Source organism: Anomalospiza imberbis, chromosome 3 (genome assembly GCF_031753505.1).
Source record: "Anomalospiza imberbis isolate Cuckoo-Finch-1a 21T00152 chromosome 3, ASM3175350v1, whole genome shotgun sequence".
In the NCBI taxonomy this organism is placed as follows: Eukaryota; Metazoa; Chordata; class Aves; order Passeriformes; family Viduidae; genus Anomalospiza; species Anomalospiza imberbis.
The window spans coordinates 62,554,210-62,842,567 of record NC_089683.1 but is presented as its reverse complement, the minus strand read 5'-3'; the positions used below and the strand labels follow the sequence as shown (position 1 = coordinate 62,842,567).

General features: G+C 37.6%; 4 protein-coding genes and 2 long non-coding RNA genes across 13 annotated transcripts; 3 read left to right on the top strand and 3 right to left on the bottom strand.

Moving 5' to 3' along the window:
* Window positions 1–60,036: 60,036 nt before the first annotated feature.
* NMBR (neuromedin B receptor) lies at window positions 60,037–80,155 on the bottom strand. The gene is made up of 3 exons (XM_068184767.1): window positions 79,431–80,155; window positions 65,067–65,415; window positions 60,037–62,760 (listed from the first exon to the last, which is right to left on the bottom strand). The coding sequence occupies exons 1-3, from the start codon at window positions 79,844–79,846 to the stop codon at window positions 62,359–62,361; spliced, it is 1,167 nt and encodes a 388-aa protein (XP_068040868.1). The 5' UTR covers window positions 79,847–80,155; the 3' UTR covers window positions 60,037–62,358.
* A 6,176-nt stretch (window positions 80,156–86,331) lies between these two features.
* Window positions 86,332–89,207, top strand: GJE1 (gap junction protein epsilon 1). The gene is made up of 3 exons (XM_068184765.1): window positions 86,332–86,474; window positions 87,097–87,279; window positions 87,675–89,207. The coding sequence occupies exons 1-3, from the start codon at window positions 86,436–86,438 to the stop codon at window positions 88,068–88,070; spliced, it is 618 nt and encodes a 205-aa protein (XP_068040866.1). The 5' UTR covers window positions 86,332–86,435; the 3' UTR covers window positions 88,071–89,207.
* A 1,121-nt stretch (window positions 89,208–90,328) lies between these two features.
* LOC137469927 (uncharacterized) lies at window positions 90,329–92,734 on the bottom strand. Its single transcript, XR_010996798.1, has 3 exons — window positions 92,630–92,734; window positions 91,489–91,598; window positions 90,329–90,568 (listed from the first exon to the last, which is right to left on the bottom strand). It is a non-coding gene; the product is annotated as an uncharacterized lncRNA (long non-coding RNA).
* A 417-nt stretch (window positions 92,735–93,151) lies between these two features.
* On the top strand, window positions 93,152–131,583 carry VTA1 (vesicle trafficking 1). Of its 3 annotated transcripts, none has more exons than XM_068184769.1 (8): window positions 93,152–93,326; window positions 106,840–106,934; window positions 109,928–110,055; window positions 110,706–110,781; window positions 114,151–114,262; window positions 120,928–121,098; window positions 122,896–122,976; window positions 130,100–131,583. In XM_068184769.1, the coding sequence occupies exons 1-8, from the start codon at window positions 93,218–93,220 to the stop codon at window positions 130,243–130,245; spliced, it is 918 nt and encodes a 305-aa protein (XP_068040870.1). In that variant the 5' UTR covers window positions 93,152–93,217; the 3' UTR covers window positions 130,246–131,583. The 3 variants fall into 3 exon arrangements, with proteins under 3 accessions (XP_068040870.1, XP_068040869.1, XP_068040871.1); XM_068184768.1 differs by having other exon boundaries at window positions 120,925–121,098; XM_068184770.1 differs by lacking the exon at window positions 93,152–93,326 and adding an exon at window positions 95,448–95,472 and having other exon boundaries at window positions 120,925–121,098.
* A 34,263-nt stretch (window positions 131,584–165,846) lies between these two features.
* ADGRG6 (adhesion G protein-coupled receptor G6) lies at window positions 165,847–277,357 on the top strand. Of its 6 annotated transcripts, XM_068184762.1 has the most exons (26): window positions 165,847–166,255; window positions 171,965–172,065; window positions 208,898–209,239; window positions 214,806–215,426; window positions 220,128–220,196; window positions 223,336–223,419; window positions 230,607–230,692; window positions 232,092–232,144; window positions 232,225–232,278; window positions 241,545–241,687; window positions 242,405–242,519; window positions 245,576–245,637; window positions 246,885–247,092; window positions 247,556–247,721; window positions 251,207–251,347; window positions 254,340–254,456; window positions 255,620–255,665; window positions 257,348–257,454; window positions 260,230–260,357; window positions 261,693–261,961; window positions 263,556–263,670; window positions 264,685–264,968; window positions 268,841–268,942; window positions 270,875–271,027; window positions 273,021–273,067; window positions 275,117–275,305. In XM_068184762.1, coding segments are annotated over exons 1-25 (3,582 nt in total). In that variant the 5' UTR covers window positions 165,847–166,253; the 3' UTR covers window positions 273,035–273,067; window positions 275,117–275,305. The 6 variants fall into 6 exon arrangements, with proteins under 6 accessions (XP_068040863.1, XP_068040860.1, XP_068040864.1 ...); XM_068184759.1 differs by lacking the exon at window positions 273,021–273,067 and having other exon boundaries at window positions 275,117–277,357; XM_068184763.1 differs by lacking the exons at window positions 273,021–273,067; window positions 275,117–275,305 and adding an exon at window positions 271,294–271,844.
* On the bottom strand, window positions 254,451–257,132 carry LOC137470923 (uncharacterized). The gene is made up of 3 exons (XR_010997312.1): window positions 256,172–257,132; window positions 254,991–255,280; window positions 254,451–254,944 (listed from the first exon to the last, which is right to left on the bottom strand). It is a non-coding gene; the product is annotated as an uncharacterized lncRNA (long non-coding RNA).
* Window positions 277,358–288,358: the final 11,001 nt, after the last annotated feature.

The following is a 288,358-nucleotide window of genomic DNA, read 5'->3' as shown; positions in this document are numbered from 1 at the left end:
TGCCATGTCTACTGACGTCCTCTAGAAATCAAGCTGCAAGATCAGCTATTTTTCCTCATAAATATCTAATCAACAAACATTCTTGTAGAGTACAGTCTCTATATTAGGGTATATTAACAACCAGACTATTATAAGGTCAAGCCTTAGAAGTAGTCAGATTTAGCAGTAATAAAGCTAGGTTTAGTAGTAGAAAAGCAGTTACAAAGTATTAATAAAGCATACAGCTATCATTAATAGCCTACAGTTTATGTATCTATGTGTGCGTCTATGCATACATGTATATATGTAAGCATATACACATATATATAAGTGTATGTACACCCATATGGTCCAGGACACTACTAATGGAAAAAGTCTTGCTTTGCATGTGTACATACGTGTAGGCACAAGTAAATGTACAATTGGGCACATATTTCTGTGTGCCCAATCACATTACATACATCTGTAAACATTTACATATATATGGAAATTGCTGCTATTTTAGGAAACTGTTACAAAGTTCATTTCTACTGACAAAGAGCCTAACTTTGATAGTATATGTCAATGAGCTTTGCTTATTGTTTTACTTGGAAGTTACTTTTAATTACCTTTTAATATTCTATTGCGAAATTGTTGACTTTTTATGTCACTTCATCCACAAGGGAAGGTTAGAAATGAAGAGTGAGCCACTTGGCTCCCTATGACAGGTAGCTGTTAGTAAGCTCTACTTCAGCTCAAGAAGAGAATCTTTATTCTATGATCCTATGATTTCTATATTTCTTCTTAAGTTAACATATGTTGTCTTTCACAACCTGAAAAAGTCTGTTAAATTTTGCAATCCCTCTGCCTGTGGGCTTAGTATTTGAATCTTTCCAGCTGCCTATTCTGCATTTTGGATTACATTGTATGTTTTTTTTAATCTTGGAAAGGTGCTTTTGACCACAAGTTGGAAAAATGTAGTAGAGAAAATCCAGTAACTGAAAAGTAACAAAGCTTTTCTGTAACATTTCCTTTACTTACAGAAATTCAAGGTTATTCAGGTGTATAAAACATAATTTTTCTTATTAGTATTGCTTATTAGATGCTTAAAGTGATTAATTATTCTTAAGATAAATCAGAAGTAAATTTAATTTGAGATTAAGTAAATTTAATTAGATTAACTAAATAGTTATCCAAATAACAGGTGAAAACTGAATCCAAAACTTTTTATAATACATGTTATGATTATTACTAAATTTTTTGTATAAACTATATTTTAAGTTAATACTTTAATTTCATTTAGAAATTGACTAATTGTAAATGGACTCCTTATTAAAAAATTCTTAAGGCTGAAAATTCATTTCATTTTCACCCATGGTATGTTACTATTTCTTCCTTGAAAATTACTTTCTGTGGTAAAACCTAGCACTGTTACCTAGTGTAGCAGTTTGCAAAATTTCAATGTCCTAAATTATCTGCTCTAGCAATGCAGAGTGGAACCAAAGCATTTTTTTTTGTATTTAGAAACAAACAAAAAAAAAAAAAGTAATATCAATAAATAGTTTCAAATTATTTTTCAAATTATCAAATGAGTTTTCAGATTGCATTCTAGAATGGATTGTCTTTAAAAATTAAGTTTGTTTGGTCACTCATTCTCATTTAACCAGCAGTTTTTCCTGAGAGTTTCCAAACACTAAAATTTGAAAGTCATTATGCAAATGTAATGACTCACAGAATTTGTTTAGTCCTGTTTTTCAGGGAGAACAAAATATCTTCAGGACTTGTAATTATTGAGAAATATCAGCAATTGCAATTCCTTTCACTTCTAAAGCAATATAATCAAATATCTGCTTACTTTTTAATTATGGTAGCAATCTCTGTGTGCTTTGTTTTATTTATTCAATACCACCATATTTTAGTGTATGTTTTATTAAAGAGCAAAATAATTACATGCTTTTTCAATAATGAACTGCACCCACTAAACATTTTTAATGTATAATTTGAGAATTCAAAAAACAAGTAATTCTTTAAATTTTAATTTCTATTTTTCTTTTAAAGTGCATTTACAATGGGAAAATTCTACAAAAGCAGAGAGCACATACTTCATTGCTGTAACCAGCCATTTCTTACAGATATACCAACTTGCATATTCAGAAATAAAATTGCTGGAAAGCATGTTCAAAACATCTTAGAATCTTTGTGGGTTTTGGTTTGAAACAGTGAAACAGTAGGTTTCACTAACATTTGTTATGAGGTCACTGAGACTGCAGTTTATTGTAGGTCTTTCACAACACACTGCAGGTGAGAGACTGTTTGTGTGCCATAGTTGGGAGGGAGTCAATCAAATTCCTTACTCAAGAGTTCAGCTGCATGTGTCCCTTAAAGAAATGTTGGGGTCCAGTAGGCATTCCTCTTGGTCAATTTTCAAGACTATGTTTACATTCAGCATGTCTGACCTCCTGAGTGACAAGGCCAGGTATCTTTTTCTTTATTACTTGACATCTGTTTTTTAGATATGAACAGCGTCTAAAGAAATACTTTTAGTCTATAGTCTCATGGAGTTATGAGAAGAAAAAGAATAGCAGAAATGAACAGAGCTGAGATGCTTCAAGTAACTTCAATAATTTATGGGGGGAAGAAAAGCTACATTTGTTGAGTCTAGACACAGCAGGAAGTTTTTTCAGCTCCAGAGAAGGGGGAAAACAGATTTCATGGCTTTATACATAAAACTGATTTAATGAGAATATGTTTTTAACAATGTTCCATTTAAATGCATCTCCAGTTCCTTATTTTTTTCATATGCAACTCACAGTAGCTTGTTGAAAAGCTTTCAGAAGTCTGCCAAGAGTTAATCCTCTCAATGGGAGTTATGAGACAGACACCTAAGCTCAAGTATTTGTTACATTGGAGATGCCTCTGAAAATCTATAAAGCAGTTTCCCTCCCCTAATACAAGACATATATCTGTGTTCACATACAAAATTCGAATCACTGCATCACTGTTCAACCTATAAATATCATTAATATATTCTAATTTTCAATTAATAAAAAAGGAAAAATGCTTTTATGAAACAGTATCACAAGTGGGTAAAGTTTATCACATAAAATTACAGAATTTAACTCATTTTTAGAAATGTGTGGTTGTCACTAAAATTACCTGTTCTGAATAGAAAGCAACCCAATAAAAACAGATCCATATGTTATGAATAGGAAGGGAACTAATGAATATGTACTGATCATTAATTTGAAAAAAACTTAAAAGAAAATAACTTGGGGCTTCGAAAGTGAATTATTATTATTATGTATAGTTTGTAAACTAGAATGGCTTGACTGTTGATAAATTTAGTAGATTTTTTTAACAATACTTAGTACTTTTTACTTTTAAGAAAAGATGCACAGAATTCTTCTGAACGGGTAAGGTAACTTACCAACTGTATAAAACTTGAGAGAGGAGCATCCTTCTTAGCCAATGGGATAATAATGCTTGTGAAACACATGATGGTGACCCACTTTTTCACATGAGAAAAGGCACCTTAGCTGTGAAGCTCCCAACCCACAGAACTTCCTGGGTATGAACCTTGCTCTGGATGTGAAGATGTAACACACAGGAAGATTTTTTTTTACAGTACATGTACCACAGCACTGACCATACATTATCACAGCACTGCCAAGTTCATCTCCTAGGAATTTTTTCACTGCCTTACTGCTTTTGTGTTTTGAAGCAAAAGGAGAACCTTTTGCTTCATCCCAACATTTATTTCCACTTATTTGTAGAATAAAATCCATCTTAGGTATTCTCAGCTCAATATCACTAGCTATTCTCAAGCTGTACAAAATACAACTTTTAGGTCAATTTTTTCAAAAATATATCCTCAACCCTAAATCTTCCAGGGTAATCCGCCACCCACGTGACATCATTGCTTGCACTACGAATAATTTTTATCCTTTATTTTTCATTTTAACTTTAACAGATTACAGATTGACAACATTTCCACTGACCACAGTCAGGGCTGCAATGAGCAGTCAGTTGCCCGTGTATTGGATCTGTGTGGAAAGGTTTTACCTTCAGGTTTGGCTGCTGTGCAAAGCTACCAGAAGTTTCCCTTATGTTCAACGGAGCCAATGCCAGCTGGCTCCCCCACTGGTCAAGGCCCATCAGCAATGGTGGTAGCATCTTTGTGGTAACATAGTTAAGGGGGAAAAAAACCTGCATAAGAGTAACATCAGCCGGAAAGGAGAGAGAAAGAGCCCTGCAGACACCAAGGTCAGAGTAACAGGAGAGGGAAGAGATGTCCCAGAACCAGAGCAGATTCCCTTGCAGCCCATGGTGCAGACCGTGGTGAGGCAGGATGTTCCCCTGCAACCCATGGAAGTCCACCATGGAGCAGAGATCCACCTGCAGCCCATGGAGGAGTCCACACTGGAGTGGGTGGATGCCTTAAGGTGGCTGTGGCCCCAGGGGAAACGAGTGCTGGAGCAGGTGCTGTCAGAATCTGTGGACCCATGGAAAGAGAAACCCACACTGAAGCAGGTTTGCTTGCAGGATTTGGTACCCCATGGGGGACCCATCCTGGAGAAGGCTGTGCCTGAAGGAGTGCATCCCATGGAAGGGACCCACACTGGAGCAGGGGCATGTGAGGAGTCTTACCCCAGAAGAGGAAGGAATGGCACAAACAATATGTGATAAACTGTTTGCATCTCCCATTCCCCATTGCCCTGCACTGTTGCGGAAGGGGAGGGAGAGAAAATGGGGAGTGAAGTAAAGTCTAGCAAGAAGGGAGATGTGGGTAAAAGGTGTTTTTTAGATTTGGGTTTATTTCTCATTAGCCTTCTCTAATTGGATTTGCAATTAATTAAATCAAGTTTTCCTCAAGTCAAGTCTGTCATGCCCATGGTGGGAACTGGGGAGTGATCTCTTCCTGCTCTTATCTTGACCAATGAGTTGTGTTTCCTCTCCCCCATGCAGCTGAGGAGGAAAGTCATAAAGCAGCTTTGATGGGTAGCTGCCCTCCAGCCAGGGTCAATGCAGCACAGCCTAAAATCATTAATATATTTATATAAGTCCTCTCTTCTTCAAACAACATCTTAACTAACTACAGGAATATTCATGAAAATTTATCTATTAAATGGGTTTAAAGTCCCTTGTGATGGATTGATGATTCAATGCTCTCTACTTTTTGTATTCCTTCCTGGGCATTCAGTGGCACATTTGCTGTTTCCTTCCCCCTTTGTCCAAGTCCTCCCTCTTCTGGTTTCCCACCATATTTTGTTTTACAGTCTCATACTTTTTCTGTTCATGTTTCTCTTACTCCTTATGTTCCCACTTCTCTGTTCTAAAATTCTTGCCAGCTGTTATTTTTTAAATTTTGTTCCCCTTCTTCAGAACAGGAACAACATCAACACTCTGAAGGGAGGTGAAGCTGAAAATATATTGTTTTGCTCCTCAGTGCTGTGGCATTAGAAAAGAATTATGAAGATCTTCTCATTTATGCCAGCAGGAAAGTTCTTGGATATTCAGTACTTACCCATTTGATTAAGAAAACAACATTTTAATATATATTTTCTCTTTCTTTGTCAGTTAGATTACTCTTCCTGCCCATTCTTTCTTCATTCTTTTTCTAAGGAAAGTCTAAGATCATCCATCTTATTTCCCAACTCTCCTTCTGTCTCCAGTCTTTCTTCTCTGGTCTTAAAAGAAATATGCAAATGAAAGATGAATATCTCTCATCCATATCAAAGACCAAAAGTTACATCCTATACCTAACAATGAAGTTATCTCACAACATATATTACACAAGAACATTTGTCTTGCTTTAATCTGTATTGCAGTAATTTCATTCTTAAAAGAAATTGTTAGTTTTTCTCATTTATTTCATATTGTTTAGCTTTTTGACATGAAACTAATTAGTGTAAAATATTTCATTAAAAATATATCTGCCTGATGTGAACAGGGACAAGATATTTTAAAATAATCCTGTGCTTTGCTCCATGCAGTGATCTGATGCCTCATTAGAGTGAGCTTCTCACTGTGCCTCTGTGAATTCTTTGCAGTCTCATTATGCCAAGCTAGGATCCATGAAGCCAAGAGGAGAACAACCCTGACATGCTAGTCTCATTCCACTAGCATAGAAGGATAAAACCCTTTCACCAAATATCTCGCAGGGTTAAGAGAAACCTTTCCCCCCTGATAAAAAGGGAGGAAGAAAATCAACACTGAAAGATTTAGTTCCAGCATTCAGAGCCTGTTATAGAACTGAGAAATCAAGTTCAGTGCCTGCTGTTCAGACTGGAGTAGTTCAGGACACAGCACTGCATTTCTCTTGAGAAAAAAGTCTACATGGAAAATAAATGTATCTTTGGGGTTTTTTCACTCATCATCTGCATTAATTGAAAGGGAGATTTATAGGAGAAACTGTGGCTATCCTTCACATAAGGTACAGTACAGACTGCTCTAATTGGACCTGTGTTGAGCCAGAGGATGGACTATATGGCCTCTAGTGGTCCCTTCCAATCCTTCACATCCTGTGAACCTAGCAAGTGCCATATTGTCTCATCAGAAGCTGAAAATATTTATTGGAAACACAGCCTTGTCTATATTGACATGATTTGTATTGCTATGTTCCTGCTATGGACCTGTTCTGAAGGCCATTAATTACCATTATGTTCAAACTCCCTACTAAGCAGAGTTAGCCTGTGAAGTCAAACGTTCACACCACTAACACTGTGAACCCTGCCTGTCACACAAACAATTTACCTTAGGGATGAGCATCTAAAAGGGAATGCCCAGAAATACTTTGTGTTTCACCTCTATTCAGATTAGATATAGATGTAGTCACACACACTAACTACAAGTTATATTAAGTTTAGTTCCCCCTAAATATGAGATTTAAAAATTACCAAATTCAACATGCTAAAATTTGCTGTAAAGCTCATCCTTCACATTATAAATAGATATCCTCCCACAGCACAGACTGAGACTAGCTTGTGTATAATACTGTCATTCTCTTTTCATACAAGTTTTTGATGTCTGAGCATAATGTCTGCTAGAGATCTACTTGAAGAGATTAGCTGCTGTTGGTTTAGATCTTTCCCAAACAGATGTTATTTTTTCTTTTTATTTTTCCAATTAATATTTTCCTGATTTTTTTCCTAATTTAGTAGGCAGTATATATAAAGCATTTACTAAGTCTTCAAGCTATCAGATTCAGGACCTCTGTTTTTACCTCTTCTCTAGAATTCTTTTGGACTCAGTTACAATGATGTTTTACTTCATATTCAGCAGTGGCTTTAGCTTTAAAAAAGATTATAAAAAGATAAAGTGAATCAAATTGTGCTGCTAGAGGTCTAAACTATAACCAAATCTTTCAATCTTAATTAATTGACTATTTTATGGTCATAACTAATGGTGCAATAGGTGACGAAAAGAAGTAGAGAAAAAAAAGGTAAGATTTATCTATGAAATTAAATAGCTGTCCTAAAGACAGTTTTATCATATGTTATATGTTATGTAGAGAAGCAATGAAGCATGCTCTGTTTAAATACATATTTTGTAAGAAAAAGCTCTGCGGAATGCTGAAATTTCAGAGATGGGGAAAGAATGTTTGAAGATCCCTCTCCTAGACATCTTGATTGACACATGAGAGACATCAGTGATCTTATTCTGTGGAAATGAGACTCAAATCAATAAATGGTTGAAGTTCCACTCCCAGATGTTTTATTCATGACAGGACAGCTGAGCACAAGGGCAGAAATGATGTTCGATATTTCTGACATTGGAAGCTATTATATGTTAAGCAGAGGCACAATTCCTCACATACCCCTGCTCACACTTATGGGCAAATCCCAGTGTAAGCTTTTCAGATGTTTTCCATTAATGCTAACACAAGGGAGCACAGATCAGTTTGCCATACTTGGCTCATTTATTTGGCAGCAAGAAGCTCCTGTGATAGAAGCATCATAACATTTTCCCTCGTGTCTGTGCAATTGCCCAGGATACTTTGTGCAAAATCCCATCTGACAAGACAGCCCTCACACTGCTTTCTCCAAATGAGAAGTTATATACCAGAGCACAATTGCTAGATCTAGCTACAACAATGAAGCATTTTACAAGGAAAAAATTATACATCAGGAGTAACTGAATATATTGGGCATCATGAGACCGTCAGCAATTATATATAGTGCTGTCAGTATCAAACAAATGCAACATTTAGTTAATAGGAGTGAGGCAGCACATTAAAATACAGTGCATATCATCTTGTGATAAACATGCTATGCTTTCAAAGAACTGCATTAAATTTTAATTAGGCAGCTACTAACACAGTAGGATCATGTTGTAAGGAGACATTTGACAGTCTTTGACAAGAGGCAAAAATGTTATTAAGCCTTTTTTTTACCATGAACATGGTCTCTTTACTGCACCTATTGGGAAGAGAGTGAAGAAATGCTTGACTAATACAGAAAAGAACTCAAGGAATTTGCTAGTCAAGAGGATTATAATATTATTTTTTGAAAAGTGTTGGGTCTAGAAAGTAGTTTGTGGGAACTGATTCAGCTGGGAGTCTTCACACTGGGATCACTACAGGTTTGCAACTCTTCCTTTGGACTACTAATTGATAAAATTTTATAATTCATTATACCATTATATTATGTTATATTGTATAATTTTATATTACATTGTACGATTATATTATATTATTATATTATTAACTCACTGTACTGCTCTCCTCTGGGAACACAAGAAGTTGGTAAATTAATCTCTTTATTACACCAAGCTCTTTCACAAAGTGGCAGGGTTGTAGTTACTTTTTCTGTCAAGGTTTTAATATACCCCATACTGTTAAATAGAGTTTGCATATATACAACCAACAGCTATTTTTACTGCTTTATTTCAAGTCCTGTTTTCAAACATAGCTACACCAGCTGGATTATAAAAATCGTGGAGTTTATTTTACCCTTTATTTTAGCCTCTATAGGAACTATTTCATAGAAAACCAATTCTGTTATCAATGTCCTCTGAAAATATTTGTGTGAAGATTTCAAAAATAAACATACTAAAAGCTCTTTAAAAAGTATTTTTAATAATCAATGAAGGATTAGAAATATACTTTTATCTTTATCATTGATAAAGACTCAATTAAATCACTGCAATTTTTGTGAAGTATCCCAACAATTCCCATGATATATTTTTCAGAAGTGGGATAAAATTGTTCATGATTAATATAGGACAGCAGTATACTATTAGCTATTTTTACCTCCTGACTAAGAACAAATATAGATATTATGCACTCTTAAATGGTCAGATAATTAAGATTCATTGACAGTAAACAACACCTATGAAAAACAGAGGAGAGAGTTTCAAACACTTTACCTGCTTTCGGTATTAATTGGCTCCAGCTGCAACATAGGGATGTCACTGTGCTGAGCAGCCAGGACGCTCCTGAGGACATGACTGTATGCATGTCTTCATACAATATGTAAAATCTTTTCTAAATCTGGTCACAAATTTAAGATTTCTGTCTAAATATGAAAAGTTTAAGTCCCATTAAATTCCAATAGGATGTGAGTGCCAAACTCTTTCATTTCTTTCCCTTGTTTCCACAGCTTTAACGTGATGACAATTTTTAGTACTTGCACCTTCCTTTCACTTGTTTCTGGTCTGGCATAGAGTAGCATTTTTCAGCCTCATAAATGCAGGCAAGGTCTTGTGAGACTTGCCAGGCTTTGGTTATAGGTATTCTACTACCACATGGAACCTGGAAACTGCAGCACTTTCACACTTGCAGTGCTACAACTTGAACATTTGCCTATGTAGAAGTACATAGGCAAAATGCCCTTGCAGATGGATTAACTGGGGGCACTTTGGATCAATGATATCTTTAAACAGGATAAAACACCAGCTGGATGCTACTGCTGATTTCATAGTGCTATGAAATTGACAACCAGGAGAAACCAGTTACCATCAGTCTCTGTTAAGCTACAGTACAGGCATTTGCACAAACTTGAAATCATACAACAATGACTCTGTGCTCTGGAGCACTGATAATCCAACATCAATTTATTATGTTCTATGAGTAAAACGGAGAAATACATGCAAGCCTCCCCAGAAAAGTCATCCAAGGGACAGACCAAAACATTTTTACTGTTACTCTTTGCAAAAACTACAGCCCCTCAATGCCTCAGAAAGTTATTGAAAAGTAGAATACAATATGCAGTGCCCACTCACAAACTTCCTCAAAATAAGCATTGGGAACACTAGTTCGCTTCCAGGTATTCAGAATCTTACAAATATGAAAAAAGGATTTACTTCACACTGAATTTATTCAGACTCTTGTACTGGTATGTTCATTACTATCACAAACTTTGAAGGGTATTTCTCTTAAGCTATTTCATCTCTGCGTCTCTGTTAAATTTGAAATTATATAGATATTATCCAAGTGTGGAGTACAGAAATGCATTACCAGAGTAATATAAGCAATGCAGTATAAACAACCATTTAAGTTATTTTTAGACAATACACTTTTCCTTTCCCTTTCAGACACAAAATCTTCTGCATAAAACATTAAGCACTTTTAAATTATTACTGTTCTCCTCTGCATAGTTCTAAATCTGAAGAACAAGCTTTCAAGGAGACAGACTGAAATACCTCAGTTTAATCAAAGCTCAAGAAAGTCATTTGTGTTAAGTTCCTTTTCCCATTTTTTGTTCTTTACACTCACTTATTGCATTTTATTTCAGATTAGATTTTAATGCTTTTGGCAATACACCTTACAAAGCCCAGGAAATGGAAAGTGCTGGAAATAAACCAGCTACAGCTGTGGAATGAGTTTCCTGAGAATTTAGAACATGGAAGGATATGCTGCAAGATCCTGATTTCTATGGAAATTCTCAGTTTCTTTACTTTTAAAACTTTTAGTCAACTTCTCCAGAAGCAATACATGTTAAATAAACAAACAAAATATAATATTCCTCCTCAGTACCAGTGGTCTCAACGCTGCAAAAACGATCAAAATTAAATTCTTGAGATCAAATATATTTGATCCAATTGTTCCAACCTGAGACACACCAAGCTCCATGCTCTTCTCCCTGCCAAGGACACTTCCTTCATTTGTAACAGACATTTGTATCTAAAAGAAAACAAAAAAAAAATTAAAAATAGATAAAATCATATCCTTTAAGTCAAGAGTAACACATTATGCAGAAACATCACTCTAGCTATGAAGATACACAAAGGAACTCTGCTCCTGCACGGTGTGCTTTAAGTCCAACTTGAGATTGCCAGAGTACTTGCCTCAAGAAAATTTGCTCCGATGAGACACCAGTCTGGCACTGGCACTGGTCTCTGTGCATGCTTTCAGATGCTGGTTATTAATGAAATCCAAAAAGTATGTATGAATGAGACTTCTACCCTCCCACCTGAAAGAGAAATGCGCAAAACTTGCAGGGAATGCGGTTTACCATGTGCCCACACACGCAGGGATACATGCTGTGAAGGGAAGACATTAGGCAGGGATAATGCACTGGATTCTTCCTTTTCTCGCAGTGTGAGCCAGCAGAAAATCAGGCTTGTATGCTTTCAGGAAGAAATTGACATCCTTAAGGTTTCAGGATGAAAGTGTTCACTCTCCATCCAGACAGAACTAAAACAATAAATTTTATCTGTTTTTTTTTTTTTTATAACAGACTTGGAAAATAAAGCAGAAATTAAAATAAGACAAGTATAACAACAGGACAACTCTTTCAAGTAGAAGATGCCTTTTGTGTACACCACAAAACAAACAAGCTGTTTCAGAACAATACCATGAATATACAGGCAAGCTCTGACTTTTTATAAACCTATAGTACACTGCAGATTTACTGCTTCAAAGGAGAAAAGAGACTGAATATCTGAATAGGGAATAAATACCAAAAGTCCATTAAATAAAATGGTGTGAACCGTGTAACTAATATTTCTGATTTTTACTTGAAAAGAAGCAATGAAATATTTTATCAATATGAATGTCAAAGTGCTTTTCATTACATGACTACTTAAGGAAGGTTTTAATCAATTGTGTGGATGGAGGTGAAATAATGTAAGTTAATGAAAGCCCAGACAGTTTTCCCAGAATAATAAAGTGTTGGCCAAGGAGATGATTATTTTGCTGATCCTTTTTTCAGTAAAGTGTGGAGGAGGGTTCAAGTTTCTGGACTCCCCAGCACTCCAAACTACGACTGTTTCCATCAAAAGTGGGGTTGGTCTGGGGGATGACAACTGCTGTATGGGACTCTACTGAGAAATCCCAGATCTAGCTCTTGTGGCAGCTGAACCTGGAATAGCCAGTATTTCTTAGGTCTCTTTATGCATCCCACAGTTGGTCTGAAGGTCTGTGGTCTGGCCAGCATACCTCTAAAAATATAAAGAATTAAGATTATTTCATAGAGAACTAAAGAGATAGTAAGTAATGAATATCGGTCAATACATTCTTAGGGAAAAAAGATCTTGTCAAATAAATGTGATATCCTTGGAGGGGATTTCACTTACAGCACATAAGGACATAATAGAGACAGACATAATACAGGCAGAACCAAGGCATTCATCTGAGTGCTGCTCAACAGTCTGATTAAAAAATTAGTAGACACAGCACCCATGAAGCATAAGTTTAAGAGATTTGAATATATACAAGCAATGATGACAAAGAGGGATGATGATTCTCAAGAGGGAATCATCATAAAACAGATGTATTTCTAGCATTTTCTAGCTATAATAGACTGAAAGCTCTCAGTACCTCAGTGATGAGAAGCACATAAAAGCAATCCAATATTTGCAGATGGCACAAAAGCTGACAAACTGTTAAATACTGATAAGGAGAGAGTGATCAGAGAGATTGCTCTGAATTGTTTGTCAAACAAAATTTGCTTAAGCACAATGTTTCAGTATAGCAAATGCAAAATAATAGATCTATGGGAGTAACAATATTCTGTGTGCTAAACAGCAGCATACTTTTAGAATGTAGCACAGCTTCTGCAAAATCTGAACTATAATGAGATGGCAGTAGAGTAATATGTCTAGTTTTCATAAGTTTAGAAGTGTAGAAGAAATGAGACAATGCTGAGAACAGAATTTAAAAAATTAACAAGGGATTGCATCTTTAAAATTCAAAAGGATGATGAAATTATCTATTTACAAAGTATTTGTTTCTTTACAGGTAGAAACTACCAGTCATCAAACAGCTCTTTAATCTTGTGAAGAAAAGCATAATAAAACCAATAATTTAGGAAAATAAATTGAAAGAAAAGATTAGGCATAATTTACTGTTGCAGTGATTAAACAATGAAAATCAATTACCAAGGGTTATACTTCTGCTTCTGACTCTTGTTATACTTAGCTAAGACAGCCTGTCCTTTAAGAAAAAAGTTCTAGCTAGTGATAGTGGGGTGCACTCAGCATAGGGGTAACTGAATAACTCAGTCTCTTTCAAAAAGCAGCAGATCAGCTGTGCCTTCTTCAATAAATTATGAGCATCTTAATATTTTAATTAGGGTAACTCTGCACAACATTTTTATTTTTTTGCCTTTCAGTGTGAAATTTTACCCTTTTTGTGGTAGATCTCAGCTTTGCTTCTGTCCAGTACACATGGCATACATGGAGCCTTCCCTTCAATAGTGTTTGATTTAGTTTAGCTTAGGTTTTAATGCCTGGTCTGATGCTGAACTAATCATTGGATCAAATAATCCATTTTGTTTTATATTGAAACAAGAACAGGTCCTTGAAAACATCTGCACTGAAACATTTGACCTTCCCAGGACAATCTGGTAGTCTTTTGTTACTCGGTGTTAAATGTTGGTGAACACTTGATAAAACCTACACATGCATTTCTCCTTTTCTTATGAGTTAAATTCTTTAGCCTGACCATTATAATACTAGCAACCCCTTGTTATAAGCTCCAGCACTAGTCCATTTTAATCTGTTCTAGTAGGTTAAATATTACCTGTTATCCTGCCAATGTTCATTCTGCATGCTGCTTGTAGGTCTGGGAGATCTCTCCCTCAAAAATGTGCAAGTAGGTCATGATGCTGAACTTCTTCCTTCTAAAGTCAGATAGTGAAGAAGGTGCCAGAAGCCACTCACACACTAAATTTTTCCATCATCCTGCAGATTTTTTTCTCCTTAAGTAGATTTATTGCCTTCTTGCAAGCAGAATAATTTCTCATAGTTATCAAAAGATATGCATACAGCAAAGAGCCTTCAAGTCTTTCAGGTAGCTACAAAAGTATTGTGTTTTGTTTTATTTTATTTTATTTTTCTAAAGGTTCCCAGATGAGATAATTTCTATCTTAAAACATCTTCCTCATGAGGGAAGGTGGAGAGGCAGGTACTGAGTTCTTGTCTCTGGTGACAGTGACAGGACACAAGGGAATGGAATGAAGCTGTGTGAGGGGAGGTTTAGGCTAGTTATAAGGCAAAGATTTGTCACCCAGAAGGCAGTTTGTCACTGGAACAAGGTCCCTGGGGAAGTGGTCACAGAACCAAGCCTGATGGAGCTCAAGAAGTGATTGAACATTGCTCTCAGGCACATGGTGATTCTTGGGTGATTCTCAGGATTGCTCCATGCAGGGCCAGGGGCTGGACTTCAGTGATCCTTCTGAGTCCCTTCCAACTCAGGAAATCTATGATTCCATGATTTCAGTGTGGTTGTAGCAGCTGTGAAGCACCCACTCCACAATGACAGAAGTGTCACCCATGCTGCATCATGCAACCAACCCAGTGCAATTAGGAGAGGAGCATAGGAGAGATAGATGTGAATATAGGAAACCATAAATCTGCACTGGTCTTGCACTGTGCCTTAGAAACTTCCCATACTGAAGAGGAGGAGCTCACACATTTTAGCTTTCTGTTATGGCTGAACATCTTAGAATTTTGGGTTGATACAGTAATGAAGCTGGTGTCTGGGGGTCTCTGCATCTCAATGCATTGAGCAGTAGAGTAGCAACAGCTTTAGTAATTCTGGCAATTCACTATGCAGTATTAATATTTCAGGGTGCCTATGTTGTAATACTGCATGTGTGGACTGTGTGTTTCTGCTGGAATTTTGTGAGCAGGATTAGATTTCACCACGTCACTGAAAAACTGCCTTTAAATGGCTAGACTATAAAATACAGCAGAGAAATTCAGCTGTGGTATTTTATGCATATTCCAAAGGGCACAGTTTAACTTGTCAGATATCTTTATTTACATTTATGTTCCTTGCCTGTCTTGTGAACCAAGGCAAAGGGAAAAACTGTGAAATAGAAAATATGGAAATATAGGGGGTTGTTTGGACATTCAGAGGACAAAAGATTAATATCACACAAACTGGCTTTTTAAAATTTTACTAACCAGCTCAAATAGTAAAGAATATTTATTTAGCCTTACTTTTCATCATAAAATTCCTCTTCAGCTCTACTAAAATATATATTTGAGTGCTTTTACCTCAAAACTTTTTGCTTTTCCTATATCTATATGAACCATTTCAAAATTGCCTTATTCTTTTATGAAAGTAAAATATATGTTTTTATTTCAGTGTGATTTTAATTTTTTCTTTTTCTTATTGAAATTTTTTCATTGAATTGTATTTTAAATGAGCAAAGATAGACAGATTTCCTGTACTAGCTAATAGAAACTAACAATTTTTAAAGCTGAATTTATATAAAAAAAGAATAAAACTTAAGCCATTTCTGATTCATAATAGTTCAATTAAGCAGCTATTCATTAATCAGCAATGTTGTTAGTCAAGAAAAAACAATAAGGAACTTATTAGGATAAATGTACATAGAATGTACTGAAAGCTGATGGGTCCTCAGCAATGTCTAGTGTCATATTATTTATAATGTCATGTTTACAATGTCCTAGGTTTATTGGAGAAGTCTTTTATGCAACCATTGCAATCTGCAAAGACTTAAAATATTGACTTTCTGCAATGACATATCACCTTCCCTTTTCTGCCCATGGTTTAGACAGATGTGTATATATAGCTGTGAAGCTCAGAGAACTGAAAGTTAATGTGGAAAACTGTTTCAAGGTCTGCCTTACTGTATCTTTTAAAGTTCCAAAGTCATTATCTTGACATCAAAAATTCTGGCTGTGCTTGCTTTAGTCAAAACCTAAGCAGATGTTGCTTGCTGTACCAGGGCCAAGGATTATATTTTCAGTATATTCCCAGGCAGACACTCATCAGAGGCAGTTAACAACTGTTAAGCAGAATTGGAGCTTCTTAATCAGATGTTGACCAAATAGAAAATCTGTTGGGAATAAGATGTTGGACCGTGTATTTATTTGCAGTTTGTTTTTGAAGTAAATTGTTACATGAATGTTAAATTTGCTTAAAATCTATTTAAATTAAACTGAGATAGCTAGATGCAGAAAAATCCAATCAGTTAAAAACTATAAAAATTTGCTGTTTCATTAAATTTTCTGGGTCACTCTGGAAATCCTGACTCTCACTTGTAAAAAAATGAAAATAAGTGCACTATCAGCAATTGTACCTGTGTTAATTAAAATATTAGAGAAAGATGGTGTAATTGTGACGACATCTGCAATGATGTCATTCTCTATGCCTAAAATCTAGATAAATTCATTTTATGGAAGTTAATCAAAATAAAAATGAAAGGGGTTAGTAATTCTCATGGATTATTATGCTGTGATTCCTTCAGAGATTTAAATAAATTATGAAGAAAAACAATAAACAAATTGGCTCTGCTTGGAATCACACAGATGTATACAAGAGGTTTGACTTTTCATACACGCAGTAAATGGGGATGCTGGTGCAGATATCCACTTCAGTAACACCTAAATTATCCATGGTCTGAATACAGTATAAATGTATTGGTGCAGTACACGTTATACTGTGATTATGAATCTGCAAGTACTTAGCCTATAGCCTGAAGCATATAAATTTGCATAGTGCTGTTCTATGCTACACAAGGAGAGGCAAATTTATCTCCTGAGCTGGTTTCTACCTAAGAGACTTATATCTTCCATTTCAAGCCACAGGCATGTTCATTATTACTGTTCTCTCTTCCAGAAAGATCTTTTTGCTTTCCCAGAAACCTGAGCTGGTCTGTGCATTTACTCATCTCATTTCTTGCTCCAGCAGGAGGTATAGAACTCCTTTATGACCTAAGGATGAGCCACGTACTTCTGTCCTACAAGTAAATTGTACAGAATGCAAGAGAGGGGCAGGAGGTACACAGCCATTTAAAACTGAAGTTAGTCTCAGTGGTGAACCCGGAATTAAGAGTTCTCATTCTTAGACAGTTACGTAGATCCAAATAATGGAATCATATGTATGGAGAGACTGGATGGTTGGATTTCTAGTGTTGTGGAACAACTACATCTCTCTCTAAAGTCACATACCAAGGAAAGTTTTAAATTAACTTTTGCTAGAATTAGCACAGAAATTGAATCTTACCTAACAATATCTTACAAAACTTCAAGATGATTTATGCAATCTTAATTTTTTTTCCTGGTGTGTATTAGGGCACAGTTTTCAATTATATCTTCTCACTTCATTTTTTTCCTTGGGAGTCTTGGCTCATTCAGTAAAAACTTTGGAATCAGTAAAAGCTTTTTTAGTATTATAAAATCTGGAAAGGAACTATGAAAGAAGAAAATATGTTGGGTATGATCTTTGCCGTCTACAAAAATAATTCTGAAAATTGTATTCACTTGGTTAGAACAGGGTCCTGTACTGTAGGCATTATTACCATTCCGAATTAGAAATGACAACAGAAAATTTGGGTTCTTTACAAAAGCAAAGCCAGACCAAGCAGAAATATCTTACTACCTTAAACTTAATAATAATGAAAATCAATAAATCTTACTTGTATCTACTTTTAATGGAACTAAAATTTCCATTTAAACTTCCATTTTTACTTCCGTTAAAAATGGAAGCATTTTACATCCATGTACGTAAGGGGGATCTTAGTACAGTTCACAGGTCTGCTGCTCATTGTACTAAGATCAGTTTTTCTAAAAGGCATTTCTACCTGCAAAGACAGAATATATATAGTTGCAAGTTATGGAACTAACTCAGGCATACCTAATTGCCAAAGAACTTTTGAAAGATTATCAGAAGAATAATACTTCTGTCTCTAGAAAGGTGTCAGTATACAAACAGGTCTGCCACCATAAGCAGCCATTTTTAAAAGAAAATGAATCCTCAGTGGATTCTATTGTGGAAAAGAGAGATTGATATATTATTCTGTATACTGAAAGGTCAATAATGAGTTTTATAGTGCTGTTTCGGCTGCTTTTAAATCCTAAAGGGTGAGAAGGATCAAACATTATATTCTTATGTCTGAATAGCAGGCAAAACATATGACATAAAAGGCCTCTGGAGCTGAAAATGGTCCCTCAGAGAAAGAACTCATAGGGGAGATTTGGTAATAAAATGCTAAAAGACACCGGGGAAAAACAGAGGCCTTTTTGTTGTTTCATAAAAACAGAATGCATCTGCTTCTCTCCCACAGTACAAGTGAGCCTTTAACTCTGGAGAGGTGTGACAAGAAATCTGCCACACCTTGGCACAGCGCTGCGATGCTCTGGCTCTACCCCAGCTCTTCTCTGACAGTATTACAAAGCTGCCTTTCTTTCACCCAGAGAAGTCTGTAGCAGCCACCTGACTGTGCCAGTCTGAATCTGTGCAGGGGGAGAAAGCCAGAGCACAGTCTCTGCAGTCTCAGTGTGGTTCTCCATTTGGAGATGGTTGGTGGTGCAACCCTCTGGTGGTCAGCTACTTGATACACCTCTGCAACAACTGGACCAAAATCCCAGCTCTGTGCCATTTATAACTGAACCATGAGGCACTGCATTTTCTCCGTTGTCTCCATGTATTTCATGGGCAGAACCAAAGCACATCTGTCCAAGCAACTGACCTTTGGTTGATGTTACTGGTTAATAGTCATTTTGCAAAAGATTGCCATGGTTGTTTTGGTACAGGATAGAACCTCTGATGTTAAATCCCTATTTTTTGACAACGCAATTCTGCTAAAAATTTGTGCAAGTGCAACCCAGAAGAAGAAATTCAGTCTTTACAGTTTGTAATAACAGTTGTGGTACAATTAAAAACAAGTTAGTAGAAGCTGTCAGGCAGGAGTGCCATATGTGTCAGGAAAGCCAAGAGGCTTTGAATAGCTCCACTTTTCTCTAGAAGCTATTTGAACTAAAATGTGCTCTTTTGATCCATTTTGCCAATCTAAGCTTACACATTAAGTAACAATAAATGTTTAAACTGTTTTCAGGATTTAGTTTGGTTTGATTTTTTTTTTTTTGGCAGAGTGTTCACCTCTTGGAAAGAAAAAAAGTGGGAGAAAAAAAGTTTCTACAATAGTACTATAATGAAAGCTGCTTATGACTGAGATCCAAGAATCATCTCTATCTATGAGGATTAGAGATGGAACAAAATGAACACATCAGAACTTTGCTTTTCACTCAGGAGATGGAGCAGTTAGTGCTCCTTAAAATAATAAGGAAGACAAATGGGCAGATCTCTGCAGTAAGTCTGCATGGTATGTCAGAGGTTAGCCATGTATGCTTATGGATTTGCCAAGTTGCAAAAGTGGAAGGATAGATAGAGTGAACAGAGGGGCAAATGGAAGAGATGGAGACAGAAAGTCTGGAACAGCAGATGAAGGTCAGAAAAATTCTAGAGGGAATGAGTCTGTCTAGAGCTGTCAGGTCAGAATCTCCTTCCTCAAATGTCCTGTGTTGCATGCTGATGACCTGTCTGTAGGTCAGGATTAAAATGCTAACACTGTGCTCATTAGGAGCTAGGTGCCAGATAGCTGTTCTGTGGCAAGCCAAGCCAAGAAAATATCTCTACAGAAGTTTGTGCCAGTTTTATGTGCTAATGTGTGAATGACTGGAGAGTCTAGACTTTTTTCCATCTAAAAACATTTGAAGATTTTGCTTCTCTATCCAAAATGAAGGTGGACTTCTTTGGAAACTAAACACCTCCTGGTGTTTTACAATGTAAACTCTTTGACTAATACACACAAATCTTCTGTTGTCTTCAGTGCCATGAAGATCAGTGGGTTTGCAAGTCTCACTATATTCTGTTACCATATTTTGCCACATTATTTTGGATAAATAGAATTAAGTGTCTTTTTTTTAAGCAACTTTAGAAGCATTGTAGCTGTGTTTTAATTATTATTATCCCTTTTATAATCCCCATGGAAAAAGTCTTGTCTTTACCTTTATGTATTTTTCTATTATTCTCATGAAAATTTCTGCTTTTTCTGGTTTGATTTCCTGCTGTTTGTTAGTCATTCATACATTTAAGTTTTTTGTACTACTGACTTTCTTCTTCTTGGGTAAAAACTCCCAACCTCTTTCCTTAATAGAACTCCCCTATAATCATGACAGATCTAAAAATCTATTGTTCTAGTACTCACACAGTCTCCATCTGCCTAGAGTAGTTCTTACTGTGAACACATTTCAGTTACAAAGACCAAGTTCTCCTTCATATTTCTGGTACTTAAACTATCTGATCATTCTTTAGCACTTTCACTGTCTGTTTAGTAACACGAGAATATCGCTGAATCTCACCTAAATCTCTGAGAATAGTTAGCCGGTATCTAATTAAATAGGAAGCTTGAAAAATTCATTGTATGAATGTTAGAGGGAAAAAAGTGATAGTGAGGTAAAAAAGAAAATACTAGTTAGCACCCTGGCCTGCACACCCATCCCAAAAAAAAAAAAAAAAAAACAAAAAAAAACAAAACAAAAAAAAAAAAAACAAAAAAAAAAAAAAAAAAAAAAAAAAAACAGTGAAGCAGAGACCAGTATTCAAGGATATCATATGGCAAGTAGGAAATTAAAGAAAACATGCATACAAGGGGAAAAACATAAAGAACAGGACTGAAGGTTAATACCAGCGTCAGAATCGGACAGATTTATGTGAGGAAACATAGGCCTTTTACCGGAGGAAGGACAGGAAGGAAGTATTTCTGCCAGGGACAAGAACACCTATTTCTGAAAAGCAATGAAGAATTCACTCTTTGTAATAAATTTCAAGACTAGTTCTCTTCCAAGGCTCCTATTTAATTAGAACAAGGCTGACAATTCCCAGGCAGAATTCAGAGGATCTTCAGCAATACCATTAGATTAACCCTTCAAGGAAGTGATGAAAGAAGTACAAATGAGGATTTTCATGCCTTCCTGACAATGTTAACTGGATGCCACTTGCTATTCTCACACTACTGTGTGCAGGAAACATCTAAACCACCATTCCCTTGTGTGTGATCTTTATACATTATAATGCTGACAAAAATGAATCCAGCTTCTACTGGGTTCAAATTTGCACTGTGAAGAATCCAGTTTTATTTTCTTTTCTTTCCATCAATCTCCTAAACATAATGTAATATCCCCTTCTTCCTCAGATAGCAGTCTCTCCAGAAGTCAAATTACATTCATTTTTTACTAATTACATTTTAAATTTTGGCACCCTAATATGACCACTATGAATGTAATTTTATTGGCTCTTAACTCTGCCAAAAGCAACAACTATCAGTTCCTGTAAAGTATGACATGAACTGTTAATTAGACTCAGATGTTCAGCTTTAGTTTCCCATTTTGAAACTATTAAGAACATGGTAATTAACACAGCAGGTAAATAATAAACTGAAACTCCATTTCATAGCAATTACAAAGAAGGAAAGATAAATGTGCAAGTTACAAATGGATTTAAAAAGCATAGCGCGCTTAATGACTGCTTACACATATTACAAATCTTGACTGTTCCTAATAGTCAGACATTTATACAATAGTCAAATGTGTACAACATAAGAGTGCATTTTGACAAGAAGACAGGGAAATCTGCAGTGTTACTGCATCTTCCAGCTCTATATATACAGGACAGGATAAGCAAATGTCATCCTTGGAATAGAAGATGGAAGTATCTTGCTTCTGATAGTCACTGTTCTCTGGTGCTATGTGAGCACAAGTATGACAAGAACTGTCAGGGGCCAATCAAATCTGCAGGTTTGACCAACAGATGACATGACAGTTCTAGAAATGTGTTAGGAAATACAAGATGACTCAATATTTCCATCTATTGGAGTTCTGACAGCTTTGTGGCAAAGTGCTGCATTGAGTGTGACTTTGATATGGAGTAGCACTGCTTGCCACTGGATCCAGTAAATTCAGTAAGCAGAGCAGTTAGAAATAGCTCTGTCATTCTTAAGATTGAGCATTAAATTTGGTTTTTGAAATAGATGTAAACTGAAACTTTTCAGGTGTTGGTTTAGTTTTTTTGTTTGTTTTTCACCTTGCCATCACACTGCTGCCCAAGCTCAGAGATTTTTTCCCCAGGTGTCTGTTTTAGGGCAAGAGACACAGCTGGATAACCACAATAACTTAAACCACCTTTAATTACAAAGCAGCCTTGAACATGAAGTTATATCCTTACAAGATAAGCTGATATCACTACAGATGAGAATATTTGTATCTCACCATAATAGGACACTATGTCCTACAGCAAAAAAAGGGCAGATCTGTAGCATGCCAACATTCCCTCATGTTCATTAAAAAAAAAAAGAAAAAAAAAAAAGAAAAAAAAAAGAAAAAAAGTGGTAGAGTAGTAAAACTGTTAAAAAACCCCCACACACACAAGCTAAGAAATTTTTCATAAGAGGCATTACATGAACTAAATACCAGGTTTTTCTGATGCACTACATTTTGGTTAGCCTGGATCTTCTGTGCTATCTTATGATTGTTTATCATACATTTACTGACTCTTTCCTGTATCTACCAAACTTTCATAATTCCCACTACATTTTATGATGTCTTTGGTGAATATAAATTTCAGTGGTTAGATTCCAGGAATGATAAGAAAAATATCTCAGGGCTAGAACTTTTTACAATATACAGAGGGCTGGTTGAGGCCTTGGAGGACCAGGAGGGAAACGTTCAGAAAGATGTGACCAAGGAGTATTAAGCTCTTTGGGAGGGGTCCCCCCCATATACCCAAATTAAGAGCAACACCTCTGACATTCCCCATGTCTGACAGTGAAATATCACTCAATGGCATTAAGAAAACTTACAGAAATTACATTTCTTTTATGATTCCTGAACTTTGAAAGTGGAGTTGGAGCAGATTTTGAAGGGGTTTCCTCAAGTTTTAGAGTGTAACTTTTTGGAAATGGTACTCAGTTGTTCCCTCTTTTCTATATACAGTCTGTTAACACACTTTCCCTAATTATCTATATTTACATGTGCTATTGAATTCCTCTGAAACAGATTCTCAGTTTTCCTTGGGATATGGATCTTCCAAGGGTGGCTCCTTTGAACCTATATCTCTAATATGCCTCCTGCCTTGCAATACCCTGCAAAGCAAAACTTCCCATGTGTACACATTATTTTTTCTCTGTTAATAGATACAACATAAAAGGTAATTTCTTCCTGCTTCTTAAAAAGGTTTTGTGATAAATAAAGAGTTGTAATTCACATAACTGCTATAAACAAAATACAGTCACATAGCATTATCAAAAGCTGTTGACATGATTGAACTGAAAACAGACACACTGACCTCATCCTCGATGGCTTGACACATTTTCCCATGTGTAGTCATTTAAAATCCAACCAGAACCCTGGTAAAAGACCTTTCCATGTCTGCTCAGTGTCACCCAATGCTCTACACATTGGTGCACTTCATTTAGGATTCCTGACAAAATTTACCCCCCATCCCCATCACTTTTCTGAAAATCAGCTCCTTGGCACCTCTATAGCAGAAACTGGGAATATGTAAGTGGAAATATATTACATTATCCCCCTTTTCCCTTTTTTTTCAAATAGCATTGGTAGTAAATGCAAGTGTAAGTCAATCTTACAGCTTTCCCCAGAGGGTGTTGCCCTCAGTAGTACAAAACATGTTTGATGATCAGATCCTGTTGGTTAAATCTGTTTCTTCACTAGTGAAATTAGAAAAATGCAATGACACTGTGTCAAGAAAAAAATATTTAAAATAATTTAAAAATACTTTTGAAATTCATATCAATGGAATTCTGAGAGAAAATAGCATGGAAAAGGTAAGACAGGACTGGCACAAATGTAACAGGGGAGGGAAAATTGAAAAGAAGCATAAAATAAAAATGGGCAGCATTTTCCCCCTCTCCCCTGCAAATGGTAGAGCAACTAAAAGGAAGCCACAGAGCCTGAAAATCACAGAGCAAGCATATGAAAAATGGAAACAGACAGAGGAAATTAATAATTTCCTGTACAACAGAACAATGTTTTCAAGATAAACAATAGGCTTACAAATGAAAACAACAAAAGGAGAAAAAAGTTTCTACAGAACATTCTTTCTCTTTGAAATGCTAAACAGCCAGATTCTACGTATATTCTGAAAGAAACCTTTTCAAGAAAAAGCTTTGTGATTGGGCTAAATTTAGCTAATACATTTTCTTGGGGTTTTTTTAATTCAATCAAGTAGGTCTAAAATGTATAAAAATATTTAGCCCAGAAGATATATCAGAGTAGCAGCTTTTCATTTGGATATGAGGAATACACAGCTAGAATGCTATTTGCATAAAATTATGTGTGCTTTTTTATGATAGTTGTGTTATTTGCATTAAATGGCAAGTTAAGGATATATTATATTAAATTATCTAGGACATTATTAACACATGAATAAAACATGCTTTTGGAAATGTAAAGTGATACTTTTGGCCTGTGAGAGTCCCTAACATTTAATGGAGAGGAAAATACACTTCAAAGAGCAAAACACAGCATGGTCCAGCATACAGCGCTACCACTCTGCTCACATGGGTGATACTGATTTGCATCAAGTGAGGGTTTGGAATGAAACACTCCCCTTTCCCATTGACAGACACCAAGTAAAGCAGATTTGGGGACACCAAGTGAAGCGATGTAAGACAACTGATCTGTTGCCCTTAAATCTCCTGCAGTTTGTGAGCAACTCCAGAACAGCTCCCACTCCTGGGCAGAGTCACACAAATAGCAATGTGGTTTTGATATCTAAAGGTTGCCAAGCAGTTCAAATTCCCAGCTTTGGGAGCAGCTGAGCCAAGCACAGGCTGATGAGTCTGATATCAGTGGCTGTTGTGATGTCCAAAGGAATCTCCAAGTATACGCTGCAGACCTCATGACAAACATATGTCTTACACATCTGCATTTGATTTCAGGGTCACAGTAAATGGCCAGCACTGTGTAATGGACAGAGACTCAAGTCAGTGAGATAAGACTCAAGGCAGAAAATTTGTTCAGGCTCCAGATCTTAATTCTCTTGCACTACTTGAAAACTGACAAAAGTAGCTTGAAGCTTGTTATTCAAGAACTAAGTATTCAGTCATTATCAGCTAAAATCTGTATTTTTTTCCTTCTAGCTAGGACTGTATCAGAGATAAGACTGCAACTAGCGCATAAGATAAGGCATAAGAAGATACGAAGAATAGGGTTTCTTTTTCTATGTTGTTCTACTTCAGTACTTCTGAATGTTAACTTATTTTGATGATCACTAAAAGTTTTAAAAACAGTTGCAAATTAATTTCCTGGCCAGAGGAAAATGGCAGATAATTTATATAGCCTGTAGAGCCTCCTACTTGTCATGCTTGACAAGGAAGACATGATGAGTTTCTTCTGCTTCATTTCCCTTACTATTTTGATATGAAAATGAGGGGAGGATGTGGTGTGATTGCAATGAACATGTGAGAAAAGGAGAGGAGGCACTGAAATTTTCCTACTTAATTACAAATCATAGGCTTATATAATACTGAATTTCTGTCTATTGTGGATTTTATTTAAAAAAAAAATTGAAAATTATTTCTGTTTAAAAGGAATAAAAACCATAGAAATAAAGAATATATTCTGTTTGCTTAATATTGTAAGGGATGTTATTGATTGCTTATCCTGATTACATTGCAATACACTGAGCTCTCATCTTCAAAGCATGTGTTGGCTTGTCCTTTATTCTTAACAATATGTCCTTTATTCTTAACAATATGTAATACTAGAAGTTGATAATAGGACCAAACTATCCGTCCCAAAGAATTTTGTGGATTTTTAGCTAGACCACCAGTCAGTCGCAGCAGCTGTCTGAGTTTGCTTCATAAAGAAAGGAGCTCCAGCCTGTAGAATACTTTAGCTACTAAAGGTTTTACTGATGCAGCTGCAAAAAAGTCCAGATTTTTGCATTATTTATTTAATATTCAGCTCTGTGGGTGTTTGGACAACATCAGTGGTGGAAGTCATTGGAAGTTAGTGAGATACTTTGGGGGTTAATTAAGGTAAAAATTCAGTTTAGTTTAATTATGTAGTGGAAAGATGACATAAATACTTTGCACAAACACAACAATATGCAGGGATTACAATTGTTTGTCTTACTAATTAAACCTCCCATTTGGCCTCTTTGTTACAAGCTTGATTTTACAAACTCACCATGCATGTCATTCCATGAGTCATGGAGTAGTCTAACTGGCAGACTACATATAAATTTCATCTCCTATTAGAGAATTTACTGGGATTCTCCTGTGTGTTTAAGTGTCTGGTTTTGTAAAATGCTCTGAAACAGTGGAAATCAATCAAAATTAAAAGCAAGTAAAACACTGGGGGTTTCATTCAATGGTCATTAAAAGCAGAAAGTTGTAATGGATATCACAGTTTAAGACATTACAACAATAATGCAGGTGACACCAAGTTGAGCAGGACCGGTGTCATGATCTGCTGGAAGGCAGGAAGGCTCTGCAGAGGGATCTGGACAAGCTGGATCAGTATGGCAAAGCCAACAGTATGAGGTTCAACAAGACAGAGTGCTGGTCATTAGCCTTGAGTCACAACAACTCCATGCAGCACTTGAGGCAGAGTGGCTGAAAAGCTGCACAGCAGAAAAGGACCTGAGGGTGCTGGTCAGCAGCTAAGCACGATCCAGTGTGTGCCTAAGTGGACAAGAAGGCCAATGGCACCATGACCTGTAACAAAAAGTGTAGCCAGCAGGGCCAGGGCAGGGATTCTCTCCCTGTACTCAGCACTGGTGAAACCACAACTAGAATCTGGTGTCCAGTTCCAGGCCCCTCACCAAAAGAAAGATATTGAGGTGATGGAGCAACTCCAGAGAAGGACAACAGAACTGGTGAAGGGTCTAGAGAGTTAGTCCTATGAGAAGTGGTTGAGGGAGCTAGGGGTGTTAAGCCTGGAGAAAAGAAGGCCCAGGGGAGGGAGACCTTATCACTCTCTACAACCACCTGAAAGGAGGCTGTAGCCAGGTGGGGTTTGACCTCTTCTCCCAGGGAACCAATGACAGGACAAGAGAACACAGCCTCAAGCTGCACAAGGGGAGGTTCAGGTTAGACATCAGGAAGGATTTTTTCACTGAAAAAAGGTGGTTAAGAATTGGAACAAGCTGCCCAGGAAGGATGTGGAGTCACCATCCCCAAAAATGTTCAAGAAACAACTAGACATGGCACTCAGCGCTGTTTTCAGTTGGCGTGGTGGTGTTTGTTCAAAGGTTGGACACAGTGATCTTGGCAGTCTTTTCCAGCCTTAATGAGTCATTTCCTCTATGATTCTATGATAAATACAGAAGGATTTTATAACTTCATTTTAATTGCAAAAAAAAAAGTTTAATAGAATTGTATTTATAGTTCTGAATTATATTCCTGCCTAATATTCCTTGAGTATGGAAAAAATTAAAACTCTTTTTTCTCCTTGAATAATTTTAGTAATATGAAGACTCTTATAGAAAAATTAGAGTTCACACTGTTTTGCCTACAAAAAGTGAAAGTACATTACTCTGATAGAAACCTGATAAAAACAGAGGATGCCATAAGAGGGGCCCATGAATAAGGTCTATATTATAGAGTTGTTATTACAATTGCCAAGAGTAAATGACTCTTTGCCCACACCAAATACAAAATTATTTTAATTTTGTTGTTATTTTCAGTCCTACTGTCTCTATACTTTTTGATTAGGCCCTACTGAAAATGAGTGTTATGAATCCACCAAAAAACCCAATTCTCTGGGGTGAGGAAGTTGGAAGGCCCTTTATCTTCCACCACAAGAAAAGATGTTAGTCCTCAGTAGGCCTTACAGGAAAATTAGTACCATGAAAGTTATCCTTTAATTTTCCAAACAACATGTGAAAGTAGAAACAGGAGAAGACTTGGGCAAAAGGGACACACATTTTTTTGCCAAGCATATTATATTTGCACTCCTCAATAAATACATTTTTTGATACACAAGAATTCGAAGAGGTCATATTGTGGCTGCGACAATATAATAGATTTTATAAGTTTTGTAGAAACAGCATTTTCATAGGTGATTCTGAGTAAAGTTAGGAAAGGACAGAATTAAGAAGAAAGCAGTCAATAAACAGGCAGCATAAAAAATATTCAGAGCCTCATGTTTTGTTCATAATATTATAAATGGCTATATACATGTATTTATATATTATGTGTATAATATATTTTATACCTAAAGGCTACACATATAAAACATGCATGTCTATACACACATATGCATATAATTTGATTTTATTGCTTGATACATAACATACCAAAAAGAAATAATATGCTACAATCTAATATATGGAGAGAGAGACACTCATATGCTGTACATATATGTGTACTGCATTTATGACCTTTGAAATCTTGACCTTTATTTTGATTTGAACATTTTTGATACACCGAACAAAGACTCTTCTTTAGAAAGACTTGCCTCTGTAAAGACTCCCTTCTTCTGGGGATTTTATAGTGTTGGGAAAATCTTTGTAGTTTCATAACGCGTATGCATATTTTCTTTGCCAAAGGAGGAACATTTTTGGCCTAGTTTTAGGTAATTTTTATTAAAACTATAACTAGTTATTAGTAACTTGGCACATAAGCAAGTACTAAACCAGTGTGCAGTGAAATCTAAAACAGCCAAGACCAAAGTAAGAGAGAGTAGGTAGATTATTGGCATCAAAATGTTCCAAAATTAAGAACACTTGGAGTAATTTTAACTGTTTCCAAGAGGCTAAAACTCTAGTAGCTGAATCCAAAATAACAACTTTCCTCTGAACCTTAATGCTTTGGCTTCAGATCTTTGATTAATTAAAATGCACACAAAATAAAGGGGGTGGGGTGAAAGAATTTTAAAAAATATTTCAATATTCCAAATCTTTGCTGTGTGCTCAGATAAATGCCTACATGCTTTGCTCATGAGTCTCTGTGCCAAATTTCTGCCAGCAGCATCTTGTTGCCATAAGAACAATACCACAGACAAGAAGACAGTCAACCAGGTGACAGAGTGAACCATGTACATCTGTTTGTCTCTGGAGACTGGGTCGCCTGTATCAGCTGGGGACAAATGAAACCAAATATAGCAATCCAATGTTAGTGTCTGCCAAAACCCAACACAATTTGGCTAATTCTTTCCTCCTGATATAATTATCTGTTTAACTGAAGAGTTACCATATTCATTATAATTCTGAACATCTCCTCAATCTATATTAATTATACTGGTAATATTATTTAAAACACAGAGCTCACGGAGTCACATCACCAGTCAAGGAAGCACATTAGCCTCAGGCTAATTGCTCAAGTAAATTGTTGGGCTTCTGTATGTACAATTTAGATCATAATTCTGTTCACAATATAAATAATCACTAACTTTGCCTAAGTTATCCTTTCAGTATAAGTTCCTGTTCATCCTTAAAAAAGGGAATTTTCTCCCAAGTGAATTAAAAAAAAATGTATTTCTCTTCAAGTATCTGTAATTGGAAAGTCACTCCCCCGAGCAGGGTCTATGCTTGTTTATCAAGAAATGGAGGCATGATAAGAATTAAAGTAGAAACCAGTATGCACACGGATTTAATGGGATCTTGCTTTATTAACCATTTGTAAATCTAAGCAGCAAATGTATTCTATTGCATAAGACAAGCTAAATGATGAGTGATAAGACAGTTGCAATGCAAATATCACAAAGCCAATTATATGAGTTATAATTAATAGACCAATAAACACAGAAAACTGCAGATACATTTAGTTGATTTTGTTGACAATCAACCAATGCCGCTAAGTTCATGAATTTTAGCCTTGCAGGGAGGATTAATGTAGATGTGTTTTGCAAGGCAGACTGAGAGCATTTTCCTTTGCACGAGAAAAAAACAGTTGATATATCTGGATACACTAGGAAATCATAAAGCATATGGATATAAGTGGCCATCATTCTTGGAGCAGTGATTAAAAAAAAAAAAACAACAAAAAACAAACCTGGTTTGGCAATAATTAGTGCCATTCCAGATGAGGCAATTAGAACCTCAGCTTAGTAAGAATGTCACATTGTTTAAGACATCACAACTAAGTCAAGCTGCCTTAAGAAGTGGGTCAATGGTAAAGAGAAATGCATTGTGTCTGCTTTAAAATCAATCAGGCTCTGTGGGAGGAAGCATGGGATTGTGGAATAGAAACATTAACTAGCAGATTCACTGAAATCAGCCCAAATCAGATTTAATTCAGGATACATTTTCAGTGCAAAGATGTATTAGGAACAAGATGTATAGCTATTTCCACCAGTGAACTTTTTAATTCTATAAACTTGTCACCAGTCTCAAATTAAAATGGTTTCTGCCTTCTTAGACTGATCAATGCCACCCTGAATACACCTCCCCAGACATGACAGGTAATCTGCACAAATTATCTTCTCTGCTCAGAAGAATTATTCTTTTCTGTGGGAAATGACCGAGCCTGGTGCTGTCTCTGCATACACTTCATTCCCTGGGTTAATTGATCCTCCAGCACAGGAGGCACATTCTGATCTGTTCTTGAAAACACATTCAGGTTCCTTTGAAGTCGCTAGTAGTGTTTCTGCTGACTTCAAACAGCTTGGAAATAGCTGTTATAGGTAGACAGGGAAGAAAAATAAGATAAACAAGGAAAATTAGCTTGAAAAAAATACTGTTGTTACCGATCCAGAAAAAAAACCCATATACATGACACAGCATGCGATAACAAGGCGTTCTCACGTAAAAGCTCCATCATAAACAATCAATTTTACATGCACAGGCATTTAGGAAGGAAGTTTCAGCAAAATTATCAAGACTGCAAGTGGTACATTGCTGAAGTTAATGCTTCAGTATAGTTCGCTGAGGAGGTAATATTTCCCAGAAGAGTTTCGTGCCAGCAGACCCCTCAGACTATTGCTACCATTACACAACCCATCGAGGCTGACAGCCTGGAAGTTCTGTGCACCCAAGACTGCCTCTGAACTAACACACCCTGCCTCCAGACAGCATCTCCTGCTATGGATGTGACCTCCCATACCTGCCAGGCACTGCTGCTGCACCAGGTAAGCTTGTGTCCAATGATAAATTCAGGACTCCCTGCCTTGGTCTCCATTTGTACCACAAGCATGCTTTCAGGTATGCGGAGCATTAATAATCCATGGTATCTGCTGCTTCTGAAGATATTAAATTAACCAGAAGGTTTCATCACAACTGCACAAATGTTCCAGGTAACCCTGGCTGCTCCCAGTCTGCTCAGATTTGTCCATTGCAAAATGAGTTCCCTTCTATTTGTACAAAGCTTTCAGTAACTAAAAAATGATGTAACCTTCTGCATGAAGAAGTATTTGCTTGATCAGGACAGTTTTCCAATCCTAGGCTGTTGTTCTGAAAATCAAAACTTTAAAATGCTAGCAACCATGCTTCTAAAAAAAATTTTTAAAGATTGCCCATGGCTGATTTAAAAGCATGAGGGAATATAAACTCACTCTGCATTGCAAATATTTTGCTTGGCAAGACATCGTCACAATTCTAGTGCTATAAGCAAAGACCTGATGTCAGCTACAGTGCTGTTCAGACTGTCCATCTGCTCAGGCTTTGTATTTTGCAGCAGAAATTAGTGGGGTGTATTAACACTCTCTAGATTATATAGCTGGAGGATATTTACATCCATATTTGTATATGGAAGTAGCTTTTCCCCATCTCCTTCAATAAGCTTTATGAACTGATCAGTTGAACTGGCAAGTGCTGTTGGTAATTCAGAGGTAAAACCATAATGCTAAGTATTACCTCCATATTCTTCCTTATCTTATCTTATCCTTCCTTATCTTTCTAAGATAAATCCTTTTCACTGTAAACTGACTGTTAGGAAATGACCATGGGATTTTTTTGGAGGAAGAAAGGAAAGGAGAGAGAAAAGTATTGCAGGAGATGTACAGAAACCTATTTCCCCTTTTCACCACTACTAATTTACACACACACATGCACGCACATATCCCTTAGGTCTGTTCCATGTATTGCTACTGAATATACTGGCTTAAAAAGGTACATTTGGAAATGCTGATGAAAAACCTGAAAGCTAGGAAGAACTAGCCTGTTCTTTGACTTCTAGTGTATCTTGAATTTCTCTCCATTATTTCCATATTAACCTCAGTAATTTGAATTCGGCCAACATATATTCCCAGAAATAATTCAAACTTCATTTGAAGACCTCAAGAATAAATGTGATAATAAAAATACTGTTCTTGTTAATATTTACAGCTTATCTTGGTGGTTTGGCTAATTGACTAATTATGGCTTTTTAAAAAATGTACTTATTTTTCTTCATCTAAATTTATACAGCTTTAAGTCCAGAACATTTACTTTCATTACTTTTTTTTTTAAGTGAGCTGGATAGAATCCTAAAATACCTACCATTTTCTCTTCCTGAAGATACTTTTACAACTGAATCACACTGCCTCTCTTACTTCCATTAAACATAAAAAATAGGGAACTCTTCAATTCTTTGGAAGAAACACATGTTTTACAGATCATTCATCACTTCTAGTCTTATACCCTCCCTGTGTGCAAATTTTCACAATCCTTCTAAAAATGTGGAAAGACATGGAATTCAGTGTGTTCCTCCCACAGGAAAAAAAAAAGCCATTTACAGAGGTAAAGTCATGTATTTTCTAATTCCCTCCTTCTATAAAAAAGGATAACACTAGACTCTTTGTCTAATGTGTACACTGGTATTATTTTTTTAAATCTGATTCTTGGTTAATGATGAGTATATTGAATCATGCTGCACTGAAAACTACTCCTTGAAAACTTTCATTGGAAATTCCTACACCAGGTACTTCATTCACCTCTTATTTCTTGTTAATGACAAAGTTGAGAGCTTCAGGTCAGCTCTCATCTAATTATCTTGAGCATAAATGCCAGATTTCAATCTGAAGGCCATAAAGTACAAATCAAACTGCTTACTCAAAGGCTTTGTGTTTTACAGAGCCTTTATCAGCCAAAGTCATTATCTCAATTCAAACTGATGTTATATATTGTAAAACAGATATACTCTGTGGGGAATTTTTTCAGTCCTGGAGGGTTTTTTCTTTTGTTCTTTTCCCACACAGGAAGCTACAGTGGCTGCCATTAATAATCTTGTCTACCATCACTTCTTTATGGATTGAATCCAGTCTGAATTTTTCTGTTATTATTTCCAAGAAGACTGTGACTCACCAAGCAAAATAATGTCCAGTCTGCAGGAGAAGTAAAACAGCATTTAGTGCTGGTGTCATGACAGGCCATCTACAGAAAAAGATCAGGATTGTTAATCAGTGTAATATAAGCAGTAGCAACCAGCACCATAGATTATCTTTCTAATTCACTGAATCTCCAGGAACTGAGGAAATTACCACCAAACACCCTACACACTGCACAAAGACTTGCATTTCACAAGGCACCCTTCCAGTTACTAAAACTTGTATCAGTAGAAATGCAACCCAGAGGTTTCAAATTTACTTATCAATGACCTTCATACCTGATTTTGTATGAGCTCTGAATCCAAACGCAAAATTTGAACGATGATCATATCCTTGCTTGCAAACTTTGAACACTATTGATTTTGCCTTTCATTTTTGTCTCAGTTGTATCAGACAACAACAGCTTTTAGCTTGCTTATGTTGCTATGGTTCCCTTTTCTGTGCTGAGCAAAACCCTGTGAAATTAATTTGCATTTTGCTGAAAGGAATCTGTCTTTTGTTTCTTCTCACCAGGAGATCATTCTTTGTGATATTTCAGTCTCTTGCTGAGAACATTGTCTTAAAATTGCAGAGAATTTGGCTTTTTATGAGGTGATAATAACAAAAACTATATGTGGTTATTCTTAAAGCAAATACTATTTGTTATCAAAATGCTGTGTTGAAATGTAACAAATATTATTTATCAAGATAAAACAAGAGGACACTGTACTTAATATTTTGTTATAATGTAATAAAAAAGACACTTCAAACTTTGTTTTATTCTTTTTTTTCTTTACAGATAGAAACAGAAAGAAAAGAATTATGGTATTGAAATAGGTACAAGAAAGTAAAGAAAAATTGAAATAGTTTTTATTATCATAACTCCCTACTAGAAAAAGGTCAGTCATATATCAAAGAAAACCTTCTAATATTTTAAATTTTAACCCCAAAATTATGCAAAAAATATATAAATAGGCTATTGCTTCCACATAAATTTTGTAAGCCAATATGATGTGTCACTGTGTGATACACTTAATACTGATATAATCTAACTAAAGTGCTGATATCATGGATTAGGGAATAAAACTCACAAAATATCTACATCTCCTGAACTGATTGAATTTTTGGAAAAAAAAAAAAAAGATACTGTAACTGCAAAATGATGTGGTGGTTTGCCATGTTATTGAAACTGCAGGGGTATGATTTCGTTACTGCATCAGTCTAGAATGAAAAGGCTGCACCCCAAAAGTCTAAATCACGCTCACTGCCAGGAACTCTGTGAGAATGCAAAGGCATCTGTATGTCTTGAGGATATATGGCTTGCTCCTCTTCTTAGCAGGCAAACGGCTGACAAAATCTGGAACTGGAGCCCTCAGGACACTCTAGGTTTTCTGCTCATATAGCCACACATATTGGAGTGCTGCTGCTAGTGTAACTTAGGGCAAATTAAATGCTTTTCAAAGCAGAAAGGAAGAGTCTAAATTCCCTGCCTTTATGAAACATGGACTTTGAAGTGACAGGAGCCCACATTCATGACACTCCTTTTCCTTCATCCTTCCTCCCCTGGGGCTAGGGAAGAAAGAACTTGGTATTCACGAGGTAAAATGGTAGCACTCTTTAAAGGTGATAATGCTAGCATGTCGGGCTGCAATTTTTGTCAGAAGGGAGACAGAAGTTATTTTTTATAGGCCATCATGCAGAAGAAAGTAGACAGCATGCTCCAAGGACCTCTGGGATAGGAAGGGCTGTATTAATAAGTGACACTTTTTTAACAATAGGGAGAAATGAACCTAATCCAAACATAATTTGAGATCTAATATTAAATTCCAAAATATTCAAAATGTTTTAAATTATTCTTTGTAGAGTATGTTTAGAAGCTTGAATTCTAGGTCTAGCTTAGTATTCTAGGTCTAGCCATCAGAAGATTGTGACATCTTCAACTCAAAATGAGAAAAGCTAATGACTAAGACAGCCATGTGTGCTATTGGAATTATTTTCTAATGCTAGACTCAGATTCACAACACCTGCAAGCCCTACAGTATCAGAAAACATTGCTAGAGTGCTTGTGTGTCTAACACAAATTTCCTTCTCAGAAAGAAATCTGAGAGCACATGAGCTGAACTTCCCCCAAGCATAAATAAGAGCAAACATCCTCCTTAGCTTCATGTTAAAGGTCATTCTTCTTCAAAAGCTGCCAGGTGCCTGCTCATGGCCAGCTATTTTTCAAGCAGATAAGTCAAGATTTTGTCATTAAGGGAGATGATAATAGAATTACGCTGATTAATGTAATTAAGTGTAATCCAGCATAACTTTAAATAGCAGAAGGAAAGCTCAGTAATGCCATTGTATCAAACATCTGGTCAATGGTGTTCATTGGCAAGGCAGATTGTGGAGCCACAATGACTGTAATTATCCATTATTTAAGGTGATAATTTATATCTCTTTATCAGAGACAAAATATGAGTGGTTAAATATTCTGTTATAGAAAACTGACTTCAAAAACTGAGCCAGCTTTTAAAGTTCTTCTCAATGTTATTTCAGGCTTCTCCACTACATCTCTTTTTCCACCCCAAGAAACACAGAGTATTATTTAAGCCTTGCAAAAGTCTTCATTGGAGATTCCTTAGCAATAAAAAATTTTAAATATTATGGCCTCTTCTACAAATGTGCTGCTGGCTATTTGCACAATTAATACAAGAACATGAAATAGGATTCAGGAGAAAATAACAGCACAGAAAGTGCTTGGATGTAACAGAAAATAACAAGAACAAAATGAGTACACTTAGAACAATCATATAAACATGTGATTTTCTATCTCTGTGCTCCCATGTGGGTTATGTGTGCTTTCCCTTTCCGATGTCCCCTTAGGCATGTTGCAAGTAGGATTGCATTTAGCTGTTTGTTCACTCACCATCAGGCTTCCCAAAAGGCAAGTTTGTGTTTAAGACCTTGCTTCTCCTTTGAACAGGTCTAGTTCCCTTCAAAAAACAGTCTCTACCTCTCCATCCCCCTTTAAAGAAAGTAAGTGAAGTATTCATGTAAAAAAGCGTTTGTGCGCTTGGGAGAGTGGGGTGTTGTGAAATGAATAAAATAATAAGAATATCAGAATAACAATGAGAATAAAATGAGAAGAAGGTATAGTAGAAGTAAATATTAGAAATTCTCCTGCCCTCAGTGAGGAGGTGCAATCAGCAGGGACAGAGAGCCCAGTCCCTGCCTCACACAGCACCCCAGGCTGCAGCCAGGCTCTGCTGGACTTAGCATGGAACATTGGTATGAACAAGGCTGTGCTGGAGATTCAGGCATCTGGCCACCAGCCAGCAGAACAGAGGGACCTGGAGCAGAGCATGGCTGCACAACTAGAAACAACAGCTCAAGGATGAAGGGAAGAGACTTGGATTTCTATCCCTCAAGCCCTTGCTGCCCCACCCCAGCCACTCCCCAAGCTCCCTGGGAGCACACGCCCTCAGTGAGCAGCAGGAGGAGGCAGAAAGGGGGTCAGGACTGCCACAGGAAGACAGTGAGGAGGGGGCTTGGCTGGCAAGCTTGAGCTTTCCTAGCTGGATAAGGCAGAAGACCAGGAGCTATCTAAAGGAGAAAGGTACAAATACCAAGAAGTGACCCAAGGGAAGGCCCGCACAGAGCCAGAGCTGACCTCAGGAGATGCTGTTTTTTACAAGGAAATTTCCAAGGGGGAAGCGTGCACGGAGCAGAAGCTGACCCCAGGAAAATGCTGAACGTATCACTTCGTATCAGAAGGTATACCTTCTGAAGTACCAGGATGTATCCCAAGGGGAAGCCTGCCATAAGACAGAGCTGTCCCCAGGAGAGAGCAGTGTCTATTCTGAAGTTTTCCATGGGGAAGCCTGCAGTGAGCAAGAGCACTCCCCAGTGAGATGCTGGTAGCTACCAGGAAATGTCCCAAGGGGAAGACTGCAGTGAGCCAGAGATGTCACAGGGAGCTATCCCAGGGAGCTGCTGGTAGCTATTAGGAAACTTCCCAGGAGGAAGCCTGCATTAAACAGGAGCTGATCCCAAGAGAATCCCCTAGCTACCAGAATGTATCAAAAGTAAAACCTGCAGTGATCCAGAGCTGTCCCCAGGGAATGACGGTAGATAGCTGAATGTGTCACAAGGGGAAGCCTGTAATGAGCCAGAGCTGACCCAGAGAGATGATGGTAGATACCAGAGGTGTCCCAAAGGGAAGCCTGTAGTGAGCCAGAGCTGTCTCAGGGAAATGCTGGTATCTACTGGGAAGTTTCCTAACGGGAAGCCTGCAGTGAGCGAGTGCTGTTCCCAGGGGATGCTGGTAGCTACTAGAACATATCCCAAAGGAAAGCCTGCAGTGAGCCACAGCTGACTTGAAGGAGATGCTGGTAGCTACCAAGGAAGTACACCAAGGGGAAGCGTGCAGTGAGCCACAGTTGGCCCCAGGGGATGACAGTGTCTATGAGGAAGTGCTCTTAAGAGGAAGCATGCAGTGAGGCAAAGCAGGACCCCAGAGATGCCATTAGCTACCAGGAAGTATCCCAAGGGGAAGACCGAAGCAAGCCAGAGCTCTCCACAGGAGATGCTGGTAGCTACAAGAAAGCGTCCCAAGGGGAAGCCTGCAGTGAGCAAGTGTTGTCCCCAGGCGAGTCTCGTAGCTACAACCAAGTGCCCCAAAGGGAAACCTACAGTGAGCCAGAGCTAACCCCAGGAGATGCTGGTATCTACTGGGAAGATTCCCAAGTGGAAGCCCGCAGTGAGCCAGAGCTGTCCCAGGGAAATGCTGGTAGCTACGAGAAAGTGTTCCATGGGGAAACCTGCAGTGAGCCAGAGTTGGCCCCTGGAGATGCCGGTATCTACCGGGAAGTATCCAAAGGCGAAGCCTGCACAGCTGCTCCAGCCCCTCAGCTCCTCAGCTGGGAGCCCAGGCCCTCAGCCAGCAGCCAGCTTCCCTTTAGAAAAGTCCCTCCTACCTCTGGCTAGCGCCATGGGCACCGTGCAGCCTCTGCTGCTGCCCCTGCCTGGCAACACAGTCAGAAAATTACTGCCCGCTGCCAGTGCCAGGCTGGGCCCCACAGATGGTGGCTGGTGTGCAGCCTGCCCAGCATCCTGAGGGAGCCACACAGGCTGCCTCTGCCTGGACATGTCCTTGCAGGCTGAACAATCCCCAGCTGCTTTGGGTCACCCCAAGCGGGTCTTCCCATGACCAAGTGTTACCCATGTGGCCAGCCCCAAACCAGCACCCATGGGTTGGTGCCAGGTGACTCAGCAATGAATCACCAGGGAGGGAAGAGACCTTGAAAGTCATCCAGTTCCACTATGACCCCGGCACCACCAGCATCACCCCTAAACCATGTCCCCAGCTGCCACATCCAGATAGCTCTTGAACACTTCTGGAGATAGTGACTCCACCACCTCCCTGAGCGACTTCCTCCAATGCCTGACCACTCTGACAGGGGAAAATTTGTTCTGATATTTAATCAGAACCACTCCTAGTGGAATCTAAGGCCATTTCCTCCCATCCTAAAAGGATTAGTTGTGATCCTTTGGGATTTTATCCATGAGGAATGGGCACAGACAGGAGGTACTGCTCCCAGGACCCCACTGCACACTGCAGGACTGCAACACACACAATTCATCCAAACCAAATAGAAGTTGATTTTAAGAAACAGCAGTAATAAAAAAAATAAAAATAACCCCCCTTCCAAAAAAAAAATCTACAGAAAAAGGACTAAGAATAGAAATAAGAATAGCTAGAAAAAGAAAAATTAAAAAAGGAAAAATAATCAGAACCTGAATCAGAATAACATGATGTAAGAAAATATAGTAGTAATAAAGAAGAAGAAAAAGGATAAGAACAAAAATATGAGTAAATATAATAAAAAATAATAAGAAGAATAACATAAGAAAAAATAGTAGTAATAGCACAAAATAATTAGAAGAAGAAGTAAAAGAAGAAAAATAAGAATAATAAGAATACTAAGATGAAGAAGAAATAGTAGTAGTAATAAATAAAATAATAATAATAATAATTTCCTATTTCTATCTCTCTCCCTCACATTTCTTGTTAAATAAAATCTATGTTAATTAAAGTCTGTATCTTGTCTCATATGGTTGCCTTTGCACCTTAATTCAGGCAGGGGCATCTCTCCCTAATCTGATCTTAACACGTGAAATGGGCCTCACTGGAAGGGCTGAGAATCAGACAAATTTTATCTGTTTCCACTCAGCAAAATACTGTTGGCAGTAGTCCTAATGAAACCTCAATTAGTGCCAATACAGGAATTGCCAATACTACAATAGTAAGCTGCTCGTGAAAAAAAATTATTTCTAGCATGTTCTTTGATGGGAGAGTGGCTGTGAAATTGAAATGCTTCATTCCATCTTCTACTGTTTCCCATCTCCAAGTGTTTTGCCATCACTAGTGGAAGGGACTAGCACTGGAAACACCTTTCCTTGCTGGCTGGTATGTTCCTCTTCTTTGCAGCTCTTAGTGTTTCCTAGTTTTCCCATTTGGTAAGTCATGGTTTGGTGACTTTCTGATTGATACCAGACAAAATAATGGAACTATGAAGGAGGTATGTAGTAAACCTCAGGTAGCAACTTAATCCTTTTCCTAAACCAATCTTGGTGTTTATTAACTATGAACAGAGACCCAAATATATTGGATTATGATACTTCATCAGACCCATTGCAGACCATATTGAAAGAAGAAAGAGAACTCTGCCTACCAGAAGGCTTGGTTTTCAACTTTCTCACAGGGTTCAAAGCTTGCTGGAACATATAAATCATAGAATATGCTGAGTTAGAAGGGACCCATAATGGATTTGTTCAGTTGTGGATTTGATTGGAGCATATTTCATGGAAAAAAACCCTCTTTGTCTGGAAATTGACTTTTAATGAAGTTCTTTCTCATTAATTTAAGGCTAACTACTTGTATAAATGTTCAAAAGCTCCAGTAAATATGCAAATTACTTGAAAGAAAAGTTCTTGATGGAGCTGGTCAGCCAACATTAGAAGTGGAAATAAAACGTACAGTTAAAAAATATAAGGTATGAGCTGTTTCTTCCTGTTTTATTTATTTTTCTAGGACAATATCAGGGAGAGGTACTGTTCTCACATCCCAATAAACATTTTATCTTCCATTTATATGACAAGAAATAAATCCCTGTCACTCAACAACTGAGAATTGTAACTTGGAAAAAAGAAGGTATTATGAAAAGTTAGACAGTGGCAGCAACTATGAAAACTTTATTTTCCATTAATTTGACAATATTTTATGAGTGGGATCTGATAGAATATCCTTGTATAATTTTTTTTTCTGTCTTAGTGATCATGTAGGTTTTCCTTACACCCCATACTTACCTTATAAGTTCACTTTTGTTTTATCTTTTTCACTAATTTCCAGATCCTTTTGTTTCTCTTTGTGTGACACTCTTTCAGAAAAATACAGTACAGGTGAAAGTATAGGTGAAAGCACTTCTTTTACACTGAGCTGATAGGTTGTTGTGAGTGATGGTAAAGTCAAACATATCCATTTAGCACCTGCAATGCAAATTTGATGACTCATCTCTTCCCCAGACTGGAATATTCAAGTTAGGACTTTGCAGTTCTAGTTTTTGTGGAGTAATTATTTCTAATTTCCCTAAGTTAAACTCTGGTTCACTACATTCTTGAATTACATGTAACTTCATAGATATTCACTGTTAATGCAGGCAACTCTGAGAAATTTGTAAATTAGGTCTTCCTAAAGTGATTTTTTAATAGCATTTATTCTTCATCTGTACAGAAAAATAGGTTTAAATTATATAAGAAAAAAATAGCTGATAATGAGAGATGTCCTAAAGCATGAATGCTGATAAGTCATGGTACAACAGGCTACCAACATCTGCAATAAAAGGTGTTCTAATTACTGTACGGTACTTAAATTGTGACTTGACTGTAATACTGTTTTTGGACTCAGTGCTTGACTGTTTGGAACCAGTATAAAACAGTCCCTAAATGCAGTGATTCTTGGGAATCAGGTTACTTATTGCAGCTTCAGTAGGTGCTCCCTGTAAGTGTTCATGTAAGAACTGTAGACAGTAAATTTGATAGTGGGAACTGCTTGGGTTTAAGCCTTTTGGGTCTAACTATATCTGAAAGAGAAATAAATTCCTGTGAAAATGTAATAAGACCATGGATATGTAATATTTAAAAGACCTGTTTTCTCTTTGGAAATTCCAGCTGAAATAGGCCTAAATTTTTTTCACATTCATTATTAGAAGAAATCAAATACGTGTACTCCCAGTCAGTATAAAACAGTTGTTTTAAAAATAATATTTTTTAAATAAAATAATATTTTTAAAACTAAGTTATGATTTTTTAATACATTGAGTACACACTGAAATGGCCATACTGCATTTACTCACATAACTGTGATACACAAGCATATGTTTAGAACCAAGAAAATATTTAGGTATCTGTCTCTTAGGAAAGGTGTCAGTGGAAGAGAAACCCATCCCATCTGCAGAACCTGTTGAATCAGTGCTGTGTGGCAGCTTGGCTATTGGGGGAACATCACTTGACATAGCAAAGGCTGGGGCCACCATTAGCTATATCCTGTTGTACTTATATATTGCACTGATGAAACATGAGCAGGTTGCATGTGGCTTTTGTTACTGGGTTTATTTTCTCCCAGTTATCATAATTATTGCAGAATTCTGAAGCCATTTGGGACAGTGTTATTAAATTTACCTCATACAATGCAACCTTCACCCCATTGCCTATAGCAGTCTTAGAACCCTGTGCCATACTTAAAATATGTCATAAATTACTCTGATTGTTTTTATTTTCACCGAAATTCAGAAGTCACTTAAAGAAAGCACTCCCAATGGTTACTCTGTTGAGCTGTGAACAAATTTCACCTGCAAAACTGAAATTAATTAAAGAAGTTATGCTTATATATTTTTAGTCATCACTCAAACAGGTAGTGCTTCATTTTTTTTAATAAATCTATTCTATGGACATCATACTAACTATATATGTACATAAGCATATAGGTCTTTTCAATATAGTCTTTACAAACTATAATTTTCATGTTCTGTTAGCTTGCAAGGCCAAAGTTTTAACAAATACTAGTGCAGAATTCTAACATCAATAACATTAAGTAAAAAGATTATTTAAAAGAAGAACTATGAAGTTTTAAGTTAAAATCATATGTTAATTTAGAGGAATAAGTCAGTACATTGAAGATGGTATCAAGGAATTTTGTTACACAACAATAGATTAGAACATGATTTTTTTTTTTAGTAGATGATAAATATTAACAGTTGATATACCATACAAAACAACAAAACATATAAAAATTCCCAGGAAAGCATAAAATATTTGGGAATAGGTTGCTTTAAAAATAATATTGTGACACTAGAAGGGAATACGGAGAGCAAGAAGGATGGGTGAGACAGATGGGATCAACCCTCTATTTTTTTGTTTAGCCATGTGTTGCATTAAAGAATGTATCTGCACAAGATGCCTACATTAGGGCTGTGATTTCTACTTTGTGTGCTGGTGACCTGAACAAATAGCTGAGCTCAATTCTCCTTCGTTTAGCTTTTCCTTTAACTTTTCCAAATTCTCTCCCAGAGCTGTTAATAAGGTCACTTATTAACAATATAAAAATTCTGGAAGTTAACAAAGTGATTTAAATGTGTTTAAGCAAGACATTCTTCCTTGTAATTTAATCCTGTGCTTGAATTCCCATAAAATTATACAAGTCTATTATCTGTGAAGGAGCTATGATGACTAGATAGAACAGATTTTTAAAATTGATTGTATTTCCTTTCACTGTGACGATTCTGTATTTTTTTCTATATCCTCTTTCTACTATTCTTCCCCCTCTTTTTTTTTTTTCTGTTCACTCTTGGCTACAATAATTGTAATAGTAGTAACTCATGCTCTCAAAACCCACATGGTGTCCCTGTAATGAATCAGGAGATTAGGAGAGCAGTTGCAGCAACCTTTTTTGAACCTAAAATAATCTACCTCCTGGAGGACTGTTCTCTCATGTGTTGGCAATGCATAGAAAGGAACAGAAATGCATAGAAATATTGTTGTATTAATACCTGGAAAATAAAATCAGAGAAAGGGATTAAACCAGTATTTACTGGTGCCTGTGATTAGGTTTGGCTTTCTTCCCAGTCAAAGAAATCAAATGCCTTTAATATTATTAAGAACTAATACTATGCTGAAAAGGAAACAGATTTTGTTAACTCATCAAAGTGGATCTACATATTCAGATCTAAATGCAAAATACTTCATTTATAATCATCCCCTCTTTTCTATGACTGCACATCCCTTAGTTTAGCTCTTTCTTATCACATTACTGAAAATGAGTTTGCTCATTTTTCTATCATCATTTGCAAGCAATTCAGTGAGAAAAAAATGCCTTAACTGTCTTTTCAATTTCAGGTTCCTTGGTCCTTGAAAAAGGCATTTCCATGATGTGGCAGCTGAAATAGAGCAACTAATCCCAGTGATGGAAGAGCATTCTCATAGCTCTCATATGAGTTAGCAGGCTGTGGTAAAGAATGGTAGGAAACCAAGCACGTACCCTGCCTGGTAAGAACTACTGACATTTCATCTCTGCTGTTCCATGCTATTCAGTGGCCATCATTAACAGAAGCTTTTGCCTTGGGGCTCAACTAACTTAGTGTCCACCATGGAAAATAAATAAATTAATAAAATAGCTAGAGTAAAATAGAGCCAGAAAATGTATATTTCTGTTACTGAAAGATGAAGTCCATCTCCCATGAAGGCAGAAAGTTCTCCTTGCAAAATCATTAATACACCTCTGGGATAAGTCTACACTGCCCTTCTGTGCCAGACCCCTTCCTGCACTGCAACTGGCAGTGACAGGGACATTACCTAGAGCAGCTTTAAACTAATTTTTCATCTGAAGCAGCTTTCTCTTAGTTTGTACTGCCTCAAAAAATGAGCTGAAATATAAAAGACCCTGCAATACACTGCCCAAAGATTATTGGTTCCAAATTAGCTAATTGTAGCTGGCAGGTGTTTTTTAGGCAGACATATGTAGGACAACCAGTTTGTTCTGCAAATAATAAAAAACTTGCAGTGATAGTGAGCAGCTGCCAAAGAACCAGCATCTGGAGCTTTCAGCAAAGGCACACAAGGCTTCTGTCCTATTCATTGTTTGAGCCTGCCTCTTCAAAAGGTAGTCTCAGGAGTATTTTCTCTGCCTATGTTGAGGAAGCTGTTGCAGAAAATACCTGGATGTTCCCTGGAGCATGGATCCTGTAGGATTTGGGCTGACTGAGAGAGACTCTCATGTACTGAGAGATGACAGTATCCACCATCCCGTGCTAGAATCAACATACTTAATCACTTTTAGAAAATTAAGGTATCAGGTGATTTGTGCACAATCTGCAGATTTCCTCCCTTCCCAGTTTCTTTCAGGGGATGAAGACTCCAGAAAGTGTCAGACAGCATCGCCTAGAAATAAGCAACCTTCCTCCTTGCTTCCCAGCTAGATCTTTTACCCAGAAAAAAAAAATACAGTAAATTGAAAACAGATCAAGCAGATAGCAGCTGTCAGAAGTCCCACAGGTGCTGCACGGTTTTATCACAGAGTCATTATCTCTTAGTGCAGCTGTCTTCCTTGAAGCTATGAGAGCTTCTGCAGGGCCAAAAGGCTTATGTGACAGCAGCCTACTGACACACTCACCAGGTAGCTCCAGCTTTCCCTTACCCAAGTTTCTGCCTCCAAGATCACTGCTGCCTGTTCGTACCTTCAGGCTGACCTATCCCGAGTCACTGGTCGGTTTCATCTGCCTATCCCAGCCTTTCCTGTGTGTCCTCTCATATCCCCATGACTGTATGACAGCCTCTTGGCATCTCCCTATTCTTCACAGCTGGTCTATCTTTTAACACCTACTTCACTCTAGGTAATGCTGGCAAGCAACTTAATCCTTCTTTCCTTCCTCTCCCATTCACCTTTGTCATTTACTCAAACCAAGATGGTCACAAGCAGATTGCTATTTTTTTTCTAGTGGGTAACTCTCGCTTCAGATTTAGCATCTACGATTCAGTACAAAGTGTGGAAACTGCTTGTGGTCCACACTCTGCTAGGATCGTTGGCTTCCCTGACGAGTTTAGTGGAACACATGTTCTATAAAAGCTAAACCAAAGGGTGGAAGGTAAGATGGGAGCATATCCTGTGCATGTTAATCAGAAATCTAATTGGAGAATTATCAGACTTAAACTCATTGTGAATCTCCAGAGGAGGTGGTAGGTTGGAAGAGTACAGTACTGAAAAATATTTAGATGTTGAATCTCATTGCATAGGTTTTAACTCCTTGTCTACTTACTACATTAGTGCCCATTGTGATACTTTCCTGATTTTTATAATCCCTAAAAGGGCATTCAGGGAATACTTCCTCTCAAAGATGACCATTGTCTTTATATGTATTTTAGACAGTTGCAGTCACTTCAGTCATAAGTGATGGACTAAACCACAGCTACTTTTGGTCCATCACATTGCTGTTGATACATCAAAAGAGCACCCCTTTGCCCAACAAAACAATTTTTGCAGGGTTGACTCTTTATTTCTTCCTCCCAAGAAAAATCTTCTCATTGCTTATATTGATGAAAAACCATCAGCATAACAAAAGAGTTGGCTTTAGGCAAACAGCTAGAGGATTAATTACTTGAGAGAAACATATATTTGGACACCTTTTTGTTCAGTTCTGAGTACATGAATACTTTGGAAATCCTGCATCAAATAGATTATTTTTCTGCAGAGACAGAATATCTGCCAAAAACTTGTAAAAAATTCTGCTTAAAGTACTATATCAAAAACTTCTAAAAAAAATTAGGTTTGAGGTTGATTATGAACTATTATTCTGGGGAAGTGAACTGGCAAAAAGTTTGAAAGGCCAGTTTTTAGGGATTAAGTAACTTCAAATCCTATTCAGCTGTGTCAACTAAAAGTTTAATCCTTCATAGATTGCTACCAAAATGTGAAATCCACACTCTTGGAGAAAAAGCCTTAATTTGAAAAGCTACAACAGTACGTACTAATCAACCCTCTTCCTGAGAGTCATTACAGATATGCCAACGGCTGAATGAGCATGAAGTCTAGGAACAAGGGAACTGCTGACAGTTTTTGGAAATGCAAGGTCCATCTGAGGAAAAAAAAAACTTGTTATATGTTCTAGGTAATGAATATTGTACTTAGGGGAAAGGATTAAGGTTAATATATGCAAACTAGGGACTAGGCTTCTGATTTTCCCCCTTCTTTTTTACATAATAACCACCTTTCTGCATATTATTCTTTCCCTTTTTAACAGCTGAATAGAATAGTTTTATAGATAGGGAATGAAAAATCAAGCAACACTTTTTGTCAATTTATCAAAGATACTCTTCAAGTGAAAGCTGAGGCATTGTTAATAGCAACACTTTTTTCTTCTAAGGTTTCATTTATCATGCCAAGAAAGGGAGGGAAAGGAAAATATTTCATAAATTAATGTTTTTATGGTTTAATGGTACATCTACTTGTCAGCTCAGTGCAGGAGACAGTAAGTCTAAGTTTATAAAATGTTCATATAGAAATAAACCACAAGACGAGTAAAATTCAGGCTGTCAAACCTCAGTGTTATTTCCTGAATGGTAAATCACTGAGAGTCATAGAGTACACAAAAAGTAACCAATTTATTTTTCAACATTTACAGAAATTAATAAAGAGTTATGTAGCAGATATTTTGAGTAGGATGTAATGAAAATATTTTTCTAATGTTACAGTCTGACTTAAGAAATAGATAACATGACATTATTCTTATTAGCACTAGTTTCATTCTACTAATGCTTAAAACACCAAGAAAGAGTGGGAGCCTTCAAAGGTACTGCATGTATACATATTTACAGGAAAAATAGAGAAGCTGGTGAAAGAAAAGGAAATAAAATGGATAACACTTATCTTAAAACACATCATGGCCAGGAAAAGACTGCACCCTTCCAGTGCTGTTTAACATCTTTGTAAGCAACATGGACAGTGGGATTGAGTGCACCCTTAGCAAATTCAGCAGCACCAAGCTATGTGACGTAGTCCACATGCTGAAGGTGAAGAATGCAATCCAGAAGGACTTTGAGAAGCTTGTTGTCACTGCAGGCCCCTAGCCGGGTAATAATTAGCATTGACTCTATGACTCTCAGAAGGCTGATCAATCACTTTATTATGCTATACTGATTAATAAATAATTAATTATTATACAATACTGATTACTTATAGACAGTCATGATATAGGTGGACCCAATTGTTCCTTCAATCCAAACACCATCAGCATTGGCCAGTTAAGAAACCACCCTTTGGTAAACAAACCTCCATAACACATTTCACATGTTCACAACAACAGGCACAGCAAGTGAAGATAAGAATTGTTTCTCATTCTTTTCTCTGATCTTCTCACAGCCTTTCCCAGTACAATGCCTGGGAAAGTTGTGCATTCCTCTCTGTGGCCAGAGAGCTGCTGCCACACCTTGTGAGGTGGACGTGTGTAAACCTCCTGAAGTTAAACAAGGGCAAGTGCAAGGTCCTGTACATGGGTCATGGCAACCCCTGATATCAGTACAGACTTGGGGATGAACAGGTCAAGAGCAGCCCTGCTGAGAAGGATGTGAGGGTGCTGGTGGACAAGATCCTGGACATGACCTAGCAGTGTGCACTTGCAGCCCAGAAAGTCACCCAGATCCTGGGCTGCATCAATAGCAGCATGGTCTACAGGTCGAGGGAGGGGCTCTTGAGGGATCCCACCAGGAGTACTGTGTCCAGCTCTGGAGGCCCAGCTTAAGAAGAACTTAAACCTCCTGTACTGAGTCCAAAGGAGAGCCTCAAAGTTGACCAACAGGCTGGAGCACCTCTCCTACAAAGAAAGATTGAGAGAGTTGGAGGTATTCAATCTGGAGAAGATAAGACTCAAGAAAAATTATAGCAGTTTTCCAGTATTGAAGGGGTTCTACAAGACAGCTGGAGAGGGACTTTTCACAAGGGCATGTAGTGACAGGACAAGGGAGGAATAGCCTTAAACGGAAGGAGAGTTAGTTTAGATTAGCTATTCGGGAGAAATTCTTTCCTGTGAAGGTGGTGAGGCACTGGGAAAGGTTGTTCAGAGAGGTTGTGTACTCCCCATATGTGGAGGTGTTCAAGAACAGGTTGGACAGGGTTTTGAGCAACCTGGTCTACTGAGAGGTTCCCTGCCCTTGGCAGGGGCTGGAACTAGGTGCTCTTTAAGGTTCCTTCCAACCCATTCTACAATTCTTTGTAATTATTTTGTTTGTGCTCATCACACTGGACTAGTGGAACCTCTCAGCAGTGACCTGCACTGTAACACATCTAAAATTACCAAAGACTAGATGTGTGACTAGGAGAGTGAAGGTATGCAAGCACTCAGAGCCAACGCATAAATATTTTAAATTAACAGTTCTGGTTAGATTTTCTGCTGATGATCATTTTCACCAAGGCAATCCACTTAGCATTAATTCTTACCAGTACTTCGTATGTGTGTGTGTGTGTGTGTGTGTGTGTGTATGTGTGTGTGTGTGTGTGTGTGTGTTAAGGGAGTGTTTGGACTCTTGTCATGGGCCATGATTGTGTTCTGCTGAACTGTGCCCAGAGACAGAGCCTGTGACTGTCAGGTGTACATATAAAGGATTTAGTGGAGGTGTAGTGTATCCATCAGCAGTTTCCAATTTGTGCATAAGACAAGCTATAGAAGATGTTTAGGGAGTGTAAGGTCTACTCAGCTGAACCACACAGCCCCAGAAGATACCAGGGCACCAGCACATTACTGCCTTCATATCTTGCATGCCTGAGAGCCTTGAGTACAAGCTGTCCTTATGTCAGACTGCTCAGCTGGTGTCCACGATGGGACATGTATTGTGGTTGCCAGTTCTCCCCAGGCCGTTTTTGTGCAGCAAGATCAGGCTGGCTCAGTCAGCACAAAAGGCACATTCATGCACTGGGAGCCTCATGCTTCTTAATCTTCTTTGGGGCCACAATAGTTTGAGAATTTTTCTAGACATGATCTGCCCTTGAAATTTCCTTTATCTGGTCTCAGTAAAGTAACAGTGTCCTATTTCAGTAAGGCTTTTAAAACAAATATAGGACCTCTTCAGTCAATACAGGATGCTGGGATTTACTTTTAAAAGTAAATAATAGCATTTTAAGGTCTTTTTGCCTACCTTCTCAGTTACTTTCCTCTCTCTCAGTCATACTTCTAATAAAGTGCTCATCTAGATCACAGTAAGGGTTCTACCACAAAGACCTACCATTCTTTTTATTTTTTTTTTAATGGCTAAAAAGGGAACTTTCCTTTTTACTAAAACTCCTTCTATTTGGTAAGTTTTCAAGACCAGACTTAACACTTTTATATTTTTTTTTCTTCCTGGAAGGCATACCGACACAGTAAGAATGTCTTGTATTTTTAGATATTTTCCAACTTTCAGGTCTGAGTGAATATCCTGCCTATATCCCAGCTTCATATCAGCACAAGACTCTGGTACTTGCTACATCCTCCAGCACATCACAGACAGTAGGCTGCAGACAGCTTCAGGAATTTTCCTTCCTAAACACCGTAAACATCTTGGAGGCAAAGTTAGTTTTGCATAGCCTGTGAAGCCTCATATATTACCTCTTAAGACTTAAAGGCTGGTCTCAGATGCCTTCTTTCCCCATCCATAAAATTATAATCTTATGAGGACCATTAATTTTTCAAATTAAAGTTCTGGCTTCAATTCTCATCATGGTGAAAGTAAGTTTGTCCTGTGATTTGCACCATGGAGTTTTTCCAGAAAGAGCAACACTAACTTTGCCACTGGAATGGGGAAGGAGACTAAAAGCCAAGTATTATTTATCGCCATAGCCTGGGGGTGTAAAAACAGACTGAGAATATCATACTCCTCCTTTTTTCTTATAAGAATATCATAATATTACTGTATAAAAGACTAATTTCTAGCTTGGGGGTTTTTCTTTCTCTTGTGGAGTTGAAAAACTTACTGAATTTAAATAGGAACATAAAAAATAGTTCTCTTAACTGCTACAGCACAAACTGCAGCATATTAAATTGTCCTGATGTTTCTCATGGTGTGAACAATCAGAATACCTGACAGAATGGAAAATCTTTGTGTGTGCATTACATTGCAATACACAGTTAGAAATGCCTGCTTAAAGGAAACAAAAAAAAGCTCCATTTCTATCCAAAATCCCCAGTGATGTATTGATATTCTTCCTGTTTGTTCATTTCACCCTTAACCCAATCATCTTCCTATAGCAAGGACTTCCCTATCAGGAAGATGTGCATATATAGCATCAACATCTTCTAATTCCCCATAACCTAAGAAAACACAGTGAGGTCCCGGAAGTATGCTTCCACTTGGACTCTAAGTCCAGAATGAAACCAAGTCAGGTTTTCAGAGTAATGTCTCCTATTTTAAGGAACTTTAGGAGCTTCTTCTCTGGTACCTTCCCATTGTCTTCTTTCATTATGTCCTCGTCCCATGACAGAGGAATTCCTCCTTCTGGGTGAGCATGCCACTGTAGCACCCTTTTAAGAGCATGTGTGATGCTCAGCTTGTTGGGCATGCTGAGCAGCTATTGAATTGCACAGGAAAGGCTGCAGGACTGATTGATCAAACTCTTATCCGGACATGGAAGGGAGCTTTTTTTGGGGGGGTTTTCAGTGAAGCATGCACTATGATAGTGATACAGTGTTCTCTGAGATACTCAACCACTTCTGCTTTCAGCACTGGTCTTACAGAGGTAATGCCTTTCTTTCCTGGCAGAACACCATGATTTGCAGATTATGGGATTCTTCTGTTAATGAGACTCAAAAGCACGAAGGATTTTCCACCTTCTTTTCTGTAACAGTTCTGATGATTATAGGGAGAAAGGACTGTTTACAGAAAACGAAGTGGGCTCATTTATGACTGCCCAGCAAACACCTTTCTTTTAAAGGACTGTATAAATATCCAGGCATTCAGGCTGTGCATAACTCTGGATGAAGGCATAGACATATACAGAGCAACACACTCTGTAGAAGGTGAATTACACATCTATGCTAGGTGGAGTGGGTTGCAAATAAAATGAACACAAATCCTGGAAGATATCTCTAGACTGTATTTGGATGAATAACTATAGCCAGATAAAGCACATTCTTAATTTTTACATTCATTTTGTTACGTTAAATTAACATAATTAATATTTAATATCTTAATTGATTCATCAGAAGACTGATAATGATCTGGTTTTGTGGGGTTTTGTTAAATGCATTTTCCTGGTGAGTCCAGTGCTGTTATCCATTCCCACTTCTGACCAATGCCATAAGGCAACACACTCTGAAGAGTACAGAAGCCCACAGCAGTCCTATGGGAGTGTCTACTCAGCAGTATCAGGTATGAGATCTATTCTGGGTCTCTGTAATTATGGATGTGACAATTTTGTATCTTTTCAAACCTATTTGTTACAGCAAAAAAGTGTGAAACAGATGCATTGCAAAATGAGTTTTTTCCCATTGATTACACCTCCAGCAGTATTTTCTGCTCACTTAGCAGACATTGTTTGCTGCATTTTTGAAAACACAAGAGAATGTAGAAGTCACAGACTTGACATTTTCTCTTATTCTTTATGAGTACTGCACGCAGCCATTGATCCAACAGGATTACATGAAAGACAGCTACAAAAAAGGAAAGTTTTAATCTACCTGGCATTGTCTGGAGGCTGTACCCAAGGAATATACCTGCTGTGTACATTTTTGCTTCTGTAAGAAGAGAAACTGCTTTTGCATTGAAACAGCCTCTTAGTTCTGCCATTGTGCAAGCTCTGGGAAAACACTGAGGTGTTTTGATGTGCCATGGCTTCACTCGTTCAGTGTCTGGTATTAGACTGTGTCAGAAAATATCTTTATTTTCATCTGACAGACTGATGGAATAAGCACTTTTGCTTTCTGCCTTTCAGTCAAATTACTGTGTTTTGCTTGTTCATATCAATATCTTTCACATTAAATAAAAACCATACATAATGTTGCTAAATATAAAGGCAATTCTCGAGTAAAAATTAGCAGTATACATTATAGATCCTTTAAAACTTGACATTTTACACAGATCGCTTCTGCATGGGGACTGTCAAACAGTTCCCTAGATTTAAGATTTATGCCAGAGAGTTTGAACTGGGCAGTTTGATTTCACAGAATCATAGAATCACAGGATAGTCTGAATTGGACTTACAAAGATCATAAGTCCAGCTCTTAAGTGAATGGCCCATATGGGGATCAAACCCACAACCATCACATTGTTAGCACTGTGCTCTGACAAACTGAGATAAATGGAAATGTTCTTCTCCTCAAAACCAAAAAATCTCTGTCATTAAGTAAAATATCTGATTTTTCTCTGCTTTTTTGCTTAGATTTAAGAAATACTATATTTTTTCTTAAAAGGTTTATATTTTTTCATATAAAATGTGATATTTTCAAGAAACAGTTGTTGATATCTTTTGCATAATTTCTTTTCTTGGAAGCAATTTCAATTTTTAAGACAATCCTTGTGGAAAGCATCACACAGGACACTTTGGTTTTTAGTTGTTCTTTGTTGGTTTTGTGCTTCTGTGGGAATTATAGAAGCTAAATGAGATGAATAAATGGATTTTTAACAGGCTTATTACAATGAACACTTGCCAACATGTTCTCAGCTTGAAACATGAAACTCTTAAGATTTAATTTTTAGCTGCCTTTCTCCAAAAGTAAAATTTATTTAGTATCCAATTATACTGAAATTGAGGTAACTGCTGAGGTAGTGCAATGGATACTCAGTCCCATATGGTCTAATTTATAATCCACAAGAACTTTGAAGAGCTACCTTATTGTTTTCTCTATATTTATTTGAGAAAAAATGAAAAATAAAGTTATATAAGAATGTCTATTTTACCATATATTTACTATGGCTTTACACTGCTAAGAATAAACATGCGTAAATTGATGCTATATTTCAGAGCCTGAGAGTTTCTGTTGGAAAGATAAAGAGGAAAGTAAGAAAATCTTTCAGAAAGACCAGCATCACCTTAATTCCTTTGTACAAGAAAACCTTCCTAGAAAATACAAAATAGGGTTTCTTATTTTGTATTCACACCAATGTGAGCCCAAAATAATGTTTCTAAACTCATGATTTCTAGTTATTCAAAACTTAAAATGACATTTTAACAAATATCTCTAAGCTATATGTGAATCCATTAAAATAAAATTTATTTTAAAATACCCAACAACAACAAAGTAACACAGAGATCCAGACTATTTTCTTACCTCCATCACTTTTCTTCAAGGGAATTCTTGATGCTTTTAAGGGACTTTATCTGAGATTTCTAATTAATTACATGACTAGAATTTACAGCAGAAGGCATCTTCATGCTCTCTCTACATAAGGCACAACATAAGGTACAAGACAATAGAGGATCAGAAGGGTCAAAAACAGTAAAGAAACAGAGGCCTAAACAAATGGCCGTTCTTGATTCATGCTCTAATCATTTTTGGTCAAATTTCACGTCATGAAATGTCGCCATTCTTTATTTTTTTAATGTTTAACAAGAAATGTTAACAATTAAATGGTAATTATTTTCCTACCTGATTAGCACTTTCTATAAGATAATTTGATGTGGACTTAGGTTAGTTTGTTAAGCTCAAGCTTTTTTCTCCAAAAATATTTTTTTTTTCAAAATGGTTTCTGTAGGATAATAATCTATATTTTAAGAATAATTTTCTGGATGATCAGCATGATGACAAGGTTTGGCAGGTTAGCTAGATGGCAGTAAGGTAACAAGTAAGTGTTGTGTTATGACCTAAAAAACGTTCCTTTTTCTCTGTAATGGAAACCTCCTCTCATTCTCTTACAAACAAGAAGCTTAAAAATGTATTTATGGTATCTATTTTCTCCAGTTACATGTCTGATTGCAGATCTAATATGTCATGGGAATTGCCAACAGCTCTGCTTGTTGGCAGCTGAATGTCACTGAATGCTGATACTGTACATCACCACATAACTTCTCAGATCACACTTGCATCTACAATCCAAGCACTGCCACAGAAAGCTAATGAGTGTTCCTAAAGAGGAGGAAAGACTCTACAATCCACCATGGAAACAATAATTGATCTGCAGCATTCATACACCCATAGAGTTGTTAAGGTTGGAAAAGCCCTCTAAGATCATCTAGTCCAACCATCAACCCAGCAGCACCACCATGTTCACCCCTAAACACTCCTGAAGTGCTGTAGCCACATGTTTCCTGAACACTTCCAGGTCTGGTGACTCCACCACTTCCCTGGGAAGTCTGTTTCAGTGCTTTACAAACCCTTCTGTGATTTTTTTCCGAATATCCAATTTAAACCCTCCCTCCTAACCCGAGGCCATTTCTTCTCTTCCTGTCACATGTTATCAGGGAGAAGAGACCAACACCCACCTGGCTACAACCTCCTTTCAGATACTTGTGGAGAATGATAAGATCTTCCTTGAGTGTCCTTTTCTCTAGGCTACACAGCCTTAGCTCCCTCAGTCACTTCTCATAAGATTTGTGCTTCAGGCCCTTCACCAGCTCTGTTGCTCTTATCTGTACCTTGTTCCATCATCTTAATGTCTTCAATACAGTGCTTGATTACATACTGTTAAAAACTACCAAAAACTCCTTAGCAACGTTCTCCCTTTTTTTTAGCCCGATTCAGGCTGCTACTGCCATTATAAAATAATCATAAAAAATCTTTACATTTTTGAAGAGCAGTTCAGAAGTTGCTTAAATTCCTAGCACGTGTTTGCCCATTTGGAAGTCTCACAGGGTGTGATCATCATCATGCTGGTCCTCCCATGCATATTGTGTAAAAGGATCATTTCCTCCTCTCTGCACGTAGTCTCCGTTCTCTATTGCACTTGTGGGCAAAAGAGTCAAACTGGGAGTTTGCATCTGCTCAGGTTTTAATAATATTATTCCGAAATACATCTTGATTAGCTGATTTTCTGGTCAGCTGCTGCTAAATCTTTTCCAGGTATAAGCTGATTTGAAGCTTTGATGTTTAATTGAAATGTATTTTTGAGCCTGTTGTTAGTACTGGTCACTATGCTGGAAAATGTAGCCTGACTTCTTGTGATATGAACTGCCAGGGTGATGCAGACACTTTTTTTCAATAAAGATCAAACCCACAAAACTGCTCTTCTCTGTAAACAACACACAGATCATTTGAGAAAACCGTAGTAAAAGGTCATTTTGCAAGTGGCAAAGCAAAGATCTCCAAAATAAGTAAATACTGGATTTACAGTGATCCTTATTATGTTTATGTCCTTCCCTTTGCAGTGCATAAAGAGAAGTCCTGTGGGAGTGGAAGAGTTTGTGGTCCTAGAAGTAATGATATTAATAATGTCTCACTCAAAAGTTAAGAGACACACCACTGATTTTAGCCTTTTCTTCTTTGTCTGTGCTCTGGTCTGCAGCTGAGCTAGACTGCTATAGCAACCATATATCATAAAATCATGGAAGGGACCTTAAAGATCATCTAGTTCCAATCACCCTGCCATGGGCAGGGACACCTTTCACTAAACCAGGTTGCTCAGAGCTATATCCAACCTGGTCTTGAACAATTCCAGGAGTGGGGCATCCACAACCTCTCTGGGAAACCTTTTCTGGTGCCTCATCATTTTCTTTCCATTTAGTCCCATCCTCCTTTGTCCTGTCACTATATGATCTTGTAAATAGTCTCCCTCCATCTCTCTCACAGGCTGTCTTTTTCCCTTTTACTCCTGGGACTTTACCTAACTGCTATGACTTTTCAAACATCTTAGGAAACAAGATCTTTGAAAAGGAAACATCTTTTCAAACAAACTTAGGAGAGTGACTTGGTAACTACATCAATCAATTCCCTCAGGACTCTGGGATATTTCTCATCAGATGCCATTGATTTACATTCGAGTTTCTTAGGTGGTCATGAACTGACCTTTACAGTGGGAGGGACTTCGCTCCCCCAGTCCTCATCCTTCAGTCCATCCCCTTGAGATACGCAGGAAGAGAGGCTGCCATTGAAAACTGAGGCAAAGAAGTTTATGGGTACCTCAGTCTTCTCATCTGTTGCTACCAGTTTTCCATCATTGTTTATCAGAGGGTACACTTTTGACTTCTTTTTTCTGGTTAATATACCTGTAGAAGGTCTTCCTGTTATTTTTGTGTTCCTTGCCAGGTTCAGTTACAGCTTCACCTTGGCCTTCCTCATCCCCTCCCTTACACAACCAAACTTCATCTCTACACTCTTTGCAGGTTACCTGTCGTTATTTATACTACCTATGTATGTGCTTCTTTCCCTGTAGTTTGACAAGCAGTTCCCAACTCAGACATGCTGATCCCTTGCCTTCCTTGCCCTACTTCTTACTCCTGGGGATTGCTAACTATTGCGCTCTGTAGAAGACACCCTTAAAAATATACCAGCTCTGTTCCACCTAGCCCATTGTCCCTGAGGACACTATCCCAGGGATCCCACTGACTATCTCCTTAAAAAGCTTAAATTCTGCTTTCCTAAAGTTCAGGGGTATAACCTTACTCCACCCATATTCCTAAAGACAGCAAACTCCACCACTGTGGCCCAGACTGCCTCCAATCTTGATATCCCCAGCTAGCTCACTGGCATTGGTTACCAGTAGATTCAGTAACACATCCCCTCTTGTAGGACTATAACCTGGCTCAAGAGGTTATAATGATGCCCACATCACTCCTGGGGGAAAAAGATGGTTTAGAACACTGTCAGAACACTGTCATTCCTTCATTGTGTGGAAATCTACTACAGTCCATGTGTTTTTATTTGATCTGTATCTGTATGAAAGTGGTAATAATGAAATGTGTCAAACATATCAGTTTTTGCCATCAGAGGAAAAGAAAGCAAACACTGTGTAGACATAGAAGAAGCATTTAACAGAGGCTGGTGCACAGTGAAAGCTATAATATTTGCCATTTCTGGCATTCTCTTTTACAGTTAGATACCTCCTCTGCTGCTGACAGCTCCATTCTCCATAGCCACAGAATCAGATTGGAGAAGCTGCTGTAGATTCACGAGTCCACCTAAAGTTATGCTGTGCTTTTCTGAGATGTGTGCACTGTTATAGAGGTTAAGTAAATCTGCTCTCAGACAGGCAAAGCTGATGGGGGCTCAGCAACATTTAGTTGCAGACATTGGGATGTTCAAAAGTAAAAGTACTTTGTAATTTTAAAATTGGCAGTGGTTTTAGATCATATTGATTATATTGCACTGTCTGGAGATCATCTACCCTTAGTTCTAACTCCAGACTTTCACATCTCATAAAATACATCCAAATTCTAGTTTGGCTCCTCTTATCTTATCCCTACATAACCTTGCAATATCCTTATAGTCCTCACATCTCATAAAATACATCCAAATTCTAGTTTGGCTCTTCTCATATTATCCCTACATAACCTTGCAATATCCTTATAGTCCTCGCAAGTTACCTGACCCTCCTTCCAGAGATGATAGATTCTCTTATTTTCCCCTAAATTCCAGACAAAGTTCTCTGTTTAATCAGGCTGGTATTTTTCCCTGATGACTTGTCTTTCTACCACTGGGGGCAGCCTGGTCCTAAATATTTAAAAGTTCCTTATTAAAGCACATCCAGCCTTTCTAAACTCCTTTGCACTTCAGAATTGACTACTGAACTGAAGGGACTACTGAAGAGACTCTGTCAATCAGTGTCTTAAACAGGCCAAAGTCTGCTCATTGGAAGTCCAAGGTGGAAGTTCTGCTGGTACCTCTCCTTATTTCACCCAATACTGAAACTCTAACATTTCCTGGCCACTATGTCCATGATAACTACTGACTACCAAATCACCCACCAGTCCTGTGTTCACAAATAACAGGTCTAATAGGACACCTTCTCTGGAAGGCTCATTTACCAGTTGTGTTAAGAAATTGCCTTCCATACACTCCAGGAACTTCCTAGATTGTTTCCTCTTTGCTGTGTTGTGTTTCCAGAAGACATCTGGCAAGCTGAAGTCACCCATGAATACAAGGGTCAGCAATCATGAGACTTCAGCTAACTGCTTGTAGAATGCCTCCTCTGTCTGTTCATCCTGGCTGGATGGAATATAACAACTCCCACCACCATGATGTCCACCCTGCTGACCTTCCCCCTGATCTTTGCCCATAGGCACGTGCAGTTTCACCCCACCACCTTTCCTGCTTTGCCTGTATCTTCTAAAGGGCTTATAGGTATCCACTGCAGCACTCCAGTCATGAGAGTCATCCCACCATATTTCCATGATAGCAAATAAATAATTTTCCTGTTGTACAATGGCTCCCAACTTGTTGTGCTTGCTGCTCATACTGTGTGCATTGGTGTAGATGCACTTCAGTTGGGCTAATGGTTTTGCCCTTGTAACAAGCCTGCTACCCCTAGACTGATCTCTAGTAGCCTGGTGTTATCCCTTTCCCCCTCTGAGCACGGTTTAATACCTCTCAATCAGCCCTGCTAATTCCTGAGCCATAGTTTCTGTAAGTCTGTCTTGACTGAGTTAAGAAAAATATCTATGGGGCAGGTGTGTTATAAAAATTTGTCCTGTATTGTAAGTGAAGTGGCTTTGTTGAAGATAATTATCACCTCACAGTGTAATGCTAAATGAGATATCTCAGGTTGGTTGAGAATTTAACCATACTGACATTTCAGGATTCAGCAGTGTATGTAATACTCCTAGTATTGACAGGATGGAGTGAGAAGATGCTATCAGACTTATGTTGTACTAGCTCTAGTCTATAAAAAAATAAATGTCTTACAATGAGGAAACAATAATTACCTCTGTTCTCTCATTTTTCAAAGACTAATAAGGAATGATAGTTTTCTCAATCGTTGCAAAAATATTTTTGAAAGAAACTATCTTAAAACTCAGAAGAGGAAGAGAGAAAAGAACTGATTTTTATGAAATAAGGAAATTTTTATAATAGAAAAAAACAGATGGCATTTTAACAACTATTTTGGCATAGATATCAATGTAGTATATGAAAAGCTAACATGATCTTATTTACAGACTTTCTTTGTTCCTTTGACTACAGTTAGAATAAAATACTTCATAAAATGCATTCTACTATCATTTTAATTGTTAGCAAGCAGAGTTGTCTGAAAATAGCTTTATACATACAGCTTATATACAACATGTACAGAAGCACAGTAACAGACACTTCCAAAATGTGCACATTGGGTTAGCAACGTGCCTAGTAAAGCTCCAGAAAGATTAACTAATTCCCCCACACCATGCTACAACAATTTGAAAGGAACTATATAAAATTTAGTTTACTTACTTGAAACAGACTTTGAATATTAGGTCTGGGAAATAATAAAGCAAAACCGTGCTGATTTCCTGACAAGAAGGAGTTATAGTCTACCTCTGAACACCTTCCCCTCACAACAAAAAGGAACAGACTGCAGCTTTCCATTCTGCCAGAAAGATGGTTCATGCTGTCCATACCACACACAGCAATTTAAGACATTGGGTGGAGAGCATCAATCAAACAGAAGCATCACATCTATTACAAATTACTACAAATTAGATTATTATTTTCCAGTAGTGAAAAATATCCTCTGGTAATGTCCACATCAAAAAAAATCATTTAGGAAATAAAAACCGCAATGGATTTCAAAGTTCTGTGAAAGGCTATGCAGTGTAGAAAGATTGTCAAACAAAATGGGGAGGAGGGAACCACAAAAACCTCAGCAGAAATAAACAGAAAACTTGATCACAGTCAATGATAAACATCAGGAATTGGCAAAGGAAGACTTTTAGCATTAGTGCTTTGCAGGTGTAAAATATTTGTGAGTGAAAAGGACTCGAGACTGATCAGAACAGCAGAATCCAAAACTTTGTCTGGCACCCAGGAAGAATTAGTGATATAAAATTAAAAAGTAGTTCTGAGAACATGTGGGCTCACACAAAACTAAGGCATGAAGAAAGAGAAGAGGCAAAATGAAGAAAAAGGAGGTTGAAGCAGTGTCAGGCAGTTATGGATGTGTACTGGTTCCAGCCAGAAAAGGGTTCATTTCTGCAGTAGTCAGGAGGGACATGACCAGGACCCCAAGGCTACTCTATACCACTTCATGCCAAAGCAGGGGGCAGGGGAGGGATGGGTTCCTTCCAGTCAGGCCAATGGTGAAGTGAGTGGTCCGGGTAGTGCTAAGTTCCCTATGGTAAGTGACTGCATGTGAATCCTTCACTTCTTGTTATTAATTTTTAAAACACTCTCTTATTAATATTGTTGTTACTACTGTTTGTTGCTTATTTCATTGCTGTTTCTAGCAAATTTTTATCATCTTAACCCTTGATATGTACCTTTTGTGCCTCCAATTTCTCCTCTCAATCCCACAGCAGGGGGAGGGAGAGAGGGAAGTGTGGAGTGAGACAGCAGCACATGGTTTGGAGTGTTCCAGTGAGAACACTAAATTGAGGAATTCCATTCCTAAACTATGACAAAATGACAGTTTTCTAAACCATTCCATATAGATTTACAAGTTCATGCTAATAACTCCTCTGTATAAATAATTCTAAGGAGCCACTGAAGTCACATGGCAACTGCAACCAGCTCGAGTAGGCCATATGGAGCCAGTAAACTGAACTTAATAAGTTTTCTCATTTGAATGCTGCATACCACTTTAACTACTTTACATTCTCCTATAGGTCTCACTGGCTGGTTGACATTAAGAACTTCAATCTGTTACTTTCCCTGTTGAGTGGTTACAACCAGGGATTTTTTATTTTTCCAGATAACTAGCTAGAACACTTACAGTTTACATCAATATAAGTTCTCATTTCTTTACAAATTTGGGTAGGGATATCACTAGTTTTGAAGAAAGAGGAATTGTGAAAGAAATTTTGAACTTCAGGTGGTTCAGAGAGTTACAAACACAACTAAATAAGTGCAAGTGTATTATTAAGGACAAAGATAACAATGAACTGATACACTGCATTAGCACTTCAGCTTTTGAAATTATAAGACTAGCAACTAATTCCAAAGTCCAATCTAAATTTCTAGTGTATTCTCTAGTATTCACCTTAGAGAAGTCACTGCATAAGTATAGGATACAGTGTTGTGACAGAGACAAATCTGTGCTGGAGCAGTTTCACCCAACTGTAAAGAAAAACATACTTTAAATTACATTTGGCTCATGAACCGACCATAAAAAAACTACTTCCACAAGGTGCCTTTATCTGCTATTACTGTCCCTTCTAAGACACTGTGAGCACCTTCTCTCTGGAGCTCAAATATGAAAGCTAACCTCTCACCTGGCTTGGGAATGATTATTTGTCAGATTCTATGACACTGTATAAGGGGGGGATTCAGCTCTGACACCCCCCTTCACACTTTTATGTGAACAGCCTTGTATAAGTAGCGGCAATAAGCTTCAGTCATTGTGTCTATTTGACTACCTGTGCTAACATGTGAGCTGATTAAAGAAAAAATAAATTAAAAATAAAAGTGTAATGGACTTCAAAATCCCTAACATTCTTAATCAGCAAAGCTAGCACACGCACCACAGAGCTAAAGTCATGCAAAATCTATTAAAGCAAAACATAAGCCTGGATCAATATTCAGTTAAAAATACATATTTTCATATCAGAAAATTTATACTTTTTAAAGCAATGTTTTATCAGATACACTGCTTTCCTTTATGTCAAACATTTATCAGCATCTCCTTTAAAGTACAGTATTATGCCAGTCAGTTTTGTTTTCACAATAAAACATACTCTTCACTTCCAAGAGTCAGACGATGCAAAACAACCTCAGATTGGCCAGAATTTAACAGAGCCTCTCTTCTGAGGACTGTCTAAGAACAAGAGCCAAAAGTGACTTACAAGCTACAAAGAAAAAGTTCAGATTTTTTTCAGAGTCAAAAATCACACTCATTAGATCATAATGACATTTCTTGTTTCAAGTTGTGCCCATTCAGTTGTGTCATGGTAGTTACTGTGTTCCTGGTATTGCTTTTCAGGGAAGTCATTTGAATGGCAGAAGAGTTGCACAAGTAGCTGGCAGATCTCTCTTTCTGAGCTTTCTTCCTGCAGCGGAGCTGGTTGTTGAAATGTCTTCTAAAACTCTCACTGAGGAAATACAGTGCAAATGGGTTGACACAAGAGTTGCAGAAGCTTAGCACTCGGGCCACTAAGGTAACAACCATATGTCCCATCGATGGATCAATCTTATCGTAATGAAAAGATCTGTACATGTATAGCACGTGGTTAGGAAACCAGCAGATAGCAAAGAAGCCAACGAAAACTAAAACAATTTTTGCCAGACGCTTCCGAGTTTCCATCTAAAAAGATGAAGATAATCCAAATGAACAACAATGAATAGAACTACCCCACATAATAGATTGAATTAAAATATGTAGCATTTTGCTATATTAGCTTCAGCAATTGTCAAGAGTAAGGCCAGCAAAAATGCTTCCTTCAGGACCTGAATGACTTTTGCTACCTCATTTACTTTCCTTTTCCTCTTTCAGTGAACTTTCTTAGCTGTTTGCAGTTACAGAAGGTTGCTCTTTCTACATGATACACACAGCAAGAGTGATTCATGACCCAAGGAAGCACTGGCTTTTAACCTGTACACATGCACCAAAAGATGTTATGAAACGTAACCTTTTCTGATAAGATCTCAGTGCTTGCTCAAAACTTAAATTTTAGTTAGAAAGCTGTTTAGAAATAGTTTCTGGCTTCAAAATCTAGAGATATCATGAGATAGACATTACTAGGGTGTTAGCTATACAGTGGTACTTATATCCCTGAAGGCCTCAGCTTGCACCTCTCTCCTTGGGAAACCACCAAAATTGTATTACACCATCCAAAGCATCTTAATTCCAGGGGAAGGTGAAAGGTTCTATTAATTGCAATAAGATCACAAAATGTACCTTAATTGCAGTGCTAAGCTATAACAGATTACATTGCAGATACTGAGAGTGGCTGAAAAGATGGCAGGATAGGAGCCTACACAGAGGTTCCAAACTAAGAGAGGGAGATAAACTGGCCAGGTAGAAGGCACCAAAGAGAGGCAGAAAGTTTCCCCATATTCCTCCTAAAACATTTGTTATGTATATCAAGCATGAAAGTTTTGTAGAGGAAGGAAAGTTTTCTACTTTGCTCAATTTTCTGGGGGGAAAAAAACCAAACAAGTGAATTTAATCTAACATTTTTTCAAAACCTGTGAAATTAATCTTTAAATTATTTTCTTGGGTCTATCTAAACAAAAAAGTTGGGAAATCAAAAAATATGGGAAAACCTTAACATTCAAATTTGATAGCATTTGCACTCAGATTGCAAGAGCAGACTAAAAGGTGCAGAAGTATAGTGTGAATATTATACTTGGCTTAAAGAAACATAAGCTGATAGCAATAGTCTGAATTTATTTCCTCTTGCTGGGAGATATGTAAGTTGACCAGAATTTTCTATTCTTCAGAGCCTCATAAATTAACAAAGAGAAGAAAAACTTAGAATGAAAAAATGTGTTCTTACTTTGAAAATACATGTGAGTTCAGAAATGTGGTATAAATTAAATATTGTTTCCATCCAGAGGGTTCAGCCAAAAGGCTCTCTATATTTCACAGGGAAATAAAATAATACATGAAGTGCTAATATGTATGCACTTTTGACAAGAAACAGACTAGAGCAGAAATGAAATGCTGCTCAAAAAGGACGTAAAGGAATGTAGTCTTTCTAAAAGAATGTGTGCATGCAAAGAGATTTCTGAGAGTATGATAGTAGTTTTCTAAATTACTGGCAGAGAAAACAATTCAAAACTATTTAAATGGTGTAAGTATTTTTCTCTATCAGTACTAATGCTTTTTTAAAGCAGCAGAGGCACTTTCACTGCGAAAGCTGTTGTTTGTACACATGTGTGTTCCTATTAATGTTACTAACGTATTGCTTCCTGTGCTTTATGGGGAAGATTGGCTTTGTCCAGCATTTTAAAATGCTTTGTCTCAAAGATATACAGAATCTATACCAAGAGTTTTATAGACACTCTAACAGAAAATATATTAGAAAAGTACAAGTTCAGTATTGTATCCAAGAAAGTAAAAAAAAAAAAAAAAAAAAAAAACAGTTAATGTTCTATGTTCACGTTTCCAGCACTCCTTCATCTGAAAAGAATCTCAGATCCCCTAAGTAAAGTTTTCCCTGCCTTTGTCAGTTTTCTCTTTTCCAAGCAAAAAGGGACAATTCTCAAAACATTCATGTAAGGTTTCTTTCCTAAAATGACTGCCTATAGAGACAGGTGAAGCTACCATCATTAACTACAAAAACATCAGTTCTCAGTAAGAATAGAAGTAATGGTTACAGTAATAGCACGTACAAACATGTACACCAATCTCATTTGCTGTTAGGAATGTGCATTCATAGCAGTGAATTTCTAATTTTCCTTGTTCATATTCATTTACATACTGGACTTAATATTAAGTGTGAAAACAAGGAAAATCTTGAGATAATCCTTGGTTTATTTCATGTGGAAACTGAACTAATACTTTGCAAAATCCAACAATTTGGATGTTATAATTCCTTGACTTTCATTTATAAGTGTATACAGCACACAATTTTTTTACCAGGATGTAAAATGCAAATTGCTTACCTGTCTTTTGGAATGCTCACTGTGTTCCCCAGGGATGTTGTGAGCACTTTTTATTAAACTCTTTGCAATATGATAGTAGTAGATAGTGATAATTACAAGAGGGACAAGGAAATACACAAGGAAAAGCAGCACAGAATGGATCTTTGGATGCATGTCATCTGTCATGGGGTATGGTATGCACGCTGTGAAAGTGGCATTATCTGTGTCATTGATGTGGGCCAGTTCGGAGAACACTGCTTCAGGAACTGCCAGGAGCATGGAGATTACCCAGATGGCAGTGGCTTTGAGACAGGTCCATAGCACTGCACTGGAGGTCTGGATGTCCATGGGATTTACAATTGCTTTATATCTGAAATTGATCAAAATGCAGATACAAATTAAAAGGTATTCAAATTCAACATGCAATCCACAAGCATACTTCAGATCTTTGATGAAAATAATGTAATTTTTTTTTCTTATTTGAAATGTCAAGGGGCTGGTAATCTTTCTTTAACTTCCATTCTATAAATCTCCACCTTTTTTGTATACACTCATCAGAGGAGGCAGAAGGAGACCTGGATACAACCTGTGGCTGTAGGTGCGAATTCTGTGCCAGTGTGGTGAAAATGAAGAATCAGCCATGGCTCTACACTTTGCTTCTCCAAATATCAGCAAATCTCCACATGTGCTTCCTACCTCCATACTCCACGTATACCAGCACATGCACACTTAGTGTTTCCTTCCTTCTTTCCTCAGCTCCTGAAACCCAGGGCTCTCTCTTGCTACCACCACAACTTTCCCACTCTAGGACACTCCCAGCCCCCCTCAGAGGAACATATGCATCTTTGTAAAGTCAGGCATATATGACTCCCAAGGACCTGTGCAGAAGTATTAATCTCTTACATAAAGTAAACATTTCCACATCAATAGCTGGAAGCTGCTGCTCTACACACTGCATTTTGCAAAACTGTTTCATAATGTATGATTGCATATAAACCTTTGTGGAATTGAAAATTTCATAGCCCCTGCAATGGAAACAAGACGAATTGCAGAGAATGGAAATATCACCCTGGAGTACAATAAAATAAATTAATAGAAGTAGACTTTGGTCAGGAATTCTTTTATTAAAAAAAAAAATCATTGCAGGAGGTGATACAAAGGCAAACTTTCCACAAGAAAGTGTAATTGTTATAAGGACAAATAGAATTTGAGAAAAATATTTCAAGGATACCTTAAAGTTTCACTTAGATTTTAAATTAATTTAATTTTTTTTAAGTGTAAGTAAATTATGCTTAAATGTTTTTATTAAAAACTAAATTTTAAACCAAACATTTTATTTTGTCTAAGCTGTGGCAATAGGGGAGCTCATGAGATTTTTCTTAAGTGCATTAATTTTTTTGTTTCTACTTTCAATTTGATTTGGGATGGCTGTGATTTTTTCTGAAAGAGCAGACATTTTGAGAAATGGAAAGAATTATTCTTCTTTAATATTCAAGGAAAAGTTTAACAGGATAAGGGGAGTCAGGAGAGATTCATACTCCAGGTACATAACTTTGTTCATCCTCAGGTGTTTGTAGTCTCTGGAGAAGTATGAATCACTTTCAAAGAGTGATTCAGATTTTAGGTGTATTAAATCACCCTCTAGGGTGCTTGTTTTTTTTCTCTATTAGATACATAATGAGCTTAGATCAAGGAGAACAGTAAGTTAGAAGCCTCTACTTTGTGATAAAATTCCCTATCCATGTATGTAGATAGATATACATTATGCATAAATACATACAGATATGAGCAAGTGTCTAAATACTTACCAAGGATTAGTTTATATGTAAATATAATGTGGTTGCTGAAGGGAATGCTGATAAACGGAGCTGTGATCCATATACCCTTTACGGCTAATTTGCAGGTCCTGACAGGTAGTTCACAGCCCCTCAACACCTTAAGCAGAAGTTTGCAACTGGCTATGCCATGAAAGTGTCTGGAACAGAGCTCTGTAACAGTACCCAAGGAAGCCTTTCCTTCAGAGAATATGTAAGTCAAAATGTGCTTTGGAGTTGTCTTTCTCAGGTGTGTGATAAATTGTTTGATCATTAAATAACAAAAAAAAAAAAAAAAAAAAAAAAGGCTATTAATGTCCATATCCTCTCTAAATTCAGAGAGAGAATTTTTACTGTATTTTCACCCCTATCATGGAGTAGAAAACAAAACTCAGCAAACTGTCTCTGTTAATTTTTATATACCATTTCTGCTAACACACAGTGAGAAATTCCCTAGACACCAAGGTGTAAAGAAAGCCTTTATACTGCCACAGGAAGGACAGAAGTTTCTGCACAAAGCATGGATACTCCCCAGCACAAACTGTGACCTTATTATTCAATAATTGCTTCCTATTTCTGTCTGCCTTTATTTCATTACATAAAGACAGACCCTCTATTTTTGACGTGATGTCAAGTCCTTACATCTGCTCATTTTTTAAAAAGTTTGCATTCTTAGGGAAGAGCCGATTTGGGGATTTTGGGATACGGGGAGGAAATTGGATAAAAACAATGTTTTGTAGTACAGCTTCTTTTCCTCTCCTTTTCCATTCCATCACTTCAAAATATTTTGACCACAGTTCTATGACCCAAATAAATGACCATGTCACAAATAATTGTTTTAGCAGCAAGTTGGCCTAATTAATCTCTAAATGGAAGACTTTTTCAGAAGTCTTTACATTAGTAGAAGATGTGACATATATTTGTACTTTGGCATATATTGCTGTTTCAGCAGATAGTATGTTTTTCTCTGAGCCATAACTTACTCCAAGTGGAAAGGCATTGAAGCAGAGTGCCCTTTTTCACAAAAGAGATGAGTTTAGCACACACGAAAAAAAAGCTTCTTTCATTCAGCTTGCTACTTTACTGACTACAAGGTGGCATTCTTCCTAGGAGTCAGCCTTTCACAGTACTCAGTGTCAAGAAAAATGCACTGTGTTTTACAAAAAAACTGTCATCTTGTTTATATCTTTAAAAAGCTATAGAGTGAAAAGAAACAGGTTACAGATAAAATAAAATATAAAATATAAACTGAGTGCAATGAGAAGCTCCAAAGTGAAAAAACAACCTCTTCCTTTGTATAAAACCTGTGTAAGGCTAAAATATGCTACCAACCATTCAAATTACAAACACCATATTTTCCATCAGTAAAACCAATGTCAGTAAATTATACTAATTGTGCAAATTAGTCAAATTAGTAAGTAAATTCATCTTTTCTTTTACTTCACTGATGAAAAAAGAGCAAATTATAAGTTGCCATGAAGTTCAGGAAATAATTATAAACATGCATTTGGTTTTAATTAAAAGCTGTCATGTAAATTCTGTCTTTCTATATCCTCTATCATTATGACTGCTGACAAAGGGACCCCAACTCAGGAAGCCCTTTCTATCCTTGGAGCTGTGGTTTCTTCCAACAGACACAAACACAAACTTGTCCATTCTCCTTCAGCAGATTTTCTTTTTGTATAGTCTTTTTTTCCATTTTAAAGCAATCTCCTCCCTTCTACACAATCCCAAAATAAATTCATGAGAAGAATGTCCTCTTTCTCCAGAGGTATAACATTTTTCTACCTTCTAAACTCCAATCTATTTTATCTACTTCTCCTAATCTTTGTTTTCAAAAACATTCTGAAGTTATTTCTCAGCTCCAAATTAGAATGGAAAGCTCTACTCCTGATTCTGCTGCATCCACTATGTTCCACAATGTTGTTTCCCTCTCACACAGCTGATTTCAAAAAAAGGTGCTGCTTTACTAGACCTATGCTGTCCTTCCTTTGGTTCCTACCTCTTTTTCTAGAGTACTTTGTTGTGATGACCTTAAAAAAAACTAACAAGAAAACCCCTAAACAACTAGTCAATACTTAGGCAGCCACTGGAAAATAGCCTACCAGTCTACCCAGATTAGCCTAAATATCTCTTTGCTCTTTTGATTCTGCATGGTGTCTTGTCATTTCTAAAAGTCCTTCAGGTCAAGGACTTTCTTCTTGTTGCTGTTTATATAGTACCTGTCACAAATAGGACCCTAATTTATCATCTAATTTCCTACATGACATCACAATGAAAATAAATATAATGAAGTTTCAGAAGCCAGGCAGTAACATAATTCAGGCAGGGAAGTTTCACATTACTTTTTTTTAATTTTCATTTTAATCCTGGAACGGGAGGGGTTAGTATTATTTGCCTCATTATAAATAAGCTTTCTAAAGTGATGTTGCTGTGTAACTGCATTTCCTGCAAACTAGAGTAATTTATCAAAACCATTCATATGGTAGTCTTTTATTGTGTCCCTGCATGGTGCTTTCAAACACAAAAATTTTAACAACATAAGAGCTTATATCTGAAAAGGAAACCTGGTTGTATAATCAGTATTTGTTAAAAATACCCTTATCATGTACTGTTGAAGTCCACTCAACTACAGTACAATGAAATTTTGGATGGGACCAAAGCCCTTTTCCTTGTATGGGCAGTTCAATTGGCTCAACTCCAGCTGAATCATTAAGAGGACAACAATTTATCTAGCTGAAAACATTGTGGGATCATTTTATCATTTGATTTAAGATGAGCATTGTTATATTTTATTCTTAATAATTCTTGAAATGTAAAGTACATTTCTCTCTTTTTTCAGGTAACATCAATATTTTTATTCTGAGCTTATCTCTGGAGAGCAGAGAATTGCATTCACTCAGGAATGAGCATCTCTGAGGTCTGATAGTGAATGTAATGAACAGTATTTGAAATGCAGACTAGAAGACCATGTGTTAACACACTTAAAGTCAATGACAATGACATGTGTTCTGTGTTTCTCAGGGGGAAAATCTTAAGATTTTCCTAAGTGGAAAAAGTTTTCCACTCTGTAAAAATACACTATTGAGCCAAAAACTATCAATAACAGCTCAACACTTGTTGATGATTTCTCCACCTTGAAAAGAATCAAACCAGAAGTTTCCCAGGATGGTGGAAGGGTTTTTTTCTGCATGAAGTGTATTACCTGTCCTGTCCACCCAGCGTTTCAGAGGAGAAATTTTCTCTTTCCTTTTCATTTTTTCTTCTCTTTCCAATTCTGCTACTTGCTATTTGCCTCATATTAGCTAACTATGCTTCTTACAAGCTCATGCAAATCTTGCAATGCCAGCTCATTGCCTGCAATCTGGACTTTACTTCTACTTCTCCAAAGCCATTCATTTTTATCTGCACTAGTTACAAGCACAAGTTAAAAGTACCATAATTAATTTGTTCAATTCTTCGCCTGAAATCAATACTAGTAAGTTGTTTCACCAGATGTTATTCAGAAAAGTTCATATATTTGAGTATTTCCACTAAATTTATATTTAAGTTTGATAATTTCAAGTCGCTGATGAACATGTTTTAACATATCTTAAGACAGACTAATAGGTCTTCATTAGAGTTGCAGTTTCTCAAAGTCTCTACTGTGAAAAGGAGGAGAGAGGAGAACCAAATCTAATAAAGATGCTACATCCGTATGAGCAAACTAAACAGTGCCATAGTCTATATTTAGGCCTGGAGGCCAAGTGGCATTGGCCAAACATCCATGACTATTTAATTAATCTCATTAATTGCCCAGTACAAGACCACCACATCCAAACAAATTAGGCACTTTACACTTCTGTTGGTAATGGCCACTGGGCTTGTGTTTATTCCTGAATCATGCCAAGAAGTTGTTTAGAGAATACCGATTGACCCAGGTCAAAACCACATCATGGACCTCTACAAATCCATCTTGACAAGTGTCTGACTGCCAGTCCTCAGTCCCATGCTCTGCTACTGTTGAATTTGGGTTTGTGCATATATAGATAGATAAACACAGACATGTGTACGTGCATAAAAAAGACACCACACACTTTCAGGCACCTGAAAACATTATCCAGAAGCCTTACACAATGGCTGGCCCACCCCAACCCACGATGCCCATTCTTTCTTGACTTTTAAAATAAGCAAGCAGTTGTATTTCCCTGCTATGTGCGCCAGGAGCTCCCCAGATTGCACCTACTCTGTTTGCACATAAGCTTCATTTACAATCCTGAAACTAAGCACAGCCAAGCTGAGGAGTCTGATCTCAAAGCTATGTTTAAATAATGGTTGGGGCACACCAAAGTCATCACCCTTCACAAAACTGCCATGGCAAAGGCAGCTCTGGCATGTGCCTCTTCAGGCCCAAAGTGGGGCCAGCCATGATGCCAGGGTGTCTGGAAGCCATTGCCCAGGCTGCTAGACAGTGGCTCAAAATTAACATTTCACCTGTGAGGAGAGAACTTTATTCTTAGGCCACTGCATCACACAAGCAACTGTATATACTATTTCCCAGGAGGAAGCATAAGGAAGCTTAGCATATATATTCTCTTGGCTTCTATCACCTTTCTGGATTATTAATCATATTCCAACATTAATTTGGAATTCTGGACTTTGGATTCCACTCAGGAGGAGTGGATAGGATGAAGGGAAAGTCAGTACCTAGGCTAGATATTAGGCATTGCAATGTGCAGCCTGCACAAGCTTAGGTACTTTCTGGCTTTTCCCCCTAGTTTTCTGTTCTCCTTTTCAAAAAATGTAGAAAACCACAACTAACCTTGTTTAATTCTTTCAGGGTTTATAGTCTCAATCCTGAAGGGTCTAAGGATTTTGAGAAAAGAGAAATCCATTTCCCATTTCAAATAAGTGTGATCCAAATCCCATAGATACCCCAACCTTTAGACTTATGAGACAGAGTTGCATGCTATCTGCATATTTGCTATGTGCTTACTGCATGTCTCTCAGCAAAAATATCTATACATACTTGAATGAAAAAGATGTCATAAAATCATCACTGCTGAATCAGGAGGTCAATAAAAATATCAATTACAGAAACTAGAGTGCCTGAAAGAAGAAATCCCAAGTGTAAAATATACTTAGTGCCAGTTTATAAAATTTTTGTTGTTACAAAACAATTCCTCCCATTTCATTGATGAATTCAGTCATAACCCAGACCACAGCAGATATCATACTGTTGTGAAGAACATTACATGGTCAGATGATTTTTAGAAATGTTACAAACTAGGAAGAATTAAATAACCAAACCCCTATTAATATATCTAGGACAGACTTAGATTTTCCCATTTGAGAATCTAGACCCTAAATCTCTAATTTCTAGATTCAAAAATCATCAAGTTCATTCACTTGCTCCAGTATTATCATCTAAAAGCTCTACTCTCACTTTTAAACACATTTCCAGTTCAATTTTATTTGCAATTTCTGATCTTTGTCTGCCCTGAAATCAGTATTGATGGAAAATAAACAAGTACACACCATGGTAAAAAAAAAAAAAAAAAAAAGGAATATAAAACATTATAGAGGGAAAAGTTAATGTAGTAATCCTTAAAATACATTTAATCAAACAAATTTGGAGCCAAAACATAAGCATGAAACTATTCTTAAAAAAATACTATGAAAAGCAGTTGGAAAAAAATGAAACAGTGTGTGGAATAATCATGTGAAGGAAAAAAAAATTATATGAGATATAATGACAACATATCAGAATAACTCATTTATCTCCTGTTTGCACACACACCACAATTTTATTTTGATACAGGCTCATACAAATCTGGAAATACACAAATCTACATGTAGCAGATGCAGTTATGAAAAGCTTATGTGGACTGTTTGTCTTGTGGTTATTTTCTCTGATACCTGAAAATTGTGTCAATTCCAAAATATTCTTCTCTTCAATGGCACCAAAGTAGCATTCCTCTTATTTCTACAAATTTAATAAACTTGTAAGAACTTACTTGCTATTTGTAATTACACTGTCAAATTACACTGAATCTCAGCATGGCTTAGAAGTTGCTAGTGGAACATGTTTAGACCTAGGGATTATGACTGCAAATACTTTGTTTCATTAATACATATAAAAACCCATAAAAAAATTTTGCATCAGAAATATATAGTCTGGTTCTGCAGCAGAACTCATATCATAAATAACAAGTTCTTCCGTAATTCAACAATTTAAAATGAAGATTCAATAAATTATCCCTTTCAGAAAAATACTGAAGAGTTACATCACACTGCACACATATACAGAGATGTATTATTTATTCTCTAACAAACTTACCATGTGAAATCTTTTCCCTAGACAAAGCATTGGTAGAACATACTTGATCTTTGACATCATTTCTGAGGAACTTCTAAATGCTGACTTGAGAATTCCAGCATTCCAATTCGTATTAACCCATTGCAGTGTGATAGATAGGGGAAGCATGTATCACATTATGCTGAGGGGCAAACAAATAAAATAAATTAATGGTGATATACATGCTCATTAAGAATTGGGCTGGATCTGCTGTTTAGCAGCTATTTTGTCTGTCACAGACACAGGCTTTTACTGAATAGCTCAAAGAAGCAGGAAACAGGAGGTTTGAAGCTGTTTCTCCGTGTTTAGGCTGCAGCCTACAAAAGGCAATCTAAACACCAGCATTTGCAATAGTTAAAGTTGCTTCTGCCAGCACAACACAGGCACTGCATTGATCACTGACTGGGATAAACACCACAGTCATTACTCCCTTCACCATCCTCAATCTAAGCTGTTTCTGTATGGGTTGGACAGTCCAGACAGGACATGCACAAACGCAGGAGTTTAACAGATGCATGTGTCTGTATGAAGTTTGAGTAACAGTTGCCTAACTTGGCAGGAAAATGTTATTTGCTGAGAAATCCTTTTCAGCTGTGAAAAGACAGTCACAAGAGGAACTTCTCCAACAGCTGATTTGAATTGCCTGGCTTGGACAATATTACCCTAGAATAGTTAATGCCTTAACCTACTCCAGACATAAAAATCTTTCTAGACTGTTGGGCAGGGAGTGGTTCTACCATCTGTTTTTCTGGAATATTTTACATAGTATTCCTTTTATCTGCATAAGATGGATATAAATTAATTGGAAAATTATTGGGTGGGGACAGGCCTCATAGTTTAATTTGACAAAGGTTTTCTGGGAAGCTTTATTTTGAGAGTCAAGCTCGCATATAGGAACTAAAAGGCAAGTTGAAAAAATGTGACAGATAAAGCTTGCCAAAGCTCTCTTAAATTTCTTTTGCGTTGTCTGTTATTGCATAATTATAACCATACTGCTATAGCCTACAGTGAGAGAAACATCTGCACCATCATTTAGTTTAATGCACTTCACTAATTCATTCATTCAATACTTTTACCTCAAGTGTTAGGGTATCTAAAATATATACTTCTAGAATCTCATAGTTCTACTTGGTCCATGTATTTTTGTTTTCCCATCCACTGTATACAGCTAAGGCATTGTTTTTCACTTACAATCTTCCATTTTACCTTTGATTATTTTTTCTTTATTCTTTGGTTAATTATAAGTAATTTTCATTATGTCGTTTAATACTATTTTCCTCATAAGGACTCCTTAGTTCCTGAATATCAGCTATCAGAGCTCAAAAGGAAATCATGTCCTGCTTTACCTGATCCACTACATGTAATCAGAAAGGAGAATTTTATATTTTTTCATTTATATTTTTCAATACAGTCATTGTATTTCAGACTGAATCAGCATCTGCCATAATAAAAGAAGAAACTAAAAATAAATTCTGAGAAAAATAAAAAGTTTTCATTAAAGCAATATTACTAATTAAAAAACCCAAAGAAGTTACTAGGGCAGCTTTTCACACTTCAGAACATTTCAGAAGTTCCCAAAAAAAGGAGATAATAGATCAGTAAACTGAGCCAAAACAGATTTTGCTATCAGATGTCATCAGAAGTCAGCACACAGTGCAAACATGCAAAAAACACTTTTGATTTTTTTACAATACAGATTGCAGTCTTCCAAATCAATAAAGAAAAAAATAGAAGGCACAAATAGTTTGGCTATGAAAATCTATAGAATACATTTTAAGCATCTCGGGCACTATATTTAGCTATTTAAGTATGAATTTAAATTTTCTAACTGTTACCTGTTAACCAAGTATTTGTCTCAAAGGTGTCTTTATGTCACATTACTGAGGAAGAAAGCAAATACGGTGCTATTCCAAATGTATTAGGGGGAGTTCAGCTTTGCTGTCTCCATTAGAGTGCAGCAGAACTGCATTAGAGCTAACACATTTAAATGTTTCATTAGAAATAAAATTCAGTGTAGGAAAAGAAACAGAATTAACTTTAATCCTATTTTTACAGATCGCTCAAAAAATGAGGCATAAATAACAGTTAAAGAGAAAAGGAAAGATTATGTGGGACAAGTCTAAAGCTGTTAGAAGGGGCTGCTATTTATTCCTCCAAAGGCTATTCACTTGTGTTGGTACCACACAATAATGCAGTAATGCCAGAAGTGCACATTGTAGCACCCAGTCTTAATTCACTGCCCCCAGAGCTGTTCACACCAAGGTTAAAATGCCATCCAGACCTCTACCTCTGAAAAGCACCCTGGAAACACCTTTCCATACCTCCCAGATTAAGTTCTTGCCCTACTTAGCTTCCTTCCCATGCACAAAACAGCAAGATCCCTCACCCTGAGAATAAGATGAGGAGCTCTATTGGCCCAGTTTGACTTTTGAGCTAAATGTATGGTCCATTGTGGACACAAATTGGAAAAACACTTCATGCAGCAGTAAGCAAGTTCATTGGATGGTTCAAGTCAGGTTCATCCCTGGCTTCTACCCTTTTTGCAGTGAGGAGATGGTGGCACATATTTCCTTCATGTGTGTCATGCTGCAGTCCCTCTGGCAAACGCTTCTCACTCCTTTATTTTTATCCTTCTTATCAAAGATGACACCAAGTCCTGAGATGTTTTCATCAACAGCCATTAACCCTTGCCAAAACTACAGTCCACGGACTCTGGAGAAACAAGCTCATCAAGGCCTAATTTTTCAATTCTTGTCCCATCACATCTTTAGGAAGTGCATCCCTGGCCATCATGCACCAGCTCTGGGCACTTCCAGGGTGTACTGAGTACTATTGGGAGTGTTCTGTCCTACACTCCCCTTAGTTCCCCTTGCGTTTTTTGGTACATTTTTGTCTTTCGGCCCTCTTCCTTTTCCTCATTTGTCATCCAGTCTGTTTTCTCTTTCTGTTTCCCACCCTCTCTTTTTTCTTTGGTTTTATAAACAAGAGAAATATTAAGATTTGTAGAGGTGGTCTGGTTTCTCCACAATAGAGAAAACTCAGTGGCCATGAGGGGCAGGGCTGCTGTCCCTACATATCTTGTGTGGCAGTGAGAAAGGACAGCTGGCTCAGCAGCACATCTCCTGTGGCTGCCTTCTCCATCCCATAGGAGAGGGAGATTGCATCCTGCTCTGACACCAAAACCCTGTACCACCAGTGCCACCATTGCTACATCTCTGCTGCCACCATCCCCACCTGCCCCACTGACCTCCCACCCCTCTCTGCCCCAAGACGTGTGGGGCTGCAGCAGGGCACCACTCCCCACACCTGGCAGCCAGACCTCCAGGAGCTCTGGGCTGGGAAGAACCAGCTGCTATTCCTGTGATGGAGATGGGCAACCTCAGGCAGATATGCTGCTAAATTCCATCTGCATGGACGGGAAGTCTGGAAAGTAATGTTTAAAATTCCATATGACATTTGTACACACACACAAAAACCCCCAAACTAAAACTCAAATAATCTCAATACAAGATAATGAAGCTTTCCAAATAAAAGGTGCATGTTCGTCACAATGAAACATTACTGATGCTGAGGAGGACTTCTGTGGCAAAAAAAAAAAATCTTTATGAAATCCAGCAACTTAAGAAAATATATATATGCAATTTTATACTACTACTTTTACTAAAGTAGTAGTACTTTTAGTACTACTAAAAGTACTACTTTTTCTTCCTTCAGTTTGTTGGCAACAATCATTCAGAGTTTGTAGCTTCCCTAGCCACTTCTGTTAAATGTATCACACATAAGGAAATTGTTATGCAGAATTTCCACATAAAAACATCAGTATTAGTTCGACTGTGGAAACCAAGACAACCTCCCTTATTCTAATTTACACAGGCATGCTCCAAAGAATCCTAGGTATTCCTAAATCTGTTCTTTAGTGTAATCAATGTCTGGCATTCTATACAGTCTCCTGGTTACAAGAAGCAAAAAGCAGGAAGGGCTTTAATTACCCTATATTAAAAAGTACTTTGAACATTACCTGTGAAAGAAAGGGCCACTAAGAAGACATTGTGTACCAGACCAAATACTGGATTATAATGGAGCCCTCTTGATGACATCACTGCTTACATCCTACCCTAGATTCACTTATCTGGAGAAAACACTACTCACAACCAGACCTGACCTCTTCAGCACCTCTTGTGTGCAGGATGCAGCCAACACTTCTGATCTGCCAGCATAACCACCCACAACTGATCTAGTTACAACACACATTAGAATCTGGCTACAGATTAGTGCCACAGAAACCCCTCCACACCAGTGCCTCCCCTCTAGTTCAACACAAGTGTTGTACAAAGAGCAGATTTGTCTCCAACCCAGACACCACTGAAAGTTCAGCCAGCTTCACTCAGCACTCTCCGGGGCCCTAGGAGACTGGTCTCTGAAGTCAGTGGAAGATCTTCTGACTGTAAAGTAAAAGCTTTTTGTTCTCAGTGACCTCAAATAAAACTACAAGTTTAAAGAAACACTGTAAATTCCTAGTATAACCATTTATGACATTGGCATTTACTGTGGAGTCCAGAATGCTGGAGAAATGTATTTATTATGAGCTTATTTGGTCTCAGCACACAAACTGTAACTGTTTTTTAGTATGTACAATTCTAGATGCATTAAGCATAAGCAGAGTCATTATTATAAATTCTTGACTCTTTACTGATATAAAAAGAGGGATACAAAATTATCTGGAAAAATCAAACAGTGAATATTCCAAAGCTATATAAAAAGCAAATGAATGAATCCTTAAACATTAAATCACCAGCATTCCCTCACATTACATTTCTCTAGAGAAATTATCTCCACTAACTTCTTCCCTTTTCAAATAAGATGTACACCACAGGACACTAAGGAGTCGAAATAGAGCAGAAAGAGAACTGCAGGGTTTCCTTGGATCTGTAAGGACAGATTTTGAAATACTATTTAACTGAGGTAATCAGAGAGTTACAGGTGTTCATTTTAATATACTTTTTGCAAGAAGCTCTTCTTTAAAACCATAATCCATTTTCACAAGTTACAGTCTTTATAGACAAATATGTTAGGTCCTGATTCAAATAGAACTGAAATTAATGTTCACTGAAGACTACCCTCAAGTGAAATCAAACAATGGATTGAATTAGCTAAAGAAAAAAAAACAACAGAAAATAAAGGATTAAAAGTTTTAAACACTAACATTAACATCTTAAACATTACTTTAAGTGTGAAGATGTATTTCTAAACTCAACTCTTCACATCATGCACCAACATAACAAAGGGGCTCAGTTCAAAACCCAACAAAAGAAAATGGGTGAATTTCTATGGAGAAGGAATTAAACATTTTCATTTCTGGCCAAAAAAAATTGCTTATATAGAAAAATAATTTCATATAATTTAAATTTGCAATTACACTGCAAGGTTTTGTCTTTCAGAGCCTGAAGCATAGTCCTACAGCCACTCAGTTGCTATAAATGCCTTAAGTATCCATTCACAGTAACTGGGAGGAAAAACTGGGGATCCAGCTCTTTGTTTCTTCCTAATTTGACAAGTACTGGAGATAAAACTGTTACTTTCTAGTTTGTTGGGGGGTATTGCCTTTTTTTTTTTTTCTTCTTCTCTAAAAGTTCAGAAGACAATAAGAATAGTTTGAACAAAAGTTTAAGACTGACAATTCAAACAGAGCAATTTGGTGTCACTGAATTCCCAAAAGCTAAGCTAGTTCTGGCAGTCACCTCTGGTAACCTGCTCTCCTACTAAGGCACAGACACACATAATACACACTTGTGTACACCTTCTCAGCAGAAAGAAATAAACTGATTTAAAATACATTTGTGCCTAACTTGGTTTGAGACACTCACTGCCTGTGGACACAACATTGTGACTTGGCAAGGGTCTTATCTAGCATCTAAAACCTTATTCTAATTAATAAAATTCCAATATATGGACTGTTACAGGACCATCCCAGAGGTGCAGAAGACAGGGCTAAACTCAATTCTTGCAGCTGACACCCTGCAAGCTAGGGACCAGGCACAGCCATTTCCAGATACCCTTTAACTTCAGTTAGTACCACCTGCCATCACTCAGTGAGGGAAGAAGAAGCATGGGCACCTCACAGGTTGCAATTAAGGGATTGCAAACCAGGGATGCCTTATCTAGAGAGGTGCTTTACCTTTCATCCAGCCTTAGCCCAAGTTGCAGAGAGATGAAGTGGCAGTCCAACTTTCCTACCTGTCAGCACTGAGGGCGGTGAGAGTGAAGACAGAGACACCAACAGAGGTCAGCTGGATGACAGGGATGAGCTTGCAGCCCACTTCTCCAAAAAGCCACTCTTCAGAGAAATACCGGGAGGCATCCACAGGCACACAGGTCACTAGCAGGAGCAGATCACCAGCAGCGAGGCTGGAGATGAAGATGTTGGGCACACTTCTCATGGCGCTGCTGGAAATGAAGATCTTCATGAGGGTGATGTTGCCCAGCAAGCCGACAGTGATGATGAGCAGGTAAAGAGAAGGGATCACACAGCGGATGATGAACATGGCCGTGCCTCTCCCCGGGGACAGCAGGGCTGTGTCGGGCACCAGGCGGACACTCCCATTCGCCCCGATGGGCATTGCTGCGAGCTCGGGCGGGGGCTCCGGCTCCATCCTACAGGTTCGCGTGCGCTGAAGGTCTCCAGTGCAAAGTGCAGTGGGAGCCACAGGAAAGCTTCACCTCTCTGCAAGTCAATTAACTTTCCCCGCCTTCCCTACTGCCTTTCTTCCTACCCCTTCTTTGCCGAGTTTTCTTCCTTAAGAAATGCAGAGGAATGTCCGCCGGTGCAGTGGCCGGGAAGGGAAATAAAAACTCCCGTGCGCTGTCCCTCGGCTCTTCGGACAAGCCTCTCCTGGTGGGCAGGAGATCCTGAGCCTGGGGGCAGAGAATGCCGTCGGGACAGCCTCCCCCAGGAGCGCACTCGGCGCGCCGCCGCGGCGAAGGCGCGGTCCGGCCGCCGCCCCCGCGGCGCCGCCTGCGCTGTCCAGCGGCGCGGGTGCTGGCCGGGCCGCGGCACCGGGGGCGGGGGCGAGGCGCAGAGCGAACCCGCTCCTCACTCCGCTGCACCGGCTTATACCTGGTAGCGGGAGGGGCCGCCCCGCCCCGCCCCTCCTCCTGCGAGCGCCTGTGCCCTCGCCCCAGCCCCGCGCCGCCGAGGTGGATCTTGCGGGGAAGGGAGAGGCGGATCCCGGAGCCGCCCGCCGTTGTCCCGCGGGAGCCCCTGAGCGCGATGGGCACGACGTGGTGAGTGGGAGGGGAGAGGGAAGCCTCTCTCCCCGCCGCTGCCCACCGCAAAGCAGCCCCCGCCAGGCTGTGCCCGGCAAACCGGAGAGCTGTCCGACACGTCGGACAGAACGCAGGATCGCCTCCGGAAACTCGTCTTTCAGCATCTTAGGTGAAACCACAGTGCTTTGAAACGCAGAGTGGCAGGGAGCGAGGGGCGTGAGAATGAAGAGATTTTATTCCTGACATCCAGCTGTGGGTTGCGCATAGATCTTACTCAAAGACATCAGCTGTTTTTAAAGTTTTAAGGTTTGATTTGTGAAGCTGCATTTCACAGTGGTCTCGACTATGGAAAGGGGGACAGGTGATGTGTTTTATCCATGACTTACTCTGCAAGTGATATAACAGAGTGGAGAATGAATTTTGTTTGCCTCTTTGAAGAGTAGAATTTGTCTCTAATGTTTCTTGTTTTTCAGTCTGGTGTCTTTTACTTCCGAGTGTCTGCACATATATAGGCTTTCCAAACAGCTCCATCTGTTTCCAGCAGAAGCCATGAATGTAGGTAGCTGTGTAAATATGCTGGAAGACAGGCAGACCCGTTGGATTGAAGTTTCCAAGATAAAATGTTAAGGTAGTATAACAGCATTGTCCAGTAACATGTTCTGCAGACTGATTCCTTTATTTCTTTTTCTCAAAAGAGAGTATTCATGAGCTTGTAGAGAACTAAGTTGTTCATATTACTACAGCAGTTCTCTTGAAGCTCTATGAGTTTATGACAGGTCTATGGAGAATCTGACCACTGAAATATCAGAAGCAAAGCATGTCACATATGCATGACCTGTCCATGGCATGCTGTCTAGTGTAGGAATTAAATCAGCAATTATTTCTTAAATAAACTTTTACTAAGATTATCAAAAAAAAAAAAAAAAGAATTAATGTTTCTTTAAACTTACGCTTCTCTGTATCTATTCATTGATCGACATGACTCTTCTCAAATCCCTAAATATATATGTTAAAGTTGTGTAAATTACTGATTCATATAATGCTGAGTAATTTGTTTGAACGCAAACAGTGCTAGGCCTCAGAAAGGATCAGGCTAGATGCTTCACCTTTACCACTAAGCAGCTCATCAGAATCATCACAGAGCTCCTCTGGAAGTGATTCTTGTTACTGATCAAGTTCCTTCCACACGGTTTTAAATTCAGCTATGCTCCCTCTAAGGCAGCCTTACTGATGGCTTACATATTTATATAAATATGCTGTGACCATCTATTTTGTTGAGCATATGTGAAATTTTCTAAGACCAACAATAGTCATGTTTCTGTTAACACTCCAAATCTCTCATTTTGGTTACCATTGGCTGGATCCAATATGAGTCTCTAACTCTGCGAGTTTAACACTGTGAGTATGGTCCTTTTGCTAATTTGTTTGCAAATGGGTTTCTGTATCAGCAGACAATATGATTCCCTTTGGGAGAATAGTTTAAATTCAACTTGTCTTTAATATTGATTTTCTTGGGACAAGAGGAAGTTGAGTCTTTTTGCATGAGTATCAACAAAAAAAAAAAACCACTTTAAAAACTTCTGTTGATATAAACTTATTGCAGTTTGCATGGAGAGAGGTGAGACCCCTTGCTTTTTGTTTCACAACACTACCACTCCTACTGCTGCCTTTCAGGAGAATTGCTTCTATCCTAGTGAATTTTATTTGTCCTTTAGTCCACAGGATGGAATTCCTAAGGTTGAAGAATTAGAAACATTTATAGTGGAAATTTACATTCCTGATTTTTATCAGTACTTGATTTTATCTACTCCACATTTTTTAGAACTCTAACAGCAAGGAAATAAGCTTTGAAGAAAGTGAGTGGCTCCAGCTCAGGGAAACCAGAAAGTTAGATAATGCTTCAACTGCAGTATGAATATAATTCAACCAGTTATTATATTCAACCAGTATGAATATAATTTCCTGCAGAGGTAAAAAGGCGTGTGTGGGGAGGATCCACAGAGCCTGACATAAACCAGTTGAATTCAGATCTCCACATACAAACTGTTCATCATTCTCTTTTCAAACAAGAGTCCAATCATGCCTAGATGTTATTTCAGATTACAGCCTAGAGACAATTTCATTGTGCAGCTCTGACAGTACTTGGCACAAGAGTGAGGGAGAGAGTGCCATAGGTGAATCTTCCCAGTGGGAAAGAAACTGCACAGGCACAATTAGCCACCACAGATGGAGTGCATGTGGGAGTGCAACACCATAGGGGAGGAACCATAACAACTTGGAACCATGAGAGGGAAAACTTCTTCATCAGTAATTCCCAAATGTAGCAATTCATAATCAGCTCATGTAGGAATGAGGAACTCCACATATCTCACAAACACCCTCTACTGAGAAGTGGGTCTGACAGGAAAAAACACTCTTTTTACACATTTGTGCAGCTCAAGGCTCTTGATAATTCCAGAGCTAATTCCAGATTTGCATATCACAACATGTGTAGTCCCATGAAGAGCTAAGCGTATCTGCCACCAAAACGACCTGCAGTAAGTAGCCTTTAAATAAGTATGTGTACTTGGACATTAAATGAAAACTGGGTTCAAAGGAAGCCTTGGCAGTGATCATGTTTGAAGGCCTGATCATCAGTCAAATTTTAAAAAGAAGCAAAGCAACAACCAAGGAACAAATACTACCTGAATTTAAAGACTGAGCATTAGGAACCAACCCTTCAAGAAATTTTGTAATATCACACATTATACCAGTAGATACAGCTAGAAAGTGAGCGTGCATTGTAGCAGAGAGTGACTTCTTCCAGGCAGTCAAATGTACAATAACCTAAAGTAACTCATGTGGGCTTTTTTTTTGTTATTTCAATAGAAGCTTTCTTATTGAATGGAGGGAACTCTGCAGACCAAAATGGAAATTCAGGTGCTTCTAGCACTAGACAAAGCTGGAAAGCTGGCAGAAGTGGCTTTCTTCAATATTCATGCAAGTTCTCTTTTGGGAAACAAAAGCTTATCCTATTGATACCAATTCAATTTTTGTACCATTTTCATGATGCTGATTTTTATTTGTGGCACAAGGGTAACAGGTGCCGTTACATTTAACCACATTAATAAAGGAATGAATTGGGTGCTTAAAGTTAAACATGCAGGTCATCCCTCTAACCACAACTGTAGCTTTATGCATGCATTTAGTTTCCATTTGTTTTACTGTATTCATTCAGTAGGACTTCAACTCATTAAAAGGTTAAAGAGCACACCATTGAGCTGCAAACTGGAGTCAAAATCCAGGCTTTAGACTCACTTAGAAACAAATGTGATATCAACATCTTCCATCCCATTTGTCCATGATAGAAAACTAACAGACAGCTGCTCCTACAGATTCAAAACAAATAATGATTTTCTGTCAAGGAAGTCTCAAGGAATGGCTTGAGTTCTCTCAGCAGACTGCACTCAAAAGGACTGCACAATGCCAGCTTACTCTACTTCCATCTCAAGTTATTCTCCTAATATGGTGTTAAGAAGCACATTATTGAACACACATGACAAAAGAAAAACATTGCTATTAGTTCCTCCTAGTGCGAAGATAATGGGATTCCTGTGCTTGAGCTCACATGACACTGGAGTCACTTCAAAAAAAAGGGACAATTTTATTGTGGGCCCATTCATCACACTCAGTGGGGTTTTACTACAGACACCCATGGGGTTTGTATTTGGTTCATCTGACAACCTCTCCAGAATTAATTTTTATTTCAATGCAGCTGTATTCCTTATGTGCTGATAGAAAAAAATCAGAGCATTGCCAGCTAAGTCTTCTTTAGCACCTTCATCACAGGACAGAGATTCAAGTTTCTGTACCGTTACTGAGGCTGATTGTTGATTGTCCTGTATTAGACAGTCCAGTCAGGTAAGTAATCATGTGATTCTCACCTTAAAATAAAAAGATACAAAGTAGCATTTGTATAGTGCAGATTTTTACCTAAAATCTGTTCTGAAATGTTGTTTCTATCCATAGCAGAATCAAATGCTGACCAAACTTCATGGGTTCATGTTCATCAATTTATGTGCAAATAATCACTACTGTACCAAGCATAACAAAAAGCTTTGAAAGATCTATCACCATTTAGAAAGTAGGAGTTGTTGAGTTTTTCTATTGTGTTTTTAAACTTTTCTATTTAAAGAGATCCTAATAAATACAAACACAACTACTTTTTGAGGTACATTCAACAGCAGATTTTCAATAGGCAATTCACATTTTAAAATAATTAAATTATTGAAATATTACTGGTATTAAACATGCTGAACTAATTTAGTCATTTCATAGTACTGTGGGAGAACTAGAATTGCATTTGGATGATAATTAAGCTCCATGTGTATTGAAAAACAATTCACTGTAACCAGAAGCACTGCATTTTGGTGAAGGTTAGTCACCACACTGAGAACCACAGTACTTTATTGGCCATCACACACCACTGAGAGACATTATTACTTTTAGTTCATTTGACATACACAAACCTCAGCATTCTCTCTATGCAGCAGAGCAGCAGATTGCATTAAAAACGTTTGGAAACCCAGTCCGAGTGCTACCAATACAGCATCTTTTACATTACTCCAGGAGACAGACATTTAATTAACTGCCTGAACTAGGAGCTGTAAATAACTGATTAATTAATATACTTATATTATATTATATTATATTATATTATATTATATTATTATTTATATAATTATATATTAATATTAATCAATAACTAATTATTTAACTATAAATGCACTTATTGGAGCATTTTTCACCTTCTTTGTAATTTACCTACTTCAGTGGATGCGGGGCGGGTTCCCTTTACAAAGGATGTTCTGATGTCTTAAAACAGTTATTTCGACCATGTCATTAATACAGTCGTTGAGGCACCTTTTAGAGACACAACAGCTAAATCTATACATAAAATGAACACCGATTCCCATCACTTCCCTTCTTCTGTCTATGTTTCCATGTCTATGAGCATACATGACAGAGGGAACAATGCTTTTTGATACATCAGCTTGGAGTCATGCTGCAGCCAGTTACAAGGGAGGCTCTCTTTTGAGTTTAGAGGCAAAAGAATATCTACCCCTCTCTGGATTTGGTGACCTGATTTCACTTTCCTGTGCACGCCAAATAAACTACTGCATACCACTGAGTCAATGACAAATTAACATTTCCCCTTTACTGGTTTCCTATCTCCATCCTTCCACTCTCCATCTTCTCACAGAACTCCCACTGGGTTCAAACCACTGAGTTGAAGTACTTCCTTGCGGCAGTTTACCAGCAGGAATGTCTGGCACATGCACGGATTCGCATGCACAGCTCTTATGGAGCTGCTTCAACTTCGCATACTGAGTACGCTGGCAAATTATTAGTAGCAATTATTGCCATTAAGCTATTTGTAGCAATTGTAAAGTGGATAATATTATTTGTTTTCATTCAATTTCTGTTTCTTTGAATTCAGAATTGTGGATCTACAGCTTCCAAGTCCTGCTGCATCTTTATTGGACTTTAAGTTATAAAGTTGATGAGCTCTAGACGCTCCAGCTAGCCTGGTCCCGGCTCTTCCCGCCGGCGGCAGACCCGAGCGCGCTGCGCCAGGGCTTCAACCGGGACGGGGGCGGGGGCCGGGGCGGGGAGCGGCTCCGGGGCCGGGAGGGGGTGATGGTCGGTACAGCGGGTACCCCGGGGCGGCGGCGAAAGGCCGGCGTGGGCCAGCGGGGCAGGGGCAGGTGGGCAGCGGGCGGCGGCGGCGGCAGGCGCTGCTGACGGTGCTTGCCGGGGATTATTGGCGGGCGCCGGCCGGCCCCGCTTTTGCTGCGCCCGCTGCCGGCCCGAGCGCGGGGGCCCGCCCGGGGACAAAGGGCGGAGCGAGCCGGGGCCGGGGCCGGGGTCGGGGTCGGGGCCAGGGCGGGCTTCGGCTCCTGCCGCTGTCGCCCACACAGGGCACCTTCCCCAGCCATGTCCCCCAACTACATCCGGAGCTTCTCGGAGGGATGTGTGAGTACGCGGGACGCGACCCCCTGGCCCGAGCGGAGCCGGGGGTCCGGCCCCAAACCGCGCGGGGGCCGCGCCGCGCCCCCGCCCCCGGCCGGGCCAGCGGGGCCGCCCGCCTGCCTGAGATCCCGGCCCGGGCACGGCGGGGCAGGCGGCCGGAGCGGGGAGACAATTGCCCCTCTGGGGAGGCTGAACTTTAATTTGCGGGAATAAGTATGGTTCTAAGCATGGTTAGGTTTGATGGTGACGCGGCGGTCCGTGCTTTGCCATCACCTGACATCATGTGAATGAATCAGTACAACAGCAAAACGAATAGACTTTGGGTCGAAGCGCTCAGCTCCGTCTGGCGCCTTCTGCAGCAGTGGAATACAGATAAAGGCAGTGAAACAAATGAACTGGCAAGTGCTAGACAAATTAACGTTTATATAAAGTTAGTAGGAACAATAAAGTGTTGTAAGAATATTATTTTGTTAGAGAGCTACTGCACCCTTCATAGGCAAACTGTCTCCTTTAAAACAAGTAGGATAAAATAAATATTCTGGATAATGAAAAAGAGCAAGTAGACCTCCAACAATAACACTGTTCATTTTTGTTTTTTATGTTGAATGAACCCTCTGATTTGCAGCTCAGGCCGCCAACAGTAATTGGACAATTCCACACTCTTTTTTTTGGCTCAATTCGAATGTTTTTCCTTGGTGTTTTGGGCTTTGCTGTTTATGGAAATGAGGCCTTGCATTTCAGCTGTGACCCAGACAAGAGAGAGGTTAATCTTTTCTGTTACAACCAGTTCAGACCTATAACTCCTCAGGTAATTATCTTTTTCTGTTATTTTTTTCATGGTAAAAATCCAGTGTGAAACAAGTAAACTGCAAAAATTAAAGCATGATTGTTCCATATAAGTACTAACTGACCAGGCTAATTATCACTAGTTTTTTTCATTAATACTTTCCTTTTAATATCCCTTTAGCTGTGACTAAATATGGAGCTGTGTTTCCTGTCCTTCAAAATAATACTCATGTTTCAGAACCCAACTAAACTTTTCAAATCAAAACATAACTGATTTTTACCTTTATAGTCATCTAAGCTTTTATACATTTGACATATATTAAAAACAGACTTGCAAAATGTTCCAATATGCATGTGTTTTAGCTGTTCCAAAGCAGTTGTAAATGATCTGACAGGTACATTTCTGCTACATTTTAGGTATTCTGGGCATTGCAGCTGGTGATTGTACTGGTACCTGGAGCCTTTTTTCACCTTTATGCTGCTTGTAAGAGCATCAAACAGGAAGATATTCTCCAAAAGTCATCCTACAGTGGTTTTTATATTTTCTCTGTTTTCTTAAGGATTGTCCTTGAAGTTGTGGCCTTTTGGCTTCAGATTCAGCTCTTTGGTTTCAAAGTGAACGCAATCTACATGTGTGATGTGGGAGCACTTGATAAAAAGTTTAACATTACCCGGTGCATGGTGCCAGAGCACTTTGAAAAGACAATCTTTCTTATTGCAATGTACACATTTACTGTGATTACAGTGATCTTGTGTGTTGCTGAAATTTTTGAGATCTCATGTAGAAGGCTAGGTTTCTTAAAAACACAGTGATGTCAACTCACACTCATTTACTGCTCTGTCCACCTGCAGTTTTGTAACAATGGTTTCAAACCACAGCAGAAAAAATCTGTCCTCTATGCAGTGCTGCAGAAGAGAACCACACTCATAATTACTGAGGCAGAATAGTCACTTGACGTAAACTCCTCATCTAAAAATTTACACACTATGAGAATAATCTTTGTTTCCATGTCAAGGTCAAAGGCACTAAGATCTCCAAGAGCAATATATTTTCATGACCTGCCACCTATGATAGTTCTGCCTCCAGAGGAGTGTCTGTGTGTGAGGAGATGGTTATTTCTAATCATACTTTTATTCGCAGCTTTTCTAAACACATGCCATCTGAGTTAATAAGGCCATTACCTTTCTAGGAAAAATTATTGCAAATTTTTTACATGTTCTTATGGCTTGAGAATTGAAAAATAATAGTGAATACTCTCTGGGTACCAGAAAGCATTCAAGAATCTTCCCAAGAAGTGCCACTGAGATGCAATCTGCAACTCAGCCCCCAGGGGCAGAGACTCTTGGTTAGGCTGTGGTGAGAACATATCCATGGAAACCAGCTTACTTGGCAGAGGCTCAGCTACTGTCACCTGCTGGCTCAAAATCTCCTTTTAAAAGTGAAAGAGTAGTATGGTATTCTTGGTGCTGACTGCAACGCCTCATTATGTTTTGGCTTACCATGTAGAAGATTTTTACCAATTTAGTATGATCACATTTTGAAGGAGGAAAAGGGCTTTTTAACAATTTTGCATAAGCGGCTTCAAAGTGGGAAAATAAAATCTTGGAGAAAAGCATTTCCTAGGCCTAATCATGATTTGATTTCAATGCATTTTGCTTGTGTGCGACTGCAGAATTGGGCCCACAGAATTTTCTTCTGTTGTTGTCACATCTAACTTTTTCTTGCTCTGACTGAAGCTGCTGGAATAACATTTAAAAAAGAACTTTGCATATTAAAATTATTCTGTGCAGTAAGTGTATTGGGTTAGGTTAGGTCTTAAACTTTTTATAGGCATCAGATGTTTTTGTGTGCACCAGCTTCTTCTTAAGATCTAATAAACATATTAAATTTAGAAGTGATTTCTTTGTGCTGAAGTGAGATAAAGGAAAGAAAACAGATTTCAGAATCAGCGAGGAGGAGGTAGTTTCCTGTATAAAATATGTACAAATAGCTATAATAACAATCAACCATTTTCCATCTGTTTTTCAAACATAAAAAGCTGAAATCCTAATAACATAATTTGGGTCATTTCGGAAATATTTAGAAAATTCTGGAAAAATTATTACCAACTGTATTACCACGAAGTGTTAGTTAATAAGTCCCAAACACAGTTGAATTATCATAGCCTTGTAATTCTCATCCACAAAAGTAAACCTGCTAAATAAATGGAATAGTGAGTTTTAGGTGTCTTGGATTTGATTAAATCTGGGCTGTTTAAAACAAAGTGGGCTACAACTAGATGTGTGGTTTTTTAAATACGCTGATCAAGAACAAGACTATGTACTTCAATACATTTGCTATATTAAAGCATTAATATTTTTTTCCCTATGGAAATAAGTTCTATGTTGTCTGAAAGAAATGTCCAGTCAAAGCTATCAGATTTATGCAATATTAAACTAAATATTTGATATTTGCAAGTATTGCAAGTGAAATAAAAATCACTGTGCTAACTTCTTGTTTGCATAATATGCCATGTTCTTTGGTTGATACATGTTTAAGTTTTCACTGTATATGTCAATATACATCTGGAATTATTCTTTCCAATTGAAACTTGTAATCTCAGGTAAAAAAAAATATTTATAAAAACATACAGTATATAGAACTACTAAGAAAAAGAATTTACTTTCATGTCTTAGGTACAGTTGTTACCAATAGTACACTTGGAATCCCACTTCATCAGTTATTTGTATAAAAATAAAATAACTTAATCACAACCTTGTCAGTATTTCCCTGGTGCTCAATATGTCATTGCTTATTGTTCTGTAAATTTCCGAACTGTGGTGTTATATTTTAGTTAAATGGTATGCTCTGTCTCACCCCTGGAAAATGTATGGTTTATTCCAAGGTTGTGATCCTCCCCTGAAGTATCATTTATCTGTAACCCCATTGGCCCAATCTTTTCGGCGCCCACTTTGAATCTCTCTGTTAAGTGTGCCGGGGGGATGGTGCTCTTTCTCTCTTCACCAGCTCTCCTGGCCGGTGTTCCCTCAGCCCCCTTCCCCCCACCCCGAAACACACAGCTACACCGAACACTTCAGAAGGGTCACAAGAGTGACAAAACCCACAAACCCTCAGGAGTTCTTTAAGTCCTTGTTACCATCAAGAGCTTGAAGAACAAGTACTGGCATGGGACTGTCTGAGGATCCCTGGAGTGCTTTAGGACCTGGCTTACTCACCACCATGGCCTTTCTCTTTGTGGTCAAATTCTGGAACATATTAAAAATTTTCCTTCTTCCAAATCAGATACACTGATTTTTTTTTTCTGCATTTCCTGTGGAATTAAAATTGTCAAAATCCTCAGTCTTTAATTTTTTTAAAAAGTGCATTATTGCCTTTTAGTGCAAATGTTTTTCTATGCCTGATTCAGCCATTAGTTTCTGAACGTTGATGGAGATATTATGTCCATGTAAAGAAATAATTTCCCCATGGATGCCAACACTTCTCTTTCCTATATTTGCCATTTGTTTTCCCGGCGCTCATTATATTCTCAAGTGTCTATAAACTTTCCTTTTGCTTAGTCTTCCAAACTCCCACCACTTTCGTCATTTACATTGTTTTCTATCAGCTTCCTTCCACTCTTACTCCCTCTGAGATTGATATGCCTTCATGCATTTCTCAGTGTTGAGCTGATTTTTGCTCAAAGGCTTAGCAAGTATTTGAGACAATCATTAAGGCTTTTTTTTTCTTTTTTTGCCATTAAGAAAGGAATTTATAATACAGTTGGGGATTCTTTGATTCAATTCTATTTCTTTACACAGCGAACATGAAGTCCTGTCTCCCAGAACACCGAGGAAGCATTTTTGTTGCTTACATCAGGTTCACACTGTAAGTGATTCTTTGACTTTTTCATCATTTTCCACCATACTCTAGCCACCTAATTTTCACAGCACGCAAAGCAATCCCCAGCTCATGTGTTTGCAATCAGTTTTGTCTCTAGTCAGTCATCATGACCATTTTTGTTCTCACTTAACAAAGAGCTGTAATTGTGACGTGATTGCATTTACATCAAAGGTATAGCTGCTCTGGGCCAGCCAGCTTCTAGTATAGCACCACAGCATCCTAGTCCTGTAACCACTCCTTGTTCTATTCCTTTCATTGATTCCCCTCTTCTGTTCAGACATCATTTCCCTTCTGTTCCCTTTCTGGCACACTCCCAGGTCAGCAATGAGACAATGCAGCCACGTCTCCTACACTGTGCCTCCCTCCAACATGCACCCTTCTTTATGCCCTGGAGCATTGCCATTATCTTCCTTTGCAAACAGACACTTTGAGATCAAGAAGAGGTTTGGCAAAAGGGCTACCTAAAAGAAATGTAAAAATAGTTTTAACTATGTCATCAGAATGATGTAATAGACACTAAAATAATTTATATTGTGAGATCCATTTGAAACCATTTTGCTTCAACAGTTCACATTTCTTGTGCTGTTCTTATCCCCTCTCTGCAAAACCAGAAATCCCTGGCGGTTCCTCTGAGAAAAAGTTATCTGGGAAGTGGTGATCCTATGAGATGCATGTTCCAGGGCTGACAGACTTTCTGATAGCTGCCAGGAAGCAGCCCAGTCCTATTAGCCAGGCCATGGTAGTATTGCAAAATGCGGAATATGTTACATTTTCTTAAGAAAGGATTTTCTTTGATGTTTAACCTTTGAATACTTTCAAGCTTAATCAAGGGAGATTTAATCTGTGAAAACAGACAGCAGCTAACAAGCAAGCTCTAACTGATGTCCAAGTGTTAGAAAAACAAATTACTTGGTAGTAGAATTGCCTTGTTTACCAGGTTTACATTGTTTGCCAGGTTTAGAGCTTGACTTCCTTCATCCATCTCAGACCCTGGGGGAGGTTAACAAAGCTTGGGAAGAAGAATGTCCACTGGTAATGGACACAAGGAATGCAGAATTTACAGGCCACAGGGCCATTTGGCAGAACTCACAAAATAAGGAAGAAACTAATAAGGCCACTCAGCTACTGTGCTGCAATCAGCTCTGACTGGTAAAAGGTATTTCTGGCAGAGGAAAATCGTGACCACCAACTCGTGGACCAGTGACCCAAGAAACCCAGTGACTCAAATGAGAAAGCCTAACATGCTCATTAATTAGCAGAAGAAGCAAGAGAATAATTAACTAACAGAATACAGAAAACTAATTAATAAGAGAACTATTGTTCTCTTATTAAAAAACAAAGCAGCCTTTGTTTGCTAAAATGCATAAATAGTAAAGTGCTGATAGTTGGGGTGCTTGATTTATGGAATGCCTCCAAACACCCAGGCTGACACAACTCTGAAATGAACAATCGGTATCTCTCTCGAGTGTGTATTTATTGGCTTGCTGCATACCACGTAACTAATCCGATTTTTGCAGACAAGAGTTTTTGGGGATGAAGGGCAGAGGCCCAGAAGTAAAGGTACAGCTCAGCCCCCAAGGGCCTCACGGACCTTAGCAAGCCTCGGTGCAGCCCAAGAAGAAGTTGTTTCAGTCTGAGAAGGGATTTTACTTGCAGGTGCACCTGCACAGGCCAGGTCGGCACAGCTCTCTGGGTTGTCCTGCCAAAGGAAGGGAGGCAGAAGGGACGGGGAGGCCGTCACTGCTCAGCCCTGGGCAGCCGGGGCCAGGCTGCCGTTCCACCGCTGCGCCAGCGCTCCGACCGCCCCGAAGTCTCCAGCCCTTCCTCACGGCTGCTGCAGGACGCGTTTCAAGCGCTAAGGGCACACGAAGGTGGCGTTTGAGGCTGTAGGTCTCCATAGAGAGACAGACCGACAGATGGACGGACGGACAGCCCCGCCCGCCGCCTCCTGGCCAGCAGGGGGCGCTCCCCGCGCCCTGCCGCCCGTCCGCCCACGGCGCCCGAGCCGGAAGCGGAAGCGGCGCGCGCCAGCCCCGGGAGCGAGACCCGCGCGCCGCCGCCCGCCGCCGCCGCCCGCGCCATGGCGGCCCCGGCGCTGCCCCCGCTGCCGCCGCAGCTCAAGAGCATCCAGCACCATCTGCGGACCGCGCAGGAGCTGGACAAGCGCGAGCCCGTGGTGGCGTACTACTGTGAGTGAGGAGGCGGCCGCGGCCCGGCCGCCGCTGCACCGAGCGGCGCGCTCCTCCCCTGCCCGCCCGGGCTGCCCGGGGGATGCGCGGGGGCGGGGGAAGGCCCCACCTCTGGGCGGTGCGGGGTGGTCGCGGCGCGCTTCGGCTGCCGCTGCGGCCCCACCCGCGCCTTCCTCCGCTCCGTGCCTGCGGAGCTGCAGCCTGTGGGCGGTCCGAGCGCGCGTTGCGGCCGCCTGCTTGTAAAGCGGTCCTGATGGGACGGTCCTAATCAGTACGGCAAAAAATAACATTCAAGAAGTTTCTCAGAGTTTTTGTTCTCCTGAAAAGACCTCCCTTCGGTCATGTGTAACCCTGAACAAGTATTTTGAGTTTGAGAATCTTGAGTGCTGATAGAAGCTTTCATTTTCTTGTCTGTGAGGCTTTGTCACTTCTCGGAGTTCTCAAAGGGAGTGGTTTGCTTTTTTTCTGCTTCTTTCGCTGAAATGAACACAGCAAAACCTCACTGTAAAACTTGCAAATTAATGTGTAGATTTTTCAAGCTGATGTGGTTTCTAAGCTAATGGTTGTCAGCATGGACTGTGAGCCTTTTTAATAGACTTTGCATAGTGAATTAAGAAATACAAGCTTGCTGCTAGTCTTAAATTCCTGTTATAGTTAAGCCACACTTGTTAAGGGGTCTAGGACTAGCAGATCACCAGAAACGTATGTTTATGTTGTTGATAACCCACCCTTAAGGGGAAGGAAGATTGGTCATCACAGCATCGGTATTTTTATTGAGATACGAGGTCATTCGAGGGGTTTACTTGGCTTGTCTTCAAGAAGAATGAAATAAAATATAGCTGTAGAACTAGTAGTTTTTCCTCGTAAGGTGATCTTAATTTAGAAGAATGAATTAGTGAAATTTAGGTTTCAGATAGCTCTGAAAAAAACTGCTGAGTGACAGAAGAATAATTTTACCTTTTCTGTGTTACACAGCAATAGTGTTCTAATGTGGAAAAGTGCAACCAGGAAGGTGAGGCAGCCACATATTAGAACACTGGATGTTCTCAGTAGTACCCGCTCTTTATTTACTGGAAGAACACAAGACAGGTGACACTGTGTGTGGCAGGAAGCACCAGCTAGGTCAAGTTGCACTGGGGTTTATTTTGTTTGTTTTTCTTTATTTCTTTGGAATTCTCTGTTAGCTGTAACACACTGTCTGGCTAGACAAGAAAAAGACATGCATTAGTGTAGGTGATAAAGTACAAGTCTGTTCTAAACCAGAAATGTTTTAGTGTACGATCTCTACTTTTCTTTTTCTTTTGCATTCTGAAACTTAGGTCTTAGTGTAGAGGAAAAAAAGCCTATGCTGGATAATTACCATTTTCTGTAAATTTGCCTTGTCTGTCCTAAGTAGTCTGAACACTTTATTTTTTCATATGACTACTTCAGCACATCTGGTTCATTACTGAATATAGCAAAGACTGTATTCTAGACGTATCTATTTCATTACAGTATTACGTAAAGTAAAAAGCACTGACACCTCTTTTTCAAGTTAGGTCTTGCTCAGATCCTTTGTTTTTTTTAAATACACAAAGGAGAAGAATTTGTTTTCAGCAGTGTTCCACTGATGACACTTATTTCCTCCCATGTTGGATGAGTTTGTCTGGATTGACAAAAATGCAGTACTTATGCTCCGTAGTTGTTTTTTTCTTCATTTAGTTCTGGCTTTAAAGCAAAAATAAGGTTTATGAAACATTAATTTTTAACATCATGAGTTTGGCATAATTACATAGAATCCCAAAGTATTAATTATTAATATTGCTACTGTCAAAAAAAATGTACTGTATCTACTCCTAGTATGCTATGAATAATAAAAGCTTTACTAAAAAGATTTTTAGAAGTGTAGAGCAGGGGATACAGAAAGATTTCAGGATTCCTTTCTGCACCCTGTGTTGTTGAAAGGCTGTGTTCCATCACAAAGCTGCTTACACAGCCACTCTGTGAGAGGGATCGTTGGTTAGCTAGTGGATGTAACCATCAGTCTGAACAATGATGTGTTTATAGCTTTGGAATGTTGCCATAAGTGGTTCATACCCAGAAAAAAAGCTTCAGTCACAATGTTATTAATGTTGCCATGGCGCAGTAGTTTGCAGTATGGGCATATGTATGCTAGGTTTTGATTTATTTTAATTTTTGTTAAATTGCATTTTTATATGTCTAATAATAAGAGCTGTGACACAAATTAAGCAAGTGAACTCTAGCAAGATGTGTTTGCAGCATAAAATATTGCTTTCTATAGCTTAGCAATAAAATTTTCAGAGAAACTACTTACTGCTCTTGTTAATGTTTTTGTCTCTCAACATAGGTGCTGTAGGTTTACTCTTAAAGCTGGGAATTTATGTGACAGTTACATGATTTATTTGCCTTTTTTTTTTCCTCTTGTGTTGTAGTGCATTTTGAGCATTAAGCTAGCGTAAATTAGTGATGCCACCTAAAGAAAATGCTGTAGTCCTTCTCTGGTCTCTCATGCCCAACCCTAGACTGCTTTAGAAGCAAATGTTGATGTAATTGTATAATGAAAGACAATAATAATCTATTTTTCAGTCAGGCCAATTCACTGCTGCTTAAACAGCTGTGTTCCCACACAGACAAAGAAAAGGAACAAGACACAGTGGCTGGGGCAAAGGCAGGACTCCTGCTTTTTGGTATTGCTGGCATATGTTGATTTACAGGAACTGTAATTTAATTAACATTAATCTGTTTTACACAATATAAATAGCTACAGCAGGGATTATTTGTCTTTTTTAACTGCCACATAATTTTCCACATGACAAGTAAAATGCTGAACATTCGTGTTCTTGTACACTCTAACACAACACTTTTTGTTGTGGTACTTCCACATTGCAAAAACTTAAAAACTGGTTTATTGCTGGTAATCCTGTGTAATCCTTTATTCTTCATTCTTAACCTCTTTTTTAGGTATTCAGATTCAAAGCAGAATATGATCAGTAGCTTTTATGTTGTGTGTATGCCGTTACATTTTAGCCCTATCTATTGTTAGAAGATGGATGTAATTGACTGAAGTAATTAAAATATTTTTTTTTTCCTGACAGTATGCACCATAAATTCACATGGTTGTAACATTTCTTCTATGCAAAACACAGACTGTAGAGAAATAAAGAAACCAGGTTTATTTTTTTTAAATTTTTAGTAGGAAATGATCTCACAAAACAATTCTGCTTTTAAAGAGATTAGACACTTAAGGGTTAATGTAAGTGTCTGGCACTCTGGTAATCTACCACTTTATTTTAAAATGGTTTCCTCCCCATATGATACTTTTTTTCACTTTTGTATTATTTGTTAATCATTGTCATTAAGTATGTAGCTATTTCAGGTTCAGTAAAGGTCAGCTTATTCAGCAGGTATAATGGAATACCTGAAAAGTATGCTACATTGATTGCCTAGCAAAGGGCAAATATGTAATTGGTAGTCAATAAAATAACTTATGTTAAAAACTTACTGGAATCTAACTGTTTGACTACTTTGAGATGTAATTTTGCAGACACAAGGAGGCAGGCTCTGATAAAAAAAATTCTGGCCTGTAATAACTGAAGAAATCGTGTCTCCAACTTTGGCATAAGAAGTTGCACTGATGAGTTAGTTTTTTTTTTTTTGTTTGTTTGTTTGTTTTGTTTTTTTTTTACAAATTCCAAGGTTTGAGAGGTAACTGTATCTTCCAAACACTTCAAGTTTAGAGTTAAAAAGCAAGATTTTCCTTAATGACTGTTGTTTCAGCCTTCTAGTTGCATTGTTAATCTCTTTGCAAAGATAAGTGGTATTCTGTACTTACTGAACATCGATGTTCTAATTCAAAAGTATTGAGAGAATGCCAGTGAGTTACCAGAAAAGGTCTGATGTTTCATGAACAGTGTTTGGATAGTCAGTGAATTAATGGGAGAAATTATGTTTCTAGTAACTTTCAAAAAGCAAAGTGTGGTGATTTTTGCTTTACAGTCTACTAAACATCAGAAAACATTAATGTAAGAACAGTAGGTATGATCTGTATAAAAGAGGCATGAAAAAAATACTCAGTTTTTAATTCTTGAGATGGAAAAGCATCAGAGAAATGCTTCCATGCTCTTGTATTAACATTTGTGGTTTTGTGAGCTCAAACGAGAGAGAAAAGCAAGAGACAACTTTTATTCCACAACTAGCTGACAACCTCTTGAACCAAAAATCATTCATCTTTTAACAGAAATATCCATCTGTTAAATGTTACTGGCTTGTCACTTTTAAGTGTAGTCAAGACACCTGTGAAACAAGCTTCTCTCTGCATACAAATTATAAGAGATTTTAGTATTATTATTATGAAAAAAAGGATTGTGAAGTTCATGGCCAGACTAAGAATTCAAGAAATATTGTTACTGTGCAATTTTACAACTGAAATACCATTGTTTTTTACCAATTCTTATCCTTTACCTATCCAATTAGTCCTTCTTAATAGGAATGGCTAAAAATGGTCAAGTATTTTAATTGAGCTTTTAAATTATTCAATTTTTTATTGTATCTTGGTACATTCTGAATGATTAATTTAGAAGATGCACGTAATTAAAAAGTATTAATAAAATTAAAAGTAATTGGTATTTGGAGAGATTCAGCACATACTTAGTGACCTCATTTATACTGGGACATTGTGGAATTGAAATGCCTAAAAAAATGGGCTTGTAGAATTCCATATCTAATATGATCCTGAGCTTTCTAGTTTAAATATTTATCTTTTGTACTAGTTTTATATAGTCCATTTGTAAAAGTAAGCTTTCCATAGTCTCATATTGCTATTGGCAGAAAACTATTTTGTGGGCTACTAATACAACAAATGTTTTAAAGGCTTTTATTAGAGCTTGCATACAGAAGAATAGATTTAATCTGTTCTTTATTCAGGGTAAGTTAATATGTTTAAGTCAGATATTTAAGTAAATACCAATTTCATAGTATACTGTGAAATCGTTTTGATTCTGCTATGAGTATAAGCTAAAAATTTTTCACAATTTATACTTTTCCCTTTGCTTTCTTTTTTATTTTTCTGTTTTCAGCCTGTTTGTTTGCTGTGATTATTTCAAAGATTTGTAACTGGGGAAGACTGTGCTCTTAAAACCGCTTTGTCTGTGGAGACAGAAAAACTAAAAAAGTGGTAGAAATAACAAAGATAATTGAATAAACCCCACAGTCCTTGAAGCAGACTGTGGGTAGTGGCAAAAATTAAGATGATATTAACTGTTGTATACTATTTTGGGCTTTGCTTTGATTACATAGGTAATATTTTAAAATAATCTGTTCTAACAGAGATAGGAATGAGAACATATAAACAAGCATACTTCAGAGACTGAAACCTTTTCTGAGTTACATGTATATGTGTTAAACTCCTAAATTTCACTTGTATAGTGTAAATATACTAAGGTGCATTTTTTTCCAACATACAATTCACCATTTTATGTGATATATTTACTCAACTTGAACCTCTGGAAGTAGAATTAACAACTGTCTTTTCCTGCCTGAGGTTTGCTGCTGCCTTAGAAGAAAGGATGCATCAGTATCAACATTCTGATTTGTAGAATCACAAAACTGCTGAGGTTGGAGGGCTTTGTACATCATCTCGCGCGGCGTCCTGCTCAGAACATAATCACTAGGGCACGCTGGTCAGGACTGTGTGCAGGCAATTTCTGAACATCCCCAGGGATGGCGACTCCACGACAGCTGGGAGCAACCTGTTCCAGTGTGTGATTACGCAGACAGTAGAAGATTTTTCTTCTGTTTAAATGGGATTTCTTGTATTTCATTTTGAGTCCATTGCCTCTCGTCCTGTCACTGGACACCACTGAGAAGGGTCTGGCTTTGTCTTCACTGTCACCCTCCTCTCAGTCAGGTATTTACACACAGTGATAAAACCCTCTGATCCTTTGCTTTTCGAGACTAAAACAGTCTGAGCTCTCTGTGTCTGACATGTCCCTAGCTTTTCATCAGCCTTGTGGTCCTTCCTGTGTCTTGTACTGGGAACCCAGGGCTGCAGGTGTGCCATACCTGTGCTGAGTAGAACCGAAAGATCACTTGTCTCAACCTGCTGGCAACACTTCTCCTAATTCAGCTGTGGATATTGGTAGCCAGTAAGGACAGGAGTACACTTTGGAAGCTTATCTCATGGTCCCCTAGGTGCTTTGGTTCACCTCACAGAGTAGTTTAAAGACATGAAATAGGCTTCTTCCAGTTTAAACTAAACAAGAGGGTGTTTCAGATTTGTGCTCTAATCACTAAAAGCTGTTTTATCCTCATGACTTGACCACAACTAATCCAGAGTAGCTGCCTTCTTCTTTTTTCACATTCTAGAGATCTCAATTGCTATAAATCCTATGTTTAATGTAGTTTTTCTGTTTTAATTGGAAATACTTTATTTTCTTTATTTAACTGTAGAGACCAGCTTTTAGAAATACAAGTAGTTTAAATATTATAGAAAAGCTTAGAAGCTTATGAATTGTACATGTACTCTTACTCAAATTTTACAAGACCAAAATAAGTCCTTAAAACAGACTGAAGTGTGGTAGTGTAGAATACAATAATTTCCTGAGATTCATAGTAGGTATTACTATGTTACTTGTTTTGTGACCTAACCTTAATAGTTACCGGTCATGTTTGTCATTGGAAATTTTGTTTCACCTATTTAGCATGTCTATAAGTTGCTATTATTATTATTAGTGAATTGTAAGGGGACTTTCTCAAACTTTCAGGAGTTTTAAGAGGCAGTTGAAGTAGTTTTGACTTAATAAAATTTGTCTAGCATGTAACATACTATACTGTTACCCACTCATTTTCTTCAGTAAGATTTAAAATACTATAAAAGAATCTGGGAGGACAAGAGGGTCTATCTTCTGTTGAGTTTCTTAATTATATTTTTTGTAGTCTTCATTTCCCCTACTTTTGCATTATATTTTTTTTCTTACAGATTTTCCTAAGTTAATTTTACTTGAAAATAAGTATTTGGGAGGAATTTTGTTTCTCTGGAATATTTTAGATTTTCAGTTGATGCTGTCAGCCTAATGTCTTGTCTTTTGCAAGTTTCCTTCAGCCTCATGTAATGAAGAGATAGTGTAAGGCCTTCCAAGATTTTCAGTATGTTAATCTATTTTTAAAAGCCTTTGAATTCAGACAGCCTGGGCTTAGCCATATAGAAATATATTTATGACCTGCATGCAGAAATTACATTATTGAAATATGACACATTAATGTTCATGAGAGCAAGAATAATTCATTTTTATATAAAAATGTTTCCAGTAGTTTTGGATTTGAGTAGAATCCAATTTAATGTCTTTGTGGCCTTTGCGTCCCACATTTGTATTCCAGCTGTTGACTTCCTGTACCAAGCATTTAACAAATGCTTTTCTGTCAGTGGTTTGACAAAAGGATGTAGAATATGAACGAGTAATAAATTATGGCCTGGTAAAGTTTTCATCCCCTAATCAGAATTAAAATATTGCTAAAATTTATTGCAGTGTTATTTGTTACTATTTTATGTCAGTTTGTTACTATCAAATGTCAAAAAATATTTCAGTTGCTAATAATTTATTTTCTGTGCTAGAGAATTAAATACACGCAGGAAAAAAGAAGTATAATCTTTTGATTCTGTTAGACCAGGAAAAAGAAAGATGGGTAGTAGGACAGAATTTAGAAGATAGAGAATCAACCTATTGTGCATGCTTGCTGGCTGGAACTTTTGTTCTCCAGTATTTTTTACTTGGCACAAAGTTAGTTTAAAATGGGAGTGAGGGGAGTTTCAGTTGTTATCCAAACATAAATCTGGAGTAACTTACTGTGTATGAGGAATGAATGTCTGGCACATACTAGAGACAAAATACTTGCTCTGAAATTATGCTGTGTATTAGCAAAGGAAAAATAACATGGTATTACGTGACATAAATAAAGGCAGAGAAGTTTCTGTAAAGCTCACTGTATAATTCCAGCCAGCACACCCACACTTAGTAGTTACTGAACAAAGATTAAGGGCAGCAAATCAAGATGTATATTTTGTAGTTGTCTTGGCAAAACATTTTTGTGAGAATTACTTGCCAAGTCTTTATGAATTTGAAGATAAATGTCCTGTCTACAAACTCTGAGCAAACTCTCTTAGTTAATAATTGGCAAAACAGTTGTGTCTTTGTGTGTGAAATTACAAGTGACTTTAGCTCTATTTCTGATGTTATTTAATATTTAAACATTAGCTCTTTGTAGCCTCCTTTACCTCCTTAGTATTTTAATTTCTGCACATACAGTACTACTTTGTTTGCCACATAAAAGTATTTTTTGCTACTTAGTTTGAATAGAGAGGGGCAAAAACCAGTTGTATCTATTATAAAACTGAGTGCATAAAACAAAAAGGAGGAATAACTTCATTCATCTGTTTGTTCCCAGATATTCCAGATCTTAATCATAAATTGTGAAGAGAGATAAGAAATACAGGTCACTTAATCCCAAGATTGTTTACATTCTTCATATACATTTAGGCTTTAAAACTTGAAAATTTTTGCAGCTACATTGTATGGGTTTAGTTTTCTTTTACATCAACATTTTCAGAAGCTTGGCTGTTCACAGAGGATTTTCTTAGAAGTTCCTAAACAAATGCCTCCTGTAAGTCAAGTTCTTTAGTTTTAACAGCATGTCACTGGTCATTAGGGACATGCACTTTAAAAATTTTGTTCAATGTATAGAGAAGTTGTGAAGAGAAAACTAAAGTGATTTTGATGTAAAATGGCCTTTCAATTGTGATATTCTATAAGGTAAAGCAATGCATTTGTAATACAGAACATTATGAGGATTTCTTTTGTAGTGTCTATATTGTTCAGGAGATCACTTTACACTTACTAGAAATTGAACCACTTCCATTAAAGCAAAAGTTTTGTGACTTAGCAGGCATAGTAATAATGCTGTCCATTGCTTTTGCAATATTGCCAAAACCAGAACAGCTGTATTTCATGGAAAGTAAATAATTTGTTTTCCTTTAGATGTGGGGGAAGGGGGTAACTGAACTCAACACTGTTGACTTTCTTAGTGGAGATCCTGGAGGCGGTAAACTTTTGACCTCTCACTCATGAGTTATTTGCTACTGAGATTACTTGTCAACATAAACATGGAGGACAGGACTGGTCAAATACTGGAATTGGTAAAATACTGGAATCATCTGCCCAGGGAGGTGGTGGAGTCACCATCCCTGGATGTGTTTAAAAAAAGACTGGATGTGGCGCTTGGTGCCATGATCTAGTTGAGGTGTTAGAACATGGGTTGGACTCGATGATCTTAAAGGTCTCTTCCAACCTAGAAAAATTCAGTGAAATTCTGTGACAGTTCTTTGACCATTAATTGCTAGTTTAAAATTTGTCTGATGATATTAAAAAAGGAAAGGAATGTTTTGCTCTTGCTGCTGAAAATTTAGTAATGAGGTGCGTTTGTCCATTTCCTGCAGTTAGGCAGGAAAGGGACATTAATAGATTTCCTTCACTAGGTGAAAACATATTTTTCAGTTACAACCATGTATCTTTACAATAAGTAATACTTGTGTGATCAAACACACACAAAAGATATGCAAGAGAGCACCTTAACTGGCAAAGGTGGTAGTATCAAAATAATCTTACAGATAGCTTTCTTGTAGAATACTTGGGACATTTCAAAATTACAGCAGAGAGGATAACAGAAGACACAGATGTGGAAGAATTTGCATTTGGAAATAAATTAATTTTTTTTCCTTCTGAATATGATATAGTAATACTCAAAAATGGAAGAAGTATAACTAGTAGATGCTTTTTCCTGTTGTCGGCAGTAAGGCAAAAGATTGCTTACTGCTTTCAGATTCACTCCCATATTGCTCTTCATACAGCTAATTTCAAAAGCAAAATTTTAAAACGTTGAAAGGTTATATTTATTTCAGTATTCTCTTTCAAGATAAATACCAATTTGTTTCCTCCTCTTCCTGTTTTGTTTCTTTCCCTAGAAATCTCTAGTTCTTTCAGTTTTTCAACTATTCCACCTTCTGTTTGCTTGGTAAGTTTAATGATAGAGGTTTTCAATCCCAAACCCCTATTTCTGACTAGAGCAGCTCTGAGTAAAGCAGTAAGTGTACCTAAACATACTTAACATTCTGTCTGTCACCGATGAGATTCAAACTGGTAGAGTGTACTTTTCTTCTGTTTCTTCAGTTCATCAACTGAAACTGATGTTTGTGGAGATTTTGACTGGTGGTGTCTGTTTTGCATTTCCTGACCTGAAGGTTGCCTCATCTTTCATTGCAATCAAATTTGATCAGTGTTTTATCAATAGTATCTGAGCCGAGACTATTTTTTGGCTCTGAATGCTACTAGGTAGTGATGCTCTGACAACAGGTGCTTTCACAGACATTGTGCTCTTTCTTGATCACCACTTACTTGACAAAAAAGTAGTAGCTTTTGCATTTATAGGAACAACAGCCTCATCAGAGGCGTCTCTGGACAGGTTAGTCCTTCTTTCAGACATGTAAATGTATGTGAAGAAGTGAGCATGCAAAAATTGCAGACTTCAAAAGCTTTTAAAGATCACAGTAGACTCTCTTGTTTGGGTAACTTAAGTGTGCTTTGACCTTTTGCTAGTTAATAAGATCTTTCAGGAAATCTTAACAATTTCTGTAGGCAGTAATACAAAGTGGGACTTGGTGGCTGCATGTGGTAACTGTCTACTGTGGTCAGTTGTGTGGTACGGAAATGTAATTGCTGTGACAGGTGGAACACATTTAATTTTATCTCAGGTGACATTAACAGTCTGTCTCTAGGTTGTCTCTGTTCCTGGTATCTTAGAGCTGCTGCTGCAAGAGCACCTTCACTCTTTCTTGACAGTCTGTGCTTTGGATAATAGTACTTTGATTTTTAACAACCTAGGAGCTTTGGGTATCTTAGTCGTAGAATCTTTTGGTAGGAGGAAGGTGTTGGTGTGGAAGATTTCTTGGTGTCACCCACAGTGTAAAGTTATATATGGACAAGAAAAACATTTTTATTTTTTCTGTAACTGTTCTCTGACATGTGATTTTTGTATATTCAGGAGTTGTTCTGCATTTGGTCATTGGAGTGCGTGACGGAGTCTTAAAGTCTTTCAGCCACAGAAATCCTAAGAGGGGAGAGGACTGTTTTTTCAGGGCTTTATACAAAGCGTACAGATGTCTCAGTCCTGTGAATACACCCCTTTGGATATTAGTGAAGGAAAAATTATCTGGCTTTCACGATTTAAATGGATGTATCTGCAATGAGAGTGGAAAAACCCACATACAGATAAGACAAGAGTAGCAGTAACAACATAGAAGATCTTTTATTTTTTAAACTGATAAAAGCTAAAGACATTTTCAAGATCCATTTGTATGGAAACCTAGTTCTTTTTATGTAAATGAGTTATGGACGAGATCTGAAGATGCATACTTCAGCAAGTAAAGTAAATCTATGTCCTGTAATGAACAAATGTATTTTGAATTTGTCACCCTAATGCATATCAGTCTAAAATTAAATAAAAAAATTAAATATCTGATCTTGGCATCCATCAAAAAGAAATAACTGATCTAGATGGCTCATAGGTTTAGCAACCTTATGTTAATTCTTAAGTTTTATATTGTTAAATTATACCCTAAAGTGGGTTCAAGGGATCTTACAATCAAGTATGCACTTAAAAATCAATTTAATTGAAGATTGCGAATTAGCTCTTTGTCATGTAATGATGGTATTTTAATTGATGATTGCTTTTAATATTAGTTTTAGTGCCTTAGATACAATTCTGTCTCTCTCTGTGTTTGACTGTCTTTGAAATCTAATTTCAGCCTTACATGTGCTAGTTTTGTAATGTTTAACATTAACGTGTCAGCATCCTGAAGATAAATTAGGTGGGCTTAAGAGTACCTATCAGTAATTAACTTAATAGTAATGTTGTCACTTGATGAAACCTACCTAGAAATTCTTCAAGTATTGTAGTTGTTCTTAAGTTTTTACTTATTCCTTTAGTCTTGTTCAGGACTTCCACTTGGTTGTTGTTTACTGAAAACTTGAATATGAAGATGCTATATCCTTCTGTACATTGTAATAGTAAAAATAGAGAGGCACTGGAGAGCACAAGTATTTTATTTTTCAGGGAGAGTGTCTTTAAATGGTTAGGCAACCCAACAGCTTTAACATTCAAAAATAAGTGAGCTTTGCAGTCCCAAATAAGCAATGTATGCTTAGTATGGTTTGAACACTCAGTTGTATGTAAAATAGGAAATACTACTTAAACAATCCAGAAAAATTAGTTTAATTATGGCACTCACCAGCAGAATATAAGTTTTGTAGAAAGAGATCGAATCTTATGAGACAAATTGCTAATAGATGGAAAAGGCAGACAAGCTTTTGAGTATAAAATGTTTTCTTCTGCAGCAAGCATGAGGATAAGTGCAATGTGATAGCAGTTGTGTTATATTCATGTTAACTGAGGTAATTTGAAGGGAAAAGATTATCTCTAGTGTATGAAGAGGTGCTTGGGAGGAACGAATGCTAAAGCTATGAGGCAAGTTATGATTGCTTGCAGAACTCTGTGTCCGGCAAGAAGGACATGGGGTATTCCATAGTAACTACCTCATGACAATATTTGGTAGAGTTACAGCTTTTGATTCTTAAACTCTGCATTTGAAAGTGTTTTGTAGAACTCCCTTGAGAGTCAGAAGTGAGAGTTAGAGGAAGTTTTTTTGGTGGGAATTGTTCTGCATTTGATTACTGTATGTTTCTGGCTGTTTTCCCTTCTCGGTGTGTGTTAATCGTAGCAAATAATGCTTGCTTTCATTTGCCCACAGTTTCATGAAGCCTATAAAGTTCTGCCATGTGCAAATCTAAAACTCACAGTTTTTTGGTAGTAAAAAGATAAATTTTAATCAGAAGATGTTAATCATTCATGTTCAAGATCTTACTAAAAACTGGCAACTCTACTTGGAGAGGAAGTTTGATAAAGTCTGTCTTGCCTGATGTAAAGATCAGATTTGTGTCTTGAGTGTTTTGATGCTATGTATGCATATACATGGAGATAGTAGGTGCTTAATACCATTTGTTCAGGTGTTTTAAGGATAAATGGCTCCTGCTACATGAAGTTCCATTTACATCCATACACTGTCTCAAATCAATTTGAAGTTCCTATTTGGGTGAGTTGCAAGTAAGGGTGGTGATAGTTTATAAAAGCACTTGATATTGCATAACAGTGATACAAACATCAGTTATAAAATGAGTAGGAATAGTCATTGGGGAAAAATAAAACATAGATATCCCCATACTATCTCCTAGCATCTCTGCAAGGCCAAACCTTACATTTCGCTGTCACTGCTCACTAGTACTAGTCAGTATATGGTTATATCATGAGTTTGTCTTTCAGGTGTGTTGGGGGACATTGCATTGTTTGCTTAAGGGGTTCTGCCTTAGATAATGACTTTCAGTGTTTTTGTATGTTTTTGTATCATTTCAAGGTCGTTTGTATGCAATGCAGACAGGGATGAAGATTGATAGTAAAACGCCAGAATGCCGTAAATTTTTATCCAAACTTATGGATCAATTGGAAGCTGTAAGTAGAATTTATTGCTTTCCTCAAAAATAATCATGATATTAATATAATTTTTGTTTAAATTTCTGGAAATACTGTCTCTTCTCTGCAGCTATTCTGCATGCAAGCATACTGCATGAGCTTCAGTTGTATGTAATAAATTGCAGAAGGATTGGAAGGAGATAAAGCTCTATGACTCTATGCATAAACAAACATAATTGAAATTTTGCCATAAGATTTTGTGTAGACAGCATAAATTACAATGCTTTATTTATACATATTCCCATGACAAATCAATTTATTATTAAGTTAATACAGGTGTTCTAGAAGACTTTTTTTTAATTGATTTGCCTTTGATTCCTTGAAGTCTGTAGTTATTTTCACTGCTGTAGGACTTAGTAGCCTAGTCCTTGGATGCTTTTGAAATCTCTAACCTAAACTGTTGTATCTATGGAGGTTTTAAAAATATACTTTAACAGATAAAGATACTTCTGATTGTATCCTGTGTTACAGATTGGAGATTTTATTTTATAAATTGTTGTGAGCACAGTCTGATCTCTGTGTGTAAAGGATAGCTGTGCCACACTTTTCTGAATGGACCAGATACTATTAAAAAGCCTTAAATAGAAGAGAGTCAAACAAAGAAATGTGAAGTTGTGGTACAGATGGTCAGTTTAAGTTCCAGGAGCTGTTTATGTTCATACTCTATAGTTTTCAGCATTCTCAAAGGAAGAAGTTTGTTGACTCTGAGGTCCAAGTGCTCATTTGGGAGCAGAAAGCAGTGTTGAAAAATGAAGCAGCAGTTCTTTTTTTGTTCAGTATTGCAGATTCCATCCAAAGCCTAGCAGTGCCTGAAGAGTTTGTGTGGAACTAGTATAAGAGCCTTCAGTTGTGAAAGATGGATCACTTGCCCAGAGAAGTATTCAAGGCCAGGTTGGATAGGTCCTGAGCAACCTCTTCTAGTGAATGGCATCCCTGCTCACAGCAGGGGAGTTGGAACTAGATGACCCTTAAGGTCCTTTCCAATCCAAACCATTCTGTGTTTCTTTGGAAAAAAAAATGAAACATGAACCATTTGTCTTTTTTTTTCATAACCTGGGCTTCTTGCTTTTTTTATCACTGATTTTTGCAATGGAAAATTCAGTGTACAGTGATTTCTTGGTGTGTTATTTCATCGGATTTTGACATCTTTAATAGGACTAGGTTTCGTGTTCAAAGAGAGGGATAGCAGGAGAGGCAAGATTAAAACTCAAAAGTATTTTGCTCTTCATTTCCTAAGAAATGTTGGGATTTGCTGGGTTACTTGTGGTACTGCAGCAGTTAGTCTGCACCGTTCAGTTACCCCTTCAATTTCAAAATTGAAAAGACTAAAAAAGCAGCAAAAAGCTATAGTTTCACCTTTTGGTTACCAGTAAGATTGTCTGTGTGGCAACTCATGCACAGGTATTGAAGATTCTTCTGTGTATCCGTGTGGTTGAAAGATGGAGAGAGCACTCCTAGTCAAGTCTTAACAGAGCAGTTTTGGGGCTAGGAATTTAGGGTTTATAGAAAAGTTGGACCCCTGCTGTAATTTAGGAGCTGCTGTTTCGAGTCTGCCCGTAGCCACCAGGGGGCACAGAGGGGTGCGGTTTAATTTTTTTTTAAGATTAGGCCTAAATGCCTTGAGTTTTAGGTTGAAATTTTGTATCAACGTTTAAAACACCAGTACTGCTGTATTGAACCGCAGATTGTGTGAAGGATAATTTCAACAGTAAACAGTTTGGTTAACTTTAGTACTTTTAGAAGTGTATGTAACAGTGTCAGTTGTGTGTTTGAAATAATCGAGCATCAGATCAAGTATAGTAATCAGTACTTTTCTGAGTGTGAGGTATACAGATAGGTTAGAGAAATATGTGTGTATGCAAACAGTTTTTTTCCTGAGTTAGCTTCAGTGTCTGAGTGTTTCATTTGAACGCACGAATTTTGGTACTATCACAAGAAAATTATGCTTCATAAAGCAAATACTTTTTGAAAACTACATAGAGGAGTTTGATTAAAGCCTTTAAATTTAAAATTCTATTTGGAAAGCTTATATTTAACTACTAAAATGAAGTAAGTTTTCTGGCAACATTCTATGTCTTAGAAAGTTGGCAGCAATCTAAAAAATATGGAAATGCTGCCTGTATGATTAAAATTTTCTTCGCATGCACAGTGAAAAATAACGGCCATTCAGAGATTGTTTTTAAATCTTTTGGCAAAATAAAGGCTGCAGGTTAGTATCATGCAGTGTTCCTGTTTTTGTTCTCTAAGGATAACCTGAGATTTCCTTATGTGCAAACAGTAAGCCTATTCAGAAGCTGTAAATCCACCTGTTGTAACTGTTAGAGGGTTGTTTGCTTTACTGATTTTTATTAGGAAACCTGAGGATTCTGGTACTCTAACATTTTTGAAAAGAGTTCTTTGAATAGAAATACACTGCTTACACTGAAAATTCCACTAAATCCATAGGTCACTAGACCGGTCGAGGTAGGGTTCAGATACTTTGAAAGATGTAATGCAGTGAAATAACCTTACAAGAAGAGAGATACATGATGACTCTGATCTACAGCACCTTTATAAAGCATACATTACCAGTTGATCTGTGTTGAATCTTGACACAGGCTTCAGAGTGCCGGATCTTTCAGATAGTAAGGGGAAAAATATCTGTTGCTGTTCCTTCACAGCATTATAGTTGTGTTTATTTTTAACTTTGGGGGAGAAAATGTCGGGGTGTTGGTGTTTTTCCTAAGCATTTTGTGACTGACGATTCAGAGCTACTTATTCATAATATTTCTCTCTCCAAAAGAATGTGTGTTCTCTTTCACATGCTGCTTTTAGCATTTGTTATGTTAGAAGCTGCAGATTTGTAAAACAAAGTGTAAGTTGTTTCTTTTTAAATTGTACTTGACTTTATTTAAATCAGCAGGTTCTTCTTGTGTTTGCAGAATTGCTAAGGTCTAATAAAGTAATTAATGTATTTTCCCAACATTTTTCAGATGAAAAAGCAATTTGGTGATAATGAAGCAATTACTCAGGAAATTGTTGGCTCTGCTCATGTGGAGAATTATGCCTTGAAAATGTTTTTGTATGCAGACAATGAAGACAGAGCTGGGCAATTTCATAAGTAGGTGAAAATCTTTTTTCCTTATCTGAAGATACTAGTAAGGGATTGTGAATATCCAAACTCTCTAATTTGAATGGAAGCAAGAATTGGACTTTAATACATTATTTTCTCTTCTGGAAAACTCAGTTTGTTACTACTTTTAGGTCTCTTAACTTCACACATTAACTGGTATCCTCCTCCTTATGTTCCTTAGGGAGTTGCTTACCTACTGTCAAGCCTTCTAAAACCATAGGCTAATATTGTGCTTTGTTTTATCAAGCATGTTATTGTTTCTGTAGACCAGTGATAGTAAAATAGTTGTGATGATCCATTATGTGTTTTGGTTTACAGCAATTGCTATGGCATATTCATGTATTTTTCTAAGCTAATACAGTATTTCTGATGTCCTACAAATTCCAAGCTAGAAATGAAGTGCAGAACACATAACCAGTTTTAAAATATGCTGAACATTTTCTGCAGAGTAGTTAGGAGACTAATCAATATTGCTAGATTTAAATATTGTGAAGCAGCTTCTGTAACATCAGATTAAAAGAAGACAAAAAGCTGTGTTTAGCTTGAAATAAGCCAGAATGGTCTAAGATTACAACACCTAAAATGTGGTTCTGAGACACTGACATTGCCAAGTTAGCAAAATGCTGTCTTTTTTGCAGAAACATGATAAAGTCCTTTTATACTGCAAGTCTCCTGATAGATGTTCTAACAGTATTTGGGGAGCTCTCTGAAGAGGTAAGTGTCAGGCATATGAATGTATTATCTGATTGCTTTTCCAAGTACAGACATTGCTTTTATACATCATGAGTATGAATTTCAAAGAACAGTGTAGCCAAATACTTGTTAGAAAGCACAAAAGAATCATGCTAAGTATTTCAAATAAATTGTAGATGAAATACTAGACATCTGTTAGAAGATGCTTCATGGCAAGTATCAGTTAGAAACTCAAAGTTTGATTTTTACTGTGGGACACATAGCATTACATTGAGCAAGTGGGAATACTTATGGGGGAAAAATGATGCAAGGTTCCTAGCTTTGTCCACCTGCACTTTTTTTCATGTCCTGGTTGAAATTCACAAGCTTGGCATCCTGTATGTAAATCCCCAATCCGGTAAGTGTGCCTAAAGTGCAGTCGTACTTGCTCAGTTTAAGATGCAGTTTTTGTGGCTACTTTCATTTGTAAATATTGGAAAGAAGGTAAAAGCATGGTCTTGATACTGGTGCACTTCTGGAATACTATAGGATGTAAGTGTAGGTACTAAAGATAGGTCTTAGCCAAGAGAAATGCTTGGTGAAGAGTTCTTGCAAGATTCTCCCATGTTCCGAAGCCTGAGACTCTGCCAATCCAAAATTTTCATCTTATGGAGAGGCACAAATAAGTTTGCTTTTTGATGTGTTCTCTTAAAACTGTGTGCTCTGTGCCCTGACATCCTTTACTAGATCCAGTAATAACATTTCCTAGAGCCAGAGAGTGAATGCATATTTGCACATTGAATTGGACTGAAAGAAAACCATCTTAGTCTGGAATTCAGTGCACTGATCAATTGAGTCCTCAGAGTACCTGAAGCAATCCTGCTTTGAAGATGGAAGAAATTGTTACAAATGTCAGTGCAGAATGCAGTGGTACATTTTCTGTTGTGTGTTGGGTTTTTTTTTTGTTGTTGTTGTTGATGCTGAAAGGATAGAAATGCTTTGTAATTGGAAAGAAGCAGAATTCTCTCATTTTGTTTAATTGATGAACATCGATGGTAAAAGAGAGTGTACAAGAAATACAGAAAATATTTGCTCCCCTGCATAGCATCTTTACATTTCAACAGTTTCCTTATCCATTCTCATGTAAAGGGATGATGGGAGAAGTATGACTTGACTGTCTTAGACTTTTGCAGAAGTTTTTTCACTGTAAATTAAATTCAGCCTGACACCTGGTTACAGAGTAGGACATCTATATTCAGACCTCCTGCCTATTTTTTCAATGGATAGTTGAAATTGCCTTCATATGTGGACTATCAACTATTAAAAGGCTTTTAAAGCACCAGCAGAAGGCATAGAAAGCAGATATTTGACACCAAGAAAATGGGTGTTGAGCATAATATGTATGTTTTTAAATGTCAAGTGATTGATTATTGGGTGGTATGAATGGATTGTGTCACAGATGAAGAGTGGTTGTTCTATGTTTCCATATTAGAACTAGGCAAAAGGATTTTCTGGAAGATGTGTTTTACAAGACACAGCTTAGATCAGAGCAGTAGGAAGCTCTGGGATAGCAGTGTTCTTTTCATTTACCTCAGTAGTAACATTCATTCAATAGGGCAGCCTTCTGTAAAGGGACAGCAGTGCATGTTAAAAACAAACCAAAACCAACAGCTATTCACTTCTCAGTTCTGGAGTGGTAAGCTTTGCGGTCAGGATGCAGGACAGACATCAAACACTTGGTTCCATTCTCCTCACTCCATCCATCCTTGGGTGCTTGGGTTAGGGGTTCTTGGTCTGTCCTTAAATATGCTCTCCCAAGGGCACCACCAGATGGCCAAGGGTCTCAGCTGTGTTCCGAGCTGGGTGCACTGGGGCTGGTTTTATCCACCGTGGGGCAGCTCTGGCCTCTCCTCACAGACACCACTCCTGCCATGCTGAGTTGCCAGCACCTCAGATGGACACCTGATACAGCTGCATTTTCACACTTTGTCAATAAATAATTGCCATATTAGAATAGAGGGGAGAGATACAGGCTCTTAAATATTCCATAGTAATCTTTCCTAAAAGTAGCATACTCTGGGTATGTATTTTCTGCATTTTGTGGCTTCTAGAGTCCTTGTTAAAAATGAAGGAATTTTAATCCATAACACTGATTGACCAGAAATTATTATTAAAACAAAGTTTAACAGAAAGCCATGTTTTCCAATTGCACTTTTCATTTTGACGTAGAGTGAATGCATTTTATAAATATGTAATCAGAATGGGCTTTTTTTTTTCTGAAGAACATCTTGTTTTCAAAAATGAAGACCAGATCTTTCTCTTGGATTGTGTGAGCATCCTGGGTGATAACAATGTATTAATATGAGCAAGGGAGCTTGCTGGAGATACCTTTTGTATTGTGTCTCTTTACCTTGTTCTAGATGACAGTGCAGTATAGGCTTTGTGAAGTACAGTATTGAATTCAGTTTATTAATTTCTTAGAAACTTTGTATTTAATTTCCAAATGATTTTTTAAGTTTTTAAAATAAAAAAATGAATTTTTAAAATTTTGGTGTTGGTGTGAAGCATGCTGTCTCAACCTGAATGATTCATTTGGGCAAATTATCCCACTCATCCTTCCACATTCCTAATGTTTATATTCAGCCTTGATCCTTGATTTATATTACCTCATAACTGTCAGAACTGGTTGTTTCCCATACAATTATTGGCAAAGTAGTTGATTTGCATAATCAGTTTTATATATCTTTCAATTGACAGCTCTTCCTCTTCCTGGATTAAACACTATTGTAACTGTCCCAGGAGATACAAAGTGGCCAATCTTCCTATCATGTTTTGACATGTTAAAAGTTGTACCTAGGAACAGTAAAGTATATTTTAAAAAACAAAATGGAAAATTTTAATGTCATAGAATATTACAAACAAATCACATTAATCTGCAGTTACATCAGCCTTTCTGTATTCATGCTTTTAAATAAAATTTTAAATTATAAAATAATATAATTAGAAAATATTTCATATTTCTGATCAGCAGCAGTAGCATTTTAAGTTTCAAGTATTTAAAGTAAATAATCATCAAAGTTTATGTAGCTAGGAAGCTTTCTTCATTATTTCATATCAGTAATTACTACACAGTGCTATGTCTTTCATACTAGATGTTCTTGGTATAATTTTTTTTCCTTTTTGATATGCTGCACTAATTGGAGATCTCTACACTTTCCTTTCATTCTGAGATCTTGTTAGAGCTGTTATTTGAATTACTTTTTGTAATTCACCTATTAATTTTACACATTTTTCTTTAAAAGGGTGTCAAATGACAGCAGAGAAAGGGGAAAAGATGTTTGTATTTCTGTTTTGAATGCATTAATTTACAGAAGTGAGTTGTTAAAATGGCTGGCCTTTTCCCTCCCCCAGAATGCCCAGCACAGGAAGTATGCCAGGTGGAAGGCAGCATACATTCACAACTGCTTAAAGAATGGAGAGACTCCTCAGCCTGGCCCCATTGGAATGGAAGGAGAGAGTTTTGGTACGTGTTTCCCTTTTTAAGAGAGCGGAAGGCTGTGCCAAGGTGAACTGGTGGTATGCACAGTTCTTCAGGGAGTACCCCTCAGGAAGCACAGCTTCCCAGCTTGATGTTCCATTCACAATGAGCTGCCTTCTTCTTTTCAGCTTCTCCTGCTGTTATTTTTATTGCACCTTACTGTGTGATTGACTTATTTAATAAAATATTCTTTTCCTTTTAGTGGAGATTATTACTTTGAATACAGCTACTCTCTAAGGAGGCATTGTCAGCTTCGGGCCAGAACCATACATTTCTTTAACATTAACCAAAGTCTTTCATTTAAATCTTTTCTGTAAAGTTAGGATCCCTTTGCCAGTTTATCCTCTCTCAGAAGTTAAGTCGGAGTTAAAAATGGACTGATGGCAAGTGAATTCTAACTTCAAAGCAAAGACCTACTTGTGAGACATCTCCTTTCTCCCTGGGTAATAATGTCAGTTTCAAAACAGGTTTATGGTCTACTCTTCCTGAGTTGGATTTTCTGCCTCTTTCTCACTCATCCTCCTTTTCCTTGTGTTTTCAGTTGCTTCCTCTGGCTACCTGAGCTCCCTATACAGGATTCCTTGAGGTTCCCACTTTATCTAACAATTAAGGAGATGATTTCCAAGGACATCCACTTAACCAAACTGGATGTGTGTCAGAACAAGTTGTTTTGCTTTAGGTAGTGATCAGTTTAAATGGTTTTGGTAGTGACCAGCTTCTTTGCTTTTCTCCTCAATGCAGATTGAATACAAATTTCAAAGGTTGATCTCATATGAAATAGGATGTCATTGGAATGGGTATTTTCACTATGCAGAATAAAACCGACTAATTCTGCACAGTGACAGCCTCTGTGTATCCTTCTTCACATACTTAGTGGAACAACTGAGACCATCAAATAGTTTGTCATTTTCTTCCGAGATAGCACATGAGACTTTGTGGCTTGTCAGTTAAGTTTATGCTAATTTATCTCTTAAGCTTAGATTTAGTAATACAAATTTCTCCAAATAAAAAGGGTAAATAAACAAATCTACAGTGCAAAAGGGAAAGATCTAGCTTGTAGAGTATGTATCTATCCTTTAGAGCCACCTTATAGGGGTGGCTACATAAAGCTTTGTGAATGTATGTATAAATATAGATTACCAGTGTATGTATACATGTGCACACATGTGAAATACAAATGTATATATACAGAAAAGTAATTATTTGTTTGCATTCATTTGTGTGTGGGGTCTGTACCTGAGTTTTGAGTGGATTTTGACATCTGAACTAGTAATTTACTTCTAATAAGTTATGAGTAAGCTTGTAATTTTCTACTCAGTACTTTTGTTTTAAACATGTCAAAACATCAGAAAACTAGTTTATCTTCTGGTTCTCAATCTTTTCATCATGCATTCTCACATTTCGATGCATCTCCACATTGTAATTTATATGTCCTGGACAGTGTTACATTAAAAAAAAAAGAATACTATCATGATTTTTTTTTAAGGAGAATGTGTACACAAACATCTATTTCAGTTTGTTATTATCTTTATAGTGTCTAAGAGCCTGGGTGCCAAGTATAATTTATTTACAATTTCCTGGATAAAATACTATTTATATTAGTGCTCCAGAAACATTGCAACATGAGTAAATTCAAATATTTGTGAACAAATACTGAGTATGATAGTTTTACTTCCAAGCTACTTGTTTGTTCTTGTTATTATGTTTTCCTAACCTAAAGGCACCCTACAGACTTAAACAGTGGAATGGGTATCTTACCCACTGAAATGTGCTCCAGTCTAGGCACAGCTGTATTTGAAGTGAAGCATTAGCAAATTAATTCCTTCAACATACAATTTTTCCAAGGTAGTTTCCTTAGCTGTCCATGCAGCTGTAGCCAGAGATACTTATGATGCAACTGCAACTCCAAACATCACTTCATCTTTGTCAAAATACACCAGAATGATGATTTAATGGAGAATGCAACATGTGAGAGAAAAATCTCTTGTTATATTGAATGTAATGAATAGTTCAGTGAAATATTTTCAGCTTTAAATGAATGCTCTTTTAGTGATCTGGCTCATAGTGTGGTGAAGCTGACCTGAGTATGTGAAGCGAACTGTGAATTTTAAACAAGTTTAAAAATAGAATTTCTAAGTAAACATTACAAAGCTTTTGCTAAAAATCCATGTGTGCAATTTGTAGAAGCAAATTATTTCTCAATAGAGCAACAAATAGACTCTTCATGTTATTAATGCACAGCAGTAACTGACTTGCTCAAGGCTACAAAATAAACTGTTGTAAAAAGGAAAGCAGAATTCAGGCTTTCCTCAAGTCCTTGGTATTCGTTGCAGTTCATTACAGGTGGTAATGGGAATTGGTGAAGACTTTTGCTTTCATTACCAGGTTATGTCTACATGCAGCTTAAAAGGGACACAAATGCTGAGTGAATCAAAATTTTAACATCCTTTTTGATAGGGAGCCTGCTAGATCTGTAACTTGGCAATATTTTGTTTGTTTATTTTGTTGTTGAATTGTATTTCATATAGAGAGATTATTTCTCACACTCCTAATTTTCTAAGAAATGAAATGAAAAATACATGTTGATGTTTATTTTTTATGGTTAGCTCCATGGTATAGGTGTCCATAATGACTTTCATAATGAAGACAAAAATTTTATGCAAATTAATTTTTATGAGAAGAATCAGTACAAAAGAGTTTCAGTTCCTCTTTGTGCATCATAAGAAGAAAAGCAGTATTGTTTGAATATATGACTAGACCTTCCCCATTCCTTTCTGCTTGCTCATTTTCTTCCTCCCCTTGCATGTGGAAAAAGTCTGTTTAAACAGAGTGAAACTAGGTCTCTGTAGCTTGACAAATTACCATTTTTTTCCAAAGTGGTTTTTTTTTTTGTGATTCTTGAAAACCGTACTGTAACTCTTGGAGATGTTTTCACAGTACATAGGCATGCTTTATGCAGTTCTGCTGTTGGATTTATGGATGCTTTTGTCAGGATGCCACCATGGAAACCTTGAAATGACATGCTTAATTGATTAATGCAGTTGGAGTACAAGTCCTAGAATACACATAAAGGTTACTTAGCATTAACATTAGCCCTAGGTCATCCAACAAGGTTTTACACTAATGGAAAAAAAAAAGGAAAAGGATAAAAGTTCCTAAATAGCCATACTATAAGCATAGTAAATACATTAAATTTAATCACCTTCATTGCAATATATAATATGTAGGCTACATTTCTCTTTCAGAATTTCAGAAAACCTTAATAGTTCCAAGTAGTAAAAAGAACAATATGGGAAAAGTTAGTGGATTTTTGAGTTCTTTTCTCAGTGTTGTGGAAAAAAAATACGTGTTTGGTTTGTTTTTAAAGGCAATGTTCATATAGAACCTTACATTGTGAATCTTTCAGCAATATCTCAAGCAAAAGAGAAACAGCACAGCAGAATGAGACCAAAGGAAAAAAATATATTCATAGATTATAATTCTCTGAACTCATGAAAAATAGGAGTCCAGAGAACTGGAGGAGTCTGGGCTCCTTAAAAAAATTTGCTAATTTTATATTTAATGCACTGAGATGCTGAAATTTAAGCCATGATCTGTGCTTGCTTACACTGGAAAAGGGAATGCCATTAAGCCTTGAGAATCCTCTGGTTATATAAAAGTATCTTTGGATGGTTAGTTGTGGGGCTGAGGTGATTATTTCACAAAATCTTGCCTTCAGTAAATAAATAATTTTAAAAAACACAAACAGGTGGTCTGGGTATACTGTAGCTCTGCAGAAAATTTAAAGAGCTCATGAATTCATTATGCTGGGATTCAAGCACAAAAGCTGATGAGATTCCAAGACAAGAAACTCAGCTGGAGCTGAAATAAAATGTAAAACAATTGTGTCCCTGTTTCACAGCCTAGTTTCAGCATTTTTAAGAAAATTGTAAGAAACTTTGAATTCTAGGTTATTACTGCTGCATGAGAAAATAATTTTCTAATTTTGTAGCATTCTTTCCCATTCCCTGGAAAAGATTTTTTTTTTTCAGTTACATTATGGACATTCTAACCATAGAATTTAAAACCTCTGTTGACTTAAATGTTCTTTTATAGCCGCCTGAAATCCTTTTATCTGAGACTACTGTTAAAAGCTATTCACAAATACTGAGAGTGGATATCTTAAAATGTTTCTAACACTTTAGTCTTTGATAAAGAATATTTTAAATATTTGCCTTTCTGAAAGAATAGTGACAATGCTTTTATGATATTTGGACACTTTAAAGACCTAAGGAGAGTTAACTTAAACAAAACTACTTTTATGTGTAATACAGTTTTAATATTGGCCAGTTGCACAATGAGCAAATCAAACAGTTGAACTTAATCTTTTGAGACATATACCTGATTAAAAAGTAGATTGCCCATTTGTGAATTTGCCTCTTGCAGGCACTGTTATTACTGGTGATTAGCATTTCTAACACTTTTTTGGGTTTTTAACATTGCCAGACTTTAACCCTTTGGGTTCATGTCTTCCATGGCCAATGTTGGACACAACATTGCACTGTTACAGGAGTGAGTAGAGACCCTGAACTGTGCAGTGAGGAAGTTGGAAGCAGAAACTGGGAATGGCTTGGAGAGAAAATGGGAGCAGTGCAAGAGGGACACAAGTATGTGGCAAAGGGTTGCAGATATGGCATATGTAATCCTAGTGCAGAGAAGGAAATCAGAATGTGCCTTGAGAACCAGATGAGGGCAACAGGAAGCTGCAAGGGGCAAAATAAAGGAATAAATGCATTAACAGCTTAAATATGGGCATGAATTTACAAATAATTTCTCACAGCTGAGATGCCAAGGACAATAGAAGCATGTTTTCTCTCACTGCCTCATCCTCAAAAGTCGCTTAGTAATTTTTACAACAGCTTTCCCAAAATCCTAGCTTCAAGCAGACTCCCAGCTTGGAAAATACAACTTTATGGCTACAATTTGCCCAAGCTGTAAATAATCGGTAACAGTAATATTCGGTAACAAGTAATATTCGTCAGCCTCACCTTCAGACAGCATGATGAGTGTTGTATGTAACTATTTCATTCATATTGTGTGTAGTAAGCTTCTGGTTTTGTTCACTTTTTTTTCCCTGAAACTATTTTATCTTTTTTTTTCAGTTGACACCAAAACCAGTGAAAAATACAGCATTCAAGCAATGGTTTCCTATCATTACATTATTATTTAAAAGATAGCATATGCAATGTTTACTCTTGAATCTCACCTTCTTTTTGCCAGTTTTCTCACATTTAATTTTATTTCCATGCATGTTAGCCACACAATATTACAGTATGAGTTACTAACACAAAATACAGCAAAAGAAAGATCTGGCACCTTAAGATGTTTTTTGTCTCCCAGAAACCTGTCAGGTGTTCATTTGCGTGTGTCAGAAATTGTGCCATAAAAACAGAGTGTATTTATTAAAGTCCATTAAAAATGCTCTAATAACCGTACTTGATTTTACTCTGCTTTATAGCCTTTTTATTAGTAAATTGTATTGTGAATTAAAAGGTATTTAGGTATTTTTCCTAAAGGTAGCATGTGAATTTTTTTCTGGGAGGTTAAAAGACTTACATGGAAAACAATTCTGATATTTATGATAGTAATATTTTTAATAGTAGAACATTTAATTATTAAGCAGTGGAAGTGTTCGCATAACTCATACTCATGTGTAGTTGAAGATCAATGTGAATTTCTTTAAAAAGATCTCTTTTGCTAGCTCTACACACATACAAGTTTTGTCCTCCCATATTTTTTGTTCCCTTTCAAGCACGGGCTTGAATAAGTAATTGAATAAGTAATTACTAAAACTGCTTGTTCCATTTAACATTATTGATACAGGTGAATGCATACACAGTAAATGAAAATCAGTTTTTTTAAACTGAACTTAATTCAAATGAATGAGCAGGAATCAACCATATATTCTGAATTGACTGGATCCTTAGCCTTTAAAGCAGTATTAAATAAAGTAGATCAGAATCTTAAGAACATGACTAGATTGAAAAATATGTATGTTCTTTGTACATGCTGTGGGATATATTGAACCTCATTATTCTTATAGCTCATTATGTATTCTAATTGTTCTAGATGCAATTATGACTTGGCTAAGCTGCACTTAGTTTCTTGTTTGGTATTACTTTCCCAAAGTTCCTCTTGGTTGTTATTTATTTGTGGTTTGATTTGGGGTAAAAGAATTGGCCCTATCTAGCCTTTTATGAAGAGTTTGTAAGGCAAATACAGTTTTCCATATTCTGGTTCATGTATATGTTAAAATGTAGATTACTGCCTATTTGTAATAACTTGTTCAACTTCTGTGGATGCAGAATATGAAGGTATAACAAATTGTTCTAATGAGACAGCTTATATTCAGACAACTAAGGAAATGATTCTTCAAGTTGAACCAAAGAGATCTTTGAAAGTATGAGTATCTAGATCTTTGTTGTATGGTATGTTGCTTTTTAGCTTTTCAAATTGACCCTATGTGGTTTGGGTTGATGTTTCATGTCACGCTGTGTGGTGGCAATTTTTTTAGCAATAAAAATTTGAAAGGAGATGTTAAGGAAAGCCAAAGTTTTCAAGTGTTTATTCATAGTAGTTGCAGTCATTCCTATTTTGTATCATTTTAGCAGACGCTGAAAGAGAAGAAGCAGGGTCGTCTTCTGTCCATAGTGGAACAGCTGCATCATCATCATCTACATATGAAGCTAACAACATACCAACTAGTAATTACACTGGCATACATATACCACCAGGTGCCCATGCACCAGCCAACACTCCAGCTGAAGTACCTCATAACACAGGTATGTCCAAATCACACCTGAGAAATCCATGCCTTTAATGGGAGATGAATTTTTGCCCAAATTCTAGTTCATCACATAGAAAGTAAAATAACATAATATTGTGTGGCAAAAGCATCTTCATAAGCTAAAATCGTAAAAATGCCACTGGAAGTATTTTTTAATGTTTTCTTAAAATATGTAAATCATAGTTCGGAGCACTTTTACAGAAGACATATATGGACTAAGAAAGTGACTATTCCTGCAGACAGAATTTATTTGTCTTCTCTTAAATCAGTAAAATGGTGTTGCATTGCAGCATCTGTACTGTAAAGCACAATTTGAATCTTTCAGTTTGTAGATGGAATTGTATTACTTCATTTCATATGTAGCTTTCCTTGTGCAGATAGGCTGCTGTTCTTCATGTGAGAGCTTATCAACAGTGTTGAAATTGTTACAGCCCTATAGCAATGTGCCTGATGTACCATTCATACTGGTTTGGTTTGGCTTGTGCCTGTTTTCCCAAGTGCTAGTGTGATTGACTTCAGACATTATTATTAATGGGAATTTTGTCCCTATGGCTACACATATTGGTTCCTACATCATCCTTCTTATAATTATGTGTAACTTCTGGACCAAAATCAAGTTCTTAACAATTCGAAGTTCCTTCCCAGATGCTGTATTTAATGATTTAAAAAAAAAAAAAAATTGTGATTGGCGAGTACAATTTTTTTACCTTATGTGACTTTTTTATAATAATCATAGAGTAGAATTATTAATTAATGATTAATAAGACTAAAAATTAAAATCTCTATTTCAATCCTGGTGATCATTTATTATTCAGATACATTTTTATATTATCGAATGTACAAGATACTTTTTGTCACACAATCCCTCCTTTACTTTTACTTTCTCATTTTAAAAATGCTTCACCCTATGAAGAGTTCAGGATGCTCTTTTTTTCAGCTTTATCAAAGGGAAATCCTTCAGAGAGGTAGGGGTTTTTTTGGATCTGGGAGGATCTGAAAATTAGGGAGTACATACCTTCTTGGAATACATGAATTCTAATGTGCATTACATAATTTTAACCCCACCAGTGGTTCAGTGGAGTGATGGAATTTTGAAAAGTGATTACACTCTCTTCCTAGAGAGCAGATGTTGTAGAAATAACTTTGTGCTCGTTTGGTATGTTATGGACATATTGCAAAAATACAGTTTTGGATCACAGCAAATGAGTGTACCTACAATGAGAATGCAGGTACAAGAATGCTTCACAGCATCAAGTGCTGTTTCTTCTTCTAGCAACATTATTTCCCTTTTAAGCTTAGCTAGCTTTTTTTATTCTCGCTGATTGTTTTCAAAGGAGTTAGGAAGGAGATAGTGCGCATGTGTGAGGTGACTGGCGCTGGGCTTTAAAATATAATAATATAGACTGGTTCTGGTATTAGAATGTAGAATTTAAGTTTTAAACATAAAAGTTTACTCACACTTTTGTTTAGCAGGTTTTCCACAATACTTTTGGGTAACCAGTGTCTCTTGGACTAGTATTTTCTTATTTTTTTAATGCCTGAAATTAAATTTCTGTGAAATTCTGTACTGGTAAAATGGATGACAGTCTGTACATTCTTCTGTTTTATTTTATAAAACATTCATATTTGAAGTGAAAGCATTTAAATTATTTTTCAGAATTAGTTTCAGAATTAGTATGCTATCAGTTGCTTAATTTGAAAATCATAAGGTGTATCTGTTCTGTTTTTTTGCTTACTTTTAAAGTTAAGAAATAAAAATAATCCAAGTTGATATTTTTGCATTGGTTTGCAGGAGTGACAAGTAACACCATTCAGCCTGCTCCTCAGAATATTCCTCTGGTTGATCCTTCCCTTTACAGTGCTCAGTCTGCAGGTAAGCTTGTGGCGTTTGTATTGTTGTCCTCTGTGTCTCCCCTGCCCTGAAGGAAGAAGTTTGAGAAATATTGTCACTATTATCTGAACATGATCCAAGAATTTTAAAAAGAATGGTCAACATATAAGCATTGTATTGCTAAGATTTTGGTAGTTTCTGAAAGCTATTACAATATAGTATTGTCTGTCTGACTACTTTGAACTAATGAGCTAGCCTTGCATAAGGCTTTTTATTATTTATATTGTTGCTTCTCAGGTGTGGTTCTGATATTCTTTGCAATGCCTATATTCCTGATAGCCTTGGTAAATTGTATTCTTTGTAATTAAAATACATTCCCTTTACTTAAAATTTATTCTACAGGCTCAGCATGTAAGTTACTTATTAATTTCATAAAATAATTCATAAAATATTCAAGTTATGTTTTTGTGCAGAATTGTGCTTCCTGACTGGAAGTAGTACCTGTGTTAAATGAAACAATCAATTTGTATGGTACTGCTAATGATGTTTTTTTGATGTACCATTTAATCAAGGCTTTTATCTTCTAAGATGTCATCTGTCTTTGATGTTGAAATCACTGATAACATATATCATATGTATTTTATGTCTGCTTGCATATTCCATGCTTTGAAATTTACACATAAGGGCTAACCTTGGGGAAACCATGGCCTGTGGAAGAGTAGTAAGTGACAATAAAGGTGGAATCATCCTAGATTTTCATTAGAACACTCATGTCCATATGGACAAAGAGTTAACTGTTTTCTAAGAATTTTTCTGTCCATGGAAAAGAGAAAAAAGAGTAAAAAAAAACCCTTAAATTGCATCTGTTTGTAGTAATCAGATTTTTGTTGGCATTGTAACATGGATGTTGAATGAGGAGGAGGTCTAGGAGTCCTGGTACAGAGTCTGTTCATATTCTCCCCTACAGTTTATCCTCATCAGGGAAAGCTGATAGTATATATTAGTATACAATATTATACATAATTGCTATATTAAGTTCTAGTACTAACCACAGTAAAACATTGCCTGTTATGACTACCAAGTTTAGATAGGTATGTTCCTGTATTTTATAACTTACAGATACTTAGTTACTTTATTATGTTGTTGAAGACTGTGTCTGTGTTAAAATACCTTTACTGAAAAAGCATTTTTCCTTCAATCAAATGCTATAGGAGGAATTCAGTGTTTAACTTGTTTTTAATCTGCTGGCATAAAGAATGCTTAAGTATATTTCCATTCTAATATATTAGAAAGCCATTTTTACAGAAGATGTCTTAAAAATAGGAAAATTTGCCACTGATAGAGACATATTAACCTTTAGTATTCTCCTGAAGAGCAAATGGTACTATAGGTGCTACAGTTTTTCTGGCATATTAATGTAATCACAGAATCACAGGATAGTTGAGCTGGAAGGGACCCAGAAGGATTGAGTCCAACTGTGAAGTGAATGGCCCATACAGGGATCAACGCCACAACCTTGGCATTATTAGCACCATGCTCTGGCCAGCTGAGCTGGCACTAATGTCTCATGAGGCAGTTACTCATTTTATTGTAAACAACACCTCAGACCTGTAGCTGTAACATTCAAACTTGGTGATAGTTTTTGAGTTTTGGGGACTGCTGTGGGCATTTTGGTAGCTCCTCAGCTGAAATGGCTCAAAGCTTTACTTAAGTCTTGCCATAGTAACTGCTAGTTGGAAGGCAGATTTTGTGGTGTTTGGAAGCAAAGGTTTCATGTTTAACTAGCTTATCATGATCTTCTAGACAGTCTTTGTACCAGGTTTTTTGATAACTACTCTGAAAATTTTAATCATCGTTTCTTGGTTTGAATGTTTGTTTCTGGTTGTCAAAAATGTCATAATTTTGATTGAAACTTAAATTTTTATTAAGTTTAAGACACTCTATTACTCAATATCTGAATAGTGTGAGTGCATTGCTCCCTTTTACCACCTACCTGAGATAACCTGGTTTAATAAGTACAGAAATAAGAAGGAATTAAGTGTGTTTATGATAATGCTTAATAAGTAGTATTGTGTAATTAAGAGATTAAGACCCTTGCTAAGCATCATGATAAATCTCTTAACTTGATCTAACCTGAGTATTTGCATGACTGCATTCTTCCTCTGCACATCTGTTGTGTTACTACAAGTTTGGTTCTTGTAACAGCTCAAAGTGTTACATTCTTATGAGGGAGTGCTGCAGAAGTGCATGCAAAGAGATGATAGAGGTCATATAGGTTCTTGGTTTGAAAGCTTAGAAGACACACTGTCAGTTATGCAGGAGTCTCAGGGCACAGGGGATGTGTCAGCAGAGGTACAGTGACAGTTTTCTTTGCATGTGTGGAGTTGAGAAGCTTGAGAGCAACGGAAAGTGTTTGTCCTTGCCTGTCATCTTGTGCATTCTTCTCATGCTGCTGAGGAGTCCTTTCTATGCCAACAGCAACTTTGTTCTCTAACCCATAAGTAGATGGAGAAATGCCTGTATCTGTTAGTGGGTGTACAAAACTGTGAGGCCCATGAGCCCTTCCCCGTTCCTGAGCTGCAATATACATATCTGGGCTAGATCCTTGCTGTGTTTTGAGGTGTGTACCATTCCTGTGGAACTGAGGTTTCCTTTGCACGGGAAGGAGGGTTCAGTGTTGCCCTCCATCCAATAGATCCACAGAGCTAGCACAGTGCAAGGTAGATTTGTTCCAGGATTTAGACACAATGTCTGTGTCCATGCTAACAAATTATACATGCTTGCAAATATTTGGCACAGAGAACAGCTGGCACAGAACCTCTCACATTCATATTATTAAACTTCTACACCTAAACAAGGTAGCTTGTTAAGACTGCTCATATTGAATGGTCTGTATTTTGCTCTGACCACAAGTCATGCCCGGGAATTGTTTGGGAAAGTGCTAGTTTGCATGGGCCAAAACCATACTGGAATCTGTTCCAGCAGTTTGATGCTGCAGACAGTCAAGTTTGAGTGCTGAGACGCCTTTCTTGGCAGTGTTGAATACGGTAGTATAGGCATAGTCAAACAGGATATTTCACATATTCCTGCAAGACTCTTTCTTGTAGTAAGATGAAATGTATATTTTAAAGATAAATTATGTATTTTCTTTGCTTCCTGTAACATGGGAGAAGCCTGATTAATGCTGTTATGGAAGAAAAACTTTTGATGGAGAGGAGTAGAATATTTTATCAAAGGAAGATTAAGTTACAGGAATGGTGTTCTTTGATTTTTAGTTAGTATAAATCTTTCAATAGCTGTCCTGTCCTGGGGGAAGAGGTTTCAGAGTTTAACACTGACTTTTGAAAGTGTCAAAGCTTTTTCATTTAAGCATGAGTTAATGTGTCTGACAACAGACTGTAGCATTATGCAGCAACTTCATATATGTATGTGTGCACTACTCTGATGCAGTTGTCTTAAAAAATGTATTACCCCTAGATTTTGCTAACACTAAAGGCATTCATAGTTGTGCTGCACAGATTTTATAAGATCTTTTTATGTTGCCATATGGTCCCTTCCACAGGTGGCATAGTATAAAGAAGGCATTTGTCCATTGTAGTTGTATGTACAATGTTTGATATTCTACACACAAAGTAGAAATAATAATTTGACATTGAATGTGTTTTCATCATCTTAAAAAGAAATCCTTGAGTACTTATATTTCAAATATTTCAAGTGATTTAATGGGAAAAAAGAGTATCTTGTTTCAAAAACCATTTGTTACCTTTTCCATCACTGTTTTTATGCACCAGTTTATATGACTGAAATGTTCTTAAATCATCTACTTTATATTTGGGCATTATAAAAAGGAAAAACATCTGAAGGGTAGAAAAGGATTCCAGGGAAAAACAGATATATTTATGTAAAATGCACATTACTTTCATTCTAAACCATGTTTTTTTTTTTTCCCAAATTATTTCACCAGCTCTAGTCAAATCGGTTTCACTTTGTGTTTCTCTTAAACTAAAAGAATCATGCTTGTTACAGATTCCATATTCCTGTTATGTTTCAGTAATAAAACTACAGTCCTAAAAATTTCAGATTACCAGAGGAAGCAGGTTTGTTTCAGAATAAATACAGTATGCCTTTTGTATCTCAGTGTTGTTGGGCTTTTTTAGAGCCAAAAATCCCTGGATACTTGAGGTTGGAAAGGACTTCAGGAGGTGGTCCAACCCTTCTGCTCAAGGAAGGGTCATGTAAAACCAATCACACAGGACCATGTCCTTTGTGTCTCCCCCTGCCCGTGCACTCTCCCTTTAGTTTAATTTCCTGCATTGAAGAAGTTTCAGAAAAAATGTTACTGCTAGTTCAAAAAATAGGTTTTGAATCTCTCCAGGGACAGACACCACAACCTCTCTGGGCAACCTGTCCCAGACCTTGGTCACCCTCAGAGTAAAAACTGTTTCCTGAAGTTCAGACAGGACCCTCCTGTGTTTCAACCTCTGGTCTTGTCACTGAGCATCACTGAAAAAAAAGCCTGTCTCTGTCCTTTTAATAATCTCCCTTCAGGTGTTTATATACCTGAAATAAGATCCCCCTGAGCTCTCTCTTCTCTAGGCTGAGCAGTCCCAGCTTTCTTGGATGCTTCTTGTGCTCCATGCTCTTAGTCATCTTTGTGGCCCTTTGCTGGACTGTCTCCAGGATGTCAGTCTGTCTCTCTTGTGCTGAGGAAACCAGAACTGGACACAGCACTCAAGATGTGGCTGAAAGGGGCAGGATCACTTCCATCCACCTGCTGGCAGTGCTCTTCCTAATGCAGGACAGGATTCCATTGTCACTCTCCACCACAAGGGCACATTATTGGCTCATGGGCAGATCGGTGTCCACCAGGAACCCCCAGGGCATTTCCTCCAAAACTGCTTTACCTTTGAATATGTAAACTGAAGTAGATTAACAACTTTTGTGGTTATACCTTTGATGTAAGTACAGTCATTGCAGTTAAGTTTTACATTATATGTAAAACTTCAGAACACAGAGTTGGTTTGTTTCTATTTTGCTTTTCCATTGTGAGGTGTTGACTTCACTAGGAGCTCAGGCTACTGAGCACATCAAAAGATCAACCCTCCTACTGTATAAACTTTGGTTTATAAATTTAAAACTAATAATTTTTTCCCTCATGTTATGTCATAATAGCATCTGAGGTAGATTTCATAATAAATAAGGCTTTATGCCAGCAAAACATTAATAGAGCTCATACTGTAAAAATAAGATTAGACGGGTGAATTTAGGCTTGCTTCCAATAAATTATTTGAATACTGGACTGATGCCTTGGCCAGTTTTTAAAGAGTGATTTTGTAGTTTCTTTTGGCATCATAGCATAAAGCTACTTTGAGGGAAACTTGGTCTTTTTAATTTCTTAAATATGTTCAGTAATGTGGTCACAGGTTGACCCCAGCTGCTTTTAGTCTGTGACTTTCCTGAGGTACAAAATACCCAAGGTGTGTGCCTGTGTTTGTGCACTCCCTCGTGTGTATTTACTCACATGTGTATGTATTTTAAAGGATTTCATGTGGCTTTACTTACTAAGCATGAAACTAATATACATTGCAATCATAATGAGCCCACCAAGTTTTTATGTCCCTCAATGGTTATATTTATTTATTGAAAGAGGAGTTCTACAGTATATTTTAAAAAATGATGAAATTAATCTACAAAGTGCTTACCTTTCTGATTTTATTTGGGTAGGGTTGTTTTGAAAACCAGCAGACCAGTCTAATTTTTTAATATTCCCAGGTTTTCTTTTTTATTTGTTCAAAAGCTCTTCTTAAATAGTAAGACTGGGGGCAGGAAAAGCAAATATAATAGAAATTTTTTGATAAGAATAGAGATTCTTTAGTAAACATTCTCACAGTATTGCTAACAGCAGTTCTATTTTGAAAGAAAGGATCCAGCTAATGGAAATTGCGCCATAAAAATGACTTTAAGTATGTTCATGTAGTTGCTTAAGAGTAAAATGTACTTAGAGAGCTAAATCTTTGTTTAACTAAATTTTATGTAAAATCTATGGTGCATTTAAAAGCACATTTTCTCTTAATCTTTGAAATCTATTCGGTGCTTATACGATACTATGTGGGAAGTTATTAAATATATACATAATCTTTAGTGTTTTATATAATTATTTATCTGTGCCCATAAAAATCTATCATTTACAGGTTGTTTTGAAAGAACCTGAGTAAAGATTTTATAATTTGTCCGTATTTGGATATATATAAATTTGTCCATTATTGGAGTGGCATGGGATTAGCCTTAAAACTCCCAGTGAATTTGTGGGTGGAAGGAGGTACAGTACCACAGTTCTGCTTTATTTTACACCCACATCAGTGACACTATTCACGTATAAAATCTTCTGCCAGTTAGGGCTTAAGTCCCTACTATGTCTTCTCCAAGACTTAATGCATGTGTTTGAGGGCTACAGAATTCCTAAAGTTTTAATTTGCATGAAGAAAATACTCTGATTAATAAGTAATATTTGGTTTATACTATATTATGGGAATATTTTTCGCTAGTGTTCTCCAGTGTTACAAAAATGGGCACATTTCATGACCTCAGTCTTGTTTTCAGTCATCTTCCATAAAATTGGAAACAAAAATTATTTGGAAAAACAGAAACATAAAACGTGTGAAAACATGCCAGTGAGAAATACTTCCATGTTCTGAAAAGTTATTCCAGTTTAGAAGGAACAGTTTCTAACTATGTATTATTTCTGAAGAAAGCAGTGTAATTATGCTGTAAATACAAAAAGCACTGTCCTTGTTTCTTGCAGGTTGTAACATGATTACAGCTAACTTAATGTCATATGAAAGCTCTCCTTTACTGTCTTAGATGAAGAGCAAATCTTTCTCAAAGGTATTGGTTTACTTTTGAAAGGCACTGGGTCATACAAATACCAGTGTTTAGAAAGGTCCTCGCATTATTCAATAGCAAAGAAGTTAAGCTTTATATGAATGGAAAGAAAGGAGAACAGAACAGAAGAAATACTGTAGCTTGGTCTTTATAATATTACCACAAATATTAGCCTGGTTTTCATAATACTACCACAAACATCAGTAAAATATAAAAATCATAAGAAAGGGAGCTTCAGTCAGATTTCCTTTGTAGTAACTTTGTAATACTTATGTTTTTGCAGGAGAAGTCCGCTTGACTCCAGAGGACTTTGCCAGAGCTCAAAAGTATTGCAAATATGCTGGCAGTGCATTGCAGTATGAAGATGTGAGCACTGCTGTGCAAAATCTACAGAAGGCCCTCAAGTTACTCATTACAGGCAGAGAATGAAGCTTTAATCCAACAGATTAATGTCTTTCACCTAAAGAACTAACAGTTTATTACTGTACCTGTTAGGGAAGTGGAGTTACACAGAAATTCTCAATTGCATCACTCATGACTATGAAACCGCTGTTTCAGTGTCAGATTAGCAATTAATGGTACAGTAGAAATCTCTGTTTTCATTTTACAGACAATGGAGCTTGAAACATGAATGCAGTGGCTTGATGTATGCAAAATATTGAAGAAAGTACTGTGAACACCACTCAAGAGATAGAATTCATTTGGCTATATTTGGATTATCAGATTGGAAAATGCTCACTGTAAAAAACTTGAGAATTAGGATGTTCTGTTAAAATTCTTACTCCTGGTTTATTATTGCCAACAATTATTTAATAGGTATTATAGCTTTAAAATGGTAACTAAGATGAGTGCTTTCCTCCTGAAATTAGAGGCTGAATGTGAGAAGGTTGACAGGTCCACACTGGGAAGGACTTTTCTATACATAAATTATTTCAGTATTTGTATTATCTGAGACATAAGTCTAAGTTGAGGAAGTCTTGAGAACATTTGTATTTCATTTGAAAATGTGCTGGAAAAAACATCTCTTGATACTTCAGAGGGAGTAATTTTGATGGTGTTCCAGTTTAATCCCCCACAGGTGTATGGACTACTACATGTATTCTTAATTATTGGTTCTTGCTCTTTCTGAACACTTACAATTTTATGTATCTGTATGGGTAATTAAGAGAAAATACTAATGTATATCAACAATGATCCCAAAACTGGAGGCAGAGATTCTAAATAATTTGAACTTTCAGGAAGACTTGGTAAAAGAACAAAACTGTTCCATCTTTTTAAGAGGCTGGAAAAATGCTTGTTCTTCAGCCATTAAAACACTATAGGTTTGTCTCTGGTATTAGTGTCATAGAGCTTTGTATTTCCAACTAATATTTTTCCTGTCTGTTTTGTTGTGAAGACTTTTTGGACTTGGGATTTAATTAAAATATCTTGGAAACTGAATTTTGAGTCTTCATGAGGTCTACCACTGCAATTATAGAGCTCTTAATTGTTAAAAATCCCCCCATGCGATTTAAAAGAAAGAATACGCAGTCTTTTAACTGATGTGACATAATAATTGAGTACACCATAAAGCATGTCTGATATATATAATAATTTTAATGGCATTTTAACTGATCTGTCTTTCCAAGCTGCTGGATCAAATCCATGTTATTTATAGCTGCACTGCTTGGAAGTGATTAAAACAAGTCTTATATTCAAAGCAAAAAGATGAGGAAAAGAAAATTAAACATAAGCATGCATTAAAGTTTAGCTGGTTGTATCCCTTAACGTGTGTAGTGTCTTTAACAGCAGATTTCACATGGGTAATATGAAACTTAAAAACGTATGCTTAAGCACTCTAGTTGACTGAGACTTAATAGATAAAATGTGGTATTTTTTGTGTAACTTTCTGATATGGTATAGTATGCTAATCTGGACAGTGACTTGGGTTCGATTTTAATCGCTTGGGGAAATTTAGAATAAAACTATCTGAAAGTTTTTTGACAGTAATGCTGTACAGACTGAGCAGTAAGTTTGTATTTTGTACAGCGTTTCATGCAAGATAGATCTCTCACTTCAGTATCAATTACTGCAAAGTCTTCTGCATATATAGTTGTTGGTTTACACTGTAGCATTGCTATAAAGTATATATATTTTATATACTATATATTATAATACTATATATTTTATATGCTATATATTTTATAGCATTGCTGTAAAATAGTCAGAAGTTTCTTTCATTTCAGGATCATACTACTATTTTTAAAACCAGCTTCAGTCCCTAGAAGTTGTAGGAAGAAATTCAGTTTTCCTATTTCTATTTATAAAATAATAAAAGAAATTTGTGGCCTTTGTATTACATGCAAAAATAAGTAAGCTATGATATAATGTTGTATTGATTTGAGGCTTTTGAATTAAAGTTGTTGGGGTTTTTTGTAATTGAATAATCTGAAATGGAATACGTAACTACACTTGAAAATGAAAATTTAAGTATTTCTTAAAGTGTATAAAATATTTTCTGTTGGTCATGACTATATTGTACCTGTTGGTTCCTCTAGGAAACCAGGTAATCATCAGTAAAAAAGCAATAAGAAATGCAAAAGCCATAAGCAATTTGTTTGATCATTTGCCCATCTGCTATCTTTCTTCTGCCTAGAAAGAAATTCTAGTAAGTCTTTCTGAGGGGAATGGAGATGAAAATGGTAGCACAAAAGTTTAAGAATTTCTTAGAGAGAAATTTATTAGCAAGAAATCCCTTCTGAAAATAAATTAGTGTTAGAAGATTTAATATGTAAAATTTCATGTAAAATGGAACATATCGTAATAGCAACCTTCAGACCACATAACCTATTGATTTTATTTTCCATAAAATTATTTTGCTGTAATCATTTATTTCTTAATTGAGAAGTTTTGCAACAGCTCATGAAACCATTTTTTAAACCCCATCTCTAAGCTGCTGATTTTTGATGTAACAGACTGAATATTTATCATCTAAACTGATGCCTAAAGTAAATTCTAGCAAAGCATTTCCATTCTGTTAAGTATAGCCTCTGGGACAGCTTTAAATACAGCAGATAGCCCAAAAGTACAAACCAGCGTTGCAGAACAGTTCAAACAGTGTACACATTTGAAGATGTCAGGAATGTAGGTACATAGGCTATAACTATTCCAAATTGGAATTTGTGATAGGCACTGAAATTTATGACCCCATTGTTAAATGTTGTGTGAGTTTTTAAGTGTTGACTGGTTCATTTTACAGGCATTCTGAGTGATAAAGTAAAAACACATAGCTTCTCTCAACTGCTTCCCTTCACAAACAAGTACAGCATTAAACAGAGTGCTGATTTTGTTCCATGCTGCAGTTAACAATTCTCCATTTCAGTCTGACTGCCACTTACATTCTTGTTAGCCATTCTCCTTTGGATTGTGAGTTCTCAATCTTCTAAGTCTTGCTTAAGAAAGGAGAAAGAGGCATCTGTCAGATTTTTATCAGGTATTCCATGATCAGTTTTGCTGCTTATGTAAGCTAGAATTTTAGTCAGTCTGTTCAGTGCCTGTTACTTAAAAGGCTTTATGTTTTTGCAGTTCTTTGTATTTTCATTTCTCTCCAGGGAAAGTTCCATATTATACTTCAGGATTCCTACAGAAGTCTTTTAAGTGTGTTGCGGAGAAGGTCATCCTTTATGAAATGGTGAAGGTTTTTTCAAATGAATTGGATTTACTAATACTGGAAGCAGTGTTCTCAAATTTTTGAAGTAATTTCAGGGGGAATATTTAATAGTGTGCTTTGTAAGTAAAGTTTCAGAAGCACAGACTTAAGTATGATCACATTCCAGAATGTGATTGTAACAGTAATATTTGAGACTGTATAATACTGACCTATGAGAAACTAACAGCAGAGAAACTTCCTGCCTGAAGCAAAACTGGGGGGTAGAGGTGTTTTGTGTTCAGACATAACTGTGCATGTATAATATAATGCATGTAAATTCAATGGTGAGCTATAGGAATGCCTTTCAAAAAAACAATTATTACCTTGTTTACAAGTATTAGGAAAATGTGAGATACAAATATATAGATACTGCTGACAAATGTTGTTCTTAATGTGAGGTTTTAAATGTACTAGCATAGGGCCAAAAGTTAGCATTTAATTGTGTGGTATTCCAAATGAATGATCTTTGGTTTTTTTCTTCTTTTTAATGTCAACTTCTTCTTTTCATGTCAATTTCTTCTTTTTCATGGGTAAAATAGGGGCCCAGTACAAAAAGAATGAGAACACAAATTCAGAAGAAGTTAAATTTACAAAAGCTCAAATGTAGTTTCTGTTATTTTAAAGTCTTTGTGCTAATGTTTTGATTGAGATTGGAGAGTGCCCATGCTTATATAAAGTGTAATTCTTGCGTACTTTTACAATATCCTTTGTCGTGCGGTTTATGGAATTAGAGCCTGAGCCAGGATATCTGGGTTAGGAAAACCTAGACTTTTATGCCAAGTTTCTAAACCACCAAAGCATCCTGGTACTGACAGCAACTGTTTTTCACAATCACCTCAGTATCTATTTTTAAATGTTGGAATTTTAACCAAGTTTGTTTGGAAAAGGAGCAATACTTTTTTCTTACTGCATCATCACCTTTCAATGCACAACTGTAGTAACAAGAGAACTGGACAAAACATGAATTTCCATTAGATATTTCACTATCAATCAAGAAAAGAGTATTAATGCTGCCAGCAGAGCTCTCCTTGGCTTACAAGAGTATTGGAACAGTCTGATTATAGACACTGTTGTAATGCCCTAAATGATCTCAGAATAGGAAACTTATTTAAAAGAGCATTGAAAACAAACTTGAAAGAGGGAAGACATATGCCAGGGGAGAAAAAGAAATTGCATTCTTCACAGAATGAGAGGGGGCACTGAAGTGATTGCAGAAGAAAACAAGAAATACTTAAAATCCCACATGGAATGAGAGCAGGACAGTGACTGTAATGAGGTTATCTGATCTCTTTAGAACCTTGAAAGTGAAGAGAAAAAATGCTGGATCTTAAGGTAGAAGATTACAGGGGGATAGGAGAGGTGGAAAGGAGCACTAGAATGACCGGGAGAAAAACCATAATTTTTTTTTAAAATGCAGACTGGAACAAATGTGAGTTACAGCACAGGAGAAGGTTAACCTAGTTGACAAAATGTTAGCAGAATCTTAAGTTTAGCTATAAAAGGGAAGCAAAAAAAAATACAAATTGACAGCATTCTGAAAATGGAGAGTAGATCCTCTCATCCTAAGAATCTATGCTTATTAAATATGTAATATTTATTAAGTAATTAAAATAGACTTGATGTGCCCTTTTGCAGAACTTGGGAGATTGCATAAGTTACTGCCTAGTATCTGCAGAGAACTACAGCGGTCTGTTTGCCTTAAAATGCTATCTGCTGATTTTGTGCCTTCCTTCCTGTTTTGATTTGCTTCCCCATTTTCAGTGTCTGTGTTTAATCCGTGGTGTTCCCATAGCTGGGAGGAGGTTGCTGTCCTTTAATACAATGCTGAGTCTGATTGCTGTAGTTTAATACAATGCTAAGTCTGAGTGATAGCCCGCATGTATGGGCATTCTTGGGTAATTTGCGAAGATTATCTGGTCTGGGTTTTAGCTGGTATGTGCTGTAAAGAAAGAGGTAGTCATTGTACTTTCCTTCTTTGGAGAGCTTCAGAGGATCTTTGGCAGCAGTATGACAACATCCAAAGAAGGATATATGGAAATTAACTCTACTCAGAGCTATTTCACAAGTCAGAGCCCAACGAACTAATCTAAGTAGTTGATGCAATTGTAAACTTTCCTTTGCCTCAAATAGCCCATCTGCAAAATGAGATTATTTAGACGTAGTACTTATTAATATAGTCAGGATTTTTGTAATTCTGACAAGTATCATTATAATAAGTTCCCCAAATAAATAGAATTTCTAGGCGAGGCAGAGAAGGTGGTTTGGTTTTTTTTTTTTTGTTTGGTTTGGTTTGGTTTGGTTTTGTTGGGGTTTTTTGCCTTATCTCAACCCACTAGTTGTTTTCCATCTTGTTTTTTCTCTCCTGTCCTGCTGGGAAGAGGAGTGATAGAGTGTCTTGGTGGCTGATGTCCTGCCAAGGTCAACCCACTAAGAGAAGAAATGGAAAAAAACTTGATAGGATAATTTAGGAGACCTTTGGCAGAAGGTAGAAGATTTGAGATATGGAAACATTGTAGTTGTAAATGACAGGCGGGAATATATATATATAGTAGCATCTAATGCAAATCTTATATCACAGGTCCAAAATACCTCTGTTCTACAATACTGGAATAACTATAAATGCAGTAATAAGAACCTCTAATGGAATTAAACAATTGTATTAAAAAAAAAAAAGCTGTGATCAACTTTAGACCTGCTATTTTAACCACAAGACTAAGCAAGAGATTACTTCAGATGGTGAACAAAAGCCTTGGAAGTTCAAACATGCATATGATAGCATATAGTATATTTCCTTCTTGCCCTTTCATTCTTCCCCTCCTCCTGAGTGGTTTGGGATACTGAGTTTTTAGAAAATGAATGCAATTAATTTAATTTACTTAAAATGAAGTAATGCTTGACATAAGGCTCTAAAAATACTTGAATGGAAATAGATTAACATGAGAATTGAAAAACAGATTAAAGCTGGTAGAAAAAGAGATTGCAGTAAATTCTAAATTATTTTCAGAATCGAAATGGAGAGAGATCAGCCTAGGGGCACATCCTGTTTCACATACCAGTGACTTAGGTTGAGGTCACCATCTAAGTCAGACATAATCTGTGAATGAGATGAAGTTGGGGAAGTATTGCAAGACCTGCAGAGAACTGAGGAAAATTCTGATTTTAACTAAAGGATTAGAATGGAGTGAAACTGAAAACACAAAATACAATGTAATTCACTTGGGTTCTAACAAGACAGTGCTTTTTAAATAAAAATTAGGATACTGGAAACAGAAACAATGCTGTTCATAATGTGAATTTAGTATGCATTTGATGAGATTGTATCAGTAGAAAAAGTACATTGTCACTTAGTGGGTTTGATTCTGATCATTGTTGATGAAAGTTATTTACCAGTACGAGATGCAAAGTGGGGCTATTGAGACGATGCAAATCTTGCTAATTGAAAAAAGATTAACCATGGGTACAGAATGGCTTTCTTAAGGTGTTAATGATAAAGCATTTATTTTAAGACATCTTGATAAATTTGTGGATTAGATTGCAAGACTGAAATTATTCTAGAGTTAAAATTTTGATTTGTCAAGGCTTTTGGGAAGGTTTTTCTGGCTTTTGCTAGACCCTGAGTAATGGTTCATCTTCCAAAATAGCTGGAGATGTTTCTTTTGAAAAAGGTATTGCAGAACTTGAGACATTGTGATGGACCTGATTTCTCCCAGTGTTTTGCAGCGGGAAAATATTTTCCACATAACTTTATCTCTATTAGGCCTAATGTTTGCTACAATGGATTGTAAGCATTTTTGTGAATAACAGTGAGTGTGGGGTAGAATGAAGAGATATTTATAGATTGTATTAATTCAATACCTAATGTGTGTTTGCTTGTGACTGTGAAGGAACACCCACAGTTGGCATACTTCTCAATGCAAACACCTTTCCAATTTGCAGTATGAAAAGCTTTTCAAAGATTGTAATTTATAGCATATTGTTAAGAAATGGCACTGCTCAAGATAGAGTCCATATCTCCTGGTGTCAATTCAGCTTTGTTGGAAGGAGCCCATACTGAAATCTCTGTATGCTGTTGTAAAAAACAGCAATATTTCTTTTGTGCTGAAGTGTATCAAGTGTATCTGCACAGTCTTGGGAAAAAATACTTCATTCAGTGTGAATACTAAATCTGTGTTTGTAAAACGGGCATGCAGGTACTCATAACTGCTGCACTTCAGCTCAACAGCTTTTGGTAACAGAAACCACACACATCTGGCCTTCATCCTACACTTACTTGCCTGAGTAATTCTATCCATTGGAATGGTCTTAGTAAGGCAGCAAGAGTGCTCATGTACATAAGTGTTTACTGTGTTCAGAAAGCTTTGCTTGCTGTTGAGTAAAATACGAGAACAATAGCAATGGCATTAATGGATCCAGGTGTGGTATGCTGATAGCTCTCCAGAGTGGAGGTTCTAATCTCATGATCTTTATACTGATGTTTTTTTCAGGCATTTTTTTGAAACTCTCTATTAAGACTTAGATTTAAAGTAGTTTCTCAAAATTTTGGCATCAAGTGGCAGAAGTACTTTGCAAGGATAGTATGTTTTATCAGTCTGTGTCTTGGTAGGTTCCTTCATCATCACTCCAAAGCAAAGGTCCTGCTCACTGGGTCTCACTGAGTGGCTAGATTCAAAATACTCAGAAAACCAAGAATTTAAACAAGAAGTACAAAAGAGTGCAGAAGAGGCTTGTTTTGTTCATGTGACCAAACACAGTAGCCACCATGTCTACTGCTGAACTGAGTGGCTTTGTTTATAGCAGGACCTGTCAGCCACTTGGTAACATTTGAAGACTCGCTAAATAATTTATTCTGGGATTTGGCACAAAGCAATTGTCATGCAATTCCTTGGGCTTCCCAGGAGATTACCAGAGCACATGCATTAATGTCTACTCTGTGTGCATCCTGATTCCTGAAGAAAATTTATCATGTAGTGAGGAATCTTTAGCATCTGTATAGTGAAGTGGTCATTTTGATAAGGATAGCTGCTTGACACTTTTTGTCACTAGGGGACTTCCCTGCACTCTAAATAATACTAAATCTGATATTTTTGTTGCGTGCAATTCAAATTGTTTATTTTCTCTGTGTTGTGACTTTGATCTAATGTCATTTTGTGTGCCATTTATCTCCAATGTTTGACACCTGGTAACCTCAGATATGTTTGAAAATATGGAACAGTTTTTTCTTTGTCTGCTAGAACTCCTCCCATAAGACTCCTATTCCCTTGTTAGACGTGCTAATGGAATCAGAGGCTCATCATGTCATTACTAAAACAACCACAGCAGATACTGTTCATGAAGATGCAATGTAAATTACAAACTTAATATACATGCAAAATAGAAAATTACAGAAAATTTAGGGGGACTACTCATAGTCATCCTTTTTTCCAGCTATGCTCTGGTAGTGCCCAGTAAAAGGACTTTATATGGAAAGCACATCTCACACAAGAATTTCCACACAGAAGTGGGTGGAAGAAAGGAAAAATTAGCCCACATTCTAAAATAAAACAAATAGCGAAAATGTAACTGCCTACATCTTTTTTGCTGTGAGTGTTTGGGGAGATGTATGCTTATCTCAATACTGTGAGATTCTGGTTTTACTCTGTGTGGGAATATGTGCTTCATTTTAGAGCTTTTTATGTAATTAATATTTCTCTCTGGCAAGGTCTAACTGAAACCTAAGTTTTATGTATTTGAAGTCTCACAGTAGTAGAATATAAGAGGGGCTGGAAGTGGGAGGGGAAACTATACCAACACAATTCACTCATTCTTAAAATAATTTTCATAGTGGATTACACCATTGAATCATTTGATTGTCCAGAATGAGAGATTTGCGCATACCGTTTTTATTCAGTTTTTTATTCATTACTAAGTTAATGTGCTCAACTAATTACTGTTGTACCTAAAATTGTATTTTAAGATAGAGGCAAAGTAAAAAATTTAGGAAGTGTTGATGCAAATTGGTTATTTGCTTCATAAACATTCAAACATAGTACATCCATTTCTATCTGGCATTTCTTTAAATGCTACACTTGCCACCAAATGCAGGTTCATAACCTGTGTTATGGCATTCACAAACAAGCCAGTGATCACACTGGAATTTGTTGCAAGCATTCAGCTATTTAATGCAGATAAGCATTTTTTCAGTGATTCCCTTCCCCAGCACCACGGATTTTGATTAGTGTCATCAAAATAGGTAGGGAGAGAAGAAAATTACTTGGTCCAATTCTAAATGAAAAGAAAACCAATAAAGTTCAATGTATGAACATTGGTCTCTGTCTTAGTAATGTCTGATTCTATCATATCTAATTTAGGGTCTAGGTGTCAAATTTTCTGCATATGGGAGGAGAAATCTAGAGCCATAGGGATCTTTGATTTAAATGATGAAATTAGCACTTCCATGGGGACAAAATCAGGACTTTCAGTAAGTATGTGGACTTCTCTGCAGAGGAGATTATGCAATATGAGCATTTATGTGGAATAAAAATTATTCTTCCTATTCTGTTTGCCACTGTCTGACTGCTTTCAATTACTGTTCCTTGCATGTAGCCAGTGTGCTTGTTGCCATATGTCATGCACAAGTCACAAACAATTTGAAAGCAACCAAATCCCACTCTTACAGTGTGACAACAGGAATGGCAGGTACTTCAGACTTGTCAGTTGGGTTTTTTAGCTAACATTGTGTTGTAACAATTGTGTGAGTTGGCTGGTGAATAACTTGGTGTATTCTCTTGAGGTGGAGCACACTCATACAAATTTGTGTTGGTTTATGAGTTGCTGCAAGCGTGATTTCTTTGAACCCCTGTAACTGCTGCAGGAATGGTGGGTTCATGGAGATGGGAGAGATTCTTTGGTGATATGTGATTGCAGAGCATGTAAAAGAGAAGAGAGGAAAAGGATGGGGGGTATAATTTGAGGATGCTGGGGAACATCTATCCAGATTGGCTTAAGTGGAAGCAAAGATGATTAAAACAAAATCATACTCTTAAATATCAGTTCAGAGTTTCAAGACTTAATTTGTTGTGAAGACTTTAGCTATAAAACTGTGCTTCCAAATCTTTTATGACAGGTTCAAAGTCTAGAAAGACCAAATGTCATCAATGATTGTCATGATTTCAACCATTTCCTTTACAATAACAGGATCTGGTATCTGTGGACCACAAGGTATAAAAAGAACTATGTATATATTAAAAAGGTTTTTCTCTGTCACATTTGTACCTATACCTGTGTTTGCCATTTCTGAGATTTGCTTGGGAATGGAAGTTGTAATTGATATGGGCTGACATAACCCTATTTGGACACTTGTGGAGGGTGCAGTGTTCTACTAGTGCCATGACACTGGCATGCTCCAGAATTTCCTGGTTTTATTTTCATTGGATACAAGTTTCCACTACTCACTTTTTGTTGCAGGTTGGCATTCTTACTCAAAGCAGCCTAGCTCTTGCTGGAGTGATTAAAAGTCAGCAAACTTACCAAAGGTGATTTTTCTTTTTTTCTCTTTACTGTATTTTTCTTGAGCATCTTATACAAAACAGGCAATTGATAAACTGCAAGGACAAAATTGCATCACTGCTTATGACTTTTTTTTTTCTAATACAGCCTTATTCCACTTGGCCAATACTATTTTTTCAGTTGTTCCTTCCACTATAATTTTGAGAATATTATTTCTTAAGAGGACATGTCATCATTCATTTTCTCTAATTACAGTTTGGGATGTGAAACTTGACTAAATTTGCCAAAATGACACTCCAGTGAACCCATAGTAGTTTTGGGGGAAAGGGCAAGAATTGCAAATTCCATTTTGATTGGGTTTTGCTTTTTTTAGAAGATTCTTGAATAGCAAAATCTGAGGTTACAAACCCCATTAACCAAGGAGGGAGTTGAAAGCAGGCCATTGTGTCAAGCAGCATCCCTGAGCTTTGCATAGCTCTGGCTGTTGTAACCCTACATAACTGCAGCCTGCTTTCTAGAGGATTTGTCTATTCAACAGGTGTGCTGCTTTTATGTTTTGGGCTTTTTTGTTGGTTTATTTTTTTTGTTTGTTTGTTTATATCTTTAGTTTGGACTATTTTCTTTCAAACTGGAGTGCTGTTTTGAAAACAAAATAAGATATAAGTATGTATTAATCTTGGAAGTTGCTCTGATGGATATACAATAGCAGTACTTCTGGCCACAGTATGATGCATTGCAAAAGAAACAGGATGTAAGCATGCCAGAGTTTTACAAAGCTCCCTTTTTAAAAAATGTTGAGTGTACAACTGTGTTGAAGTGTATCCACTGTCAAACTACAAAGGAATATCCATCCCTTTGCTGACTAATTAGACTTCCTACTCTTGCCGATTTGGAGTCAACAGTTATTCTGTACTGCTTCCTTGGCAAAACTAGGAGGCATGCAGAGAAGAGGATCAGACAGAGCTTTGACTTTCCTGCCTTCATAAAGGATCTGAACTTCTAAAGGGAGAGCTGTGCATTTTTATGTGATTACTTTACAAATTATCACTAACATGGAACTAGCACCAAAGGGGAGAAAAGAAAAAATCTACCCTTTACTTTGTTTCTATGATGGATCTATATTATAATATTTAAAGTTTATATTTTATTTTACTGGTAAATTCTCATTTAAGTACTGACCCTTCATCTATTAAGCATGTTTTATGTTTTCTGTAGCACAAGCTTAATGAAACTGGTAAATTTCAAGAAAAGTTTCTGTTGAAGGGAATCAAATTCATAAAAGATTAAACAATCAAGTGCTTCTTGCTTCACCTGATGCAATGTATTAATCATAAAATTTATTAATGGTGAAGTTCTAGTTTATTTTACTGTATTATCATAGGAACATGGCATTGGTGTACAAAAGATTATGTTAATTTGTCTCCAGAAAAGAGGGATCACCAAGCATGAACAAATATTTATGTTCTAATATGTGTTTTATATAAATACAGAACCTTTGATTCTGCAGTATACTAATGCAGTAATTTAGACAAAAATTATGTCAGTGGTGAAGAAGGGAAATAAACTGGGAACAATATATTTCCTCCAAGTTATTTGAGGGCAGGATATCTGGGTAAATTTTACTTTCCATAACCTGTCATGGGTACTAAACATTACAGAAACATATCTAAAACCTCACAATTTCTAGGGGGCTGTGTGAAATTTATGGCACATTTTGGCACACCAAGAATTAAAGACTCCTTTTTGTCATTGTTCATATTTCCATCTCTTCTTATATCCAAGTAGTAAGAGTTAATTGTTGCATATATGAAAGTATGATACAATATAGAATAAAACTTTAGAAACATCATAAACCATTCTAAAATGCCCACAGAGAAGCAAAACATTTGCATTTCCCTGGTATGTACTATTAAAGCTTCTCCATTTGCAAAATACCAGGCAGATTCCAGTTCAGTTTAAATTACCTGTCTGCCCAGGTTGTTCTGTGGACCAAATCTCATGTACCCCTACAGTTCCTAGGACAAAATGAGGAAGCCTCAGCTATGTGTGGTCTATGAGAACTGGAGTTATAAGTGTGTAGAATTTATGGAAAGAAATGTATTTGTAAAGCCTGGTGTCTTTATAGTTACTGATCAAACACTGTACATTTCAAAGGTAGCCTCCAGGTTTGATACTAACATTCCTTATCTCAGTGATAGTTTTGGTGGCACTGATAGCTTTCTGTAGATAAATTCCTTGCATAGTGGTATTCTCTGATATCCCTCTTCAGTTGTTTCACCAGAACTGTTGATGTTGTCATCTTACACCATAATCTTGCAGAAGCATGTGGACAATAAAAATCAATTAAGTAAATGAGAACCTGATCCTTACAGTATTTCTCTACAGATGACTTGAAGTAGATTAATGGCTCTGTTTGTACACATATTTTCCCTGTTTAGTATCAAATATAATAGGACTATCATTTATGAAAAATTATTAAGTGAGTACTTGTCATGTGAATTTACATCCTGTTTCCTTGCCACTTATCACAAAGCTAGAGGCAATACGCCGTTTCTGGTGTTCTGTTCCCAGAGGAGACAGAAGTGCTATAGCTGCGGCAAATGTAAACCTGGCAGACACTGGAGACAAGGAGGGGGAAGGAAGTACATTAAGTGCTTAAAGGTGGGTAGTGTAAATATCATTTTCCCACTCCCCATACTGTTGAAATCCCAAATATTTAGACCAACTGATAAAGCCAGAAGAGAGCTCTTTGTTTCCATGTGCAAAGCAAGGGCGTATTTTTGAAGGCTGTTTAGCTTCAAGTGAGAGGCGTTATTGCAGCAAAAGAAACCATGGTCTAAGTAACTTTAATACTTCTAACACAAAACCGGCAGCTTGGGTTTCAGCATGGCTGGTTATCCCTCCTGGCCTGGGGTTATGAGTGTTAGTAGCACAGCAGCAGCCTGTGTTGGGGTGCCTCACTGCCAGCAGTACTGCAAGTGGTTGCAGCAAGTTTTTTATGGTGCTTCCTGGACCAGGGTTAATGAAAATACTGGTATCTCTGTGTTACAGTTTAAGTAGTCAATTATGCTAAAATCATTATATTAGACAGGTTTCTCTGAACAGTGAAGTAACAATGTCCTCAATTACTCCTTTGTCTGTCAAATTAAGCATTTTGGTGATGCCCTTTACTGAAGAAAAGCTCATTTTAGGAATATTATTTCTGTTACACTAAATCGGCATTTTCTACTTGAAAAGAAACTTTATTTACTGATCATGCTCTGTTTCTTCCCCTCAGATCAAAATGGCATTTTTACTGCTGCACAGAAATTGTTCAGTTTTGAAACTAAAGTGCACTGAAGCACCTTTGGAGCCATACCAAAACCAGTTTAGCTGCCCAAATGTTTCCTGTTTTCAAAGAGTGTGTGCAAAAACATTTTTAACAAATCATATGTAGAGAAGTATTTGGTATCAGATGTACTTCTGTAGTAGATCATGCTAGCCAGAATGTAACAAGTAGGTTTTTTTTTAATTAAGATATTTTAAAAGTAAAATTTTCCTGTGAATTTTCTGCACTTCAGATAAGGTTCTTTTAAAATAACTGTGTCTTGAAGGAAGAAGAGAATTTATGAACTTTTGTATTTCAATACTGATGTGGAACTTGTGCTAAACCAATAATTATATTAAATGTAATTTCCTTATCCTATAGACACATAATGGCTAAATGCAAACACAATTTTCAAATACAGTGCAGCCAAAATTCCACACAGATTCACTGAAGCCAAGTGAGCCTATGTAGTAAATTTCACACAATGTATTCCCATCTCAAGCTGCACTATATTTTCCTTACTGCCTTCTAGTTTGCATCCCTGTGTAGAGGTAGTAACATATATCTGTCACAGCTAGCTTTATCCCAGAAAGGGGAAATTTCTGAAACTACATTTCTAATCTTCAGTTCCAGGTAATAGGCGTGCCATCAGCAATGAAGTTTGAATCTGGAAATTTTGCTGAAGCAGTATGCAGTCTGCAAGAAGTGCCTGAGTACCTGTTAGGCGTAGAATATAATTAATTCTAGTGCAAACGATTTTTATTTTATTTTTTTTAAGTGAGAAAAGATGGATGTAAATTAATAATAATTTGGATAGTAATTTGACTGTTACCTGAAGAAATGGGGAAGATAGAAGATTTTACCAAAATAAAAACCCCAACAAATCAAACCAAACAAATTAATCTGCCCATATTTCTGCTACGTGTTACACTTCTCAGCTGTACTTGTTGAGGGTGTTTAAAGACATGCTTTACTTTTCAGCATAGCCTGATTCTCTTAGTTGCACTGTTAGCCTTTATTTGCTGTCCTTTGAACTAAAGTTGAGTTTAAACTGGCTTTGTCTAGACTGCAGCCATCTCTTTATAACTAGGGTATTTGTGCTATAGTTATTAGTTCTAGAGAAGATAAATAACATGTTAGTTTCCGAGGAAACTGTAAAAAGCAGTAAACACAAATACTTTCATTAACGCAGTGCTCTGACATGAAAGATTTGTAAACAATAACTGGAAATAGTAAATTAGGCAAGAAAAGTAAATCCTTCCTTAAAACTGCCTCTGTGCTGCTCCCTAAGTCTCTTCCTATTGTGGGACTGCCTGTATTCAGTCTGTATTTGCATTCATTTAATTAAATCTTGGTGCTGAGGGTTCTAACAATCATAGCCTTGTTAATGACAGACAATAGCACAGCCTTCTCTTTCAAGTATCCTTGCTTTACATACAGTTTAATACACACAACAGTGTATCTGTTGTCCTGGCTCTGAATTTTATTGACTAATTGCTGCATCAAATCCAGTAATTCAGTACCTGATTTGTGTAGTTCAGATAGTATTTGATAGTAGCATTCTGTGACACCTTAGTGTCATATACGTATGATTTCTGGTTTCGGCAAAACTATGTAAGCAGTTACATCAATAACCTTTTAGGAGCATCAATAGGCTTTTTTGCTAGCATCTGGAGGGAGCCTTCCCTCCAAGTGGATGTACATTATTTCAGCATTAGCAGGTGTGTGCTAGGGTATGATTCACCTGTTGTCTCAGTTGATTACATGCAACAATCTTTTTTCTTTTGTTTTCCCTCCTTTTGAGTATTCTTTACTTCTGGAATTGTCCTTATATTTAATTTCCCTCTTTTTTCCCCCCCATTAAATCTTAATGAATAATACTGTGTAGTGTTTTAAATTTGCAGCTACCAAATAAATGAACTGGCATAGATTTATAGTTGCATCTAGCCAAATATATATGTCTTTTACAATGAAAGAAAGAACTAAATTAAAACCAAGATATGCACATGGATCCTATGTGTCCAGTGGAGTGCAATGAAATCAATAACATAATTAAATATTGCTCTGTCCTCCAGAAATTATATTTCTAATGGAAGCCAAGGAGTACATGCATCTATGAAATAGACTGCACCAGGCATTCCCAATAGTGGAAAAATTCTCATGTGCAACAGGGAAAGCAATACAAATACCAGAAGGATTGGCTTGGAGCAATGAGGAGAAAGAAAGTCAAGGAAGGCTCCAAACATGGACAGAAAATGATAGCTACTTACTTGCAAAAGTTGTATTTGACAAATATATTTGAATCTATTGCAAAGTGAAGTACTGTCGCCTTTAAGAGCTTGGTGCTTGACTAATGAAGTGCACTTTATAAATTGTTTCACATGACTCTGTAATGTTGGTAAAATAAAAATGGCCCATCACATAGGGCCATTTTAGGGGAGAATTAAAAACTTAAATTCTAATTCTGAACAGTGATATGTTGGCAATTTTTTTTTTAATTTTATGAACAGAGGGGCAGTTGAGGACTTCAACTTACCAGAAGTCTGCTGGAAATACAATGCAGCAGAGAGGAAACAGTCTGGAAGTATCTATCAAAAATAATTAGGCTTATTCTGGCATATTCTCACTCTCTCTTTCCATGGTATTTACATTTATTGCAGAGAAAACTATTTGTGTTACAAGTTTATAGTCCTCAAAAAAGCCTCAAGGCAAACCTTCCTATCTCATCCTTGCTGTATTTCACACATTTTATTAGATGTATATGCTCTGTGGGAAAATGTGGTCTCTAAGTGTTTGCATGTTGGTTCCACCATCCTTCAGCTGGAAACCTGATTATTAACAGGCTACCTCTTTGAATAATGGAAACCTGAGATATTTCTCTGCTATATCATTAATTTATTTCCAATTAAAGTTGGAGGGAGAGTTCTTGTTGATATGGCTGGTAAAAGACAAGATAGAAATGCTCATCCCTTCCACACTCAGATGCTTTTTGTCGCTCATACTAAGGGGAGGGTTGTGTTGTAATCTTTGGGTCCTGCTGACAAATACATCCAGATAGAAGGCAGAATCTTGGCACACAACAGAGAAAACAGAAATATAATTTCTTACACTGACAGGATAAAGTCAAGTAAATTTTCTGTTCCCATGTGCTAGTTTGCCATCTGACAAAGTAAAAAAGATTTTGAAAGGAAGCCCAAAAGTTTTAGAAGCTCTTCTGCAAGTCACCTAAACTGGGGCAACAGTCAAGAAAATTTATCTCAAGAGAAAGACAGTACCAATAGTTTAGCCTAGAAGGAAGGGTAATACAGACTTTCATTGAAAAAAATAAATAGCTCTAATTTCTTAAACCACAGAGTCTAAGACTGCAAGCACATGCCTGCCATCCCATTCTCCTGGAAAGATCTGTGGAGAGTAAAGACAGTGTCCCACTAATGCTTTCAGATACTGAAAATAAAAAATCTGAATTTTTGACCATACAGATGCATATGTAAAAGAAAGATGCTCTGATTTCCCAAGAGTGCTTTGTGCCATGGGGTTTCTTGAGGGGGCTGCAGCTGGAAGGCAGAAAAGAGAGCATCTGAACTTCTTGTCTTGTCCAGACTGTCTCAGGCCTGAAAACCTGGAGGAAGAAATGGAAAATTGTACCATTGCTCAAAGCAAACTACCTTAGCAAGGGCAAAAAAATTTCAAATGCTTTATTCTTTTTCTAATTTATCTACAGGATCCAACAACCTGTCTTCAGAGTCAGCAGGTTGTAGATTGTGTTTGCGAATGCCACTAGGGGTAGAAGGTCTTATTGGGATGTTCAGTACACTCACTCCCAGATCCACCACAAAAGTTTGGGCTGTCTCGAGATCCCATCATGCAATCCAACAGCTATTGTCCTATGCAGCTTTCAGTAAATGTGGCAGGGTGCTGCATGCAGTGAAGAACCTACAACCAACATGTTTCCAAGGCATTTGGTAGAGAGAAAGATTAAGCAATATACATTCCAGCTGAAGGAGGTAGTGAGATTCAGTATCAGAAAGAGAGGTAAGGTGAAGAGTTAAGCCCTGTTGCAACCCCTGCCTCATATCATTGCAGCAGCAGACTATTCAGGAAGGTGGATATAATTCCATGAAGGATAGGATGAAAACCCCCTTGGCATGAAAGTGAGCTGGTGCTGTGCTAACATGAAAACAAGTGGGTTTGATCATGACAGAACAGCTCAGAAAACCATTCAGATTCCTAGGAGCAGTGAGGGGAAAGAAGCCAGGAGAGCCCAGTCTGAATGATGCATAACTTCTTTTAGGGAATAGTGTTCCTGAAGGCTGAGACTTCATTCACTGTTTAGGCAGGGAGAGGGGAAGGGAGATTGAAAGAGGAAGAGAGAGCCTTTGTACCTTGAATTTTGAAACTGTGTAACAAGAAATTGAGACCAAAGGATGACTGCCAAAGCCATCGTGGAGATGGATATATTATTGTCTCTGTGGACATACTGTTATACTTCCCAAAAATGAAAGCCAGATTCCTTCTCCTACTCAAATTTTCTTTGTTTAGATGCCAGTATCGTTCTTAAGAGAGAAAAGAACTACAATTGTGTGGGGTGTGTTTCCATCCTTTGCTTGCTGTGATTGAATTAAGTTGTGGTCTGTTCTCTTTTTTGATAATTCTTTAAAGGAAAAAGTAGAAGTGGATGACAAACTAACAAATATTATAAATAGTCATGACAACCATTACAAGAAGGTTTTCTTTCAGTCATTTGCTGGCCATTTAAGGGAAATCTAGTCACTTTGTTTCTGTGCAGACAACATAAACTGCCCTTGGCTACTGAAAGGATCTTCTGAAGGAATAGTGGCAAACCATAGACTATCAACCATTTAGAATAGTTTCTCCTGGAGTAAAAGGAACTATGTGACTCTAAGAACAATAAACTCTGTAACTAAGAACAATATCATCATAAGGGTGTACACACAGAACTTGTGAATCACTGGTTTACAATCATTCTGATTAGATTAAGCCTAAAATAAGTGTTTGCACCAGGAAATTGCACTTTCCTATCTTAAATTCATAACGGGGTATGTCAAGAGTTATATGTCAAATTCCTTAGTACTGAATTTAATTATTCTCTTCACATTTCACCGTCTTATATTAAAGTGCCATACTGGATAGAAATGCTTCTCATTATTTTGAAAAATGGCCAATAAACATGATAATGCCAGTTGCATAATAGGAATTTGGGTTTAGATGCTTTTATATATATGTGCATATAAATGTAACTGGCTTTTCATTAAAATAAGCCTCAGTTTGCATGGAATAAGATTTTGTCTGTGTTTTCTCGGTATGTGAAATTCAACATGTTTATCAGTGGCATGCCACAGTTATCAGCAAAATCAGCAGTGATTTAGCCACTGCTGGAATTTCTATTCAGTACATATGGTGAAGCTCACAATTGTACCTGAAACTTTTTGAAAAATGCTTGGTCTTATTTTGAAATAGGGAGGAACATTCTTGCATATGAGAAGGAGAAGGGTAAGATGGAAGAAAATGCTTGCAATGGCTTATAAATAAAACAAGGGGACTCCAAAACTGTTGCAGACAAAACAGTGCCAAATTGAAAGCCACTCTGAGAAGGGCTTTGTTGGTGGATGAGAAGCTCAGTGTGACCTGGCAATGGGCACTTGCAGCCCAGAAAACCAATTGTGTCCTAGGCTGCATCCAAAGCAGTGTGGCCAGCAGAGTGAGGGAGAGGATTCTGCCCCTCTGTTCTGCTCTGGTGAGATCCCATCTACAGTGCTGCATCCAGCTCTGGGGCCCTCAACATAAGGAGGACATGGACCTGTTGACACAGGTCCAAGGAGGATAATGAAGATAGTCAAGGAGCTGGAGCACCTCTTCTATGAAGGTGCTCAATGCTGAGAGAGTTGAGATTGTTCTGCCTGGAGAAGGCTCTGGGGAGACCTTACAGCAAGCTTCAAATACCTAAAGGGAGCTACAAGACAGCTGGAGAGAGTTTTACAAGAGCATAGGACAGGGGATGATGGCTTTAAACTGAAAGCAGGCAGATTTAAGTTAGATATTTGGAAGAAATTCTTTACTGTAAGAATGGTGAGGCATTGGACCAGGTTGCCCAGAGAAGCTGTGGATGTCCCATCCCTGTAAGTGTTCAAGGTCAGGCTAGATGGGGTTTTGAGCAATTTGATCTAGGGAAAGGTGTTCCTGCCCATGGCAACGGGGCTGGAACTACATGCTCTTTAAGGCCTCTTTCAATACAAACCATTTAATGATTCAATTTTTTTTTTTTATTGCTTGTTAACATAAGCTTCTAATAATTGATTTAACAATTGATTTTCCTTCCCCTTTCCTAGGTTCACCTTCAGTCAAATATAATTTCTCTACTCTTTCTGTTTTCAACTGTCCTCATTTTGACCACCTGATACTATCCCAGACTCTACAACAATGCACTGCATGAAATTGGCATTGGTGAATAATGGTTACTTTCTGACACTCCTTTTTTACTCTTTTTCCTCTACTCCACCTGCTGTCCTCTGCCCCAGTGTGAGTCCCTCTGGGGTGTCCCTGCTCTGACATTTGTCTATAGCTAAAATCCTTCAAAGCCATAACTACTTCATTGTTGGAACCCCTCCTCCCAAGAGTGTATCTCCACCCATGTCTCAGGCAACATCCCCTTCAATTTCTTCCTCTGTTCCTTCTTCCCCTAGCAGCTACTGCTCTTAAATGTCTGAGAATGGGTGCTGAATGCTCCCTTGCATTGGTGTGAAATAGGTTACCCCACAGGTTTCAGAAACAGAATGAAGGGTTGTTAATGTGGGTTTAACAAACTAGATTCCTATAGCTCTCTCTAAGAACTGCCCACAGACTGGTTAAGTTCTGCCAGCTATCTTTCTTTCATCTGGCTTCTGCCAGCTTGCCTCCTGCATTTAACAGATCTACCTGTGGAGTCTGAGGAGGCAGTGAAGCAGGCTGGGACAGAAAGTGTGTGAAGGAAAAGAGATGCTGGGGAGTGAAAAAAAACAGTATGGGACATAATTTGCTCCAACAAAGAGGAAAGCAGAATGGGAAAAAAAGAGGATTTAAGGCTGCATAGCCCTAGGCACTGCAGGGAAGAGTGCTGTTAATTGGAATGTGAAGGAGGCTGCAGGACTGGGGTCTCCACAGCGCAGTGAGGGTCACGGGAGGAAGAGGTTTTGTGAAGAGGAGTGTTGGAGATAAGACCATACCACCTAGCAATGTAGGTATCAAAAATTTTCCAGATAATTTATTTCATTGTTGGGTATCAACACCGTGGGGAGCAAGTCCTGCATCCGTCAAAGAGAAGACAATTTTGAAATTTTAGTGCTTCATGGCTGTGATAAGAATTATTGAAAGACTACATTTTCCATGGTTCAGGCAGCTTGAAATACAAGGACAGATATATAGATAAAGCATTAACTGAGGGAACATAGATTATTGGTTAGACAGTATTACTCTCACTTGGATTCCGTATCTTAACGGTTGTCTTGGTGATTTTATTGACTGGGCTGTGCAAGACTAGTTTTTATTACATCTGTAATTTAAATGAGTAATTCTATCATAAGCTAGAACTAAAATAATAAAATAGAATGCATTTATATCTTTACAGACACAGGTGGATTCTTAGCTCTTTTATTAAGGTAATATTTTACTTGAGCAACACACATGAACAAGATGATTGTTTTTCCTCATTATTATCAGAATACAGCACTACTTTTATAGTGTGCATCTATGAATTCTGAGTTTCTTTCAGTCCCTATGCAGACAAAGGATTAAGTAGTTATTATTTGTTATTACTCAATACATGCACATATATTTGTGTGAGTAGTTAGCACAAAGGAGTTTCTCTTCAGAGGAAATATGTTTTATGACCAACATATATCCTACATGCACACACATGTAATACTCATATGGTCTTGCTGTTTCTTATGCAAAGCAAGTAGAAAAGGCTTGGTGAGTTGCCAAGGACCTATTACCTCAAGAGAAAATAAACCCAAAAGCTCAGGCACTCAAATCTACAATGCATTTAAAGTAAAAACTTAGTCTGTGCTAAAAGAAACCCAAATCGGAGAACCTTCAGTGTCATCAAGGCTCATTTCATCAAGTAGAATACAAAAACTTGCATCCAACTTACCTGCAACAGCTTCTGCATTATTAACTAAAATTGAACTGAATTTGGCCCCGGCTTTAATAATCTAATTGTAGAGACTTTTTTTAGGCATGCCATGATAAGGCAACCCTACTACCAAATTATTTTCCTGCTAAGTCTGGGGATGTGGCGACCGGGTTACAGTCAAGGGATTTTTTAATTGTGCTTCGTATCTGCTTTTAAGTTATTCCCACCAAATTAAAAAAAAAAAAAAAAAAAGTTAGTGGGAATCTTAACTGTATTTTCTGAAGAAGAAAGCCTCGAGGACCAAATTTTTTTTCAGAAGCTTAGACAGTAATGTGTAAATGGCACATATTTGCTGACACTGGGAAAGATGAATGTGCTTTCTGGCTCAGAAAAGGACAAATGCCTTCCTCTGCACTGAAAATTCACAGTCTGTAGGAACTTGCTTCCCTGTACCAATTTTTGTTGAAACCTGATTTTCTGGCAAAAATTATCTATTTGTTATTTCTTAAAAATGCCAGAATGTCACATTAATATAATAAATTTAAATTTAATATAGTGGCCACATTTGCTGGTTTTTACTGCAAATTGGCTTGAGCAGAAAATGGTTGAAGACAAAAATTCATTGATGGTCTAAAGAATAAAATATTTAAGAGCTTGGAGTGCCTAATATAATGGTTTCAATACATAGGCAGCCTATAGAATCATAAAATCATTTTGGTTGGAAAAGACCTCTAAGATCAAGTCCAGCTGTTAAACCAACACTGCCATGCCCATCACTAGACCATGTCCCTAAGTGCCACATCTCCATGTTTTTGAAAATAAGTCAGTGTGTTTAATTCTGGTCTAGTATAGAAATTCCTTTCAAGGTGCTGGCCCCCTCTTTGTAACAATTTTTAAATCTAGTATAATTCAGAAAACATTAACACTTAGATTATTCAAAAATATGAAAACCAATGGAAAATTAAGAAAAGCATTAGTCAGTATAAATTGGATTTTTTTTCTGTGTCCCCACACAAAATCAGCTTTTAGAAGGGTGTCTTACTATAATCTCATTAAAATGGAGCATTCAATAAGGGGATATTCGTTGGCCCTTAATATTCCTGAGTTGGATAAAAGGGAGGGGTAACATCATATTGTATCAAAGAGGATGTCCCAGTATTTATCATCAGAATATTTCCAAACATGTACAGACTAGATGCTGATGGGGAATGGAATTCTCCAGTGTACACTCTGGCATTTCACCCAAAACCTTGTTTGTAAGAATTGTCCATGGGTTCTAACACCACTGACTAGATCATACCTTCTTACATTTTGATTGTTGTCACTGTTAGTAAAGAGTGTTTAAAACAAAACATTTCTCACAAGTGTACTCACATTCTGTTGAACATTCGAGAGAAAAGAAAAATTCAGTCTTTTCTCCTGTTTCTTTTCTCCTGACCTTTTTTTTTTTTGGATGGGGGATAATTAGAGCTAAAAAACAAAGGATAGAAAGTCTCCTCTCTTCCAGGAACAAAGCATTCTGAAATTCCCCACCTCTTTCTGTGTTTATCTGGCAGAGCCCCAGATTCTGTCACCAGTATTTACCCTGCTCAGATCCTTATTCACAGCTTAATCCAAAGCCTGTTGAAGTCAGTGGGAACCTTTCCCTTAACCTCAGGGGGAATCATTTTGCTTGTGTAGGCAGAGCAGTTTCAAATTATTTCCATTGCTGATTGCAATATAAGTACTGTTTGAAATCAGTAACCTGTCCTGAGATCCAATGTTACAGCTAAGCTGATGACATCTTAAGATTCTGTAATGCTCTTTTAGCTGTGCTTTCAGAAGCTTAAGTAGTAACAGATGCCAGAAAAAATCCCCAACAGATAAATTACTTTACTGAGTGTAAAGAAATTAAGAACAATGTTACAGCTTCAAGAGACTTATCATCAATAACCATCACTGGGGACGTCATAATGATTCTTCTTGTCTTTTGAAATGTCTATGTCAATAATACAAAGTTATTTAGTTATTATAACTCAGGAAAAAAAAAACCCAACTTTAGTTTTTGTCTGGAGATTGTTTTTAAAAATAGAGGAAGTTCTTCTAATACAAGATAAAGGGGGAAGATATGGAGAGCAACTTAAATAGACACTTTTCTTACTGACTTCATATGAATTTGGGCTGTTCAGAGGTTTCTGAATCTGAGCTGACTATCTATGGAAACTCTACAAAAAGCCCCACTTAAGGTCTTGCTGATTATTGAACTACGTGGTGTTGGGAGCCATTCCAGGCAGACTACTGCAAATTCAGCTCAATTTTCCTTGTGAGCTTAATGGATGCCTGCATTTCATAAAAAAGAAAGGAATGAGAAATGGAGGAAGGATGTAATAATTGTAAATTCATGGTTTTTAATGATTTAGATAGTTCATCTTTACAATAGTTACTGTACTGGACATTATCTCTACACATACATTCTCACATAATATGTGTGATACTGAAGAACAGTGGTCTGAAAAGTGCATTTACAGTTACATTGTTAAAATATTTCCAAAAATACTTGCTTGCAGTGTATGAACTTCAAGACCAAGTTTTTACATACCTGTTTCGCACCCTTTTTATTTTGATCTCATAATTTTAATTTTAGTAAATGTAATGCTTATTTCATATTTTTCAAGTTTTTCTGATTTTCCAATTTAATTTAGCATTCTCCTTCTGTATCTTCTTCAATCATCTGCCATTCTCTTCTCATTGCAGTGTCCCTTGCCTTTTTACCCTGTAGCTGTATTTCCACTTATTGTCTCTCCATTATGTGGCCCTGCCTTTGCTTCTTCTGTACCAATTTGGATTATCCATCCAGTGTTCTTCCACCAATGCATTTTCAGTGCTTCTACCATTTTCCCTACATATTCTCTCTTAAATTCCTACCTCTTGAGATTTTCTGTATCTTCTTAGTCACCCTTAGATGTTTGTCTTGTGCCACCTCATACACTCACCCTTTTTCCTCAGTAGTGGTTAGGGGTTTGCACTTCTTAGTTTACATGCGCCTTAATTGCTGAGATGCTGTGGGAAATTCCAGTGCAGGGTGGAACCAGTTGCCTATTATTTATTGAGCAAGGAGAAGGTGGAGGTGGAGTGCTGCATGCTTAGGGGGTAGAAGAATAATTAGGAAGCCCCTGTGAGTTCTGTGGATTTAGTGCCACTTCCTTTTTCATCCTCCGAAAAGGCATGAGGAAGAGCAAAGAGGGGACAGGGAGGAAGCATGTTTCACAAGAAGAGAGGAAGGATAGCACCCACTCTCAATATCTAAATGCAGTTTTTTGTGGTAGGATCATGTAGTGATACACAGAATAACTCTTTGAATGTATTAATATTTCTAGCACACTACTTTAAATCCTAAGTCCTAAGGCAGTTATCTGAAAGTGGGATTCCAGCACTGAAGACCTTTTCATAGAAGGAGTTTGGGGCAGACACTGGTGCCTTCCCAGTCATAGGGCTAACATGTCTTGTCCCTAAGGTGAGTGGTATGTGCTTCCCATAGGAAGGAGGTTGGCCCTTACTGCAGTCCCATTCACCTCTCCACTGAGACTTTAAATAGAGATCCCAAGGCAGATGTTTGGAGCTATGACGTGATGATGGTAAAACCAAGTCATTGAGAGCTGGACTCCAACAACTTAGGACATAAAAGAACCTGTATATGAAATCATTGCTTTAGGGACATATTTGAGCTGCTGAGTCATTAACTCAAACTGGTACGCCAAATACCTCTAGTTTAATAAATTACTGTCTATACTAGTGTTGTGAAATTTATAAGCAGCACTAACATTCAGCTGCCTGAATTTCCTTTTCAATTTGAAAAAATAAATATGTTCAGGATACATTAGACAAAGGTTAGCTGCAGGAAGACATTTCAACATCATAATGAAAATGGTGAACTTCAAAAGAATTACTGTATGTTTTTTAATTAATCTTTGTGACTTATCAAAAAAGATTATTAAACTAAGTTCAGATAGTTTTATACAAGACATTTCTTTTGAATTTGTTCTTTAACCCTCTGCAGTCTCATGATTGCCTACTTTTAATGAAAATAATTTAAAATAGCACAATAAGAAGGTTAAATGGAATGATGTTCAAACACCTTTATCTTTGTGAATCTTGAATATTTACACTTGTACCTAAATTTACATTATGTAGTGGTTTCTCTCTGTCACATTATGCCTTGTAATAGATTTCTGAGATTAAGAGTGTACATAAGTAATCAGTAATTAATATTATTAAGAAAAATTTTGCTCATTTCTTTTTACCTTAGAAGTAAAGTAACCCTAATAAGTGCTATAATATAGGATTTGAAGCATGTAAGAAATAGCAGCTCTCATGATTAGCTAGACCTCACATCTGAAGTATGAAGCAAGCCACAGGAACACTGAAGTGTCCCCAATTCCTGTGCTGTGGGATCTGTCCTCTCCTCTGGTGTCCTGGTCTGTGGGCAAAGCTGGCTCCTCGCTCCAGTAATGGGTGACTTCTTGCCAAAGGCTGGAGTTTGCTGAGGGAAAGCCACCATCCCTTGCTCCAGGAAGGAGGTTGGCCCTTACTGCAGTCCCATTCACCTCTCCACTGAGACTTTAAATAGAGATCCCAAGGCAGATGTTTGGAGCTATGACGTGATGATGGTAAAACCAAGTCATTGAGAGCTGGACTCCAACAAGCAGTTTCACTGGAGAGGGCTGTCCCATCCCTTTCTAACCTCAGTGCAGGGGAGAGGGTTGTGGTGTGGGGAGGGTCACACTGCCAGCTACATCTGCCCTTAAACTCCTCCTGGCAGTCAGGGGTACAGCCAGCAGGAATATTTTGTATGCCCATGTAATCCCTAATACTGCTGTATATCCCAAATGTTTAGGGAAGTAAACGTTCCCCAGGTTCCAGGAAAAGAGTACAGGAGACACCTCTACTGAGGCTAGGACTGGTTTATATTTCCCAAACAAGGAAAAAACATCACTTAGAAATAAGAAAAAGTTAGAGGCAAGGGGTTTTCTTTTTTTTTTTTTTTTTTTTTTTTTTTACATAGAGGCTTTGACTGACTGTTCTAGAATACAGTTTGTTCTTTCTCTGATGTTTGGAAAGTTTCAGTACAATTCAGGGAAATGACTGAATATACCTAGGTAATACAAGCTTGGAGTTTGTGTTTTCAGGGTTTTTTTTTCCCCTCAAAATTATATTAATCTTACTATTTCTCAAAACACATGCAAAATACTGATTTTTGATAATTTAAAAGCTATGTCATATTTTTTTATTTAATTAGGTCTTAATATAGGGTGAAGTTGAATAACATTTATTTTGGAATCTATAATTGAAGATCAACTATTTGTAGAGGAAAGTGCAGGGAGAAGGGGCAGGGAAGAGGGGGAAGCAGGGTGGAAAAGAAAGAAGGGGGAAAAGGGCTCAAAAAATTATAATTGTAAGAATGAAGCACCAACATTTCATCAAGGGTTAAATGGAAAATATGTTCTTTTATCTTTGCATATTTTCCTGTGACTTGAAAAGCCCTAATTTTGAGTTAGGAAAGAAGATATTCTTTATTTCTTTCCCCCTCCCCACAAAATTTTCCAGGACTTATTCATTCATCATGAAGAAATAGGAATATGAGAAATATATTCCTCATGAACCTCCACTCTTTTTCTCATGCACTCTCTCTTAAATTAAGGAAAAAAAGTATTGATATAACCATCCAACACATGCCCCGTAGAAATAACACTATAATATTACATTAATTCTGTTCCTGAGACTATATTGTATGATCTTTTACTATGTCTTACTATACAGGAAAAACAGAAGAAAATGCATAAAATTTCACAAAGGATTTAAAATATTTTTAAAAAGAAAATTAAGTGTGACTTGGTCTATGACAAGTAAAAAGAACAGCCTATAAACATAGTCTTAATTACCCCTCACTAAATGAAAAATTCAGGGGACTGAACATCGACATTGCAGTACAAATAGAGGAAGTCGTGTTTCTATGATGAGACTTACAGCAGTGTTTAAAAAGAAATAAATCAAAACCATGTATCTAGCTCAGCTTTCACAATGATTTGAACATGTTCAGAAGCTGGACTAGGTCTTCCATGACAATTCTGAATTAAAGCTATCCATAAAGCTTTGGTGTCTGTTTTTCCACTGCTGACTTCCTTTCCCTGTTTTGCAGCTGGTCTGTGGAACCACTGATATCTCTCATCCCCCACAATCACACAATCACAAAAACATACTCCTGTTCCAGTAGCACTCTCTTAATGATGTTGTGCCTTTGCTTTTCAGGGCTTTTTCACTGACTTTTACCTTTGTTTTCAATTATATTCTGCTTGTGAAAAGAAAAGAGAAGACACAAAGAAGAAATAGCCAGGAGGTCAGCAGTTGTGTACATTTTTTTTTCCATCATCATATGGAAAAATTCATGTTTGGTGAGACAAATAAACATTAACCTAGTGATTTTGAGCTCATTTTGGCTTATCTCAGTGGTATTCTTTTGAGTAAATAAATTATAACCTGTTTCAGATTAGCTGCTTTCCCTCACAGCTTTATCTTCTGTAGTTGCAGAATGTTGTATTGGTGTCAGGTCAACTTGGAGTAAGATATGATGGCTTACCTGGAGGTTCTGGAGGTGGTTGACCCAGTTTCAAGTGGAGCTCAGTAAGCTGGACATGGTTAAGTAGCCATATAACAATATATATTGTGATACAACTTTTCAGTTCTCACCACACCCTCCTCCAGGTTCCAGCTGTGTTCACTGATAGGAGTCTATACATGCACCTCCAAGAATCACAATTATTTTTAGAATTTGAGATGCCTCTTCATTGCATGCAATACCTGCAAACAGTGAGAAAAGGGGACCATCACATGGGAAAGGAGCTGAAAAAACATTTTAAGGAAGATATGAAGAACTTGTTCCTACTGCTGCTGTAGTGTTTTAGATTGAAAAAAAATCATTATTGATGCACTTCCACTTCCCTATTAATTTTTACTATGAGAAAGACTGAGCTCTACAGGAAAGCATTTTTAAAAATTCAGAAATGTTATAAATATAGCACAAAAATCACAAAGGAAAATATTACCCTAAGACTTTTAGGCTGGACATTTATTATGGGGGTACTTTTCTGTAATTTTGCCCTTAATTTTTCTGTAACTTTTTTGTAATTTTGCCTCTGTCTGTCAGCTCCCTTTTTGGAACATTACAGTAAATTCATGTATTCACTCAAGGGTACTGTGTAATCAACCATTCAGATATAATGGTGAGGGTAATTCAAAATGTACATTGAAAAGTTCAGGGTTTGGACTGTTTTTATCAGATAATTCTTTTAATGGAAAAAGCTTTTTAATTTCAATTAACTGTTCTCATACTGACGGGGCCTGTGAGTGCAAAGCATTGATTTAATCACTCCAAATTCACACCAGAGTCTGTCCTACTTACTTCAGTTTTTAAAAAATTCCTAATAATTTAGTTTGAGGAGATGAAGTCTGTGAGACAAAGTGTTATCTGTATCACTCCATCATGCTCAAGAAACTGTCTCATTTCTTCATCTTGTGGAACAGATACTACATGCTTCTGTTATGTATCATAATGCATATGCACAGGAAATGGAATTTAAATTCTGAAGGCAGGTCAAATTTTCACATTCTTCTGAAAAAATATTGGGTGGTTTTGTTTGGTTGGGCTTTCTGTATAATTTATTGAAAACTGGAATTGCAAGGACTTTTAATCATATCTCAAAAAAATTACTTCGCAGTAATGTTTTAAAACATTGGTGTGAAATTCCTGTGGTTTCAGCCTGAACACAGTGAAAGTTTCAAAAGAGCTGTGGATAGCTAGTTAATCATGAACACTACTAGCTCACTTTTTCTTTCATTTTCTTAAAAGTTAGAAAGGTTTTATTTTTTCTGCTTTCACCCTACAACTCAGCTCTTTGAACCCTTCTTTTAATTTAATGTTGCATTTAGCATCTAATTTCCATTCTGCATGGATGTATATTGTTTTTATGACATGGGAAATAATTAATTGCTTATGATTTACATACAATTGTTTAAATTTCTATGTGATCCTATGATTTTTTACTTGTGCTATTATTATAAAAAGTGATGAATGAATTTAGTGCAGTTCCCTCTGGCTTCAGTTCTGATAAGCATCCAAATATTTCGATACTTACTCAAAACTTATCCAAAGTTTCCTAAGCTCTTGAGTCTGCAAAACTAGTCTGAACACTTAAGAGAAGGGCTTTCCTCATGAGGTTTCCAGTTGTTCCACTAGTGGAACCTGATGGAAATACCATGAGATCAGCTTTTCTTCCAGTTGTTCCAAATATATAACATCTGGACAGAAAACGGAAGTGAGAAATCCTGCCCAGAAGTTGTATAAAAGGAAAAGTTGGGTTCTTAAAATAAGTGAAGAATGGCTGTTTTTTTAACTCCTCCAAACTGGCCAAGGCATGACTGAAAAAAAGATCAAGAATCCAGAATTAGAGATGAATCAAGTCAACTGGTACCATAAAAATATAGCCTGCTCAGCTGAAACCTGTTGCTCCTTAGAATTTGGCTATTCATGAAATAACATATGTGGAGAAAAATTTAAATTTGGTGCCTTTTTAGAATCTTTCAGTGATGAGTATTTATTCCAGTCAAGTATTTGTTAATTTATGAGTAGGTTGTACACAGATCTTGGTGGGAAAATGGTCTTGTACAGAATTATTAGTGTGTTTCTTCCCAGTACCAACACTCTGGGAGAGACCCTAGCTATCAGTGTTACCTTTTCTAAATAGCTCTAATTTCAGAGTTAATCCACCAAGGAGATGGGGCAGTTTAGCTGGTGATGAACAGCATTGAAATTACTTGTAGCCACAGAGGCACATTTTTAGACAAAAGAATTGATAGATAAATGATTTTACAAAACTATTTTTGTTGGTTGATATCTATTAAGTTCAAAGTGGACTTGGCAGAAATTAATTACCCCTTGTTGAAGCCCTTCTTTTCACCACTGAGCCTCTACCCACTGTGTTTTGTATCGCACCACGAATGACAGATTCTCTTTGCATGTCCTCTGATTCTACAAGCTCTTTCTTCCACATTTATTTTCCTGTTTGAAGACATCAGACCAGACATCAGCTGCAGATTCCTCTTTACAGATAACACAATCATCCTACAGAGTTCTTTATAGTAAGAGTGCATCACCATGCAAAGTGAGCACCACTCCCAAGTTCATTCATCTGAAGCTACAAAAATGTTATGAGGTTCCTCTTCCCCTTTATAGAAATGAAAGTTCAGGAAGCAGGGACCTCCAGCATCCTCCCACCCCCGCAGATCAGAAACGTGTGGAAAAACACTAGTGGCAGCATGCCCCACCAGGCTAAGGTTCAGGACCCCCGGAGTGCTTGATCAAAAATAAGGAGTTGAAATGGGCTCAGAAAACAAGACAGTGATCAAAGACATGAAATGTTTTGTGAAAACCATCCAAATTAATTTGCTGCCTGATGTGTCTCTTGCTTTGTTTGAGGTCACAGATTTTACAGAATTTTATGGAGTGCAGTGTGTGCAGGCACTGTATATGCCATGCTCTCAGCACTTCATCAAAGACATCTCATCTGGCACAAAGCACAGCATTTTAGCTGGTGGTAACCTCCCTAACAAGAAATATTTCATAGCCTAAGTTTTGTGCACATGAAAGCACATAGAGAAAGTTCCAAATAAGATAAACATACAAGTGTATGTTAGCCCCTGAAATCCTGCACATGCATTGCAGAAATACATTAGCATTACAATTCACTTTATGCTTGTTTTCAGGAGACAAATACTTAAATTCAAGAACATATAGGTCAGTGCAATCATTTGCAGGCAGTTTCACCACTTAAGGACATTAGTTGATAAAGTCCTCACAACTCCCTTGCCTCCCAGGTTCTCGGAAATCATTCTGGCTTGCTACTTGGTTAAGCATAGAAACTGTGTGCTATTTCCCCCTATCTACTGGGTTAGCAGTCTCTAAAACATGCTCACTCACCCAGCATCCAGCCATCCCTGCACAGCACTTAGGTGAAACCACTGCATTAAGGCCTACAGTGAAAACTGACTTGACACCTCTTCAGCATCTTACTAATGGGAACAAGCCCTGTCTGGATGGCACTTAAAACTGAAGGGAGAACATCTCTCCAGAAAAACAAACAAACAAACAAACAAACAAACAAACAAACAAACAAAACCACCCCCCCCAAAAAAAACCTAAAAGCCTCCCAAAAACAAACAAAAACCAAGTAAAGAAAAAGACATTCCTGATCCTGTTTGCGCTGCATTTGCACATGAAACAGAAAGGTAAAGCCCTTACTCTGTCAGAAAATAAGGGAAAATAAGGAAACATGAGCTGCTTAGAGACCTTCTGAAAGTAGAAAAACCAGGAGGTTTGGTCAGATTATATTCCAGACTGTGAGAAATGGGTTCAGCTGTGGCCCAGGAAGGGGCAAACAGGGCTCATTGCTGCTGGGAAATCTAGGAGCTAGTTAAGTCATCAAAATGGACAAAAGAGGGACAAAAGAGTCTCAAAAAGGAAAAAACTGCAAGAGAGATTACTTTATGTAATTTATGAGATCAGTTTATGTAAAAGCATTGTGAAACAGAGCTATATATCAAAAGTCTGAAGTAATTATTGGATTGATGTGAATTCTTGAATCCTTTAATTGATGTGAACTGTTGTTACCAACAGTTCACATCAATTCTGCTACTTCACCTTTTAGACTGATGCCCAAACCTCTATCCTCAAACCAGCATTTGGGAGCTCACCTTTGAACTTTTGGGCTCAGCTGTGTAATATTTTTCTTCAAGATATGAGAATGACCAGACAGAAAGTCAATAATAGTTGTGGAATGCAAACCCAATTTTTTTCCCCTAGAATTTTTGAGAATGCATATGATCTTGAATTTTCTTCATGAGTTTATATCACTTTTCATGCACTAATATTTTTAGCTTCCTTTTTATTGTTTCAGATTGTTTTCTCTTTTACATTGTTACAAGCAATAAAGTTTCAGTATTTGCACTTCTCTAGAAAATAAACACAGATATTCCTAAATGCAATTGTTATAATATAGAAGAGACTTTCAAAACAAAAGCTCATTGACAAATCATGTGTCTCAAATATTAAAATGAAGTATCCAGACATAAAATATGGTATTTCATACTATTATTTAATGAAGCATTCTTTAACATTCTTATAAGATATTTAAATGAGTCATGAAACACTCTGCAATATTTGAAGAATATTCTACCCTTGTACCTAAGAATATTCAGACCCCACTTGCTTGAAGTGTAAAAAAAAAATGTAAAGCAACATTGTGACTACATATGTGGTAAGAAAAGAATAAAAAGAGCTCCTTGACTTTCTGAAGGTGCTGCTCACTAGATATCAAGATAAAGAATCCTTCTGGTTAAAACACTGCTTCCCAGACTTCTGTAATTTCTTCCCTCTTAATCACATTGTGCAAAAGATAGCCTGCAATGTTAACCTGAGTTGGGTGTTGTAATGTAGCCTGTGGTTTCTCATGCTGAGACACAGATCTTAAAATCACTGTGATCGGCACAGAAACTCTCACTCTTGCTAAGCAGCAGCCAGAAATCCATCCCTCTCCAACTATCCACACCATGCCAAGTTGTTTCACTATTGATTAAAGGCAGATGTGGCACAGTGAGCTGCTGCCAGATAATGATCAGCATTTTCTCATTAGTGATTGGGTTCCCTTCACTGTTGTGCAGCTCTGAAACTGTCTTCAGAAACGTGCTACTTCATTGTCCAGAAAATCTGCACTGCACATTATCCCCACTGGACATCACAGGCATTTCTCACTGGGCAGTGTTCAGTTTGGGCTCCAGAAGCAGCAGTGCTCCTGCTGTGGAGGGGTAAGCAGATTGATGTATGCAAAAGTGTATGACAGCAAAATCAGAACAGGAGAATTAACCAAGAAATAACTGAACAAAAACATGTCAGGAAAATTTTTTTTTTTTTTCAGCTTGACTGCCAGGTTCTGGAATTGCAGTCACCTCTAATGCCTTCCAAGTAGGAAAGGAAGATATAAGTTTCCAACGCCAGCAGACAAACCCTACACATGTATCACTTAATCTGGGCATGAATGGCAGATTGATTTCTTCCAGATGCTCTTGATTTACTGTGTACATCTCATACCAGGTGGGTTCAATATGCCCAGGAGATAGTGAGCTCATGAACAGTGAGTCCAGTGCATTCTAGCAGCACAGAATTTGCTGTGCACGTAAGGTAAACCCAATAATCTGCAGGTGTACAATAAACCCAGCAGCAAGAACTTGTAGGTTGACATTGTCCAAGCCTGCACCATTTCCCAGGTGGATTTGGCTAACCCAGTCCCAGCAGTTCTTGTGCCCATGTTCAGTGCCAGGAATTTACAATGAAAACAAGCCTATGGATTTGTTTTAAGGACAGAGAATAAGAATTGACCAGAATAAGTGAATATTAATGTTCGATATAAAGTTCATGAAAAATTTATCAATGCTTTCTTTTTTTTTTTTTTTTTTAAATGGGGACTGTTTGCTTTTAACTTTCATTGCATGCTGATAACTTCATTGAATAATTTGCTGTGCCAGGTCCTTTATTTCCTCATCCTTCCTAATCCTGCCTATTCAGATCCATGGAGTGCTATGAAAATTTTGGATTTCTCTAATGACCTTTTGTTTTCCCCTTTCTATAATTTCAATGCTTTCCTACCTACCCATAGTGCAGTCCCATGTCCTACAGATTCTAACTGAGCAAAGCAACTCAGGATCATTAGCAAATGGTGCAAACTACCATCCTCCAAGAATGCTACCCAGGAGTGAGGTGTGGGCCAGCATTCTATGGGAGCAGCACACCGCCTTGCACGCTTTAAAGTGGGTCAGAGCCGCGCCACCTCCACCCCACCCATCTTGCGTCCCTAGTGTGTTCCGTGCTTCAAAAGAAACTGACTTTAAATGCCTTGGAGTCTGTGCCAGCAGCTCTGGGACACAGTGGGACAGGTTTTTTTTTTTTTTTCTTAAGGCGAGCAGGTGGGCTTATGCGCGCTTCCCTCTGCAGTGCGCAGCGTGGTGGGTGTGCCGGGTGTGCTTGTCCCCAGGGCCCTGCTGCCACCGGGATGCTGCGAGGTGCTACACGCTCTGGGCGCTGTGACCGGCAAGGGCAGTGTCCCCAATACGGAATCTTCTCTGAGGCTGCCCATGTCCTCTGGCTTTGAGCCTGCGGCTATCATCTGAAGGGTCCTTGGGGACTGCTCACCCCTGGCCTGGCTCCTAACCAGTGAGCCGGGTCGCTGCACGGCCGTGTCAGCCTGCAAGGTGCCGTGTGGTGCCGCCCGGGGAGCGCCTTTCCCGGGCGGGGGTGGGCATCCCTCTCCCCAGAGCGGCGCGCCGGTCCGGTGGAGCAGCTCCCCGGAGGGGCGCTCGGGGCCCCCGGTGGCGGCGGCTGGCCGGGCCCCGTCCTGCCCCTGGAGCGCGGTGGGCCGGGCCAGCCCGCGGGGCCGTGCCGGGGCCGCCACCTGACTGCGGGGCGCGGAGAGCGGGCGGGGCGGCCCCTGCCCTCCGCGGGGGCGGCTTCCCTCCGCACCGAAGTTTCCCCGACTGGTACAAAGAGAGAGGCAGGTCCCGCGGCGGCGCGGGGTGGGAGAAGCATCGCGGCGGAGGAGGAGCGGATCGGCGCGGGCGTGGAAGAGAGGTGGGCAAGGAGCGATGACCTTTGCGGGGAGCCGGCGAGGGAGCGGGCCAGAGGCAGAGCGAGCGGCAGCGCGGGGGGATGCTTGCTGAGACCCGGAGGAGAGCCGCCCCGTAATGTCACCATGTAAGTCTCTTCTCCGAGCTCTGGGGCGAAGGCTGCGGCTGCCGCCCGGGGCGCTGGGGGAGTGCGGATTGCCCCGCGGGCTGCATCGAGGGGCGAGGAGCCCCGGGCGGATCGGCAGGGCTTCCCCGCCACCCACAGTAGGTGGTGAGTAATGTCGGGCTGAGCCGTGCAGATAGGTAGGGCTGAAGGAATGGGGAAACGGGGAAGTTTCAGGCCGGGAGCTCAGAGGGCAGGGCTGGCAAGGCTCTGCCCCGTCCGGGCTCCGTGTCCGTCGGCGGCTGCCCTGCCGGCTCCCGGGCGACCGCTGCCTTTCCAGGGCTCCCTAACCACGTCCTTAGGACCGCGCTGGTGGATTTCCCCGTGCTTGCGGACAAGTAGCGAAACACTTGGCCCCGCTGGCCTCCTGCCCGAGCGGCGGTACCCCGCATCCTCCCGGCCCCGGCCTCTCGGCTCGGGGCCGCGGCCGCTCACGTCGAGGAGCCCTGGCACCACAGGCAGCCTTCCAGGTGAGGTGTCAGCACAAGTGGGGAAAATGTAGGGGAAGGGAGAGGGAGGGCAGGGCGAGCTTCACAGAGCATTCGCATCCCCGCCGCGACTCTCGGCAGCGCACGGAGCGGGGACAGCGCGGGGCTCCGCCACTCTCGGGGGGCGAGGGGCCGCGTCGGGGGCTCCCCCTCCTGCCGGACTGCACCAGCCCCGGGCCGGACAGTGCCCTGGCCTCCGGACGCCTTCCCGGGGATATTTCTCCTTTACTGACTGTCACTCGCCAAAGGTAAGGCGATATACTGAGGTTTGGGGTTCGGCGTTCCCCCGGTGCGTTCACAGCCAGGAGGGAGAACCTGGGGATGCACCCGAGGGAATCAGTACAAGTGAAAAGGGCAGGGGGTTCTCACACCGCGCCGTCAAATTATGGCAGAAATCAGGAGTTCCTGAAGATACAGTGTTGCGGTGCTACCGGGTTTTAAACAGCCAGCAGATTTGTTGCCTGCAACTGGGAAAAGTTCCCTTTGAAAGGAAGGTCAAGGGGCTTAGATGGGTCTGATAGGGCTGATACTGTTTAAATTAAAAGGCAGTGTCTTATTTTTTTTCATCTCTTTTGATGAGCATGAGGGTGTTTTCAAAGCAGGCTGTAAGAGTAATTAGGGACAAGTAGTGCTTAACAAAATGAAAGTTTTAAGGGGTATTGTGTAATTAATCTTCCAAGACATACTACAGTTTAAAGCAATAGTTTCAAAGTTAAAATCAACTTCCCTATTAATCTTGGGGAGCTAAACTGTGAGTTGCAATCATCTTTCACTTGCAGTTCCACTTGGGAGTGATTAAGATTTAAAATATTTTTGTTTACAATCTGTGTGAGGAAAAAAAAAAGTGACATTGATGTTATCCTTCTTTTAATTTTAAAGTGTCAGCAACATTTTTCCTTAATAGCTTTAGACATGTCAAAGACCAAAAAAAGTCACATCAGCGTGCCTGAGGTAGAATTCACATCCTACTCCAGGGAATTTTGACAAAGTTTTGAACACAGAAGATGGTGTATTCGAATTTGTATTGCATGTTTTGGGATGGTACAATCTACAAATGAAATACTCCAGCATTATTCACATTTTGTGTATGTTGTCCTGCAGAGCTGTATATTCCCTAAAAGGCAATGCTATTTTGTCTGCTAGCTGGCTGCTGGCATGTAGAATAAAAGATTTAGTGGTTGGATGTAGCAAAACTCCCAGTAATTCCATCTTGAACTGTGTCAAGTTACTATCCATTTAGGGTTTAGATAATTTACATGTCTATTTTTCTCTTCTGAAATGAATTGTGAATAAGCTCATTGTCTCCCTATGTTATAGGAAATGAAAGTAGCTGTGGACTAGACTGGACTGAATTGGTAGCTGGAGTGCATAGATGGTCATGTCACACAGTGTCTACACTGGGAAATACAAGTCCATAGAAAAATTAGTACTTCTGACTTCAGAAAAATCAGACTCCACAGAAGGCCAAAACCCTCAAAAACCCCCAAAAAGTTAAGAAGGATTCCTGGTTTTAGACTATATCCATCTGTAGGGGATGTACTCCTACCATAGGTGTCCTAATATTTCCCAGATATGTTGGGTGAAATGCTTTGGTTCTGTGACAATCTAGAGTGATATCTTCAGAGCTGCTAGTGTGTTACCAGCTGGGGACAAAACAGGGCTTTTACCTTTAAATTGATACAAAATAGAAAAGAAAATTCACTATGAACTGTGTTCAGCAATTTTTGTGTAACCAAAGACAAATACTGAAATAATCCACCTCTTCTGAGATCATTGTTACAGATCCATCCCTTTTTTACAGGGTCCATCCCTTTGCTTACCTAAACTCCTGGTATGTTTTACTACATTGCTGTTCTGATATCCATCTCCTGTGCTGTTAATGAATATTAAATGACAGAACATATCTTTTTAATAGTATTTAAAATAAAAACACAAGATCAAAGAGGTCTCTTGGGCCATCAAATCAATGCTGTCAGGGGACCATATAATTCCTTGATAAGCTATAAACAAGCTCAGAAATTTTGCTGATTTTCTATTGAATTATTCACATGCTGTTTGTACTCACTTCTAGATGCTGATTAACACTAGTAAAAAGAACCTTAAAATAAATATGGTGGCTACTAAGAGGTGAATAATATCTACAACTAAGCTGTGTTTTTTTTTAAGCCTGGGAAGTATTTCTCACTTATTATAACACCTTATCATAATTGTCTGAAATGTCAAATTATGAAAATATCAGGGATAGATTTTGTTGTGGAAGAAGCATTTTTGTTGGCAATTATCTGATTTCCATCCCTGAAAACTTCTTGTGTGAACAGGAGTGTTACACATCACAGTGTAAGGCTGTGAGAAGTCAGCTTTCTGAATTTTGACTTTTTTGCCTCTGCAAGATCCTAGGAACATATAAATAACTGATTTCCTCACTAATTTATAGCACTCAGCTAGTGGTTGTGCTTTGTAAAACAGTTCTTCAGCAATCCTCTCCAAAAGAAACAGATCTGACTCATGGTACCCACATTAGTGGCGTGTTTTAGTAGTGTGCGCTTCTGTGTTCATTCTTGTCGGAGTTTGATAAACCTTTTTCTTGTCAACTGAGACAATGTGGTATAAAGAGAATTGTTTTGTCCTTCAGTGGTGGAGAAGTGGAGAAGACAGTTTGCTCTTTTTTATATATTTGTTTTGTTTATTTATTTTGGTGAAGAATTGTGTATTTTTAATAGCAATTATGTAATTATCTAGCTTTTTATTCTGGGGAAAAGTCTTTATAGCTACTCCTTTCTGCCATATTTATGCCCTGCTCTGTTGTTGCTTATCCATGTTATTGAAATCTTTCTTGACTAGCACTTTTTACATGGGTGAGGGTGAGGAAACAGACTATAAACTATCCCTCTGGAGTACCACGGAGTACTGGCTTGTAAGCATTACCGCAATGCAAGTAAACAGCAACAAATAGAAATTGGCCAAATTAAATACCTCTTTCAGACTAACACAGAATTTCATGTTCTTTCAAAAAGGCACTAGAGGAAATGTAACTGGATACATTCACACCAGTAAATGGCAGAAGCTTGTCATGTTATTTTTCCCTTAGTATGTCAAATGTGGTTTTTTGGATTCTCCAGTTATTAAATGAGCAAAACCTTTGAGCTCACAAAGATATCAAAAGTGATGATCCAGACAATTTATCAGTTTGATGGAAATCAACACAGATTTATTCTGAATTAATAAATAATTGTTTGTTTCTTAGTCTGATAACTGCTAAATGTGCTTGCTCAAAACAAACCAGCAACAAAAGCCAGTAATGCAACTGCTTCTACAGGTTTGCATTGGTAGATTAAGCAGCAGGATACCATGTATCTTATTAGTACCTGCAAACTCTTCTGTAGGAACAGGAAAATTCTTTTTTGTCTCTGGTGTGTCATGCTGTTAGCCCCAACATTTCCTTTTCCCCGCTCTGTGAGTATATATGTATACCGTATGTGCTTGCGTGTGTGTGTGTAACTGTTTTCATGTCTTCAAAGGACTTCTGTTTAAATTTAATTTTCTAAATTAATATTAAAGTTATTGTTGATTTATTAATTATATACATTGGAAAGTAAAAGTTCCAAAACCTCAGTTTTCTGTTGTCTTAATAGGGATTTTTGGATCACTAAAGTTATTGTTCATTTATGAATTATATACATTGGAAAGTAAAAATTCCAAAACCTCAGTTTTCTGTTGTCTTAATAGGGATTTTTGGATCACTAAGTGGAAGGACAATAATTCTATTGTTTGATAATCCAGTTATTTTGTATGTCTGGCTTCATCAAAGAGATTCTTGTACTTCGGAGCCCCATGTATTCTGAACTTGTCTTCAGCACTTGTTAAGTTTGACTTTACAGTATCTCAGAAAAAATAAATCTGCTTCAGATTCCTAATTTGATACAACTACCCACAAAGAACTGAACTTCTTTTGTAATCAGATACCTGTGCTGGGTAACACTGCACTCAAGGGAAGCCTAACTGATCGCAGCAGTCTGCTGAAGTGTCATTTACCTGGACCCATTGGCATCTAGCCCACAGGAGTGCTTTGATGAATTACTACTTTTAAAGCTGAAATATTACTTGTTCCTTTTACAGTGGTTTATCTTGCTGCATTGGGTTCCACTTTGGGAATAAACAGAAGCTTACACTGGAAAAGGTTTTATAGTTGCCCCCAGCTGGTGCTGGTGCGTTCACAGCAATATCTATGGAGAAGAAGGAAGAGTTTTGTCCTTATCTACCTCAGTATAGGTAGATAATATCTTACTGAACAAAAGCCAGTTATCATCACCAAATAGGAGAGGAAGGAGTTGGTCAAAATAATGCATGTTGTATTTCGTTACTTGTTACTTCCTTTTGCTTGCTGCTAACTTGCTGAATAAAACAAGACGTGAATGTAGTGGAGCACCATTCATTTTGGATGCTTGGTTAAAGGTCTGAAGAAGTTTATTAAGAGTTTTGCTTCCTGTTCTGCCCACAATGGAGGAAGCATTTTGGTTTAGCCGTTACATATCCTCTATGCTGCAAGGGAAAGGAAACTTTAACTTCAACCTATAACTGGTAGAGACTTTTTTATAACTGCATTTATTTTATTAAATAATCAGAATGCCCCTGACTCCTCTGGCAGCACAGATGAGCTTCTAGATTTTAGCAAGGAAGGTTTCAGGATTTTCATAAAAGTTGTCAGCAGAAAATATCATAGCTGTCAAAACATTAGAACTGAAAAATGGAAAGCTTTGTTAAGGGCAGAGGCAAATTATCATCTTCCATCTTTATTTAGTTAATAACAAATATGTATTATGTATAAATAAATAGAATAAATGTGTTTATACCTGTGAAATTTAATATTAAAAAAAAAAACAAACTACAACTTAACTCTTTCAGACTGTGCTTCTTGTTTCTTTTACTGAAATACCACCCACATCTATCTGCTTAGAAGCCCAATGCTGACCAATCTTCCATTTTGCTGTCTGCTGAGAACCAGACAACATAATTTCTGACCCTTTTTAGCAGACTTTTGTTTCCATTTAAGCAGTACCGGGGCCATCCATAATTTTCACTACTTTATTTACTGCAAGTTACTAGTTTGACTAACAACAGAGTCTTCTTCATTTTAGTGTCTTATAAAACTCCCTGAATTCTTGATTGCTTTTCTTTTTTCCCACAGGATGTCTCATGTAAATGAAATGTGGTGCTATCACTGGAAATGGAAGCTGCAGCACTGTCTCTGCTTGTTTACCACATATATTATATGCATGCAGCAAGCAGGTAAGTCAGCAATTTATCTTCTTGCATAAATAAATGATCTAGGAGCCAAAGTCTTAATGACCGAGGATTATGCTTATGTATGGCTGAATTCTGTACAATATAACACTTTGATGAAAGTGATGCATTATGATCACTGTTTGTGCTGTTATAGCTTGGGTCCTGTGTTCTGCTACTGCTGAATTTTCTTTTTGCCATTTTTACAGTTTTGCTGTTATTAATTGTTACTATTTTTTTTCCTTTGAATTTCTTCTGTGAATTCTTTAATTTTGTTCTTTCTTTGTGTTTACCTTGTTAATGCCTGCCTCTTTTGAAATTCTTCTGGCTTTTGAAATTCTGTGGATAATCATGTAGTTCTTCCATTTTCCAAAGTACTATTTGTGCCTGCAGATTGTGTATTTAATAACCCTTCACTGCACTTCAAAGTGGTAAAATACCTGGAGTGTGCTTATTATTTTTAAAAGCTTTTATTACTCAAATAATAGAAACATTCTTCAGCAAAGTATATGCAAGTTATATGTAAGATAACTCTACACTGTAAAGAACCATCAGTTTAAACTTGACATCATCTTGATCTGCGGTGACACTTCAGCACAGCATAATGTAACATTCTGACTGTTTTCTTTAAACATATGAATGAGAGATTTCATTTAGTAAATGTCTTGTCCTAACCACTGAAGTGCAAAGTATTTTAGGAGATCCAGCTGCTTTGCTGGAAAAAAGATGTCTGGAGCTTATTCTGGAGCATATGAAAATTTTGGAGCAGCTTGTGGTGCCCAGCTAATTCTGTATCAGATGGGTAATTTTGCTTTGACAGGTTTGCCATTGGAAAAAGGATTGTTTATATATAGAAAGGGCTTCTAACTTCTTTGGTAATGTTTTTCCATTTTAAAAAAAGTGCTTTTTTTAAATTTTTAAAACCTACGCTTTTTTTTAAGAGATGAAACAATGTTGTCACTGTGCAGTAGCACTTTCCATATTCATGTCACTTTAACAGGTGTTTTCCATTTCCATTAAACTGTAGCCAGAAATGCATTTAGGATCTGCTCTCACCTGTGGCTCCATTGACTGATTGATTTTGTGTCCCCATGATCCTGGTCCATACTTGATCTTGGGCCATGCTGCTGCCATTCTTAGCACAAAGTAAACCTCCTCTAATTTATATCTGCTGTGTGCTTTGCCTGGTGACTAAAACACTAGGATGCCAAAATTATTATCCTTTGCTAATTCCTCTTCATAACAGATAACTGATAACTGAAAGTGCAGGTTACACAGGAACCTAAGCCCCATGGGCCAGAAGGTTGTCAGTGTGCTGTGAGGACAGAGAAAGCCAGCCACAAACTCACCTGTGCATTCAGGTAATTGCACCATGCATAGCTGTGCTGGTGCTGAACAAGTAAGGTCAAAAGCCCTGTGCCAAACTCCAAGATACACTTCTGTAAAATCATATATGCCCCTGGCTAACGTCTTCAACAATAAAATGACTGGTGCCATTGCATTGGTAGAAGCAGCCAAAGCATTCCAGTCTCAAGTGCGTCCCTGTGGGGGCTTTTCCTTTCTTGCCTCCATAGGAATAGATTTGAAATCTTCTAAACTTTCAATAAATGGAAAATATATTTCCCTGTCTACCTGAATGATAAGTAGATAAATAAGGTACACTGGAAATGCCCAGGTTCAATACAAAGATGTTTGCTGTTCAGTAGTGAAAGAGATGATAGGTAGTCTGCTCTTAATACTTTACTGAAATGAAAATGAGACATTTACCTTTACAGGAACCTGTCATTTGGCAGTACTTTCCTGTAGACCCTCAGGGTTCATATTTCTTTTTATGTTGATGTAAAAGCATAGGTTATGCTGCAAAATGTAGTCTTTTCATCTGCCTTTTCTAATAGGGAAGACAGACAAAGCAGGAAACACTGCTGCTCCTGCATTTTTTATTTCGTGTTCTTAAAAGGTATTGGTCACTTTGGCTGTGGATTCATATGGTATTCATAATCTCTCTGGCAGCTTAAGCTTGACTGAATTTACAGAAGAAATCTCGTAAAAGCCTGACATTCATCCAGATTCTCTAGTGAGCTGTAAGCTCAGAAAGCTATTGGTGCTTGTTAAGCTTTGCCCAGAGGAGGTTACATACAAGCAAGGGATTAAGATCATCAGGTCCAGGTTTTATGGATTATTTAAGGATAAGGATGTCAGTCACACTGTGACATGGAAAAATGCAAAGGTAATAATTTTTTAGTTTGGTTTGAGGAAAACTGCAGTACTGGGCCTGCTTTCAGAAACAAAGCTTAGGAGAGGGATTACACAGCAGAAAACTTAGAACAGGAGTGAGATGATCTGCGGAAAGAATATTTAGACACAGATTGGTAAGGTACTGACAAGCAGGTGCACAAGTACAGTGCAATCCAAAACTAAAAGTCTGATACCTCAAAGGAATCAATGGATGGATTGTGACACTTGAAACAGAAAGAAATTATTAACAGCAAAAAAAAAAAAAAGATAAAAATATAGCGTGTACTTTACTTAAGATCTCAGCAGCCGTAAGGGTTTGGGCACACTGGCTTCAGGTCATGTGTTGTGGGTCAGGGGTAAGTTACTGCACAGCTCAGTTAGTAACTTGTCACAGTTCATTCCTATGTGTGATGGCTGTCCCTGATGGTCTTACATGGCTCATTTAGCTGTGCCTCAGTTTCCCTGTGATGAGTGTGTCTGGCCTCCCTTGTAAACAGCTTGCCTATCTTCCAGTGAAAGGGCTGCATGGGAGCTGAGATATTAGAATGGGGGTGTTTTAAACAGAATTAGTTAAATCTGCTTTTTAGGAGACTCAGATATTCCTAACTTTTTGTTTGTATGTACATTTCATTCATTTCAGAGAGCCCAGGAGAGAACAAATGGAGTGATCAGAGTTCTAGAAAATGTAACTAACAAAGGCAGACAGAAAGAACTAAGATTTTTTGGTCTGTAATAGACAAAAGAGGGAATGCATAAGAACTGAGAATATTTCAGGAGGTAGGTGCATTGGGAAGGGATAGGCTGATCTTTATAAGTTTAAAGGGCAAAAAGAAATGGGCTTAAATTACAGGAAGATAAATGAGGGGAGGACATCTCATCAAAAGATAGCAGTGAAATAGATGTCAAGAAAGACTGGGAAATCCCAGTCCCTGGGAATGTATAGTAATATCTACCAGAAACTGCTTAAATCTGTCTACAGTCCTCTTTCCTTGGGGCTGAGAAATACATTATGTAACTTCCAAACTTCCTTAATATCTATAGTTCCTTCTTAATCATCGTCCTGTAGAATCACTTTTGAATAAAAATCTGGAAAATTAGAAGACCCATTAGAAATTGCATGTCTTGGAATATGATAGTGCTTTTGCTGTGCTTAAAAAATTGGGTTTGTGTTTGTCCTGTCACAATGGTTTCAATTTATCTGACATAAAGAAGCAGCAGTTCAGTATGGAAAGGAAAAATCAGTTGCTTCAGGTGTTTGTAACCTCACAAAAACACTCAGTTTAGTCCCCCCTTGCTTTTTTGCTTTTCTGTTGTCATAATAAAATGTCTATTGTTTCAATATTGTGCTGTCTTTTGGAGTTGTATGCATTCTATATGGTAACTCAGGAGCAGAGCTGGAGTTTCCTCAGCAAACTTTAGTGCAGATTGCTGTTAGCATAATTATTTTCCAGTCTAGTTATCAAGTGTCTTGTCAGCACTGGACTTGCAGAGTTTTGAACACTTGAACTTTTGAGGAGATGGCAACATCCTCATAAGAGTTTTCACCTTCTTATGTCATTAGTAGACTTATAATTACATAAGAGTCAATAAATATTTTACGTTTTGACTGCTGTGCAACCATATTTAGTTTTATTCAGAATGTGGAAAATATTTATTTTAATAAAGCCATGAGGACATCTATAATTCTTACTACACTATTTCTGCATTATGCTCCATGTTGATGTTACCACAAAATTACTGTGGCTGTAGCTAATGCCAGAATGAACCTTTGTCCTTTTGGTCATCCATCAGTAAAGTGCACCGGTGTCTGTAATCACATTTCCATGTCTTCAGAGCAGTTTAATCAATTCTCCAGAGTTCACCAAAGTGTAAATTTCAATTCTGTTACAGCCCCTGAAATCTTATTTTTAGTGGTGATTCAAAGCAAAATTCTGTGCTGTATTTAATTAATCAAGAAAAAAAAATCTGAAGGCAGGTCCTTCACCCACATGTCTGATTATGATCCACAATATAATATCATCTTTGTCTGTTATGCTCCTTAATTGTGTCTGTTGGAGATAAAGGAGGGATTAAAGTCCTCCCTTGTTTATAGGAGGATTTCAGGGTAATTCTGTGGGTTCAGAAGCCCAGTAAGAGATGGGAAGTCAGTATGGTGGGAAGTATTGCTCATGCCACAAGCGCTAGCAGCAAGAGTTAGTGACATAGTGAAAATGGATTGGGCTTTATCTGGCACAGCCAAGTCAGGAAGTGTGTTTTTTTTCTCCACAGATCTCAAGCTGCCTACCCCAGGCAGGGGCCAAAGATCCTATCACTGGGCAAATGATGAAATAGTTGTCAGCACATTCCCTTATCTTCCTCCTTCTTACCATGAGCAGAGCAAGAACCCAAGTGCCAAGGCATTAACCCAGCCAGTCGGCACAATCCTGTCGTACAGCAGGGGGTGGTTTTGTGAAGTTGCTACTGGTGTTTTGTCAAACTCCTCTCATGGCATCCCAGGGGTGGGAGTGGGTGTGTATTTATTGCTGAGCAGGGTAAATGTGACTGATAGTTCTGTCCCTGACTCAGGCATGGAAATTCTTATTTCTGAAAGTTATGGAAAACATCAGGAAATTTAAAAAGTTTGGAAAAAATATTCAGTCTGGCAGTCTTTCCTTACAGAGGCATACATAAATCATGAGTAATTGAGAGATTAGTCAGAAGGAATCTATGTATTTAATGAATTGCTCCAAGGTTTTTTTATTCTTTCCTCTTTCTCTGTCAGTTTTTTAAAAATATATTTTAATTTAGCTTAAACAAAACATATCATAAGCTATCTCTTTTATGTTCTGTTTAATATCTAAATTTTTGCTGGCTTGAGGCATGTGTTCAGAATTTCTGTTCATACAAATCTTGCAGAGAAAAAGTTGCTAGTCAGCTTTCTTGTATTTCTCCTAGTTGACAGATTGTTAATATAAAAGTAAATTACTGTTGAAATGAATTTCACAGGAACCTACCTTTCATTACCTCTGTTTACTTTTTTTAGTTATAATCTTTTGATGGCGTTGATAATTCTTTTCCTTTCCTTAAATGTTTCAGCCTCTTTGCATTAACCATGACAATACTGCCTTAAAAGCACAGTGATTTTTCCCCCTCCTCTGATACTCCCTTGAAGCCAAACCAATATGGAATGTGCTCAGGCATTTCTAAGCTGACTATGACCTCATTATACAGGGTCTCTGCACTCCTTTATTGGAACAAAGGCTAAGTAATGTACTTTTCTATAAGGAGTATACCTTCAAAGAAAAAACTTGTCACAGAAGTTCCAGTCTTTATCACCTACAGTATTTTAGAATGTTTGTAAATTATTTTTGCCTCATTTTCTCTGTTCACTGTTAGAAATTAAAAAACATGGACAAGAAAAGCTTGAATATTTGTCAATACTATTTATTACAACACATAATAAAAGTACCTACCTTAGCAGTATATCCGAAAATAGACTCAAATCAGTTGTGGCCATCTGGACTGTGCTTTTACAAAAAGGCTGCACTGGTAGAGGTTATTATGTGAAAAAATTAATTCTTTATGGTATTTGTCAGTTGCTCTCAATAAATTGAATGAAAATTTTAGAAAAAAATATGATTGTGTCGTATTAAAAAACTGAGTCTTTGTGAATGACACTTTTTCTCCTTTGGACTACTAATGTGAGAAGCATTGTATCATGAAATGAAGGTGTTAACTAGAAATAGAAGTTTTCCAGGTAAAAGTTCCTAACATACAAGTCTAGCAATTGTGTGATGTGCATTTCAATAGGTATCACAATTAATACTGAGTAATTAAAATGATTGATTTCATATCCCAATGGACTTTTTAGAAGTGAGCAATTACCACTGTAAAGTCAGCATTTCTCAATGAATCAGAAGGGCTGATCTTGCAGATTTTAGATGCCTATTTTAATGTCCATGATTACTTTTGCTAGAACATAGTATTTGTTTACTTAGTTGGATTGCTTAAGCTTTTTGCAGAAGGTGTAACATGTAATGCTTGCCAAATCAAGGTCTCAATTATCACTTCCTGATAAAGAAATGTTAAAATTTACATTTTCACACAACCACAACACAGAGATGTCTGAGATAGATATACAATACTAAAATGAAAAAAATATGTTTATTTTTGAATAATCTGAAAAAAAAGTGAGAGAATTGTGACTGTGTATGAAAAACATCTGATTACATTATTCACATGTACTCTTTCTGAATTTCTTTCTCTTATCATGGAAGAGAAAAATATCTCTGCTGTGGGAGGAAAATAAAGTATTTTAGCTATAGACTGTGAACATTTTCTACAGAGTTAACAAAAATATTAAATTAATAATGATAAGTTACATCAGAGAAGTACATCCCTTGCTGTGATATCTTGAACCAAAACTACTTTTCCTGCCCTAGATATGATAATACAATTTATTTTAATAAAGCCATCTCAGGACATCTATAATTCTATAAGCATGCATATCAAGGAAAGGGAGAGTTTCCAGAAACCCCTCTTGTTTTGTCTGGGTTCAGTGCTTGTTGGTCTGCTCAGTTCCTGTAAATGACAGACTAAGCTCTAACTCTTACTGCAGTACAAGAAAATTAAGTATATAATTCAGAGTTAGAAGTCTGCCTTTGTAGTCTGGCCTCCAGATGTCTTTCACACAAGTCAATTTTAATTGCCATCTCTGAAAAGATCAAGCCACTTTCCACTCTAAACCCAACTCCAGTCCTATATTTTTGGTACCATTATGAACTTGTGCTCTTCTTTTATGATCATTCATGTTGTAGGTTTTGTGGAGTGTTTCGGTTTATTTTCCCCCCTGTTCTCTGGGGCTACAGCTGCTTGAGCAGTATGTTGACTGTTTTCAATTTGTTAGTTGGAAACAATTTTGCTAATTGTTCTCAAGATTTCAGCTCCCAAAGATATTTACCAATTTCCATTCTGTGAATTTCCTTTTCAGTAATTTCTGAACATCTTTTCAGTTATTTACTGGTTTGTCCAAATTCCAGTGTAGAAAATAGTCAAATTTGACAATAGAGGCCACCACAGTGGTAACTCAGATTGCATAATCCTCTAAAACTATTGCTGTGTTAATTAAGATGTTAAGACAGTTAATATTGTATGGAAGTGTCAGCATGGCATATTTTTGAGAAATTAATGTTTGAAAAGTTCTTGTAGACTGAAAAAGTATGTATTGGAAAATAATTTACTCAAAAAGTGACAAAAAGTTCCTATTTTTTAAACCATTTTTCTTCTGGATATCCCCAAAGCAGTCCAACTGTCTCTCAGAACAGTTTTTTTCAAGAGCTTAGTATCTGCAAGTGCTTGCAGGGTAGATCTGTGAACACAGGGTGGATCCATGAAAAGATTGTCACACAGCTAATGTAATTTTTGAAAGCATAAAATGCAATCAGATTTTTTTCTAGTTCCAGCTTTTTTCACTCATGAATATGCTCCTTAACGGGTGTCAGACAGAAAGCTGCAACTCCCTGTCTTGAACAGAGATTGTTTTGTTCAGATGCATGCTCTGGCTACTCAGAGCTCTTTTAATTAAGAACTCTGCAGTGACAAATCCATACTATGAAACTCAAGACATTTTTTAATCAGAACTTGCTTTTTAGGTGGAGAGAAAGACCTCATGGTTGAAGTTATCACAGAGGCATTTGTACAAGCGACCCAGTCTTCTGTGACTTTTTTTTTAAGTGTGAGGGCAACTGGTTTTTCTCATTGTCTTGAATTTACAGGAAAAGTCTATAAATGGGTTTAAATTTTGAATATTTTTTTCTTCTTCTGATTCTGTCTAAATATTTTCCATATCCAAAGTATGATATTCACATATTATACTGAATTTTATAGATACTGAAAGTATACAAAAAAATCCTGAAATCACTTGTCTGATTAGTTGTTAAAAATACAGAAAGGAACAGTAGTGTTTCTTTTGTAATGAAATCTAAAATAACTGAGAGATTTTATCCTGGGTATGGGAGCCCACCTATCCAATATTTTAATAGCAAATCACCCAAATGGTGTTAACTTATCTTGGGTTTTAACTTTGGTTTAAAGAGCCATTATATTTCATGTATGTATGTAATATACACGCAGAAGTAAAAACTACATCATTTGTACAATGGGTTAGAAGTTGTGGGGTTTAAAAAAAAATTCTTTGACTGATAAAGGTACTTAAAGGAAGCGTAACAATACCAGTAATGGGCCCCCTCCCTCGCATGGGTAATCCTGGTACATCAGATGTGCACTAGCTGCTCTGGTTATGGTTTATTATATAACTGGTTTATAAAGTGTGGGGTTTTTTTTCTTTGACCAGTCAGATTTTGGCCTTATACCATTTCCGTGATGTCTAGTATTTTGGTCATTTTTTGAATTGGTTGTGCTTCTGCTGAAATCTTGCCATTGGAACTGGAAAAGGCATTGTATATCAGAAATGCCACCAGTCAGGCCTTCCCTCTATCTCTGCATATGAGGAATTGTTCCACTATTAAGTGATTATTCACTGCTATACAATTGAATTGTACTTAACCCTTCTTTATTCCTGGAAAGGTCTCTGTGGAACTCAAAAAGGCAGAAGTAGCATTGGTAGAATAATAAATCAAAAGATACTACTGAGGATTAAAAAGGCAAACATCTTTCTATGTATACACTCCGTGTCTCTAATGAAATATACACATATTTTTCATGTGTGTAAAAACAAACATTAAGTTTCTAAATCTCTGACCAAGATCTAATAACTTAGAAGTCACCTGCAAATAATATCTGGCATAGTTGTCTTTAGTTTTGGGTGGGTGTTTTTCCTTATTTATTGGCAATGTTAATGTGTGTGATGCAAGAATTCTGCTGTTCATAACTCCTGTGCTTACTGACTCCTTTGGCTATTACCTTCAACAAAAGTATTTGAAGTGGTTCTTTTTTTTTACAACTTACCAAAATTGAATTACTGGCAATTTAATCGTAGAATCAATAGCTGAACTCAAGATCTTAGGAAAAAAATGCTTGGCTACATAAATCTTTTCTGAATAGCACATCATAGCAATGGAATGTAGCAGATGCCAGAAATGTAGCTGAGAAGAATCCAGTTTTTAAAGCTTTTGTTTTCAAAACATTTATCTTGCCTTATCGTCCTAATAATTTTTCTGGTGTAATAAATATTTTGAATCTGAAGGAGAAAATGACAACATTAATTTAAAAATTTTGCCATGCTCTCTTAAAAGCATTAATTTTCTTAAATAAGTATTCTTTTCAAGAAAGTAAAGGAAAATAACTTGCTAATAACATGATTGAGAAAATAATGAAATAATTTCATAGAAGGTGTGTGCTGTGCTTTTTTATGCTTAGGAATGGGGAAATTGAGACAAATATGCTTTAATCTTCAAATAGTTTTTGCAAAACTTCTGGACTAAAATAAGAAAAAAATTCTTTAGTGGACATTCCGCTGTGTATGTTCTGGTGGTTCCTCCATGGATTGCATAACATTCATTTCGTTCATTTTACTGGGTCCCACCAAAGTCAGTGCAGGTTTTATTATCCTTGAATAAGAGCAGAGTTACATCACTGTGGAACTCTTTGGAAAATCCCTCCCCAGATGTCCAAACAGAAACTATGTGGAAGTTTGTGTCTTGGCCAAGCAGTGCTCCTGTGTCAGAGGAAGCTGAAGTTCTGCCCCATGGCTTTAAAAGGTTTAATTTGCATGGCGCTGCATCACTGTTCAGTGTTCAGAAAGGAAAAAGGCTTAAAGAACGAAAGAAGAGTTGCTGTGTACACTTGGCAATGATTACATGTTGTAACTTGTGGGTTTTGTCTGCAGATTACTGTGATCTCACTCAGTGAAATGGAAGAGGTTTTTGTATTCTGCTTTTTGTCTGTGTAAGCCCCATGTCCTGTGAATCCTTTCTTGGTACTTAAGAATTGACTTGAGCTCTAGAAAAAAATTCAGATGCATGAACTCTTCTGGAAGGACTGATACTGAAAGCCTTTTCCTTCCACCACTGTTCATGCTTTTTTTTTGGGACATGGTACTGTTTGTGGGAGTCAGAGCACCTCAGATTCCCTGAGAGTCAGTGTTAAATGAATATTCTCAGCAGTCTCAAAAACTGAGCCAAGGAAAAGCAAGCATTTTTGCTCTATCACTCTCAGCTAGGTTTACTACATCAGTTTGGGGATTGTTCAGTAACTGTCAGAGTCAGTTAAAATATCATAAGAATCCAGACATCCACTCTTGTTTTTAATCCTAATGTACAAAGGAAAGCTTTGTTTTTCCTTTTGAAGTGAATTGCTTTTGATTATAGTGGTATGATATTTTGAGCTTTCCTCTTACTTTACTTTAGTGCGTGTATTTCTAGTGAGAAGACAGCTCAGCTTGGCCAGAGTTTTAATCTTTAGGGTGAGGTCTACAATGCTTCTTATCTTAATCAGCTACTATGTTTATTCACTTGAAATATGTGAAAGTCCAAAGAAACATCTTTTATTAGCAGGGATCAAGCCAAACTTACCAAAAAAAAAAAAAAAAAAAAGGAAAATCAGGTCTTTTAGCAATTTGTGGTATATGACATTAGATTTTGATTAGTTTCCCTTCACAAAATTCAATATAAGAAATCGGACAGCAGAATGGATAAATAATGTTATGTACTGCAATAACAAAAAGGTCTTAAACTAGAATCTGGTCATCAAAACGTGACCATTGTGAGTCACAACCATAAATTATTTAATAGCAGTTGATTAAACTTTTTGTTTCCTAGCCAGGAAGCTCTTATGTGGTACTTGGAATTTGTTCTTTATACTTTGTCATAATTAAATTCTCTTAATGTTTGTGGTTCAGTTTTTTATACTGGCCCTCACAACAGTCCCCACTTATTCCTCTTACTTCATTCCTCATCGTAATTATGGTGTTGGTGTGTAAACGTGAAAGTGTGTCTACAAATACTGATGGTAACAAATATGACAGTCAAATGCTGTGCAAGTAGACTTTGTATGGCCAAGGTGCTATACAATGTGCTATATACATTCAAGAACTGGTTATTTGGGAAGCAGAGAGATATTCTGCACTGTTACCTACCACTGTTGGGCTATACTTACCAATTTGTCAGCAATTATGAAAATCACTGAAGACCAATATGCCCAGTCTAAACACTGATCTGGGAAATATATTCCCTTATGGACCTTTCTTGGGGTTATGCTACGTATTACTCGTATTAAGCTTTCAGTGAGATTAATAATTTGCCTGTTATGTTTTTAAAGCTATAATGCAACTCAAAGAGGACTGTCCACCTAAAGTCATAAGATAAATATTAAATAATACTAATGGTGGTATTTTATTATTTTTCTACATGTAACATGAGTTTTCATGAGTAAACAAGTACTAGCTGGCATTATCATTGCTGGAGATACATAGTCTGGAGGTAGAATCAACTATTACCCTGTGCTTGTGTACTGCCATAAATAAAGCCACTTGACTTGTCCTTTGATGTTACTTCAAAAAATGCAATTACTATACATTACAAAAATGACATATAAAAATGATCCTAAAACATTATATGTTTATGATACAGCTTAAACTTTAACAGAAGCAAATGTTGAACTAACATTTTGTATAAGTTTAAGGACAAATGTCCATACGGAAACATGGTATTGTGTTTATTTGAATTGTGCAGGTGGATCTGTCTGTGCACTGACAGATTTGTAAATCAAGCCACAGAGCACAAAGCCTTTGTCCACACTTTAAGTAAATTATGTTGTTGAGTATAGGCTGCTTTGGTCATGGAAAAATGTATCTGTATGAGACTTGAATGAATAGTGGCTTTCATTGTGAGCACCTCTTTATCAGCAGCAATAAGAGAGTAAATATCCAGGCTCCCAATTATAGGTGGGCAATGCCATATCTTTGTAATCTATCTTTTCTAATTATAACACAGTATGTTTATTTCTGAAATCCCACATGCTATTAAATGGCTCTTACTTGTCTGTTACTGCTTTAAATTAACACAACCTTTTAATCACACCAATTCTGACAAAGAGTAAGACATTAATGTATTTTGCAGTAATTTCCTCTCTTTATATGGAGGTGAGGAAAAGCTTGGGATTCAACTAGTGAAATAGAGAATTATAATCTAGAATCAGCAGTTGCTAGTTTAGTTGATATGTAGAAATCTATGTGGTAGACCAGCGGGGAATCCTTTGATTGTCACACAAGTGTAGCTTTCAAATTTGACTTACTGTAAATAATAGAATAAAACTTCAGTAAGAAAATAGATAAAAGAAAGTAGTAAGTCTAGAAAGCTGTCAGCCCAGTAATTAGGAAATAACAGACTTGAAGAATTCAGTTTGCCTATGGATTTTCACATTCATCGTGATTATGCAGGGTGTATTACAAAGCCACCTCCTTTTTGTCACTTGCGTTCAGTTTTGTACAAAGTAGACATGCCAGGAGGCTGAAAACAAACATGTTTTTTAAGGTCTTTGCTTAAAGTGTGGCCAGAGGTAAAATATGTTCACTGAATGAGGAACTGGATTGCAAAGAGATCTCATGGCAAGGGTGGCTGAAGGCTGTGCTATAAAATTGAATTCTGTCTCTATTTTCTGTTATGGGTGGCTCAGCAAATGAATTTCATGCCTGTCTTTAATGTGTTTCAGTTTCTGTCTCTGATTTAAACCTATAGAATGATTTGTGTCTCTGATTGCAGTTGAGGTGAATAGGAGTTGACTTTGACTATATTAACATCTATATAGTGCTGCAAATCACAAGTTAGATCTTGCATGTCTGAGACACCTAACAACAGAAGATTTTTCTGAACTTGATATTCCCCAGATATATTTCTGTAAAATGAGTTTACTTCTTCAATCACAGCGTATTGTAAGTTTATTTAATAAAAGAACTGTTGGAGAAAGGTTCCAATGTTATACTAATGAACACCACAGAAGAGCTCATGAGGAAGTCAGTGATAATGCCTCAGGAGAGAACTGGAATCGCTTCAAGGTTGAGGGTAACACATAGAAGAACAGAAGTAAAGCAGGATACTGCAAAGTTGCTTATTTCATGGGGTTTGTCCTTCCTGTGCACTGAATGAGATCCTGCAAAAACAGTAGTATGTGATTATGTAATTGAAGATTTTTTTTCAATTATCTGTGCACAAGGGCCAGAGGAAGGTTAACTCTGGCATTTCCTAACTTCAGTCGTCCTTGATTGTGCAACCCTAATGGTGTCTGTTTCTGGGAGGGGTTTATATTGTTGAGATGTCTGTGTATATGTAGATAAAACTATAATTACTCTTAGAGATGTGTAGTTAGAATGCTAATGTGTCCCATATGCAGAGCAGAAAGTCCTCTTAACAAAATTTAACTTACATTTTTTTCTTGTTTCATGCATTCCCACTTAATCAAGTTGTTCTCCACTATATTTTTGTGACATTTTAAGGAAGCTGAAAGCAACAGTGATTGGAGTAATCAATCTACTTCCCTGTGAAGCAATTTGCTTGGGACTAGAACTTCCTTTTTCATTTAATCATTTATTGCAGACTTTGAATGACCCAGCAGTTAGAACTGCAACCTGTTTCGGTACAACCTATGTAACACCAGAACACAGTATTTCATAATAAAAAGGAAAAAAAAAGGAACAGAGAGATATTTTGTTGTTGTATTTCCAGCATGCTCCTATCACTTGAAAGACTTTTTTTCACATCATTTTTGTATTCTACGTATATCTTCAGGGGAATTTCTGGCTACACACTTAAAAATATAATTTCTTCATCTTCTCTGGTATTTTCTCCACAGTGATGCATGGTTGCAGTTTGGTTTGGGTTTGGGGAAATTTTTAGCTTGCTTGTTTGCTTTTTGTGTTTGTTTATAAGGCAATGTAATTTTAGTTTATTGGTGATTGGTTTGTGTTGTCCTGTTGGAAATAGGAAACAAAACACTTGGCATTAGGAATAGAGGATTCAATGTCACTCTTAGCAAAAGAGTGACAAGAGAATATCTTTCTAGGGAAAAGATGTTAAGGCTTTTACTTCTGCAGTGTTAGTTTCTGAAGGAGCACCTGGGGAGTGTTTTAGTCTGGATGAGCAGGTCCTGTGTTTGAGGGGAGGTGGCATTTTTTTAGGAAATGGGGTTCTCTGAAATGCATACAATCTCTGTATGTCTGTGGTAATGGCAGGGTGCCCAGAGCTTTGTGGAGAGATTCCTACTTCTTCAGCAATAAATAAAGTAAATTTAAAATTACAGTTAGTAAAGGGTAGGATATCTTTGATGTCAAGATAGTCTGCTAGATGAAAGGCTGGAACTGGCATGCAGTGCCAAGCACCCCCTGCTTCCTTAGTGCCTTCAGTGCCAACATCCTCAAAAAGAACAAGGATCCTAATCCTTAAGACATCAGATTGAAAAAGGATTTCCTTTAGAGCTGAGGTTGTTTTTCTTACTCTCCAGACATGTAGCTAGTGGTAAGACAAATGAGTCTTCTAGAAATTATGAAATGTTTAATAACTGTGTCAGTTTTTAGATTACAGATTGTATGAAATATTTTTTTTCCTATAACTATGGACAAAGTCTTGATGGCTATCTGCCCTTGGAAGAGGTGTAGGTAGGTCTGTTACTTTAAGATGGGGCCAAACCAGCCCAGTGCTCATATCTGGGCATCTGAAATAGAAGAATTAAAGCAAAGCCTGTGTACTTGATACTTTTCCTCAAAACTCCCAGTCTTCAACTCTTTCCATTTTGGGAATGCAAATCTAACTGAGGCTGGCATGGCTTGCCTGTTTGGTCTGCAATGGATATCTGCCAACTAGTTGCCCACTCCCTTTGAACTCACACATCCACAGTTGTCCTCAGGCAGGGAGTGCCATGTATCCATTTCCTGCTGTATGGAGAACCACCTTGTTCTCCTTACTTTGAAACTGGCTTCTATAACAAAGGGTCACTAAGTGATGACAGTGAGCAGGTACTCCTTATCTCTTTTCCCTGTCAGCTACAGACCTTTTGTAGACCTTTGTTCTCCATTACATTGTCTCTTTCCCAGCTTGAGAGCACCTGGCTCCTCCCTTTTTGCCGTGGCCATGTCCACCCAGGACCCACACCCATGCATCCTCTTCCTGTGGCTCAACAGCTTCATTAAAGCCAGGCTGGGACATCCACATGTGCTCTGGGCTGTCACCTAGCTGGGAGCTGCAGGTGCTCGGTTGCCCATCATGGAGAAGGGTCTGGAAGCCAGGCTGACACCAGCACAGACAAGGTCCTCACTGACTGGATACAGTCTTACCATGTCTGGGCTGGGTTAACAGATAGGGGGAGATGAAGAAGCAGGTCTGGGGTGCATCCAGAGAGTCTTGTTAGGAGCAGCCAGAGACAAAGGCCAGAGGCAGATACACCTACAGCATATGTCCAGAAAGAACTGAAAGCCAATTAAGGGCTTTTAGTGCACTCAGGGCATTGTAATGCTTATCTATGTTGAATTTTGTCACTTTATTGCCTAGTCACTGTCTTATAAGAGACTCATTTTTCTCTTCTTTACAGTTTGCTTTCAAGGTATCTACTGTCTGGAGCAGTTTTCCATCATCAGCAAACTTTGTCTGTACTCTTCTACTGCTTTTCCAGATACTTTCTGGATACACTAATTAGTGTGGATTCCAGCAAAGACCCCTGTGGGACTCTGCTGGTGACTTTTTTGCATTTTTACACCTTCACATTTGCTCCAATGCCCTACTTCTTAACCAGCTACTTATCCGTAAGTAGTTATTCATGCCAAAACTTTGCTTTTTATACAATGGCTTCTTAATGGCCTTTAAAGCTTATGATAAAATTCCTTGCCAGAAATTTTCTGGAAATCCAAGGGAAATATGTCAATTGGGTCATATTAGCCCACATAGCACAACTGAAGCCTGCAGAGAACTCCAAGAAGTTTATAAGACAAAATGTCACTTCACAGAAGTCATGTTGACTCCCCAAATAGATTTTATTTATCCAGGTGTCCACTAATTCTAGCATTTCTTGTACCACAGATCCTTTGTGTTAGCCAAGGCACTGGTCTGGTCAGAGGGAAAAATTGTGGTAAACTAATTTTACTTGACTGCCTGTTAGCAGCAAACTGTACAGGTGTTAATGTTATTAGCGAATCTTTAGGATGTATGACTTGTAATTACACTCCTGCTCTAGACTAAGACTGTATCTGGTAAAAATGGGCCCGAAAATAATAACATGTGTTTGATCATGTTGACAGGTAGTGGAAAGGACTGAGTGGTACTTCAGGTCCTCTATTAAAATGTAATGAAAGCTTCGAGCAGCTCACTTGAGTGGTGATTCTTCCCAACTGTGAACATTAGCAAAACAACATTTTCAGTTGCAACAAATAGCTAGACCACCCTCTCAGACCCTGTTGAAAGTGCCAAATGACTGTTTTTCCCTCAGACTGTGAAGGGGAGAAAACTGCAGAAGGAATGGATTAATTTCTTCTTTCTTCTGAAATGCAGAAGAGACAGAAACAAACTGTGATGCAGAAGGAACTGAGATAGTCTGCAATTCACTCTATATGCTATAAGTTCTTTCTCACAAATGAGGGAACAAACCTGTTATTCTTCACAGTGCAGATCCGGTAGCCATCAGACTAATGGTCCTACCTCTCCCTAAAAGGACAGAGCACTTTGGCATATCCTTGTATCAACTCAGATATAGTCACATAGATTATTTCTTATTGGTGGGCAGGTCAGTGATCAGCTCGTTCAGACATCAGAGGATTTTAGACCCTTCTATCGGAAAGACCGTGATGATGTCAGCTCTAAGCAGAAGATAACACTGTTGTGCTAGTTTTAGTTTTTTAGTAATCCAAATGGCAAGAAACTTCTGATGCCATTACTTCCTGTAAAGTAATTGCTTTCTCAGAACAGGGCAGCTTGTTGCTTGTAAATGAAGTAGCAAGGTTTTCATGTGCAGGGAAAAACAAAATTGGTTTAAAGGAGATTTAACTATGAGGAAAAAACAAAGTTAAATATTTGTACTCTGGAAATGGTATTTTTATTGTCATAATTTTTCATGAAGTAATAACATTTCACATTGCATCTGTGCTAAGAGTCACAGATTACAACCAGAATAAGGTGATTTCCCATTATAGCTGCAGCTTTGGCTTTTGAAATGAAACTGGACCTTTGGTTAGTGTTGGGGATACAGTCCTTAGAGAAGGACTAGCTTCAGGCAGAGCGAGAGTTGCTTTGAGCATAATTCTGCTGTAGGTAGCAGACCTGCTGTAGTCCTGCTACATAAGGTGTAGGGTTGCCTTGTTGCCATTAGGGAAGGGATGCGAACATATGTTCACACTTTTATCACCTTGTAGTGATAAAAGTAGTAGGTGCTGCAAGTCTGGCTTTCCAGACCTCTTGTGATAACTTTGCATCATGCCTGTATCACTCAGCCCACTCTGTCCCTTATACTTTGCTGAAGCACGTTCCTCACAACCCTTTTTCTACAGGCAGGCAAAGACCATTCTTACCCTATTGATAAGGTTTGATTGTAAGCATGGTGGTATTTATTTTTGTTGATTTATCCCACTTGGAAGGTTTTGTATGATCATCTCTTTTAGTCTGAATTATTTATATCCTTGCCTCTGTTCTTATTTTGCATTTGTTTCATCAGTTGCCTCAGAGGTAGCACTTGCATAGAGTCAGGAAGCTAGAAAGAAAAGGTGCAATTCTCTGTCTAGTTATAATGAACTTACTTCTGGCAAATGTTTGCAAGTCATAGTTGGTGAAGAATCTAGGAGTTGCCTGATTACTTACAAACAGCCCTCTGCCATTTCCATAACTAAAAAATGCTTAAAATTGCTGCTGGCACTATGTTGTAGTTACGTTTAGAGTTCAGGCTGAAGCAGACTTGCCAGACAATCTGAAAAGAGTTGTAAGACTGTCACCATTACTACTCTGTAGTGTGGAGTAATATCTTCAGTAGTGGAATAGGTGACCACAGTTTCAGAGGCATTTAGATCAGGCTGACATCACCTTTTTGTTTATATGGCATTGCAGACATGCAAGTGGTACTGGAGTGGTTCTGTTTGAAGGAACACATTCCAGCTGACCATTAAGCACTGCTCTGCAGCTTTCATAACTGGTCCAGACTGAAGAAAATATGCAAGCAGTTACCATCAGAGCTATTATAAGAACTTTTCCTTCATGTAGATGTTGCAGCCTGATCATAATGACTCAATTACCACATGCTACAAAATGTTGTAATTGCTGTTAGTCCTGCATACTGTCAGAGCCTGTTTTGGCTGTTCTGGCTGAATAGTTTTGAGTCTGACTACAGGAGGTGATCCGAACTGCCTGGATGGAGAAAAGCCAGCAGTCATGAGAGTCACAGGAGAGCTGTCTAGCACACCCAAAAGCTTTTCATGCTACAAATGGATCTCCAGCACTCTGTCTCACCGCAGAATGTGCTGCATAATAACACTTAAGAAAACTACAAAGAGAAAGAAGATATCAGAGTTACTGGAAAGCTATTTTGGATGAGTTGCTGTTATTAAATAAGATTGATTTTTCTCCCCAAAATATATTGGTTTTGTTGAAACTTGAAGGCTTATAAATTTTAAAGAAAAGCAACAGGATAAAAATTCTGGCTTAAGTGTTTTAATGATGGAGAAAAAAATTGCTCTGAAAATTAAAGCAAAATTTTAAATAATTGTTTTGAATTTTCTTCAGTATTTAAAAAAGGTTTTCTAAAAGTTTTAAAGGCAATAACAATCAAATGCTTTTACACTTATCAGAAATTACTTTGCAGAATATTTTTGAAGGAGATTTCTTTTTTTCCTTTTTTTTTCTAAAAAAAAGCCTTCCCATCTAACTATTCCTATACTACTTATTTTCAGAAGGCTGATTACACCTATCATTTTTTTTTCCACTTAATCTTTGCTGCAACAAATTAATGTCTGGATTAGCTGACTAGGTATATTGTTCATATAAGCCTTAACACTTGCAGATATTAAAACATTTCTCAGCTTTTCCATGCATACTGTGGGAGAGCTGTGCTGAAACTATCCTGAACCATACTGAAGAGTTCACTGTTGGTTTGCACGCACTGCTCAGCAACTTTTGCTGAAAAACTTGTAATGATTGATGCTAGTGCCAACCACACACCTACTAAAATAGATTTAATAGATTTCATAAGAACTAGGAGATCTGGAATAGCCTGTCTCTTAAGGAAGTAGGTACAATGAATTTTTAACTCTAGAACAGCAGCAGTTTTGTAGACCTTGGCACTAGGGTCAACTAGAGTAATGAGAATAAGAAGGAATACTTTCCCTAAGGAGCTCTTTATATTGACTGTAGCTTAATTGACCTAATAGCTGAGAATGCTTAATAGAAAAACCCTGAAGAGAGCAATCATTAAGTTTTATTGACTGAACTCCTTACCAAAGTCAGATGACCTGCCTAAAAATTCTGCCATTCTTGCCATGGGAGTCTGCCACAGTTCTGGGTTTAGTCACTGGCTTTTGTGGAAGAAATAATGCTATTACAAGACAATAACAAGGTGGATTTAGACAAACATGACTGTAGAGTAAAATTACTATTTGGTTATGCACATACATAGTGTGAAAGGAATTTTTCAGTTTTTCTTATCCATAGGAGTTAGACACCATCGTCAGGTTGAAATGCAAGACTTCCATTATTTCCTGTTTATACAGGCTTTATCCTTTTAGCTCTGTGCTTCTTGCTCGTGGTTTGTGACTCTTTCTCCTTGTTCCTCTGTGCTTTGACAGCCTGTCCAGCTTAGTTCTCCTACAGCCATGGTGTTGGACTAACTTCTGCAGAGCTGTTATGAAATCACTCATGACTCATTCTTCTCTTGATTCCATGAGTAAAATAAGCCCTCTAAAAAAAATCTCATGGTATGGCAAGGAACACTTACCAACTTGTTAAGTATGCTGAGCTGCGTTTAAGCAGGTCTATAAAGCGGGTTCCAACCTACACAGTGCAGCATTAATATGCCTCTTCCTAATTCCTATCAGGATATAGTATATCATATTCAGAAGGAGACAATATTAGGAGACAAGGAGAGTCAGATACAGCCCTCACTTTTTTCCCCATTAGGGAAAGAAGTCCGCTTTTGTACACTTTTTTTGTGATCCATTCTTCTGTGAGCATCATGGTACAATGACTTAGCAAGTAGTGTTTTGCTGTGCCTTATCTTCTTTTCAGTGTCTGTAGTATTCTTTTTGGGAGTCTATGTTAGAGCCAAAACTCACTGAACAACAGTTATATGTTTTTAGACCACATCTTGCCTTTTGAAACACTACCTCTATAAAGGTAACGCATTGCCCAAAAGAGGCCTTGTACTAATGTTTTTCTTTCCCTCTATAAAAATACTGTGATCTGCTTCATTATCTTACAGTTTTTATTACTTCCTGTGTTCAAATATATGGTAAAGGGACACAGGGCACTGATGTTGGAACAATTTTTCAGATTACTTCTTGTTTCTGCAGATTTTTTCTTCGTTGTGTATGCTTGATAGGGACCATTTTGAATAATGATTCAAAATTAACACTGTAGATTTATTAATACAAAGGACTAAGAACAGCTTTCTCCACTCTGTTGCCTGCTGTTTTCTGGTCAGATATTGTAGTCATTCATAGGTAGGATGCTTTCCATATAAAAACTTGCTAAACCCATGCTTTAGGTGTTCACCTTAAGCAACTTTTATATTTCTGTTGAACTTTGTGTGTGAGGATCCTAAGGTAGGTAATTTGTTTCTGTGACAGAAACTGTGTAGTGCCAGTGCTCAGGTCATTCAGTGAGGTTTTGTTATTGACAATTATTGTTTTTCATGTTTGAGTCTAAAGGCTGTGGTCCAAATCCTGCTGTGAGAGCATTTCTATTGAGTTTTGAATGAAGCCTAAAATTACGTGGTCTGGCCAAGGATGATGAAAGGAGAAAAGCTTTTAGTTAGCATTAGATGTTGAACTAAAATAAAGAGAATTAGATGTATTTGATGTGTTATTTGTTTAATATGTTTAAACAAACCTGCTTATTCAAAACTTTTAAACTTATTACCCCAAATTCCTATTTGTAAGTGTTCCTCTGCACTTCTGATAAAATATCTAAAATATCTGGGTGAACAACAGTGAATGGCATTCATGGTAACTTTCTACTTGACAGTCTGATAGGATGCAGATGTGGGAGATAGTCACTGTTCCCACCAGTCTCCTCAGACTACTTTTGAACACTGCGCTGATATGCTTCAATAGCCCCAGAAGTAAATCTTCAATGCACGGAAGTGGTCACTGAGATAAAACACTAAAAGAACAGAGATAGAAGTCATGGATGGGTTAATTTATGAACTCAAGTTTACAGTTTGCAGTTTAATAGTTTACACAGCAAATGTGTACAAATTAGGCAAACAAATAATAGAAAAGAGAACCTCAAGAACACTGCTTTATTCTGTTCTTGTAGGAGGTGAGTTTAAACACCTTGCAGTTCTACTTGGTGCATTTTGAAGAGTCATATTGGTAACAACATGGCATGTACCATAGCAATGGGCATATGCTTTATATTTTGCTGCATTTTTATTAATTGACACACATGGCAAATTGCTTTTCTGTTAATCACTTCGTTCTGTAACACTGAGATATTTCTCTCTGATTCTCCCTCCAAACCTTGCAGTTAACTCTTCATAATCATAAACCTGTGGTCATGGGTAAAAATATATTTACTTTTAACTATTTGCTTCTTACTTTTGCTATTGACTGTTATTGCCAAGTAAATCTACATTCAGGAGGCAAAATCCCCTCCCTCTTTAAGAGAAGCAGGCTTATACTCTCCATGCTGTTATGTTTCCATCTTTGGGCTTGCACCATTGTTTGTTCAACTTATAACTCAAAAATTACAGTATTGCAAATGTTAAAATGTTCTATATCTGCAAAATCGAGAATAATTGTGTTTAAAAACTATAGTATAAGGTAAGTAATGTGAAAGCAGTGGGAATTGTAAGCTCTCTTGGAACTTCATAGTCAGATTTTCGATATTAGAATTTGATTAGTGTTTCTTCCATAGGAATTGAGTCTCCTTTTATTAGGTCCAGTTCAGTTTTGATCTCTGCCAGGCTTCATCACTAGAAGACCCGGGGCTTATTATCCTGAAAGGAGTCAATCATAGTGCATTTGAGAATTTCAGCACTAGAAAACTTGCAGTCAAAGTGGGCTTCATTTTTCAGAGGTGTCCAGATAATCTGTCTAGATACTCAAATTACTTTCATATTGTTTTTAGTTCATATTTTGGATGCAGAGACAGCGAAAATTGATAAATTTACTCCAACTCTAAAAAAGAAGGTATCTTTATCATTGTGGCTTTGAAATAGGCTTTCCTTGAAAACAGTTGAAATGTTGGAAATAAGTGGTATTGGAAATGGTGTTAAGAAGGAGAGTGCCATGGTCACTGGTGTATGCCGAGCTAGGTTTTGCTAGAAAGATTAGCTGAAAAGTTGCACAGTGAGGATGTCAGGTTTTGAGATGATGACACATGTTGTCTTGCTTGAACTTCAGAGCTTTGTTGAATACAAAACAATGGCAGAGTCTAATATTTTGGGAAAATATTTAAAAAAATAACCTCACACAGAAGGAATATGGAAGCAACCCAGTACTTGGCTTTCTTTAATTGAATAGTTAAGGCAATTAATGCAGTACAATGTGTTAAAGGTCAAGTGAAGGGACAATACTTGGTTGTAAATGTGACTGTATAGTCATTTTTAAGAGAGAACAGTTTGTTCACTTAGTTTTATAGAAGGTGGATGCCATAAAATTTTCTCATACTCACTTCCCGTCTCATATTAAGGAACACTGTGCACCTGTCATTATACTTCCTAATCTTTTAAAAGCTCCTTAAACAGTGTCTCCAGAGCTAACAAAATACCTTTTTCCTGTCTGCTTTATATGTAAATAACAGATTCATGAAAGAGGTTTCCTTTGCTTGATTGGCTTGGTTTGGTTTCAGAAATTGCAGAGCAAGTCAATTGTGAAACTGCAGTTTCCATTAAATGGCAAGTGCTTTAAATGTTGTTTTCAAATAATGCTGATGACTGCAGAACCATCACAGAAAATAAATTCCTTCATTTGAAGCAAGTTCTCCTGAGACTGAGAAAGCACTCTTGGTCTTAAATTAAGCTGAATAACTTGCTGATTTTGATTTGGGGAAACACGAAGTTTCCCCAAACAAACAAGTCTATTTTCAGAATTCCTCTTTCAGTTAAGAATTGATTTCTCATGGTGTTTGAGATTTAAATTGTCTTGTATTGTGTAACTAAGTGCTGTATATGTTTTTAACAGAGACCAGTTTAACATTTTTGTAGACATGTTTAAAAAACATCACACCAAATGTGTAAACGTGTTCTTTAAGATTTTGAGTAGACAAATACTAAAAAGAAGACAAAGCATTTTAGAATCTAACAGAGAGATTTTAAAACCAAACTTAGTCAAACTTATCATAGTGTCTCTTGATTAAGGAGAGACGATTTTCAGGTTTTATGTGGTAAGTAGTCATAGTTGAAAAAAAAGGACACAGTTAATAATTTATTTCTGATCTGATCCCTGTCAATTTGGGAGTTTCTTTCAGTAAGGAATCAAGATGCAAAAAAGGGAGTGGGGCCCATAGTATCCATACTCAAAGAGTTAAATGTATGTAGTTTGATCAGAATCAAATTCCTAATTTTGAATTCCATTCATCCATGCAATATTTTTCTTTAGAGAACTTGTAGAAAAAGGCTTTAGTGTTGGAAAAAGCACTGGAATGTATGGGGAGATTTTTTGATTGATTGCAGTGGGAGTTCAGTGTCTAGAGCAGTTGCAGTACTGGAGGGAGGTTAGAAAAATAAATCACATAGCCGAGACTGATAAAAAATAAAAGGTTCAGGTATAGTCACACAAAGATCAGTAATTGTAAGCTTAATGGAAGCAATTAGGAGACACTTGGCTGTTCAGCACAAGACTTTGCAGTCTGTGTTCACAGAGTTTTCTTTACAGCTGTTATGTCAGGAGAAATAGACCAACATACCAGGGGCGGAAACTAATAATACATCAGTGAAGGAATTACTGTTTTGGCTTAGGTATGCCAATCCCTTCCATCTTTACATCTGATAAAAACAATATGATAAGAAAGCAGTTTTAGATGCAGTATAAGTGAAATTATTCAAAATTGCAATGAATGACTTGTTTGAGAATATAGAGCAAAAAACAGCATTAGAGATATCAGAGTAGCATTAAATGTCCAAAATGCACACACTTCCCTACCACAATAGATATTAGTCTGCCATATTGTACACAACTATTGTAAAATGTAGGCGAACCCAGTGAGAAGAAATGATGATGTCCAACTCCAGTTCAGAAGGCTGAATGATTTCTTTATTATAACTATGCTATAACACGCTAATATACTATATAAAGGAAGATACTGAATCTACATACCTACTTTTCTAACTACCATATCTAACTCACTACCAACTCGTGACCCTGTTCGCGAGAGTCCAGACACAGGTGGATCCGATTGGCCATCAGGCTCAAATAACTCTCACCAGAATCCAATCAAGCAATCACCCCAGGTAAACAATTCTCCAAGCACATTCCACATAGGAAAAACAAGGAGCAGAAATAGAAATTATTTTCTCTTTCTTTCTCTCTGTGCACCTCTATGAAAAATCCTGAGAGAGAGAGAAATGTGCTTACCATACACAGCATTATTCTGTTCTCATCGATGAAATAAGAATTACTTCTCAATTACTGAGAAGTAATTTCTGATCTCACTTTTACTTGTGTAGCTGGACTACTTCCAGAAAGTCCCTAAATGAAGTATGAAAGTTGAAATCTTGGCTTAGCAAAGAGGCTCTAACCCTTTCCAGTCTCCTCACCCTTCCATTGAAAGTGTACAATAAAATACCTGATATCTTTATTCAGGACATCTTTTCAGTTTGATCTGAGCTGAGCTCATTGTGGTAACTCTGAATGTTATTTTCTGTGGAAGGTGAAAGAATAGCTGATTTTCTGTGATGGGGTAGAACAGAATATTTCTGTGTGTAATAGGAAAAAGTCTTTATAAATTTGTAATGTTAAAAAATCCCAAAGTTTTTTACTTAGATTGCTACATCTTGCAGATCAGATGAAACAAATATATTGCCAACAGTATCTATTTTTAATAACTTAATAAAAGGACCCAGAAAACACTAAAGTACTGAAATATAAGTAGCCCAAATAATACTGAAATAGTTACTTTGAAAACTCATAGAGAGGACAAGTAATAAAATGCTTAAAGTGTTTCAAAGGTTCTGTATGAAATCAATTTTGAGTTGGTGTTTCCCAGTAGGTCTAGAATGCCTTGGTATTTTATTATAATAGTGAATTCCAGAGTAAAGTGATTTTTCATAGTTTTTGTAATTTGTTGAACAACAGCAAAATGTAGTTTCAACATCTACTGCAAGAGATCCCATGTAATCAATACCAGATTTTCTGGAATAGCTAAAAATTAAAAAAAAAAATCTAGACACAAAATTTGACCTGTAAACAGAAAAAGCTTGAAGAATATAATTGATAAACCATACAAAATCCCTGCTGCCTTGTGTTTTCTACAGGTCTTCATAGGACTTAAAAATGATGCCTATTCAGAATACTGAGAGTAGCAGCCAGAAAAGAGATTCCAACATTGAAGCCTTGGAAAGAAAACTCTGCAATTGAGTTATCCTCTTATATACAATAAAAGATTTTGAATGCATCATAGATCAAATGTAAACTGCTTTGGATATTGGGTGTGTGTTAGATTCGCTGGGTAAAGCACCTGGTGAAAATGCAGTATTTTATCCTTTCACTGTACAGAATATTCTGTTACCCAAGAATTTCATCCTAACAAATTATTTCGTCTGTTTCCAATGTATATGTAGAAGAAATGTGTGCTTCTGTATGACTGGGGTTTACCAAGATCACCTGTGCCTAGTTGTAACATTATTTTAACCCATATCTGGTTTTAACCCATATCTGTGCAGTTTGGTGGGAATTCAAGTTTCTACAAACCACTCTTCCTCATTAAAAGATTGTCAGCTGTTTTCCCACTCATTTTTTTAACTACTTCCAAGAGAAGTATGACATGTGTCTGCACAAGTGATACCTGAGAATGTATTTAGCCATACAGCTCTTCAGTTTGTGCAGCCTGGTATTGAATTTAACTGCACCCATTAGTTTACTCCAGCTGAGGATGGAGTTCATTGTTACTTCATTGTAACAATGCTGCAGCAGAACAGCTAGGAGCCAGCAGCCAGATCTTGTTGCTGGAGCAGACAAAAGTAAAACATTCTTGATGACCATTCCTCCCATAAATCCTAGCACGATTCGTGATGGAGCGTGAAATGTAGATCCCAGATTGAAAAACATTAGGTTACATGCAGCAACCTCACAAAAAACCTCTCACCTGTTCCCACCCTATCCCTTCCCTGCCTTAATTTTCTTTTTACTTACATGTATGCTAGTTTATGTGCTTAATGTACTCACCTGTATACTTACTAGTTAATGCCTTTTTAACCAGCATATCTAAACTGAACTGTCAATACCTTTCTTTGTCCCAAACTTCTGCTACTTTGTGGAAAAAAAAGTCCAACTCAAGCCAAAACTAGCAAGTCAATTCTGTTATTTTTATAAGATTATCACAGGAATGCCAATGAAAATATTCTTAAGTTACAATGGGTGTAACACAGGATTTTCACATTACCCCCTCCCTCTGGGGGAAATCCATAACTTTGTCTACACTGTGAACTCCACTCATATGGGTCAGGGCTGATTTACCCAGTCAGTGTGTTTGTTTCCACTTCCATTTTCATTGGCACAAACCCAAACAACTAAGGGGAAACAGGCAGTGCAGGGCCCCCACCCTGGCTCTGAACGTATTTTCTTCTATTGTAGCTGGTTCCCTCAATTTCCCAGATCAATCAAAACCTGCTGGAGTCACTGCTGTGATAAAGTCAGTTGCTGTCAGGGAGTAGGATATCTGTGCTAGAGTGATCAAGAGGGCTCAGAGCATTTTTACTGGCAATGATAACCCTACAGAAATAAATACCTATTGAATTCCAGCATAAAATGAGGTCTGGGGGCAATACGGAATATCTTGAAACACACTGAATCTCTAATGGTCTCTGTATTGTGCTGGCATCCCACTCAATAGCTTCAGCTCCTACCTTTCCAAGACTATCATAAAATTTTAGAGATCCAGCACATAACAAATACTGGTAATGTCAGTACTTGAATGACTCCTTTAAGGACTAGGATGCTAATCTTGAGAAGTCAAGATGTCAGTTCCCTGAAATGTCCTATCCAAAGTGTCAACAGCCTGCATATGAATGGTGTACCTTAAACTCGTGTAAAGTTCCCATCCATCTGTGTGCCTAATGAAAAGATTAGCAGTCAAGCTGTTGCTTATATATTTATTTATGAAAAATAAATAACATAATCTCTCTTGGTGTAGGACCATGTTACACAGTTGTGTCAAGAGGAAGTGCAAATCAGCTTCTGCTGATTTCTGATTTTAGTAAAAAACCTGCTCCTGGATTTAGTAGTAGCTGGTTACTGCCTGTGTTCATGGTAAATGCTTCCCGAGTCAGTAATTTACTATTCTAATGTCTGCTTTTCTAATCTTAACCTGATTTGAGAATTAAGCTTTGCTCTTCCTGATTTTTTGTTACATTATTACTGCTACTGACCTCAAGTGTATCCTGAAAGATAATTTTGATTATCATGTTAGAAACAGGATGTAATGCCACCTGTTTCTCCCAGATTTCTGTGTAGTGTTGGAATATCAAAACTAATGAGAGCTGCCCAATTGGCTCCTATGAAAGATACACAAGATAGAGCCTTGTGTTCGGCCTCACGTGGCTTTGTCTGCTCTCCCACAGTGCCATGGCCACTTTTACTACAGTAAATGGGATATGCCCAGGGCTGCTCTCTGCCTCAGAGGCCAGCTCATGCTGTTTTTCAAGTGCACACAGTTCCAAAAACTGGGGTAGCTGCATCCAGGTTGCATGCTGGGAATGGCCTCTGACCTGTGCTGGCTGCTGGCTGCTGTGCTGGCTGCTCAGCCATACCCAGGAAGGGTTTGGAGAAGACCTGTCTGGGCTGGCCTTGAGCTGCAGCCATATGGGCAGGAGACTGGGATTGTGTCCCTGACCAAGGTGAAGCTATTAATACTGTTCCTGGACAGTTGGTTAAGATTAATTTTAAACATAAGCCATGAGGTTTACAATTTCTTAGAGTTATGTCCCATCAATTATTTTATGTCTGGAGGGATTCAGAGATCCTATTAGATACTTGGGAAAATGTCTATGCATTTCTGAGTTTTATGTTCCCTGCTTTGACAGTTTTCAGGTCGAGTTCCACAGGCTGGCATTGTTATGTAAGAGAAAATATTGTCTTTTATCAGTTTTCAATTTGCCACATATAATTTCATTAATTAAGTGCTTTGTTCTTGTCTTACAAAAGAGAGAAAATAATCAGTTCTAATTCAATGTGATGACATACACTTTTTTAATAAACTGATAAGCAATATGGGCTAGAGCAACAGGAAGCAGAAATAATAAGTGAATTCATAGTCAACAATTACACTATCATATAAATCTCGATACTAGCCCGTAAGGAGATTTTTTTTCCCTTACATTTTGTTCTTCCTAGGTGTGCCAACCAGTTCACCCATTCAAAGCATATGTTGCAGGACATAATGCATCAGCAAACGATGATGCAAGGCAGGCTGATAGGACTGGCCAGGGCATAGTACGCTCTTTGTCTCCTGGCTTCAGTGGCCAAAACCAAATTGTTGAATTATTTTGTGAGAGCACAATCTTGTCTTTCATTGAATTATAAAGGACTCTGCCAGGGTTATGTGCTATTTCCAGTCAGGAATATGGAGGCTTTAAATTCTTGCTGGGTACAAGGAGTACTGTGAAGATGAGGCAATGGGAATGATGCAGAATGAGAGTCTGGACTGAGTTTTTAAAATAGTGATTCCTCACAAATCAACCAAAAGAGTCACATTTGCAAATGAAGAATAACACAGATACAAAAGATTCTTGCTAACTACAACTTTATTGTTAATGTGCTCTGCAAAATACATCTTATTATTTGCAGAAGAATAATGTAAAGTTTCACTCATATAAAGCTTATAAAATTTTATTCTGTAAAATATGCTGGTTATATTACTGATGAGTCTATGCGGGTGATTTCACAGAAAAACTTGTAATGCTTATCCTGTTGGGAATTCTCCGTATTCTGCAGCTATTAATAATAATTATAAAATTTTTAGGAATGTTTTAGAAAATTATTTAAATTTTACTTAGTTCCATTTTTTGATGACCCACACTACACTGCCTGGGATTTTTATGACCTGCTGTTTGACTGTTCAGTGTTTGGAGAAATTAAAAAAAACTCAAGGGTGAATTGAAATATATTTCTCCACACCCAAATTGTCCATCAAAGCCTGATACTGATGCCTTTGCAGAGCTGAAAATTAGCATAACATCCTTCTAACAAAGGGTGGTGGGAAGGGTTTGAACCCTACTCAGAGGAATAAAGTTTATATTTTTAAGTGGCGAGGCCAGGGAATAAAAGGATATTTTTAGGAAGTTCATGGCTGACTTAGAATTAAACCTTACCTTTCCTGGTCTTTAGGCATAAAGTAATTTGGTAAGGAAATTCAAAGTCTGGAAGGAACTATTTCATTGCAGTTTGGTGTAAAAAATCAATCTCCTTCTCTCACCAAATTCAATCCACATTACTTAATTACATGGAAGCCACATTTCCATTAGCATGCTCTGTGTTTGAGAGTGGATCTCTCTCCCTGAATGGGTGTTTGCCAATGTTGGTCCAGTTGTTACTCCTTTCACTGAAAGGGAAAAGAAAATGGTCAGACCTAGAGAGAATGGCACAGCCTTCCTCGCTGCTCGGGTCTGTGCGGTGCCTCCCGTGTGGTTTTCAGACAGCAGCAGTTATGGAGTCATGCTCTCCCATTCAGCCTTGAGGGGGCTGAAAGGCTCAAGACAGGACTGCAAAGCTTCAAATACAGAACTCAAAGACACCATTGTGCAGGAGAGGGCTTTAAACAGTTGCTGAATTTTAAGTCCATGCTTAAATTCAAAGTATATCTGTGAGGTTATAGGATTTGCTCAACACTTTTGGAAATTTAGAGCTGTTGTAGAAATGTTTTAGAAACTTTAGAAATGTTGTGGAAATGCTGAAGTAGATATTGTTCCATATGATGATGACAAATCCCGAGGTATCTGCATTTATACGCAACCACAGACATATTTCCAAGCAGTAGACCTCCACCCAATAATATTGTTTGTGAAGGGACAAACTTTTTTACACATCAGAATGAGTCTTACTTCCTTTCTATTTATTCCAGAGATAATACTTTATTTTATTTTTAAATCTGAATGTTTAAATAGAATTAGGATTGTCTGTTTAATTTGATAATTACAGTAGCTGCAAACATAAAATTAGGTATGGTGCATGGTAATTTTTATCAGCATAGTGTAGCAGAATAAAGATCTTTTTGAGAGCTCATACTGCTTCTACAAATTGGAAAGTAAATAAAGAAGCAAAAATAAACCTGCCACATCTCCTCATTTGAACTTTCCCAGACTGAGCTTAATCAACGTGTGGATTGCACAGAGAGCAGAGTACATGGTTTGGTCTGCAGAGGCTTCAGAAGAGTGCTAGGATTCCTGTTTTGCATAAACAAATTGAAAAGGTTTTATCTCCTTACTAGCTTAAATGTAAGTAAGCAGAGCAGAGTATTAATTTATGTTCAGAGTGAATGATGGGACATTTCTTTGCAATTAATATGCTCCCAGTTTGCATATGGACAGTTTTCTAGATCTACAGATTGCCTTTACATTCAAAATTATTTTTGAGGTGAAGATGAGCTACTGTCCAAGCCCATGCCATAGGATAGCTGGTTTTGGTTTGGTGTTTGTGTCTTGCTGGAATAACACAGGTTTGTTTGTTCTGTAGCCATTCCAGCCCACCCACATCTTGGTGGTTTGGCCCTTCCTTCTGCTTGTCTGCAGGTGTGCCCATTGCTGACCTCATTCACCCATCTATTTGCAGTCATAAATACATCTAACCTAATGTTTGGCCATATTCGTGTTGTGATATCCTTGAAATAGAAAAACCCTGAACAATTAATTGCTTCTTACAAAGCAAAACTTTCTTCCACCCAATGTTCATCGAGCTAGTTTTTTTTTTTTTTTATGCTGTGACACGAAATGATTGTAAATTTTCTCTTTTATTTTGGGCATCACCGCACACTTGCAAGTGCCTCTGCTGTGTCACCTGCCTGTGCTTTCTCAGTTCAAATGGCCATGTTTGTTAGTTCTGCCTTTTAAAATATATATATAGTGCTTAAAAGTTCTCAGATGTCAACATGAAAGCAAATTGTAATTAATTCTGTGCTGCTTTTTTATGTCTAAAGTGCTAGGCACTCTAGCTAAGATTTTCTGTGGTTTAGAATTGGCCTAATTCTGTCAGGCAGGGGAGATTTTTTATTCACTTGAATATTACTAGAGTTAACATAAAATTTTTGGGTTTTCTTTCTGAAAATTAAATTCCAGAGCTACATAGACTTATTTCAGGATATTTTCAAAAAAAAAATTATATCATCCACAGAGAGAAGTAGATTTAAATTTTATGCCAAAATGAAACCCAGAAGCATTCTGTTTTATGAGGGAATTAATGTATTTTTAAAAAATACTGGTAGTGTTACTACAACCTACCCCAGCTGTCATTGGTGTCCTGTGCTACTGCCTAAGCATGTGGAGTCATTTACACTACTGTCAGGTGGGAAACGCTGCGTGCTTCAGCTGTGAAAAGAAAGTTCCAGTGCAACGCGTAACTTAGTGTGAAAAAAACCTGGGTAAGGCACAAACTGCAACTATGGGCTTTTTCCCCACAGTGACCTTGTTTTCATTTGTTCCTAACCTTCAAAAAATTTGGCTCTTTAAGGCTGAAACAGACAGTGTTCCAAACTGGATTGCTTTTGCACTCTTGTAAAAATTCTTGGCTGAAAAAAATTTGTTGTCCAGCACTTTACCAAGGTTGTATAAGTGCAGAAATGAAAGCACGTGGAAAGGTAGAGGTCAAAACTCATGCCTGAGAAAGAAATGCTGACTATAATAGGACAAAATACCGGTTTTAGGGGTAAACAATGACAATGGAGAGAAGTATAGAATTATGAAATTAGAGGAAAATATGAATATTAGCACAGATTCTGGAGGCAAATGCAGGAGTGTGTTAGTCATTCAAGAAAAACAATTTAAAAAGAGAAGTATGTACATATGGGATAAGATTATATGATATGGAGAATGTTTCCTTCCCAAATCTGCAGTTAGTCATTGTAGTTCTGTGTCTGGCTGTAGCTTTAGCTTCCCACAAATGACTCATAAAAGTTGCTTTTGAAATTGTGTATTTCAGTACTTACAGTTGCCTTGATGAGTTCATATGGTGGAATTCAGTGCTGGGACTCTAAAGAGAAAATCAGTGGACAGAGCAAGCTGGACAATTAATTTTGTTTCATAGGATATGAGGTTTGCATGTACACATGACTGTTTGCATGGTGCAATCATTAATGAGTCAGATATGTTTTCCTTAGCCCCTTAGTTTTAGGGCAGTCTTCAGGTGATTGAGCATGGTGTAGGAAATAGTAGGATAGGGTATTTTCTGCCTCACACAAGTTAAAAGGTACATATGTAAAATAATCAGGAAACTCCTAGAAGAGAGTGAATGGTTTGATGGTTAGGAAAACTGGCAACTGTGAAAATGGGATTCTATTCCTACTTTTACTGATAAGTTCTTATTAGAAGTGGTCAAATTGCTTTGACCAGAATTTTCCGTTGGGCACTAAATACTCATTTTTGGATTTTCTACAGTGGGCCAGATTGTCAAAGTGCTCTCCCAGCTACAGTTTAAAGTCATTGGTAGAGTGCTTTGCACATATAAAACCCTGTACAAATATGAAGTAGTTAAGGAAAATCAGTAGTTTCATTTCATTGATGAGGCACCAAAAATCTGTGGAAAGTTTTTCCATTTTTGCCCATTATCTCCATGCCATGATACAAAAAAACCATTTGCCCTACAGTCTATTCCACTTCTGAAGTCAATTCACATTTTTGAATCACTTAGATAACTTTGGTGAAAGCTCTAACTAGCTCCAGAGGAATTTATTAATTTCTCTTTTCAGTTTAGTGTTGAAGTATCACACTAAATACTTCAATATTCTTTACTATAGGAGGTACGAATATGATGCAGAAAAAAAATTGATTATGAAATGAAAACCATACTCCAGTGTATTCTCATGATGGAAACAAATGAACTGCCCAGTGAAGCTTTCAATTTAGGAAATGTTGAATTTAAGTCCTTGGTTTCACTATTTGAAAGGGGTGTTCATTGTGGTTTGGGAAAGAATGGAGTGGGAGAAAGAGAAAGGCCTTTGTCATATAATATATATTTAGACAGTGAATTTCCTTTGGTCTATGGTCATAAAAATTACTTGACAGGCAGATTCTGGATATGTGGGGCTTCTAACCAGGAATATCGTAGCTAAATTTATTCCCATTAAAATCAATAAAATATCTTGAATTGCTTCTAGAAATGTTTGTGGTGTGTATTGCAACAAGTATTCATACTCCACAGTTCAGTACTGCTCTGGGCCAATGGGATTGCAAAATATCTGTCAGCTTTGGCTGACAGCCTAACATTGCCACAGCAATTTTTCTCTTTAATGAGTAAAATAGGTGATGTTTATAGAAAAATAACTGTCTCATGAGAAGCTGTGCAAAACATTCCATTTAAAACCATTCTGTTTATATATAGTTTTGTTGTTTGTTTTCTTTTCTTTTTACTTACTACTGTGGACATTTGCATGAAAACAGGATATTTCTCCTTCAAATTGCAGTCATGGATAGAATAGCTACTATACCAAAATGGAGCCAACCCACTTAAAACAAAAACCCAACTATTTTACTTACCAAATCTGTTTATTCTGTGCATGCAAAGTTTCAAGCACTTATTTTCCAACCTAAATTTAGGGGCTGGCTTTTTTGCATTAGTTCTGTAAAATCAACAAAACAATATGGATGTAATAAAGTGAGAATACATTTCTGCAAAGATTAAATTATTAAAAATCATAAATAACATTTATATTTTAATATATACAGTGACATCAGGGATAAGAGAATATTTTGTTATATGTACTTTTTTTTCTTTTTACACAGCCTAGAAGCAATGATAAATACTCAAGAGAGAGAGATAAATAGAAAAGCTGAGTCCTTTTTTTTGGTTGCTGATGATCAATAGAATTAATAAACACAAAGAACATCAGAGTTCTCTCTGATGGACAAATTTGACTTTTCCAGTCTCAGGTTGAGTGTAATATTCTACCAATTAGGGACATACACTTTTACTGACAAGTAGCATATTTTCTCTGATTTGGCAGTGTCTTATAATGCCCTTAAGATAACTTTAGGTGTCCCAGAATGAAACAGTGTACATTAACAGTGTATATTAACACAAGTGTACATTAACCAGTGTACATTAACACCCATGTTCCTGTAGGTATTTACATCACTTAACACCTTAGTCCCTGGCTTCGGGTCCATCCGAGTGCCCAAGGAAACTTCTCAACTGCCCAGAGACCTCTGTGTCATTTGTTTCTCTGGCAGGAATGAGAAGGAGAGTGGGTGAGGTGTGCTGCCAAATCCCCAGCCCCTGTAAGCCCTCATCCTGGCAGTCAGGATCCTGGATCACAGAGCCTTCCAACTGCAGACAGCTCCGGCTGGAGCCGTCTCACAGGGGCTCTACCCTGTAGGGGCTCACTCGTCCTGGCCTAGGAGACTGCCTGCAGTGGCTTGTGGCACAAAGCATGCTTTTCCTGCTCCTCCTCCTCTCAGTCTAAGGTGCTTCTCTGAAAGCTGATACCTATGTGTGCAAAATCCACTGGATGAAGCTGTCAACTGCAGGATTTATAGTCACTAATAAGTAAATATTCCCTCTGTGGTTAATAAATGGAACACCCAGATTGCAGTGCCGGTGAGCATCGTCCTCTGACTGTAAAGATTTGCAGGGAAATTAAAAATGGACAGGGTTTTGTTTGTACTACACAGATCAAGTTTTCGAATTCCAGGAGCAACACTGCTTCCCAAAGCTACCTGCAAATCTTTCAGACAATCTTTTTTTCTCACTTGAACAAAGAAGTGTTCCACTGAGCTTTCCAAGGGTAACCAGTCTGCATTTGGCTCTGAGAGCCCAGTCTCTTTACCTCATTGGGGCCATATGAATTTTTGCTTTGCAAATAAAAATTATAAAAACTATGTAAACTATACCTCTCTATTCTAACTGCAGATGTAAAGTGCATTTTTGGCATGCAACTTCACAGAGTCAGGGTCCATTTTTTCAGGCCAAACACCATTTAAATGTGACTGAAAAATATCAGGACCCACCTTGTCTGCAAAGAAACATCAAGGGCTCTTTGGAGGAATTAGTTGCATTTATTCCTATTTTATAACTGTTCTGTATGTAATTTACACTCAACAACTTTTTAGGTTGTTTTTAGTTTGGGTAACTAATAATGCATGTTTTTTCATCCTTGTAGGATTTGACATGGGGTTGTGGCTTGATGAAATGTTTGCAAAGAAATTCAGCATAAATGGGCCAGTTAGTTTCTTTGGTTGTCTCTTGGAGATATTCAGTTCCCATCTATTTTGTTCAGTGCTGCTTTGGCAAACTGTTACAGATTTTAGCAGCAGGCAGTTCATGGTAATTATATCATATAATACACTAAGTAAATATATGATAAATGAGCAAATGTTAACCAAACAAGAAATGCAACCCTGGGGACTAACTGGGCTTGAAATTGTCATGGGTAAACACAGCAGGTGAGCAAAGGAGTATGACAAATAGGGTAAGAATTTCTTAAAGCCTGACTGCCACAAATATGTCAATGGAGCTGAGTCAGCATGGGAAGGACACAGTAATTTACTGTTGATTCCAAAGCCAGTAACTCACTGCTATCCTTCTGGGTGATGTGGAATGCATCAGCTGGAAATGCAGATGACTAACCTTCAGGGACTGCTGCTTCTGCTGCTCTTCAGCCCAACTCTAGTTGCTCATTTCCAGGGACACTTCTCTGGAAACAACAGCATGTCATAGAGCTGTTGGGATAACCTGCAGTCAGCACCAGCCCAGCAGCCAAAAAATCTGAATCTTTTGGAAGCTGCAGTTTTATGATTTGCCTTTCTGAATTGAAAAACTTTGCTTTCACTTTGCCTTTATCAGGCCAATAGACATGGTAAATATATATCTATATATATAATGTGCACAAATTATTGTTTAGCAATATAATTTATATTTCTTTGCTATAGGATTTCTTATATAGAATGCTCTTTTGCTATGCTACTCCTCCAACATTTTCCCCACTAGAAACAAGGCCTTTTTCTGCCTTTCTTCCTCCCATCTCTATTAGTCTGTATAGACATACATTTAGTTCTTGTGTTGATGGTTACTTTACTCTTAAGTTACGTCTCTGCCTGACCTCCAGCTTTTCTGTGTTTTCATTGTCAGCTCACGGATGCTATGACTGTAGGACTGTGCTAACTGACCCCTCTGGAGTTTTCACTTCGCCATGCTTCCCCAGTGACTATCCCAACAGCCAAGCGTGCAAGTGGATCATCCGAGCGCCTCATGGATTTATCATACAGCTAACCTTTATTGATTTCGACATTGAAGAAGCTCCGGGCTGCATTTATGATTCACTGACATTAGACAATGGAGAAAGCCCAATGAACCTTTGTGGCATCACTGCCAAAGGATTATCCTATAATTCTACCGGAAATGAAATGATTGTGTCATTTAAAAGCGACTTCAGTATCCAAAAGAAAGGTTTTAATGCCAGCTATGTACGAAGTAAGTAAGTCCAAAGCATTTCATCCCATTATAGATGTTACAAGGAAATGTGCTATAAGGATTAAAATGACACTTCCTGAAGGAGCCAAGTCCTCCATGAGAAGAGAGTGAATGAGTGAGGCTGCACTTTACAGGGTTATCTTGAATCTTTTATTAGCTAATTTATTTTTCTTTGGATCAAAATTATTTTATTCCAGGACATGACAAGAAGTGTTTTAGAAAAACTTTCCACATGCAAAGATTTTAGGCCTAACAGTTCTCTCCCTGCCAATTTTTGCTGGAGGATTTGGAAGCAGGATAGGTGTCTTTCAGGTCAGCACACCTGCAGAGGGACATAGAAACCTAAAGGAGAGCATGAGAGGCAACTTAGTTGAGCCAGAAAGGTCAGCCTGGACCTCTGGCCCAGTGTAACTCCCAGCAGTGGGGAGAAGTTAATACAGAAAGCAGAACTTCTCTGAGTTCATCCAGCCTCTGGAACAAACTCCCAGGGATGAGCTGATGTTGCAGAATGGCTACCTTTCATTCCAGTTCCTTGACCTTTCTTTACCTTCCCTAAATATGTAACAATGGTTTTAAAGGTTTTAAAAATACACTCATGCTTTTTTCCCTAGAAGATAAGCATACAAATAATTTCTGATTAGAGCATTAATTAGAATTAATTAGACAGTAAAGGGCAGTAAGGTAGTGGAAGACATTCAGGACAGTGACTAACAGACCCCATGTGTGGTTCACTATGCACTTCAGGGTTATAGTTTCCAGTTGCATGCTTTCAGTAGATTTTCTTTTTGTAGTGGTTGTACACCTTAAACTGACCACTAGTATTGCATTTAGCCTTTATTTATTGTAGCACAGTGATGTTCTGCAGGTTAGCTTGCTGTAAAAAGACAGAGCAGGGAAGGTTGGCAGTTCTGTCTTCAGTCACAAGCATATCTTCCTCATGGTTATTTTAAAATATTTAATACACATTTCATATATTTTAAAATAATTAAGATAGCAAATCCCTGGAATCATAAGACAAAAGTAGGCATGATTATGTCACCAAAATCTGTGTACAGTCCTGAAAAGAAAAAAGGTAACATCACAGAGAAGCAAAAAAAACTTCTCTCTACTGAGGTCCTTTTATGCTGACAAAAATATATAGTAATAATTGTAGGAGCACCTCTTATGAAAGTCAAAGCAAATTTTCTGGAAGGCCTCTCTATTTAAAATTAGCAAAACTTTTGCTATATTGTAAGAAGTTGTAAAATCAAGTAGATCACAAAAATCATATGCAGTCAGATTATGCAAAATATTATATATTTTAATGTTTAAGTATAAATGTAAGAGATTAGTTACAATTGGAATTAAAAGATGCAATGTTGACCTCAGCTGTGTTTAATAAGGAAAGGTCTACAAACATGGGCAGAGAACAACTTGTATGTATATACCCACAGTTATGTATTGTAATGAAAGCAAGAGTATTGCCTGCAAATTGAATGGTACCTTATGCTCATGGATAGCACCATCAAAATTTAATAGTCTTGGAAGATAGCCTTTTATTTTGAAAAAGAAGGCTATTCTCCAGTGCGAGTAAAAGTATTGAAGTATTGAAGTAAAAGTGTGACTAAAAGTATCAAAGACCAGTGACTTAATGTTTCATATATATATTCGTTCAGAGGCTCTGTGTTAAGCTGTGCTGTTAAGCACCTAGTTTGAGACTGACTTCATTCAGTTTCATTACTCCAAATGTGTCACTTTCACTTGACATCTTGATTTTGACTGTGGATGCTGGGAGAGCTGTCTACATTCTTCTAGGGAAAGTTATAACTATTTTCTACTTACTGCTCACAGCTGTGCAATTGTGTTACTTTCAGAACATAGTTACAGATACAGATCATAATAAAACTTAACCTGGAAATGGATACAGAAAAGGGTCTGGGAAAAGGGATCGTAAAGTACTGTTTTCCTTTCAAGTTATAAATGCATGTGGAAAATTGCACATCAATATGCACACACACTGAAATAACAACACATCCACATGGCAGATGCCTGTACTGTGCTCTGCTATGCTTGCAAAGAGTTTCCAAAGCCTTCCAAAAGATTGCACACCCCTTCACATCATGTGAAAAATTGCACGCCCCCTCACTTCACATGAAGTTTCAAAGCTTGTAGTTCAAGTTGACACCATCTTTGAGTACTAAAAATGTGATACAGCAGCAAAGGCATTAATTTCTGCCAGAACTAGGGGAATGCTGTTACATTTTTTTTTCTAAGAAATTATATTTTTTAAATAATAATAAAATTAATTAATTTGCTCCACCTTGAATTTCACAAAGTAATGCAAAATTGGAGAGTAAAAGGCCATTCAAAGACACAATTTACTATCTAGAAATGTAGTTTAAAAAGACATAGTGATACAAACATCCTAATATGCAGTATGTACTCAACACAAAATACATATCGGGAAAGATAGACATAAAAGAGTGAGTTGTGGGAGGGAATTAGCTGGGGAATAGGACAACTTTTGTGTGATTGCTCAGTTTTATGTAAGTTTCAAACTGAGTCCTGTTGTCTGTATCAAATTGGCCACCCACACAAATGTTTTTTTCCTGCCTGCCACCTCCTGCAACACACAATAGCAGATGGACAGGCCATATCCTCAGCTGCAGTAAACCAATCTAGTTTTGCCAGTCTTAGGGGAATTATGTCAATTTACCCCAGCTGAGGAGCTGTCATGGTAAATAATTTCCTAGTAACACTTAACTGTAAGTAATAACTCCACCAGTAAGTAGAAGTCAGTCACCAAAAGGGGAGGAAGGAGAGCCAACAGACCTGTGTTAGTACAGAAACGCTTGAGGCAATTTAGCATACAGTTAAACAGGACTGAAGTGGCCCCGATTAAAAGCACAATTCACTGAGGTAGTAACAAAACACCGCCAAACATACTTGGTATGTGGACACTTGCAGACCTCATTAAATTTTGACACATTTCTACCAGCATCATTGACAGGGAAGATGAAAGCAGGGGAGCTAGAAACAGCAGAAGGCACTCCTTAAGCACCAGACTATACTGAAAAGCCCATCAGCTGGCAGGAGACCAGTGTGCCCTGCTTGTAAAGGGCTTGTGAAATAGAGCCTAAGGGTTCCTGGCTTGCTTATGCGTGAAGGGGTGTATGAGATGTGAGACAGTGAGACAAGCAAGGTAGATGTTTGTGCCTTCTTCGTAAGAAAATGTGTCCAAAAAACCCATGCCCATTGTAATCCAGTTATCACAGAACAGTCTGAGTTGGAAGGGACCCAGAACAATCATCAAGTCCAGCTATGGAGTGAATGGCCCATACAGGGATCAAACCCACAACCCTGGCATTATTCTCCCCATCCTCTAACCAACTGAGCTAATCTCAGGGTCTTCCTAAGAAAAAAAAATAGCATAATTCTGAAAGTATTCTGAAACACCTGGATGAGTATTCCAAGAATATATGTATATTCTTCCTCAGAGAATAGCCTGTTTTCCTGATACTAACATTTAAATTCATAAGTGTGATGACTGTGCAACAGCAACCAGGAAAGAAATCTGCACTTAATATTGATGGCAGCATTCAGTTTTCTCCATGTGGACAAAATACTTGTCAGTTTTGTGTTTTCAGTATGTGGGAAAGATGCCAGTGGTTAAATCTGTATGATGAATACAGCAAAACTGAGCAGACTTCTTCACTACGGGAGCAAAGTCCTTCTCATTTATTTCTCTTTCTATACTGTTTAAAAGTGACCAGTGGTCCATAACTTTTCTTACCACCTGGTCTGGATAGTGCTCATATTAATAAGCTTTCTTCTTTTTCGAGTCATGAATCCTTATGCTTCTTCTGGAATACTTTCCATGTTACGTAAAGGAGCTTACAGTATAATTAACCCGCTAAAAAAATGCCCCTGTTTTCAATGGAGAGTTGAACGCATTTTCTATCTATAAAATTGTTACAGCATGCTTTTTCCCTTGGGAAGAAAAATAAATCTATGAAGTATATCCAGTAACTATAAAAGTCCAGTATTTTTCTCTCTTCCCTCCCATTATGCAGTTGCTGGGTTGGCAGATAACTTGCGATGCTTTATGTTATTTTACTGTGTAATATATTGGTCAAATTATGTTCTTGTGTATATCCAAATATGGTAGTTTGGAGCTCAGAGTCTTTGCAAGCAGCTGGCAAAGGAAATTTGCAGTACCACAGACAACACAGAATTTTTATACACCATGTATCTGTGTCTTTTCCTGGGTATGGCGTGATAGTCACCCTTCCCTCATGTCTCACACTCTCATGTTTGAAAGGGTTTTATTTCAATCTGAGCAGAGAATAGTTGTAGTAATTAGTATCAGTGTTGTGACATCACTGATAAATCCTAGAGGAGACTGGGAATTAACTACTGTGGCAGTTATTCTTCACCTTCTGCAAGAAACAGTTTCATTTCCAGTGTATACACTGTGAAAATGTGTAAGAGGTAGCAGACATTTGCGTGAGATAGGAGTCTGAGGCAGAGCTGAGGAGCCAGAAGTAAAACCAAGGGCTGTTGCAATCTGTACCAGACACCTTTGCATGTCTGGTAGCTGGAGACTTTTCCATGGAGAAATTTGCTGGAAGAATTGTGCTGTCATTAATGTGACAATAAAACTGAGCATATTAACATTCTCTTTTGAAAAATAATGTTCTCTGAAATGCAGTGAACAGAATTGTCATTCATGTACTCATGGAGAAAAAGTATGTGTCACATGGTACTTTCTCATTTCGTGGCTGTCATTTTGCCCATGCAAATGAGTATACTTAACAACAATTAGAGCAATTCTGCATAAATACCCTTACAGCAATACATAAATTGCTGTAGTACTAGAGATTTCTGGATACTTTTGCAAAGTCCAAAACTGCTGACCCAATTGTTAGTACATAGGAAACAGCTTGGATAGAAATATTCATGAGCACACGATTACAGTATTCGACCAGAAAGCTGCTGGGGACAAAATGAGAAGATGCCTAATGCTGTGCAGAAATACCCATTAGCTGAATTCAGCAACAAAAGGCTTCAGTTTGCCAAGGAATGTAATGGGGGCTTTCTTCTATTGCAATATTTGAAAGAAGGAAGGCCTGAACTTCACTGGTGTAATGTAGTCATGCAGACAAGTAATTAAAATATATCTTAAAAGCAAGTTGTACTGTGTTTTTCAAATAACTGGTTTATTCCATTGCTTAATGCATTCTTACTAGATGAATGAGAAGTAATTTTTATTAAGTGAGCTGAAGAAGAGTTGGAGGTCAGTAGGTAGAGTGTCCTAATATTGCTCTTAACACAACATAGGGGGTTGTTAACTGGGTGTCACAGAGCATTCTCTGTGCCATTGAAAGGATCGCTACATATTTTCAGCTGAGTGCACTCCCAAGCCAAATTCCCCTTGGTGTGTGCTGCTGGTATATTACAGTGATAAAAATGACCTGATGAATGTTTGATTTAATGAATGTTGCTTTAACCCCTGCTGCCAATCTGCCTCTATTCCTATATGATGAATTTTTTTTTTGATAGTTTACCGATCTGCTCTTGGTTCTAGTTGCCGTGTCTCTGAGGAATCAGAAAGTCATCATTCCCCAGGTTCCTGACATCGATGCTGTGTCTGTAGCAGAGACCATCTCAGTGCCAGAGCTTAGACAGTTTACACTGTGCTTTGAAGCAACCAAGGGCAACAGCGATGACAACGACGACTGGAAGGTTTTCTCCTACACTGATGCATTGTTGAGAGAGCTCTTCAGCTTTGGGAAGACCACAAAAGGCCATTTTCTGTCCATCTCAGGCACACAGTGCATCCTTAAGAATGCATTGCCCCGAAATGCAGAGTTTTTCACAGGAACCTTTCAACAGCTCTGTGTTGTATGGGACAGCTTCTCGGGCACTATAGGTATATATGCCAAGAGCACCTATCAGGTGGTGGACTGTCCAGAGATCTTTGACAAAGTTATCCCTGGAAATGGGAGGCTGGTGCTGGGCTCTAACAGCAATGAAGTGAGCTCTCTAAATGGGGACATTTACAACTTCCGCCTCTGGAATTTCACCATGAATGCGCAAACACTGGCCAACCTCAGCTGCGATGTGAAAGGAAACATTGTAGACTGGGAAAATGAATTCTGGAGTATTCCAACTTCAGCACTGAAAGCAGAAAACAATTTGAGTTGTGGTGAGTATGCCTTGCCAAAACTTTTTTGCTTATTCCCCCCCCACCCCCACTCTTCTGTATTGCGCTGAACATACCACATACCAAGATGGAAAAAAATGAGAGCATTCCCATGAAAGAAAAATAGCAACGTCTTACCTTTATTAGAGTTTAGCTTAACTCTTACATATACAGAGACTTTGAAAGGGTATGGAGTTGATTCCTTAAAGGAAAGGAACAAGTCTCCTAAGTGTATTGAGTTGCTGCTGGAAAAGATCTGCAGATCAAAGATTTCCTAAACACTCCTTATTGGCTCATACAAAAGGGGGATAACGGCAAGTACCTACTAGCCTCAAATAAGATTACTGTGGTCTCTGGAGAAAAAAATGTATGTTAGCTAATTAATTACTAAATGTTTTTGTACCTGTCATTTGGCCCTTTGATTAGCCAGAGGAGCCCATGCTAGCCTCGTGCTCTATATGCAGAGCCAGCAAAAGCAGTGACAAAAGCAGTGCATAGGTGACAGAAAACTAGAATAAAATATTAAATCAGAAGAGGTGGACAGGAAGGAAGAGTTTGAGATCAAAATCATAAGATTTTTTCTTCATTATGACATATTATCAGTCCTTTTTTAACTGCTACTTACTGAAAGTGTTTTTTCCTGTAGATTACTCCAGAAGATAAATTTCAATACATTTACCAACCTATTCTCATTTTATGGCTCAGACACTTGACTCACATAAATGTCCTGGAGTATTTTTTGTATATTTGACAGAGCATCTGTCAGCATTCTGAGAATCCTTAGTTTAGAAGAGAAGCTGCCATCACTAAGGCATTCTATTTTGTATCTAATAGTTCTTGAGAGATTAAGGTGGCTAAAAAAGCTGCTTTGCTTGCTTTATTGTACTCATATCAAAGTATGGGATACTCATTCACAGATTAGAACTACTGAGAAAGATCTCAACATGCCTCTGCTAAAAAAACATTAAGCAACACCTGTATGAAACCACAAGCAACTTGGTACCTTCACCTTTCTACCAAAACAAAGAAAAGGCTGATCTGACCATGAGTGATGAACAAAAACATTTTTTCTGGACAAAAAAGTTGTTTCTATTTCATCGGTATAAACTGATCTGGTAGACAATAACTTCCCAGAAAATTGCTGGGACACCAAATCTTACGCTGTTACACCATGATGTCTACCACAACACTTCTACCAAGCAACCTATCTCTGTACAAGCTGCAATCTCATTTAATTTTGACTGGAGTCTTGTTCTTCTTCCTGCTGAAGACTGTATTATCCTAAGATATAAATATAATATCACAGTAGTGATATTATAGATAGAATTTTTTTCATTCCACAACTTTATTCCCTGGGATGTGAGTTATCAGTAGTTTTCCTGCAGCAGAACATTGTTTTAGAAAAAGTAGGTTAGTGTTCCTACTTTAGGCCCAGTATCTATTCAAGTAATTTAAAATATATCTACATATAAACATTGTTGTTGTCTCTAAATAAGCCTATGAGGAAACTGACTCACTAGCAAGTCTTTTTATTTCCTTGACATGAAATCATCCTCTGTGATACAGGCTTTCCTGAGCCATAGTATTCCTAAAAGAAAATTCTGGGTGCAGTGCCATTTCAAAGATGGTTACTAATTCCAGAGATGAAATTGTTAGAATTGTCTTCCCTTCCTCCTCTCAAGTAAAAGCCTTCTTTGTAAAATCAGCTTTCAACAGGAGAGTTGATGAGTCAGGCTATCAACCATGAATAAACCACTTACACTGTGGAGCTGACTCTGATTAGGCTTCATTTGACAGCAATGAAAGGATTTATGCAGAAAAGAGTTTTTCACACAGCTCCAATAATGCTTCACCAGGAAGTGGCCTGTAACTTTAAAAAAAGCAAACCAAGCATTTAGCAGTGATCTCAGCATGTCTTTGCCTGAACAGTGCTTACATTTTCAAGGGGTATTATTTTTATGGTTTCTCAGACAAAGCTTTTACAAGTAGATTTATGAGGCATAAAGCACCAGCAAATTGTTTCAGATAATCTTTTCATAGTTTTACTTTTTATTAGTTTATTCCATAGACTAATGTTTTCACAGCTGTGCAGTTGTGGTGGGGTGTTTGCATAAGATTTGACAGAATTCTGTTTTTATTGCCATACCTTTGTGCAGCTTGCATGTAAAGGTATGCATACACAGCCTAGATATCCAGACTCATTTTAAAACAAGTAACCTAGGTAATGATAGAAATATGGCTATTGCCCACCAGTTCAGAGATCAGTGCAGGCAAACTTAGGAGCATTTAATCAATTTCTGGTTCTGATTCTGAAGCCTGCACTGGCTGCAGCTATAGCAGGATATGATCTACTCATTTTAAGGGTAACATGGCCACATGTCTGTCCATGCCTGCAGTTGTTTGTTTTTTTTTTTTTTTTAATGTGCATTTAATGAGTTCTTCATTCCCAAAGGCCAAAGGAATCCTTAATTTCACTCTCAGATTTAACTCAGTGTGAGATGTGTCTGCCTTAGGCAGCTGGCCAATGTTTTGCGCTAAGATAATTGCCCTCAGTGCTGTTTATGAATAGTGGAATCAAAAAGGCTATTCCACAGGTCAGTGCATCTCATGCTGGAAAAGATGTCTCAGTGAAGTCAAAGTTCTTTTGCTGTAGGAGTGTCTGTTCCTCTTCACTGACTATAAAGTCTAGCATGACAAGCAGATATGCATGTCTGAGTTTTAGACATTTGAAGGGAAATGTATAACACAATGTGTCTGTAACACAGGTTCATGGGGTCACGAGTCCTGTCAGCAAACCTGCTCCAGAATGGGCTCCTGTCTTCATGGGTCCACAGCTCCTGCCAGGAGTCTTCTCCAGTGCCAGTTTTCTATGGGGTAACAGCCTCCTTTAGGCATCCACCGGCTCTAGCTTGTGGTCCTCCACAGGCTGCAGGTGGATCTCTGCTCCACCATGGACCTCCATGGGCTGCAGAGGCACAGATGCCTCACCATGGTCTGCACCGTGGGCTGCAGGGGAATCTGAGCTCAGGCACCTGGAGCACCTCCTGCCCCTCCTTCCTCACTGGCCTTGGTGTCTGTGGGATTTTGCTCTCACACATTCTCACTCCTGTCTTGGCTGCAATTGCTGCTGTGCAGTAACTTTCACCCATTTAAAAATCCCTTATCCCAGAGACACTGCCATTGTTGCTTACAGGCTCAGCCTTGGTCAACACATCCATCTTGGAGCCGGCTGGCATTGGCTCCACTGGACATAGGGAAAGCTCCTGTGAGAGGCTTCTTAAAGAACTGCCCCTGTAACCCTCTTTCTGCCAAACACTTGCCATGCAAACTCAATGCAGTAGTCTTCTGACTTAAATGTTTTGTAAATTTGGATTTGATTTTTTTTTTTAGTTTCACCAAATAAAATCACAATCTTGTTTTAAATACCCAGTAAAGAAAATATGAACACCCACAGTATTTCCAGCCAACTCTCAGGTCATCTTTCCATGTTACACAACAGGAGTGAAACAGAGTAGGTTTTGATATTGACTGTTTAATATTAACAAATTTATTTTGGGAGAAAAAACCCACCTCATGCAGGGGATAGTACGCTCACTTAGAACATCCTTCCTGGAGTTCATAAGAAGTGTACCAAGAAAGTGAATTTGCCCCTATCTCTTAATCCATTAAAAAAAACCAGGGAAATTTAATATTTGTTGAGGATCATTTAATATTTGTTGTTTTAATTACACTCTATATTTGCTGGCAATACATGTAGTGGTATATGTGTCATGATACAATTTGTGTGTCGAAGCTCCATGCTTCATTTGTGCTTGCATCACAGGAAATATTTTCTTAGCTATCTTTACAAGCTGATGAGTGGTGGCTACTTAATTTTACAGAATGATAGTGTGTTTCATGAGAAAACCTCATTGAGTCAATATGATTGTGAAGTGGTAAAGCAAAAGCCAAAAGGGCAAAACTCCTAGTGGGTTCACATCTTGCCAGAGCCCTATGGTCCCATTATGTTCAATACAGTGTGCAAAGGCAGCTGTATCTGCAGCTGAGCCTCTGGGATACGTGAAGTGTAATTAATGCAGTTGCACCAATTCTTTTTCTGTAGCCATTCTTATGTCCCTTGGTTTTGTCTCCAGATCATCAAAGTGTAATGCTTGTTGTTATGAATAATTCTGTAGAGGTACAGACTTATAACATTATCTGTCTATAAGTCATGCACACCAGCATACTAATCACACCCTCGCCCTGGGCAGAGGAGCAAGTTTAATCACCTTTTATCTGGTTGGTGTCTGTCCCAGGCAGATTACTCACAAGTGTGTGCAGCCTGTGCTGCAGCAGCAGAGTGTGGTCACTCCTCCAAGGCACATGTTGTTCTGAAAATCACATAAATCCCGTGGCCATACTGACCCCTTTGCTTAAACCCATTTTACAGAGTATGCACAAGCTGCATTCCTGTAATGTGATGTTATTTAGTGAAAGCTAAGAAAATCACAGGAGGATATGTGACTCTAACTTGCGAGTCAGCAGGGTTTTCAAGGATCCCCGAGCTGCAACAGAAACTGAAAACTTTTAAGTCTTATAGGCAAATGACAGTGTCATTTTTACTGCTGAAAGAAATTAGGAAGAGGAATGTGCTACTGCGCAACATAATATGTTTTAGGCCCAGTAACTAACCCTTTCTAAATTATTTGATTTCTCCTTTTAAAGGCTCATATCTAATTCCCTCTTCTTCAATTGAACCAACCAGTTGTGCAAACCTAGGAAGCCTTTGCCAAGGTAAGAAACCCAGATCCTTCTCACAGTTTAATCTTTGGGAAATCTTTATTTGCCTCCAGGTTTTATTCCATTTCTTTTTTATTATCATTTATAAAAGGGTGAGCAGCAATAAAAAATATCAAGGAAAGGAATTCTTTAGTCTCATCAAGTATGTGGGTTTCCTGTTTGTACAATATGTGGAAAAAATGTGATCACTCTCTTGACAATACATTTTCCAAATAGTCTCAATTATATCAAAGCCGAATTAATTGACTGCTTTCATTTCTTTCTCCACCTCTTTTCCTCCTGTACATTTTCACTGTAAAATATTAACCAGTATAAGTAGTAGGTAAATCTATTAAAAAAAAAAAAGGGCAGATGTAAATAAAGGAACTAGCTTTTATCCATTTTTTTTTTTTCAATAAGATATTTTGAGGCTACATGCTTTAAGATTAGCAGGTATAAAATAAGTACCATCAAACTGCAAAATTTGCAGCTTGTAGAGAACGAAACACATGCTATGGCACGTAGTGATGGATTAATAACGTAAAAATCAGTACATATAAAAATACATTAAGTGTTTTTAAAAGTCAGTTCAGTTGAATGCAAGGAATGGGTGAACCCTACAGATTGGGTTCATTCATGTCACTTTGTCACTTTGGAATAAGATGCCAAATCAGGTTTGTCCCACTCAGCACCATCATAATTGTTGTCATAATAATGAAAATCATAAATTCATTCATTCATATCACATGAATCAATGTGCACGCAAGGATGGTTAATTTGTACTGTTCTCCTCAGATGCTGAAGTTCCATAAAAAGTGCTTGATGAGCAACATTAACCTGTTTCCACAATGCCTCCCTTCATGAACTCAAGCCTTCCAATGTGTTGGCATGCTATGTTAAACTTCAATTACAGCAGCAACTGCACCAAAAATATCTAGCTTTGTAACCTCTTTCCAGCTGAATGGTGGAAGAAGGAGAGAATAAAATATAAGAGGAGAACAAGAAGTCTCAGAACTCTTTCAAAACCAATATTTTCAAGTAAATTGGATTTAGCTTAAAAATAAAAGGGAAAATTTATTCTACTTGGAAAGCCAATAAGAGATCTATGTCAGTTTTCAGTATACTTTTCCCAGATTTTCCTGAGATAAATTTGGTTAAAATTTTTGGAGCATATTTTACTGGTCTCCACGGGGAAAGTGAAATTCCATTAATGTCCATAATCAGATTTTAAACAGTAATTTTCAGGCATCATATTCACAAAGCAGAGTACGATCTAAATACTGTTACTCAAATAGTTTGGGTAAATGATGCATCCACAATTATTCAGTATTAGTCTTTTTATATGTAAAGGGTATCAATGTATAAATATCTTCATCCATTCTTTTGGAAGATCTCTGAGTGTTTTCCTCCATTAAAATGGCATGGTATGGAAGGGAGAAAATGTCTTTCAGCTGAACAAGCCTGCTTTTCTGAAAACCTCATTCTTTGTCCCAGCTTTATTAACTTGTCTGGTAGATATTGCCTCTGATAAAAGATGCTGCCTTTAAAACTTGCCTTCTTAACTTCTTAGACCATCAATAAAGACTTCAATAAGACTATGAGTATTTTCATGAAGGTAATACTCTTTCTCTAAAAAAGTATTTGGTAAAGTGTACCTTGTGTTCAGTTTGTCACTTTGGAATAAGATGCCAAATCAGGTTTGTCCCACTCAGCACCATCATAATTGTTGTCATAATAATGAAAATCATAAAAATTTGTCTGTCTGTCTATTTCTGTCAATGCCTCAGACTTTATCTAAACTTAGAGGCCAGTTTGGATTCCTTTTGTTTGTTGGGTGTAGTGCAATTACAACAGTAAAATAGTTTGTGGATGCCAGGTTATGTCAGCTATGTCTGATGGGAGAACTGATTTCTCCATTATGCTTAGTAAATATTTTTGTTCATTAGATGCCTCCTTTAGCAGCATTGGCTGCTAAGACCCAGTCTGTAAGAAGCCTTGAAAATTATTCCTCAGACAATATAGGTCTGAAGTTTCATGGAAGAGCTTTTTTTGTATTTCAAGGTGTCATTTTATATGCTCACTTTCCCAGTTAGAATCTGTTTGTTCCAATGTCCAACTTATTCTTCTCTTTCCCTAATTTTCTTGTCTCACTGAAACCTGAGCATGAACCTGCTCCCTAAGCTGTGACAAGTTTGTGACTTTTGGATTCAAAAGGTTAGATAAAACCTAGAAAAACATAAAAAATGTGATTTCTTGCCCAAAATATAACTGCATAACCTTCCTAGGTTGATTCTTGGTCAAAATCTTCCAAAGCCATGTAACACAGGGAGATTTTACCATACCAACCTTCAGATTTTAAATAAGGGCTTTCAGGAAAAAAATCTATCAAGTGAATGGATTTGTATTCCCTGGGAGTTACTGAACAAAACTAAATTATTTTCCAAACCATTATTTGATGATTTAGTGGCATGATCTCTGAATTCTTTTAGTACATATACCCTCCCAGTCCATCATGGGGGAAATTTGCAGGTTTGGCTCCTCCTTCTAATTTTGAAAAGTGTTCAGCTGGTTCTCCGGGATTTTGTGGAGTGACTCCTGTTGGTGTCAGTGGGAACAGTACAGCTGAGTTTCTTCATAAAGCTTTCAAAGTAGATATTTTATTTCACCTGTTCCAAGCCTGATCTCAATTCTCTTCATTGTTTTGAGTTCAGTGGAGTTAAGTGAATCCTTGCCATGAGTGCTTTAGTTTCTCATTTGTTTGTCATGTTCAGTCTTTGAGGAGGGGCAAAGATTCTTTTCACAAGCAACGTTCTAAGTGCACGCATCTTAGAACTTCCCCATTTCCTGGTCTTCACACAACCAAGGCTCTCATGAGAGGATTTTGAGTTTATAAAAGGAGTGCAGGACTGATCCTGCAAAATTCTCACTGGCAAAATTCCCACTGAAGTTAGTGCAAGTGAGGACTGCAGGACTGGGGCCTCAGTTCATATCTATTCATCACTATGTACAGAAAAAATAATGTGTTTTTTTAACATTTATGGCATTGTGTGTAGATGGTTTCATTTTACATTGTCATGCATTGTTCCCATTTTGTCTTACCTTATTAACATTCATGTTTCATTCAAGTTCACCTCTTTCTCATCTTTATTACCAGCTACTGTAAATGCTACTACTCCTACACCACCCACTGTCACCACTAACATGCCTGATACTAATAGAAACGATAAGCCAAACAATGGTAAGAAATCCTGTGTTACATTTTTCCTTGTACTGTGTCTAAAGCAAATTTGTTGTATTTTAAGGTGTGTTTTTCCTACCATCATAATGTCAAGGGTCACGTCTCAGTTCTGATCTCATTTACACTGAATAAATCAGGATTAAATCTCTGGACCATGTCAGAATGGTGTAAACGAGAACAGAACCAAACTCAGTCTTTATTTGTTTCATGTTTACCTGGCTCTTCTGTGAAAGGGATTAACTTTGTGTCACCCATTGCATTTAACAAGTGTGTAACCCATTGCATTGCAAAGAACAAGGGAAGGGAGAGGGATGTTTGGAAAGGGTCTGAAAAGAACCATGCTGTTGAAGGATTTCAAGGCTGCAGATTGTCAGACATTGTGTAGCTCCCACTTGTGCAGCCAGGGTGGTAGTAGGCTTGGATTGTCTGTTCCTCACTAGTTCCTCGCCGTTCCTCAGGCGCAGGAGCCAAGTGGAACCATTCCTATGGAGCAAAGCCACTTCCACTGAGTCAACAGAAATCTTTCCACTGACTTAAAGAAGAGCTGGATCTGACTTTACTAGGGAAAATGTTGACAGTATCACATATCGTTTACTTTTCATTTAGAAAGATTAAGGGAAAAAAATAAGGTAGTAAATGAACCTATTATTAGCACAGGAATAAAGCCAGGATTTCTTTTGAGGCTTTCTCAAATTCTGTGATATCACTGTCTCCTAAAGACTGACCATCATTTTGTGAAGTGCTGCTAAAATATTTATTAGTTTGTTAAAGTTGGTTGTTAAACACAGAGATAGATTTTGCCAATTTTCATCACAGGCTTAAATGTATATTTTTTTTTAATTTATTTTTTCAGTGTACTCCACAGAAATAAATTAGAATCTGGGTGGGGTTTGTGGTTTGGTTTTTAGGTTGCTTTTTTTTTTGGTTGGGTGTTTTTTTTTCCCCAATCCATCAGTTGTTACTGTAGGATTTAAAACTCTTGGAGTATTTATTCTCTTGGCAGATATTTCTTGTACACTGGCAGTACAGTGCATAATGTGAAAGAATTTATCTGAATCCAGACTGCTTGGTTTTAATAAGCTGTAGAAGTAAGAAGAAAATATTGAAAATTTCTTCCAAGCAGTGTTTGCTTCTTTTTTGTGGAGCCACTCACAAATGTTCACCATGAGCAGTTAACTCTGTTTTGTTTTTTTTTTTTTTTTTGGTTTTTTTTGATGACAGAATGAACTAAATCTTATTAATATTAGTATGAATAAAAAGGGGACAATTAAATCCTTTCTCTAGCCTTGAAAGTCCCAAGAAAAAGTAGAAAGACTACGAAAATAAGCCAAGTTCACTTATGTTAGAAGCAAATTAAACTTTCACTCAGCTAACAGGCATCATTTTCCACTCTTGGTAAGTTGATTTTTAGACCAAGAATAGAGAGTTAAGTTACATATATTTTCTTTAATCCATTAACTATGTGGCTTGCTACACACAGACCTGCAGGAATTCAGACTTCCTGCTGCAGTTATCTTCAGAATGAAGAGATATTCACCTGAATTTTCCCATTCACGACCACAGAGGCAGCAAGAATCTAAGATAGAAGGGATCAAAACAATAGGAATTATCTCAACCCCAATTATTTGGCCAGTGAAGCAAAGGCCTCTGCATTTCAGTCAAAATTCAGCAGATGATAACCCAGAGAGAAAAAACCCATACAGCTTGCTCCTTCCAACTTTGTCCACATCAGCTTCTTCTGAGAAGACTGGCAACAAAACCTTGTCTGCTTTTACAGAAAATATCAACCTGGATAATACTGTAATGAACCAGTTGCCAAATGAGAATATTTTTAATTATTCTAGAAGTCTATTCCATGGTACTTCTGGTGCAGCAGATGCAGTTACAGAGCCACCTGTGAATGCAGCAGTTTCTCTTCTTTGCAGCAGAAATCCCAGTGCAGAGCTAGCAAGGACTTTGGCAAGTAGGCTCCATCCTTATGACTCTGAGCCATCATTCCGCTCTCCCGTTAGCAGCAGCAGCAGCAGCAGCAGCACTGCTTACAAACACAAAAAAGAAACTCTGTGGATTTCATCCTCCAACAGCGACACAAACAATTTCCTGCATACAAGCAATGTCTTGGAGCCTGTGAACTGGTGGAATGAGCCTGTATTTCATCGTCATATCACCTCTGATATTCAAGAAGACAGACATCATTTTCTTTCTAGCTTGTCTGTATCACCTACAGATGAGAAGCCACCATTCCAAAAAAGTAGGTTAGATTTGCTAGACTTGGTACCTGAAATTTTTTACTTGGAAATGATAGAAGGCAATGCTGACAGAAAAACATTTTCTACACTATCAGCAAACAGTGAATTTCAGCTTAAAAAATCTGTGCACATTAAGGAACATCCCTCAGGAGGCATTACAAATTTAACCTCTGTGGAGATTCTACATGCAAAAGCAACACGTGTTTTTCAGAACATGAAAAAATCATACGCAAAATTTATGCGTGACAGCCAGCTGACAAATTCAGTTCAAGGACACAGTAGAGAACTATTAAAATTTTCATCATTTCTGGTGGAAACAGGCAGGACAAGCTCAGCATATAAGCATGTCGTAACAACCCTGCCTGTTTATCAACAGCTGTTGACTGACACATATTTGAAAAGTCACAGCATATTTATATCTAATAGTAATTACTGGTCTCATTATTTACAGCATTCATTATACTTTCAAAATCCAAGTGAGACCCTCAGAAATGTGGCACTGGAGAACAATTTGGATGCATCTCATGGTAGTAATGAAAATGAAGAGTCAGCTTTTTCCACATTAGAGTCAGAGAACATGAATCCAGTTGCTGACTCCTGTGACTTAGATTACTTGGATTTTCCAACAAAATATGTAGATATATCCCCCTCTTTAAGAGCAAGTTTCTGGACTGTTTCCCATCATTTGAAAGAAGCATCTCAAGTGTTTTCTGGGGAGCCATCAGAAAATTTCTGGCTCTCATTTAATAAACTGCTTTCTTCCCCAACAGAGAGGTTGCTGTCCATTAGTTTATATGCTAAGTCTGACAGTATCTCTGAACCAACATCTGCGATTAGATTTTTAGGTCACAGTGCTGAAGAAATTAATTTTTCTAGTCACATATCAACTTTGGAAACACAAATCTTTAGTTCATTTATTCCAGGCATTTTAAAGAGAATTTCAGAAAGTAATGGCCACTCAATATCACAATTGCAGTCAACAATGAACTTTGCAAACCTATATGTGACTTCCAACAGTGAATTTTATTTTGACTTTCCTTTTCCTTCCGTGGAAGCACCTTACATTCAATCCTCTGTATGGGCACAGGTAAGCCCTTTTGATCAGGTACTTGAAAACTCCACAGATAGTTTGCACATGCAAATTCAAACTGACGTAGTAAGTGATCAAACTGACATGGCCTTCCTAAACAATAGGCATCAGCCTGTTTCTGTCTTTCCAACATATTCAGGAACTCAGCCTTTTGGTTCAAGGGATAGCCGAGCTCCTTTCTTGATCAGTACACCTGGGTCTCAGATTACTTGCATAGTTAAGAGTTTGATAAGCAGTACAAGAAGACACGAAACACCACAGTCTCAAAGTCTTCTGGAGAATGATGCTATAGCAAATACCATTGATAAACCAAGAAGTAAAGTTCAAAAAGATGCAGGTATTTTTTTAAAAAGCATCAGTGCAATGAGTTCTGACTTTTTTCCAGTGTCTTTGGAATTAAGACAACTTCTTCATTCAGACTCCAAATTCAGAGACAGTGTAGCTCCTAACAGCTATTCCACACCTCCACTCCCACAAAGTTTTCAGAACCACCTTGATACAATTTCTCCAAGTCTGCTCCCTCAGTGGGATGTGGAAGAGTTAAATTTGAGAACAACAGAAACACCAATAAATTATCTAACTGTTTTAAGAAAAAACTCCATTGAAAACCAAGTTGATAGTCCAAGATACTCTCTTTGGGCAGTAGAACAAGAAATCATTGACAATAATAAAGACAGAAGGGATTTTGCTGTTCTGACATCAACAAACATACCGAGGCTTTCTGAATGGAATTCAGAAGGGGAGGTGTATGGACCCTTTAGCAGGAACAGAGAAGCAATATCTATCATTACTGCTAATGCCTTGGATTTTGAAAATGCTGATTATGGACATCTTGCAAATCTCTCTTCTGTTCTGGAGTCATCAAGAACTGCAGTAATGAATGACATGGTACTTTTGCCATCTACATATAGCCGAGTTTCTATTCAGCACAAAGAGACCATCTTGACAGGCACTGTGACAACAGCTGGAGCAGCCATCCGTCACTCTCTCATGCAGATCCAAACATCACTTTCTTCTGTGACATACCATGAGTCATCAGTTTCAGCCCATGTTAATTCCTTGGCCAATTTACCGTCTGGGACAAGCCAAAACAGCACGTCATACCCACCACTGAAACAACTTATTAGCTCTGCTGCAGTCCTTTTGCCTTGTTTGTGTGACTTCTTCACTGAGCTGGGCTGCCTGTGTCAACCTGAGCTCCACTACAGTATGTCAAGCCACTAAGTTAGATGTAGAAAAAACCCCAGATCATCTCTTATCTATTAGATATTCAGTTTGTAGACTGAATGTAGAAGTAGCTGTTTTTCGTCCTTTAGATGTAGGACCATTTAGCATATGAAGATGTTTCGGAATAATAATACAATTACGGTAGAAGGGAATTTGTAGCATCTTAGTGATAGTAAATGTCATTAATGTGTGATTTCTCATATTTGTGTACTTCTCTAAGACAGCTCTCATGAGACTGTGAGGATAATATACTGGTTTCCATGTATTTTATATGATTTAATGACAGTTTATTGTTTGGGAGTGTATGAATGTTTTTTACTGACACATTTTTGAGGATTTCACTTTCAAAAATAGAAGATTCTTCAAAACTAAGTGTTTGGATAATTTTTCCAACAGAATTTTAAAATATACTCACATTTGATTGGTCATTATATTTTTGTAGTTGGTGGCAGGGGTAGGGAGCATTGTTTTCCAGGTTATTTTTTCCTTTTTTTAAATTTTCTTTGGCTACTTTTCACCAGTTTTATACTTTTTTTTTAATTCAGCATTTTGAGGTGGGATTTCAACTGTTTAATTTGAAGAGGGATAAATGAGTTTTAGTTTTTACTATCTAATTTACAGTCTCCTGAGAGTATTTTAAAATGCAGATTAGTTCTTGTTCTTTTTATTTTTTGCCTCTTTAAAACATGCTTTGGGTCACCATCTGGTGGAGATCTTGAAGCTATCCCCTAGTTTGTAGTTACTGTGTATGATTTTTAAAATAGTTCGGATATTCCTATGTTAAGGTGATTTTGTCACTTTACATAATTTTCTAAGTAAGGTTATAATTAGATATATAATTATATATGAGTTTGTGAGAGTATATATAATGCACACTTTCTGTACATGTGTATCTGTATAGCACATATAAAAGATACATTATAGATTTAAAATTGAATATGTGTTTATGCAGAGATATATACATACAAAGGACATCTAGGTCTTGCAAGTGTTTTGAATTTGCCCAAAGTGCAAATTTGTTCTTCAAAGGCTTAATTTTTAATCTTTTTATTAAACTATCACTATTAATTAACTACAATAATTAACTACAGCTCATTTTCAGATTAAACTACACACCAAATTTGTGTGCCTCCTCAGGAGAGTTAAAAAAGACAGTAAACCAAAACAAAGTTCATTCTGCTCATATCAAAAATTTAGCTTACCAAAGAAGGTGTCTAGTAACCATCTTCTTTACTGTTTTATCATAAAGGAATTTTTTTACCAATCTTAATATACATATAATTAATTCCATATTGTAAAGAAAGAACAATATCCAACCATTTCATGAATAGTAACCAATGCATGCACACTTAAATTGGAAAATACTGACTTCAAATTATTTTCCAGGTGCCTTTATTTCAAGCTCTTGTACAATAATTATCTATGAAGTTGTAAAATTATGACATTTGCTCCACTTAGAATAAAAGGTCTTTTATTTAGATTCCGAAAGGTAGAGCTGTTCCTTTCCAATCAGAGACAGAAAGGGATTTCTGTATAATTATTGTCATGTCCTGCTCTGTTCTATGTAGTGTCTCTGTAAGATTTATATAAGATTATATAAATGCATGTATCTGTGATCAAGACCCACAACCTTGGTAACAGCCCAAAACCAAGCAATGCCACAAATGCACATAAATGCAAGTTAATTGATCCAGAAGTTCTTAAACCCCCCACACACATCCTGGGAACTTTTACCCAACTAGAGCTTACAGAATGTTTAGTAGCTTAATGAAAAAAAATAGGCCTGTGGAAAGTACAGACTTTTAACACAGATCATAACTTTGAAATGAATTGGTGTTATTTATTAGATGTGAAATCTTGTAATGCTGCCTACCCACTCATGAGCTTAAGGAGAATTTATATTTACCCAGTGCCATTTCAAAACAGTTTTCTGAATATAAAATTGCACCAAGCCAAGTGTTACACATTTTGTGACTGAAAGATGGTTTGTTCAGCTGCCAGTTTTGTAAAGCTAATATGGGTTCTTCTACTGTCTGGCCTTTGCCAGGCCTCAGAGCAAGCCTGTAGTATGGAAACAAGAGCTCTATATCCCTTCTCACACCTAATTCTGTCCTCAGTTACCTTGCTACTTTTAATTGATGAGCTTTATTTGTTCTCGCAATATTTAAACTCTAGTCTGCAGTGGTTCAATTCTGGAACATATAACAATATTATAACAATATGCCTAGGAGCAGAATTTATCTGTATTTACAGACTTCATTAATTATAATAATTTTTAAAATTCCTGACACTGTCATGAACTTGATTTTACACACCACGTTAGAGGCATATGCAAAATACTATTTAGATGTATGTTGCCTGTGAGTTTCCATGTCACATTTCAAGTGCCTCTGAAAATATGGAGGGGTAGGGAATTCTTGTCAAAATCAACAGGACTAGTGAGAATGGGTCCAAGCCTGCAGGGCTTGTTCATTTCAGAGTTTAAATGCCAACAAGAGCGTGAGGTGGCCTTGTATCTGAGGTTCAGCACAGTTTTATATTAATAATAGAGCTAAAATATCATTATTAAAAAGCTAAATTTGCTCAGTTTCTAACATTATAATGCTGTTTTTAATGGACAGGTGGGCTATTCTACAGGATATCTATAGTTGTCTCTAGCTCCAACCCCAACTCGGTATCAAAAGTACATGATGTCGTTGCAGAATGGGTAAGTTAAGTTTTCTTTCCTGTGTGATTACATATATGAATCTGTCCCATCACTGTTTCCAGCTGGAAAAGAAAAAAAATGAGACTACAAAAAAAAAACTCTTCACATGTGTTCTCCAAATATCTTTGTTTTATTTATTTGTGCAGTAATAAATTCAGGTGTAGCTCGGGCTCTTCAGCACTATGGATAAAATTTGAAATGTCTGTACAATACTAGCTAGTTTCTTAAGAAATGTAGATAGTAAGTGAGATTTTGGAAAGTATGGAGGAATCAGAATTGTCCACCAAAGAGGTATATGTCTGAGTTCCAGCATCATTATACAGGACAAAAACTTTTTCCCCAAGTGCTAATATGGTTTTGAAGCTATATTGTGGCAGAAATCATAGAAACACAAGGCAGTGTTGTTTTGTGTGAGGCAATAAACTTTTCCAATATATCCTAATGTTCTCTACTTCAAAAGGTTTCTGCCATAGGACAGCTGCTGAGGTTTCTAGTACTCCCTGGCTTTTCAGCCCATTTCAGCAGACATAAGCTCTTCTCTGGGTGAGGGATTTTTTAAAGTTCTTGCCTCTAAAAGTTCTTCTTGTCTGAATAAAGATATTCTCTGTCCCTTTTGACAGTTCACATAGTCCCTCTCACACAATTTGTAAAATCTTTATACCAACTACTTATGTGAAAATATGATATCATGATATATAACGACTATTAATTTTTTTTTTAATTTATAAAACCTGGAGATTTCAGCTATCAGAAGCTAAGGAATCCATAAACCAGAATATATATGAATATATATATATATATATATATATACACTACATATATATATATATATATATATGTGTAGTGTAATCTACAAAACAGAATTGCAGTCATCCACACCTGCCAAGGCTATTCCCTTAGCAGCAGTACCCAGGCAAAGTACATAGGTGCCTGAGCCAAAGAAACTAGAAAGGTGAAAGAGTATGCAAAGGTGTCACTCGGAGGAAAACTGAGCACTCAGAATAAAGAGTACAAAGGTCTGAAAAGAAGATCATCGTAAATTTGAATATTTTCAGGTGAAAATTTAGCCGATAGCTTTTTCAGTAAATCTGTTCTAAGTGTATCTAAGGATTTAAGATGTGGAATAGAAGGAGAAAAGGAAAAGGTCAAGACCCTGTGCACTCACCTGTTCACTCTGTCATGTCCATATACAGATTTCCTTCTGTCACACAAAAAAGCCACATCTCTCACTACCAGTTGGACAACAATCACCTCACAGAAATGAGTGTTCTCTTTGCTTTGCAAAGCTGAAGGGGATTTCTCAAAGGGCAGAAGGGTGAAATTCTAATACTGCTTTAAGCAACAAAGAGCCCCATTAACATCTTGCCATTCATGTGATCAATGTCTTCCTGTTTTTCAGCTGAACCGTACTTTCCAGAATTGGAATTACACTGTGTATGTGGTCAATATCAGGTAAATTAAGGAGGAAGATATTTATGCTGTATTCCTTTGGAGAATTAATCCACCCTAATTAATGTCTGTTTCTTTCATAGCATCCACCCTGCCTCCATTAGAGAAGGAGCAAGACAAAAAAGAAGTGTTAAAAGGTAATATTTTGAAAGACATTTTCTCAATAGAGGCAACAGCTGCTATTGCCAGTGGCTTTACAACAGACTTTACTGTCTATTATTGGATTTGTTGCCTATTATTTGGCATATGCTGCAGGTCTGTAAATACATGCTGTCAATCTCAGTGTGCTGAATGTTCTTAGAAACCAAATACTGGTTATCATGTTTGTTTTGGTTTAAACCTATCATGCTTTAAACCCTAAGAGATAATTTTTTCAGAACTCAGGTTTCATCTGTCACAAAACTGAATAGATACAGGAAATTTAAGTTGTACAACACACCCAGCTTTCTTTAGCAGCAAGCTTAGGTACACTAGTATCTGTCCACTGTCTCTGCATTTGTTTTCTTGAACCAGACACTCTTGAGTTAATAGACATCTTACTAGATGGAAAACACTGAAAAGAAGTGAAAGCTAAACGAGTGTGAGTTAAACTATTTACCATATGCTCTCATTTCCTGACTACTGCTGGGCTTGGAGGCGCTGGAGTTGGAATGACCTCAAAGGCAGCCAGAGAAAGTTAGATGGGTCAGCCCCCTGAAAATCTGGCCTCCATGAGCTTCTTTGAAAGCAGCAGGCTGATTTCTGAGGGATGTCTGGAGAGGGAGGAAATCTTAGGACCAAATTAAGAAGAGGAAAGCAAAACATAATTAGTCTTCTGAGGATGGGGCAATAAGTGGGTACGGGATGTATCTGTTTGCAGTGTAGGCAAAAGTTCTGTTAAGAATTTTAACTGCTGACTCTTGAGAACTGCCATGATAATGGCAGTAAAAGTTGGGCTTTGTAATATCAGAGCCCAATATTCCCAATTTACCATCAGGAAGTAGTTAGTGGTGCTTCTAATTTTCAAGAGTTTGCCTAGACATGAAAAGATCTATAGAAAGGTAGTATCTCCTTCCCACATAGCCACAGCAGAAAGACAGCTTTTACTGGCAAAACCTTTTAACTGGTACACTGTAAGCCCAGTCTCTGAATGGGCTATTTTGCTGCTTGACCTACATTTACAGTAGGGTGTAGTGATGTGGGAAGGATTTTTTTTCACACTTCTAAATGATATGGTTATGCCAGCAAGGCCTTTCAAGTGGAGACGACACCTCGGGTCTTACCAACAATCCAAGACTGCTGAGGAATATAAAGCTTTCCCCATCTTTATTCCTGTATCTTTTTATAAGTCTAGCAGCTGAGCTGTATACCTGATTTCTTCTTGTTCCATCCATCCACCTTCCCACCATCCTGCCCTCTGGTTTTTTTCTTCTCCCTAGTTTACTCCAAAAAAAAAAAAGGTTGAAGAGGCAGAAACTATTTTAGTAATTTCCCTTTCCTTTACCTTCCTTTTTGACATACAGTGAATATACCACTAAATTACTTCTCATAATATATTACTCTTACGCGGAAGTAACGCCATCTCTATTCCTTTTGTTCATTATATGTAATTTCAGAGACAATGGAATTACATGTTCATAATATGTCATTTTTCAAGGAAGGCCTCGTCTGATGAGAAACTAGCCTTCTTGTGGGCTCTAGTGCACTTTGTGTCAAGGTCAAATGGCATTTTTTCATCATTCTGAATAATTTAGTATAAATGCTGGTCATATCACACCAAATTTTAATGTTCTCCAAATAATCAGGAGTGTCATGCTGTGAATGTTCTCTTAGAAAACAAAGCAAAACAAAACAAAAAGGCAAGTCAAGATCCTGCTCATCCTAGAAATCCAGATGAGATAAAGCAAGGATATTTAAAAATTTAAGTGAGCTACATGATATGTGACTAACAAAAATTGTGCTTTTTACGCACGGTTTATGTACATACAGATATATAGAAATATATATACACATTATTTTCTGCCTTTTTTCATGTAGCTTTCATGTCTCGAATGCATTTTCATGCATCATTTACCTCTTACAGAAGAAACATTTGAAAAAAATTGGTTGAAGCATCTTTAGGTCTTCTGTGTATATCTATGATTGTACATCCCTTCCTTCTGAAACCAAAAAAAGGATCAGCTTCCCAGTAGTCTTCAGTGTTCCTAGGTTTAGTCTCCAGTTCCTTACTTCTTTGAGGTTCACACATCTGTTTATGAATTTTGTGAGGAAGAAATCTGTTGAATTTTTAAAGATACATAAAGCAAACTTCTCCTACTGCTTCCAGATAATTGTTATCATGATTCTTTGTTAGACTTTCCTTGGATTTTTCCTGGATAGGATTCTTAGGAAATCCTACAAGACGCTAGAGTAACACTTGAGAGTATAAAAAATTAGCAGTTTAGAGGTTAGAAATTCTAAATACCTGATGGAAGTAATGGTAATTCCTGACTTCCTGGTTGATTCACTGAAATGTTGTGGCTGAATTCTTCAATGTAACTTGCTCACAGTGTGATTTCATGTCATTACTATTAATGTAATGTTCCAATAAATTATTTCTGTGCGAAGTTGCCCAAATATTTTCTTATTTCTTCATTTTGGATAGTCAAGGATAAGTCTGTTGCAGTCCTAGATATTCTACTATTTCCCTTAGTGTGGCAAGCACATTTCTCTCTCTCTCAGGATTTTTATAAAGGTGCAGAGAGAAGTGAAAGAGAAAACAATTTCTGTTTCTGCTCCTTGTTTTTCTCTTGTGGAATGTGTTTGGAGAATTGTTTACCTAGAGCGAATGCCTGGTTGGATCACGGTGGATTGTTTGGGCCTGATGGCCAATGAGATCCACCTGTGTCTGGACTCTGGAGAACAGGGTCACAAGTTGTGAGTTAGTGAGATATGATAGTTAGAGAGATTAGCATGTAGTTTTTAGTATCCTCTTTTATATAGTATATTAATGTATCATAGCAGAATTATAATAAAGAAATCATTCAGCCTTCTGAAATAAGTCAGACATCATCATTCTTCCCATTGGGTTCGCTGACATCTACAACACCTTAGTTTTCAAGTACTTCTTGTTCTATTTACCTTCATGTTCATCTAAACAGAAATTCACTCCACGGTTAAAATTTAAGACCTAACACAGAAGTATTATGGCCTTAATTTTATCTTTTACAAAACTGAACATATTAGTTCTAACTCTTAACTCACTAAGCCTTATTTGTCTTTTCTGAATTTTCTACATCATAGCCTTCTTATTTCCAAGGCAGTGTAATAATTCTTAAAATTGTTCTTTGAGAAGGTTTGTCCTCTCCTTAAATTAATTAATATTTTTGTAATTCAGATCACATATTTTTTGCATTCCTTTTGGATTAGTATTTTATACAGCAGTTAAAAAGAAAACCTCAAAACCAACAAAACAACATCCACAAGCCTGTTCAATGCATTTTGCTTTGCTCCACCCTTATTTACCACACTGCTTTCTCATCAAGGAACTTGAGCTGTCACTCTCCCCACCTAGTCTTCTTGCATGTGAAAGAGGAAGAATCGTTAGAGAGAATGATACAGAGAAGAAATAGTAGTTGGAAGTGGGAGGTAGGATGCTGGCTTTTTTTGTCACATTAAAAATAGGTGTTTTCCAAAAAAATATTTTAAACTACTGCATTCTGGAGAAGAGCAAAACAAAACAAAATTATGGAAGTGGATATTTGCTCTTTCATTGCTGTGTTGTATGAGCTGCAGAAAGCCAAAGTGCACCATGCTTGCTAGGCGTTTATGTACCCAGCAATGAGAGACAGAGTGCCAAGTCCAAAAGTGCATATTGTTATCAGCACCTTTAATACTGTGACATCTCTGGATGACAGCAGTATGTATCAAGCTAATACTTTGGTAGATTATTAACTATTTTATTAGACAGAGTTTTATAAAAGCTATATTTGACTTTATGTCAGTGTTCAATTCTTCCTCTGGTTGTACTGTTTCCGCCTCTTCAAGAAAGGGCAGCTGTTCAAAATAGACAGGAGTTCAGCATGAGCTATGGATATAGCTATTTCTTTGTCCCCATTGTTTTTGCACAAACCTTTGAAAATGAAACCAATTTGTGGACTTTATCCAAGTGAACCAATTTTGTGGATAAATGTGTTTGTTTCTTTCATTAATTCTTTGCCCTTTATGACTCTGCAGCTTTGTCAAAACTTCCCGTGACTGCTGCTGCTGCTTTTCTCAAAAAAGTCCTACTGATCCTAGATTTTGTCAGATGACTACACAGAGCTGCCTCACAGTAGGGGAATTGGTCTTTAATAAAGACTTCGGCTCCCTTGCTTCTCCTTTCTTCTCTTATTTTGCAAGCAATTTTGAGAATTCAGGCCCTAATTAATTTACAAAATTTTCTCCACTTAACATACAGTAAGTTTATGCTTGTTCCAACTTCCACTGCTTGATTGTCATAATTTTGGCCTATTTCCAGTGTTGAGTTACTCCTTCTATGGGAAACGATATTAATGTTAGTACTGTTAAACATCTCATCCAAATTAAAAACCACAGTGGTAGCCATCTGTGTAAAAACTACTAAATCTAAACAGAAATCCCTTGTCTTGGGAATGAAAACAGAGAGGAAAGCAGGAAATCAGAGCTACCCATACCTAGTCCTGTTCTTTTGAAGTCTGTGGGAGTTTTGCCACCAATTTTAGTGAGCATATTCAGGCTCCTGCATGCTGTGTTCTTGGGTGTTGTTTTGCTTAATGGAAAGTGTAATGCACTTGGATAAAATGGTAATTAGATTGTGTAATAGTTTTAGACAAGAGTTAGCAACACTAGAACAACATAATTTTGTTTTTCTAGTCCTAAGTAAAGTATTAGGCTTTTTATATTCATTGTAGATTATTTGAAATTATTTTTATGAAATAACTTTTCTATAAATTTGTTCTTGTTCTTGTTATAAATTCTTGTTATAAATTAACATATCTGTGATGTCTGTTCCTATTTCAAAAGTTGTCTGGGTTTCTACCAGTGAGGTTTTAGGAAGGACTTGGACCTGGCCCTCCTCTACTCCACACAGTATTACTAAAGGTAGTAAGGGACAGCCTTTACCAGGGCTGAGAAATATTTTAAAATGCCGCATAACATGTACATTATGTGTAATATTTCTGTTTGAAAAACAACCAAAAAAACCCAAATGAAAATTCTCAGGTTTCTCCACACTGCCCTGTTGGCATCTTGTGTCCATGACCTGTGAAAAAAGTCTTCATCACAGATGAAAGAATTTGGGATTTCCTTTTGAGTGACTGAAGGATGATCCCTTCTTAGTCCCCTGCTGAAGCTTCCTGCCCTTTCCCAGCTTCCAATTATTTCTTTTGTCTTTCCACTGACTTTAACTAGATTTAGTATAGATCTGACATTGTTAGATGCTGTTTTTAGAAAAGCAGTGTATTGTGTAATAGGGAATGGGGATTTTCTTCATTATTCCAGAAAATAGTGCAAGTGTAACCAAAAATTCATTTCAGCAAAGACCAGCTGTTCCATGTGAGGGATTCCAGTCCTTTCTGGTTTGACTCTGCAACATTCTCTAGTAATGAATAGCCTTCATACCAAATTAGCACATATTATAAGTGCTTTCTGTTGAAAAGCCATAGTTGAATGTATTCCCACACCAGATCAGTAAGGAGCAAGACCCAGAGACACAAGCCAAGGCACGAGGCATGACCATGCTGCTTGCAAAATTGTTCTGCTACAATGGTCATTAACTTAAAAGGAAGACTTAGGATGCTTTTATTTTTAGTAGTCAAAAAAAGTAGTTGCAATTTTTAGTTTTGTGTCATGAAGTCTCAGATTTTATATTCTAACTATAACATCACCTTCTCTAGGGAAAGGAAACTGTTCATCCTTGGCATTTCTTTGAATGTGTCTGTTATGTCAAGTCATATTCTTTTGCTCTCTGTTTTGAACATTTTAATGTATTGCAGTCAAAATCACCTCAAGTAAAAGATTATTCACATCTCAGATGCTTTTGTGGAATGCTTTTAATTTTCCTCTGCTTTCATACTTATTTCTGTCTTACTCTGTGTGTTTTCTAACATTTTGTGTGCTCTTTGTGTTGTATCTTCACTGAGTGACTTTTGGAACAGTCAGCTCTTTTTTGTATGTCCAGTTAATGTGAAGTAGTTAAAACTTCACAAGTGACTCTGTGGGTCTACCTGTGCAGCCAGTCTTCAGTTATAGCTATCCATCACCACTTATCTTCAGAGACAACATAAATGTGAGATAAGTAAAGAATTTAGTGTTGACATTTGAAAACTATTTAAAATATGCCAGGGTAGTCAGCACTGAAATTCCCAGTGACTTTTAGTGGAAATTTAGATTCCACAAGTATTTAGGTGCTTTAAAAATAGTTCTTTATATTCTTTAAATCAAGTTTTACTAACTCTGAAAGAAATTAATAGTGATTTGTGAAACAGTTTGACAACAACAGTAATTCAGTATTAGTTCTGCCTGTCTGTACAACAGAAAGGAGAAATGTGCATTGCTAATTATCAGCTGCATCTCTCCAGGTGCAAGCCAGCCCGTGCTGCAGCGTTTGTGTGGTTTGTTAATCCTTCCTCTGGGCTCCTCGCAGGGCGCAGCAGCGCGACCACAGCCCGTGTGTAGGCACACTGTCCTGGAATAGCTCTGAGTCACGCTGCCGGAGAAGAAAGCTGGCTTTGTGGTCCGGGCCATGGCAGCACAGGCTCCACCACTGCCTCCTGTGCCTCTGATGAGGATGCAGCTTCGTAAATTCCTCCCTCTGAGCCAGCTTAGCTCAACAGACCAGGAAAAAGTGGGATAGACACTGGTCTTCCCAAGCTTTCCTGCTTGCTCCAGCTGTCACCATTTCAGTCAAAGAAAAGAGAAACATACTAATCCCTCTTGTGTTTACCTACACCACTGTCCATTTTTTTAAATTATATTGATGGTAGTAATGTTGGCAGTACAGGTTACTATAGATGATGTGGAATTTGTTATTGATTACTGCTTTGAGAATCTATCTGCCTTTATATGTCACACAATAGAAGATTTAAAGTTGGGTGTAGCAGATCCAATGGCACCAGCAGAGCATGGCAGCGTTGCCATTTATTTGAGTGCAGGCCTGCTGTTTCCCAAATTGAGAATTTGCTCTTCACCATTATATTTTCTCTCTGGGATCTGAGTGTGACAAAAGTAGAAGGAAGCACTGAACTTCATATTGCGTCAGCTGTCAAGTTAAAAGGTATTTATTTAGTCTGGGAAGCTAGCATGAGTCATTCTGAAAAGTTTGTGGAAATTGTTTTCATCATATTATGGAGTAGGTTCTTATTATACAGTATACATGACTTGTGTTTTAAGAGTTTCTCAGAAAACAACAGATTGGTTTAAGGGATTATTTTTGCCAGTGCTTCATGATCAATTCTTTCCTCTGTAAGTTTTCAATATAACTGCAACCAATTCTACCTCATCCATCATCCCTTCTATTTTGTTGGCATTGTCCTTCCTCACAGGTATGGATACTAAATATCATTTCGGTTAGTTGGGAATCTTGAAACAAGCAGCTAAGCAGTAGTGGTGACTGTTCAGAATGTCTTTTCTGCAGCCAGAGTGCTGAGGTAGGGAGTGGCATCAGTATATTAAGTTTTCCTCTTCTGAAGTAAAGGCAGTAGATGAATGAAGCCAGAATCTTTTAGGAAAGATGGTTAAATGCCAGGAGACTCTGGGGCTGAAGTATTGGAGGGCTGAAGGAATTGGCAATCCCATAGGCAATTTCCATACTTCTACTAAAAATAAATGCCGTAATAAATTTGTGCTTGTAACATATCTGAGGTATACAGCAAAAGCCTACTAATGCATATCCACCCTACTGAGGCTATTTGCCATATACATGTTAAACAACCCACAGAGACCAAAGGAATGTTAGGAGGAACTCAGTATCTCTGGGAGCAGGGAATGAGAGACCTGGCCCAAGATAGCTGCAATTTCTCTGTTAAAATACGTCTGGGAAAGGAGAAAGCCAAGCCTGCAGGTGGTCACATTTTATCTTTCTTCTCCAGCAACACGTTACCAGTAAAACAGTGAATATGTCAAGAAAATTAGACACATCTGGAAAGTGCAGTTCTGAGCTGTCATCATGGGGATGTCTTTCTGAAAGATTTTTTTAGCTGAAGTCCTGGTCTGTCTAGGAAGGAGTACCTGAAAACACTACTGGCCCTCTTCAGCACCCCTACTTTTTTTTTCCTGCTACTCTTCTTCCTGTAGTCCACAAGCCCTTTTGGCTCACTGTTGCTTTCTTGCACAGGGGGCCACAGGTGAATGCACCCCTGATGGGTGTGTGCCCTGCTCACTGTATGTGTGCTGGCAGTGCCACCACCACTGCCCAGGCTGCCAGGAACAGCTCACACATTCCAAAGGTCTGTCTTTATTCAGGCTGATGGGTATCCAACAGCAAGGCTAAGATGAAGACAGCCCAAAGTATGTTTGCTTTTTCCTTTTTTCCACATTTTGGCTTCCATGGACATCCAGTGTTCCATGCTTTAGTGGCTTACCTCCTACTAGCCAGAGCCAAGCAATGCTCTTGGGTACTGACATACTCTCATCTCCAGCATTTCCTTTTGTCCCAGGAGGAAATCTCTGTGCCTTCCACTCTATGCTTATTTCCTGTGTCCTGCTAGAGCTGGTTTGCTGTTCATGATTTCCCTTCCAGAAAAGCGATGTTTTTGGACAAGGGTGGGGACTGTTTTATTTTGTTCACAGGAAAGAGTCTTGGGCACTTTGAACTACTGATATCCAAGAAAGTAGCAGTGGGCTACAGCTATTAGTGCTCAACCTTCGATTAGTCATCTGAGGAACTTGACTTTCCTAATTATGACTAAAAGCTTCAGAAGTATGTCAGGGTGTTTTTCACTCCATAAAAAACCTTAAGAGATTTAAATGTTAGGCATCTGTTCTTTTTTAATCTCCTAGTCTTTCTCTGTAGTCATTGTAGAGGTGGATCCTCTGGAGGATGACTTTTCCCACCCTGACAAGTTTTGTGAGGTGGGATGAATCAGCTCTTAAGTTCCTAAGACGTTAGCAACCAGATTTTTAAAATTAATTAGGGGCCATTTTAGAGCTCACAACTCTATGGTTTCATCTTCTGAACTCTTCTGAAAACATTTTTTAGCTCTTTTGATGTGATGCTTTTTAAAGGAAACTAGAAGATTAAATTTCCCAGCCATATTTTCTTGTCATGGCCCTATATATACAAAAATATTAATTTACAGATAATGAGCAAGCCTGTTTTGGTGACACAGTTCCATACTCAGAAAACCAGAGTTTGTCAGATATTTTTATTTCCACACATTTGGCATCTGCTCTCCTGACTAAAACACTTGGATAATTTTCTTTGCAGTTTCAGTGCTTTGGCTCTTCTGGTTTATAATTCTACCAACAACATCAATTTAGAAGAGGAAGACATACGACAGAAGCTTATAAGTAATAATCGAACCATGGAAGAAGGATATCAACTTCATACTGTGGATGTTGATCCAGTGGGTAAGTAGTATTCAGCTTTGTTACACAAGAATTTTTTTCTTTTTTGCTTGTTCATAAATAATCATCTCCTGTATTAAAATAATCACACATTTCCAATAAAATAATCACACATTTCCAAGCAATATAATGGTTTCAGATTTTAAATTGTCCCTATAAGCCTAGTTGTTCCACTAATCTCAAAGAGCCATGCTCAAAATACCACTTTTAACACAAACAAAGTTGTCCAAATCGCTTTAGTCAATGTCTTGCTGACATGTTGAAAGAGGTTTGGCCACTTCCTGACAGCTTCTCTGGTGATTGGAGGATAACAAAATACGCTTTACAGCCAGAGCTAAAATGAGACGTATTGGACCTCCAAGGCCCCTCATCCCCACTTCTCAATGGAGTTTGTGTTTCTGACAGCAGTTGCCCTTAATCAATCTTCTTTTAGCTCTCATCTCTTCCCATTCAGCTTCTACCAAAGATTGCCCCTCCTTTGGAAGGGAGGAGGTGGAGGCTGCTGGAGTGCAGATGGATGCAGCATGCACATTCAAGTCTTGCCTTTGAGTAGCAGCAGTATGGATGATCCCCCATTGTGCATCCCTCTATTGCAAACAACCAAGCATTTAATTTTAAGACAGTTTTGTGCTGTAGGCTGATTGATGAGCTGAGGACAACAAATGGAAGATGATTAGGTGAAGAAATTTACTATTAACACTGATATACTCATTTTTACAGAAAAATGTTTAGCTGAAGAAAACCCTCCAAACTATTTTTGGCCAGATACCAGGCCTACTGTGACCAACTTCACATTTTGCCATGGGAGCTCAGTTCAGACTGCATCAAGAACCTGGTAGGTGTACAAATATCTGAGAAGCTGAGTTGTTTCTGATGCAACTTTCTGGTTATATATAGTTATTATTTAGTTATATGTGGTTGCCATTGGCTGGTATTGTGTTTCAGGATGATTTTTTCTATACCATGAGAGATTAGGTAGGTGTAGTAATAGTATGTATTTCATTGATAAGGACAAAAACTCATCTACCACTTCTGTAGGTCATATTGGGACCCACAATTAATACATGTTCAACATGACTATAAAAATAAAATCTTCTTACAGAATCAAACTGTTTTATTCAAGTCATAGAATCATAGAATGGGTTTGGGTTGGAAGGGAACCTAAAGATCATCTAGTTCCAAACCCCCCTGCCATGGGCAGGGACACTTCCCACTAGACCAATTGGTCAGAGCCCCATCCATCCTGGTCTGGAACACTTCCAAGGATGGGGCATCCACAACCTCCCTGGACAACCTGTGCCTGTGCCTCACTACTCTCAAAGTAAAAAAAATTCTTTCTAATGTCTAACTGAAACCTAATCTCTTTCAGTTTAAAACCATTTGCCATTGTCCCATCACTACATGCTCTTGTCCAGATCTCTTGTACCCCACTTTAGATGCTGGAAATTCCCCAGAGCTTTCTCTTCTCCAGGATGAATAACCCCAGCTTTCTCAGCTTCTTTACAGGAGAGGTTCTCCAGCCTTCTGATCATTTTTGTGGGCCTATTTCAGACTTGATCCAGCAAGTCCACATTTTTCTTATCTTGCAGATAAGAGCTGGATGGAGCTGGATCCAGAGCTGGATGCAGCCAGCATATGGTTGGCTTTCTGGGCTGCATCTTCCACCAGCATTCCTGAGTCCTTCTCTTCAGGGCTGCTTTCAATCTGTTTTCCTCCCAAGCCTCTATTTGTGCTTGAGATTGCCCTGACCCACATTCAGGACCTTGCACTTGGCCGTGACCTTTGTGTTACCATGCCCAAAGCTTCACATTTGCTACCACTCCACCACTGCTGTCTAACTTGTGTAAGAATTAGAATAAAACTCTATGAATATGAGATGTGTATTTGGTTTAATCCAAAACACCTCATCTCATTAGGGGAGAAGTAAAAGAAATTGTGAAACAAATATTTTGCCAGTAGTTAGTCATAATTGAAGGTGGGGATAATCTTATGCTTAAAGATTTGAACTTGAGTTTTTATGGTTTAAGAAATTTTCCCTAATCTAGGGGTTCTTTTGCAAACATCTACAAAAGACTTTGACTCTGTATGTCCATTTTCTATTGGTAAAGTGGGAATATTATTACTTCTGTTTATATATTACCCAAACATTATGGCTTTGATCTCCTTTGAGTGCCTTAAACATGGTTATGATGATGCAATATTAATTAATTCCTTCAGTATTTAGGATGATTACTATTAAATGCAATATATTAGTCTTATCCACCCACATTGCATCTGGAACATGTTCTGAGAAGACCAGATCTCTTACTTTTTCCAAATAGTATGGTAACATGGATATGAATCAGCTTTGAGGTTTGGTGCCAAACAGGAAAGCAACCCTTATTATACTTAAATAACTCACTTCCTCAGACTCCTAATCTTGTACAAGAACTGATCTGACTGACCAACTTTTGTTGTAGAGAGAGTAGTGCAGAAATCAAATTGTTTATGTGTCAGAGCCTCAGAATCATTAAAAATTAAAGTTTCTGACTTTGCTGTCTCAGTATTGCTTATCCTTATTATTCATTTGTGGGCTACACTATACCACTGATTGTGTGCAGCACTTCCCATAAAAAAAATTACTGTGTTCTGCCCTGTGCTGTGCCTTCCTTGCCTCTGCCTCCACTAGCTTGTCCAGTATGGAGCACTGGTGGGATTTGTTTGGAGAGAAGAGGAAGCTTTTCTAAAAGTCTCTTCTAGGCATCTGCATTCCACAGTAGGTGATTACTGGTGCTGTTACAATAATTCTGATCAGCTGAGGAATAATGTTATTTTATCATATGCTGAATAAAGGGATAAATTTTTCCCATTTACCATCCTGCCTTTTTCCATGCTGTGACAACGTGATTGTCTTTAAAGAAAACTGAGGCAAAAGTGTGTTTAATTTTGGAGCCATTTTTACAGGGTGACAAGTATGATTAAGAGATTGGAGCATCTCTTCTAAAAGGAAAGGCTGAGGGAGCTGGGCCTGTTCAGCCTTGAGAAGAGATGACTGAGGGGACCTCATCAATGTCCATAAGTATCTGAAGGGAGGGTGTCAAGAGGATGGGTCCAGGCTCTGTTTGGTGGTGCCAGGCAATAGGGCAAGGGGCAGTGAGCAGAAAATGATGCACAGGAAGTTCCACCTGAATGCGAGGAAGAACTTTGTTACTGTATGGGTTACCAAGCACCAGACTAGATTGCCCAGAGACAGTGTGGAGTCTCCCTCACTGGAGTTACTCAAGAACTGTCTGGACTCAATCCTGTGCCATGTGCTCTGGGATGACCCTGCTTGAGTTGGGCAGTTGGTCCAGATGCCCACTGTGGTCTCTTCCAACCTGACCCATTCTGTGATTCTGTATTTTGCTATGGTAAGGCTTTAAAAAACAAACAAAAAAAGGAATCTTTATATCTGCCCCTAACCGTGGACTTGGATTCAATAGTTATTTACGCTAGTTTTCATTGGTGGAATAAATTTATAACTTCACCTGGCTTCTGTGCATGTTCTTATGAGAGGTAGTATGTCTTGCTATTGGCTAGATCAAAGCCATTTCTATCAAGGAGAAATTATAGAAACAGCATATGACTAGGCCATAATAGTGGCATAATAGTTTGTGTAAATATTTGGGTATTTCCTGAAATACCAGACCAGAATTTCTGCTGAAAAACTGGGATTTATCTCTGCACTATATTTTAATCAATCATCTACTTTCACTGTCAAGTATATTTATTGTGTTTCACTAGGGGCCATGTTGTTACGAATATTGGGAATTGAGAAGAGTGGACCACTGTGACACCTACATAAGAATTATGATATATTTATATAATTTTGATACAATATTTCATGTGAATTTTGTCATTTTTCCTTTTTAGCTATTTGGGTCTGCAGAATTATACATCATACTGGGGTCAACCTGATCTTAGAAATTGCACAGGTGGGTATATTAATGCTGTTTTTGAAAGAATATATTTTCTCTTTACGTTAAGTTGTTTAAAAATCTTTCTAAAAAAATCAGTGCAAAGTAGATAATACAGCTCTGGGGAAGTGCACCCAAGTTCAATTCAGCTTACCCGTTTAAAGCTCTGGAAACCAATTACTGAATTAAATCAAACTCTTCAGGCAATTTAATCAAGAGTAAAGGAAGGTGGTATCTTACCTCTATTTGATATTCAAGTTAGGACAATTTTTTAAATATTTTGAATGCCTGCCAGGGGAAAGGCTCCTACTCTCTTCACTAGACTTACAGTCAGATATTTTCAGATTTCAGTAAGCTCTTGTTCTGAATTCTTGTCTTGGAGAAGTCTCTTTATCTTTCTTCATTGATAGTGGTGTCCTGGGGAGCCTGGCTACCTAACTCAGTCAATTGGGTACTTGCAGTCAGATTATATGAAAAACATCATGTCATGTGATATGAACATTCCACAGTAAATATATCATAAAACTGTATTATAAAAAACAACCCACAGCCAGTTGCAAACTAAAGAAGGCTGATCTTTCAAAATCTTATTTGCAAATTCCATCAAATCTCAAGTATTTTGATGTTGTTAAAGGTTAGTGTTTATATTAGTTTTCTGTCCAGGTGGCATTGAAATTACTGGTTTAACATGTTTTGCCATTGGACATGCTATCAAACTTTCCTTATCAGGAAGATTCTTGTCATGAAAATTACTTGTGCGTGTGCTTGCCAGGCCTCTGACAAGAGTAGCATCCTCTGAAAGAACTGAAACATTTGCAAGGGGGTCAGACTTTCTTCACAAAGCTTAAAAGAGTGAACACTTTTCAGTAATAGAGACTTGGATGCATTTGTTTCATTTCAAGAATGAAACTTTTTCCCAGTGAAAAATAAAGGATAGCATAAGGTGGAAAAAAAAAAGAGATACCATTCATTGCATTTCTCTCTTTTTCATTCAATCACCCCTTTCTATAACAGTTCTGATTTACAAACTCAAATCAAAACAAAGAAAAGACACAGTCAATGAGGATAGCATATAATCGACAGGCCCTATATACTTTTTTTAAAATGTTATAAATTTGACAAAATGATGAAATCCTATGTTCATTACAAATACCATAGAACAAACATACCCTAGCTTTCAACAATGATAAAAATTTGTATTTCTTGATTACTTCAGGACTGTAATGCATTATTTTCTCTTTTTGCTTGATTCTGTATGCTCACAGAAAATGCAGCAGATATTGCTAATCAGCTTCTGAATCTCACTGGTGAGGGGCAGCAGCTGACCTCAGACAAAGTAAATGACGTTGTGCAGAAGCTCAAAAAAATTGTCAACGATGAAGAAATCGATGAATCTCTGGGTTCTACTGTGGTGACAATTTTTTCCAATATTCTAGCCAGTTCAGACAGTGTATTGGCAGCCTCATCTTTAGAGTAAGTATTTCTGCATTTGAGAAAGGCTTTTGAGAGCAACCTGCAAGGCTGTAATGATTCATTCTTCCATGTATAAGCAAAACAAAAAAATCAGCGTTTTCTGATTTCCATCAAAAACAATTTTCCAAAATAGATACACAAATATTCTTTTAGTGTGCATGACAAAGTATTTGGATGGAAAAGAAATCTTCTAACACAAGACACAGCATAGATATAAAGTATTGTTGGAAAATTATTTCAGGATCAGTGATATGTAGTCACACAGTTCCTGTCAGTCAAAAGCTTTTGTTTTCAAGAGACATGTAAATTTACAGTCCAACGCTCTCCTTGTGAATACACAGATGGGTAATTGAAACATTGTCAGTAACAAGAGGATCATCTTGTTATGTGAAGAGCATGCAGAGCATAGGTGGAGAGTTTTTCTGTATTCAGTTTTCAGACTAATTTTTATTTCTGTTTTTAGAGCTCTAAAAACTATTGATGCCTTGGCTTTAAAGATCCATTTTGATGGACCATCCATGAGTATTTCAACACGAAATCTTGCACTTGGAGTGTCTTCTATAAATTCAACTTCATTCAAAGGTGGTGCTTTCAGTGTCAGTCCGCAAAATAATGCATCTGATTTCCAGGTACAGAACAAGCAGTGATATTAGAACATGAAATGTGCCTGTTGTTCCAAGTGTGTTTACTGTGGTTCCTATAAATCCACTTACAACTCCCAGTTCTCCCCCTACTTTCTATTTCCTTTTTCCTACAATCATCCAAACAGATAAAAGATTAATGTAGTATTTCCTTGAGTGACAGGAAACACAGATAAACTCGCATTCCATGCAGATAAAAAGTAATTTGACTTATAAATCCACAACACACTTGACCTTTTTTTAGTTTTGTGGGATTTTTTTACTAGTGAAAATGGAAAATAACCTTTAACAATCTGTGTTACTGACCATAGTACAATATCTGACAACTCTTTTGATGTCTTTCAGCTTTAAAATAAGATACCTATATATAGGTATCTACATATAGATTTCTGCAGATACAATAGTTCTTCAGCCTTCTGGTACAGTTTAAATATTGAGTGCTAAAAGAAACCTAAGTCTAATCCAGTTGTCCACATATAGGTTGATTGGCTTGTACCATTTAGGATATCTGAGGCAGTTCAAGTCATTCATGTGGAGCTTGACCAGCCTAGACATTAAGAATAAAATGAACAGAAATCACACAAAATTTAGGAAAGTCTCCAGTGCTACAGTATCTAGACAGGATACTATAGTTAAGATATTTGTCATCACCTCAAAAATATTTTTTCTTTGCTTTTTTCCCACAAATAGAAAAAAACAGACATCTTAAAATTTGAAATACTGCTTGAGAAGCATATGAGCACCTACCTTTTGGCTTGACCAGCCTAGACATTAAGAATAAAATGAACAGAAATCACACAAAATTTAGGAAAGTCTCCAGTGCTACAGTATCTAGACAGGATACTATAGTTAAGATATTTGTCATCACCTCAAAAATATTTTTTCTTTGCTTTTTTCCCACAAATAGAAAAAAACAGACATCTTAAAATTTGAAATACTGCTTGAGAAGCATATGAGCACCTACCTTTTCCAAAGGTTCTTTTGAAATCAGTAGTGATGAGGTGCCAAAAATTTATAAATTTCACTGCATGCCTGTCTACATCTTAAGGCACCTAAATGCTTTTTAAAATGCAGTGCAATTTAACTTTTTTCAGTTAAATAGGAAGTCTGTGACAGAGGTAATGTAATCTCAGTTTACTGGGTGTTTAACCATTCAAGTACTGTGAGACTGACTTGGAGAAACACACAGAAAATATTACACAAAAAGAGAAAAAAATCTGGTATCATTTGGGCCAGAGGAACTAAAACTGAATTCAACAAAATATGACATTATAAAAACAGTTAAAGACTAATCACTAGAGTGTAAGTATTGTATGGAAACAAATTAATTCTTGCTGCAAACTGTCAACACAACAATCCTAATAAATGTTTGATCACTTTATAAGATACAATATACTGTAAAAATCAAAACAAGAATGAAGAGAAACATATACTTCCTAGAAAAAGTAGTAGTGATATAGTAGGCTTTAGGACTTGTGCATATATATAGACTTTGGATCAAAACTCAAATGCTTGTTTAAATAGATAAAAATAGATCTAATGTACTTGAGTTTTCACATATTTATTTTCCTAGATATTTTAGCTAAAATTCCTTTGAGTCAATTTTATCAGAAATTTTTGGTGATTGTAAATCTACTTTTGTTTAGCTCTCATATTAATGAAGCTCAATAGCTGTTTGTGAAGCTGAATAGTTCTTTGTTATCAAAGGAATGTTTCTCCTGCAGATTTCATCCTTTATTTATGGAAAGAGGAAAGGAAAATTTTGAAGCCAGGTTTTAGATGATCATACATAGACCAGGAATTACCATCTGTGGCTTGAGGACATCCAGGAATTTTCTCGTCCAGGAATCATTTATTACAGCACTGTCTAAATAATCATAAAATCCAAACTCCGTCAAATTATTCATAATGTTCCTATTGGAACATGAGCTTCTTCTCAGACTGTCAGATTTCCAACAGCTGATTGAGAATTCTTAGCATCCTTCCTACCAGAAAAGTTGCAGCAGCTGCGGGCACCATTTATATTTTCCATGCCTGTCAGAAAGATACTTTCTATCCCTGCTGAAGGGAGATTCCCTTGTGAAAGTCCATGTTTTTTCACCAGTGATGTGATGATCTATCCTAGGCTCATCAGGGAACATTAAACTCTTCAAGCTGTATGTCAGAATGTTTCCAGATTTTTTTTTCTTGTATTTTTTTCTTAAAGTAGATACCAAGCAAATTTATCCATGTCAATTTGGAAAGATTCTATTTCAGTCCCCTGTGTCTTTATGTTTCTTGCCAAACCTTTGACTAAGTTAGGTTTTGGTGATTCATATTATTAAATTGTTCCTGTAATATATCCGTGCTTCTTTGGAGAAGCCTCTTCTACTCTATTTGCAGACAGTGCCTAATGGGACATCTGTATCACATACACACTTTCTGTTTACTGTGGCAGAATCAACCTCTGAAAACCTGGTTTTGAACTACATTTATCCCTGTCGGGAGATGTCTGTGAGCTACTTCTTACTGATTTCCAAGGGTGAATAATCTGTCACTAGCCTATGACTTTTAACTTTCTATTAGCTATTGGTGCTTTTAGAATGACACAATTGTCCATGAGAGGCATAAGTACATGGCCAGATGCCTCTGGGGAAGTCAGCAGTGGGAGTTTCCATATCTCACAGTAAAATTCTGAAGTGCTTTTACTATAGAGCCACTGTGAGCTGGCTTGCTCCCCTTCCTTCAATGGATATGGCAGCACACCTTGGGTACTCTGCGGCAGGAAAGTGATCAGTCATAGAATTGCTAATAAAATGCAGGGTTGAATCCTCTTTTATTTCATACTCACTTGCTATATTCCTGGGCCACAGAGGGCTTTTAGATTTCTGATACATTGAGAATAAAGATTAAATTGATATGATGTCAAAAAGTGTCTTTTTTGTGCTACATAGCGCAATAAATACGGAAAAGTGACACTAATACTTTTTAAATCTCCTTTCCAGAGAAACTATAAAGGCTCATAAGAGAATAATTTCAGATGTGCAGATCAAGCCAACTAATACAATTTAACAGAGATAGATTCAGAGCATATATTTTAGTTCTCTACATTGTTTGCTATGAGGAAAAGTATCTTGAATGTTACTGAAAATGATTATGACTCTCATGATTAACATCTCATTATTTCCAAATTATCATTATAGCAGTGGAGGAGTTTGCTTCTTTGTTGGTTTTATCTAATATCTTTTTGTAGCAGTGGGCTGATCTCATGCTGGAAAAGTGGGAAACTTCCCTAGCCTTTAAAAGATTTATTTATTGTATCAACTCTTACATAGACACAAGTAATTTTAGTGTTGTTTGGTTCTAGTCCCATATCTAGGTATTTCTGTTTAAGAGTTTGAACCCACTTGTGGGTTCACCTGTGAATCCACCTGTGGACAACAGGTGGTTTCTTTATTGTTTGAACGTGTTCTCCTGTTGTTTTTATTTAACAGATAGATTTTGACAAGGATCAGACAAGTGCGATCGCTTCTGTTGTTCTGCCACCAAGTTTACTGAAGAATTTAAGTCAAGATGAGTTTGAAGTTATATCTAGGGCTCAGTTTACTTTCTTCAATAAAAATGGTCTTTTCCAGGTAAGCATTAATGTGCTTGAAGTCATTTCAGATAGGGAGAATCAAAGCCAGCTGCTAAAAGTTTTCTTTCATGAGTTACAGGAATTAAAATACGACAGCAAATGTAGGCACTAAAGACAGTCTTATGTTCAGAGCAGCAAAATAGTTGAAGTACCCAAATTGAGTTGAAGTCAGTGGTTTAAGTTCAAATTCCTCTCACATGTGAAAAAAACCTTTTTTCAGAGTAATCTATGCAAAACTGCTTAAAATCAGAGGAAAGCAGCAAAAGCCTTTAAAAAAAGCCTTCAATTTTGTTAAAATTCATTAATATAAGTCCTTGATTTTCAGTGGAGCCAGGTTCTTTTCTATCAGGAGGGAATTTGGCATATAACACTGCCAAATACTCTCCTTATAAGAGCTGGTTAGCAGTCATATCCAGCTGACTGTTTTATATTCAGTTGGAAACCCTGGGCTGATGGTTAGCAGACAGAGAATTTTTGTTCAAATATATACACTATTCTTTATACCTGTGTTCTCATAAGCATACCATATTTTAATAGGAATAAGAAGAACAATGCTTGTACCTGAAACCTAAACAGGCTTGGGTAAATTTGATATTTTATTTTTTGGGTCTTATCAAATGGTAATTGTAATTTGTGCCTGCATGGTAGGTGCCAAAAATATTAGGAAGAGTTTGCACCTTGGAAAAAGAAAACCAAAACCACACTTATTTGGGGAAAAAAAAAGTTAATTAAGAAGGAAACATTGTTTCATGGTGAACTGTAGAATGTGTCTCAGAAGACTTGAGTTTTTTTTCCCATCAGTATTTCAAGTGACCTTTGGCTCTTGTGCATCCGCAGAACTCTGTAGTATTGTATTGTCCCTATATTATCGTTTTTATTGGCAGTGTATCCAGATTCTTCAGATAATCTAGGCAAGAAAATACCCATGACCCACAGTTGCCTTCTGAAATACACCCCAAAGTATTTTTATTTTAAGTTGTATTCATTTTAAGCCAGCTTTTGAGAAAAAACAGGATGAGTGTCTTTAATAAAAAAAAAAAAAAAGCCCAGAAGAATACACATGGAGGCTGGTTATAATGGCATAAAATCATATGAAGTCAGAATGTGTCCCTTAATGGTTGCAGAATGCGTTTCTAAGTGGTACTTAATAAGCCATTGAAAAACAAAAACCATAAAAATTGCACCTTAATTTGCATCTAAAATGCCTTTCATTTTTTGTGTGTTTTTCAAACTCTTCATGGGTGATGTGTTTAGTACATTGAATTAAAAATGTTCAATCCTCACATTTTAGGAGGTCTGAAAATAAAGAGAGTTAAAGAAAAAGGGGATTAAAATAAGGCCTACAAATATACTCCACATGCCATCTCAAACCAAATAACTTTATCCATTAATTTAAGAGTATTTTATTTTTATTGCATTTCATATTTCTTCCATGTGCAATTACAAATACCTGAATGCTATTAGTTGTCTTCCTTAAAAGTATTCAACATAACAATGAAACATACTTTGCAGCATTAGAGGTGGTGGGTTATTGTATTGCAACTGAGAGAATTCCAGTAAGTTTTGGCTTGTAATTCATTAAAGACGGCCCCATTACTTACAGGACTATATAAAAGCTGTTCAGGGTGTGATTCATTTCACCAAACACAGGTGTGTTCACTGTAAACATCTATGCCTGAACTGTTGAACTTCAGCTGAACACAGCCTTTTGGCTAAATAAGTACTAATCTGTATTTTACTTTAAAGCACACATAAGAATATATTAATTTGCCTTCACTAAAGAAACCAACTGTGTCTCATTTTTCTTATCTGCTACAGACAGAATCCACTGAAACCTGTGGAAAATGTCCAAGGACTTTTCATAGACTTTGTCAGATGTTCAAATTTAGGTGGTAGCCAAGAGACTTTTTCTTGTCTGAATACTTAAGAACTACCTAGAAATTTGGTTTTCTTTCCTCTTCAATTTTTAAGGTTTTAGGAAATTTTGCCACAAAGCTCCAGTATAATCTGAAATACTGTGTCTGAAAATTCTTGGATATGGTTCTTAGGAAATAAAATATTCTTCTCAGGATAATATCCACCTAATAATGGAAGCTATTGTATCTCTCGTGAGTGTTGGGATCTCACAAGCCCAGTGTTGAGCTGAAACCTGACGTCTTGTTACATTAACAAAACTCCTAAACGGAAGGAATCAAAGGTTCAGGAATTTGGCAGACCAGATTTGGGAGAAAAAGTGAATGACAATAGAAGACTTTATTTTACATAAGATCTGCCACAGACAGTGACCAAGCTTCCCAACCAGGCATCTAAATATGCAGGTTCCAATAGAAGCCTGTCAAAAGAAAATAGCATTGCTAATGCATTCCATTTCAATAAATAATTAGTTTCCAAGGAAACCACCTCTTCTGGAAAATTGTCAGCTGCAGGTTAAAAATCCTACTGGTCAGTGATAATGTCAGAATTCTATTTGAATTCCTGTCAAGTAAGACCTTACAGAAAATGCTATCCCCTTCAGTATGAAACATTGCTTTGAATTTGTTTACTACTTCATAGTCATTCATTTTAAGATTGAGGATGATTTAACAACTATATGCAGAAAACAGTTTATTCTCTAAAAACTTTGCATTTACTAAAGGACTGTGTCAACAATAAGACAAGTGAGCTTGTTCATGCTTGTTTAGGGAAATGAGCTAATCATATCATGGGTTGTTATCTCCCACATTTTTGAGTTATAATTTTGTTTGCCTTCTAACCTCTCTCTATAATTGTGCCTATGCATATTTATGGCTACAAGAAAAATAGGGAAGCTTCCATGAGGCTAACTCGTAATTTGATTTTATAAACTTAACGTTCTTATATTGTGTGATCAAAAGTACAGAAATGCTGACAACTTACTTATTCTGGCACACTGCAAAAATGAAACTGTGTAATCTGGCTTTTATGTTAAATGCCAAGTAAGCACTTATTATATTTTTCTTAATCTCTTGAAGGATGCAGAAAATCCTGCCAATTTGACCAGTTTCGTGGTAGCATGCAGTATTGGAAACTTAACCATTCAGGATCTTCAGGATTATGTGAAGGTTACAATCAAGCATACCAAAATTCAGGTAAAACAAGACTGATTATTCAGAGGAACAGAAATGCAGATTATATATGGTAAAGGCTAAGATTATAGCCTGATTTATATGGATGGATTTTGAGTAAGATCAAACTCAAAATTAAGAATTCTAGAACAAAAGCATGCAAGCACAAAGTAGAAACAAATAATCTCACCCATTCTCATACATTTGCACTCCATTCATGACCTAACATTTATCTGTAAGACGATTGATTCTGCCCCTCAGAAGTAATTTCTGTGCCAATAACTGTAGGTGAAACCTTTGTTAATGACCATATTCATGACCAGGGACCAGGGACATGATTTATTACACTGGAACTTCATCATTTCTTAAATTCTTTGACCAAGCATTATTTACTTTGTTAATAGTTCCCGGAATTATTTTGTTGTTGTGTGGTTTTCATCAGAGGAATGGACAGAAAGACTTTAATAAAAGATGACTACAGTAAATTTAGGGAAATACAGTCCAAATGCAACCTTTTGGCACATACTGTTCCAGTTAGAAAATGTGTCCAAATGCAACCTTTTGGCACATACTGTTCCAGTTAGAAAATGTGTGAGCTTGACTCTATTCTCAGTAGCTAATCCAAAAGAGGCAATAGCACTTGAAACATTAAAGAAAATGCTAAAGTGCAATGCCTAAGTAAATTGTTTATGTAATGAGAACCTGGTTTGTAATTTTCACAGCTCAGTCGCCTTTGTGTTGCATTGCATTACAGTGAATATTTTAAGGTGAGGAAAAACAGCTTACATATGGTTTCAGCAGGCATTTGTACATTTTCAAGCTTTCTGTAAAGGATTCATGGAGAAGCCCTAAGGAAGTAAACAGGTAAAAGTATTTAGATTCTATAAAGTCATCCTATTCATGGATAACTTCAATAACAAGAAAACTTCATTATTCTGAGGATGTGCAAAAGGAACTGTTGAACAGTACATAGAAGCACTGCTCTAGATTTTGCAATTTGGACAAATCTGTCTTTCTAGCAGAAAAAAAAAACTCTAATTTGACACTAGGCAAATTTTCAACAATCTAATGACATGGATTCTTCTGCTCATTAAATGAAAGTATATGCATTGCAACATGTGTTGTAAATGTTGATGAGATTTATGTCTGAAGAGATATACAAAGTCTACTTTTAAATCTGTTTTTAGGAAGATCCTAAACCTACCTGTGTCTTCTGGGATATGAACAAAAACGGTAAGTTTGAAAATACTGTAATTTCTTTCTTGAGGGGAATAAAGATGTCTGCGTTTTAAAATTGGTCACAGTATTGGCTATTTTGCTTCCAAATCGATCCCTACAGGATTCAATAAAGTCCACTCAATGAAGTGTATAATTTCTTCTGGGTAGCATAGCATAGCATGTTACTTGTAACAGAGAATTTTAAATACTCCTTTTTAAAGTTTGTTTTTAATGTAAATATTTTTAACATTTTAAATTTTTCAATTAAGTTTTTACAATTTTTTTCATATCTACAGTTTTTCTCTGATCTGTCTGTATGAGCAAATTAAATGACAATGCTAGACACATGAATGGTTCTTAGCCATACTTTTAACTGTTCATTTTTTTAAGAACTGTCTTATATAGGTGTAAGATTGTGACTGTTACAGATGATAAGCTTTTATGGTCACATATGGCGACACACATTAATAAAGCAGCATTTTAGACCATTCTTCATCAAAGAATGGTCACTACTGCCAAACCTGTGTGTGATGTTTTACTCAGGCTCTTAATCCTTTGCACAAAATTGTTCTCTGAGATGAATTTCCAGATGTCTCTGTTTTAGAGACCACTGCTGAGATGTTTCTCTTCCTTACAATGAAACAGATAGAGCTGTAGGATTTTGGATAGAGAGGTTCAGTACACAGAGTCTTGCAAGAAATAAAATTTAACATCCAAATTTGTATTTCAAAGCAGGAAATACAGACAAGAGCAACTGAGGAGAATTCGGTAGGGTTAAAATGAACAAAGAATCACAGAAACTAGTTAGGAAGCTGAACTTAAGAATCACATTAAAGGAGAAACACACAGGGAGGGAGTTAACTATTCCCAGTGGCTGCTTGAGTGGAGAAAAGCTTTAAGTGGTTTTGGAACATCTTCACAGTATTCTTCACAGTATTTTGAGAGAATGTCTTGAATTTGAGTGTTTGATTGTCTTGAAATTACAGAGCAAATTATACTGGATTTTGTCAAGAGCTGTGTGAAAAATGTTTTTAAGAGTCAGAGAATAAGAATGATTTCACAAAACTAGCTCGTATTTTGGCAGGGAAAAATGAACAAAGAAACAAATTTTACTTTTTAACATTGAACTTTGTAAACTAAAATCTTTCTACTTGTTTTTCAGAATGGCCTTTTCAAGTGGGGTGGGTTGGGAATAGTTCACTTCATGTTTTTTTGTAAGGCCACCAGAGATTATTGGCATTACCCACTCTGAGCTTCTGCATTACCTGCTTCAGAGAGGAAGGGCGGGACCCTCTGCTCCCAGGCTGTAAAAGCTTTCATGTGCCTGAGAATACATGAGTGGGAGGCAGGGAGGTGTAGACATCACATCAGAGGGGTAAAAAGTAGTTCTAAAACCATCTTATTATTGGGTAAAATTAAGGTGTGTCTTAATGCGTCATCTACGTCTTACTCACTAACCAAAAGGCTCCCTGCCTTTATTATCCATCTGTTGCTTCTGTTCAGTATTCCATTTCTGGGACAGATTCTTTGCAGAAACTAGGAAATCTGACACTTGCTTCTCTTGCAGTTGTTTTTAATGCTGGCTCATTCAGTTTGAGAAAGCACTTCTGCATCTGCCCAAGATGAAGTGAAAAACCTGCTAAAAGAGAGGTTGACGTGTTTGTTGGACACCAGTTTCTCATGTTTCATTTCCACAGGTGGCAGTGGTGGCTGGAACCCTGCGGGCTGCCAGGTGGATGCAGAGTCCAATGAAAATGAAACTGTGTGCTTATGCAACCACCTGACACATTTTGGGGTCCTCATGGTAGGAAAACTCACTACTCACCAAGTTACCTTTCCCAGGAACAGTAACACAGCTTTTGTCTGGTGTCAAGACAACTCTCATTTTTGTTACTTGGGTTCTTTCTTTTGCATATAATTTGTAATAATAATACCTTATTTTCCCCTTATTATCATAAAGTTATCTTGTCATAACAAAGTAGATAGTGATAAGGATTCAGGAACCAGATAATGAATAAAGTTAGCAATGGAAGAATATTATTGGTTTTGTTATTATTATAATAATTAAATTCTTTAAAAGTGGCTAAATATTATTTTTTAAATAATTAAAACATACCCATGAGATTTTTTTATGTTTTAAAAATACTGTGCCACAAAAGACCTGAGATTGAGACTTCTGAGTGATGCCAGAATACAAATAGTATATTATTATATAAATAGCATATTATCCAACTTAGTATAACCAAGGCCCAGTACTACCATTTCCACTAGAGAGACAGGAAAAAAAAAGTGATCTTAATGAGTCCTAAGTTTCAGGGGATCTCTGACATATCCCTGAACAGTATATCTTGACAAAAGTGACCTGCAGCTGAGTAAGGAGGTGTGGAACAAGAGGGAAGTGAATAAGAAAGTCTATTTGAAATTTCCAGATTAAGAAAGTGAGACGTTGCTTGCAGGGGAAAAAGAAAAAAAAAAATAAGGCATGAGAAATAGTTAGAAATGCTGTTTTCAGAACAAAAAGAAAAGAGACTCATTGTCAGGAAAAACAGGGAAAGAAAAATATCCTCCAGATTGCAGAAATAGTAATGAGGATGAAAAGTCAAAGGAGCACAATAATTCTCTTTCATCCTTAGGTCAAAAGGCTGACTTGTCCCTTGCAACTCTAGTTCTCAAATTTGACAAGATTTATCTAATGTCATAAACTATGAAGTGGCACCTTTTGCACAACATGTGAACCCATATTGGCGGTTTTCTTACTTGGCTTTACTCAGTTTTGGGGATGACTTATGTTACAGGCCTTCTCTCGGAAAAAGACTGCTCACGGAGCACTGGTACAGAACGTGTAGCCCATACTCTGTCAGAGCCTTAAGCAAAGTCTCCAGACAGGGTGGCTGGCAGATCACTGTCTATCCAGGAGATGAAAGAGAGAACCATATGGGGCACTTCAGCCTCAGCAGCATAGCCTCCAGCCTTAAGCTGCCTCCAGCAATTTGCACTTGTGAAGTGTTTTTCAGAGGAAAAAAAAAAATCCCAACACCAAAAAATAGAATAGTGCTATCTTTTCTGAACTTTTGGTGGTTGTTTATGCTCAATAATGGGCTGATACATTTTTTTTCCAGCTGAAATTAACATTCTTTGGCCTGTAAACATAACTGCAGAAAAGATGTTGGCTCCTGGTCACAGCAGGAATAATTCCTAAGTGGAAGTATTTGGGGTTTGAAGTAACTTGTGGCAGTGTCAAACAGGACTTTAACCACACAAGGGAGCCACAAATGCTGACTTTTTTAGCTTCGGCCTTCCAGACCCTTCTTAATAGAACTGCTCTCATCACATCATGCTGAGATGTAGATATGGAAAAGCCGCAAACTTTGTGTCTTCTTGCAAGCTAAATTATGGTCTTGTTCCACTTTTCATCCCCAAAGGGATTAAGGAAAGGCATTCTTTAGGATATATTCAATGAGCCCCTTCTCTTCCCTGAATGCTTCAGTGGCAGTAGAAAATAAGGCAGAAGGTCTTTGAATTTGGGCTGCATTCCAATAGATTTTTACATAGTTTTGACCATTCTAGTTGCTTTTGCATTTTAATAATTTCTTCTGACTTTAATTTAGATACTAAGTTATTTCCAAAGAACAATCTCCTTATGTATAAATAAACTGTCATATAAGGCTGGTATGGACAGTAAGAAAAACTTGCTCCTGCCTTTTCCTACAAAACATGCAAATTTTTGTAGCATTTAATGTTTCTTTTTGTTAGCTAGTTTTGCTAGGGACAACAGTGAAAATAACTGTAGAATTGACATAATCATCTCTTCGTGTTTGCTCACATTTTCTCCACTGTGATATGTCTGAACATTCTCATATTTTCTTGTCCTTAAAAAAAGGAAATAACACTGACACTCATTCTCAGATGGTACCATGTGACAGTTACAGTTAGACAGAAAAAAAAGCAAATTCTTAGAATTCTCCTGCTTCATTTCCAAATTTTTTCTTCTGTTGTCTTTGTCACTACTTTTCTGACAAATTATATTTAAAAGTGTAATTCTTATGTCAAAATAGACCCTAAATCCAAAATGCAGTATCTTGCCCTTGCTTTCACCTGTAGATGATTAGTTACATTGACTCCTATGGACTTTAAATAACAAAAAGGCCAGAAATTCCCTACAATGTTGCACATTTCAGTATGAATACTTTTAAGTTATATTTTTCTAAATCTTACATCTTCTGAAAAAGAGTTGTATACAAGCAACAGAATTTAAAAGTTTGGACACTGGAGACTTTTCCAGAGAAGGACATTTTAATTCCCAGTACTGAATTGTAAGGATCAGAATCAGGCTCTATCTGCTGTTCCCAGCAGTTATAATACTTAAAGCACAATGTTTTGAAGAGCTGTGGGAAGGAAGTGAGAGGTGCAACAACTCTAGACCGAGTACACACAGTAAAAATGAACTCCAGTGTCAAGGTTACAGTGGTATTGCCAGAATGCTTTTCAGTTTTACTTGACTGAAAGAAAGAAAGAAAGAGTGCTGTGCTCATAGCAAAAGTGCTGCCTACAACCGATGTCTCTTCCTTCTCTCTCACAGGACCTTCAGAGAACCGTGACGCAAATCGACCCACAAAACACCAAGGTCCTGACCTTTATCACTTACATAGGCTGTGGAATATCTGCTATATTTTCAGCTGCAACTCTTCTGACATACATTGCGTTTGAGTAAGTACTAATTCTGTGAAGAACATCACAAAGAAGTACCTGTATGTGCAGAATAAAATAAGTTAGTTACGTGGTTAGTGTGGTTTATTTGCCTAGGAGGGGAAGTCTATGGTTGAAAAAAATGAAACCTGCAAAATCAGGGTTACAGTGTTGTGAAGTGGAAACTTTTTCAAGGGGATGTAAGTTCAGAGTCTTTCCTCCAGTTTCTAATGTGTTGTGCTGCTCAGACCAGGGAATAAGGGCAATGTGTATAAAAATTTTCCTTCTGGCAAGACAGAATCCTCTACATTTTGAACAGATAGATATTATTTTTAAATTTTCAAGCAGGCTTTTTATAAAAACAAAACAAAACTTGCCTATATGAGCATAACAAATTCCAAATTTAAAAAGAGAAATTTCCAACTAGAGCAATTACATTCTATAGCCCTTAAGAAGGTAGTGGGAAGAGATAAAATGAAAATAAATTGTGAAGTGTTGCAACAATTTCAGCAGAAGTCCTGCTGAAACGTGAAAGTGGCTCAAGAGAAGGCAAAAATTTTGAAGTGGTACAGTTCTGTGAACAGTGAAAAGAGAAAATGAAGTCATGTCAACACAAAGGAAGCATTCTGCCAGTAACAGGACAGGACATAGTAGCTGCTAAAGGATAATTTTCTGGGGACAGGAGGGGGAAAGGGGGCTGAAGAAGGGACTTTTCAAGTTTTAAATATCTTCAATGATTTCATTCCTATTATATTACCTATGGTATAGTGTTCTGGTTCAAGTTGGTAGAAATTGTTTGTTGCCCCTTATTACCCATATTTCAGTGGGGATCAGTTAAAAAAAAATACGTGTTCTTCAGTCTTCCTAAGATCCTATTTAAAAACAAACAGAAAACAATATCCACTGGACAATATATTATATATTCCAAAAACTAACATATAAGGCCATATATAAAAAGATCACAGAGGACCTTCTGGTCAGCTATAATTTTTTTTTGTTTTCATTTAAAATAAAAAAATTATATTTATTTCTATAATAATATAATATGTATGGCTTATATTTGATTTTAAAGGTGTTGGGTTTTTTAAATAAAAAAAAAATCCGTTGTTAAAATATTGCAGCAGTTAATTAGGTCATTATGGACCCAATGAACTGGTAGCTTACCCTCACCACACACAGCTGAAACCTTCAGCAATACCACACAGAAATACACACCACTATGTCTTAATGCACAAACCCAGCTGGAGGGAGTCCCTTGTGCTTTTATTGACTTTGTGAAGGGGTAAACCCAGCTGCAGTAGGTAGTTTGTGTCATTGCAGCAAGTTAATCATGTGAACCTGTGTTTCTCTCATTAGGAAGCTACGAAGAGATTATCCATCCAAAATCCTGATGAATCTGAGCACAGCCCTGCTCTTTCTAAACCTGATTTTTCTGCTTGATGGCTGGATTGCATCCTTTGACATTGACGGCCTCTGCATAGCTGTAGCTGCACTTTTGCACTTTTTTCTTCTGGCCACCTTTACATGGATGGGACTGGAAGCTGTTCACATGTACATTGCTCTAGTGAAGGTGTTCAACACGTATATACGGCGATACATACTGAAGTTTTGCATCATTGGCTGGGGTGAGTTCAGTAGATGGAATATTTACATAGGATGTGTGCTGCTGTGTAAAATGCTTTCTGTAAATGCTGCTATATAAAAGCTCTCTATCAGAAATACAGAGTAGGATTTATATCAGTGTGTGGTTTCCTTCCCCAGCCTGCAGCAGCGCCGGCATGCAGCCAGCCCTCTCTGTCACCGAGTTCCCCCGTGTGATTCTGTGTAAATACACTCTCACTGGCACTCTCCACCCAGGGCAGCTCCCAGCCCCAGAATAAGCGGAGAGACCAGATAAACTGGTCTTGTTTTCCAAAGAAGCCAGAGTGGGAGAGGGGAAATGTGAGTGTCGTGTCAGAGATGGAGAACAGTGTCACACAATGAATGCAGAAACTTCTGCAGTTACTGCAAAGCCTATGGAGGTTTTGCACTGACTTTCAAAAACTTTAGTTCTGGCTTAAATTTTCTTGCCAGCAAGCACAAAGCCTACTGTGTAATCAGAAGCAACCAAAATTTTCTGAGATTCAGCACAGTGTTTAAACCACCAAGAGATCCTGGCTGTCCTAAGCAATGTACACAGCAGGACAGAAATGGAAAAAGTAATACTGAAAAATAACTGCAAGGCTCAGGCAGCAAGACTTTTATTCTTCATTTTTGTCTGTATCAGGAATCTGTGGTTTCTCCCTGAATGCGCATATTGTGTTTGAAATAATACAACACAATGCAAAGCCATTAACCTTAGGACTAGAGCACTGACCTCAGTACAGCTGATAATTGATGTCTTTCCATTGGCAACTAGCATCCTCTTTGGCAACCTCAGCAGAGGACAAGGATTGAGTGGTCGGAAAAGCAAATTAACCTCTTCCCCTTTGAATCTGTTCTGTTATAGCAAGGATAAGACATGTAAATAAGGCATATCAGGAAGCATGCATTTCTTTTGTGTGAGCTGTACCTTTCTGCAGAGCTCTCTTCTGCATAGCTGTCTATTTTGCCCAAATACTCCCCTGATACTCTGCTTTTTTATTAAGAAATACATCGTTTGCTTTACGGAAGAAAGGGGACCACATGTAATGCGTATAGTGCTGTATAAGATAAATAATATGGTGTATATAATATAATGTGGTTGAGAGAAGTAGTGGAGATATTACAGGTTTAAGTTCATGTTCCCCAGTTACACAACTTTATGAATTCACATTAGCATTAAAAAAACCCTCAAAAAATCCTTAATACCATCCCTCCACTAGATCTCATTTTTGCAATAATTTGTTAATCTTTTCACTATACAATGAGAGCCTGTGTGCAGCTGCAAATTTAACTTTGGGTAATTAAGGGATATTATTTTACTTTCATTTATTATTTTAATTTAATTTCCTTATCACATACTAAACTTCTTCTACCTTACAGAACATTACAAGGCTTATTCATTAATGCCTGTTAATTGCTTTGATAGTTCTATATATTTGTACTGTTTGAAAAATTGTTTCCTTCTACCTTATCAGTGCCATTTTCTCAGGATGCTGTGCACTAAAGTAATAGGGATGGAGACATCAGTAATTCAGCTTAGCATGGTGAATTTGAAAGTTTAGGAGATTTGAGCTCACAAGTTTTCTTGTGTTACAGGTTTGCCAGCTCTGGTGATAGCAATTGTTTTAGCAAGTGCTAATACAAATGCAAGTCATGTTTATGGCAAACAGTTATATGGCAGAGATGCAAATGGGCAAGGAGGAGATGACTTGTGAGTATTTATTTTATCTCTTAAAATTTAGCATTTACAGTTGCTTTGGAAAAGTCGATGGTGCATTAAACAAGCAAAAAGAGGCTAATCTCTGAAAGATTAGAATCTGTAATGTGAAGAAGGCTGTTAGAAAAATTGGAGGGAAATCTGCATTACCCAATGCCAGGTACAAACATGCCTCTGGCAAAAGCTTTGTCATAAAAATAAAATAAAAATACTTGATTTGATTTGTCTTAAATGAAAAATATATTTTCTAGGTAAGAGCAAAGAAAAAATTTGTATAAAAATAGTTTCCTTTGTAAATCAAGCAGCCTTTTGCCAATGTAGTTCAATAGTCCTCTATGCTCTTTTCTTGATGTCCAGGTAATAACTCCAAATGCCAAAATTTTTATGTGAATGCTCTTTTCCTTGCCTGGGAAAGCCTCATTATGATAAATAAAACTTTAATTTTTTAAGTTTTATTATAGTATTATGCTGAGCATTCAGGCCATTTGCTGCAAGAGGAATTAGTTAGAGCTCTCATATGGCTGACTGTCAAATGGCTACCTCAAAAATCCTGCTTCTTCTCCAGTCATGTTCAAATTCTTCTTCAGCTCCAGTGACAGAAACTTGAGATTTTGACACTGAAGATCCAAGTTTGCCCATTCTGTTTCTAAAGCACTCAGTGCTTCACAAAGATGATAGCAGTGAAATTTTTTGTACTGAGTCTGAATTTTTTTAATGGGATTGCAGTTCCCACCACTTCCCACTTTTTAAACTAGTTTTGAGTAAAATTTGGTGCAGCCTTCAGATTTCCCATATGCTAATACTGTAGGCCATAGTCACTTAAGATGCCTCTGGGCTTCATCCTGTTTCCAAACAGAAAACGGACAAATGTTTCATTTTATGCTATATTTCTGCATCAGTGGCATCAGAAATTAATTCATTTTCCTTTAGTCATATGATTAATTGGAGGATAGTAGCCATTAACCAAGAATCATCCTTTATTTTATTTTAATTTTTTTTTTTTTACAGCTGCTGGATCAAGAACGAAGTTGTCTTTTACGTGACTTGTGCCGGCTACTTTGGAATCATGTTTCTAATGAATGTCGCCATGTTTATTGTGGTGATGGTGCAAATCTGCGGGAGGAATGGGAAAAGAACCAATCGGAGCCTGAAGGAAGAGATCCTGAGGAACCTCCGTAGCGTGGTCAGCCTGACCTTCCTTCTGGGCATGACATGGGGCTTTGCCTTTTTTGCCTGGGGTCCTTTAACTCTTGCTTTCCTGTACCTCTTCTCAATTTTCAATTCATTGCAAGGTAAGCTGAATTTTTGTTCTGTGAACGAATTATATTTGATCTGTTACTGTTTTGGGGCATACTATGTCCAGTGATTGGAACAGGGAACTCGTATCCAAGCTCTCTAGGTTTTCCTTTGATATTTAACCATCATTAGTTTCCCCTTATGTGGAATAATAATACCAACTACATGTGGCTTGAAATTCTTATGTAAATTAATTACAGTTTCAATGTCTTTTTCCATAAAATGAACTATGTTATAAATAGAGCTCTTCCTGGCTAACAGTCTGCAGTGTTCTCTGTTGAAATACATGCTGTATGACCTTCAGCATTTCCTTTCACTGATTATAACAAATATAGGAAGCCTTTTTCCTTACTTTATTCCTGTAGGGAATCTGTAAAACTCATAAATATTTTATTAAGGCATGAGAAACTCATAAAATAAAATTCAGTCCTGTCTCAGTGTGGAGAGATAGCAGAGACATATGGGATATACTTTGCCTAAGAAAAGTCCAATGACTGTTACAGTCAGCTTATTTTTTCTTTCTGTAATTCAAGTTTTCGATATTTTACTTTTCCAGCATAGTTTATCTTTCTGAAAAATGCTGTAAATTGTAATCAAATGGTTATAAATTACAAAATTATATAGCTGACATGTAAAAAATTCAACTCAGAGCTAAAATTTGCATATGTTTCAACTGCCATAAAATTCTCTACCAGTGCTTGCCCTATCCACCTATAAAGAGCAACTAAATATGTAATGAAGAGAAAACCCTGAGGTCATTGGAAGCGCATGTGTTATGCCACACACATATTGGCATAAAAATTAAATCTGCTGGGAAAAAAAAAAAAAAAAAAAAAAAAAAACAAAAAAAACCAAAAACAAAACGAATTCAAGGTTGTCATTGAAGGAGCGTGTGTTATGCAACACAAATATTGAGATAAAAATGAAATTTTCTTAGGGTCAGCAAAATATCTTCTTTTTACGGAAAAAGTACTTAATATCACCCTGTGCAGATTTTATCTGATACAGTTGAGATGTATTTACTGTGCTGAAAGATTTATTGAGCTTTCATGGAAAGAGAATCATGTTGTGGGTTTTTGTTTGGGTCAGTTTCAACCTAAAATGCTAAGCAAAATGACAAAAAATATTTGGATGTGGTGTTCTTACTAGAGACTGTTTTTTCCAAAGGACAGATTCTGATACTCCCCTAGCAGCATAATGAAGTATTTACTGCATTGTGTCTGTGTTAGAAATTCAGACAGGCCTACAGAGATCAGAAGTATGGGAAGAACATGAAGAAAACTTAAATTCTGAAAACCTTGCCAAGGGCGAAATTGAACAAGTTCTCTGTAACGAAAATTTCCAGTGCAATCAATTAAGCTTGTATGTGAAGTGTGCATACAAGGTTGACCAATGCTGCCTAAGTGGGGTAATGGCACTATTTAATAGAAAATGAGTATTTAGAAGGCAGTTAAGTCAGAAGATGAAACTGAAAAAGACGAGAAGTAAATGTAAAGAGTGATGAGATTTTCATGGATTGTGGTAGCAATGATGATGCAGTCTATGCTCAGGCAAGTCAGATCAAGCAATTGGAGATAAAAATCTTCTATCTGAAGGTACTTATTGCTGTGTCAGAAAGAGCTAGGCAAAGCTAAAGAATAAAGGAAGAGGATGTTTAAAATCCTATACAACTGGTGCAGTGTTCATGTAGAAGTAAGGGGATGGAATGGGGCAAATCTGTATCAGAAAGCATCCCCTAGCAGCAAAAAGCATTTCAATATGGCAAGTCTTGCATCAGTATTAGCAGCTAAATTATGGAGATGTTGGTAAATACATCTGTTCTCTCTCATGTTTTTGAAAGCTGCATGAATAGTATTTCAAGCCATACCAGCAGCCTCCAGCAGCAGTTTTCTGTGCACTGGTGATGAAAAAACAAATTGCAGCAACTGCTAGTGTTACTGTACTTTGCTGTTTCATCTACAAAGGAAATTCTTGACGGTCTCTCCTTGACGCTCAGAGTAAAAAATATGGGAACATTTCTTTTTTTGGCTGCTCATTTTATATATATGCCTGGGCAAGCCAAATACTTTCAAGTTGGAGCCAAGTTAGAACCAAGCCTAGAATCTGATTTCTCTCTGGGAACCAAAACCAAAGTTGTACTACTAAAAGCACATTGTAAACTTAATGAATAATGAAATACAGAGAAAAAAATTCTGGAGACCAAGCCCAGACAGGGCAAAGGCAAAGTACTTAATGCATTACATTTGTTTTGCATTACTATGGAATATGCATTTTCTTTTTAAATATTCAGAACATTCACTGCAATTTAATTAAGCATTAATTTACTAAGTTTGTAAGCTGTGTAAAAGCCCTAAGAAGAACTTCAGGCCACAAACAACTTCCTATCTCCAGCCCTATAAGAGCTGATAGAGGTTGCATTGGACTTGCTCTGTGCTTAAAAAAATCATATAGAAAAATATTTTACCAAATGTAAATACAGTAACCATAATCCAAGAGAGTTTACATATGAGATGCATTAAGGTCATGCCTTTTTTAAAATGTGCTTTTCCTTTTTTTCCCCATCAGCTCTTGAAAAACTTTGGAAAGATTGTGTCTCATGACCCAACCCCTACTTGAAGTTAACTGATTCCAGAGGTCTCAACTTGGCCTGATAAGCAAATAGAAGTCCAGTTCAGTGACATGCATTAGTGCAAAATTAGGCCTCAGTAGTTTGGAGGAGAGAAGATAATTTGATTCTCCAAAGCATTATAATCCAAGCTGTACCCTGCCATTGTGTTCTGACAGCTGAAACATAGTAAACATTAGTATACAGAACAATTCATGATGATCATAAAAGAATGTTTTTAGAGGAAGCCACTTGACTATGTTTGCCCACATTATATAGCATTTATTACATCTAAGATAAAATCATGAGGGATCTTGCAATAGCATTTTGCTGTCAGATATTCAGCTTCAGGTTGGCTCTCTCACAGACAGAACAAGTAAAATAAGAAATAGGCTAAGCCACAGAACAAACAAAAGATTCCTCAGCCAGTGCCAGCCTGATAAGATTCAGGAGCATTTAAACTACTATATTTAGCTCCAAAGTACATCTGTAGGTGATGAAAATATATCATATGCTCTGTTAAGACCTGCCTTATCACATGGAAGGATGCTTATCTCCTGTCTTAAAAATAAAAACTTTAAAATTCCATGAGAAAAATCAACCCTACAAAAACATTGTTAAACACATTTATTACAAGTGTGTAAGAAAATCTGTTTGTTTTCTTTGGCAGTAAGCAGCTGGACTCCTAATTAGTACATGTGAGCGTATTCTTACCGTTCCCATAATCATTCAAGTACGTGGATGTGATGCCCATAAATCCAAGTGTGCTTTTTCAGTGTTTGGCCAGCACTCAACCCACTACGTTAGGACACTCCTAAGTGCCATTTACAAGATGTCTGGTTTTGAAAGAATACAGCCCACGGTTCTGTACATACAGAACCATATCCAGGAGATAAACTATCTCCTTGCTAATATAATAATGTTGGCATTTATTTTTCAGTCTCTCTCTTGCAGTCCTGTTGAGTGCACAATTTTCCTCTAAGCAAAAATAAAAAAGAAAGAAAAATATGAACACTGAGCTAAATCAACAATGCCAATAAAAGGCATCCTAATCTCTGTATTCTGATATCCCAGACACTTACATGACAACTAGAGGACAGGAAAACTAGTTAATTTCCATACCTCTTAAATTATGCAAGGATAACAATAATAAAATATTAAAATGATTTTTTTTGTTTGTACTTCATAGTCTTCTGATTACAAATTTCAGTTATCTGTTTATAAATACATGCTTCATTTGGTGTTTATTTGCTTATGTCACAGGTTTGTTTATATTTGTATTCCATTGTGCTATGAAAGAAAATGTGCAGAAACAGTGGAGGAGACATCTCTGTTGTGGCAGATTCCGACTGGCAGACAATTCAGGTAAAGGCAGTTCACAACTCCCCTCCTTAGGCGCTGCAGTTGTCTGTAAAAGTCCAGGTAAACAGCTTGCTATGTTATTTTAATATAATACAAGGTAAGCCAGAGATGTGGATGATGGTTTTGGAAGGTTCATCCAACCCTAAAAATAAAATAAAAAATAATAATAATCCAGAGATTCAAACTTTGTCATTCCAAACCCAGTCTTACTCATTTTCTTCTATATTAAAATATCTTTACTTTGAATTGTGTGGACTGTTAAGCTGATGTAGGAGAAATTCTAAAAAGTTGCATAGAAATATTATGACTTCTTTTGCTTTTATCTTTGCCTTTTTAAACAGTCCTGTCCTTTGCCATTGAATTCAGAGACTGTTAGAGGCTCAGAAACGTAGAAAATTCCTTTAACAGATTAGGTTCTGGAACTGAGGTTTACCTTCATCTGCAACAGTTAGAGGGAAAGGAGAGACATTGGTTTGGACACATGAAAAGTCCAATGTTTGGGCCACTATACTTATAATTCCCTGCACCGTTGGCCATCTTGGATGGCATGAAACTGCTTTGTTCAGGCAGCTGGCTCTTCCTTTGCTGTCTGATGCAGTGATTTGGACCATATAATTATTTCTCACATGGTTCTCCTTCAATGACCAGTGTTCAAATCTACAGCTGGTGTAAGGTGGCATAACCTCATTGCTTTCTACGATAAGCTTTCATTTTGTAGTAAGAAAACTTCATTCATTATTTCAAAGGGTTAATGCAAACTAGGAAAATCATATTCATTCTGATCAGACATCCAAATTTTTTCATATGTTGAGTTTCCATGTGATTTATCCTGTAACTCCTGAACTGAAAAACAAAGATGGATCAAAATATTTCCTTTTTTTTAATGCTGCTGTTGGGCAGCTTGTGGGGATGAATATGGTAGGAATAAAAACATGAAGGATTTGAATATTTCAGTGGTATAGTTAATGTGATGTCATTATGTCTGGCAGTAACCAGTTTATCTCCATGGGCTGGTTTTAATCTGCATGAACTCTGTTCTCTCCAGAACTCATGTTCTGTTTTCAGGAAGAACAGTGAAACATAAGTCAAATGTGAACTTGCTTACCTAAACCCTCTAGCAATAGTTTAGTATAAAGTGACCTACATGTCTTTGGTTTGGACTTCACTTCCATTTTGTGCATTTCATTGAAGTACAGTGAATAACAGCAAGATTACTAAATTGTGAAACTTCCTGCACTTACATGCAATTGTATGGTACAAAAGTAGTTAGATACTTTTATTCTACTGGTATTGGGACACTTGTGATGAATTTTTAAGTGCTAGTTTTCTTCAGTCAGTTTATTGGTATTAGCTATTCAATTTAATTTTGGAAGTTGTTCCAGCATAGGAGCCTATTGTGTTAATGGTTTGGACAAAATTCTTTAAATGTGAACTACTGAATGAACTTTATTATGTAAATTGTGCACCAACATGCTAAACAACAAGCTAGCTGTTAGTATGTAGTATCTTCTGCTGCAGCAGCAGCAGATCAAACCCTCAGATGATAAGATCACTGTAAATGATCCTATCTACCCCTTTCCTATCACCTTTGGATACTGCTCCTCAGGTCAGGAAAGTTTGGTATCCCTATACTGCTACAGAGCTTCTCTGCTCTTCTGCATTCTGGAAAGCCAGGTCATACTTGCAGTTCTGCTGTCCAGACAAACTATTGTTAGAATGTTAGAGCCACTAATTTCAATTGTTTTAGTAGAGTAAATCAAATGGGAATAATTTTATAATTCTTAAGAACCAAAGAGGATACCTAACAGGAAAAGGATGGGGTATTTGTTATAAGCAATACTAGCAAGTGCATCAGATATTTGAAATAATCATAACTGAATAAATTAGGCATTTATTATGGTAGTTATTTATGTAAAACTTCTCAATCATTTTTAGATTGGAGCAAAACAGCAACCAATATTATAAAGAAGAGTTCCGATAATCTTGGGAAATCCTTATCCTCTAGTTCCATCGGCTCAAATTCAACCTACCTAACATCCAAATCAAAATCCACGACGAATACATATTGCAAACGAAACAGCCATACAGGTGAGTTCTTGCATTGCAACCCAGTGCATCTGTGAGCACATAGGTTTGTGTTAAAGGCACAGCAAGCCTTTCTACCCCAAGGTTAGAGAAAATGTCATCGATTCATATAGTGCCAGTATTTTTAATATATATGTTACTGTTTAATAAGAACCATTACCCAACGTGCAGTACATCCAATATATAGATCTGATCTCCGTATGTTCCCGTACTAAATGAAATAGGCTTGATGAAAGCAAATTTTGCTTATTATCCTATTGTAAACACAGGGTAGCCAAAGCACAGAGAGATGACGTTCTTCACCCAAGGTAACATGAAAGCTGGCAGTACAGCTGGAAATAGGAATCAAGTCTTCAGAGTCCAAGTCCACAGCTGATTGTCTTGGTTAAACTCCTTTCATCTAACTGTAAAACATTTGTGGGTAAAACAACAAATGGAGCCTACACAGAAATGGATACTGTGTTCCCAGAGTATGCATTGTCTTGCCTTTCTACAAATAGCCATATCTGCTGCTTATTTATTTAGATATCAATGGTATATGTAATAAAAGGCATCATCTGTATTCCACTCATACCATGAAAATATGCTCATTTTAAGAAGACTTTAAGGGAGCAAAGAAAGAGAGAAGCTGGAATGATTTGCAAGTTTGGTTGTATCTGAGATAATATTTCAGAAATTCACTTATGTAGTTCAGATTTTTTTTGTTACTCTGTTTTTGTGAGTGCATGTTTTTGTCCTGTGTAAAGTCACATAGCATTATTATACAATACTCTTTTACAAATACAGTGGAAATAAAATCTGCGCACATATTTAATTCAAAGGTGTGTTTACTTGTTTCAAAATATTTATCAGAAAAAATGTTTAGATATGAAGTAGATTATTTCACTAGAAGGAAAGTTGTGTTGTTTCTTAAGTATTAATTATTTTCGTTAAGCCCCCAGTGTTTCATTTATGGTGGGACACTCACCTTTCTTGATGCATGGCATAATTTCCAGGAAATACCTTCTATTATTTTAATTTACGATCATTACCTGCTTCAGTTAGGCACAACACTCCTTTTTTTTTTAATTAATTACACTGTTGTTTTCTCACTGACCAAGATTCAGTGCATCCATTCGTATGAGGGATTGTCCATCAGGCATTTTAACTGTTTAAAACTTTATTGTTTATTGAGAACATACAGGAAGTACATCTGCTTAGAATACAGTAAAAATGAGAAGCATCTTAGAAATTCCTGATGACTGATAGAACCTGAGCTTGCTCTCAGGGCTGCTGTTCACAACTGCACTGGGAGCACATGGCTAGTGCCTGCCTCCCTGGGCTGCCAGTCCCTGCTGCCAGGTCAGGTTCGGTGTGCAGTGCACCCAGCTGCCCTGCTCATTCATCTCTTCCCTGCAGGAACACTTCTGCCAGCAGCCTTCCACAAACCGCATCTTTAATATCAGGCTGTCAATTAAGAAGACTTAGTGCTGAAGTTTTTGCAAGGTGTTCTTGAAGTAAAACAAAGAAACTGTTCCAGAGAAGAAGTAGTATAGTTAAAAGAAACTTGCTCATATATATTCTTCAAAAACTATTAGCTTAATCCCATGCATAAATTATTCCTAAAAAGGATTACAGTTCTTAATGCAATAAAAGTTTTTAATATGAAGGTTTTTTGGACATTAAGAGAATACAACAGTTTTCTTTTTATTTTTTGGTATTTTAATACATTTCACTTTGTTCTCCAAAATACACATCTTATTGTGATACTCCACGGGAATTTTTGATAACACTAGGTTTTTAAATACTGACATATCTTCTCATGTGTAAAAATAATAAAAGTAATAAAAAATAATATTCATATTCTGATTGTTAATACAGCTGAACTTCTCAGTTTGCCAACTTAGCTAAATTGCAGGCAAAGAATGCCATAGCTACATGTCTTGGCAAGTCTTGTTGATATGGTTATAATGTGCTCCCTGGAATTGACACAAGCATTCATGTGTTTGTGGTGTAGATAATGTCTTCTAAGGCCCTTTCCTCATCAGTGGTGGAGAATTACAGGTAAAGTGAGAATTGTTTTTGTTGAATGCATGGTTGGAACAGGGTGGAGGGATGCTTCTTGCATGATGTCCTCATTGATGCAGAGGATTTTGCTAATCAGAAATGCTGCTTATTTCTATTACATCTTGCACCACTGATGCTGAATCAAAGGACAAGCATGCTTCAAACTCTTGGTGTCTGCACTCTGCATGGGGCACACAGCATTTAGAACATCCCATTTTAGAAAACAGACATACACTAATGCCTGTGTACAGTAGTCTGGGGAAAGGAGATTATCTTGAAACACCCATACATGAAGCATACATTAAAAAGCAAAAACAATATAATTGAACTCCAGAAGATTGTTTAGCATTTATCAAAGTTATTACAGAAAATTCAATATATTTATATTGGGTTTACAGCCATTACTGGACCAGTCTTCTAGACATTGAGATTTTTATATCCATTAGCACCCAAAATTATTCTTAATGATGAATTATATATGCCTGAAAGCCAACCTATGAACTGCTGCTTGAATACAGAATGCACCAACACAAATATTGAATGAATTCTCATGGGTGAACAAAAGAGGTCACTACGGCATCTTGTGCCCCAGCTGTCTACAATCCCAAACCAAACTACTTGTAAAAAGTACTTAAATACCCTCTGTAACACTTCAGTGAATTAAAACCTATCTCTGCAGAGAATTTGGTCATACAGCTCACACTTCAGGGATACAATATTTTGACCCTGTACGTAGATGTGAAGCCATTGGTTAGTAAATGCATACATTTGAAAGGCTCAGAAGTTTACCATTGGACATGGTGTTACTCACTGCAATTCATGAACATTCTTGCGTGCTTTGAAAAATCATCCTGATAAGCCTCAACATGCTTTTTTCTGTTTTAATGAGTGAAACTGTTTTGATTTCTCTGTCTGCAATCCATTTCTCCTTCGCAACACTTTGTGCTCTTTTATGGCTTGATATCGTGGCTTTTCCTGGGATGGGTTACTTTTGTTTTTATTTTGAGTTTATTTCTAAGAAAAGTTTTTTATGAAATCATGGTTCAAGTAGTATGCTTAATTGCTAAATGATCCTTTAACAAGGAATTTTTGGAGATGACTTCACCGAGGTCTTGCAAACAGCCATCAAACTTGTCACTTGTAGAAAACATTACTTCCCAGGGTGCTCCACCTTACTGCTGGCTTGCAGTGGTAGAGATCTTGCCCAGGTTTAGGGAATTAATTCTAGCTTCACTGCAGTGGAACAGATAAGAAAGAGAGCTCGGTTAGGACAGCATACTTAAGAAAATGCGATACAAGCTCTCTCCTTCTTATTTCTCGCTACGTTAGCTCTACCTACTGACCATTCTCTGAATGACACTAATGTGAGCCACTGAAACAGACTTTCCCAGTCTGGCTGGGAATTGCCTTGCTTCTTTACCTCTTCAGCTTCACCCTTGACATCTAGCTTGTGGACTCTGAAGGGAGGCCCAATTGTTGCCTCTTTTCCTCCCTACAGTTTTCAGCCTGCACCCTCCACATTATGGAAGAAACAAGGTGAGGCCAGGCAAGCACAAAGTTTTGACTCTGGTTATCTGCTTTAGGATGAAAGACATCCTCTGCTACATTCATCACAGATTATATTATTTCTGTGCATAGCTCAACTGTTGAAATCATTAAATCAGTCATTCTACAGTACTTTAATATGTGGAGATGCTATTTATGGAGATCCAGTGCTATCAAAATGTTTTTTGTTTGTAAGATTCAGAGCATCAGCAGTAAATTAATATATTAAAAGGTCATAGGAGTCAGTAATACTCTAGGCAAAATAATAGAGTGATAATTTCAAGAGATACCTGAAAGGTCTGCCCACAAAACCAGATATCTCAAAAGAGTTTAGAAGAAGCAATCTCAAGCCAAAAAGGTATTTGCTGACTTTTAGGGCAGTAATTTAGTTCAGCAGTAGTGGCAATTGAAGGCATATCAATGTGGGAGTGACATGTCTTTTAAACTCTCAATTTGCTTAAGAGACCCTAACTATTTCTTGTTGCTTTTTCCTCCTCTTAGAGAATGTTTTTCTTGACAAGCCATCTTCAAAATTTGCCCAGGAGGATGGAGAACAGACATCAATCATCCCTGTCCACCAGGTTATTGACAAAGTCAAAGGATACTGCAATCCTCACTCCGACAACTTCTATAAAAATATCATCATGTCCGACACATTTAGTCGCAGCACAAAGTTCTAACTGGGTTTCTGATCTACTGGGTTTTTTTTTTAAATCAAAGGAATACAAAAAGTTTGCCTGGAATTGAGAATGTTGAATGTCATAGAATATGACCTGTTCAGTTATTTTTTTCCCAGTTTATAGTGTTCTCCTGCAAACAGCTTCCACTTCCAGACTGATTTTTTTAAGTTTTTTACTGTTGTGGGAAACGACAATTTTTTATCATGGTATTGAGTTGTTTTTAAATGTGTGCCAGCCAGCATGATGCCTGGACAGCTAATTGTAATCCTGTGTAAATATCTTTTAAGACTGGAGAGCCACAAGCCTGGCTTTAAATCATATAATCCAAACAGAAGTCTTGACTCCTGGAGAAAATAGCAGACATGTCATGCAGTATAGGCAAACTTTTATTGAGCAGTTTGCTGATGGTCTTTTTGTTTTGAAAAATATGGATTTTCCCTATGGCATTTGTTAGAGTCTTGCTTCTTGAATGTCTAGTGCTCTTTATTCATAAATGAGTAAAACCCTAGCACCACTTAAAGGGCTATTTTAAACTATTTTTGCCTAAATAGACCTGATCATGCAAACCTTAGTCGCCAAAACAGCATATGCTGTAGATGCAGACAAATTTGTATCCATATACATAGAAAAACAGTTTACACAGAGTTGTGTTTCAGCATTTATTGATTGGTATGTATGAAATGCAGTGTCTTCCATCTCGAGTCTATGTTTAATGTTCTCTTTTCACAAAACAAAATAACAAAAAGACATTCAACTATATATATATATAAATATATACCTAGAACTCTCTCTACACATATTTTTGTAACAACACACACAGTAAGTATGACAATGTATACCAGAGACAATCTAAAAACTACAGACGGTGCTAAAGCTTCTTTAAATTTTTAAATGCAAGATGAATTCTTTGTAAACCCATGAGTTTGTCAGTCTCTGTACTTCACATATACTGTATGTGTGGACACCTCCATCAGATGGCATTGCAACATTAGGATAACCTGGAACATGCTTACCAAAAATAAACAACATCTTTTTGGGCACATAATGTTATCAGCATCCCTCTGTTGCCCTGTTGGATGACATGATTGAAGTTGTTGGATGAACAGAGTTTAAATAGTGTTGAGGCAATATTAAGGAATTTCACACTGCTATACTGTGTCCTTAACGACACTGGTGGGGGGAGGGGGGGGGAGGCGTGTGCAGAGAACAGACAAGAGCATAAAATGCTTACTTGTTTTACTCTCTATAAATGTGTGACATATTAGCAAGTGACCTTGAGTGCCAAAAGGGCATCTCTCCTCATGAATCATGTTTCACCCCATGACAAGCTTTATAAAAATTGTAGCTGCGCATGTTTCTGAAGGCATGTGTTGAAACATAAAAGGTTTTTTCAAGCACTGCATTCAGAGGACAATGTCTCCTAATGGAAGTTTTAATTTTTAAAATTATCCCATTTTTTAACCAAAATATTTTTAGCCATATATTTAATTATTTAAACTCATCATAAAGTTGTGCTGAGATTTTTCAGTTGCCAAGCAGGTGGTTGCTCAGTGATTAGGGATGTGGGTTTGTGCTTTCTCTGCTCTTTGCACGTGCTTTTGTGTGCAGAGATCATTTAATGCTGTGACCGCACAAACGGCACATTTGCCCTGGCTGCAAACACCTGGCGGGAGGAGGATGTCCCAATTGGTATTCCACCAGGAACACTGCTGTCACTACACGGACCTGAACGGAACCTCAGTCTCATAGCTGCAAATACATTTGTGGTGTATGAATGGAAGTCAGCCCCATCCACTCAAACCGTAATTAATAACAGCGATGAGCGTTGTCAGATATCTTTAATAATTGAAATAATTTACGGAGAGATTATGTACAAGCATTTACTGAACTTATATTTTATCTTCCCACTTGCTTAACGACTGTAGGTAATAGTGTTCACATAGTAGCTTACTGTGAGATTTCTACCTGATTAACATGTTCAAAAGTGAAGAGAAGGAAAACCAAACATTTCTGAAAAAAAAATGAGGAATCAATAAAACATAACAGATGAAAAAAAAAAAAAAACCCAAAAAAAACACCCCAAAAAACCAACAAAAAACCCAAAAAAAAAAACAGTATCCTGAATGAAGCTGAGCTGTAACCTGTCAGTTTAATGTACATCTACCTGTATTTTTGCTGAATTAAGATTTTTTTCTCTTTTTTTACTACCATGTAGTAATCTTAAACTGTCTGTGTCACTTAGCTGCTCTTGAATGCTCTCAATTCTACAATGTAAAACTTCTGTTCTGTAGTTGACATGCTGTAACCTCCCTTGTACATATTTATTTATTTGTGAGGTTAAATATGTCAAATATACTTAGCACTATAATGACTGTTCTTGTTACTTTAATGCTAAGTTTCTGCTTCATCATAGACAAAGAGGGAAAGAATAATTTCTTATATGTTTTTTCTAAATAACTTGTGAAACAATTTACTGTAGCTCTATCTTTTGCAACTTTGAGGAAACTTGTCAGTGTAATTTGTGATACTAGTCAGTGAAATATAATGTAACAGGTTTGAAGATGGACTAAAATGGAAAGAAACCTTTTCAAGTAAACATTTTTTTTGTTAGTGTTCCAAATAATTAAAGTCTTTTAATATCGAATGGTTGACTTTTATTTTTCCTTTTTAGTGTTTAATGGCAAAAATTACACAGTAAAATTCTGGAAAATAATCTTGTGTTTTTTTAAGTACTTGAGACAGGTACACGCCTAGCCAAAATGTTGGAAATAAATATGCAAGACGAAATCCATCTCATCAGGGGAACACATTTTGCAGAATATGCCTTTCCCTTTTGTAATTTACTCAATGCCACATTCAGTGAATGACCCGGAAGTTATGCAATCTCCTTTATTTATAGTGGCAGTCATGTAATAGAAATTAAAAGAAAATCATGACAACAGACAATATGCTGTGATAATATTTTAAAGTAATACAAATGAATAATCTAAAACTCAGGAATTATTCCTTTCTATATGTTTCTCTCCAGCTGAATGTAGTCCCTCATTATCAATAATTTCATTCAACTTACAAAACTTTGATCATTGCTGAAAATTTTGATTCAGCCAATCACTTGATTAAAACACACTAATCTATAAACAATAAATGTCACACACTAATGGCCTACCTTTATTTGCTTACCTCTAAAGAAGATGGAAATATGCTGAAATGTGTCAGATCTGCTCCCCTGCATTTAAGTCTCATCACTGAAAATGCACAGAATACGAGGATTTAGCAGTCATATCTTTTAGAAAGCATTAAAAAAACCCCGTGGGAAAAGTGGCATTTAATAATGAGGCTTCTGGGTGCACCTGTGTACAGTCTGTGTGTGTGTGTCTGTGGACAGTGAACACTACCCTTGGGCTTTATGCCTCAAAGAGTGTGGGAGGACCCTCTGAGGGAAGAAGACCAGTTTTTTTTTTTTTCTCAAGCAGAATTTTGGCAGATGCCAAACTTGTAAGGAGTGATTTGCAGCTCTTGGGGGTGGATTTATTTTTCTCCTCATTTCATCACTTTTTAAATACCAAGAACAATTTTATTTTAATCCTCTACTGTTAACAGCTTCCTACTGTAACCCATTGAGTTACATAAAGTGCCACTTCATTTTATTACTTTTGAAAGGCTGAGCTATAATCAGACACATCTATGTAACTTCAGGGACAGCTACCGAGTTACAGGGCAGCAATGTGTCATTCATGGAGTCATTATGAAAAGTTTTTATGCACATTTTTATGCATTTGCTGTATATAGAGATGTAAACCCACATACGGGTCAGCAAATTAGGCAAAGGGCTTGGAAGTTAATGCCAGGGAAGTCAATCATGCAAACCAGTCTGGGGAGCAGACCTTTCATGCCCAGCACTCCAGCTGCTGCTGTGCCAAGGAGGCTTTCCCCTTCACCCTCCACTTAGCTGGTCTTTGGTTACTTGGTCCATTTTATTTGTCAGATGTCCTGGAACCATTGTGACACTTCCATCCTCAGGACAATCATTTACTGTAGTGCTAGAGAAAGGGAAAGGGGTTAAAAAAGAAGAGAAAGGGAAACTGAAACTGAAAGAAGGGAAAAGGTAGTTGCCAAGGCCTCCTTTGCATCGTATGCTTTTTACCTGATTTCTTGCCCCTTCCCCAGGTTGTGGCACCCTGACCAGCAATGGAGACAAGGCCATTGGAGTAGGTAGGACACACCACCATGGCTGTTTGTGCATTTGTCAATGTAAACTACTGTTTTTGACTCTCCAGCTTTAAGTTGAAAATCTGTCATGGTTCTTAAAGGCAACAATTCCAGCATTTCTATGCTTGAAGATTAACCTAGAATAATATTTCTGGAATTCAGGAAGAAGCTAATTCCTCTCATGATAAGAAATCAGACTGATAAGCACCACACCAGAAATGGCTAAATAAATCTCATGGAAATCTTTTCTGGAAGGATAACCCTTCCTCAGATGCATCTGCTCGCTCAAAGCCAATGCTGCTGTTGTTCTCACTAGAGAACAGTTTTAGTACTCATGAGGAGTGCACATTGTGGTGCTGTCCATATGGATTGCTTAACCACAACCATCTGTGCTTAACCACAGCACTTTGAGTGACACAGTTTTCTCAAGGTGTGTTGAGTGATCTACCTTACAAAATAAATGCCAGTTTGATTCTTTAGCTTGTAACAGTCTGAACTGGGCACTTTTTATCCCAACTATTCTAGTAGGAGTTCTTAAAAACCGTACCTTTAGATAGAAAAGGGTTCTCAAAAGTCCAAACTCTATTCCATACATGAAGTGTAGGAGAAATAGCAAATGCTGCTAACTCTGGTCTGATGTTTTCTTCCACTTCCAGGTTTCTCCCAGTCTGGGAGCCCTCCAAAGTGAGGGGAAAAGGCAGCCATAGTAGGGGAAGTGGATCCTGCTCTGTCTAGTGGTCAGAGGACTCCCACTGCCCCTGTCCTGCTGCATTTCACGGGTCTCCAGCACCAAGTGCAGTAAATGCAATAATATTTACAAGATTCTGCTCTGTTTTTCTTTTCTTCTTGACTAGCTCCTGCTTTTCCAGCAGAGGGCAGTGGCATATTTCTAGTTATAAATCTGTTTAAATCCAGTGAAAATGCGGAAAGATTCCTCCATATGTGCACCCGCGCAGAAATAAGTAGGAGAGTTCATACCAGGTTTGTCTATTATTTAGCAATCAGTTACATCACCAGATAAAGCAAACACTCTGCACTCAGGGAAGTGAGGGGAGAGAGCTGTCTGCCTGTATTTGGGCATATTTAGTGGAAAGAGCAATACAGAGTCTCTGTATTCTCTTGCTGGTTGTTACATTTTCTCCTTTTTTTCTTTGAGAGGATGCAATGGAATTAGCAACTGCTACACTTCTGTCAGCTGAGCAAACAGAACCAGCTCACCATTTCAGGCTTGTACACTGGCTTATTCCAGTACTGGGCAAATGAGTTGATCTGCTGGAATGTCAGCCTGTGACTCAGAAATTCACTGTATGCATAATTGTCCAAGGAGGAAAAAAACCCAGAAGCTTTCTGTTGACAGTGATGTGCAGATCCATACCTCCCTACCACTTTTACCATCAAAGGCATAGGAACAGATCTGCTGTTAGCTGGTTCCTGTGTTCACATACTCCTTCCCCATGGCACCTATTACCCAGTCAGCTCAAGAAGGGTGCAGAATTCCTGGGCTACAGACCCAGCTGTACAGCTGCCTCACAGCCATTCCGTCATAGGGCAGGACTGACCAGAAAGCTGCTCCATTGGAAAATGGCACCCTGTCAAAATTAAAATGTCTCATCTGCAATTCTGGCTTGTCCCTGGACTCTCACTGGCATGTCCCTCCTAATGCACACTGTATGAGCACCAAGCTAAGGGGAGAGAAGTTGCTTGGGAGAGATGGAGAAGGGAAGGCAAGGAAGGACATGGCCTGCTCTAGTCTCACTTACTTTTTTTTGGAGCATGGCTGCTGTGGCTGTGGAAGGAGCAGTGGGAAGGGAGTCACACAAAGGGTCAGGACTTGGTGTACACAGCAGAGCAGAAGATTAGTGTGACAGATGTCGTTACACCATCATTTCTCCAAAGACTTGTGGTGTTGGTGTAGCAGAAGTTCAGAGTCACAGCGCAGCTGTGTTCCTGGTGCATCATCTTTTGGTGTCCTTACACAGGCACAGATCTAAACAAGGCAGGAGCCAGCATGAGCTCCCCAAAATTTGTCTGTCCTCCCTACAACTAATGCTCACTTCCCAGGAATGCAGACCTCTCAGTCTAGCTGTAAACATCGCATTGCTCAGATACAATCATTTTCTAGAATTTACCAAGGTACAGGGGAATCTGGGGATTATGCAGCATTGCCTGGGTCACAGAACCACATGTAACTGTATAGGACAGTGAGGATGCTCCAAAAAGGAGGGCATGGAAAAATAGCATTTGTAAAGCTTTACAGGGGCTTAGATACTGTGATTTTCCATGCAGAGTGCAACTAAAAGAGCTCTCAGAGCAGTTCTGTGCTTGACACAGGCCCAGGCTGAGCTCTGCAGAAAGGACAGATCGAGGGGATGGAGTTCCAGCAGCCTTGCTGGTCTTGGACCCATGAGTATCTTCTTCAACCTTTCCTTGGTGCAACCTGGAGATGGTGGTAACTGTGGAGCAAGATTTGAAGCAGTCCAGCTAATACTTCTCACATGTTTACAGGACTGAGGCTTAAAATAGCTTCAGGCAGACTGGAGCTTAAAATTGCCATCCAAAGTAGCCCCTAGTCCTTGCTATGTTTAGGTGGCAGCTATTGCCAGAGATGAGAAACTTATATTTATTTTAGCTAGATTAGATCCTCCAGATCTGTGCACCAGTTTCAGATGGACTTATGGTGATGTGAGTCTGTCATGGTATTACTGATGTGGAGTACCATGACAGACTCACATCATGGGCAGAACTGACAGAAAAGCCAAATGCACATTTTATTGCAGAAAAGATCAACCAGAAAAAGATCAGCACAGGCAGAAGCAGCCTGTCCCTGAGAGTGTGACTGTTGTATACTGCTGCTGGGTTACAGCCAGCTGATTTTCACACATCCCGCTCTTGTATTTTCATTGATTTTTCAGTGTCTTTCAAAGATGGATCTTTTTCACTTTGCCTCTTGCTTTCCCCAAATTGAAGCATGCTACAATTCAAAGCAAATAGGCAATCCCCAAATCATATTTTATCCTACCAGATGCAGTATATGAAGTTTCCTACATTCACACAAAGAGATCCTCTCACTGCAATCAGACTGGACATCACTTGGGGACTAATCCAAAGACATTCTATGAATTGCCTCCTTAACAAGGCACAGGTGAAGGATGTCCTAGTGAAGCACCGGAAGACTTTCAGGAGAAGACCCTCTGTCACTGAAGATGTCTAAGAACAGGCTGAACCTGGGCTTCCTAAACCCACGCTTGTGGATGCCACTATCAACACTGACAGCAGTATCAGGTGACACAGAGACAACCTCCTGTGATGATCCTCTTTAATTGCATGGAGCTATTTTTACTAACACAGCACACCATTTGAGGAGGATGGTGCTCCCACAATAAATTCATCACTACCCTCTCTCCTGTCTTATTCACCCCCCTCAATTTTTCAGCCGGAAACCCTTTGCCCATAACAACATCCACCAAATAGCTTTACCCGTCTGAACAAGGACCCCACAGGACCCCATCACACTCCCACACTGCCAATAACCACTCCAGTCACCAGCCTATCCCCACTGCAGCAACAGCCCCTGTCCCTTTACTTACAGAAACAACCTCTGTAGGGTAAAGCAGAGATGGCCACAACAGCAACATCTCCCAGCTCTCAAGCAGCCTGGCACTGGCATGGTGTTGGGGTGCAGCAGTGACCTGCACATGTGCTGGAGGAGCAGGTGCAGGCACTACAGCCACATCACCCCTGAGCCCTGGTCCCTTTTAGAGGTGGGTTGGCAAACCTCTGGGTTTTTAGGTATATGTATCTCAGGGTTGATTTTGACAGAGATTTTAAACAGGGAGCAAAAGTAGACACCCTCCTGAGAACCCTTCTGGTTCTATTTTCCTTCAGATTAATGTCCAGTATAGGCTTCTGTGGGCTGTTTTCACTTGAAACCAGGGCTTCTCTCTGGCACCTTTATGGAACAGGTTAAATCTGTGCCAGGGCTTTAGGTATTTGTTTTACTTTTTAACCTTTTCAATGAATGCATGTAGTTGCCTGTGTGAGAATGGCAGCTGTCACCTCCTTTGACTCTGCCAATAAAATCAATAGGCCTTTTTTGCCCAGTTAAAAGAAATAAATTCATTACTGAAGATGCTGCAAAAGACGTTTCAGTGTTTTCTTTTGCTTAAGTTGAGAAAAGAAGGTGAGAAAGAAGCTTCAGGGATAATGTTCACATGAAGAAATTTGACTTAAACTATTGAGTTGACTCAAAAGTTGACTTTGCCAGGGAAGGCAAGAATTAACTTCTCAAACACTTGAGCATGCAGTCACAGAGTCTGCTGCAGTGCTTCCTGTTTAAGCAGCCATTTCAGCAGGTAGTCAGCAGGCAATGGGATGGGAAGAATACAAGGAACAACACAAACTGCACATACAGCACATATACACATCCCAGACAGGTCTGAAAAATGGGCCAAATGTTTGTTCTCAGCTTTTTTTTTTTTTTGAACCACTGTCTACACAATCCATCACAAAAGCAAAACACTAGCTTGAATTGTCCCAAAGTCAAGCCACAGAAACTAACAGATAGTTTTCCAGGATATTTGCAAATAAATGTATCAACCCAGATCCACACACTGAGACATTTAATTAAATAACTTGATTTTTTTTTTTTATTTTTCATACCACAGGAAAAAAATCTCCCTTTGGCAGAGAGTCCTTCCTCCTTAGATCTCAATCTCTGCCTAACAGGATTTTTTTGCACACAAACCTTGAATTGTCTTGGCGCACACAAATCATGACAGATTTGGCTGCCTGATGATAGGAGCTGCAGTAGCTTAGTCCCATAAACCAGATATTTCAATGTGTGTAGAGCAACCCTGTGACTGTGATTGGCATGTGGTTACTTCAACCAGCTTGTTTCTTCCATGGCTGGCACAATGCCAAGAGAAGCATTTTAATATTAAGGTGGTTGTGGAAAAGTAGCAGATGCAATAGCTGAGAAACAAAAAAAAAAAAATATTGCTTTATGAAGTGTTTTGGCTCATTTACCTGCAGTAATTACTTATTGATGACTAAGTGCCTGAGTTCAGGAAACAAAGGTTGTTTGTCTTGTACAGTTTAATTTGTCCATTTTGGGATGGATAGGATCCACTAAACCAACACCCACACGTAAGGTAGGAAACTCACACAAATACTTTTCCTCATATCAGCTAAATCAGGACCAGTATGCTTTAGCTCTTTTGCCCTACACTTACATTTCTTAAGCCACACTATGTAAGAGGATGAGGAACATCAGCTTCACTCAGGTTGATCAGAGCCCTCCTACTTTCCCCAGCTATTGGTACAGCCAGAGCCCAGCACTGGGCACAGCCTCACTATATAGTTTAAGGGTTTCTACCATGGGTGGGGCATTAGTGCTGTGATTCCCCAGAATTTGCTCATCTATTGCAACAAAAATGCACAATTACTATGGATTATCTACTTTAACATTTTATCAGGATCCGTTCAGCTGCACAGTGATAGCTTTTAAATTGGAGTAGTTCCATGGCATATATTTTCACTGCAGAGGTAGCAGAAGCTTAAAGCCATGGGTGGATGCTTCACCACCTGTATTCTCCTTGGCTGGCCTCTCATATCCACAAAGCTGGACCTTTTCTCAAGCACTCAGACTGCCCTTTCCATAAATCTTGGGTCTCAGACTTATGATGAAGTTATTGCCATTTAAGAAGTTTGCCCTATCCTCCTGAGTCATTAGGACTGCCAAGGTGAAGCTTCTTCATCCATCTCGTTATCTCCAGTATGTTTCACCTTTCAGTTGTGACAGGTTAAGAACTGAGCTCCCTGCTGCCAGCCCTCACTCAGCTGATGCATGCTGAGTTGCTGTAGCAGAGCATTGTGCTCAGGACCTGAATGCAGTGATTTATCAAGTGTGACATGCTACTGATGGCTTTTTCTTGTGCCTGTGAATCTGGGTGCACTTGTGGTATAAAAAACAATAAAGGATTGCTTCTCTTTGTGATGATTTTGCTCATGAGAATAAATTATTTCAGGGTAGAGTAATGAGGAAATAGTATTTGCTATTTGTACCCTTTATAGCTGAATGATCTCTGAATTTAAGTGAAATTATCATTTTTAAAAGGTAGAACATCAACTTACAAGACTATTGGATAACACATATGTAGTGTTTAAAAATACCTGAACTTTTATGTGGGAGAAAAAAAAGAAAGAAATCCTTTATCATACTGGATTTATCATACTTTTATCTGCAGAAGGAATGCTGCTTCCAAGTTTATGGCAGTGGAGTTTTAGATGTAAACAGATTTCAAAGTCCTGAGGAAAGAAAAGGGAATTGCATCTGATCTGTTACAGCATGAGAGAGAATGAAGAGCACATCTTGCACTCCTCTGTCTGAGAGATATGAAAACATCTGCAAGTACGCTTACTGAAAAGTAAATCAACCATCTCCACTTGTCCCGATCAATGCATCAATTGCAAGAAACTGTCAGATACCTTAAAACAATAGCAAATTTATAGTAAAGACTCAGGAATGAGCCAAAACTGAAAAATCAAGGCAAAGAGCAGACTTAAGTTGCATCATTTATCCCTTGAAAATGTGAAACTCCGATGTAAAAGCCATCCCAAATCTGATCCCAAAGGCCGGTTTGGGATGTGCAGGATCCATTAGGATCCACAGGAGGGTGGCAGGTGATTCCTGTGACACTGTACCAGGCAGACTGGTCACTCATCAGATTTACAAGGAGATGTCCAGGCTTGAGCATGATCCTGCTGGGACAATTTGTATTCGTGAGGATCGTGGCACATGGCCTGGCCTTTGAGGAAGGGACCTGCCAGTGCCCTCCTCTGAGCCACCTTTCTCCTGAAAAACGGGGAGCGAGGGAGAAGTGAGTTTTTTGACGTGTAGCCTGATTTGTGGATACTCTGTAAATCCTTACTGGAGATTTGGGAGAGCTGCTGCACTCTGCATTGTGACCAAACAGAGCCTGACAAGGGACAGGTGCCACGGCATAACCAGGGCAATAGAGCACTAATAAATCCTGGGTCCCGTGAGCCCAGCTCAGCCTGCTCAGTGGGAGTCTTCTAGAGCGCCGCAGCATTTCCCCTACCAGGAAACTGCATTACAGAGTGGGACACCATCTCCCCTTTCCCTCTCATTCCTGGCCCTTTTCATCTTGTGGTTGCTATGCCGCTGGAACCAAATGTTCCTCCTGACAGCAGTGCTAAGCAAAGCTCAGTTTCTGCAAGATCGTTATTCCGACTCTCATCTTGTCCTCAAACTTCCCGTGGATGTCCCGGCGAGCGCCGGCACCGAGAGCACACCGGCGCTCGGAGGCAGACAGAAGGCAGAAAGGAGGTGCTGTTCTCTGAGCGCCCCGCCGGCACCCTCAGATCTTCCTGCTCTTTATCTCAGCCCCAGGCTCCATCCGTGACCCTCAGCACGTCCCTCGCTCCCCGTGCTCCTGGGGCGGCAGCTCGGAGCTGACTCCGGAGCAGGGCTCTATAAATGCTTAGCCGGCCCCGGCGGCAGCGGCGGCCGTGGGCACAAGGCCGCCCGTGGCCAGGCGGCCGAGCGCGTCCCGCCGAGCAGCCCCGGGCCTGCGGGAGCTGGGCGCGCTCAGGCTTGAGCGGATGGTTCAAAATAAGCCACCTCAGGCCCGGGGGACTGAAACAGTCAGGGAAAAATCCTGTCTGGAAATGCAGAGGAATAACCAGTGATAAGCAACCACGGAGTAAGTAGTGATAAGCCACGTGGGAAGCCTTTGCCGCCAGAAGCGATGCTGCTGGTTGCGGCTGTAGCTCTGCCTGTGCTCGTTTTCCTTCTGTAGCCACGCAAGTGTCAGAAATGGGAAAGTGGAAGTTTTATCTCTCTTTGCTTTGTTTCCTCTCTGTGAAAAGGGCTGCCACACGCTTGGCTCAATAAGCCCAGTTCAACTTCTGTATGCAGCAGTTCATGAAAACCCACATTTTAGAGGGAAAGCAAGGCAAAAGTCACTAAGATTCCCCTATGACCCTAAAGAGATCCCAAGTCATGACCAAAGCTTTTCCTAGGAAATCTGTCACACGCCAAATGTGAAACTTGTGTCTGATATAATTGGCTTTAAATCCAGGTAAAGACTCGGACAAATTCATGCATAAGCTATAGGGCAAAAAAGGCATTAAAAAGAAGCAAGAGAAAATGCTGGAAAGGTCGCAAAATTTTTTACTGGAATATGTTAACAAATGATATATTTTTAATTCTTCATAATCTCTTTTCAATTTAAAACAAAACCTGCATATACAAAAAACCACAGACACTGACAGATGTTTTCCTTTTACGTATTTGTGCTTCTGAAAAGAAAACCACTATGGAAAATAATGATCAAAGCAACATTTTATTTTTTTGTCAGAAATCACAACTTGTTCCACATTGATTTCAAGTCTGTGCTTTCCTGAGTTCAGAAAAGCCCTTCTGTGCCTGAGCAGTGCCACTGGACAGCAAGCAGTGCTGAGGATAACACATTTTTCCTGTTCTGGAAATTTTTCCTGCTTAATAGAGGGAAAATCCATTTAAATGAGAATTTCCACCGGAGGATCTAATAACTTAAGGCAGTAGCAGAAGTTTTTTCTGAACTCACTCATTGCAGAGATCCAATAACTGAGCACATTGCAGGCTGGAGTGTATGGCTGAATCCAAAATAATAGTTTTACTCTCCTTTGAGTGGACAAGTAAGGCTGCAGTAATCAGTCTCAGAGCTACCTTTACCTCCTGCCATCCCCTCAGGCAGCTTCCTGAGCAGTCTTATCTATTTTGTAGGGTTCCATAGGGCTCTTTGCTTGTATGAATTTTGTCTCACCTAGTATCTGCAGAGTTACTGAGTTT

Coding starts and splice junctions, on each gene's coding strand:
- NMBR (XM_068184767.1), bottom strand. CDS start 79,846: ATGGAGCCGGAGCCCCCGCCCGAGCTCGCAGCAATGCCCATCGGGGCG. Junction 65,416..79,430: donor ACCGCCCTCAGTGCTGACAG/GTAGGAAAGTTG, acceptor GATCAATTTCAG/ATATAAAGCAATTGTAAATC. Junction 62,761..65,066: donor GTGAGCATTCCAAAAGACAG/GTAAGCAATTTG, acceptor TCATCTTTTTAG/ATGGAAACTCGGAAGCGTCT.
- GJE1 (XM_068184765.1), top strand. CDS start 86,436: ATGTCCCCCAACTACATCCGGAGCTTCTCGGAGGGATGT. Junction 86,475..87,096: donor GGAGCTTCTCGGAGGGATGT/GTGAGTACGCGG, acceptor TCTGATTTGCAG/CTCAGGCCGCCAACAGTAAT. Junction 87,280..87,674: donor TCAGACCTATAACTCCTCAG/GTAATTATCTTT, acceptor GCTACATTTTAG/GTATTCTGGGCATTGCAGCT.
- VTA1 (XM_068184768.1), top strand. CDS start 93,218: ATGGCGGCCCCGGCGCTGCCCCCGCTGCCGCCGCAGCTCAAGAGCATC. Junction 114,263..120,924: donor AATGGAAGGAGAGAGTTTTG/GTACGTGTTTCC, acceptor GTATCATTTTAG/CAGACGCTGAAAGAGAAGAA. Junction 122,977..130,099: donor TTACAGTGCTCAGTCTGCAG/GTAAGCTTGTGG, acceptor ATGTTTTTGCAG/GAGAAGTCCGCTTGACTCCA.
- ADGRG6 (XM_068184759.1), top strand. Junction 230,693..232,091: donor ATGATGTCGTTGCAGAATGG/GTAAGTTAAGTT, acceptor CCTGTTTTTCAG/CTGAACCGTACTTTCCAGAA. Junction 241,688..242,404: donor TGTGGATGTTGATCCAGTGG/GTAAGTAGTATT, acceptor TCATTTTTACAG/AAAAATGTTTAGCTGAAGAA.